This window comes from Pagrus major, chromosome 18 (assembly GCF_040436345.1).
Source record: "Pagrus major chromosome 18, Pma_NU_1.0".
NCBI lineage: Eukaryota > Metazoa > Chordata > Actinopteri > Spariformes > Sparidae > Pagrus > Pagrus major.
This window is the reverse complement of record NC_133232.1, coordinates 17554160-17803791: the sequence shown is the minus strand read 5'-3', so window position 1 is coordinate 17803791 and position 249632 is coordinate 17554160. Positions and strand designations below refer to the sequence as shown.

General features: G+C 39.6%; 10 protein-coding genes across 11 annotated transcripts; 4 read left to right on the top strand and 6 right to left on the bottom strand.

Annotated features, from left to right (window-relative positions):
- The first annotated feature begins 956 nt into the window (after positions 1 to 956).
- LOC141012916 (N-acetyllactosaminide beta-1,3-N-acetylglucosaminyltransferase 2) lies at positions 957 to 2330 on the top strand. The gene has a single exon (XM_073486460.1). The coding sequence runs from the start codon at positions 957 to 959 to the stop codon at positions 2328 to 2330; it is 1374 nt and encodes a 457-aa protein (XP_073342561.1).
- Positions 2331 to 5201: 2871 nt separating this feature from the next.
- Positions 5202 to 8325, bottom strand: eif1ad (eukaryotic translation initiation factor 1A domain containing). Its single transcript, XM_073486770.1, has 5 exons — positions 8190 to 8325; positions 7595 to 7713; positions 7384 to 7492; positions 6413 to 6521; positions 5202 to 6309 (listed from the first exon to the last, which is right to left on the bottom strand). The coding sequence occupies exons 2-5, from the start codon at positions 7679 to 7681 to the stop codon at positions 6075 to 6077; spliced, it is 540 nt and encodes a 179-aa protein (XP_073342871.1). The 5' UTR covers positions 7682 to 7713; positions 8190 to 8325; the 3' UTR covers positions 5202 to 6074.
- Positions 8326 to 8999: 674 nt separating this feature from the next.
- Positions 9000 to 16267, bottom strand: ctsf (cathepsin F). 2 transcript variants are annotated; one of them, XM_073486768.1, is made up of 15 exons: positions 15886 to 16155; positions 15011 to 15121; positions 14319 to 14400; positions 13438 to 13499; positions 13178 to 13250; positions 12366 to 12479; positions 12075 to 12223; positions 11866 to 11962; positions 11643 to 11723; positions 11373 to 11492; positions 10757 to 10821; positions 10522 to 10612; positions 10314 to 10372; positions 9643 to 9748; positions 9466 to 9586 (listed from the first exon to the last, which is right to left on the bottom strand). In XM_073486768.1, the coding sequence occupies exons 1-14, from the start codon at positions 16129 to 16131 to the stop codon at positions 9674 to 9676; spliced, it is 1425 nt and encodes a 474-aa protein (XP_073342869.1). In that variant the 5' UTR covers positions 16132 to 16155; the 3' UTR covers positions 9466 to 9586; positions 9643 to 9673. The 2 variants fall into 2 exon arrangements, with proteins under 2 accessions (XP_073342868.1, XP_073342869.1); XM_073486767.1 differs by having other exon boundaries at positions 9000 to 9748; positions 15886 to 16267.
- Positions 16268 to 18739: 2472 nt separating this feature from the next.
- On the top strand, positions 18740 to 27276 carry aup1 (AUP1 lipid droplet regulating VLDL assembly factor). Its single transcript, XM_073487219.1, has 12 exons — positions 18740 to 19065; positions 20161 to 20298; positions 20815 to 20965; positions 21541 to 21728; positions 22577 to 22649; positions 23131 to 23204; positions 23506 to 23572; positions 24502 to 24604; positions 24715 to 24852; positions 25061 to 25200; positions 25423 to 25511; positions 26898 to 27276. The coding sequence occupies exons 1-12, from the start codon at positions 19025 to 19027 to the stop codon at positions 26941 to 26943; spliced, it is 1248 nt and encodes a 415-aa protein (XP_073343320.1). The 5' UTR covers positions 18740 to 19024; the 3' UTR covers positions 26944 to 27276.
- A 979-nt stretch (positions 27277 to 28255) lies between these two features.
- Positions 28256 to 32462, top strand: fnta (farnesyltransferase, CAAX box, subunit alpha). Its single transcript, XM_073486867.1, has 9 exons — positions 28256 to 28414; positions 28853 to 28938; positions 29171 to 29285; positions 29586 to 29690; positions 29922 to 30048; positions 30287 to 30435; positions 30752 to 30814; positions 31069 to 31261; positions 31418 to 32462. Exons 1-9 carry the CDS (start codon positions 28287 to 28289, stop codon positions 31571 to 31573), a joined length of 1122 nt encoding a protein of 373 aa, XP_073342968.1. The 5' UTR covers positions 28256 to 28286; the 3' UTR covers positions 31574 to 32462.
- Positions 32463 to 42627: 10165 nt separating this feature from the next.
- Positions 42628 to 43419, top strand: LOC141013061 (transmembrane protein 271). Its single transcript, XM_073486597.1, has one exon. The coding sequence runs from the start codon at positions 42628 to 42630 to the stop codon at positions 43417 to 43419; it is 792 nt and encodes a 263-aa protein (XP_073342698.1).
- Positions 43420 to 65863: 22444 nt separating this feature from the next.
- Positions 65864 to 136887, bottom strand: pigg (phosphatidylinositol glycan anchor biosynthesis class G (EMM blood group)). The gene is made up of 13 exons (XM_073486317.1): positions 136439 to 136887; positions 136119 to 136324; positions 128235 to 128444; positions 125941 to 126129; positions 118512 to 118650; positions 113680 to 113892; positions 106086 to 106303; positions 104683 to 104967; positions 95101 to 95504; positions 91781 to 91972; positions 78013 to 78322; positions 73150 to 73313; positions 65864 to 66337 (listed from the first exon to the last, which is right to left on the bottom strand). The coding sequence occupies exons 1-13, from the start codon at positions 136590 to 136592 to the stop codon at positions 66115 to 66117; spliced, it is 2907 nt and encodes a 968-aa protein (XP_073342418.1). The 5' UTR covers positions 136593 to 136887; the 3' UTR covers positions 65864 to 66114.
- Positions 136888 to 140067: 3180 nt separating this feature from the next.
- On the bottom strand, positions 140068 to 150592 carry guf1 (GTP binding elongation factor GUF1). Its single transcript, XM_073487622.1, has 17 exons — positions 150165 to 150592; positions 149728 to 149839; positions 148985 to 149133; positions 148397 to 148477; positions 148218 to 148295; positions 148033 to 148116; positions 147887 to 147951; positions 147598 to 147801; positions 146324 to 146463; positions 145925 to 146048; positions 145231 to 145363; positions 144030 to 144173; positions 143387 to 143520; positions 142432 to 142533; positions 140552 to 140671; positions 140385 to 140421; positions 140068 to 140287 (listed from the first exon to the last, which is right to left on the bottom strand). Exons 1-17 carry the CDS (start codon positions 150342 to 150344, stop codon positions 140153 to 140155), a joined length of 2022 nt encoding a protein of 673 aa, XP_073343723.1. The 5' UTR covers positions 150345 to 150592; the 3' UTR covers positions 140068 to 140152.
- A 6666-nt stretch (positions 150593 to 157258) lies between these two features.
- Positions 157259 to 192847, bottom strand: gabra2b (gamma-aminobutyric acid type A receptor subunit alpha2b). The gene is made up of 9 exons (XM_073486964.1): positions 192777 to 192847; positions 188351 to 188466; positions 177754 to 177821; positions 174838 to 175058; positions 173548 to 173630; positions 172518 to 172661; positions 160611 to 160763; positions 159764 to 159966; positions 157259 to 157678 (listed from the first exon to the last, which is right to left on the bottom strand). The coding sequence occupies exons 1-9, from the start codon at positions 192845 to 192847 to the stop codon at positions 157373 to 157375; spliced, it is 1365 nt and encodes a 454-aa protein (XP_073343065.1). The 3' UTR covers positions 157259 to 157372.
- Positions 192848 to 211816: 18969 nt separating this feature from the next.
- Positions 211817 to 229381, bottom strand: gabra4 (gamma-aminobutyric acid type A receptor subunit alpha4). Its single transcript, XM_073486945.1, has 10 exons — positions 229293 to 229381; positions 229035 to 229153; positions 227222 to 227289; positions 225421 to 225641; positions 224393 to 224475; positions 221529 to 221672; positions 220797 to 220949; positions 215182 to 215438; positions 213542 to 213544; positions 211817 to 212350 (listed from the first exon to the last, which is right to left on the bottom strand). Exons 1-10 carry the CDS (start codon positions 229379 to 229381, stop codon positions 211817 to 211819), a joined length of 1671 nt encoding a protein of 556 aa, XP_073343046.1.
- Between the last annotated feature and the right edge of the window lie 20251 nt (positions 229382 to 249632).

The following is a 249632-nucleotide window of genomic DNA, read 5'->3' as shown; positions in this document are numbered from 1 at the left end:
CTTTAGGCATATGACATGACCTTCAGACAGAGGGAGCCCATTTGTCATGTGATTGTAGATGCACAAGTCGAAATGTAAACATTCATGATTCTGTTCCAACTTATTACTTACTATGTAAATATAATCTCATTCTCTTTCGTCTCATCTCACAACTCCTTCCAACTTTGTTTTACTCTGGGACAGGAGTTTTGAGTGCCAATTTAGGGAGTGGTGTATGATTGAGGACCCCACAGAAAACCCATAAACTTGTTGAAGGATTTATGATTGGTCTCATGATGGCAATTAAACTTTAAATTCCTTGAACACCGAATTCACTTTGCGGATAAGGCAGATGACTTTAACTCTTTCCAGAGGTCCGACAAAGTTAGAGTTCCTGAAACCTCCTTTTTTCCTTATACATGACAAGCGTTTATTCTATGGTGGCCTTTCCATCCCCCTTCCACTTTAAACTGCCAAGTCATCCACTGAGATACAGCTTTAACATTGATGACAGAACATAATCCCTGTGACACTCAGCAGGTGCAACCAGGAGTCATTCTTAACCTGACAGATGCTTGTTAGCAGTAGTGCATCAAATATAGGCTTTTGAAGTGGAAGTACTGAAATGGAATGGTTCAAATATAATACATTACATTTCATGTAACATTCATGGGCTGCACAAAACATTGATGGCCATTGGCCCGTGAACCCCACTGTGAGAACCCCTGCTCTAGCCTCTCTGTCCATGTGCACACACTAACTCTAGGCTTTCATGGTACATTTAATGTGTTAAGATATTTAAAGGACACGTATTATACTCATTTTCTGGTTCATAATTTTATTTTGGGTTACTACTAGAATAGCTAAACACATCAGTCTTCTCATACTGTCCAGTGCTGCAGCTCTGTATCCCCTCTCTGTCTCTTTTTACATAGATTTCAAATATGTCTAAACTAACTTTGTGCATTTGCAGTTGAATGGCGCGTGTCCGATGTCGCTGGCATAATGTGTTGATCTGTGTGTGCTGCCCATGCATCTGCCTGGCCCTGCTGTTCGTCTACGTCGGTGTTGTGCTGTGTATGGAGATGAATACAGGAGTGACACCAGGCAGTGAAAATGTCGTACCCAGAACTATTTACTTCGAGGCCACAGGATCTTATATGAGGAAGAGCCTTGCCCCAGTCCCAACAACCTTCTGGAAGCTCCACACAGATGGGGATTCCCTTTGGAACCAGCTCCAGCTGCCCATGGACCACTATTTCAACCCCATCCTGTACCCCAACAACACTAAGAGGGGATTTAAAAATAATGCTTCTCTTGAGTCGCTACTGATGGAAAGTTTCTCTGATGTTATCAACTCAAATGGCACAACAAGAAACATTACCGAGCTACCAGAGCAGATACAAGAGTTTGTGAGACACATGCACAGGAGGGACTACAGAACCCTCTTCCAGCCAGATGGAGTATGTGGGGCTGGAGCACAGGATCAGAAGAAACCCACTCTGCTTCTTCTGGCCATCAAGACAACAGAGCTGAACTTTAAGAACCGGCAGGCCATTCGACGGGCCTGGGGCCAGGTGGGATGGTTAGCTGGACAGAAGAAGAACAGCAGTGGAGGATACGTCCGCAGGGTGTTCCTAATGGCCAAAGAGGACCCTAACGAGCTTGGTGTGGACATATCTGAATTACTGGAGCTGGAGAGCAAACATTATGGAGACATTCTGCAGTGGGACTTCAAGGACACGTTCTTCAACCTCACCCTGAAAGATGTGCTCTTCTGGAACTGGTTCTCACAGTACTGCCCCTGGACTCGCTTCGTCTTTAAGGGCGATGACGACGTCTTCGTCAACACCCCAAACATTATAACCTACCTCCAGGACCAGCTAAAGAGGCCAGACGCACGCAAGACCATAAAAGACTTCATGGTTGGGGATGTAATAGCTGCAGCTCAGCCCGACCGAAGCATCAAGTCCAAGTACTTCATCCCAGAGAGCTTCTACAAGGGCAAATATCCTGCTTATGCGGGCGGGGGAGGGGTTGTGTACTCCGGCTTGTTGGCAAAACGTCTACACAGGATATCTAAACGGGTTCATCTATTCCCCATCGACGACGTTTATGTAGGCATGTGTATGACTCGGCTTAACGCTCACCCCATCCACCACCCTGCATTCCTCACCTTTGACTTTCCTAAAAAGGAAGAGGAGGAGCTGTGTGCGTACCACAAAATCCTACTGGTTCACAAACGAAGTCCCAGCCAGATAGTTAGATTGACGGCTGACGTGAAAAAGACACAGATGCAGTGTCGGGATGTGCCCCTGAGAGACGGAGTCGAGAAGGGGAAAAAAACATAACTGATCATTTTTTTAACTTTAAATGTGACAGGACAGTGCCATTCATAACATTACATGAAATTAAATGTTTCATGAAATGAACATGTAATGTTTTGAGACTGTTAATCAGTGACCATCATGTCTTTTCTTACATTTTATTGTATCACCAGTTGTATCACTTCTTTTGTATTTTTCATATTAATCTACACATATTCATGGGCATTATCCCAGAAATGATGACATACCTATGACATGCAGACATGAGGCCTGCAGAGAAGTATACTATCAAGTTTCAAACTGCAGACACTTTGACTTGTCAAAGCAGGAAATGCGCAGGTGGAATCGATAATCATAATGATGCATGCTTTCCATTACGGTGAGATAGCTCCAGGGCTCTGATACTGAGCATGCTCAGTCAGTGACATGGCTAACTGGAACACTAAAACTTTGGTGTCATCGTTAACGTTATTGGTCACACCTGTGCTTTTACTGCTTTGACAAGTCAAAATGTCTGCTGGGAAATGATGTGAAATCAAAGCAACTCAACAGTGGCTGTTGTGGAATTTCGGCTCGCCTGACAGTTCAGGAGAGATGAAGAAAACTCAGAGACTCCGATGAATTACATTGAAGACGTTTATACAAACATGATCATGGAGGAACAAAATAACAGCACAACTGTATGCACAGTGCACTGTCAAGTTTTGTAAACATATCTATAGCAGCTTCGAACTGCTAAGTTTGCAACCTTTATACAGGGTACGTACGACATCTTATCCTGTGGGGCCAGAATGTTCTGGACCGTAGATTTTTCTCCCACAGTGGCCACTGTTAGACAAAATGTACAGAGTTGCTTTGATTTGCTTTGAAGTGACAAATGATGAAGTGATGAGATGATGCTAGTTGTTAAACTGCGCTTTAGCATTTTGTTAAAATGCTAAGCTATTGTAACAGTAGCACAAGTGGAGAAGAGCCATAAAGACTGTGTACTGACTCAGTGACGTGTGTTATACAACAATGTTTAGCTAAAATGTGCCAACTATCGCTATATTAGCCTCCGTAAACTACTGCCCATATTGGACCAGGTAGCAAAGACTCTCGCAGTTAAACCCTTCCTACTGAACTGAGCAATGAAAAGTTACATTCAGATAGTGTTTTTTTCCCCCTGAGAAATATGCTGTAACCTGGAACTATCTCTATGTACAGAAAGTGTGAAATCAAAGTAATTTTGTTAATATAATTATTGTGAAGATGAGTTTGAGTGTACAGTGTTTAAGTCAACAATGACCTTGATTAGATGAGCGGCTGGTGTCATCCAATCAGCTTCCAGTGACGTTTTACAGTGAAAAGTCTGATTCCACTCCAGTTAGGCTGTGATAGAAAACACATTCCTCTCATAGATACTGTGTAATGAATGTGTAACATACATCCCTGTACATGCATGTGAAGTATTTCTTTTGTGTCCAAATAAACTTTCAATCCTTCCTGTTCTACTTCTGTGAAACAGACTCCTCTTTAATCACCCATCTTCAAAGTCCAAAAGATTAAAGCCCCCATGGACTGAAATTAATCAGAAAAACAGGCCTTTATCCGACTGTGGTAATCAAGTCTCTGAAGTGCGGAGCCCTGGGACTGTACAAGACTAAAGACTGCTGTGGTCATCTTTTAAAAAATATATTAAAAATAAAATGTCACAGACAAAAACTGTTAATGACTTTCTACAACTGTGACAAACAAGTGTTTCCCATTGACTACAAGAGAAGATAACCTGCAAGTTCTTCAGACACCAATGTTTCAGTCTACTTCCACAAGCCACCTTAACCTTTTATGAATGTTCACCAATTGGATGTGTATTGATTGTTTTTATTGCAATTTTATGGTTTTACAGATGCACTATTTAAATATTACACTACATTACCTACAAGCTCTGAGTGCAATTATAAGGTACTTTGAAAGGAAGGATATTCAATTTTGAATGTAAATAAACATTCAAAATAAACTGATTCAAATGTTGAGAAATTCATCTTTGCTGCCATTAATTATTATCATGCGTTCACAACAAGACTGTTGTTTCTAGTTAGGATGCAAATACTACATCATCTACCCATGATAATATTCATATTTTCATATATCTTTTTATTCAACAATTACTTTCGCATAACAACCAATTTCATTATAATTCATTATTTGTTTTTTAAGACCCCTGACTTCATTGACTGTTGGCAAAGAATGACTAGCTTTCAAAGTATTTGCTCTTTATAAGAATTTGGTAGCATCACGTAACAATCTTTCTGAAAAAGCATTAATGTTGAAATGAAAAATAATTCACATTGCAGAGTTAGTTCACAGCATCATGAGCTCCCTCAACATACAAAACCAAACAAAGTTCCTGTAGAACTGGTTCCACCCGCAGAATAAATATACTGCTCAACAGCTTACGTCAAATAGTGTGAGCTAATGTTTGGGAGTATGTAATACATAAATGTGTTTAATTTCATACCCATGTATGTTTTACTTCTGCACAGCTGTTTCCAGAGAAGGTTCTTTAAAAGGTCCCATATTGTAAAAACTGAGATTTACATGTCTTTTCTGATTATAAAGCATGTCTAGGTGTTAACAATAACAGCAGAGCTGAGGCAGAAACATGGTGAGTGGTGCCTGCTCAGGCCTGTGAGAGCTGACCAATCAGAGCAGACTGGGCTTTTTGGGAGGGAAACAGAGAGAAACAGGAGCTAAAACTGGGTGGTTTTTGAACATTAAAGCATGTTAAATTTTTTTTGGAGATCCCGAAAATAAAAGCAACAACTCAAAAATGAGCAGAATATGGGACCTTTAAATATTAAACAATAGACAAAATAGTGAATTCTTGAAATGAAGGACAAGGACAAGATGATGTCAAGTCAAAGTACTGAAAAACACAGCTAAGGAATTTATATATTTCCAAAGTGTTCATCATTCAACAAATCAAAAATAACCAACTGGGTAAGGAATGTCAGGAAAAGATGAGGCACGAAGCAGTCACACTGATCAACGTGATACAAGGTCGACTGAAACGAGAGCATTTTGACAAGATCTGACAGTGACAAAGTAAATCACAGAGACCATCAGCAGCATCTGTCTGAAAAACAAATCGATAAAATCAGCAATACAATGAGGTGTGGCGTAACGGGTCGGCTAATTACAATAACCTTTGGAGAACAGGTAGAGCTGGAAAGGTTTCTAAATTCTTGCCACACCCCAACCTTTATAATAGTCATTACAAACCAGCAGCTGAAATCAAACATGACAAATGTGGGTTTAGTATTATTATGCAATTTTTGCAAGTTTTTAACAGATTTATTTTGTCCTATGGAGGAGGATGAATGTTTACATTAACATTACCCTGCAAATGTATGTTATGGTCTGCATATACAGTATACCTTAATGTAATGGAAATGTAGGACTGGCTGCACTGAACATCAGTATATAAACATGCTCCAGCGATACATTTTCAGAAAGACACTGAAAATACAGTAGAAATTTATGTTACAGAATTTCAAACATTGTAAATCACTAGATTCTCAGTTGATTTCAACATTACTGATTTTTTTTGGAGACTTATTTTTGCTCTATTAAGTTGAAGTCCTTTCATTCAGCCCAGCCATTTAATGCCTTCAACAGGCTGTCATACAAGAACTGCAGAGGGAGCTGTTTGCATGAGGAGCACCAGTCAGATTTCACGATCTCCACAGCTCTCACTCACGATTGTCCGCGTCTTCAGCTCTGCCACTAGGAGCCATTTTCTGTCCTTTCGTCTTTGTCATCATCTTCTTCCTCACTGTCCTCCTCATCTTCCTCACTCTCGCTGTACTGGTAGTTACAGCGGTTGGTGTTTACAAAGAGGTCACTCTCATCGTCTTCAGAGTCGCTGACGTCCTCTTCCTCGTCTTTCTCCCCCGTCCCCTCTTCCTTCCGTTCGTTTGTTTTGTCCTGCTCCGACGGCTCCTCCATGAATCCCTCCGGCCTGAGGATGTTGAAAATAAAAAAACACACAATACACTTGATTATACTTTACAAAATGACGCTGGTTGTGTGATGTGTGTCTACATTTGTGTGTTCAGACTCACCACTGCTGTTCTTTTTGCAGGTACTGAATGTGATCTTTGTACAGAATGAAGTTGATCTCTGCCTTCACCTTCTCTCCTTCTTCAATGGGATCCACAATCACATAATCACCTACAGGACCAGAAAGGAGACAGATTTGAAATGTGAACCAACAGATAAAGGTCATTATAAATGCTTGTCAGTACTTACTAATACCTCATAACACTAGTGAATGATATTAGCAGCTTCTATTGAAATCATGACAATATATCTATTCTCTTGGAAAAGCACTAAATGCAAAGCTCCTGAAACAGCTGCAGACCAGCTTGACACCGAGTCAAAAATCCCACATGCATAGAGGTTGTGGCAGCACGTATGTAAGTACTATAAACTTTGGGAAATATATTGCTGGAGACGATATCAGTAGGCCAATGGAAAAAAAATGATATTAGACGGATGATGAAGAATATTTTAGAGCTTTTATTAAATGAAAGATTCTATTCTTGAGCGGCATGCATCACTACAGAGAGTATTTCAGCATTTAACATCTTCAAGAAATCAAGTCTGCTATCCACAAACTTTATGACTGATAAAAACTTAATATCACATATTTACATGGCATTTCTCTGTGAAATGCTGCCACTTGTTCTACTTTGTAAACAGAAGAATGCAGAAGACTGCTTGCTAGTAAAGATGGGCATAAACAGTGCAGGATTCAAAAGTTCTGCTTTGCAGATGTTTTAGGAAATACACTTCTCAGTTTTGTTAAACCTCAGAGACTTGCTCTCAGGTGTCCGATTATTTTGGTCAAGTGTGACTACAGTTTCATTGGTTGCATCACTGCGCCTGAAATTCTATAGTATAAAAAAAATAGTCTGGAGGCCTGGTTCTGAGTACTAGCATCAGTGTCTAGATATTTGAGCTGGCTGACTAACACTGAATGGTCCCTGTACTAATCTGTAATACTTCATCAACACATCCCATCAGAAGTTACCTCTCTTGATCCAGAGGTTCTTGCGGAACTTGGTGGGCATGCTCACCAGGAAAGTCTCACCCTGGGCCGTGACAGCTTCATGGAGGTTGTTACCACGGCTACCTGTAACCTACAAGTGCACAGGTACAGGATGGAGACACATTCAGGACAATGTCTTACTGTGCATTCACTGTCAACATGTTTATGACAATGCAGGCCATGAACAGCTCACCTTTACAATCTGCTGGTTCTCTGTGGGCGTCACAAAATCTCCAAGAACCTCCTTGACAACATGTTTGCGTTTTGTGGCCTGTGACATTATTACCGGTGAGCTTCAGGTTCCTTCGCCAGCTGCAAAACAAGAGTGTAGTGATGAAGTGCTGATAAACAGCAGTACAGTAGCTGATGCCCTCTATTGGAAGTTTAGCTGTTGTCAATTGACGACATATTAAGAAGACAATGAACCAAAACAAGAGATTCGCCAAACCACTAGATGCAAACCAAAAGTGCCGAGGTAATATCCAAGCTCATATAAATTAGGTTAACGCTAGTTAGTAGTTAGCTTAAGTGAGCAACATTTATCAAACTTTCACTATCTCGTTGATGTCAATGATGGCTGGACCAAAGACAGCGCGTTCAGTTGCCTCAGCTGCACATAATAATTAACTAGAAACGTAAGCAATTAACTGCTGCCTTACAAAAATAACAACACTACTAAAGTTAGTCATTTCTGTTAGCTGACTAAGCTAACATTAGCTAGCTATCTCAAACTGTGTCCCTACGCTCAGCTCAGTTCAACTAGCTACATTAGCAGGTAACATGCTAACCTTGAAAGAAAGAAAAGATACGTGTGTTTCTGGGCAGCTTGACAGCAGCTATAAACCACTTTTGAAACACACGTTGAGATATTTTATCATTAACGCCGAACCACATGCGTCTGTTTTTCTGACAACACTAAACTTTATACTTCCGGTGTGAGTGTTCCACCCTTTCAGAATAAAGGCTGTCTCTCTTTATCTTTGGACTAAACGACCCTGCGATGGCAGAACTACACTTAACATTTCAGATAAAGAAGTGGGATCTAGCATTTAACTTTGTCACTTAGGAACAATTAGCTATTTATTGTCTGACTAAATTAGTCATAGTTTTATAAAAAAATCTTTTTTGCCCTGCTTCCCCCGGCTCTTGTTCTTCCGTGTTAGTGCCTTTGCATTGTGGGAAATAGAGTTTCTCTCAATTTGAGCAACATTCAAGACCAAAAGCACTCCATGACGCTGCTGTTCTCATATGATACACATTGGTATCACGGGCATAAAACAAGCTTCCCTTTATAGATGTCAGCGTTAAAATGTCAGGTGTTTTTTAAAAAAAAACAATTGTTAAATACTCAGTTAGACTACAAAGTGTCCCGTCATCATAATAGCTGTGCATGTCTGAATGTAGTCACTCCTGTCTTTTCATATAAATATCTGACATTTCATTTATTAAATATGTATTGTGGTCTATGAATAAAGGTTTTATATAGAGAGCAGAATCTTATACATATATGTTAATGTTGCATTTGTTTGTTTTTTAATTAATCCAGTTTAATTCTTCAGTTTCAGTGCATATAAGATAAGAACAACGCAAACAAAGAAAAGGATTCCACACTTTTTTATTCAACCTTCATTCATTCATTCATTTCGGACAGTCTAAGAGCAGTTTTTACAATTTAATTGCAGTTATGTAGTAATGTGCAGACCAATAGAAGGTAAAACCCCCATCTTTCAGAAAAAAAAAAGAGAAACCCTCTCAAATACTACATAGCATTAGCACGAACACTGGTAAAGGAACATCCAAGAGAATTGACAAGACACAAGTCTACAATTAGTGCACGTTCTTCGTCGAACATGAGCTGTTACTGTGAGGAAAGGTGAGTTAAATCCAATACTGCCTAAAACACAGCAATCATCATGACCTGCAGATCTAACGGAATGAAATGAGCACATAAAATCTACTTTAAAATTACTATAAAATTCTCTGTAACACTAGCTTTATCGGAGCTGGTATGTTTTGAGTAAACTGAAAAGAGGCGTGAGGTATGAAGATGGAACACTAGACTGGTTTAACGGAAAAGTAACATCAGTAGGACTTTATTTATGTCTGATAGTGATCATCATGCAGTCTGGCTCAAATGTGTGTGTGTAGTGTAAAGCTGGGGTCAGTGTGTGTGTGTGTGTGTGTGTGTGTGTGTGTGTGTGTGTGTGTGTGTGTGTGTGTGTGTGTGTGTGTGCGTGTGTGAGTGTGTGTGTGAATATATGTTGTTTGTGGTTTAGTTGACTACAGCAGATGAGCACATCTTGTTGATCCCACAGGCATTAGACCCCCTGTAAAGGTAGTAGTAACCCTGTAAGAGAGACAAAGAGAAATGAACACATGTACTCTCACAACTTTACACGAGTAGCAACAAAGTAGGAATGTGACTTTATTTAACTTTCTCTTTACTTGTCATCAAACCCTTCAGTTTAATGCAGTTTAATACAAAATAGTAGTGAGTTTTGTACAGTATGTTGCAAAAGTACAACACAGGACTGGTTCACTGCGCTGAAACATCATTTTGACAGCCGATACAGGTGGAGCTTGGCTCAAATGCTATTGGCGCAGATTAATCTGCCGAATTGATTAATCTACCAACTTTTAATTTTCTGATCACTTATTATTATTTACAGACTGTTTACGTCTTGTTGTGTCGAATTCAGTAGAGCACATTGACACATATTAGGTGAGATGTTTCACTAAAGACTGGTTTGTACTTTTCATCTTGTCATACAAGATATTTCGGTGATACCTTTCATTGTAAGATCAGAATGTGGGCTCTAGTTGCTCTATTTTTAAGAAAAATACAGTCTTATTTTTAAAAACTTTTTCAGTCTCTCTCGAACTGAGAGTATTAGTAGGTCGGGTTGTCTTACCTGTTCTCCATAATCCTCTCCCCAGCTGTTTTTGATGGCCCAGAATGGGATACCTTTACCTGAAAACACAGAAAGATTCATACAGTGCATTTGACTCCATCCTGATTCACAAAAATTATCATCCTTTGGTGACACGTTATTCAGGAGTTTGACGGCAAACAAGAAGAACAAATGTCATAAAACAAGGAGAGGTTAATAACACACTTACGTTCTCCGTATCCCACCATCAGCACAGCGTGGTCGATCATCCAGGGGTTGCAGAAGATCTTCAGAGGGTGAGATACACCCTTCCTGTAGAACTACAGACAGAAACATGATACATTTTGACATGGTGTTGTCTCTTTATTTGTAGTTCTCATGGAGGTGAAGCATGTGATAAGATTCTAGTGATTCAGTCATTGCTGTGGTGGTTTAATATACTGTAGCAGTGATGAAATGCTTACCTGCATGGCGAAAGCATTCAGAGCAACAGAGATTGGTCCATTCTCAGCCAGCCAAGCTGCAATTTCTGAGGAGACAAAAGACAACAAAATGAGTTTGTTTCACAAAATAAATCAAATCTAGTTAGAATTTATGTATCAGTAAAATCAACACCCATCTATCTCCTCTATATATTTGTCTTTGAAATAGGAAATGACAGTTTGGTGGAGTTATTATTTTATATTATTTTGTGAATTACTGGGTTAACCTTTAAGCAACATAAATGCTAGCTAAACTAATGTGCACTCTTCACATGAGTAGCTACATTTAGGAACATAACAATTATTGTTAGGGGGGAGTCCAGCACATGGCGGTCATGCAACAGCAACACAGTTTTCCCTGAAATGCTACAAGGTCTGGGGGAGGGAAACTCTCTCACAGATTTCCTTGAATATCGATCCCTGGCTGCTCACACATGACCCCATGCAGGAACTGACTGATTGTGTGAAAGGGGCTTTAGATACAAAAAATAAAAAACTTCTTAGTGTGTATTTTAGTAAGGAATTCTGTCTACATATTTATCTGATTTTTCTCTTCCCATTCTTTTTCATTCGCTCTCTATTCGCTCAGCCCACTCACCCTTCTCGTCTTTGGACAGCTCCACAGAGCTGTTGATGTAGGCGGCCACCTTCCCGCTGGTGAAGTCGCACCTCTGCTTGTGCCCACTGTAGGAGTAATCAGCCTCTGACTCCAGACCACCTTAATACACAAATGAAGATTAAAAGGGTTATGCAGGGTTATGCCATTTAAATGAACAACTTTAATGTCCTGAGAAAAAATGGGGAGTGGAAGCTTAAATGTTTCAGAATGATTGCACACATCACTCGTCCTCCACCACATCTTTCTTACCCAGCTTCTCAATAGCTTCATAAGCATTTGACGGCAGCCCTCCCCTGCACGCCTGGTCCAGCCCATCACAGTCAACCAGCTCTGTTAGGGACAAATTGATAAACCAATCAAACCATGGCTTCTTATCTGCAAATGTAGACAATGATTTCGCTTTCTGCAGGAGAAAGTTATTGAATTACTGTAACATCTTTTTTTTTTAGTTTGTTTGTGCATCAGGTGTTACCTTGTTCAGACAGGGACAGCAACGACCCATTTTTTAGGAACCACTGGCCTTCAATGTTGCCTGTGACAGAAAAAGCCCAGCAGGATCCACACATACCCTACACAAACACACATACAGCAAGTTAGCATGAAGTAGGAAGCAGGTGTAATTAATTAATTAGTAACATGCTATTTAGGGTAGCTGCTCTGTAATTAACTGATTGATTGTACCTGGTTCTTAACAGAACTGACAGCTCCGTGATCCCGCCAATCCCAGCTAGCGGGAGCGGGGTCTTGGGCAGGAGATGCTGGCTTCATCTGTCGATGAAGAGTCCATTGACTCAGCAGCGGGTTCAGGTATGTAGAGCGAAACTCTTCCTCTGGAGAAAGCAGTCACACTTTTGTGTTACTCAAGAGGATTCTTTGGAGAAGAGCTGATGCAACACAAGAAAAGTGGAAGATGCACTTCCTCAAAGGAAACAGTGTGGAAATACAAGTACACATGCACAGACATACACATACCGGTTAGGTCACTGAACTTGGTGACTCCATATTCAGCTGAGCCTTGATCCAATGACTGGAGCTTCTCAGCAGTCTTCAGGTTCTCGTGGAAGATGCGCAAACGGCGGTCTGCCTCTACAGAAGTCAAATAAACACATAGTTAAAAATGATCTGGCACTTGAAAGTTTCCCTGCCTTGTTTATTCATTTTTTAAAGTCAGCAACACTCCAGCAACCAAACAACCAATCCATATCTAATCTTTTGTTAATTATCGATTATCTGTCACTTGCAGACAGAGACATAAGTCCTTTTCACACAGAGTTCCTGCGATACTACTGCAATGAAGGCCGCCATTGTGCTGGCTTTGCTTTTTAACACTGACCCAAAAAATGCCGGCATAATGTCACCCCAGTTTGTGATTTTAGATAGCATGGTGTCGTTCTAGAAGCAAAAGAGGCACAAAGTGTAGCACGCCGTGTTTAGCAGCGCGTACACCTGCTTATCCTTTTATTTTAGATTCCTGGATTTGTATTCATAACTATGTGGTTATCTGTCATGGTTATGTTGCGTTTAAGGTTTTAACTATTTTGTTCATGTTTATTCAGTGTTGATGCTTATAAACCATAAGCACACGAGTCACTCATTTCAAAGGTATTGAATTGACAGGCGATATTATAATATAGGTTTTCATGTAGCTTGAAGAGCTTCTATTGTTGCCATGATTAGGCTGTGAGTACATCCAAGGTTCAGGGTGTGGAGACAAGAATGTGACACTATATGAATCATGCTATGTTTGGTGTGTTCAGTACATACCGTGTGTCTCAGTCACTCACCTTCCTGGCTGCTGTAGCCCTTATTGTATTTCACCATAAACTCTTTGAACTGGCCCAACAGCTCCATCGACTCCTGCCAAAGGAAGAGCAGACAAACAAGCAGAATCAACACAGACCTTCTCCTCAAGCTCAAGTTCAAATGGATAATAGCAGCTTACACAACACTGCTGGAGTACATAAGAGGCAAATAACAAGATGAAACTTAACACAAACATTGTTATCAGCCCTGTTATTGATCCAAAATATGACATAATTTTTACCTCCAGAGGCTGGCTGGTTGATGCATCCGTCACCTTGTTGGTCTCTTCTAGTTGAGGTTCACCTGATAAGAGAGACATTGAGGACAACATGTTACGTGTCAATCGAAGATTAAAAATCAACATTTATTCATGGACTTTTACCTTATTTATCTCTTTGGAATAAAACCAGACTTTTCCAGCACAAAAGTAAACATGAGCGTTACATAATAAGGTCAAATTTGCATAAAGTCGTTCCTCTGTGACTGTGTCAGTGCACTGACTCATTCGTTTGGGCAACTTGGTATGATCAGTGTCAATCAATACAAATAGATCCTTTAGTCATCTAGGAATCCTATTTTGTAATGATGGTTGAAGACCACTTCACAAGGTGCAGTGTGTCAGATTTTGGGGCATTTATTGACATAAATTTAATATATTTATAATTATTTTTTCATTAGTGTACAATCACCAGAAACTAAGAATCATTCTGTTTTTGTTACTTTAGGATGAGCCATTTATATCTTTAAAGTGAGAAGGTCCACCATGCTGCACCGCCATGTTTCTACAGTAGCCCAGAACAGACAGACCAAACACTGGCTCGAGTGTGTGCACTGGATCTTTAAAGATGACTTTCTGTATATATGTTGTAATAAAAAGTCTGATAGAATCAATCCTAGAAGATCATGCTGCTATTAAAGAGGAAGCAAAGCATCATGGGATAACACTGAAACAACATAAATAGCATTACAATTAATCTAGGCCTCGTGGGATACAATTATATGCAAGATACCGGTGCAGAGGAACCACAGTCATCTCTTGTGAACTGTAGCTCAGGACAGCTGTAACTGAAAAAACATGAATCTTCTTTGTTTAATGATCAATGATTGTGGTTGCCAACTGACCTTTAGGCTGGCACTTCTGTTTGAGCAGAGTTGAAGTGCCCTGCCAGGGGATGTCCCACACTTCAAACACACACACCTCAGTCTGACAGGAATAAAAAGGTACACAGAGACACAGATATTCCATATTATAAACAGTGAATTAATCTGATTATATTGTCATACACAGATTATCTGATTACAGTGTTGAAAATTGACTGAATAAGTGGAATAATGTCTTTCACACAGTGCATTCCAAGCTCACAACATCAAATATAGCAAGTTATTTATAACTGGAGTGAAACAGATTCATTTAGACTCTATCTTAATTATTTTTGACTTAGACAGAGGCTGCTTGTAAAAAAGGGAATAGGTTTCCACGATAACGTCTAAGAAAAGAGGTTTAAAGAGAAGTTCCTGTGTCAGTGCTGTGCATGCATGCATGTGGGCATGAGGCATGAGCGTGCTCGGGGCTACTTTAAGTCAGACTAAGGTCACAAGATCAGATGACTGGGGATGACTGAACAAAACAGAACTACACTGTTGCAATATTAAGTTGTTTCACAGTCGCATCATGGGATATTAAATATGTCTAATTAAATATGCTATTTCAAAACCATGATAATGACCTACACTGAGCTAATCTCTTGTTAATTCACTCTCCCTCCCTCTCTCTCTCTCTCTCTCTCTCACACACACACACACACACATCCTACCTTGAGTTTCTGTGTCTCAGGATAGAAGTCACATGTCCTTAGCATGGTGGATTTCTTACACTGAGTGTTACTTAGTTCCACTGTTATGGTGTAGCGGATACCCTTCACCAGCTGGAAAACAGACAAACACACACAGACAGGGGTCACTTTTAATACACAGACAAGAAGTCTTACCATTAAAAGGGGCTTTATTCAGACATGTCTCTAATTGTGTTGCAGTCTAGTATACCAGCGGGCACTGAATAGCAGACTAAGCTTTTAGTGCGTGTATATCGACTATGTTGTAGTATCTGGATGCTTCTTTTGCTGCATGGACACTGTGGTGGCAGGGCCTCTCTGCACGGACGGGTGCGCTGACAGTGCAATGCAACTCTGATCAGGCCAGCTGGTGGTGATGTCAAGTCAGGCTACACATATCAATGATATGACTTCCGGCCCGCATGTATCCTCTCTACGCAGGTTTTTCAAAAAGTGACAAAATTCAAATCTATTACAAACTTGATAACAGATGTGTGAATGGCGAAAATAAAATGTACTGAACAATAATCATCTATATTGTTTTGCACAGGAACATTTGTACCGCAGTGACCAGTTTATGCCATTATTTTGAAGGTACGTCACCTTCTTTCCGGCCTTTGTTTAGCTAACTCTTGGTGGCATGACGCAGGTTTAAATGGCCCCCAGCCTCTTGTTTACAGAACTGGGCGCATATAACTCTTACTGCAGTGTACTGAATCATTAAAAACACTTTTCTCAATCCACATATCAATCATTGTGACAAACTATGTCAATGCTGTGAATAAATAAACGTGAAAACTGTTACGAGCAACCGTCTTTGTTGTTGTTGTTGTTGATGTTGTTGTTGTTGATGTTACCTGTTTTGTGGCCGAGAGGAGCCGGCTGACTTTGCGGAGGTGCATGGCGTTGGAGCCCCGGTTGTAGCGCTCCTCGGCGAAGGCCAGGGCCTTCTTCAGGCCCGGGTCCGACTCATGTAGCTGCACAGGGGAGCCGGGGGGACCGAACAGAGGCCGGTCGAGGTCCTCGCCAAGCCCGAGTACCGAGCCCAGCACGGCGGCCAAGGCCAGCCACAGGATTAAGGGACAACAGCGAAATCCGGCCATCGTGTTGATCCCAGTGTGTCGTCGAAAAGAGAAAGGGACCAATGTCAAGTCCTTGCTCGGTTAAAAGGAGGGATGTTTGTTTTCCTAGAAGAAAGATCGATATGGAGTTATCAGCAGCGGTTATACAAGCGGTAACACCAGTGTTGTTGCCAAACAAACCCGATGGTGAGGCTGTGGGAGGAGACAGGAGTATTAATGAGAGGGGTGTGTTCAAGACACACACAGCTAACACCCCCAGACTCTTTAACAATGGGGTCACTTTTAAATACGTAATAACTGATTAACAAATCACAACATTGTATATAAGTCGTGATGAAAAGACAGAAAAATGGGTCATCACATATTGTGGTGACTGTAAGGTAATATGAATACTTATAGACATTGTTTTGTTGAAAAGTAATTATAACAGTTTAAACTGTTAGGTTTGTCTTAACAGAACTGTCTTTTATAATATCATATTGGTTGATGCAGTGAAATTAAATGTCTAAATACTGGCAGACCTCTTGGGAGACCAAAGAGAAAACAGTCACTATAGAGTACATATAGGCCTGCAGCAAACAAGGCCCCGTGTACAACAATCAAGTAGCCTATATACTTCTGGATATGTACATATCCAAATAAGGAAAGTCACAAGTTGCAAAACTTTACTCTGGTTGATAACTTCATGAAGACAGTATGAGTCTTTATTAATTTCCCCATTACCATATTATTTTATATTCAGGAATCTCACTGAACAGTTAAAAATAAAATAAAGTAAGATAAGATAAGATAAGATAAGATAAATCTTTATTGATCTCCAGTGAATTTGGTTGTTGCAGCAGCACAATGACAGAAATAAGTACAGATAGGTATATAAATAAAAAATAAAAAATAATTAAAAATAGAAACTATACAAGAGCTTTTGGACAGAATTACAGGTAAAGTGGTGTGATTGATAGCTGCAGAGTTAACAAGTCAAAGCCAAGAGCAAACACCAGATTAATATGTGATATTATCTAGTAATTAAACCCAGTTTTTGTCTGTATTAATATAGACATGTAATTTAAGTATAATATAGAATATACAGCAAGTCAGTGTTAACATTAACATGGTACAGTATAATATAAAATGGTACATAATGATATATGGGATATGAGATATAGTATAAAACAGTATAAAGTACATTACAGCAATATAACGTAATGTACTAGATGTATATACAGATATATAACATATTACTTTGTTTTTAAACTGTATTTAATGAGGGAGAGTTCACTGAGAGCAGTGTTTGCCTATTACAACCACAGTCTGATCCGTTGGACACCGAGCAGCTCCACTGGAGTGGTTTGGGTTGGAGCCTTGTTCAAGGGCACCGAAGTGGTGGTAATATAGGAGGGGCAAGTGCTGCCTTTTACTTTCCCTTGCTAGATTTATCCAGGCACAGGCTCGCTTCTCTAACTATTGGGCCATGGTACAGTGGGTATTGTGTTGAGTAATATATGACAAAATGTATCGTCAGTCCAGCAGAGAGAGGGAGAGGGAGCTTGGTGTGATTATCTCTGGTGTAATGTGGGAAATGGGTCTGTGTGTGTTGTGTGCTGTTATAGACTGAGACTTCTCCACTACTGTTGAACAGTCTGATGGCAGCAGTTACAGATAAGAGCCTGAAACACTCTGTATTGCACCTGGCGTATTGCTGTGGCTGAATGGACTACCTTCCTCACCAGCTTGTAGAGTCTGCTGGCCTCACCAGTATTGATGCCACAACCCCAACACACTAAAGAACAAACTTCAAACTGATAAAAGATCTCCAGGGGCATGTCACACACATCTGAGTCTCCTCAGGAAGATGTCTGCTCTGCCCCTTCACGAGGAGGCCATCTGTGTTGTGAGACCAACCCAGTTCATTGTTGATTTGGGCCCCAAAATATTTGTACGAGTTCACCCTCTCCAACCTCCTATCAGTAGATGATGAGGGATAGGAGATGGACAGGGAATCTTTTCTTCTGGTAGTCGACCAGCTCTTTGGTCCTGCTGATGTTGAGCTTCAGGTGATTGTTGTTGCACCATGTAAGCAAGATCTACATCAACCCTCCTTACTCCTCCTCATTGTCATTGTTAATGCATCCAACAATAGAGGAGTCATTGGAAAACTTTTGGAGGATGTAGGAACTTGAGTTAGGGCGTAAGCGTGAGACATAGGGTGTGAAAATTAAAGGCGCCATCAAAGTCCCAATACAACAAAGACGTTTTGATTAGCCTACCTCTGGATATTATTGTAAATTCTAATGTCCATCCAATGTGGCACACCACTGTAACCAGCCAGTAAGTGGAAAGTGGGTTGTTGTGAATGAACCTGGGGGGAAATTAAATACGGACACTAGAGGGCGACAAATATCTTAACTTCTCGATGATTTCTGTAAGAGGACTTTTATTTTGAAAGTAAAAGACCCGGTGAGTATGCAAACTGAAGATTTCATGAATAAATGGGATACATTACAGGCTACTATTAGTATTTAGACATATTTGTCAAAGTTTATGACAAACTAAAGATAGCACAGATTTTAAGTCAGTTTAGTTGACTTTTATAGCGATTGCACTTTTATTTTGTAATGTTCTGGCCGGAAGTGTTATTGTTGATGCTGCTGCTGAAGCACAGGCGCTAGCGCTGCTAGCACCGCGGCCAGGAACATCTATTGACGACAGCTAAAGCTAAGCTAACATTTTAAACTTGCTGAGGGTTTTACTCAAGGTTTTCCTCTAATCACGTTAGCCCATCGTGGAAACAACGTTAGTTGCCACTTTACCCCTCGAAGCGACAAAATAGCTGTCGTGAACGTTATGACTAATTTATTTTTAGGGATCAGGTTGTATTCTTAGCATTAGCCTCTGAGCAAAGGTCTGACTGGCGGACATGGAGACTCGGGGGATTGAAGACATGTTTGACTTTCGTCGGTAAGTCAGCTAACGGCAGCTAGCTGTTAACCTTCAGCTAACGATAATTAGCCATTTGCAGTGATGTTGCAATCTTATCCTGTGTGCTAAAGAAATGCTGTAAAATATTATGCGGTGACATCGGTCGTTGGCTAGCTAACTACTGTAGATTTCCAAAGGAAGGGATATCAAACCTTTTATAAAACGAGCAGCTAATTAGCTAGCTAACCTAGGAGTGTGGTGGTGACGTTAACGTAAATATTTCATCGCCAACAATTATTTTGCAACCGTGTGCAGTGCTAATTTAGTGCACACGTCGTGCTGTCATCAGCTGAATCGTTAGGTGGTTCATTTAGCAGAGCTAGTTAGCTAGCCTAACCATAAATGGTTGTTGAACTTTACACTGAGAGTGAAGTTTTCCAAAAGACTCAACTTGACACAGTAGGCTGAGATAACATGTACCTCTGTGTATATACAGTGTATAACTTTGCCATAAGCGTCACCTCAGCTTTGAAAAGTGAAAGTTGTGCCTCGATCATGAACTCCAAAAATAAAGTGCCTCATCTCATCTTTCACATGAATAGGCCTGTAGGTACTGATTATGGTGTTGAATATTAGGACAAAGTAGGCCTAGATTAATATTGGGCATCCCAGATGTTCTGTCAATCACGTAGCGACACGTGTAATGACGTGTAGAAAACGAAAGCTGTGGATGTGTTAAACTGCCATACTGAAACTTACTGTTAATACTCTATGAAACAGGCCGGTGATGTTTATTTTTCAGCTCTCATTAATTGTAATACACCAGAGAACTTGAGAGAAATTCACAAAAAAGTCTTGAATTGAGTTAACTGGGAGTGTGAAGTAGAATATGCCCATGTCCAACAGTGTTAATTGCAAAACATACACAGCAGCTGAATGTGAAGTTTTTATTAATGTAAGCTATAAGGATGGTAGTTCACACATGGCTTATTTTTCAGTTTGTTTGCTTCTGATACTGTAAGTCACTGTCAGTGTGATTCGCGTGGCCTGTCAAGATCACATCAGCAATCACATTTCACCTCTTTCAGCCTTTATCTACTGCACTGACAATGTTCTCATTCTTTCTCTGTACAGGTTTCCCAAAGATGCCGTTGTTCTCCTGCTGTTGCTGGTTTACTTTCCAGTTGGGATTTGTTTGACGTTAATAAGGATTTTTATTGGTGTTCACGTGTTCTTGGTCAGCTGTGCACTTCCAGAAAGTTTTATCAGAAGGCAAGTATTTTGAAATATCACTGTTTCTATTTACGCAAATTAGTCTCAAGAGTAACAATGTAGCTGTAGTAGTCACATGTATGTCATTAATAATATTTTAGGTACCAGTTGTAGTAGAAATATAAGGAAAAATGGCTATAATGGATACTGTGTGCCCCATCTTAAAAATAATTGCAGCATGGCTGCCTCTCACAGCTATAATGACTGCTTTAAATTCAGCCACCCCATTAAATACTATAATGGCCAGTGGCTGCTCAATGTGTTTGGTGTGGTATGTGTCTATTACACAGTGACCTCCTGTAAATGAGACCCATCGCTCAGTAATTTACATGTTTAAATAAAGGTAATGACTGTGGTATTGAAGAACCTCATCATTTAATTAGGTGACACGTGTAAATGACCTGGACGTTTCTATAAGAGCATAGAGAAAAAAATAAAACATACTGAGCTCATTAAACTGTTTGTTATGAAAATGGTAATAAATTACTGCCCACTGTTATTTCTTTGTCCTCTCAGATTTATTGTAAGGATTATGTGCTCAGTCCTGGGGATGCATGTGAGACAGAAAAACCCTCGCTCCAGAGACAGAAACACAAAGCTTTACATGTGCAATCATGTGACAGAGTTCGACCACAACATAATCAACCTTCTGACCGCCTGCAATACCGTGAGTGTTTGACTTCCGAAATCCACTTTGCTTTTCCTGATGTGTTAAATATTTTAGACAACTCACATTCATAAGACTGGTACACACTTCCTTTAACAGTTCGCACTTGTCAGCATGCAGCAGCTGTGGATATGGCACGTACCTCTCAAAAGTTTAAAAGTATATTCTTAAAAGAATTCAGTGTGTAATTCAAAGTTGTATATTTTAATGTATTGAAATTCATAGATGATCTCTATGAAATTAATGAAATGTGCTTGTTTTTGTAGTTTTCATTGTGTCGATAACTGGTACACTTGGACACTTTTCATTTCACCTTCATGTAAGCTGTCCTAGTGAAACCTCAAAGATTACAAAGAAAACTGCATGCTGCAGATGACGCATGCCGCTTGCAGAGGAGACGATGTGTGCACTGGTGCATGAAGCATATTAAAGTCTTGCATGTATAGTGTCCAGGCCATCTTTCTATCCCATCTTTGACCTTTTTTTATTCTACCAGTGCACATTGTTGTGTTTTGCTGGTAAATACAGTGAATGCAGTGTTACGTGAGCTTACTGTGTCTGTTTCTACTCATTAGCCCCAGTTAGAGGGCTCCACAGGCTTTGTGTGTTGGGCCAGAGGCTTCATGGAAATCCATTCAGCATCTGGCCAGGAAGCAATCGGAGAGACTCTTCAGAGGTATTGCTCCACTGAAGGCACCCCACCTTTGCTCCTGTTTCCTGAGGAGGACACCACAAACGGCCGTGCTGGCCTGCTCAAGTTCAGGTGAGTGCTATATTTCTGCTGCAGGATCTAACTACACATCGTAAGATTGATGTGACATGTTTGATTTATGTCGCTGAGGATGGCACAGTTAATACTTGTGAGTGGAATTTGTTGATGCAATGCTAGTAAAAAGTGAAATATTTCCTCATAAATTCTGCCTTTGCGCCCTTGATTCTGCTTTTGGATGGTCCTTTTTATATTTACATACAATAATCCTAGTCCTCCAGCACCGTTTGGGATCAGTATAAACAAATGGCGACGGTGTTTTGGCCTCACACTCATGACTTTGGTTGTAAAAAGAAACTGTGATTTTAATCAAGCCAGCTACAAATTATCATTCCTCTTCTACGGCACTTTGAGATAGAGATGAATTACTGTGGCGGTTGTTTCCTCCTACTAATTTCCCTCTGGAGTTGCACAGGCAAATTAGTGTTAGGAAGTGAAAACAGCTGCAAAATTGATTCATTTCTGTCGTTAATTTGAGTAACTCATAAGCAAGTGTACTATATCTGCAGCCAAAGTCCCCTGGAGGTGCACCGGAACCTAAAATAGGACTTCATAATAGGATAGAAGAATATTGCTTTGCTTTTGTTTGCACAGTTCTGAAATTGATTTTATATTAGTTTTTTTTTACACACTAAAAGTGACTCAATCAGGCCAGAACCCTTTTGTGCCATGTACAAAACACACCAACAGTGTCGTGATTCTCCATGTAAACATTTTTTTTTTATTAATCTGTTTTTGTTTTGTTGAAAAAAAAAAGAGTCAGATTTTGCTTATACAACCTGATGTGTTCACAGCGTACAGACTCACCATCTAACATACTAAATATGTTTATTTCCTTTCAGTTCTTGGCCTTTTTCACTGACTGATTCCATTCAGCCTGTGGCCTTACGGGTGACCAGACCATTGATTGCTTTGGTAAAGTAATTTGATCATGCATTTTAAGACAAAAATAGACTGCATTGACTGTTTGAATCTTGAGTGCTGTGTGGAACATGAGTATAACAAGTACAGAGGAAGGAGATTTCTTCATGTGGTTGTTAATGACTGTAACAAGACACTGACAATGCAAAATGTCAACCTACAGAGGAAGGAAGGACATGAATAAGGGAAAATAAAGCATTTTACATACAATTTCTCTGTTAGTGAGCTGCTTACATCTAGTCCAGTCGTCTCAGTACCAAAACTAATTTTGTCTTGTGCTGCTCAGTGCAGCAGTAGGTAAAGTTACAAAGTGTAGTTGCAGGATTGTTCGGGTCACCAGGACACGGTGCCACAGCTATTATTGTCCCTCTCCTCTCTGTGAGTGTCTGTGCAAACATAGTTGAAGTAGGGCATGTCACACTAAGCCGTAATATAACAGTATGATTGACTACATTGTATTCTTGTCTACCCACAGAGCACACCAGAGTCGAGTTGGATGATGGAGCTCTTGTGGACATTTTTTGTTCCATGTACAGTGTATCATGTAAGGTACTAAATAATTTGTATTATTATTTCTATCAGCAATTGTCTTTTGATAATTCTGATCTCCTGCTGACAGAGTAATCATAGTCTGGTGGTAAAGTTTTGCTTTGGCACAAGTAACAACCCCCGGCTCATCTCTGGCCAGTAATGTTGATTAACGAGCATGCCTCTCAAATGGTCTTAAAATTCAATGGCTTCAGTTTTTCAGTTTTAAATAGTCTCCTGTTGATTTTCAACAATACTGTCGCCATAATTGTTGTCAGAATGACTCCTTATTTTGCTTTTTTGTTTTTAATTTTCATTCCAGTTGGCTCCCGCCAGTATCCAGACAAGATGGCGAGTCCATGCAGGAGTTTGCCAACAAAGTCCAGGAGGTAAAACAATGTTTGCCAGCTTAGCGGATTAATAAAGTTAGATTTGTAATAGCAAAAACAAATATGTGAAAAACTGTTACAGTACATACAGCACTGAAAGTTAGGCAGTTTATCCCATTTTTTTCCTCCGGCCCTAGCACTGATATCCAGATTCCTCTTTAGTAAGCAACAAAGATCTAGCTATAGTTCCCTAAATGCACAACCTATAATTTGTCCGTCAGCAGTGTTTTCCAGAGGATTTGTGAGACTGTGGTGGTCAGACCTTTGACCCTCTGTGGGGGTGCAGGGGCATAGACCTCCGGAAGAATATTTTGCACAAATTAAGGATAAAAGGTGCAATATGTAAGAATTGGCTACCTGTCAAATTCATACTCACCACAAATAGGTGGCAGCATATTACTAGAGTAACCACTAACTGCTGCTCATTATAACTGCAGTTAGTCAGTTAACGGTGTTAGCTGTGCAGCTAGCGGTCCAGACTGGGGGCTCGGAGCACCGGGGAAGTGTTGATGTTAATGCTGCTAGCACAGAAGCTTTGGCTCAGGACAGACCAGGGTTAGCTGATTAGCTGGCTAGCATGTTAACTTAAGTAGATAGTTCTGCAACACAGTTCATAGTCGTCATAACATCAAAACTTCACATTCTATTGATAATTTGTTTTTAATTTTTTCACGTTTTCAACTAAAATCTTACATACTGCACCTTTAATGCATCAAACTGGTGCACTTTGAAAACAACATTAAGAGGCTAAACCTAAGTACTTAACTTTTGCTTCAATATGAGACTGGGGCAGGACAAATTAGGATGTAGTGGGCCGCCACAGTCTAGGTAATATATGGGAAACACTGCATTAATATCCGTTATTGCCTGCTCCTTTGTGCTGCTGTTGTATATTAAAGATGTATCTTTTGTGTGTCTTTTAATTTCAGCTACTAGCTGGTGAACTTGGCTTGGTCTCCACCAAAATCACTAAAGCTGACAAAGCAGAGCACATCAAAAGGAAAAGACACACTGTACCACAAACTGCTACAGGTAAGTAAATTAAAAAACACACAATACATCTGGCTCTCTACATGTTGGGATTCACCTGATTGGTTTAGAGTTTTGGGGGGTAATGTCAGCTGTTTTTCTCCTTCTGCCAGGTGTCAGACCTCCCTCCATTGGCCTTGGTTTCATGGTCCAGAGTTTGGGTGCAGATGATCATAGGATTGCTAAAATGGCCCAACAGGTGAAGGACGTGCTGCCTCATGTCCCGCTGAATGTAATCACAAAGGACCTAGGTAGGGCCCACTTTCAGTGCACGTTTACATTTGGACCCCACGTCCCCGCCACCGTATTGAAATGTACTGTGACTCTCTGCTCTACTGATATCTATCATCTACTCTCTACCACACTCTGCTCTGTTCATTCGATTTGTAACGCATCCTCAAAAACTGGAATAGAGTTTCAATCGCTGCGTGCTTACAGTTGTCTTTTGATTGTTTACAGCAAAAACCAATTGTGTTGACACCACCATAACAAATCTGCTGGAAAACAAAGAGGAAGCTCAAATGGAAGCAACCGGGACGTCGACGTTTGGGCCTTCTAAGAGCAGCTCCTATTCCTGTGGTCCTGCTCCCACCATAAAGGTTTGACAGTTCAGCATGCTGCAGTCTTAGCTCTCTGACTTGGGAATTTAACATACAATTTTAATCATGTGAACAAAAGCTTTTATTTCCTAGAATTTCCTAAGTTGCATAGAAACATTAGTGTTGCATCACATTGATTGATTTTATTTTCAAATACAATCGATCTAGCTTATCGTTTATTTTGCTACTAAATTGATAATTCCACTTTCTTTCCCTTCACAGCCTGCTGCCAAATCCTTTGGGAAATCACCAGCTGACAGACATTTGTCTCTCCAAGAGAGAAAAGAAGCGCTGTATAATTTTGCAAGAAGGTGAGATTTTCTTGCCATTAGCAATGTCACATCAGCAGAGCAGAATTTTAAAAAATATTGCAGCAAAAAGGTCAGCCATACATGGTGGGATTCAATCTTCTGTCAGTCTCTCAACTATTGTTTCAATCAAATGTTTCTGGGCTCATTGAAAATGCTCCATGTCTGTTCAGTTCATGGTAATAAGACACCTCAGAGAAAAGCCAAAGCTGCTTCATTATGCACAACATCTTGCAGTTTTGCAATATTTATTTGGTTTGAGATTTACTTTGAATTAATTCCAAGGGTCATGTCTGTCGCTCAATACTGATTCTACAGAGTGTTAAAGCAGCGCCAGACAAAAGTCTTACGTAAAAATACACCTGTCTTCACTAATTTAGACCCTACAGATTTGTTATGAAATCCAGGCCGTCTCTGAGACAGCAGTGAAGGAGCGAGTCATTGAGAGTTCTCAACTGTTTCTTCTCTTTGGCGTAAAACTTACTCAACCAGAAAAAAAGAGTGTAAGTGGAGTGTAACTTAAAAGTGCAGAAATCAATAATTTTATATTCACAACGGGTCAAACTGTAATGTGAAAGGGGTTGATCACATTGATGAACCCTCAGGGAGCAACAGCTAAATCTGCAGTTCTCCTCAGTTCAGAGTGTTTTAGCATCTTTAAGCTCATTTTTTTTTTTGGATTTAGAGCTCTTTACTGTTTGGGTTCACTCACAACTCTCATCAGCATTGTTTCCAGTGTCAGCAGGCAGCTGTTTTCAATCAAAAGGCTCTGAAAAACCCACTGTAATCTTCCTTCTTAGCACATTATGGAGCCAGTGGAGAGCAAAACAGAACTGAAAGGAGAGTGGGCGTAGGACTTACATTTGTCATGTGGCCTGAAACACAATTCTTAATTTACGCTTATGTTGCTTTGTAAACAAGCAACTGTTTGTATGCATGATTTCCTCTTTTTTATGACACCGTCGTTTACAGCTTGTGGTGGTGACCTCAAGTGGCCAGAACAGTTACAGCTTGGAAAAGTAATATACATGGAACAAATATACCTCCAATGGGCTTCAGTGTATTGTTACATTGATTCTTATTGTAATCATGTTAACAACAAAACATGGCAACTGAAAAAATATTTATTGGACAAACTCAAGGACAAAAAAAAAATGTAGATGCATGTACTGCATATTGTGGTTGAAAATGTAGCAAGTTAGTTTCACAGTATGGGAAAGTTTGACCATAAGGCACTGCATTCATTTTAATTGTGATTAAAAAGTCTATGTCATGTTCATCATCTAAAAACCAAGTGCTTGTCTTAATTGAGAGATCTGACAGATAAAACTCACTCTTAGTAAGTAATCACTGACTGTTGTTTTTATCTGATTCTCCTCCCTCTTCTAGACGCTACATTGAAAAGCACGGATTGGATCAAGAAGACAGTCACTGAACAAACGTTGGGTCAAGCCATCATTGAAAACTCGTCAGAGAGAAGCATATTCACCTTGCATAGCTGTCTAATTTGAATGGTGATTTTATATTCTGTCAACAGGTTCTGTTGAAAAACAGATTTTGTTAATTGCAAATATCGGAGACGAGTATTCACAACATGTACAGTATATGTTGATGGAATGGTGATTATGCATGTGTTTAATTCTTCATTCTGGCTGATACATAATTTTGATAACAATTTGTATTACGATCCACTGACTGTGAATCATCTATTTATTTTTATAATGTCCAGAGTCGTCGATGAAAATAAAGTTCAGCTTGACCTTAAGAACTTTGTCACTGACTGTGTTTTTCCACTGAACGTTGAGTCAAATGTCCAAATCTTTATTACTTTTATTATTTTTATTACTTCTTTTTTACTTGGCTTGGGAAAGATTTAAATGAGAGAATATTATAATAGACTACTGTGATATTTCTTTATAGTTTCATATTCATGCCTCTGTTTCCCCCATATCCTGCCATAAGAGGGAGTCATGGAGCAAATCTATGCTTATGCCACAGAGGCTCAGTGGTCCCTCAACAGTTCTTGAGAAAAGTAGTCTGGAGTCTATTTTGTCCTCTTTAGGACAGATTTGGTCATAGGGACAAACAAAACAATACAACCAAAAGACTAGAGTCTGGTGAGTAACAGTGATTCATGCACTGTGAGTATATGAAATGATGTAAATGTGAACAAATATGAAGGAGCAATTTGAAAGTCAGTTTTGTCATTCTGATGAAAGCTCAAAAACAAATGTCATGAGATTTAATTTCAGCACGACTTGTTTGAAGTGTGAATGGACATTTCTGATATGCAGATGAACCTCATCAGTGCCAGTTGGCAGCTGATAAAAAGAAAAAAATTGTGAATGTATTGTAAATTTACCCTTCGTCCGTAATAAATCTTAAATGCCAAAGTTTGTGACATCTCTCACATTTCGCAGGGCGGGTATAGTCAATTTAATTATTTCCGTGCCGTAAACGCATATAGTATAATAGAGCGTGAACGTCGCATCTCGGCAGTTCGTGTATAAGAGAAATTGTGGAAAAGCGGTCAAATAACTTCGTATTCCAGAACAATTGCACAGACAGTCATCAGTCAGGTTGGTTTGTAATTTTATATTCATTGGTTACACTTGTCGGAGCTGTTGCTCGCAACTTGACGACAGCCTTTTTTTTTTTAAATGACTATTGTCAAACTGTATTTTTCCCACAGTATGTAAAGGCAGCTTTCCGCTACACCGGATATGACGTTTCGTCCCTTCCTCAGCGCATAGACGAGATTAAGCTAGAGAGATAGCAATGTCAGGTGTCGAGGAAACTTCAAATGAAGCTATAAACGTCAAAGAAGACAAAGAGTTTGATGTAGAGGCCGAGGACCACGTCGGGGATGATTATTTTGTTGACCCGACTCGATATTTGTTTTACAGGTAGTGTTTGGTTTTCTTTTCCCATTAATGTTTGGGTGGCTAGCTTGCTAGCCGCTTTAATAGTAACTACTTCTTCCGTTAACTTTAGCTAGTTTGTTATAGCACGGTAATGTCTGATAACTTTTAGTTTAATGTCTGTTTCGGTAGTGAGTTTCGTTAATATTTGCCATCATAACGTGACCACTAATGTCCCTATATTCAGCAGTAAATTATTTATTGGAGTAGTGTTATGCTGATTGACTTGACAAGTTGGAACATCCCAGAAGCTAAAGGCGGACCCATACATGCAAATTATTTCACAAAATAATTTACATCTTTTCCCCATTTGCCTAACAAAGTAGTACTGTACTGTAAGGAGCGTTAACTACATTAGCTACCTTCAGGCAGTATTGTAGATCAGCAGCCAGGAAATCCACCCCCGTGTGTTTTGTGTTTCAGAGACAGAAAGGAGTGGGCTGACCTGGAGCCTGTTCCTCAGGATGATGGACCAAATCCTGTAGTGAAGATCGCCTACTCTGAAAAGTGTAAGATTGTTAGAAAGAGATGAGAAGCACACAGAAGACACCACAGAAGTGAAAGTGACAAGCAAACACCTAGAACATCAAGAACCATAGCTTGTACCATGATACATTATTAATATAATAATTACAGTAGAGACATCAGACCACACAGGTATTGAGTTGCAGATTAAGTCAAGACTTTGTTGGTGAAATTGGTATGTTTTTAAAGCTAATTTACGTATCTTTCTTCCAACAGTCTCAGACGTTTATGACTACTTCCGTGCACTGCTGAAAAACGATGAAAGAAGCGAGCGGGCTTTCGCCTTGACAGCAGATGCCATTGAGCTGAATGCTGCCAATTATACAGTTTGGTGAGTGTGCTGCATGTTGTTGTGAATATCTCCTAGTGTCTCATTTTTACAACACAAGGAAAAAGCAAGAACAATGATTTGAATGGTACATTGGAGAATTCTTGCACTTCCTCATTCAAACAGTAGGACATTTTATCTTCTTATCTCAAGCTGAGTTGAGTTTCGATAGAGACGTCCTGTAGTGAACAATTTACAAATGCTATCCTTTTTAATATAAGAAGCAGTACATGTGCACATTGTGCTTAAAAATGACCTCAGTCAAACTTTATTGTAACAGTTCTTGGGTTCGGGTATGTGCAGGCACTACAGGCGAGTACTACTGCAAGCCTTGTCAAAGGACCTGAGGGAGGAGATGAGGTACATTACTGCCATCATCGAGGAGCAACCCAAAAACTATCAAGTCTGGTGAGTGCTGGCAAATTCATTTTAGGTCCCATGTTTATGTAATAGTTGTTAAATAGTTGTTCAATATTTCAATTATTCAAATATTCACGATCAGGGTTATCAGTACATATGAAGTGTTTGTTTGATGTCAAAGTCTATATTTTGTCCAGCTTTTATGAAATGTAAATAATAAAATGAGAGAGGGTTTAAAAAAAATGACGTAATAAAATGAGTTCTCTGAACTCCTCACAGGCATCACAGACGTATGGTGGTAGAGTGGTTGAACGACCCCTCAGAAGAGGTGGAGTTCATTGCAGACATTCTCAGCCAAGATGCAAAGAACTACCACGCCTGGCAGCACAGACAGTGGGTCATCCAGGTAGGTGTTGGGGCTCCTAGCAGAGTTTGGCTTCAGAAATGAGGACTGAGATCCAGTTTTCTTCCCACAGTGAGCCACTCTGCCAGAATGAATCCTTTCCTTTTTCCATTTGGTTGTTTGTTGACATGCTGTTTGAGTCCTTCTGTGGTCAGTATTTGTGTCATGCAGCGCAGGGCCACCACTATAAGCACTACATGATACATAAACTTTGCCAACATTTGCCTTCTTCACTCTCCAGGAATACAAACTGTGGGACAACGAGCTGGAGTTTGTGGAGAATCTCTTGGAGGATGATGTGAGGAATAACTCTGCATGGAACCAGCGGCATTTTGTAATATCTCACACTACAGGCTTCTCTGATCCAGCCATCGTGGAAAGAGAGATTCAGTGAGTACTTCTCCTAAAAATCTGGATGATTTGCATAGAAAGTTAATTTGCACCTTTTTTAAGTTGGAACGAAAAGTGATAGCAATTTATAGTCACTGTTCCTATCATAAATAGCTTCTGTTTAAAGAATCTCAGGCTTTATATACAAAAACTTTTTATATGTTGAAGTGTTGAGTAGACAATACAGTTTGATGATGCCCTTTAAGCAAGCTAATCAAAGTTTCTTTTTTTAATGCTGGCATCGTTCCTCCTTCAGTATTTACAAGAGCAAGTTTTCTGCCGCATACATTCTGACTGTTTTTTCTCTCTGTGTAAGATATTGTCTGAACCAGATCAAAAAGGCTCCGCACAATGAAAGCGCATGGAATTATTTGAAAGGGTAAGATGCAACATGTCAGAGATTCTTTTTCTACAGTGTATCTAAATAACATGAATTCTGCAAGAAGCAAAAGCGATACATCAAAAAGCTTGTATATTCTTTGCTACATGAATCTGCTCGGTCTGACTGAAAGAGAAGGAAAATCACTGGTATTTCAGACTGCCATCCTTATTCAGATATTCACAATATATGACATGCTACAGGGAAAAAACTGAGCTCACTGACAGTGTACCCTCTTTTTTTTTTTTCCCAAGGATGCTGCAGGACAGAGGTCTGTCGACTCCACCTGGCCTGCTGGAGAGGATCCTGGAGCTGAAGGAGACACACTGTTCACCTTATCTGCTAGCATTTCTGTTTGATTGCTATGAGGATGCTTTGGAGAACAGCAACCAAAAAGAAAATGTGGGGGAAGAGGAACGAAAGGAAACTTTAAGAAAGGCTCTAGAAGTAAGGTTTTATTAAAGAAAACTGTTACAACTCTGATTTCTGACATTAAGTATGTGTTTTGAGGGATCAGGATTAATTTGTTTGAGAGATGAACTGAAAATGTTGCCATTATTGTTGTTTTCTGACCCTTTCTGTGTCTCTTCCCCCCCTTTGAAGATTTGTGAACTTCTGGCACAAGAGAAGGACACCATCCGTAAGGAGTACTGGCTGTATTTGGGACGTTCTTTAAAGAGCAAATCTGGAATCAGTAGCCCCCCCGATGAGTCCCCTGAACCGTCAGTCCCAGCATCTGGGCAGCAGGAGATGAGCTAGACTACCAGGAGACTCACACCATTTCCCACTCCAGTCCCACTTCATCTGCACTGACAGCGGAACCAACCCATGGAGTTTGATATTACTGTAAATTGTTCTAATGTATATGGTTGCAGAAGTTTCATAAATAACAACCACTAACACGAGATCACCTGAGGGAAGGGATTGATATCAAACAGCAAAAATAGAAGGAAATCCCCCTCGTACTAAAGTGCGATAACATGCAACGCTTCGGTTCAAAACATATCTAATTACATGTAATTTGTCGTACCCCCTCCACAAACACACACACACACACACACAATAAAAACAACTAAGGAACTACACAATAAGGCTGTACCAGACATCTGGAATTGGAAATCATTATGCTAGTTTATCATCTTTTAGATTTATTCGAGCGGCTGTTGTCTGTCTTTGTTTGAATCTTAATAAATCAATATTTCCGTCTTTTGAACCTATAAATCTGTGTTTGACAGCAGCCTTCATGCCATGAAAATTGATAAATGTCTGAGTGGATTTGCAAGCACACATAATTTGATTTAATGTCTGTGTGCGATGGCAGGTGAGCATCTTATGTTAATATCTGGTTACCGGAAAAAAAAGTGTACTAGCAGGAGCATTCTGACATGTTTATCTTATTAATTTGTGTTACTTTTAAATGTAACTTACAAGTTAGTTTCATGGTAAAGTTAAAAGTAGTTTTGAATGGACACTCACTGGTGACGTAACTCCAAAGAAGACTTTAAATGGAGTATTATGTGCATGTAAACCCACTCTTCATATAAATCCTGACACATTTCTTTATTGTTCCGTGCTGTTAGTCAGAGAATACATGTGATTGTGTTGTAATGGAGGGAAAAAGCCCATGAAATAAACCAGTTTGTAGTAATACTGAGAGTGATATCAGTGATAATACGCCGATGAAATGCAATGGCATGTTGCTGCTGCTGCATTCTGATCAATGACTCCCACCACATCACAGCTTTCCCCTTTTTGTCCAAATCTATATCAGCTGCTCTAAATGAGCCACTTTCTCGCCATTGGGCTGAGTTTGTTCTGTTTGGTCCTCTGAGCCGAGCTGCCAGGAGAAAACCAGTGAGCCCCTGTGCACACAGCACATGTATTGACACTCGCAGCCTCATGTCCTGGACTCCCTCGGAGCTAGGAAATGGATTTACTCCACTAGATGCAGCTGTTTCTACTTCGGCTGACATTACAACACAATCCATCCCTCCAGTTTCTAACCAAGCAGTTGGTCTGCCAGCAGTATGTAATTATAGCTTCTCCAAATACTTGATGTTAGAGGAGGACGGCTCGCTTTTCTCTGCTTTTCCTCCTCAGTGTGGAGGACACTGTGATCGGCAAGTTCACGTCATCTGCAGTTATGACTAAGCATGAGGACCATATGACACTGATATCACAGGGCACGAAGGCAAATGATGTGATTCATTCAGTTTTATATACAAGCCAACTCTGAAAGGAACCCAACCCTGTCCTTTAACTAAATGTAGTTTTGTTAGTAACACTTTATAATTTACAAATTATTCACCTAAGTAATGCTTAACTAACACATGACTCGTGATTTTTGCATGAATTAATGCAGGATGTTTCATGAACTTCTGCTGCTCACCATTAACAAATGATGAAGTTACTATGACTTTATGTGATTAGTTCACACACAATAGATCATCAGTTGAGGAAAGGTAATTAACAGCTACCTCATACATGACAATTTATTATTAACAGGAATTCTGGACACATCCTCTATTATTTCATGCATCGTGAGTCATGCTGCTCAGTTAAGTATTAAGTATATAATTTGTACCCTTATTCAGGGGTGGAAGTAACTAATTAAAGATACTCAAATTACTGTAAAAAAGTCATTTTTGTGTTTTTTACAAGTCTGTAATTTTACTTATGCATCTCAGCGTGTAATCTACTTAGTTAATAACCTAAAAATCATAATTGAGTACTGAGTACAATTTGAATTAATATCTAAACCATTCATCTGAATTTTTGTAGCCAATAAGGTTATCCGATCAGGAGCGTGCCAATGAAAACTCTGACATATGGACAAAAAACACAAAACTCTGCAGCAGGTGCAGGTTTGGAGAGGTGACCGTGACCACTGAGCAGAACAGAGCAGGAGTTGGAAGTAAAATGACTGAAGATTTGGAGAAACAGAAACGCCTTTGATTGAACGCCTGCTGTTGATAATGCATTACACATCAACAGTTAACAAGTAGTAACTAATAGTAACTAATAGTAGTAGCATTTGAGAAGACTATGTTGTACTTTTACTTAAGTGTTATTCTAATATACAAGTAGTTTTACTTGTAAGAAAGTAATATTCCAGTAATGTATCTGACTTGTACTTGAATACAGATTTTCAGCCACTGCCCTTATTATCAAGTGTTACTGTTTTGTTGGTAAGACTTTAAGTCAATCTGCATGGGTGTGAAGCATCAGCCTTTTTTTGATTAAAAACTGAAACACCAAATCAGGCTACACGGCTCACACCTCAGGCTGCCAAGTGAATATGAATATTGGCCGCAGTGTTTCTTTCTCGAACTTATTAATCAAAACAGATCAGGTAGCTGCTGCATCACGTCAAGCATTGTTTGGAGGACACTGTTCCCCAGTGGTTTAACTTAAAACAACAACAAAAAAACAAAAAACAAAAAGGGACCCAGACAGTGTGTAATTAAAATACTAATTAAACTCAAGCACAAGTCCAAACAAACCACCCAGGTTCCCTCGCAGTCTGTGGAAGTTATTAAATACAGGTGAAGGAGACAGACTGCAGCCAAGAATCTGTCCTCTGTTCTGGTGTCCATATGTGACTTCTACAACAGCAGCTATCATGAAGGCTGCTGATGCCACTGGCCACTTTTTAAGATGCATGCACAGTGGATTAACAGGAGGCCAGTGTATCAGTGTAGATTCCTGGACGGGATCCAGCTCGGTTCTGAGACATCTGTTTCTTATAAATGGTGGAGAAGGGAGCTAATCCTGTGTGGGATTCTGCATCCTCTCCTCTCTGAGAGTCAGCCCCATGTTTATTTTCCCATCACTGAAACACCGAAGCAGTGATACCAGAACCATACTGCACATGTTAGATTTCTTGAGGGGGCACATATTTGCATAAATACAGTATTTTCACAGTGTGATTTGATGAAAGGAGACTGCAAATTTGGAAAAAGCAGTGAGAAACTAACTTGTGACGCCATGTGGCATGTCTATCACCTGTCAAACTGTTTCAACACCGACACTTTTGGAAAACACGAGTTTGAACACATCTAAAAATAATGTCCGACGCAATGTTAAAAGGAGTTTTTTTTGGTAGCATCTCCAGAAACTCAGTGTGAACTAGAGCCAGAAACCTCTGTATTTACAATGAATTTATAGGAAAATACACATTCCACATTAGGTCCACACGGCAAGCTAAGATGAATTCAACCACACAAAAAAGCCAGCATTCAAAATGGCCTCTCTCCTCACCCTCCTTATAGACCAACCTCCCATAGAATTAAACTACATGAGAACAATAGAGAATACTTAAAGTGGAAACAGACAACTTTTCAAACCCCTCCTCCAAAGCAAAAAACAACCGCAAGAATCCAGATTTGACCTAGAAACCCTGATCTCAGTGCTGTGAAAAGTTGTCTATTGCCACTTTAATGTTGGAAAAACAGTGGTTACCTTTTGTAGAAGTTTGTAGAAGAAACAGCAAACTTGGTGTGTGTGCTTCAAGGATAATGCTGCTACTATTCTGATTGTTCTTAATATCAACAAAAGCCCTGAAAAGATTAAAAGCAACAATGAAATGATCCTACAACATGTATTGCCTGTGTAGCCAACGCCTCCATTGTTGTCAGTGAGTTGCGTTGCTCCACTAGCAAACAATGTTCCTTCATCACAATGAATCTGGGCATTGTAGTTTATTATTGATTTGATCCCACACACACTGGTGCCTCAAACACAGGTATAAAAAATGTGTGTTCATGCACAGCTGAAAATAGTCCCCAGAAAATGCACTGGTGCACAGTATACTCTTTATTTGAGTCACAATTGCTGAAACCTACATTGCCCAGCTCTTTCAAGACATGATTTATTGTGGGTTTTTTTTTTCTTATTTATAATCTACTTTTATCTAATCTATACCTTTATAAGAGCAAATGGTCAAACATGGTCGGTAAATGGGGCATTATTGAGGGATGGATTAACACTTTGTTGGTTTAGGTCCTTACATGACATTTGTTGACAAAAAGAAAAGTATAAACTAACATGTGCCTTATTCTTCCAGCAGTCACGAGAAATTCTTGTCCCTCACCACACATAAAGAATGTAAAATGTCATACCCCTCTCTCCTTCCCTATGTTTCAGTTATGTATCTATAGTGTGTCAATATTTAATAAAAAGGGAAAATGCAATGGAAAAACAAAACAAAAAAAACCCCATTGACTGTTTTAACCTCATGCATGTGATAATCATTACTACACCTCTTCCTTCCTCACTAATGAACCACTGTAATAGTCTGTTCATCATCATTACCATCATCATCATCCCAGCACAAAGAAAAAAAACTTTTAATAAAAACCTACATGGATATCCATTAAACAAATGCCACTATTAATCTTCTTTAAGGCGTAGCAGAACAATCACAATGATGGTACTGAACGTGGAAGAAATGTACTTATGTATTAATCAAGTTCCTGCATCTGCTGTCTCCAGACCAGCCACTCGATGCCTGAAGGATGATTTATAATTGGCTTCAATTTTTTTCGAGCATAAAAAAAATTGAATTGAATGAGCAGACGCTGCTCGCACACTAACTGTGTTTAGTCTTTATGATTTAAACCTATTTCCTTGATTTAGTTAATGTGGCTCTTTGTGCCCTTTACACTTACTGTGTGAGAAATATAATTTCCAAAGGTTCTTTGATTAAAAGTCACTCCTTAGAAACCAATTGAAAATATTTATAGTTGGGCGATGAAGTCTATTATTACATCAAGTAGTGGGAATTAAAACGACCAGGGAAAGAATTTCAAAGTTAAATTGACTTGCGATTTAGATTATGAGAAGAAATTACATTAATACTCTCTGAATTTCTTTTAGACAATGACTGATAATGGTAGCGGTAACACTGGTGGTAGCATTAATTATTGGATTGATTTGTTCTAAAAAAATGTATTAAAAAAAGCTGCCAAGATTCTGTGTTTTCTCCAGATGTGATGGTGAAACAACCTTTCAAAGAGCATGTACAGTAGAAGGGGCTACACTGAACGCTCCATTGATCCCAGTCTACTGACATCACCTTGATGTGTCAGCTTTTTTAAAGGCAGTTGTACAAGGGAAACCTCCAGGTACATCAGGCCATTACATGAAGGAGCAGCTTACAAAAATATTAGCATCTTACAATCGTTGTATGTATTTTATGTATAATGCCAGAATTATCCTGATATCTCTCTTAAAGCCACTTTGGGGCAGCAGAGCAGACTAGAAACACTACAAAACATTAAATAAAGAGTTGCTTGCATTCTGCAGACAAAGAAAAACATTAGCATTCATTTGTAGCCGTGTTTTGAGCCAACTGGTGAATTTAAAGGAGAAATGATGCTCGTTTTCAGGTTCAAAATTTTATTTTGATTGACTACTAGAATAGTTTTACATGCTTTACTACTCAATGTCTATTTTCTGTGCAGTGCTGCTACACTGTATTCCTCCTCTGTATGAAACGCTCTGTTGTAGCTCCTGTCTCTTTAAGGCCCCTCCTCCTGAATACCCAGTCTACTCTGATTGGTCAGCTCACACATGCCTGAGCCAGCACTGCTCACCATGTCTCTGGTCGGCTCTGTCGTGTTTTCAGCTTACAGTTATCTTCAATTCTACGGTGAATATAGGCATAAATTATGCACGTGTGACATGGTGACATAGTGATGTCAGGAAGTCACTGAATTCACTTTATGTCCAGTTCACTCTCTGTGTAGCTCTTTTTTGGTCTCCACCAGGCCTGACTCCTTAGAAAAACATGTCTGGGTGTTTGCTGCTAAATCCTGCACTATGTTCGCCAGCTAGCATTAGTTGCTAACGTTTTCTGTTTAGAGCTGGGCAGGTAGCATATAGTGGCAGCCTGTTGTGGCTGGAAATGAGAGCACAATTTACAGGCTGGAAAACTAAATCTATTTGCTGAAAGAGGATGAAAGCTGTGTTGAGCTGAGGGGAACAGCAGAGTTGAGTGATGATTTTCTGTGAGTTCATCACAACAAGCAACACCTTTCACCTTAGACATAGTAATTTCATCCATTGCTAAAATAAAAATATTGATTAGTGCAGCTTTAAACAATATTCTTGCACCCTGGCCACCTTGCTTCTCTGTTCATTTTAGGTACACTCCTGCCCAGTTGACAGGTCCTACCCTGGCCAGGCAGGTCTTCTGCCTCTGTATTGATTGTGTAGAGTTCTGAGTCGATTTCTCAAACATTGTTTGAGTCTCTCCTGGTTCGAGCCAACAGCAGTGGAGGCTGCTGCTTTAGATTCATTAATATTTATAGGCTAACACCGGATTTTACAGGCTGACCTGTCACCAGCGTTGTAACTGCTGCCGTAAAACTGCATCTGAAATGCGGAGCAGTCCCTTCACAGCTGACTCTTGGCACAGCTGAAGCAATGAGCCCTAAACACACACACAAATTCACACACACAAGCTGTAACTTGTAGTGATTTCAGTTAAAAAGCTGCTCTTGAAGGATAAAAGGTGATTTTACCACAATGTGAGGAATCGATCTGACGTGTTCTTTGACACCAGGCCAGACTCATGATATTTTCCTTCCACTGCTGGTTAAAAACAATGTACCGAAATGTTAACACACTGATTTGAAGAGTGTCCACCACTTTGAAATTAAGCCTTGTGTGTGTGGGACAATCTTACCTATTAGGACTGGAATTACTTTCCTCTTCAGTAGCAGCCTCTTCCAGGTTTGTGACCATGACAGGGAAATTGTCTGTGTTATGGGGGTGAGAAGGGCTCTCCTTGTGCCCTGATGAAAGACATATGCTGTTAACAACTTCTGTTTCATCAAATTTGTCGGACAATTGAATTCAACAGCTTCTCCTCACATTAAAATGCATGCTCCGTACCTGTGAGTGCTCCCACTGTGAGTTAACTAAAGACGTTCTCTGAGCTGGCCTGGTCCAAGTTTATTTGTATAGCTCTTAATCACAGTTTCAGTCTCAAAAGGCTTCACAACGCCCACATTATGGAAAAACAAATGTGAAAACTGGTTTGAATCTGCTGATCAGCAGAGCGTGGACATTATACAATACTGTAGCAGAAGGGTAAACTAAGAGCTGTGGGTTTTCCTGCTGAAGCCTGCACTGTTTGGGTCAAAGGATGTGAGGTGATGGGTTGTTGTTGATGGTTGACATCCACAGCACTGCCAATGGACCAACCCACACTGCCAGCAAGCAGGACTGCCAATCAATCAACCAATCAACAGAACAGATCATCAACACATCATTCACAGCACCTTCTCTGATCTGCAAACCTATGCAAAGTAGTAACGACCTAATTAGACTCACACACACACACACACACTTACTGGCAGCTGTACTGGTACAGTCAATGAGGTGGCTCATTGTGATGAATGGATGGGCGAGGGCTTTCCCTGGTGTAATTCTCTCACCTGCACCCATCAAACGTTTGGTTCATTAAGTCAAAAACTCTTGCTTGTCCTCTGAAAGTTTTCACATTCAGGGTAAATGAATTGGAAACAGATCAAATCCAACAACCTGCAACAATCTGCTGGCAGGCCACACCACAGGATCATTTTACATATCCTTGAACTTTTCTCAGATGGCTGCCTCTTGAGTCAGGGAACTAATTTTATAATTTCTCTAATGTTTTCAGCAAGCTGGTTCTATGACAGGTGTTTGTTTTTAGCCACAGTTGCAGCGTGGCTCTATGGGTGGCAATGTCAGTCTCTCAGTCAGTCTACCACTTTGATCCAGATGGAAATTTCTCAACAAATGTTGCCTTGAAGTTATGTACAGACATTCATGGTCTCTGGAGGATTATTCATAATTACTTTGGTGAAGCCTTGACTTTGCTCTTGTGCCACCGTGAGGTCGCCATGTCTTTCTGTCTGAAATGTACTGACAACTATCAAACAACTATTTAAATTTATCCAACACTTTCTTTAATGGACTCTGTGGAACTTCTGTGTTGTGTTGGCAGCCGGTCGTTAGTTTATGTTAGCGGACATTAAAACTACTTAGGCTCTCTGTTAGCAGAGTGGAGACAGATGTGTATAAAATCACATCCTTTAAACTGTTGATGAAAATTGAGTCCTTCACAAAGAAATCCACAGTCCAGCTGCATTAAACATATTCAACCAATGGTCCTTTTTTGGCCATTTTTCACGTCACTTTACAATCTGCTTATATATTGATTGAAATCTTTATTTTTATTTTATTTTTCATAAACAAACGAAACAACAAAAGAGTAGTGCATATGAAAACAGGCAATTCTAATGACATGTTCGAAAAGGAGTGGGAAGAAGTGTAAATGTATCTAATCCCACCCCCTCTCCATTAATCTTTAGCCAATAATTCAGCATTGGCGTCCTTATTTAATAATTTCTTATGAATAAAAAATAAATACATAAATAGATAATATAAATACACATATATACAAACATACAAATATATATAATTTATAAACAAAATGTCCTGCAAAATATAATTTAATTTATCAACCATTATCTTATAGCTAATATATTGACTTCTTTTGTCTTCAATAAACATGTACGATTCCTATAATTGATTAGGCCTATATATGTTATAATGATTTAAGTATGTATTCACCAGCATCCATTAATAGGCCTACATGCATTTAGAATGTAAATTTCTACAAATTGTTGCATAGAGCCTCTTTAAGTTTATTTTATTCATAAATACCTGCAAAACTTCTGTTTCCCAATTTCCCAGCAGCCCCCACCAGACTGTTTGGTGCAATTTAGCAAATTTATGCTAACAAGCTAAACTTGCTAACTAGCTAACTAAGGATGTGACTTCATAGCAAATGTCAGCACATACCACTTTTTATTAATATGCACTTTTACTTTTGTACTTTTTAGCATTTCAGTTTGTTGTATTATTACAACAACTGCGTATTTTACTGAGATCTGTTCTGACCTCTTTTCTTTAATAAACTAAAATGGTTGGCATGGTTACCTTACCTTAAAGTCCCGCCACTTCTGGTGGACATATTCTAAAGGTCCGTGAGAGAAACCGGAAGAGGCGTGACTTTGGCGCTCTAAATCACTTTTTGTCAGCACTTTTTACTCATTTACTTTTTTATTATTTCAGTTGTTTGTTGTATTATTTCGTCCTGCGTGTTTTACTAAGATATGTCTGTGACCTCTTTTCTTAAATAAACTAAAATAGTGAGCATAGTAAACGTACATTAAGATTATAGCCTACCTGCTGCTAATCATGAGCATGCTAAAACGCTGATGTTAGCATTTAGCTCACCGCTGTGTATATACAGAGCTGCTAGCATTGCTGAACTCTTTCTTCAACTTGCTCCGAGCCAGAGACAACATATGAAAACCTCCACACCTGTCTCTAAAGTGTTCCTGGAAACACAACTCTGCTATTTCGGGAATACATATCTCCCATGTTCCTGTCCGTTTGTCTTCCAGTAGGAGACATATTGGACTTCATGCTCAACATTTACTTTTAGACTGTGGGTGAATCAACTTCTGTCGACATTACAGCACTGATGACTCACGCTACTTCTACATTTGTTCTGGGATCAAAGAGAATTTGTCCAAAAATCTGCCCTGTAATCCAGCAGCATGTTTTTGTTTCTGTCTGTGGCCCTCTGAATCTCCATCACATCGAGGTCCACACAAGCATTAAAAAACAGACCGCAGTTCTGCCCCCACCTACACAACAAGTCATTCAGTGTGTGCTAAATAAAACGTGAGAACTTTGTGCTGGTGTATTGTTTTTGGAGGGGGAGGTTGGCTGAGAGCAGAGACGTTGAGGAGTCCAGTCAGCTGCCATCTGGCCCGGGCTGGATGTTTCAGCACCACGGACAGCGACCAGCCTCCGTCCATCCCCAGCACCACCGACTGCTCTATTATTCATGCTGCTATCATCTCCACAGAGATCCACACGACAAACAACGACCCTCATTATGCAGGGAAGACGTAGATAGACCTATATCACTGTATGTATGCGGCCTATATATAATTCCCACTGGACTGAGCTCAATAGGGTCCAATTATAAGCAAAACTCAGCTTAGGCACCTTTTTATTTGGAGGAAAACAGTTCAGCACCGGTACAAATTAAATTCATTGACTCACAGTTACTGCTACCAAACTGACTGAAGGGCTTGAAAGGGGTGTAGAGAAATTAATGTCCCTGAAAGCCAGTTATTTCTGTCCCTGCTGGTGTTTGTTTCCTCTATCACCGGCCAGAAGTCGTTTACCCACCTTTCCATTTAACGCCACGCCGCTATAAACTCTCTACGACGCATTTAAAGTCCCCCCCGAGGAGTGTTGCAGTGATTCGGAGGCCTGTGGGTCAGTGGTCATTGGTCCACAGGACTCTCAAACATCTCCGGCTCAAGCAGCCGCCTCCTCCTCTGCCACAAAAACGCCACACGGCATTCAATCCGACGACTTGGCGGACTGCAGAGGAGACTCTCTCTCCTGGAGGAGGAATAAAGGGAAAAAACTTTTGGTCAGGAGGAGAGTGCTGATGGGCGGTTAGGTGATCTGGGGTAAAGTGGTCACTGCTTGTGTATGGATTATCGATAAGTGCAAAAAGGAGCGCGTTGTTGCCATTAGTTATTTATATATTCCTGTAAAGCGGCGGGGATGCGTAAGAGACGCCACAGCGGCGAGGATCGCCCGCTCTGAACCGGAGGAGTCACCGGCAGATGATGTCCCAATGTGAGAGTGCTTCCAGAGGAGACGGAGGAGAGGACGAAGGAGGATGAAGAAGGGGGGAGAGGGCTCGAGAGCGGCAGAGGTGGAATATAATGAAGTTGAGTGGGAAAGGACTGTGCACCGTCTTCTCCAGCACCCTCCTCTTCGTGTGCGCCCTGAGCGAAGTTGTCGTTGGATTAAGATGCGTCTCGTTGGGATCTATGGTGAGAGCGCATTTCCACCTCGGCGCCGCGGCCGGGGCTTTCTACTCCGGGCTACTTGTGGGAATCGGGCAGGTGCTGCTGGGCTCCGCGCTGCTCTTTTGCATGGAGAAGCCCGGCTGCAGGAATTTCTTTCTCCTCGGTGTTGTGGTCTTCTTGTTGGGGGTCCTCACCGCCTTCTCCGGCGCGGTGGTGGACGGGGACACGGCTTCTCTGGTGGAAAGGAAATATTCCCATTACTGCTTCCACTCTTTGGTTGTGAACCCTGCGTGCGAGCAGCTGAGGGAGTACCAGCGGAGTCTGGTCGTCTCCACTGTTCTCAGCACCTTGGAGTGCGTCCTCGGGCTCATCAACCTGCTGGTGATCAAAAGGTACAAAACAGCGCAGTTTTCTAGGAGCCGACAGTGTCAGAGGCAGCGCGCCGGCGCGATCATCTTCAGAGAGGAGCGGGACTGCTCCTCGGCGGATTTCCAGCCGGTGTCTTACATCAATTTGGGTGTTTTTAATGTGTTTGACGAGACAGGTGCAGAAGTGCAGTCAGGGGGACACCCGTCAATCGAGCTGCCGGGATACTCGCCCACGGACCCGGAGCTCAACCGTTGCTTCCCTTTCTCCTACCCGCTCCCCAGTGAACTGCCGCCCGCATACGAAGACATTTTCCCCGCTGAGGCATGCAACACATAGCCGCTCTGGATCAGCCCTCCAGCAGCGCTTTCCTCTGCTGTGACAATCAATGACTTTGTGCTTAAAACAATCCCCTCTCTTCTCCTCCTCTCAACACCCCCGGCAGAGAGCAGTAAGTTACACAGGAGGACAACAGCAGTGGATTTTCATTCACCTGATTCCTTCTCATTCTGATATTTTTCTTACATCCGCCTGGTAGCTTTTAATTGTGCATCATCACCAGTCAGACTGATGTAGATGAGCAGATCAAAGTGATACAGGCCCAGACAGCTCAGACAGATCAAGGCCCATAAACGCAACAGCTTGCTAGTATAACAAAAGCAGTTTTTGTGTTCTGAATGTTTTGCTGTTCCACATTTTTACATGTGAATAAAAAGTGTATTTAACCTCATCTGACGCTCCTGCCAGTTTAGCTTTTGGAAATCCTGTTGATGTGTGGTCAATCTAAACTTCATTTTCAAGGGATCCAATCAATAGAACATGTTTATTTATTTATTTATTTATTTTCATAATAATCAAGAGCCGTTCCTAGTGTACTACATAAGCAGTTATTTTCTACTCTGTAAGTCATCCTCTGGGAAAACAGCCACCTGGAATGCAATCATGTTGACAAGAATAGACACTTTAAAGGCACACGCAGTGATTTATTATTTCATTTTTTTTTTTTAAGTTGAGTGATTCAAAAGAGACTATTTTGAAGTAGCAGAGGCCAAAATCTCCTGACTTTCCCCTCTGGTCAGGCTAAAAAAACATTCAAGCCTACATTTCCCATAATGCAACTGACCAGCACCGTTTCATTAGACCTTCCTCGTCTGGTAAACATCTTTAAAACTCCACATTAATCAAGTTTCCACCAAGCCCATGCTGAGACAACCCTGAACTTTGAACTCCTCCAGAGCTACAAAATATACATACACCTGTTTCCCCAGGCTGAGTGAAGTAAACTTAATGTGTAAAATTGGTGGAGTGCTCCTTTAAGGTTGGATTTTGTCAAAAATTCCCAACAGATCAAAGATAAGCCTGTAAAATTGGTATTTCTTGTATGACTGCTATTGATGATAATGAGTATGTGGGGTATCAGAGGAAACAGAAGGACCGTCTGAGCCTGAATGCACCATTTGCTTTAAAGTAGCAGGAGAGATAATGATATATATTCCCTCATTTCTGGGCTCTTTTAATGCTCTTGCAGATGTAGCGGGCTGTTCGGATATGATACAGGCTGAAGGTGGTTTCCAATTTAAAAGATTGAAACTGTGCAGAGCTGCTTCCTCCTATTGTTGCATTTGATGTGACTTGAAATATCTCCACCACACACAAATAAGCACATCAGCTCTCAGCAGGCCTCCTCCCTGGACCGTCAAAACCTTTTTTAACCTCACTGTTGCTAATTTCACTTAACAGCTAGAACAGTGACAGAAACAAAAAAGAAAAGATTTGGCTGACATCATTATGTGCCCACCTTCAGACAACACTTCTGTGTGGTAAATTAAATTGAAATGGTGCCTTTTCCCTCAAATTAAAGGCCTCAAACAAGCACCCGTAGCCAAATGTTTCCCTAGAGGCACTTTAACGGAAAAACTTGAAGAAGTACTGTACTGGCTCAGTGTAATAATCCTCCTCTCATCCTTTTCAAAGCATGTGATGATGCTTTCCACTCACTCATTTGACTTTGGCTGGGATTTGCGTGCCAGAGCTGAATACGCGATAGGCCAGAAAAGCACTGCTCCTCTCTTTCTTCCAGCCATTAAAAAACCATACCGCTACAACCTGATACTAACTCAGCCAACCAGAGAACAAAAGAGGTCCTCAGGGAGCCAGTGCCCTAAAAGTTTCATGGAAGGGTGTCCAAAGAAAGATGCAAACAATGCTAATGGTAAGGGCTCTGTAAAAGTCACCTGCTGTGGCTTTGTATCAGCACTATCTGCTGACAGAAAGCCAGAACTCGAAACAAGACTTCAGACGATTTCAAACCCCTGCCAGCAGCACCTCTTCAACCTGGAGCACAGACACCCAGGTCAGCAGTATCACACCAGGCTCACAGTTAGCTGGACGGGATATGTTTCAGACTTTTAGTCTTTAAATTACCCTTTCATTGAGAAATAAATAGATAGGTTTAACTTTTTTAGACAAAGTATCTGAGATTGTTTCCTGCCTTCTTTCTTACCTTTTACTGCCTTGAAATGTCATTTTCTGTAAAAACCATCCTTCAGGGAGCTGGTGCAATGAAGCAGCGTTGCTTCTACTGCATATATTTTTATACGCACGCTGCTTGTTACTCACAAAAGTGGTCCGACATTTAATAACTGAAGTCAACATAAGACAGGAAGTCTCTAAGGTAGATAAGCATCATTTGGTTTTACTTGTCTACGAATGGGATCTTTAGGGGACTCAATGTGGTGTGAATAAACCTTAAAATTAGGTGGTGATGAAGCTCTGGTCTGTGATGGTGCTGTGATCCCCTCCCTTAAATCACTGCAACTTCAGTCCTGGCTTTGTTTGCATTGGGAGTTATTGGACTGAAGATATTTTCCATTTTCCAGTTGATTGTCTGGTTAAGCTAAGCATGGAGATTTCATATATTTTCAGGATGCACAAGGTCTATTTACATATGGAATAATTGGAAATATGTCCACAATATTTTCTGAGTCAAACGGTGCATAAACATCATCAGAAAATGTAGATAGATTGCTGATTCTATCTTCAAGATTAGGGTGACTCATGCAGATGTCCAGACTAACATTTTCTGACATTTACTGCCAAAATGTATTTACCGCATTGATAACATGGGGAGGTTATTTGGCAGATTCTACGAAAAAAATGTGTTTTTTTTAAACAAATGACAAACATTTTTGTTTAATTACTGACTGATTTAGTGACGACTGAACAGCGGTAATGCTCCTATTCGGATCACTGTTCACAGCACTTTATCAGCTCGCCATATCAGCCCCAATTATTTCACTTTAAACAGCACGCTGTGGTTGTCACAACAGACTGGGTCGCATAGTTTGGAACCCACCGATGTAAAACAACAATCCAGCTTCCTCTGGCGTTATATTTGTTTGAGACATTTTGAGAACAGTCAGAGGTCGTTTGCAAGAATATACAATATGCATGTACATTGTAGAGAAACTCTTGAATAGTTAACTTTAAGCAAACAAAAATCTATATTGTATTCAATATAGAAAGCATGCTATAAGGTGGCTCCTAACAAAAATTAAGTCGCTGGGAAGTCACAAGTCACTAAGTGAATTTACTTAAGTACTGTGCTTTAGTTAAAAAGAAATTGAGATAGTTGAATTATAACATATAACATATCCTACAAAGAACACCAGTCCATAAATTATGATACATTCTTATAGATTGAACTACTCAATTGTGTATATTAAATACTTACACTTGGCCCCACCTTGACTGGCTATGATAGTATACTTCCACATTAACACATCAGTTATAATAATCCAGTATGTAGCCTTATCCTGTAGCGCTCACAGGGTCATTTTAAAGTAGGCCCTCTTTTATTTTTGTTAGGGTTAGGGTAAAGTAGGGTTAACACTAACCCTACTTTAAATCCATTTTGCTGAAAACATTTTGACCTGTGTATTTTAACTTGTTAAAGAGTAGTCTTTTTTATATTGTGGTCGGCTTGTGTTACTTTCACTTCCACCACTGCTGAGTCTGTTAGCTAAGCTAGGCTAGATAAACACTGGAATAATTTCATGGCTCTACAACTACACATTATTTACAGCTGTGCTGCTCAATTTAAAAATTCACAGATGCAGTTCACGTTTTTTGAAATAGTTTTTTTTTTTTTTTTTACTTAAAGTGTGCAAATAAATCACTACGTGTTACTATTTCTCTCGGTGATTCACTTGGCTTCGTCCAGATAAACTGTTAATCCTACTAGCAAACTGTTTGGAGACAAAACAGCCAGTCAGAAACAACAGACTCTGTTTTATTCCATTGTCTGAAATTTAGACACACTTAAAGGGGCTCTGTGTGAACTTGTGTTTTGTGCTGGAAGCCAGTTGTTAATTCATGTAAGCGGACTCCATTTCTAAGCTAATATTAGCTACTGTTGCTCTCTGTTAGCGGAGCGGGGAGAGGCACTGAGACGAGGCGCTCGAGAATGTGCATGAAGTCACATCCTTTGGACTGTCATGGAAAGTCTGATCCGAGTCCTTCACAAAGAAATCCACAGTCCAGCAGCATTACACAACTTAAAAAGTTTGTATAGACAACCGAGAGAGAGATGGGGAAGGTCTCATTTTTCACGTCATGTCACAATCTGTTCACATATGGCCAATAAAGAAGTGATCAATACATGTAAATTGCTACAAACTGTGACATAGAGCCCCTTTAAACACTCTTTTGTGTGACAGAAGGGAATTACACAAATGCAAATGGTTAAAAGCAGTTGTTTTGTGTGTGTGCTGATGTGGGTATCAACAAACACATTAAATACATTCATGGAGAAAGAAATGTATTTTTGTTTGCTCAAATGAAACAGTTGTTTTATCATAATAATTTCTAAAAATATAATGTACATGCTTGCAATTTATTTCTCTATGCCTAAAATTTCCCACTGTGTGCTCATTAACAGGGAATTCCAGTGTTTTTAAACCTGGGGCTTATATTTACACGTTTTGGTGTGTAAATGATTCATACTCACCAAAAAAAGTTGCAATGGGTCCGACGTAGACCGCCTCAGCTGGCAGCTGCTACATGGCTGCAATGACTGTAACATAATCCTGACTGTCATAAAACTGACTGTCAGAGTTACGTCCACTGAAAGTGCTTGTTTTTCGCACTGACAGGTTGAGGTTGTTATTCTTATTCTGACAACATAATGGAAATTATGTCTATGGAGATACCTTTTGTTAGATAATAAGATCCTTTTTGTAACCAGAAACACAAGTGTCCTTCAAGGAGAAGTCTCGCTCTGAAATCTCGTAAGAAGTGAGTTAAATATAAATTATTGCTGATCGTTCCAACTCTCTGACTTAGTTTCCACCATCGTCTGCCTTTGAAAACTTACCTCTCATGAGATTTCAGAGAGAGACTTCTCCTTGAGTGAGGCTTTGTGTTTCTACTAGTAACAAAAATTATCTTATTATTTAACCAAAAGGTCTGTCACTGCAGGAATCAATTCTGTAACGTTGTCAGACCCTTACAATAACAACCTCAGCCTGTCAGTGACAAAAACAAGCACTTTTAGTGGATGTAACTTTGACGGTCATGTCGTAGCTGCCACTTGAGGCGATTACTGGACCAATTCCAGAACTTTTGGTATGAGTCATTTACACACCAGAACATGTAAATACAGGGCACCAGGACCTCCCTTTAATGAGGCACAAAAATAACTCCATACTTCTCATGTCAAACTGAAAAACTTAAGAGATTATCCAACTAAAAAGGACTCTCACTTCAGTCTGACTCATGTTTCACGATGTTGCTGTGTTTAAATACCAGCTCTATCAGACTTACTGATGAAATGACAGAGTGCATTCACCCTTACAAGTAAGAGAGAGAGAGAGAGAGAGATTAACTTTCTAAAAGTCACCACTGTGGGAGCAGTTTATAACCTGCTGTCTGTCGTGACAAATGCATCTCTGTTCCGTGGCCGTTAACAAATGTCACCTGCCTGTTCACTGGAAAGAAAATCTAAGATTACACAATAAATCTAATCTGTATTTATCCAGGGAGGTTGACTGTTTGAGCCTGGGTGCTATTTTCCAGCAGTTCACACTCAGGTTGACACATTCACACTGAGAGCCCAGTAGTAGTGACACCTTTTCCATGGGATTTGACCTGTTGAGAAATCTGACTTCAAACATAAAATCTACTCGGAAATATTGTGTGTTGTATCCCAAGTGTTAAACACTAATGCAATGTCAAAACTGCCTTAAGATGCTATTCTCAGTGTGCATCTGTAGTTAATTATCTTCATTAATGTAGGAACAGTGCTTTTGATAGCTCTTTCGAGGACATGCTGCAGCTTCAGAGCTATAATGATGAGTAATTGCACATTTTAAAAAAGCAAAGACAAGTCATGTTGTAATGTAGGGCCGTGTATTATCTTATGATCTGTCTTCTCTGTGGGCCGGAGTTTTCTTTTTTTCCTGGTGGCCGATCCTTTGTTGGATAGCGATGCTGCATTAGTGTAATGACAGCCTTCGGCTCTGGTCACACAAAGTAAAAACCGCTGACTTGCATCTAAAAGTTCCTCACTCTGAGGAATGTAAGGGAGGGTCTCTGCACAAGTGATTGCACTGCAGATATTTGGATGAATGATGTACGTGGACAGGAGCGTAGAGCCGGGATGAGCTGACGGAGCCTTGAGTCGAGGACAGGAGATCAAAAGTGTCTTTGGCACTATTTGAGACGTTAACAAGTGTAATAACGTTTTAAATGTTGTAGCCGATCACACAGAGAAAATAATAGTTGTGCTTCTGAGAAACACAGGCACAAAGGACTCGCACACACCTTTTGCATTACATTTTCGCTGAATGTATGTGAAGGACAAAACCGCCCGTTATACTTATGGAAAAAAAAAAAATCAATACTCCCTAAAAGCCTTTCATTAGACACATATCCATTTGTCTGTGTGAGGCTGCCAGAGAAAGTTGTGTCTGGAAAAGCTCCAGTGGCTTTTAAAAACCAACACTGGGCCTTTCATGACAAAAAGTGGTTCACTACCTTTGCGTAAGCTTCCAAGTCATTAGAGTCGCTTGTGCCAATTTCTGAAAAACTTGATCCCTCTTTATTCTCTCTTTGAAGATTCTGATTTTCATTTTTCGTCTGCAGGAGCAACATTGTTAGAGCTTTTGTTAGGACTGAATGCACAATGAGCAAAGCTACAAAAACCCAACAAAGAGGCACCATCGCGGGGGCTTAAAAAATACCTGTGTACGGTGTGTTCGCATTATTGGCAGAATGAGGGAGCATTAATATTCACTGATCACACTGATACTGTATTCTTTGAAACTGTATTATCCCAGTGTGCACTGTTCTGTAGGTGATAGCTCAGCGGAGTTGTATTCACTGAAGCAGGCTGTGTGTCTTTCAATATGTTTTTCCTAGCAAAGCAACTTACGCAGTAAACATTTAAATTGATAATCAGACACAGTGGATAAAACTGTTAAAGGGTCATTATGTAGATTTGTATGAAATAATATTAATGATGTAATAATATCAACTCAGAAATGCTTATTTTTTCCATAACTAAATAACCAAGCTGTGCTCAGAGGAAAATAAGGTCCCAGAACACTGTTTGAAGCTAAAAGGTGGCAGGGTCCGCCACACATAAACAAAGTAAAACAGCATGAAATTTAGCTGTCCTTTAAGGTCAGTTTGTTTATTCAGTTTATTCAGTCATGAAAACAAAGAGAGTTTGTTTATCTACTTTGTTCAGACATAAAGTTCAGTGGATGAAGATCTTTCTCTTCTGATTAAAATGTCTTCCCCAAAGCTACAAAGTGCTCCTTTAAGTTTAAATTGTTTTAAACATGTGATATTAAAATGTCAAACTAATCCCAATTCAAAGTCCACTCACAAGCTTTTGTCATCCACATCACATGGTCTTCATCAGGGGTTGGCATTTGCTCAGTTGTAAAATGCAGATCTGTTGACAAGCGAGCTCAGACGCAACTTAAAATTATTTTCATTTTGGATTAAATTGACTCTTTCTTTCGCTAACTAACCAGTGAATCATTTAATCTATAAAATGTGGAGAACATTGCAAATCACAATTTCCTGAAGCCAAACGTGAAGTTTTCAAATGTTTTTGGACAGATATTTAATTTACAATGATAACACAGAGAAAAGCAACAAACACTCACGCTGGAGAGAATTTTCTGTTGTTGTTTCAGTTCTAATGAGTTGAAGTAAGGCACTCTAGCATCAGTGGAGAGAGAAAAGTAATTTCTGTGGAGAGCATAACCAAAGTCAGCGCTGACTTTTGGTTTCACACTGGACATGAACACCAGCTAGGTTTGTTTGACCTAACCCCAACCTCTGCCATGCTTGCTTGGACTTTCTCACTCTTGTCACTCTATGTCACGTGCTAGCTTACATTCAAATGAATTTTCTTTTTTCATGATGTTATTTCAAAGTGTGTACGTCTCATTCATTTAAAATACATTTCAGCGAGGCTCCATGTAACCATTTATAGAAAGTCACATGTATTAATCACTTTATTATTGACCATATGTGAGTGGATTGTAACATGATGTGAAAGATGAGATCTTCCCCATCTCTCTCAGTCGCCTCTACAAGTCTGTGGATGATTTGTTTAAGTTGTTAAATGCTGCTGGACTGTTGATTTTTGTGTGAAGGACTCAGGTCAGATTTTCCAGTGAGTAACAGAAGCTATTAGTTTAGAAATGGAGTCCACCAAGTTCCATAGAGTCCATTTAATATCTCATTAATAACACTTCCACTTACGTTAGGTTGGAGGCCTAATTAAGGCTAGCTGTTGGGGGACAGACTAAAGAATACGACTGATTAAACTGACCCAACAGTTAGGCTGTGAGATTTCGTTGTTGGGTAGATTTGGTTTATCAAAGATGCTAACAGAGCAACGCAGCAAATTAAATAAGCACAACAGAAACATAAGACAATTCAGATTACATCACAACAGAATCTCCACAATCACCTGCCAGTCGTCTACCCAGAAGTGACTGTTGTAAGCACAACATCACAGTGATCTGGTCTATTTTACATCACGCATAGTATTTGGATGCTTTTTTCCCCCCCAGAACTTAATGAGAAGGACTGATCTAACATCTGCAGGCAAAATTGCAACTTGAAAGTCTAAAGTTTTGCTATTTGCATGTAGATTAAAGCAACTGCACTGGATAGCCAAACTAATACTTCCAAAGTCAATAGGACCTTTAATGCTTCATTCAAAGATGGTTTATTTAAAAGGGTAACATGTACGGTTTTTCATCTTGAGTGCACAAATCGATACTCCAGGAGGTTTATGAGTTTGTCGATCAGTAGCAGTGATTTAGTGATAACAGCCAAGTGCTGAGATTTATGTCGATTTTCCATCATTAGTTTGTATTGAAAAGAAACCTCCCTAACTACAGAAATATCCACTGTTGTAGAAAACGTGAGTAATATTGTTTGTATCACTGTGATTCAAACTGACAGAAAGACTTTGTATGGAAGGAGGAAAGGTTCGATTGATCTGCAGCTGGTTGCCTAAAAGTGGTCGATGAGGGTCACGGATGACTTAAGAGTCCGAGTTGGACTCATCACCAACCTGCAGCAGGATTTGTGGATTACAAACGGCTCATCTCACATGGTGGCCTGCTGGATTAATACTTAAAGGGTAACTCTGCCAATTTTACACATTGAAGTGTGTTTACAGGTCTTGGGGAGTATTACTACATACTGTATGTGGCTCCAGAAGAAGTTGCATGTAATCTGATTAATTGTCTCCAGTGATGTCACTCAGTGGCGGCGTTGCATTATGGGTAAGTAGGCACCAGGTTTTGAAAAGGAAGAAGAATGCGTGGAATAAAAAATGGAAAAGCTCTGGTTCTACTGTATCGATTCTGATAATTTGTTTTTGTTTTGTTCTGTTTTTCAAAACCTGGTGCCTACATTACCCACAATGCAATGCAACCACTGAGTGACATCACTGGAGGTAATTCATCAGATTACATGCAGCGTCCTCTGGTGCCACTAAAGGCTTTATACTACTTTTTTCACATATGCAGTGGTACCGACCTGTAAACACACTTTAATGATTTTTTTCCCAGCTGTTGCTCTTTAATTATTTTTTAAACTGGGTATAAACCAAACTCTCTCTTTGTATTCCAACTAATGAGCAGCATTCGCTCCAAAGGTAGCTATATACTGAAAATCATAATGTTAATGTAATCGCTGAGCGCCACATTTCTCACCTGAAACTTCTCCAAAAGAGACTCTGCTATATTATTCTGAGTATGTAGTCATTATATAAGTCCCTGAAAGTGCTCTTAACGCATCCTTACATTCAAGGTGGAGTAAAATTACCAAGTTTTCAGATTTTCAGGACCGAACCACCTCCAAACTTTTGCTGCGACTTGGACACATAATCAGACCTTGAAGAGTCTAATCACATGTATTTACCAGTGAAAGGATCTCAGTGCAGACGGTGAAAATGTGGCTCACGACGGGTAAACAGGCTGCCTCTCGGCTGCTGTGTAAGTCAAGCCAGTAGTAATTTTATGCAAACAGCGAGTGTTTCCCTCCAGGCTTCTTAACAACTGAGCAGAGTTTTAGTGAGCTGGATTCCTCTCAGTCGCTTGGAACAGAAAGTGTGGCAGGGATGCAGTGATGGGAGAAGGGGAACCCTGGCAGCGTCTGCAGCCACAGAGTGAGTCGTGCGTCAATCAATAGCTCCTGCAGTGGCTGTGTTTTCACAGGGAGCCAGCTCTAAACTTGCAATAACCTCTTTGGCTCGCTGCCATCTGCCACTTAGCAGACAACTCCTGGAGCATCAAAAGAGCAGAGTGGTGCAGCTGAGGTAAGGTCGCTTTCACGGGGGGAGCTCCAACTCAGAGGCACAACTTCAATTTAGTCCTGCAGCTGCTCTGTTCCTGTAATTATTTTCTGCTGGACGGCCAGACTTGGTTGGTCCTTACATCACATGAGAGAGAAATGAGGAGCATATATGAATCAGCATGCTTCAGATGTGGAGTTCAACAGCATGAGGTCTGTGCTGACGAGGCGGAAAGCTGTTACAGATTTATGACAACACAATTTATGCCTTCGCATGCACACAAACAGAAGCTCCCGATGGACACACGGCACACTGTAAAGGTACAAACACGTTCTGTTTGTCTTCTCAAGAGCAGAAAAAACAGACTTTTTATTTCTTTTCAACATCACTTGAACCTGCAGTTATCACTTGGCAGTAACTGAAACAAACTGTATCATCATCTTTTTAGTTGATATGGAAAACCTGTTACCAAACAGTTGCTAATTTAAGCTTTTAGCAGATTAACGTTGTGTTTCTGGCCACTTGATTAATGTGCATCCAATATTCAAGTCTCCTTTTAGCCAACTTTGTTTGCTCCCTGGTGCTGGCAAGTGGTTTTATCAGAGCTTTTTCACTGAAGCAGTCAACAGCAGTGCTGATGAAAGCGGGAGAACTGAACCAAAACAACAAAGTTGTAGCCTTAAAGGCATAATTCACCCAAAAATGAAAATTCATTAATGATTTGTTCACCCCTATGTTGATGGAAAGTCAGGTGAAGTTTTGTGGTCCACAGAACATCACTGGAGACTCACAGCAAAATAGTGTTGCGGTATTCTCCTAAACAACGACTCAAATAATAACATAAAATGGCTCCAGACAGCTTGTAATCCAAGTTTCCAAAGGCCCCAAAATCCCAAACTGATTTGAAAAGACGTTATTTATACCCTTTATGGTATGGAGGACCACAAGTGTCATGGAAATACTAATAAAGCATTTGACTAATTGTACAATAAATATAGGCATTAATAAATTAGTTTACAAATTAATTTGTTAATCTATTAATAAATAGACTAAATTATAAAGTAATTAATTATTTGATATTCTAATGGGAAATAAAATGAGGAGTTATGAATAGAATTTACAAATGAAATATTAATCCATCAATATATAGTTCAAATTAAAAAGGGATGTACAAAAACAACATAAAACAGTCAATAAGTACCTCATTTAAAAATACATTAAACACACAAATTACACAAAATACATATTATAGAGCCAGAACCTTAAGTGAAGCTGCTAAACTAAAATCATTGTCTGTATTCGGTGCATGAGCTTGACAGTGTGTTGAGGGTGTAAATAATGTCTTTTCGAATCAATTTGGGATCTCAGGGCTTTCCAAGACTTTGTGAGCAGTTTGGAGCCATTTTCTGTTTTTCTAGGTTGATTTTTATGTTTCAAAACAAGTCCCCATCTACTTCAGTTGTTTAGGAGAATGCTAAAAGTAAAGCTGTTTTGCTGTGAAGCTCCAGAAATGTTTTGTGGACTACGAAACTTTACTGGCTGACTTTCAGCATCAGCACAAGGCTGAATAGATAACGACTGAATTTTTGGGTGAGCTTTTCCTTTAAAATCAAAACAATGACTTAAGAGAAACTGTAGAGCTGATGGGAACTGGAGACTCCAGTGATGATACTTTTTAGGTTCATCATTAGGAGTGACTCCCCTGACATCACACACAATCATTGCATCCGTTTTAAATAACACAAGGGGAGACTGGATTTGATAGATAACAATGAAGCTCTTTTATGAAACCAAGAGCGTGACCAAGAGCTCCTCTAAAGACAATGGGATGTATCAACATAGAGAAGAATTGATCTTGTCAAAGAACAAAAAAGGCTAATGTTTAAAGTCCCCATCGAATTCACCTGATTTACCATAAGCATGAGGGTGAATAAATAATGCCTGAAGTTTTTTTGGGTGAACTTATCCTTATCCTGAATAGAGACATGGACACTTTTCTCCTCAAGAGTTGCCCAAGGTGAAAAGGTTCTAGCCAGAAGTTTAAGGCCTCCATGGCTGAGGGGGCTGCTCAGTGCTGTGGCCAGAAGGTCATCTGTGCCAGCTGTGATGGAAACTTAGACAAGGTGAGTTGAGGGAAGAGGCCCTCTGGGCTTAGTTAGCCCAATAAACTCGTGAATCTGCTGACTGGTACTGGCAGGCCAAAAGGACAGCAGCCTCTCTGGTCATGGAAGCAAAACTCATGTGTGGGACGAGCTGGGCAAGTCTATTGAGAATTCATGTTGGTTGGTTCAGCTCTGGCACCACCCGAAGCAGGGCTTTGCCCAGACTTGTTGATGGAGAGTGAAGTGTGTCCTGCTTGGTGATACATGGCTGTGACTTTGCAGTGAAAGGAACCGGCTGAGGTGGTCTGGGCCTCTGATCAGTATGCCTCCTGGACATGTCAAAGTGGAAGGAGGCCCTGGGGCCAGACTCAGAACATGCAAAAGGGACTACAGATCCCTTTTAACCAGTGACCGCCTCAGGATCACCCAGAAGAACTGGAGGACATCACTGGGAAGAAGGTTGCCATTTTGACAGAGTTTTAAAGGTGTCATTTATAGAATATTGCTAGATTTTAAAGAGAGGGGGCAACTTATCACCAGAGTAACAACATCTGCTGCTCTGTGCTAACTATGCTTGGCTGTAGCTAGCTATTGCTAAGCTAATTAGCTCATAGCTCAGTTAGCCATGCAAAATAGAAGTATCTAATGTCTTGAACTTTTGTCAGTTTATTTTGTTCATTTAATACGCTAATGACTGGCATATATCTGTTGGCTGAAACTCAGGGGGCTATTAGACTATCGCCTCTCGCTGGTACATAGTGGTATTACGAGACAGGACAGGCTGGAGCCAGCTGGTTAGTAAATCTCTGCAACACAGTGCATAGATGTCTTTGACATAATGTCAACACTTGTTTCTTCACACTCCACTGATAATGTTAGTTCATTTTACAAATTGCTCCTTTAATGTCGGCTCAAAACTTCACAGTATCTTTGGGTAAACTACGCCGTGCTGGAAAATAAGTAAAGATTTCAATTTGGAAGATCCTTTTTAAAGTTCTACATTAAGTTCTGAACATTTTAACAACAAAATGTAACTAGTCAAAATATACGGATTTATGTATGAAATTAAATGAAACTTTTACAACAAACACGTCATGTTGAGTAATTTGTGGATGCAGACATTCAAGGACATTTTCAAAAACAGTTTCCATTAAAAACTAACTGAATTCATCTTTTTGTCCACAACATCTCTGATTCCAGGGCAATAATACATCTTAAGTGCATCATCACAGTGGAGGCTTTAGGAGAGACTCCCACTCAAAAGTGAGCACAGCATGAAATGTGTGGTTCCTTTAATGATGGCATTGAAGTCCAGCTCCTGAAGGCACAAAATTATTATTTAGTGGGTGGATAGCAGATAGAGGGATGATTACTAAATTACCATCCTCCTACTACTGCACTGTACGTGGAGATACGCTAGGTGCACTCTCACAGATGGTTTCTTGTCCAGTTTACCAAGTCAGGAGGAAACTTTGACAAAGAGAAACTCCAGTGTAAAGTGCCTCGTATGTCAGTCAGTCTCCAGAGCAGGCTGGGGCTGCAGACAGATGGCCTCCATGCACGGAGCTGAGAGACAATTTAATGGGCAGCTAATCACTAATATTACAGGAGGACTGAGCGTGAATTCCTATTAAAACGTCGGATTAAAATATGTGAATGTTCAACCAAACTCAAGCTCTAAAAGTTTCTTGGCATGGTTGTCGCAGCTGATAGAAAATCACGCAGAAACTAAGATAGTAGTGTAGTAAATCATTTATTTCATTATTAAGAACATAAATAATGCAAGAGTTTGATTAGAAAATGAACATGGGAAATAATCATCTTCCACTTTTCATCATTTCACATTTATTTTACAGAAGATACAGAAATCAAAAGGAAAAAAGGAAATCACTTAATTTTTTAAAGGATCATAGACAGAGTGGTACAAATGCACACACACACACACACACACATCGAAACAGGATGAACTGTGTAGATACACTGAATTACATAAAAACAAGTGGGATGTAATCTTATTTCATATATCAACAGGAAACAAATGTTAAACAACTGGAAAAGAATCTAATGCAGTCTGATGTAAACCTATAATATCTCACTGACTGTGATGCTAACTACATTCATTCTTTGTCTGTCAGACCTGAAATTAAGAAATTAAATTCAGTCAACACGTCAACAGAAGGATCATAACAAGATGGAAAAAATGCACAAAAAACAGTCCACTTTTCTTGTGATGCAGAACTGTATTGCTAACACGTGCTTCAAAGCTTTCAACCGTGTGGACACTACAATTATTCTGATCCATTTCATGGGCCGGTAGGTATTTGGATACAGAGGAATGATTTCACACAGTAAGTGTCGTCCCATCAGATTTGTGAGAAGCTGCTTTGAGGCTCCTTCTTGCACCGGTGCAGTCAGGTTTTACATAAAGATCCATGAGGTTTTGGCAAAGAGAAAAAAAACAAAAACGAAAAATGCCACTGTAGACTTATTTTCCTCTAATGTTTTAATGGAGATCATTACAGTGACTTTGACCCAGACACCACTCACTGTTAGCCATTGAGACTTCATGGTTCTGAGTCATTTTCACTTAGTCACACTAATTACTTAAAGGGTAACTCCATACATTTTACACATTAAAGTGTGTTTACAGGTCTTACACATACTTTTCCATATGTGGAAAAAAGTAGTATAAAGCCTTTTGTGGCTCCAGAGGAAGCTGCTTGTAATCTGATAGATTTCCTCCAGTGATGTCACTCTGTTGCTAAGGTGCATCGTGGGTAATGTAGTCACCTGGTTTTGAAAAGCAGTCTGCTGGTCTAGCATTGCACTCCTACAACACTGTTGGACTCATTATGGACAATTTGAGAACAAATGATCAAAAACGATACAGCAGAACCAAATATATTTTTTTTATTCCACACATCCTTCTTCCTTTTCAAAACCTGGCACCTACATTACCCACAATGCAACTTAGCTATGAGGCACTCCATCACCGGAGGCACAGCAGCTTCTTCTGGAGGCACAAAAGGCTTTATTCATTTTTTTTCCCACATATGCAGTAGTACTCCCCTAAACACACTTTTATGTGGAAAATTTAAATAAGTTTATTTTTTATTTCTGAATGAATTTACCAGGAACCACAGTGTACCTGGACAAAGAACAAAAAACAAACAGAAAAATGTCCCTTATAAAAACACTAAATTCATCAACTGAAAACCAAAGGAAAAATTAATCACATTGCTGGCTGCTGGCGGCAACTCTGCTGCCAGCACAAAGAAAAATGACCGCTGTAATGATATTATCAAACTCTGTGTCCCAAAGTACAGTCTCCAACTCCACAGAAGAAAAGTGGTGTCGCGGGTTTTCATCTTAGTGCAAGAGAAGTGATGTGATGCAGAGGGACTCTGCTCTGTCAAACATAATTGATCTTCAGCACTATAAAAAACTACTTCACAACAACAACATTCATTTCTATCGCTCAGAACAGAAAATCCATCTCCGACTGAGAGGATGGATTGCCGTTCATTTTAAATTACCCTAATTTGCTTTCAAAAATCACAAGAGGAAACTTGCGTACTATTTACAAAAAACACAAAGGAAAGTTGCAGCAACATACATTTTATCATATGCTTTATGTTGTATCTCCCAATGGACACATTGTGGGTTAACATGACGCCACTGTGTTGGTTAAAGACATCAATTTGCAAACCTGTTATGACAAGCACAGTGATGTGAAGCATACTGACAGATAATCCACATGAGTGATGTAGATTATTATCCGGTTCATAAAGTATTTCCATCAGACTTTGACAGATTTCATACTTAACTAACGAGAGGAGAAGGCACTCGACAAGGGTTTGCTGTCAATTTAGAAAACAGTCGCTTCAGCTTTGAGCTCAGTCACCTCAGAGCTAAATGTGTCCTGCTTCTGATGCAGACCAGCTAACCTCGGTGATCCATATGCAGCGTGTGTCTGTGTCACTGACCCTGTGTATTCAAATGTAAATCCGCTTGTTTGTCTGACTTTTCAATGATGCTCGGGACATTTAAAATTCCATTTTCTGTGTCGGTGTTGAGGTTGTCCCTGTCAAGGTGAGCCGCAGCAACAACCACAACAGCAGTAAAACAAAGTGTGGAGCTCGTCTTGCATCAGAGAAAATCTCTTCAGAAAAACACACAGAACATCAGCACTGCTTCTTGTCTCTAGTTTTTTGTTCTCCTCCTGTTTCTCAGTTTGGCATCTGCTTCTCCGACGCCTGTGGCAGCTTGGGGGATGTCAGTGATCTTAGCCTCGGGCGAGGTGCTGTTTCAGGGCAGACAGCTCATCAAGGTGAGTGACAAGTGTTGGGGAGGGAACTTGCAATTCACTTTTTTTGCCCTGAGGTGAAAAGTTGCACACTGTAGTTTTAGCACTAAATCTTTTAACTTGCTCTTTTTCCGGACAAATCTCAAAGGGTAATGATGTAAGAACTGCCAGGTTATAATCAGGAAGGAGCTTTGAAGTAGTCACAGCTGTTCATTGACATCACAGAAGCACATTACTCAACAAAATAACTGCAGGGATGGAAGTCTTTGCTTTTAGTTTCTAATGCACCACTGTAACCAAACACTGTAGCACAGCATACTGTACTGCAGGAAGGAACATTTTTATGATGCAAATTACACGAGCAAACATACGATTGGACGTTTTATGAGACTCTTCTGATTTTACTCTCAAAACGGAGTCCAGTAACTATAACAGTAAAGTGTGCCCCATAAGTAGTTGGACAGCAACACACTGTTTGCTCTTTTGGCTCCATACTTTTATTGGTTTGGATGACAGCCAACTTTACTTTGGTGGTATTTCCAGTGATAGTGCAAGAGCATATTGAGTACAAGTTAAAGAAGTCTGCAGTGCACTGCCAGCCCCTGGAGATTATATGACTTACACAGTGTATATACAAGAGGATTCAGCTGGATAAGGAGAGCAAGTAAAAAAGGAATTATGTTCCTGCAGCAGAACTTTAAGGTCATCCAGCTACAATGAATTTGGCATTTTATTCCTAACTTTATCTCCTATTGAACAATGTGGGAAATAAAGAAAACAATAAGGAAGTGTACTTAAATTCTTAAAAAAGAATTCTTGAAGCTCAGTATTTGTGTTTTTCACCAGTCACCTCTCTCATCCTGCCTCAGCAGGATTAAAGCAGCACTATGTAGTTTTGAGGAAGACATTTCAATCAGAAGAGAAAGATCTTCTTTCACTGATTTTTTTATGCCTAAACAAACTTAATAAACAAACTCTCTTTGTTTTCATGACTGAATAAACTGAATAAACAGACTGACCTTAAAGGACAACACAGTTTCATACTGTTTTATTTTGTTTATATTTGGCGGACCCTGCCACCTTTCAAGCTTCAAACACTGGTCTGGGACCTTATTTTCATCTGAGAACAGCTTGTTTATTCAGTTATGGAAAAAAAATCATATTTCTGAGTTTGTATTATCACCTCATTAATATTATAAATATCAAAATTCTGAATTTCTTCTCCAAAACTACATAGTGGCCCTAGAATATCTAAAATGCAATTAAATGTATTTCACACAGATCTGTTACCTAACTTACTAACTTTTGTACTTTCTTACTTTTTACGTGTTTACTTTTTGCATTCCTGCTGTATTATTTTTGATCGTGACAGCTGGAGAGAGACAGGAAAGACAGGAGATAGAGACATGAGGAAAGGGCCTCAGGCTGAAACTGAACCCCGGCTGCTGCAGCAAGAACTCAGGCTTGATACATGGTGTGCGCTCCACCAGGTGTGCTACCAGGGTGCCACTGTATGCCAGTGTCATCAAGTCAGTCCTATAGGCGGCCTAACATAGCGAAAGCTAAGCCCTTATTGAGATGCACTGAAATAAACAGGGTTGTATATAAGAAAAGAACAGTGTGTCTGGTGTTGTTGATGCGCTGTAGACCTCTAGTTGACATTACATGCAGTAGAAATTCTTGCCAAGACAGTGAAATTGCTACTGAATTAATAAAGGCTCAGTTAAGGCTGGAGAAAATAACTAAATAACTAAAAATAAAATACACCAGGATTTTTCCCTTTATTTTTTGGCTGACTGTGTTCTGGATGTCTGACTGAGCTGTGAACTGACAAGCTGGTCGAAACTTTGGTTAGATGTCACAGGTCGCTGTAGTTTTCAGTTCAATTGCGTGGGAATCAATAAAATTACATGAATAAATTTAGGTCATTACCATATTAATAATGTTGTCATGCATCTAACCAGACTATGAAAAAGAGGCCCATTGTTTTAACTACAGATACGCAGTTTGCCAAAACCTGAACCTTTTAACCGATTCACCTTGGCTATGTTATACCCAATAGCCATATTATCATACTATTAATATGCCAGAAATAGATTTAGTATGTTACCAAATATAGTATCTCAAATGCAGTATGCCAAAAATACCAGGATGTCCTCCTGCATCCAGTTGCATTTTGCAGTATCAAAGACTGCGTGCTTCGCTGGTTATTCTAACCCACAATCCTCTGCACAGTGGAAGATACGTCACATCAATAGACCCTTTTCACTGCAGACATTTTGACTTGACAGAGCAGAAAAAGCACAGGTGGAATTTATAACATTAGTTATGGCTGCATTGTATCTAGGTGAGATGGTTTCTGGGCTACCGGAGCCATCGTTAATGTTATTGGTCACACCTGTGCTTTTCCTGCTTTGACAAGTCAAAATGTCTGCCTTGAAAAGGGTCTATGGAAGTGCAGAGAGAGCACAGACAAATGACAGCTCATTGACAGATTACGGAAGCTGCAATAGACCATATTTACATGGCGACCATCTTCTTCTGACATCACACTGAGGGTGGGAAGCTCAAATGTTGTACCGCAAATGTTGCTAGTCCTTCAAACATAGGGGATTGATGAATTGTTATCATTTCACTGCTTACTGATTGATCAGCAGCTGAGAAGACAACAGACTATGAAAGTCTGGAGGGGAAACAGATCATTTTCAAGGTAAAAGAATGTAGTTGATGACCCTTGTGTTATACCATACAATAGGTACTTATATCTTGGACACATTTCTTAAGACCAGGAAGTTAAAAACAATGGATGTAATCAAACATTAATGTTAGGAATAGGAATATGTTAGCTAGGAATTGGTTGAATGCTAATGTTAGCTGTTAGGTACGGAAGCCCTAAAGGGCCATGCATTCATACATTTTATTTCCTCCGTTTTCCCGTGATAACGAGTTAATTTCATTTGTTTTCTCGAGATCTCGAGTTATTATCTCGAAATAACAACTGCCGTTTTCCCGAGATAACGGGATAATTTTCTTGAGATCTCAAGATAACGAAACTTTGTTTTCCCGAGATAACGATATAATTAATTCGAGATCTTGAGAAAACAAAACGGATAATACAGATAATATACACATTAGTGTGCGTAATCTAAAAAGACGTTAGCAAGGCTTCAGCTATATCGGTCGTGCAATCTAAGTGAGCCTGATGTCGTTGTTAACTACATAGCTGACCAGCTACGAGGTCCCGGGCGTCTCCATAATCTCAGGCCTATTATATCACAGTCATTATCTCGAGATCTTGAATTAATTATATCGTTATCTCGGGAAAACAAAGTTTCGTTATCTCGAGAAAATTATCCCGTTATCTCGGGAAAACAAAGTTTCATTATCTCGAGATCTCGAGAAAATTATCCCGCTATCTCGGGAAAACAAAGTTTCATCATCTCGAGATCTCGAGAAAATTATCCCGCTATCTCGGGAAAACGGCAGTTGTTATTTCGAGATAATAACTCGAGATCTCGAGAAAACAAATGAAATTAACTCGTTATCACGGGAAAACAGAGGAAATAAAATGTATGAATGCATGGCCCTTTAGGGCTTCCGTAGTTAGTTTTTTTTAAATAGGTTGTTTTATCTTGAAATATGGTCCATTGTTCAGATCAGATCTTCTCAGTTGCTGATAAATCAGGAAGCAGTGAAATGATAACAATTTGTCTGTCAGATTCTCTACGTTTATACAAGTTGCAATCTGGAACACAGCAGCATAACTTTATCCCAACATTGGAGCTTCCCACCCTGAGCGTTATGGCTGAGGAAAAAGGCCGCCATGTGAATATGGTCTATGAGAGCGAAACTCAAGTGTAAGTACTACATATTTTTGGCGACTTATGTGTATAATTAATATAAACTGCGATGGATGTATGAGCAAGGGGGTCACAGTTCAAGATGTATGCTGCATGCAACAGTATGCACTTGTTAAGGGCAGCTGCAGTACGTACTAAAAGTAAGCGATTTGGAATGGAGCATGTGTTTGTTAACTTACCCAGAAAGATATCTAAAGCAGCTTAGTCTGAGTCATTTTCAAAGTGTCCCCGGTAAATGGAGGGTTTAGAGTGAAAAAGAGAAGGAAGAAAATAACAATATTTTACCAGCATATTGAAAATGTTCTGAAGAGAAACAGATGTCTTTAAAACCTCCACATTTAAACCCATGTCTCCATGTTACACCCACACAGGTGTTTTCACTGCTGCCTGATTAGATCTCTGCTCTGGACTGTGTGGGCAGCTGCAGACTCTGCTTGATTGAGGTCTAGCTTTGTTGAACCTGTTAGGCCAGGACAACTTAAACCTTAATAATTAGTGCTTAGACCTTTCTTCACAGCAGACAGATTGACCAGTCAGAGCAGGAGAAACACAAACGTTGCTGACATTACCGATGGTGTGACAGTAAGACAGCATGTGCAATAGAGAGCCGATGTTGTGCCTCTTCAGGTGGACCTCATGGGACCTTATTTCCAAAAAAAAACATTGTACAGTAGTCAATGGGGAGAGACAAATACATTTTAGATCTCCTTTGAGTTTGCCATGAATCACACATATGATGTTTGTCAATTTAAAAGATAATTTCCAAGTGAAGAAAGTCACATTTTGTCAAAAACACTAATGAAATAAGACAAATGAAAATACAAATAGTGAAAATACATAATCTTAAAGACTACGCAGTCAACAGTCGCATTAGTGATGTTGTCACCAAAACCTGTAACTTAAACATTGTAAAGTTGCTCCTGTATATTAGCAGCTCACAGAACTGTCCAACTCTCCTTTCACACCTTTTGTAAGTAGTTTTTCTGTGCCGAGACAGCGGCCATGTTGGTGTTGGTGACGTGTGTTGACTGTGAAGATGTAGTTCACTGACCGGGAACACAAAACTAGATGATATTTTGCTATCTTTACGACAAACAGCAACTTCATTGACTTGAAAATGTATCTTTTTAATTGATAAACATCATATGTGTGATTCATGGCAAAACTCAAAAGGGATCAAAAATGTATTTGCCTCTCCCCATCGACTACTGTACGATGTTTTTACGAAATAAGGTCCCGTGAGGTCGACCAGAAGAGCCGTGACTTCAGCTCTCTGTATCAGGACCCTAAAACTGTAGCAGCTAAATGGAACTCAGCCATCATTAATTTTATCAGTAACACCTGTGTTTTTTTTTTCTCTGGTGACCATGTTACTGCCCAGCTGCAACTTTGAAGTTGTAATCAGCCAAATGAGTGAAAACACCTCTGAGAGTGCAGGTCGTTATCAAAGGAGTTCAGCTCCCAAACATCACATGTTGACATTCAATTCAACATTAGCACATGTTGTTCTCCACACTACACATCAAAGTCATTCAATTAAACATGCAGCCAAAACATCAAACTCACTGTACACCTGTCCCTGAGGTAATATACCTTTATATATATATATAAAAAAAGTTTTTCTTTCAAAAAGCTTTTTTAAGTCATTCCACTTTTATTCATCTGGAAACATTGACTCCTCAGAAAGAGTGAAATATTTAAATAGACTGCTTAAAAATACATTATAAGTTTATTCTCAAACTATTTCTTTGCAAACCAAACGTCCAGAGGAAGAACCATGTCTGAAGCATCTTTTCACATATTGTGAACAGATCAGCATACTACAGAGTGAGGGTAAGCATATTGTAGTGTGTATCAGTCTGAAAGTCTCACACGCACTATAAAGAGACTGTGTCCGACTGTTTGACGTCAGGGAACATGTTCGTCTTTGGCTCCCTAAGACTTACTGGGACTGTGGCTTTGCTCCATTGTGTTGAAGATGAGACAGACTCCTGCAGTCAGCAGCAGGTGCATGGACTCGTACAGTAGTTTGGGTGAAAAGACACTCCATATGAAGAGATGGTACCGCAGAACAGTTACCAGCACAATGTATGCTGCGGCTGGCACAGACCGCAGTAGGGCCAAACAGTAGCAGCCATGGCCGACTGCAACCGGGCTCCTGCAGAGAGGAAAAGGATTCATCAGAGAGGAGGAAAGCACTGCGGAGAGCAAAGCGTTTTTCTGCTGCGAGTAATAGGCAAACTTCCTGTTGAGCCACACAGAAAAAAGTTCACATGTGAACCAAGGTCATCCTGAGCTGCTTTATGTTTTCTCAAAGATGATGTCAAATCAGTAAAGCTGCAGATCGCCTGAGGATTCGAAACAACAGCTACGTTTTCACATTTTGGAGTTTTTACCTTACGCATGTACCCAGGAGAAGAGTCTGATCCCATTATCTCCTCAAAATAATACGGATTGCTGGCAAATTCTGATAAAGAAGTTAATGACTTTAAAACCTGCATGATGGGAGGGGGGTGCAGTGAGGAGATTAAGAGGTGATGATGTAAAACCAAGCACACACATATACACAGAGACTTCATCTCTGACGCAGTGAAAAACACGCATGAATCAGTACAGGGATCGTGCTCATTCAAACAGGCAGAGTCCCAGCTGAGGGGGAGGAAACTTCAAGCCTTTTCCCAAGACAAGAGAAGTAGGAGACATGGGAGGTAGTCCAGTTTGGAGGTGGAAAATCAATCAAAGGCCAGTTAATCACACAAAGACACACACAAACATGTACACACAAACACACAATGTCGATTTCTATGAAGATCCGCATAGGCACAAATGTGTCATATAATGAGCTTCTTTTTGAATGCAACACTTCAATACTGAGACACACAGGGAAAAGAAAAGCTATGGATCTGTTGCTATGCTGCCTTCAGAGTCAAACATATTTGATGGAACATTATTACTACTGTCCAAAAGTGCTAAGAGTTAAAGAAAACTTCCAGTGTTTTAGAAACTCAGTCTTGTTTTTGAGGCTTTGGGCATCGTTTCAGCCACCAATCACATTCTGGAGATGTGTGGTAGTTCGTTAGGATGAGAAACAGGGTCACATTTTTTACAGCAGAGCCACAATATCCCGACTTTTAGTCCATAGTATGGGTAAAGCTCACTTCCCTTTAGGTATAGACCAATTATCGGCCTGGCTGATTATCAGGGTCCTCTCTTTGTCTGTGGTCTCACTTAATGTCCCAACCACAACACTATCTGATTGGTTACATATCATAATTAATAGCCTGTCAACACTGAATAATCTGTATCTGCAAAGTTACTAGTAACTAAAGTTATCAAATAAATGTAGTGGAGTGGAAGTACAAAGTAGCCAGTACAGTACAGTACTTGAGTAAATTGTATGAAACATGTATGTACAGATAAAACATATCGGTCGATCCCCTCTTCCCATTATGCAACTGAATAGGGTTTTTCATTTAAGATATAATATGTAACAATTCTGCATTAAAACGTCAAAAAAAAGGATGTTAAATCCCAGAGAAATAATGATTTTATTCAAGGTATCAGTGCATCTCATTAGGTCGAGATGATATACGAAGGTGTGACAAAGGAAGACAGTGAACGTGACTGAATATTTCAGAAAATACATCACAGTGCTCAGAGATTACTTTTTAACTTTTGGGATTAAAAGGTCGATCTATCTTCATTCCTGCGCTTCATTCAAAAAAGAGAGAAGACTGGAGTTTCTGGTGAGTGCTGAGTCCACTGACAGTTGACCTGAATTTAAACACACAGACACACACGTATCTCAGTGTATGCTGTTGCTTGATAATGTTAGCTTACAACTAATGTACAATAAGGTTATCTGGCTGTTTAGGATGGATAAACACTGAGTAACAAATAAACACACATGATAAGTTTAGTCCCCTTTGCTGACTTTCCTATGGGCATCCAAATGAAATGCACCGTTACCTTGATTAAACTTGTTGATTTCTCTGGTTTGGACATTGTTGGAAACATTTGGGATAATGTAAATACACAACATAACAAAATATTGAATAAAGGTCTAGTCATTTTAATGCTGAATTCCTGCATATTATACCTTTATATCCTCCCTGCCTAGTAAATGTCCAGGTCTTTCAAATACCAAGGCCTCATTTTGATGGTAGTGTTTCTTTCAGAGCCACAAAGGAAGTTGTACAACTGTCGATGAGAAAAGTAAGTGCACTGTCCCTTTATAACAAATGCCCAGCTTAACACAGTTGTCTAATCACTGATTTGGACGGGAAAACAAAGGTGAAAACGCAAAAAATGGCCAAAATGTCACATATAATTGCTTTTTTGAGGAAAAGTTCTCAAACTGTGGACTTCTGATTGCATGTGATGCTCTAATGGAGCCATTCATAAATCTGTGACTAGCAGAGTCACCATGTCCCAAGATGAAGAGAAATGACACTGTTGAGTATAATATCATGATAACCTGGAGGAAAATGGTTTTGAGCATCATGAAATAATACTCAGTTCGTAAAAAAAAAAATTCTGCCGTGCATCAGCAATCAGCATCAAGGTTAAGCTCTTTAACTAACATTGAATTACACAGAGCAGCTGTTTTTTTTTAAACTGCTTAAGTTTGTTTTCTGTGTCCGACATCGTAGAGCTACTAAAACATTCGCAACATGTGCGACCTCTCAGGTGGGTTAACAGGGGTAAACAGTCAGTCTGTGTAAAAATCCTGCCAGTGACTTAATTCTCTCAGTGGAGGAAGATGTGTGATATGTATGGCACTGTCTCTAATTTACAGTTTTATAAATGATGAGGTGATAAAAAAAGCTTAGCTCGACTTAAGATTTATTTCATTCATACAGTGTGTGGTTAGAAAAGTGAAAACCATATAACAAACATAGGAAAGAAGAAGAAAGATGGCCTGTTTCTAACACTAAGAAAATCTGCCATAAATTTGCAAAATAACACAGTGTGTGTTATTTACATGTGCAAAATGAAGATTAACCGAAGCACTGACCGAGGCAGATCTCCCCGCTGGACATCCTGCACCAAACCACTGTAATATGAGTCTGATGGAAGGCTACATTACATTACATTTATTACAGTAGATTATATTTCAGACTGTTCCAACTTTTATTTCACAAAACAGCAAGTTACACAAAAGATCAACTGTCTGTCACCATCTCCCCTTCAGCTTTTTTACAGCTCTCAACAAAGGTAATTACAAAGCGGCAATGCAGCTTCTTAGAAATCAAGTCCACAGTGAAAATAGTCGGACCTGAATATGCTTATTTCAACTTGTATTTATGTCAGAATATCTGACTTTTTAGAGACAGCTTTAATGATGAAAATAAAGCTGTGTGGATGGGTCTCCTCTGACTGGTCGCTTTAGAAGGTTTATTACAGTGACGTTATGTGCACTAAAACAATAAAACGTTCTCCTCAAATTATGAGGCTGCTCTAAGTAGAACTGGAGTGTGTCAGGGGAGACCCGCTGAAAAGATATTGATCAAGGTCCATTTCCAGTACTTGCCTTGTGGTCGGGCTGCTGATGGTGCAGCAGAATGAATCCTGAATGAGCTACCGTACGTGAGGCTATTTTAGACTTTCATTTATCACATTCATTTCATTGCCTGAGTGCATATTCCAGGTGGGGATTCTGGGGGAAAGCACCACGTTTTGAATTATAACAACAAGAAAGGATGGTCGTGTATCCTGCATTGTAATGCAGGATGCAATGTTTACAAGAAGGATTTAATGTGACATTAGCTCGAGGGGGCATCGCTTCCTCTTATGATAATGTTTATCAGAGATCAGGAGGGCTATGCCAGCATGCAGAGATGGCATCTTGACAACTAAAGCAATGTTTTAAACTGAAAATGTCAGATGAAGGAGCACCCATTATTGATCAACTGTTCAGACTGTAAAATAGTGTTACTTATTTATATACATACCTTAGTATACCATTCAAACATCCACCAGTATGTGTTTATTTTCCAGTTCCCCTGTGCCACTGAGATTTCTTTTGGTTGGTTAGTGGACTTTCGCCTTAAATTTACTAATGTATGTAAGCCTCTCTTACAATAATAAACCTTTACGTCAATACTTTAAATCAAATCACAAGGGAAAACATTCTTGTGTGTATGTCATAGTCCACTTATATGAATCTTAAGTCGTTTTCTGGTGATAAATTATCTCGTTATCGCGACAAATCTGCCTTTTGTTTTTCCCTGAGATAAATTAACCTGTCATCACGAGAAAACAAGCTCTGTTATCTCGAGAACAAAATAATTAACTCATGATCTCGAGATAAAGTTATTAAAAAAATAACTGCAAGCACGGCCATTTTAGGCTTCCGTAGAGCTCACATGTGATAGGATAGGACTAGGATAATCAAAAGAAGACTGTATCATTAGTATTAGTATCATTAGCGTCAATACTTTAGCAATCAATCTGCCCGCACCTTAATTGCAGCACTCAAGCAGACAAAACAACATAAAAGCGATTTGGCTATTCAGAGGGTAAGACCACAGTGAAAGAGGTTCCATCATCACCTCTCATAATGGTCTGCTTGTGGGCAGATCAGTCAGTCTAAATACAATTTATTGCCTGCTTGAGTTGTTGTTGCAGTTTTGATTCACAGGTAAATAAATCAATGCTTGAGCTGCATTTTAATTTAGTTTGGTCAGAAGTACCATTTAAGGCACCAATTTGAACTTATACACAATACATTTGCATCTGGTGGCTGTAAAGTTACCTTTTTCTGCTACTGTAAACGGGATTCTGTCATGTTTCTTACCGGTGATCTGCTAGCTTACTTAGCCGTGATATGGCTTCATTCTCAGCATGGTTTCACTTTTCATTTGTAACCCCTTTACGTTTAGGGCAGTCAAAGAATTGTTTTCCTTGCTTGTGGTGCTACAGGAAAAAAATATGTCAAGATGTCTTTAATAAGCCAAGTACATTTTAATATATCTGTTTTAAAGTGGATATTTTGGGTAGATGATGGTGAGAATTTAATGGATGGAGGTTTGGCAACATCTTGTCATGGATCAAATGATCAAATGTTTGGTCACCGTGACATTTTTACCTCATGGTAGCGCTAAATCAAAGGTTGGGAGGTCACCAATATCAGAGAGTTATTCTCTGAGGACCTTTAAAGTCCACAAAATTTCATGGCAGACCAGTCAGGAGCTGTGGACCATAGTGTTGGTTGGACATAAAGATCAACGTCATCATTCCTAGGCTCTGCTGCGAGCAGCACAAAAAATCTGAGATGAGTAGAACTGTCTGGACGACTGAAATGTTAAACACATTACATTCAAATGTGCGATCAAAGATTATGAAGAATATAAATCATGCATGGTACCTACACCACCTGCAGTTTAATTTCTATGGGACCTTTGTGCTGACAAAATTAAAACTTTTTTGATATAAAGAAGTAACTTTTTATCACAACTCTGCAGCTATAGGTATATCCATGCATTTCCACTACTGGCATTTAAACAACATCGGCAGGTTATACAAACTCCTTCCACATACACCATCCTCTGTCTACATTAAAAGAGCATTTGAGTTTTGGCTCCATCAGCAGGGCAGCTGTTGCAGCCACAGGCCTCATCACTCAGCACTGCCCAGGGAACTCATGCTGAGGTGAAGCTGTACTTATTGGCTGTGTTCACACACATACAGCAACACAGCTACTGGCCTCTCTCCAGTTAAGGTCTTACGCAGGTTAAGCTGTTTACATGCATCTTTGATACCCGGCAAGCAAGTCTCCTTGTTTCCATGAGTAAACCAATTAACAGAATATTCCTGTGCACCTATACTGTCCCGCCCACAGACAGGATTCAGAAGGAAAAAGGATAAAAACAACCAACACTGAAAAGTGACTATAGAAGTGATGATGCTTTGCTGGCCCAGGTGGTTAAAATAAAAGTTGAAGGTAGCAACTTGTTTAAACAAAATTTACAATAGATCAGCAGTTCCAAACATTTGAATGATAACCGCTGTAGTCCCATCTGATTAGCTGAAGTAACCCTTCATCAGCACCAACAGTAATTTTCCAAATCTATTCTTAAAAATGGATTAAAAACTTGATGTAATTTAAAACTATTAATAATTTAAGTTAGAATTCTGTTTTTATCAAATTGTCAGTGTTTGAGTTGCCTTGATCAAGTTGAAATCCATACTTCTACAACTTTGAGTAGCGCCCGACTGGTATCACAATTGGCCAATATCATTGGCCAGTATTGGCTGTCACAGATATCGGTGTAAATGTTGTCCGATTTTTGCCAATGTGAAAATTTTTTCTTTAAACATCATCCTTGCAAAATATATGTGTTTATGTGTATATTCTGTGTAAATAATAATATTGACCAATATATTGATATCAGAATGTTTCACTCCCCATTATCAGTATCAGCATCGTCTCCAATAATCCAGTATTGGAATCTAACTTGGAGTTTTACAACTGTTCATTATCAGGCCTAACCTTTGGCTAACACTTATTAAATGTTTATTGATAATCCTTAGCTAACTACTGTAACTGTTTTTTCAATAACTACTTTTAGCTAATTATTTCAAAACAGTTTTTCATCACTTTAGGCTACTTATGAGTATCTGTTAACTCTAATTTAGTTCATAGTAATTACTCTTAGTGACAGTAATAACACAAACATTGTCAACGTGCTCATCTTTGCAGGCTGATGTAAAACACATCACTACCAGTGTGCCAGTGTGGGAAATTCACTCCAGATTTAAAAACTCCACTTCAGCAACGGCTTGAATGTAACCAACACTCACTTATATGTAAAAGTCCGGCACTCCAGCTTTGACTGTTTATACATCACTTATAGCAAACTATGTCAACTTCTCTGGTAGCGTGTATATTTTAACACACTTAGATTGATGGGCAGCTTACAGGTTATTGTAAATAAAGATCAGCATAACACCATTTCTGACACTTACCTGTCTCTCTGTGAGCTGAGGTAGCAGACGAGGTGACACGCCCAGAGCAGGGGCCCCGCGTAAGTGCTCAGGGCCGTTAAGAAGATGGCCGGTGCTTCTACGTAACTTTCCAATCCAACGAACCCGACAGAAATGTCGACGGTGGCAATGTTGTTGGAATTGCCCTGCAGGAGCACAAAGAAAGCTTATTTTAGCACCGCCATGGGCACAGGAATAACTTATCATGTATACAGACAAAATGAGTACACAAAGATCCGTGGGTGAAGCTTTGTAAGCATTTCAAAGCTCTCAAGAACTAGCCCTTTGCTTTATCATCATTACTTGGAGCTTCTGGCGACTTCCCAGCGGCACAGTTGTTTGTGATTTCCAGTCCCTGATCAGAGCAGCACACAGCTTTCTGTCTGAAGCTGGACTCTTGTTAGAGCCACTCAGGCTACTGTTTAATTGTGCATATGTGCATGTGCCTGCACGCACAATTTGGTTTTTAAAAACAGTGTATTTCTGGTGTATCATAAACCTGTACCAATCCAAATACGCCTGGAATAGCACTGAAAATAATATAACTTTTTTAACCATTTTTAAATTCATTTTTTTCCTGCTCAGAAGTTTGACCAGAAATGCTCCTTAACTCTGGTGAATCTCAACATATTACTGAAATATTTTTAGCCTTACCTTACTGTAAATCAGTATTCAAAAAACAAACAACAACAAAAAAAGACAAGAAAAAAAAAAACATGTCCAATTTTGACTGCTCAAGTTCTTTATACAATTTCCAGGTGGCACTTTATTAAGTTCATTTAAAACAGTTTATTAAAATCAGCTGCGTCTTGTTCACGCCTGAGATGCAGCATTCAGACACATCAGTCAACCTGAGCAGCAGCTCAGAGAAACACTGTCACATCTGCTCACGTCTCTTCCTACCAAGATCCAACTGGATTATTTACAGTGTTTCATTCTGCAAGTGTTTTGCTTAACAAATTCAGTTTCCCTGCGCATAACAAGTGATTATTACTTAAAATATTCATTGTGATCGTTAGGCTGCGGCATGCAAGCTCCACCCTGTACATGCACACACATATGGAGAGGAAAAGTCTCTGGGAATTGGCAGAGATCAAGGATGTCTTTCCGGTTAAATGTGAATACAGTGATGATCCATAACCAGCAACACGACGGGTAGTGGTTTATTTTCCTTCTGTGCAGACATCTCTGATCACAGAGGATGAGAACATTAGCAGCTGGCTCCGATTTAAACAAACACACAGCGAATATCAGAGAGCAGGCTATGCATATGGATATTTTCTGCCTGCTGTCTTGCTGAAATCCTGCTGTGATCTTTATGTAAGTAGCGTCATTCTGCACCAACAACAAATATATCATATAATAAAAAACAAAAGTGCAAGAATGCTTTATGGTTTAATTTCAGACAAAAGTAACTGTCAGAACAACTGTCATGAGAGTGAGGGAAGTCCGAATACAGAGGTCTTAAAACTATAGATGTACCGATTTATCATCTCAACATCTGATAGCAGTGGCTGATGTCTGTCTGATGTGTCACATCATATGCTACAGGCTCATGACAGCCCTGCAATCAGTTTGTAAGGCTATGTAAGTACTGAAAGTTCTTCTCTTTGAGTAGGTAGCTGTATAGCAGCTAAACAAAGGCTTTTGAAACAATTACTTTGTTCCTCTTCTAAATCTGTATGATTAAAAGGGCTCTGTGGAACTCCTCTGTTGTGCTGGAAGCCGGTCGCTAGTTTGTGTTAGCGGACTCAATTTCTAAATTAACGTTAGCTAGTGTTGCTCTGTTAGCGTAGTGGAGAGAGGCACTGAGACGAGGCACTTGAGAACGTGAATGAAACCCCGTCACAAACCCTTTGGGCTGTTGGGGAAAATCGAACCCGAGCGCTTTACAAAGAAAATCACAGTCCAGCAGCATTAAACAACTGAAACAAATCGCCCACAGGCTTGTACAAGCAACCGAGAGAGACGGAGAAGGTCTCATTTTTCACATCATGTTACAATCTGTTCACATGTAGCCAATACACAGACCCATTTTAAATTTGTGCTTTTTAAAGATAGCGTTATGAAAAGCTTATCTACAGTAACTTGTATGTTTACTTTACATCACATTCATACCCTTAAGGTGACCCATTGTGTGGCAATATTTGCACAAACTGGCTCATTTCTGAAGAACAAACACTGTAGTGCTCCTTCTCTGACCATCTGGTTTTGGGACAGTGATAAATCCAAAGAAAATCCACTGCAAAGTCTGACTCGTCCATCAGCCCAAATGATCCTGACAGCTAAATGCAGACGGCCAAAATGTCTCCTGTGAGACAGTTAATTCATCATGTGATGTGATTTAACTTGTTTTGTGACACAAGCAAGCATCAGAGGTTACCTGGAATATTTCCCATAATCCTCTTGTGTTTCTGTATGTTTGGTTGCCAGAAAAACAAGGACACTTCAAAACAACTGTCTGCCAAAATGTATAATAAAGCGTCTGAAAACAAAACTGAAAATGCAACTAAGTTTCTGCACTCCACATTAATATCTTACAACTCTGATCAATGTGCAGGCCACAGCTCACTGATCAGCTGTAACTGAACTGATTAGATTTTAATTCAACATAATTTTGATTGCTCTGCGTGACACCACTTTTTGTTTCAGAGCAGCAAATTTAAATCACATATGTCGCTGCTTTACAGATCCATTATGGTTACAGCTTCGTTGAGAACGTCATTACTCAAAAGGTCTGTAATTACATGCCTGGGCGCCTACACTGAAAATTGTCTGGTGGCGGTCTATTCCCGAGCCCATCAAAGTATTAATGACCCAAGGGTGATGACGGTTATTAAATTGTTAGCAATGAAGAAGTTTGCTGTTGACAACAATACATATCTGCTAACCAAACATCTGTCCTGTGTGGAGGTGAAACCAAAAGGAGAGGATCAAATCCAACACATTTGTAGCTCCAAACACATTCACATCAAACAACTAGTCTGCCTCACCTTTATGCCAGTGCTGGGTGAAAGTAATGTAATTTACAAACAAACACTTCCTCTGCCCAGAACTGCACCTATTACAGTATCAAACACTTTATCAGTGGTGATAGCTCTCCTAAATGTTGTTACACTCTGTGTCACAGTGTGAAATTAGATGTCTCTTACAATCAGACAAGAAAACCTTCCTTACTGTTTTGTTGTTCCCTAAAGTTCCTTGTATAGTTAAAAGGAACTTGGGATTTTGGCTCTGATACAAATTTTCTCTGCCCCTGGCTACAGCACCAATAGGTATTGCAGTTTGTGTAATAGTTGTAATTAGTAAACTGGTAATGGTTTGATAATTGTTTTTTTAACTGCAAGGCTTATTTAAAAGATTGACAGCAGGTCATCTGGTCTGGACTACAATCAGAGTTAATTTGGGGAAGTCAGCAGCTCTGACTCTGAAGAGACAAATAGTAACTCAAAACAATCACTACTGTCCACGGCTGCAATAAAGCTTTTTAAACCTTTATCTATTCAGGAAGAGAGAGCAGCTGAGAGCAGCTCTTTTTCATCTAGGCCCTCACACAGTTGCTCACCAGGAGGTTGTCCAGTACAACCACAGTCTCAGCTGTTTGAGGTTAGAAAGGTTTTTCAAGGCCCAGTCACACCAGAGTGGCACATTAAAATTAATCTGTACGTCTTTCTGAAATATGTCTTCTTTTGAAGTGACGTAGTTGGTAAACTGCTGTACTGGCAAGCTCAACTCTAACACACTAGCAAGCTGAGAACCTGCTGGCTCTTATTGGTCACAATAGCTCCCCAAGCGCCTTTTTTATTTTCTCTGCACTCTGACATTTACTGCCCGATGGTATTTTTCTCTCAGGATTGTACATCGTTTTATTACAGAGAGTGGAAAAAAGCTCTCTGAGCTAACCAACTGGTTAACTGTTACTTAGGCAACAGAGCCTGCCAACTGTCAGTTAGCCAGCTTTGTTGCTAAAAGGACAATATGTTCACAATTTATCCAAAAGATGTATTTGTACTGTTCACTCTTATCAGATAACTGAAAACAATTCCTTTATTTATTGAAACCACTGAAGGAGACATATTATGCTCATTTTTAGGTTTATAATTCAATTTAGGGTTACAACTAGGATTGGTTTACATGCTTTAATGTGCAAAAAAACACTTAATACTTTCTCATACTGTCCAGTGCTAAAATGCTTTATCTGAGCTCCTGTCTCTTTAAGGCCCCCCTCCTGAATACCTAGTCTGCTCTGATTAGTCAGCACTTCTAACCGTGTCTCTGGTTGGCTCTGTACGGTTTTCAGCTTCAAGTTAGCTTCACCTCGAGGGTGAATATAGGCATAAATTATGCAAATATGACATAGTGTGATGAAGTCACGGAATTAAAGGCGGGACTACTGACGAGGCGTTTCAGGAGCAGTGTTTTCTGTGGGAGAGAGGAGCTCCTGTTGGTGCAGACTTTGGGCTTTTCAATTTACAACATCTTTTACATGCAGGAGAAAAAAAAAACGTATAAAAAGCATAATAAGTCTCCTTTAAACCAAGAGGGATTAAAACAAAAGTGGGTGCTGCAAAACAGCTAACACGATATGATAGCTTCCTCCATTTCAGACTCTAGTTCTCCAGTTTTCTAACTTCTCTAGTTTGGGATAGGTTCGTGGCATAAATTGGCATGTCAAACACAACAATTTGAGAAATAAAAAGCAAAATATTTTCATGTTAACACAATTCAAAAACGTACAGATTTTACATTATTTTAGACACCTTACACTGTGCGACACACAGTATTACTTAACAGACAAAGTGGCTGTTAATCCTTGTTATTACTGACATTTTTATTGTTGCTTACCTGAAAGTAAAAGAAGGCCTGACCGAACCAGTAATGCATGATGGTGGTTTGGGCGGCGTCATAGTGAAGCCTCTTCCAGATGAACTGAGCCATGAGCGTCTGGATCAACAGGCAGCAGCAGAGGACTGGCAGGTTGTGAGCACGAAACAACAGGGAAACCAACAAAACCAAGCCACTGTAAATCTCCCATAATCCCCTGCTCTTCAACTTGGCATCTGCTGTGATGATCTGGGACCGCAACAAGTCCTTGGTGCCCGTGAAGAGGATGCCCAAAACGAAGACATAAACAAAGCGCGCCTCCACTGTTCCCCTAAAAGAGAAAGATTACAGAGTGTCATTTTTGCATTTGCAGGAAGCCAGTATTGATTTTTCTCTAAAAAAAACTCTGCATTCAGTTTTCAAGTAATTGTGGTAAGTGACTCTGGGAGGTGGATTCTGGCAGTCTTGCTGTACTTTTTCATGCATTTCAGCCATTAAATATGCAGAGGTAAACGTACAATTAATTGATTCAAACTTTATATACTGAATGATCAAAGAAAAATGCTTTTTATCAAAAAAGGGTGACACCAATCCTGTCAAACAGTGAAGTAAAACAACAATCTTAATAAATCAAATGCAACAGAGAATAAAGCCGACAATATCTTTGAACAGAAGACAGTAAGTCAACAACCAACCAGATTCATGTCATCTCTGTGATACTGAAAATGGAAAAAGCTCAAACAAACAATAGTTCACTGAGTGACTCATCATCATAAGAGTCATTCATTAACATTAATTACAGAAAAAGCATTTAACTACAGACATTATCTAATATGAGAGCTAATGATCTTCAGTCTAACATACCTGTGGTTCCAGCATGTTTCACTCAGACTCTTTGTTAAAATAGGTTTTCAGAATTCACTACTTCATTAATTCCATCTCTCTTTCTCTTGTCAGACAGTATTTCTTATATTTCTGTAACACATAACCCTTCATTCTTTCAGTATGCAGTGTGTCAATGTAACATTAATAATTAAAGGTAAGAGACTGGAAGACAGAATGACTTGCCTGAGGAAAACAGACTCTCTCACACCCATCACCCTGTCCGTTGTGCTTTCTGCATCACTAATATTACCATATTGTCAGTTCATTTTAGGGTCACATGATGTTTTTCAGCTGCTACTCATTTCAAAATGATCTTTTTTTTGTAAGCAGTACCTGAGGTTATAAAGGATAAGAAGAGTGGCAGTGAAACAACCCAGTGTACAGACGACTCCTGAAGGTCACGGAGAGATTTTTACAACAGCCGACTTGGAATACTAAAAACCTTCAGAGGAGTAATTTCCTTTTGTCATTAATTACTGAGTATAGCCACAGTCACAAGACTCCTGCCACTGGACATCAAAGACTCCCACTGTTTTCATTTGTATAGACCACAATGTTGCATTTATGACAGTGCTGATCACAACACATAGCCTGCATTGTTTTCTAGCCTAACATAATCAAGTAAAGGAGGTCCCACAGATCTTGGAGATGGGCCAAATTCCACTATTATTGGTATCTTAGGGGATTATTTGCCTCTAGATTAATAGGATCCACATGTTACAGGTGCTATGTGTAGATTTTTTTTTGAACGATTGCGATAAACAAGAATTACCACCTCACAGTTGTACACCTCTACACAGCAGTTGAGTTGCAGTTTACATCCATGTCAGTCCAGACTCATTTTATACATGTTTGGCCAATTAAGCTGATTCTGACTGAACACAAGAAACTACAAATTCTAAAATGTGGATTCTTCACACACATTTTTCAACTTGGCAGCAAAGAATACCTGTTTAAGTACCAGTTTCAAGGTGGCTCCAAAGATTAGTATCACCAATTCAGTATCCAATCTCCACTTCTGTTCCTGAGTGATGGTGTTGAATAATGACCAGAGAAGTTTTTCTGCCAGACATTATGATGTCAAAGTGGAGTTGATCTTTGACCGTTTGGATCTAAAATGTCATCACTTCATCATTTTATCCTATTATAAATGTGTGTGAAATTTTGTTATACCTAGCATATGAATTATTGAGTTACGGCCTAAATGTGTTTTGTGAGGTCACAGCAACCTTTGACCATCACAAATCTAGTCGGTTCATCTTTGAGTCGAAGCCTTCTTCAAATAGCCCGTTCACGAAGATGTGATGGACGGATGTGAGGTGACAGTGACCCTCGACCACCAAGCTCTAATCAGTTCATCCTTCAGTCAAGGTGGACATTTGTGCCAAATATGTAGAAAATTCCCTCAAGACATTCCTGTGATAGTGTTTGTGTTCAGTGCCACAGCTATTGCCAGTGGCATTAAAATGTACAGTGAATGATAAAATAAATTAGGTAACAAGCAAAGACCAACTAAGGATACCATGGAGCACTGTGGAAACAAGTGGAAAAATGTGAATGTTAGGAAGGCAGAAAACGTACTTTTACTTTTACTCATACAGAATACAAATGTAAGCAAAATGGTAGCTGCCAAAAATCAAGCCACGGGATTCAATCCTGCTGTGAATCTACAATTGAAGAGTAAGTAACAATTAGAGACAACAATTTGATTGTTTACATCAGTAGTAAGTGGAGGAAAATAGAACTCATGAGACAAAATGATACAAAATGCTTTATTATGTGTTCAAATCCAATATTGAAAAGGGGGTTGCTCATATTTAGTTTTGCCTGTAACATGTATCAATCACTCTGGCTGATTAGACCTCCTGTCAATTGAAGGTCGGTGGAGCTATGCTGGGAGTAATCACAAAACTCTGCGGACCAATCGGAATGACAGCAAGGTACAGTAAGTTGCCCTGCCCTATCAAGTGCATCAAATCTAATATGAAAGTGAGGGCGATATCAATAAAGCATAGTCTGTACACACACGTGTGAGTGGACTATGGCTGTGTAAGGGCCTTAAGGCTAAATTAAACTGCCAAACTTTTAAAGGGAGCTCAGTTATAAAACACAACTCTGATCTACTTGTATGTTACAAAGCATCCAGACCCCTCAGGTCATCTGGGCCAGGTTTACTCAGTGTTCCCAGGATCAAAACCAAGCAAGGTGAAGCGGCGTTTAGTTTCTATACTCTCCACCTGTGGAACAAGCTTCCTAAATACCTGAGGTCTGCTGAAACTGTCAAATCAGAGCTGAAAACATTACTGTATGCTGTGGCTTTCCAATTATTAGATTCATGACCTTTTTCTTTAACTTGTTAACTTTGTTTTTTGTAAATTTGTTTTTCTATTGTTCTCTTTCTTGCCTTTTAAATGCAATTTTATCATTTCCTAATGTCTTATTTTTAATGCATTGCTATGCCCCTGTGAAGCACCTTGAACTGCCTACAATGGTTTTTGTTTGCTATACTTGTGAATATTTATGAGTTATTGAATCAATATCTATCTAAAGTCAGACAGAACTCTATTCAGAGCCATGGCTCACTCTTATTTTTGTTTTACGTACCGGGCCAACTTTCTGCCTGCTTCAGTTTTGTCATTTATACTGTTTGTCTTTCTAGTTCTCTTTTCTGGTGAATGTGGACTACACAGATATACAGATATTCTTCTAAAGAGATGTTATTCTCTCACATTTTAAAAAAAAATCTGTCCACATGACCTTCGTTTCACAAACTATCTCAGTGCACAGAAAACAAAAATGTTTCCAAACTCTAAAACAAACAAGCTGAACCAGTAGGTGGCAATACAATTTACACCAACGATGCATCAAACATCAGAGAAGAACATTCTGAGCATGAATAGAGAGCATGAACACATTCATGCTCAGAATGTTCACATGTTCATACACCTGGATACGAGGGCACTGCTCGGCCTTGCTTCCAATTTGTCCAGTGGACACTTATCACTGGGCAACACTGCATTTTCCCATAGCGTCATTATAACTGAGACGTCAGTAAAACTGTTGACAGGACACCTTAAACTGCAAACAAAGTCAATTATGACTCTTTCTATTATCAGTTTTTGATCCATGGAGATTTATATTTGTAAAACTTTTCTTGTGCCGAGAAAAGCGATTGTTAAATTTGTGACATCAGTGCATTTTATAGTCTATGAGCCGAGCAGGAACTCCAGTAGGAGAAACTTGATTGTGTACATTCAGTGGGCTGCATGATCAGGAAGTAAACCCTGAAGCTGGAAAAAAAAATGTTGGCGTATGCAGAAGGCGAGCAATTCTCATCAGAAAAGAATAGGCGATATGTTTGCGTTCACCATCTGGTTCTATTATGAATCTTTTATTATGAGGTTATTCTATTTAATTAAAATGACCCTTGACCGCCAAGTTAAACTGTAATAAGACCAAGCAGTGCTGACAAAGAACTTACATGGGTGCTAACCAAGCGCAAGCAAACCAGAAGTCCGCCGTTGTTGTTTTAGGAGCATGCTCTTGTTTTCACAGGAAACAACAATGGGGATGGGTCAATTGAGTTGATGATGTCATCATTTCCCAAATTCTCCATTTTACATGAACACATGAAAACACAAAATTTAAAGTTTTGAAAAATCTGCACTTTAGAAAGCGTTTTTTTAAAAAAAATCTCTATTTTGTTATCCTAAAGTGCCAGTTTACGACGTAATGTAGGTGCTAACTACAAACAAAACTCATTACGTCATAACAATGTTATGTGTTGAAAACTTGTATGTTGAAGTTAACATGTATGTAACGCTGTGATCCTACCCTCTCACTGAAGTTACATAGTGCAGAAACAAGTGATGGGGGGCTGAGTGGCTGAGACAGAGACACTATTCACCCTATTACAAGACACTGAACCATCAACATGATTTTGAAGCTGTTATTTCAAGGTGAAAAAGGTTACATTATGTTGCTTTCACCTCTTTTTCTCGGGACAATTTATGTAACATGTTTAGAAAACAGGAGGTTCCACCCTCAATGGATGTAAACAATGTAAGCTTTGAATTCATGTCAGCAGGATTAAATACAGATTTAAAGATAGGCAAAGTCTGTAATTTATACCCCTACAACAGCGAGTGTGGGTCTAAAGTCTGAAGCTACTACAAGGTCAAAGAAAGTTTCCATAAGGCTCCTTCTAAAAGGCTTACTCCACAAAAATCCTTTTTCAACTATCAATAATTCATATGCTCAAAAAGTCCCAAATTGAAGCTTTAAGGGAAAAGTGCTTTCGATTATGAAGGCAAATTACTTTGAGTCTAATTTCCATTTCAGGCATTCAGCATATGCTCTTATCCACACAAACTTAAATGAAAAGCATTTTTTCCCCATCAAATCTGCTCTTTAATTAACTTAAATTCATTAATATTATTTACCCAAGAAAGAGTAAATAGCCTCAACAACACAAAAAATAGAAAACAAAAGAGTGGTACACGCCACGGCAACGGTAAGTTGTTTTATTCTATTTTATAATGGATGGAGTGGAAATAAAGAGCACTGAGCACTAATGAAGTTGAGGGAGCTACTGGATTTTCAAGGAGTTACACCCTGAGGAAACTGAAGCTTTTAATTGTATTCTCTGCAAAAACGAAGAGAACCACAATAAAACATTTTTATAAATTCACCTATTGACCACCGCACACCAAGATATTCAGAATCATATCTAACATTGATTTAAAGCAGCCTCTGGAAACATTTCCAATCTGCAAGGGCTCAAAAGCCATATTCACATTTAGAAAATCTTCTGTTCACAAGCATGACATCGGAAACCTGCTTCCTCTCGGTCGAAGGCTACCTCAGAGTAAAGGGACATCTCTTTTTGCAGCAGGATGCAGTCAAAGCTGCAGAAGCACTACAGGATAATAGCTGACCCTGAAGGAGTTTAGCAAGTATTGGACATGTATTATTAATCAGTGAGTTTTATGGAAACCTGTTCCAATAGAGGGAAGGAGCAGAGTAATATGCTCTCTACAGCAGGAGTCTTTATTATTCACAACTCCCCTAACAATGTGGCGGGGATTGTATTCATCATTATTTTATGCAACGGAAAAGTGGAAAATCCTGGCCTGGATTTGATTTTATGCGAGGACATTGATGGGTTTGAGCTGCCGGGCTTACTCGCCAACTCGTGTGCAAGGTGGAAAAATTGAGAGAATTACAAACTAATCTTTTCTGTGGCTACATGTTTGTGCTTCACAAAAAAGTATTGTATTATGCGCTTCATGTGGCTGTTATCTTACAACTATGCTTTACACAAAGGAAGCAGGAGGGGAAACCCATGAGATTTACGTGTGGGATATTAAAAGACGCCTTCCCTTCTGAAACCTCTGCATCTAACTCAAAGACTGCACCGCTAATCCACATCAGTCTGAAACAATAAACACTTCCCTCAACACTGAGGCATGCAAAATTCTGAAGGCTGAAAGGAAATCTTGTTTGCTTTGACATTTTCAGGGCAGAAAGCACAAGCCCTCCTTGTCTGAGCAGTAAAGGCTATTTGTTGTTTATGTCATTTCACCTCAAAGGTGTCTGTAGTTATTTTAAGTGCCTCCTGATTATAGTATATCACAGAGCACATCAGATTCTTCTACTTCTCCAGCCCTTACTTAAATTAGACTGGTCTTTTAGCTAAAGGGGTATTATGCAATCTATGATTTCCATCCAACTCTACATAACAGGAAATGCAACAACACTAAACAAGTCCTGCAACCACTCAAGTCCTCTCATCCTATCCACTTGAAGCACAGTGGTTTGTAATAGACATAAACAATAAAGTCATGATCCCCAATAGAGAGATATAAGGAAGCTAATAGCCAATTTAAGAAGCAGAATATAACTGGCAAATGCTGGATTAATGATGCTGTGTGTGTGTGTGTGTGTGTGTGTGTGTGTGTGTGTGCAAAGCATCTTGGAGCGCCAGTCTAGAGGGACATTTTTGTTCTAATCAAGACTACAGCCAGTGTATTTGTTGAGTCATTATTATTTAATGTTAATCCTATCAACCCTCCTCAGATATGTTATTGTTGTTTAGTATGAAAGAGTTTGTAAAAGTCCTCTATTTGTCCTTCGGCGTGCTGTAGTTCAGACCACCGAGCAGAGACCGGGATCACAGCGAGCTAAGTCTTATTCCAGTACAGTAACGAGAAAGAAAGAAAAGGTCAAAGTTGTTGGAATAATTGTGTTCAGCTGTGTCTTCCAGCAGAGCAACATTTATCAGAAATAACAATGCTAAGAGTGCATTTTGTTATTTTTGGCATCATTTGTTGAGATTACTTGTGGACTTGTGAGAACTACACCCCTAAAATCTAAGTCTTCCCAAAGAGTGTCACTATCAGATTAATAAGACGAGGCACTCATTAAACAGTCATTAAAGTAGATACAGTAATACTGTGTCCCAGATGTATTCATTAATCAGTGGATTGAAGTATATCTAGTCAGGGAAGTCTACGCTAGAAAATGACTATTATGCTCATTTTGCGGTTCATCATTTTATTTTGGGTTACTACTAGAATAGTTTTACATGCTTTAATGCTCAGAAACATGTCAGTTTTCTCGTACTGTCCAGTGCTGCAGCTCTGTATTCCCCCTCTGTCTGAAACACTCTGTTTTAGCTCCTGTCTCTTTAAGGCCTCCCTCCTGAATACCCAGTCTCCTCTGATTGGTCAGCTCACACATGCCTAACCCAGCACCACTAACAACAACTGAGCAGGCGTGCTAGATTAATTCTTACCTGCTGAACTAGTTGCTCGGCATAAATTATGCCAATGTGTGACTCTGTGATGTAGTGTGATGTCACAAAGTCACAGAATTAAACGGGGACTACCGACGAGTCGTTTCAGGCATTTCAGGAGCAGTGTTTTTTGTGTAGACTTTGACCTGAAGTCATAACACACTGAAGAAAAGGAAAAAAACTGAAAAAGCATTATAGGTCTCCTTTAAAGACCAACTGCAAACAACTTATTACTGTTTAGTAGGGATGCAACGGTAGAGTTTTCCACAGTTTGGTATGCATCACAGTTTTTGGGCCACAGTAACGGTACGGTTTCGATATCTTAATATAAAACTACTCACACTAGCAAAGGCAATATTGCATGTAAAAATAATTAAAAGCAGATATAGTCAAACCACAAACCTTATTATAAAAATGTAACACTTATCTTAATTGCCTTCCATAAAAAACATATGCAGTATCCAATCAAGTTAAACAGCAAACATTATTGTAGTATTGTACTGTATTGTATTGTATTGTTTGCCTTTGTGTATTGAACCTAACGTCACCTGCCGCACGTCCCCAGCTGGCAGCCACACCTAGAGATACAGGGGATAAACACAGACTCACCCGCGCCGGGACGTAACGGCGGGGCCGTAACAGGGCGTATTGAGTGGTTCGATAAAATATTGAATATTGTTGCATCCCTACTGTTTAGGGACAGGTTCCTACATGAACATATAATTTTCTGCCAAAGTTAGAATAGTTTTGATTATTCAACATTAGAGATTTGTGCATATGTTGCATGTGATCTTCTTACTTCAGCATGGTTCGGGATAAAAATTTAGAAATGATTACTGGGTTTGGGTCATGTTTGGTGACATCAGTTGACATGATGCTTTCAAGCTCTTTCAGTGAAAATATAACATAAAAATAAACATAGTGTAAAAAGAAGTGATATTAGATGACAACTTTCTTACTTTTCAGGCAGAATACATTCATTCAGCTTCCATTAACTGCATCAGGCTCAAGTGCGGATGTAAAAACAACAGAATGTCTGTCAAGTTGGGGTCGGGCTTATTTAGTACTCTCTCGGACTCAGTCAGGTTTAGACAGAAAGATGCGGCCAGATCCACAATCTAATTCTCACTAGTTTGAGGTGGGCCGAGCTGTTGTCACAGGCGTTTTTTCTGAAATTACTCCCGCATTCAACATTCCCATTATGATAGATGCTCAGTAGTTCAGTCAGCAGTAATTTGAGATACCTGACTTTTATGAATAATCGTCATTTTGCATGACTGTAATTTTGGCATCTATAAATGCAACACATCGCATTGTGTGATTGTTAGCAGAAAGCAGCAGACATGCCATGAACACAGCCCATGCACCAATCAAAACTGAGCAATGCTTGGATCAAAAGAACTGAAAACAGCGGTGGAGTTGTTTGCTTGTGTTGATCAAAGCACACTCACACAGTTGTGACAGAGCAGATTAGTTGAGTTTTCTAAGTATTGACTCTATATGTAATACCAATATGTTTTTAAAAACCTTAAACTTTGATTTTTATTTATTTATCCATGAATATATAATGTTATTGAGAAAAAACTAAAGATCTGAAAGTTTTTTCAAGGAGAATCCTCTGCATTTCTTGCCCAGTTAAATCTGATCGTATTTGCTGTGTCTCGTTAAGTTAATTGTAGTAACAGTGGACAGAAAATAGAAGCCTGTCAAGCTGTAGTCCAGAGGAGCTGTCTGGATTCATGTTACCTTGGAAACAAGCGCTGGTGAATAAGAACAGGTAAGACTACATCCAATCCCCGCAACATGTTTGGTATATGCCCATCATCAATCACCTGCATCAGGCTAACACTTACAGTAAATCAGCCAAAACAGGTAATTCACTGCCAGAGGACGGCTTTGAGGCAGACGGCTGAGAATAAAGAGGGCCTGAACACTTTGTCTGAGCCGTGGGCCTTCTGTGGGACAAAGTGGCAGACTTTAAAACAATGGTTACGGACAAAGCATCTAATTACACAACAAGCCACGAGATCAATATCTGCTCTGCTGCCGGCGAGTGTTTCTTTTTTATCTTTATGTTAGACTAAAAAAAAAATCTTTCTGAAACAGTAGCGTGATTTAGAAAGATAAAGCACACACATAAGCACTTTTATGAACTTTGCTTTGAAGTCAGTGGAGGATAATGATTTGTTAAATGTACCACTGATTTATTGTATCAACACAGACTGCCTTTGAAACAGGGTTATAAAATGGTTTACCTCATGGGTAATAAAACTGAATTTTGTGTGTCTGTCAGTGTGTGTGTGTGTGTGTGTGTGTGTTTGTTTGTGTGTGTGTGTGGCAGGGGTTCACAGGTGTTTTGAGACGAGTTTGAATATATTTCCATTTTTAAGCGGGATCGGTATGCATGAATATTTTTAAATTGGGAACCTGCACAACAGCCCCTTTCTACATGTAGCAGTGCGCGCTAAAAATGGGTCATGCTTTGTGCAGGTGCGCAGCACATACAAACACAGATGAAAACATGAACATTATAAACGCTTCTCCTGCCTTCATGTTTGGTAAAACATGTGCCATAAATGCTAAGAAGGAGGATGGAGATGGCAGAAAACTTTGGCTATGATGTATACAGGCACAGACAGGCTTGGCCCTCGGCCGGCTGCTTTGATGTTGAGCTACTTCCTTTTGGAGCACTTGTTCATCTTTTATATTATCTTTATTGTATCTTTATAGATTTTTATAGCTTGGATCCTAAACTGTGATCTCTCAATATCTAACTAAATAAAAATAATGCAAAGTACATGTTTGCCATGTCTTTACTTTGACTTGCTGTCTATTTTTAGGCTAATTTCTGATGAGGAAGGGTTTGTGCGACAGAGAGAAAAACAGAAAGAGAGAGACAAACTGTATCCACAGCGGCATCAATTCAAGTAACTCTTTGAACCGTTTAAAGTGAGCGGCGTTGGCTGTTCCCAGCCCCATTAGCCATTTTGAAAGATGCAACAGCGCAATTAGGCAGTTGGCACAAAAGGGAAGGCGAGGAGGAAAGTGGGCAGTTGTCAGGGGGCTTTACTCTGATAAAACACACACACAGAGTAGCCCAGGAAGACCAGACTTGAAAAAGGGTCATTATACAAAGTCATTCCTGTTTACACTCACATTAGGCGGTGAAGGAAAACACACAACAGTGAAAAAAATGCAACATTTCTGTCTTTTTACATTTCAGAAAGACAAAACTGCTCTGAAGTTGCATCTAAAATAAACATAAATTTGTCTATATGGTGGTTCAGAAATAACAAACCAAAACAAATCAGACCCAGGGGAAATTATCCACATTATTTGATTCCAACAATTCAGAAGTTGGAGGCAACATCTAGTGCAATTACACAAATATAGCTTCTCCTTGCCCAGCAATCAAAATACAGCACCGGAGCTGGACTGCATGTTATGGGGCCCAAGACTGAAGTTTGTCTCTGCTTTATACAGAACTTTGCTAAGTAATCTGGACTAAGCCTAAAATACATCCATAGGGCGGAGCACCGTAATGATCAACTTGTTGAGGTCTGAAGAAAAAGGCTGATGGACTGGGTCAACTGTCAACCTCGTCAATCATACTATTCTTCAAAAAAGGAGCCGGAGGTCCGTGCATGGCTTCAGTCAGGTGTCTTTGTATGGGTAAAGGTGAGAGGGTGAGCTTTTAATTAGGTGAGCAAGTAGGAGAGACTGCCAAGGAGAACAGGAAAGGTTAGGGAAGGCCAGGTACTGGTTTTAGATGAAGGGAGGTCAGGAAAACTAGACAGGAGAAGTGTGTGCAGCCCAGCACACTCATTATTTTCTGACGGGGTTAGTAGCAGATAACTCCTACAGTCTGCAGGATGAAAAATGACCACACTTAGCAGCTGCAAGATTGTCGATTTTCTTTCATTTTGGACAAGTAACTACAGCTATTACATAAAGATTGCGCGTAAGGATTAGATGCATACAAGGTAAAGAAGCATCAATCCTCAAGAACACATATTTAACAGGTTTTCTTTATTCAGGTTGACTTCAAGGACACATAAATTGTCTCAAATGCACAGGACACTGAAGGTTTGTGCAGCACATGAACTGTTTTATCATATGCTGTGCAAAGCGAGTGTGATTATGGACCTAATATGCTAGATTAAGGTTTGAGGCTGTAGGAGAGGAGATTCATACCCTCAGGAACAAACCACAGGGGTTTTAATGCATCTGCAGGCAGAAGAACTCCAAACTCTTCTCAAGATTTATCTTTCAGTGATGGAGGGAGAAACTCTGGAGCAATTTAACAATCCAGATAAAAAAAACTTTTTTTTCTTTTCAAAAAGCTGTAAAAACCTCCTCGTCATTAATCAGTACAGTAACTACAATTTCTTCTTCTTGATAAGAACTGCTTGATTAATATGATTATCCTGTCATGTTAGCAGCTCTCTGAGGCAGTAGTGCGTACAAATGGTGTCTGAACAATCAGAAACACGTATTTCTGACTGGGAAAATTATCCTGAGCGCCGCCTCAAGTCGGAGCTTCAACTCGGAAAGTCTGAGAAAATGTTGGTACACAAGTTGCCCAGTTGACGTCATTTGACAAGGGCACTAAATGAAAAGCCAGGGTATCACCAAAGTGAATACCATTCACACCTTGGGAAACATGAACCAAATCCATCCAGTAGTTGTTGAAAACATGTTCATGCTTGAAACTACTAACATGAACCTTCTGGTGTACCTTTCTAGGTAGCTGCATTCACAAGATCATGTGACATCACAAATCACCAATCACCATCCTATGAGAAACTACTGGCAGCTACAGTCATGGTTTAGATGAAACGACGAACGAGAGAAGCGACCGTTGGCGACAACAATTGCGGCTCCTCAAAAGGTTGGCATAGATGCTGCTATAGCATCAATTATATCAGAACTGGGGAGTTTATTTTATTGAAAGAAGAGAAAAGAGTGTGCTGAAGGCTTTATCTCAATGGAAAATATGTATTTGAAGAGTTTGATTTACCAGCTGGTTTACTGATGGTAGTGCTCTGCTACTGTTGATCTGATTGGTTGTAAGCTCACGATAGACACTGATAGATGGTTTGTCCAACGCTTAAAGTTATCTTCTGGTAGCACTTTATAAAAAGTCAAAGGACTAGCAGAGTTATTAGAACTCATCCTGCAGGGACCATGAATATCTGTACAAAACTTTATAAAAAGCTGTCTAATAATTGTCTAGAGCAGTCTGGAAAAAAGTACAGATGGACCGACTGACTGACATTGCCGTCTCTCAAGCCACACTGCTTGCACACAACCTCACACAGACCTGTAATACTGCCAGAGGAAAGATTTGATATCTAAAGGTGTAAAATGGCTGCTGTTCAGTGCTAACAGGTGCTCCGATTTCTGATTTCAAATTCCTCTTTCCAGCCTGTACTGTATTTTGTACATCTTCAGAGTCTCACAGAAGTTTCTACTAACTTCCAAACCCTCCAACTACTCACACTTTTTACGACTCAACAATGGAGAGTAATGCACGATCCTGTACTACAATCATAGAAGCTGAAAAAACTCATTTTCAAGCCTAATGAAAAGCATATTTACAAAACTATTTTTCCAATAATCTGCATGGTGATATACCGCCTCTTCACTTTCCCTATTCAATCACTACTCTAATTAGCTAGCTTATTCCGTTGTGTTGTGAAAATGTGACTTTATTTTCATCTGTTACAGAGGAGGACAAGAGGAGCTGTGGCTGTGCCAGAGACTTGCATTGGAGAAGAAAAGGACTGTCGACATCACTGCAATTTAAATCAAACAATCATGGACTGCGTGGCTGCCCTTTCAATGTAATTAATTAAATTGAAGACACTGTCTGTTTAGGAGGCTACACTGGGTTAGGGGAGATTATCTGTAATGTGGGAAGATGCAAAGAAAAATCACCTCACAATTTTGAGATGTGAGTCTGAGTGTTCTGTCAGATGACACACGCAGCACTGTAGCCTGCGCGCTCTGCTGCATGACAGCAATCGAATACAAATCACTAAAAGAGGACAGATATTTGACTAAAGTGAATGAAGAGATGATTGTAGGCTTTTACACAAAACTTACTTGGATGTAGTTCGACCCGAGTGTTGCCAGGGAAACAGCACATTGCCGACAGCTGCCCGGTAGCAGTAGACACCCAAAAGTCCGAGGGCGAGGGCAACCTTGGAAACCCATGAGCACCGTCTTTGAACCAGGAGGTAGATAAGAACCAGACAGAAGGCGGCCAGCAGGGAGAGAACTGTCCTGTGTTCAGAACTGGAAAGACACAACAAATAGACACGAACACCTTCAGTTTCCTTGAATGTAGAACTTGAAATTCATTATAAACACAATGACAGCATATATTGTATGTGTTTAAATATTTTCTTTATTCTACCTTAAAAGGTGCGAAATGGAAGAATTTTAGTTGAGAATATTAAAAAATTAAATCAATTATCAAATAAATGTGAATAAATAACAGTTTTAACTTTGTTGTCTATGTATTGTGTTACTAGATTATTGTGTTAGTCTACTGAAATTAGCATGCTAACCATCTAGCCCTGGCCTGTCCTGGTCCAACACTCCTGTGCCAGCGATGTAAACACCAACAACCAACACAAGCTCCCAGTCTCGACTGCTAGCTGCACAGTTAACTGAGCTAACTAGCGTTCTGCAGCTACAGTTAGCGGCCGTTAGCAGCTACTTTGGTGATATGCTGCCCCCATTTGTTTTGAGTATGAATTCAACAGGCAGCCAATTTTTACATATTGCACCTTCAAAGTATCATGAGCAAAAGTTATTTAATTGATCAAAAACAGAAAGCTCAAACCTTGAAGTAGACTATTTACAGAGAAACAGAGAACATTTGATAAGACCAACACTGTCAGTCATATCGTCTAGCAGTAGTTTAAACATTAAGGAGGTTCTTCAATTGTTTCCTGGATTTAAGGCTATACAGTACAGCACAGACAGGAAATAAGACCTCAAAGGACGTATCAAAGTTGGACAGAAGCAGTGTATTTAGCTGTTAGCTGGATCAGACAGCAGTGTAAGTCGGTTGCTCTGAGACAAGACGAGGCATAACGCTGCCTAGATCTCATTATCCAAGCAACAGGCAGTGCAGGTAGGAAGAAAGGGCAACGCCGGACAGGGAAAAGGTCAGAATCCACATCTCTATTCCACAATGTGATGCATGTTAAAGAAGAAACCATAATCCCCCTGCCCCATGCTCTCGACAGAATATTAATGGCTCTGAGGCAGTCACAGGTTGAGAAATCACACTTTTTCTACAATCTTAGCAATCACAGAGGGCTATTTTCCTTTCTTGAATCTTTTAAAAAATGCTAAGTAGAGGGTCCTGTCAGGTTCTCAGCCTGAAAAGTGCACTTAAATATATCTCTGTGTCGAAGTTAAAAACATTGTATGTATATTGTTAACACCATGTACCTTCTCTTAAATGTCTATGATGAATAAATCATTCCCAAAGTGTAATCACCCTTTACATTACACCCATCCAGCCTGGTCTATACCTTTGGGAGATTTTCTATATTTACCACAGTGGCTTTCAGTTGCTCCCAGAGAACAGGAATGAACTTGTTACAATGATCTGTTTCTCTTCGGTGTAGGTGGAGAGACAAATGGAGATCATAATCTTGTTGCTGCATTCGCCTCCTGAGACTATTGTCTTGTGGTATCTGGACGAATTGCTGTGTCTGTCTTATAATGAATAATGAATGTATCCCCATGTGACTGCTGAACACCAGTACTTAAACATTGAAAGCAGTGTTTTCACACTAAAACATCAAGTTTACCACTGATTTCCCCCCTCGCACCATCGACTGGAGCTGGGTTGAAAATGAGTTCTTGTAATGTCCTGTCACCTGCATGTCCCCACATATCCACCTAAAATACACTGTAACACAAGACTAATAGTCCTCAGCTCTGCTAGCAGCCCCATGCTCATTACAGTCTCCAGTACAGAAGTGTTGGACAGAACAAACAGCAACAAGATTTTGCTGTTCTCAGAGCCTCAACAGTAGTGGAGCTAATATTCTGCTAAAGTCTGACTTTGGTAACAAGAGAAAAAGACATGGAGTTCCTACACCCAAAGGGATTTATGCACAGATTTAACAGATTTTGTATCAAATGCACCTTTAGATTAACTTCTAAACTTCAGTGTAATCACTGTTAATATTCAGCTCTTTAATGTTGAGACTGCTGAGAAGGAGAAACCACTTTATCGTTTTGCTATTCATAGAGTGGTGTGTCGTGGGGAACCGCTCAGCATCATAATAGTGCCAAGGTAATTCTCAGTTAACCAGGTATCTGTTGTTGTTAACAGTCTGTCTTTGTTTTGCTGTCTGGTAAACATACCCAAATTTTCAAGCCAATGTAGCTGTCTAGAAAGGTAGGATCGGTAGCTGGCTAATCTCTGTTCCCTGATCACATCTAAATCTAATCTTTATCTTTACCACATGTTCAAACAGATCTTGGAAAACTGGATTTAAGGAGACCTAATATGCTTTGTTGTTTTTTTCCTTTCCTTCAGTGTTATATTTAGGTTCTTGTGCATGTAAAAGATCTTGAAAGTTAAAAAGGTATTGAGGAGGGCCTACAAGAGACCGGAGCTAAAACAGAGTGTTTCAGACAGAGGGGGAATACAGTGCTGCAGCAGGGGACATCATGAGAAAACAAAGCATGTAAACTTATTCTAGTAACCCAAAATAAAATGATGAACCTGAAAATTAGCATAATAAGAGTATTCTCCTCACAAATGAAACGAGTTAAGTTTTAAAATGAAAATCTGTCATTGATTTGAAAGGTTTTAAAAGCATTATATTCAAGCATTTCAGATTTCTACTTGTTAAGGCTTTTCTCAATGTGTAACAACTGTTCTGTGTATGTACATTTCTGTGTATTTTATCTATGCTCATATTGTTTGATTTCAGTGAGACTGGCTGTTTAAAAAAAGGATGTAATGAAATAATCTGGCAGCAGTTTCCGAGCCTGCTAAAAGGCTGGGGGCATGTGATTGGGTGAGAGGAAAGAAGTCGGGAGAGGTGACAACACCGCTGTCATGACAAGTGACATTACAAGTCACTGGCAGAAATGCCAGTGTGAAATAAAAAGCAGCCTTTGAAAAAATAACATTTTGAAATAAAAACTGCCAAAATAAAATACATGAAATAATAAAATAACACTCCATAATACAGAGGTTTTATAATTAGAATTAATTGGTTAATTTTTCTTTAATATTTTTTTGTATTTATTTATGTGATTATCTAATTAATATTGGCCATTTCAGAGTTCCAGAGTTTAAGAACTTTTTACTGTTTGGGTGATCAATTTTGCCTCGTATAGCTCTTTATATAATATTCATCATTTTAAATATTGGTAAATCCAACCTGTTAAGCCAATGTCCCATGTCAGGCAGATGAGCCCACTGCACCCCGGTCTGGTTGAGGGAGCGCAGCAGTCGGCAGCAGACCAGAGTGAAGGGCGGCGTGGCTAGCGCTAACCACTTCTCTGAGCAAATCTCTGCTTTAGGGTGAGCAGAGTTGTAGCTGTCTTTGGAAGGGAGGATATGATCTTCTTCATCTCCAGAGCCTCTCTGCTCTCTGAAGTACTTGCGGCAGACATCCTGGAAGACGGCGAGGCAGAGAGTGTTGAGTAGAAAGTACCAGGTTTGGTGCTCTTCCTCTACGAAGCTGCTGGCAGCCAAGCTGAGAGTGTGTCCGATTGTGCCAGCCAGCAGCAAAACATCCAGCTCTGATAGTGACCACTCACTGCCACTGCTCTTCAATGGAGACTAGGAAAGAAAACAAAAGTGGAAGAAGCTTTCAAGCAAGGAGTAAAAAAATGTCCAAAGTGCACATAAATCAAAGGACAGATATCCATGAGTTTTTGCAGACAGTTTGGTCTTGAACCTAAAAACAGATTAATAACATTTTGATATCTTGTTTGGGTTTGTGTGTGTGTGTGTGTGTGGGGGGGGGGGGGGGGGGGGACCAAGGACCAACTAAAGCCACTTATGACATTATGCCATTTAAAAAAAACAGAGTCAGTGTAGCGTGTTCTGACAAAAGAATACACGAAAGATTTCAACTTTTTTCACAAATTGAAGCAACAGGTCATGTTTGGATGCCAGTGTAGGCATGGAAATGTGGATGTGGATGCAATAGCAGTTTTAACTGTTAAACTCAGTGGGATAATTATTGGATGAAACTAGTGCTTGGCTGATTCATACCAATCTACTTCAATATTGAAAAACCTCATCACATGATACCCATTAAAAGATCCATATACTTGGTAATAGTACGGTTCATTTTGCAACAACTTATACATGCTCTATTATCTCACCCAGATCATTTCAAACTTAAAAAAGAGAAAACTGTGTAAAAGACACACCATCCAGACTTTGCCAAGACATGAGATTCATTTTATTGCATGTAAAGAGGCATTTTTTTAGTGCATCAGACAGTGACCGTGAGCTGTCATTTGTAAAATGTGGTTGGTCACTTATGCTGCCTCCATCACATTTTTAAAATTTGGTGTTTGTCCAGTCGCGTACTTGTATGCAAATTATTTTGTTCACCGTGTGAGAGCACACTGCCATACAAAGCAAGTTCAAATGAAGTTCAGCCAACCTCTTAGTTCAGCAGCAATATTTTAGCCCCACAAACAAATACAGACATGCATCTCAGCCTGTGTTCACCTTGAGGTGAAAGAGAGGCTGAGTCTGTACATAGGCTACCTGCAGGCTACAGTACCAGTTCACTGTGGGACGGGGCTGTTTAATACTTGTTTTTCCCCTTACAAATCCACAGGCTATTATTCTGCCAAGCTTTCACACATATGCATGTTTACTTATACATAATGCTGTGCCATTAAATATTCTGTTCTTTAGTTGTGTTCCCAAAAAAGGAAAAAATATCACTCAACTGTGGCAAATTTAGGTGCTGCAGCTGCTATGTTGCATGTATATTCGTACCTTATGAGTATCTAGGTTGTCTTGTAATTAAAGTCAATCTTAATTTTTGTTTCCAAGTTTTGAGGGAATGTCTCCCAGATGAAAAACCCTGTACGTTACTAAAGTCTCCTCCAATATAGTTCTCTACCCCACACATATTCCAGGGTTGAATCAGGTCTCTGGTTAAGCTGGGTCTGCCCATTTATTCTTCACAGAAATCCGAGCTACCCTTGCATCACTGAGAAGAGGATTAATGTCCTGTATGCCTACAACTTTGTTTTTGAGATAAGAACCTGTCATGGTTTACAGCAAAGGGAGCTGTACGATGTTTTTCCAGCTCCACTGCTTCCTGTTAATGTCTCTTTCTCCTCCAGTGGTTGGCAAATTGTGAAGTCTCAAAATCAACAATTCCTCATGTTTTCCTTCACTGAGTAAGTCTTCTGCATACTCATTGTTTCAAACTAGATGGAATACAAACATAAGAGAAGTAATAACTGGGAGGCATTTATATATAGCATCACCCTCCTGTTTCAAACTTGTACAGGTCCAACTTCCAAGACAGTAATTATTCTATCTGCATTGGCAATCTTACTTCCAAACAGCTGAGCATGGGGTACCACAAGGATCAATACTTGGCCCCCCTCTGTTCGATCTATTCAGGCTGCTGTTAAGCCATCAAACAATTACCCAAAATGCAGCTGGCAGAGTTCTTAGCAAAACAAAGAAACATGGACATATTACAACCAATCTGAAATCTTTGCAGTGGGCACTGGAAAGGCAGAGAATCAATGTCCTAATAATGCTGATCTAAGTCACTTACTGGTCTAGAACCAAGTTTATGTTTCTGCGTGCTTCCTCTGTATGAATCCTCAACAAAACTTACATCTTGAGGCTCCAATCACCAGGGACTCTGGGAAGTCACGGGTCTGACAAACAAATAGTCCAGCACTTAACCACTCGTAAAGCCGCAAATTGTTATTTTTACACTCTTTGTAAATGTAAAGGTCTTGGGAGTACTACAAAATATGTGCATAAACAGAATATGAAGGCTTTTGTGGCTCTTGAGGAAGCTGCATGTAATCTAATAAATTGCCTCCAGTTATGTTACTCAATGGTTAAGTTGCATCGTGGGTAATGTAGGCCCCAGGTTTTGAAAAGGAAGAATAATATTTGGAATAAAAAAGGTGATTTGATCTGTATTGATTTTGATAATTTGTTTCTAAACCTTCCATAATACATCCAACAGTGTTATGGGACTGCAATGCTAGACCAGTGGACTGTTTTTAAAAACATGGTGCCTACATTATCCACAATGCAACTTAGCCACTGAGTGACATCACTTGAGGAAATTTATGAGATTACATGCTATTCTATATTATTTTATATATATTTATATCATATTTTATATTAATTATATATTATATTAATTTTACTTCATATATATATATATGCAGTAAGACTCCCAAAGACCTGTAAACACACTTTAAAGTGGAAAATCGGTGGAGTTACCCTTTAATTAGTGACCTTTATATGTCCAGATAAGTGGATTAGCTGCTTCCCCTTGTTTAAAAGTGAAAAAAATGTTGAACTATTACTTTATTTATCAAAACATGTATTAATCAAAAAGTAAAGACAGCTAGGATATGCTTTTATGTTATTTTAAAGAGCATAATATGAAGAAATACTTTCTCAGGGCCAACCTATACTATAGAACATCCATCAAGATAAACCTGCACTGAAGCCTAATGTGCCGGGGATGGATAAAGGATATTACTCTTCTGCCCTGTCAATGCGCTTCTCTGCATTATGACAAAGCACAGTGAAATGACAGGAGGATGACCTTTTGTCTGAAATAAAGACCTCGGCTGCCATCATTGCATCGATCCCAGTTCATACCAAATTTCTAAAATTTTAAAGAAAAGTACTACTGAAGTGACAAGTCAGATTGCAATAACTCTGGAAATACTTGAATGACTCTTTGGTCTAAGACAGGTATATGATTTATCATATTCTACTGGCAGGCCCTTGAACCCAACTTTCCATCATGCAGTTGTGAAACACCCTTTCTGACTCAGCCCTCCGGACTTTCCAACTCTTTGAAGAGAAATACATGTAGATATTTTCACTCAGGCAAAAAAGAGAATCCTATTCACAAACCGTTTTATTGCAGGCTCCTTATAGGCTCAGATAATACATTGGTTAAGGGATTCTTAATCTTCTTTTAATATTTCTGGTATTTTACACTTAGCATTACACATCTGTATTGTCTCAAATTCTCTTTCAAACACTCTATAACTTGTCACCTCCTTCATAGACACTACATTTTTAAAATAAAGTACACTCACCTTTAGGTTATTAAAATTCATTCAACTGGAATTCTAATCATATTTTTGCTCAGAGTTGTGAGTCAGTAAGTGTGCTTAATCTTCCAGTTATCAACTCTGTCTCGCAGAGAAACTAATCAGGATAGTTCTAATAAAGGTTTTGGATGCCGCCCACAATGCAGTCATTTGTCAAGCCAAACCAGGCGCAGCTTTGCATGTAGATCCAAACTAATTCAAGTGATTATATAATATAACAAACTTTACCTGACTTTAGATAATTATTCTTTGAACTTTGTTGCACAACATTTTCCTACTTTTTTTTCTCCTCAATGGTAATTCAAGATGTTTTTGTGAACTGAAAACTGTCAAAAATTATGAATTTTGGCAGAAGAATCTCAAAAGACTTCCCTGCAAATTCATTACCAATGCTAATATAGTGTACCAATAAAACAGCTTCATTATCTAGTCCTAATATCAAAATGAGGTTGTCAGTCATAACTTAGAGGACTCAGACTCTACTAATTGCATTTCCTCACACAGGTTATTACAGAGATAAAGATTTTGGCCATGAAGATGGGCCATGATTGAAAATGATTAATCACATTTTCTGGACCAAGGTTGTCAAAGTAATCAATAAGATTTGATTGATTAATTCCAACATCAACTGCAAGTCTGGAAATGCTTCTGTAGATTTACTGTATGTGATCCCTCAAAGAATAGTTACATTTTTAAGGTAAAAATATATCTGCAGTAGGATTTTTAGAACTAAATTAACACAGCTTTTACAGCTGAGGAGAGATTACAGCTGCAGTTTATTGTCCATAAATATAGACTGTTATGACCTTTTACAGCCTGTATCATTTAAACTGTGTGGCTGGAGCAACCTGCCAATCAGGATCCAGCACTGAGGTTCTTTTATACATGTTTCTGTATGTCTATGCATTCATATTCATTAAGATACACTTCCATGTGTTTATAGCTTCAAAATCATGTGTCTGGTACAGTGTCTTATAATAGGATGAATGGTGTCTCTGTCTCAGCTATCACTTGTTTCTGCACTATGTAACTTCAGTGAGAGGGTAGGATCACAGTGTTACATACATGTTTACTTCAACATACAAGTTTTCAACACATAACACTATTATGATGTAATGAGTTTTGCTTGTAGTTAGCACCTACATTATGTCTGACAAACTGTTAAAGACCTGGGATTTGTATTTCTGTGTTTGTCAGTGGTGTTTCACTCAGAAACTGTGGGGGGAGCCAAATCCCACAAAATGCCAATTTCTACACAATGTTGCTTTAAGTCATTTATCAAGGTGTTTGCCCAAACTAACAGTTAATAAATTAATTACATTTTGTGGTTATCTTGCCATTCACTAAGACAAAAGGGTGCAATCTAAAACGTAATACTTTCAGTTTACTATACGCATGTTTGATGCATACATTGGTTCAGTTGGTTTTTGCTTGCTTGCACGAGTTGAGCCACAACTTTCTGTCTAACTGTTCTCTAGCCAAGTTCTGGTGACTTCCTGCTGGATGAGGAAGCACACTTCTCTTCAGAGGTCCAATCATTGCCATAATAAATCATGTTCACAATTATTTTGACATTTCTGAGACATGTGAACTCAAAGAAAAAATGTTTCCAATTACTCTTACATAGAAATCTACAACATATTTCCTCCACATGCTCCAGAGTATAGATTTGGAAGTTGATGTCTTCACCCAACCTAATGGCCCGAGTGGATTTCTTCTGACTTTTATTTTGCTGTATCAGTACTTTCTCAGAGTTCCCAGAAGGGAAATGAGATGTAACCTTTACAGATAAATTATAATGAGCAAAGAGGTGCAGCAGTAAAGAGGACTCATCTTTTAGGCCAATTTAAACAAACACTTAAGACTGAAAGCCTCCACTGTCTGAATAACTAGCCCCACTATGTATGATTGATTGCTCACATTTAGAAGAGCAGTCAAAACACTGCTGCCAATTATTTTTATTTGTTGAAGTAAATTTCAACATTGCTGTTATAGAGAAGACAAAATAACACAAACAACTCTTTCTAAGCCCTGTCATCTTCTTTTGTTTGCTTGTTAGTTTTAATTTTTGACTGTTGATCCTCTTCGTCCATCAACTCTGTACATTTAATGATTTTTCTTCTTGCACTGACAGTCTGGTGCACATGATGTGGCATCTTTTCTTTGATTTCGTTTACAGCTGACTATGTTGAAAACTACCATTCATTATAAAATGATCTACCTTTGAAACAGAGTTTATAATTGTGATGACTTTACTGCAAGTCGTTTTTAATGACTGACGCATTTACGTTATATTTGCTTTTCCATTCAGTCAACTGATAATGCTCTTGTAAATGCATCAATTATTTTTTAGCTGTTAGTGAAGCCTGACCCTCCTTCTGTCTGTTGTACTGAAGTCTGTTTTATTTACACAGTTTATAAGATTCTACTATTTTCAAAGTGCTTTTAAAACAGCTGACATTTTGATGATTTTTGACATAGTGGCCATAATTGCAGATTTTTGAGACCCAGAAAGGAATTTTACCATGGACAATCATTAAAAAAAGAAACAGCTGTAAACTCCAACAGGACTAATTGTATGATAAACTAGAATTAACATCTTGCAGTTGTATGCTTCCGTGCATCAGTTCAGTTGCTGTTCCTGAGTTATGGCGTTGAAGAATGGCCAGAACATTTTAACCTTGGACTTTTAGGATATCGAATGTCATATCTTCACATCATTTTATCCTTTTCAACATTTAAATTCTATTGAAATCTGAATTGTTGAGTTATGACTAAAAATGTGTTTTACCCCACAGTGACCTTGACCTTTGGCCACCAAATTCTGGTCAGTACATCCTCGAGTCATAGTGGATATTTGTACCAAATTTGAAGAGATTCCCTCAATGCATTTCTAAAATATCGTGTTCACAAGACTGGGACGGATGGACATACGGACGAATGTACTGGAGGCATCATGTTTTGTCTATAAATGAAACAATGCCTCAAGCACGGCTGTCGCCAGCATGGACGCTTAACTTGAATTTAAAAACTTTAAAAAAATGGCTGTAATCTCAACATGATTATTTGTATTATAAAAAATTAAGTCCATTAAAAATTAGAGGGAGCCAGCAGGAAGTCAGCCAACTTAGCCAAAGAAGAACTACACTCAGTTGGTAGTTTATTAGATGAACCTAATTAAAGCTCATGCAATCTGTAATAAGTCCTCCGTCAGGAAGGCTATAATGTTCAGTTTTTATTGTTTACCTAATAACACCATCAAGATGAACTGCAACTACACCAGTGGGTCCAGAGAGGGCTGAAACCTTTTTGTGTAAGTGCCCAGCGAACATCTTTCACTGGAATGAACTGGGTGCTATCTTGAAACAGTGTATCAGTTCTCTTAATACATCCACAGTCTACTACTGCACTTATATTACAGGCTACTTTATGTTGAACACCACGGCTATTGCACTGACAGGACAATTTTCACTTTCCCCATCATGCCACTCTGGAGTAACCCTCCTCTGGCAGTAATGCAGAGTGGAAGGCACCGTTTTGCTGGAGACGCACAATGATATCTGAAGATTCAAATCTGGCAGACCGGAACATTTCTGATATGAGTGCAATGATTGTGGGGTTATAAAGTCGTGTTAAAAAATAATACAACACATATGCTATTTAAAATGATGGATTATGTTCATCAAAGTGGCAGAGTTTTTCAGAAATGTGACCTGGTTTTAATGGATTTTGAAAACAATGGGAGCATGGGACAAAGATTAATCCTGCAGCAGCTTCTGTAATATAATGTAATGGGCCCTTTGTTGTGCTGTTGGCTTTAACAGTTAAGCCTGCAACTCCCCTTCAGTTAGTTAGAACTGAAGAAGCCTCTTGGATGAGAGGTGAAACGTCTTCAAGAAACTGAAATAAGTCCAGTTGCCTACAATACAGCACTTAGAATTACCGTGGCCTGGATGACCTGAGAACCTTCATCAACATATGTAGAACACCTTAGTAGATCCCCCCTTGCTATCCGGGTCCTGACGGCAAGTTGAAGACCTACAGACTGAAAGACTGAAAATTAAAATGGCTATGAGAAGTCTCCTGGCTGATGCAAAGATGCGTAACTTAATGACAATCGTCTCTGCAACCTTCTCCCTTGGTGCACTTGATTAAGCTCAAGCTTAACCCACCCAGTTTAAGTCCATGTGGAACAGGAGGAAGGTTTGAGTTTAGGCTAGGGTACAGCAGGTCAACTGAGGGCTAATTGTACTAATTCTCTATAATTGCATCATTCATATTTGCCCATTTAGACACAAAGGCCACGATGCTTTAATGTCCACCCTCCACTGTCACTGCAGGAAAAACAAACAAAAAAATCTGCTTCATCTGCTTTGTTTGTTGTTGACATTAAAATGGTCGGTGTTTCTGTTCTTCTTCTCTCTCAGTGGCCTCATAAATGCATAATCTGAAGTTTGTCCTATATTTTAAAAGTTAATGTGGTTGAGTTGTTTTTGTATTGTTTTGATTAAATGGAATATATCTCATTAAGATTAAAAATATGAAAATGAAAATTATGAGTATTATTAACAGATTATGACAGATTTTTTAAAACCCTGTCCATCAAAATTTGTTTATTTGTCCTGCGAGCTCCAACAAAGTAAAAATTGCTCTATTTTTCCTGGAACCATATTTTCTCCTCAAACATACAGCATTTATTCCATGGTGGCTTTTTCATCTCTCTCTCACAATAAACTGCCTAGTCTTAAACCAAAATACTGCACGAGGATTGATGACAGAAAGTGATCCCTGCAACACTCACTAGGTGCCACTAGTTGCTACGCAACCAGAAGTCATTCCTTACCTGACAGATGCTTGTTAGGGGGGCGAAGTTTGACACAGTAGCGCAGTAGTATGTTGAATTTAGGCTATTGAAAGTGGAAGTATTGAAACTGAATGGTTGAAATATCACTTTCATGTCACTTTCCGGGGCTTGACAAAATGTTTCTCAGGATTGCCATTGGCCCACGGGCCACACTTTGAGAACCCCTGCTGTAGAGTAATTAAGGGTGCTCTTTACAAACCTCCATGAAAAAAACAGACGGCAAGGTGTGCATACAGCCAAGCACCATTTGGCTAAAATAAATGTTGCTGAAAGAGGCACTCGCTACTAAATCTACTAAAACTTTTTCTCTGGCCTTTGTTTCAAAGTACAGGGACATTCAAGTGATTTAAAGCTGCATTAGCAAAGACTTTGCTAACTTAGCTAAATCACAGAGTTGGGGGTACAATAGACAAGACCGTCTCATCCCCCCTGAGCCTCGGTAGATTTAGTAGATTTTCTCTCAAATAAATTCTGATTGTCTCTTCGGTAATGCCACAGGAAGTGAAATATTGAAACGTAAGAGCAAAAATCTATCTTTTAAACAGCAGCAAATTAGCTTTCCATCAAGAGATCTCTACATTCACATACATTAAATATTTTTACTCACTTGTCCCTTCAATGCTTTTTGTTATAAAGAGATCACACCTCAGGTGAACTGATCATTGGTGTTTTACATGCAGCTGACTGTATGTAGGTAAAGGTAAAGCACACATGTAAATACACCCATTAAGGGGAAACATCTGTCACAATCTGTACCTGTGTTTGGGTGTTATATTAAGGTGCACAAACTCACCTTCCCGTGAATCTTGGGGCCCAGGGGGAGTCGCCGTGCTGCCATAGAGACCAGAATACAAAACATTGCAGAGGAGAAGGCAACGGCAGCAAACACGAGCCCCCATGAGAGGCTGCAGAAGTAACAGGAGCTCTCGGCAGATGTGCACACCAAGACGTGCACTGAGGCGAGCAGCAGGCACAAGAGGTAGAAAGGCAGGGAGAGCAGGGCTGAGAGAACTGGGAGGTCCACTGCTGCTTCACCACTCAGGGCTTCAGGCATAGCCAGCAGTAAGACCAACAGGAGCTTCAGGGCCAGGACATAGGGAGAGAATGGAGAGAGAAGGGAAGAAAAAGTTTTCAGGACTTTCTGATCAACTGATGCAACCACAGAAACCTAAGGCAGCATGGTCTGACCGGAATATGTGAACAGTGGAGCCTGTACCTCTTCATTTTGGAAGTTACAAGCAATGGACTCACATATCAAGTATGCCAGTACATGTTTAAAGTTATGTTTTGAGTTTGTGGTATTAATATTTAATGGTAATCCATCTTATCAAAGCTTGTCTTCTAATCAGAAGAGAAAGCTCTTCATTGGGTGATTTTTTATGCCTAAACAAACTAAATGAACAAACTGAGGTTAAAGGACAACACAAATTCATACCATTTTACTTTGTTTATATGTGGCGGACCCTGCCACCTTTCCAGCTTTAAACAGTATTCTGGGGACCTTATTTTCCTCTGAGAACAGCTTGTTTATTCAGATGTTGAAAAAATTTATATTTTTTGTTTGTATTATAACCTAATTAATAATCTGAGTTTGAAATTTCTTCTCCAAAACCACATAGTGCCCCTTTAATTACTTTATTTACTTAAAGGTGCAATATGTAAGAATTTTATTTGAAAATGTGAAGTGCGAGTGTGAAGAAATAACAGTTTTGACATGCAGAGATGTCTTCTGAAGTTAGCAAGTTAGCTAGCACTGGCCAAACTTGGTTCCTAAGCTCCTGTGTTAGCGGTGTAAACACCACCACTCCACCAGTGCTCTGAGTTCCCATTGCACACGGCTAGTTGTACAGCTTACTGAGTTAACTAGCTACAGATAACAACAGTTAGCGGTTACTTTAGTCATATGCTGCCACCTTATTTCTTTTGAGCATGAACTCTACAGGTGGCCAAATCTTACATACTGTACCTTTAATCATCTTATCATGCTTTGCTCAGTATGAGCGTAGTTAACGGCCCAAAAGCTGTAGAATAAGGCATTAATAAAAAAGTGCTTTATAATGACAAATAAACATCCAATATGCTACTAACATGAATGCTAATAAGCACCTAGTTAAGACTGAATATGTGTACCGTAATATAAAGGGTTATACACCAATGTATTAGTCTTTAGGATGAATGAAATACCTCTGTACTCACCTGAAACACAAACACCATGCCTGCAATCATGGAGTACAAGTCGTACTTGCCCAGCTGTTTGCTGAGGGCCGAGCTCATGGCAGCCAGGGCCTCCAGATACTGCTTCAGGACCTTTTTGCCCATGTTAGTCAGCACCTCAGAAGTGTTGCCCTCCAGGTAGAGCTTCATCCAGCTCCCATGAGCCTTTTCTGCCACACGGAACTGCTCAAAGCCTGCCTCTGGATCAGCGACAAATGGGAAGGGGGACAACGGTATTAACCTACATTTACTTGACAGTGATGTTTGTTGGCGGGTACTTGTCAAGACTTGGCATTACTGAACAAGAAAATTCTGTAAATTTTCTCGTTGGAATTGTAGCAGCTATCGCATTCATTTAGATTTGGCAAATTGAGGAGGACGTTTGCAGCATCTCATTAAAGCCCTCTATGAGTTTTCTGATGCAGTGTCACATTAATTTTACTGTATATGTATCACCCAATACAATTAGATGTATAAGGACAATTAAACTTATTCATAAAACCAAACAGCCTCTCCTCTCTCCTATAATTGGTGGCATTATTTCTGGATATGTCTCTATGAACAACCTGTCACCATATTGGGACATGTTAACAATTTAACAACCACTGTGGGGTACTAAGCTACAACTGGATATAGTTGGAACCACTGGCAGAAATGCTTATTTAAAAACAAACTAAACCATGAAAAAAGTGAAGAAAAGTGAAGGCAGACCGGAGTCTCACTTCGGAAAAAAGTCTCTTCTACCGCAGCCTATCCTGCTGTATTTCATCATAAAGAAAATACAGGCATTTTCCAAATATTGGTTTCCTTATGTTCACTAATCCTGTTTAACTTCATCAATCATTCTGATGCATGTTGGATGTTTTGAATGGGAAATCTATTAAATTTCAGTGTTTTCCTTCTCTGTCTCCTGTGTCGATAATGTTTCTTAAACTGAAAACATAATATGCCTGTGGTAGAAGCCATTTAATCCTGAACAAAACAAGAAAGTGTAATTTGTCAGGATCCTAACGATGACAAGCTATGACTCATTCACATGTTTACTCAAAGCAGATGAAATGATGCCTGCTTTCATTTTACTTCAGTGCTTTAGGAGCCTCAAGGACAAAGCAACGTGGAGGTTTGATTTGTGGTATACATCAGTGAAACGCGCATGCACACACACACACACACGGATGCACACATACACATACACACACGCACACACTTCTAGAAACAATATTTTGCAGTATAACACCTATCTCAGCAGCATAGGCAAAGGGGTGATAAATAGTTACTGTGGCTTTGCCAGACAGAGGGGTTGGTAGAAATATTAGAACCTTAAGCCACAGGCATGAATCATACAATATCGATGGCCCTGGCCATGTTTCATCTGTCTCAAAGTACAGGGACTGGTTAATGGCCCCTCCAAGATGCCTGAGGTTAGAAGCACAAGAAAAACATAATATGAAGATTGATTCAAGGCAGACATTGATGGATTTATAAATGAGTCTTAAAGGGAATTTCAAAATATTGTTTAAGTGGGCATGCATATCGGACAACATGCAGACATTTGGGACTCTGAAATTATAACATTAATTCAAAAACAAGGTAAAACATCATATTGCACGTAGGTTCTTTACATGGTGGCCATTTTTCTCTGACATCACAGCCAGGGTGGGAAGCTCAAATGTCATATTGCTGTGGTTTCAAGTCGTGCAAACGTAGAATAACTGACAAATTATCATTGAACCTGATTGATCAGCAACTGAAAAGACAATGGATAGTGAAAATCCAGAGGGGCATCTGGCCATATTTCAAAGTAAAGTTACATATTTGATAACCCTTTAGCTGTTAGCATTCAACCATTTCCGAGCTAACGTTACTGGTTGATAGTGTGATACAAAAGGGAAGCCATTAATTAATTCTAAAATATCAACAAACATCTTGGATGCATTTTTATTACGCCTGGAAATTAAAAAAAAAAAACTGGTTGTAATTGAATGGTAATGTTAGCTTGGAAGGGGTTGAATGTTAGCATTAGCTAATGGGTTATCAAATATGTTGTTTTACCTTGAAAACGGCCCATTATCGCACCTGATTTTAACTGTTAACTTTTTAGTTGCTGATCAATTGGCAAGTGGTAAATTGAAGAATTTGGCAAATTCCCAATGTTTAAACAACTTCTAACCTGGAACAAGCAGTATAACATTACCACAGCATGTGGGAATACGCTCTATTATGGTACACCTTTAAGACCAACAAATACACCGATCAGGCATAACATTATGACCACCTGCCTAATATTGTGAAGGTTCCCCTTGTGCAGCCAAAACAGCTCTGACCTGTCAAGACATGGACTTAAGACCTTTGAGGATGTCCTGTGGTGTCTGGCACCAGGGCATTTTATAGTGGATCCTCTGGGTCCTGTATGTTGGGGGGTGGGGCCTCCATGGATCAGACCTGCTCCAGCACATCTTACAGATGCTCCATCAGATTGGGATGTGGGGAATTTGGAGGCCCGGTCAACACCTTGGGCCTTTTATTGTGTTCCTCGAGCTGTTCCTGAGCAGTGTTTGCGGTATGTCAGGGCACATTGTCCTGCTGGGGGGCCACTGCCATCGGGTAGTGTTGTTGTGATGAGGGGGTGTACTTGGTCCACAACAGTGTTTGGGTGGGTGGTGCGTGTCAGGTGGCATTCACATGAATACCAGCACCCAAGGCTTCCCAGCAGAACATCACATTGTAAAGAGATGATCAATGTTATTCACGTCACCTGTCAGTGGTTTTAATGTTGTGGCTGATCGGTGTATATAGTAGAGAGAGACGTAGAGGCAAGGTTGTTTAAACCTTCTATCACCAGTTGTGTAGAACTTTTAACAATATTTCTTTAAAGTTTTTCAGGTTATTCTTACTTTGGGACAAAGAAGAGTGTTTGCTAAAACGTAAAAGACATTGCACAATAATGATAAAATGATAACACATCCAGTTAAGATGACACGCTCAAGCTGAGAGTTCAGTTGAGGTACTTTGGACCCCCTGATGAAACATACTTGAATACTGAAATCAGCATTTCTTTTCAGACAGAAGGCAGCTTTCTTTCAAGCAAATTATTTCCCGCCCAGTAAGATTTGACCCCAACAGGTGTCCAACAGGCATGCTACTTAAAATATCATCCCAGGCGAATTTCCCAGCAGTGACAACTATTAAATTCCACTGCATAACAGCTTCATGATTACCCAAGTGGACAGATTTTTAAAAAATCAACACATCCAAATGTAGGTCTGCTGAAATAATTTCCATTTCATCCCATCGCTATGGAAACCAGGGACCAAAATAGAGTGAAAATTGTGCTGCCAGAGCGGTAAGTTTCTTAATGCGAAAGGAAGTAGTTTGTTTCACATCTAGTTTGGAATGCAACATGCTGCGAACCACACTCATAAGTTTGTGTCAGTTTACTTTTTGACAGTTCAACATGAGACACAGAAGACAACATTCGCTGAGTTATTATCATCGACTTGTCCTGGAAACTGGGCCCAAAGACAATATTCTTTTGCAGTATTTGATACCAAAATAACTTGAATAATTACATTTTAATAAGACAAAGGACTAAATGAGTTGGCGCAAGTGCATTTAGGGCGTGACTCTTAATAAGTCATGGGTGTGTTTTGGGCGTAACATAAATAAAATCACTTTCATCTCTCATCCCCTTTAAAAGCCAGGTGCAGCAGGATCTGGCGCATTGCTATTTAAACAGCGGCACTTGTATTCGCTGAGGTACAGGTATGTGGTCCTTGGCTGCTGGACCCTCTGCTTCCACCGTAACCCAATCATCTGTCCTATCAATGTGTAATAGTGAAGCAAAGGATCAGGCGGGACGGGTCATAAATATTATCATTCTGATTAATAGCGGATGGGATGCCGGCGCGTGAAATTACCTGCAGTGATCCTCCAGCAGCTGAATGGATAAGTGCATCTCTCTATTAAGAGAGAAGCTGCGTGCATTTACGCATGAGGCACAGCAGTTTAACTTCATTGATAATTCAAATCTTCCAGTACGCCAACAGGATCAGTCATGCTCAATTGTTAATTAATGTTCTGTGGTCTTAACGTTTCAGAGGGTCACACAGACAGTTCACATTCATACAGGGGTATTGTATGAAGTGAAGCAGCCATCCTCCTGATAAATCTAGAGCTCCAACAGTGCTTTCTAAAGATATTTATTTCAGAAGTTAAAAGTTAATTCTGTTTCAACTGGAGAGTTTTCTCTGTCCTGTCAACTTTACAACTGCAGCTTTTAGTTTCACTGCTTAAACCACGATATTTGCTGCAGTGATTACTGCTCACATGGAAACGTTTAAAAACGCAAATGACACTGCGCAACAATTTGCACCAGGCATCAGACAGAGCCCAAAGAGTCTTAATGCTTGCTTTGGACTTCTAACATTGAGGATGTCATTTCATCATTTTCTGGTTATCAGGTTTGTTGTAGCTGTTTCTGTGCCTCTTTCTGCGTTCAGAACATTCTCATTAGGGAGGGTGACTGTAGGCCTGTAAGCAACCTTGACACCACCTATTATCTATTTTGTCATCATGTCAGAAGTATTCCATGTTCATGGTCCAACTGCTTCAGTCTAAAAAAAATAATCCAGTTTTAGGGAAAACAGCTTCTTTTTTTTCTGAAGATTATGAAAGTTTAAATTAAATGCCACATGTCTAATAACTTGCCAAACAAGCCAGTTTTCAAAGACTTTTTTCGCTGCCTCCCTCCTTCTGTCTCACTTAAAATGATAAGATAAATTACTTCCGGCCGATCAAACATTAGCAATGGTAATTGCTGCCATTGGTGTATCAAATGTTTGTGAAAGTGAAGGACAGCAACAGAGAGACAGACGCAGGGGGAGACAGATAAGAGGCGTGGGGGAGACGCTGCAAGATGGATAACTCTGACAAACATTGTGACCCCGAGCTATAAGCAGGGAGTAAAATTCAGTGAGGATATGTGCATGAATTTACACAAAGAGTGGGCAGCATTAATGTTCAAGAACAGACCACAGACTGTTTGTGGTGCTCCCATGTGGATTTTTCACAGCTGTAAGGTCAGTCAATCACAGACTTAAAGAAATCAGTATACAGATTTTCCACACTTCCACCCTGACATGGCAGGAACCACCATGTTCAGAACAGGCTTGCCTGATTCTCACTCAGATACTTGGTTTCTGTTGGAGCTAGGATCAGTACTTCTTTTTCATAAACCTACCTCTTGTATCATACAGTACGGTCAGTGCATTATTGCAGCCTTTAGCAACTTACTTCCTTTAAATGCATGGGTGATTCATCTGACAATAAAAAAATACTACAAACTGCTGTTAGATGAAACATTTGGAGGATTATCTAACTGCAGGACGAATATTGTCAATCAGTTAACAGCCATTAGAGACCATTAACTAAAACAAAACCATGTGTTTGAATGGATTTCTTTTAATCTCCAACACGTTGAAATCTAATTTTCAAAACATGTCTTTCTTAATAAAGGATCCAAGTGCCTCTGAGCTTTGGTGAATCTTTTGAACTTGTAAGAGGAGTCTATCCTCGTCTTAATAAGACTGCTGCAGGTTAAACGCTCTGCGAAGCTGCTTTGATGCAGTTGTCAGCATGGTGGGAATAATGAGGAGACGGACGTCTGTTTACAGCAAACCATTTCTGAGTCAACCTAAATCTGTGCCATCTGTGTTTCCTCTGTGAAAACACTACATGCACAAAACTGTGACTGGAATGCAAATAAAACTATGATCTAAATAAGCCAATAGTGCTGCTAGTTTGAGGTAGGATACAATATCTCAATGACTTATGTGGAGTGTACAGATTTTTACTGTAATGAGGACCTGGCAGAACGTATTGTGTTATTTCTTTCAACAAGCATTAAGATTTTTTTTGGGGGACAGCACCATATTGACATATTATCATTTAGCAAAGTGTTAGCATACAGTTGCCTATACAGTATACACATCCAGCAGACACACAGCAACATATCCATTCATTTCATGTTTTTAGCCACCTGATGAAGTCCAATAAACACTCTCTGTTTTGGTCTCTAAAGAATCCTGAGAAGAGTGCCTGGCTCCTCAGCTACTAACTGCTCCACTACGTTAGTTAATCACTAACTCTGTCTGTCTGTTGCTTAGCTGTGGACATGTCATATACAATTGGTTTATCAAAGCTTTGTTATTGGAAAAAAACATTGAAATAAGGGTTGAGCAACCCGTAAAGCCAAAACAATGAGCTGAAAGTTGCTAAAACGCTCTGTAGAGCTGAGGGGAACCACACAGTCAGGTGATAATTCTCTGTGGGTTTGTCACTTAGAGCCAACCAGCATATGCATTTCAGTGATTGTTAATAGAAAAATAATAACAGAGTGCTGTAGGGATGACGTATTTTTGTAGGCTAACCCGGAAGTTAGCATCGCCCTGGTTCCCTCGACTAAAAGTCTGTATGATTAATTGGATTTTGGATTACTGCAGAAAAACAATCTCTGTTGCAAACACAAGTTTATGATAATGAAAATGAAAATAATCTTCACAGATGAGGACCACTTTTGTGATTTTCAAGGCGTAAATTAAATCACTGGAAGTAAAAAGCTACAGTTATGTTAGGCTATAAACAGACTACATTGTGGTCGCATGACTTAAACGTCACCACTGCTAAGCGTCTTACTTCAAAATTACTTTATGCATTTTCTATAAATTGATAAGTCTACAGGTTGTAAAGTTAGAGCTAGAATAGTTTGTAACTTAAGTAGGTCTGTAAAGATGGACTAGCGAGTCGATGAGTCTCGGCATGATGACGTTTAATGTCCCAGACATCCTCTGTAGTCTCAGAGTGTAGTGTTAGCCACTTGTTAGCAACCGCCATTTTTTAACATAGCACTTTATAATTCACTTGTGGGACATTTAATGATGTATTATTTTATGGCATAGAATAAAAAGTGTAAATTTCTTAAGCCTGTGGTAAGCATAGAGGGAAACAAAAATGCCAATTGGTTTCCAGGTTTTAGGACTCATTACTACAGCACTCTCGTAGTGCAGCTGACGTTGAACATGAGTAGAGGTTACAGAGCTCATGTTGCTCTGTTACCATGTATATATCTGAATAATAACTCATTAACTTATTAGGTGTTAGTAATTGGAATTTTGAGGCAAGTTGTGAGGAAACAACTTCTGGACGTGTGAGTGATTACTGCTCTGGGTAATGTGTGGTATTTTTTGGAGTCTCAGTAAGGTGGCCACATTGTCTTCAATAATTTGTGAGAAAGCTGAGATGGTGTAATGGGAACTGACTAACCTTGTGCTTGGTAGCTCTACCAACTTCAGTACAGTCTGACTGACATAAGGATAAGGAAAAAATGACAGCATTTTAATTTTGGACTGAATTAGTCCTTAAATTGCATTGTGTTCTTACTATGGGCAACAGTCACATTGCTGCGGGCAGTAGGTAGGTATCGTCACCAGCACCATAATAGCATATTGATGAGACAAGGTCCTGCCTTTCTGGGATTTTAACAAGTCTACAAGTTGGACGCAGTGTATTTGTGACTCACCTTTCTCGTACTCGGGCATGCTGTCTTTGAGCAGGCAGCTGAGCTGGTGGCCATTTAGATGCAGGAAGCGCAGCTGGTCCCGAAGTGAGGTTTCCTCCAACACACCAGGGATGAGGCGGCCCACACTGTTTTGAGATATGGGCAGGCCGAGTCCCAGGGCCAGGGTCGGGGTCAAGTCGACCTGCTCTACGACTCCGGGCTTCTCCATCCCCACTGACATCACAGGGCAAGAAACAAACAAGCAAAAACACTAAGGATCTATGCACCTGCAATACATGATGGTTAAATAATGACACATGAATTAGATACATTTTTTTCTTCGTTTTTTTTCACTGTGTTGTTTTCTAACCTTTACTTGTCAATCATTGAGTCTAGTCTTTCCTGCTGATACATTTCTAGGAACCTGTAAAACCTGAATTTATATTAACTATCAAGTTCGCCTTCTATTTATTGCAAAAATACTCGGATGTAAAATGCACCACCTTTTGTACTCTGTCAGACAAAGGAAAAGGAAAAGCTTTTAAAAATGAACCGATTGATGAATCACAATTGTGCTGCGTCAATCTGTGATACCAGGAGGCAAAATGGGTTTATTTATGAGAACTAAAGTCATATTTTATTACTTCAAACTCTGAAGCAATCCACAGACAAAAACTATTTACATGATGGATGTAAGGAGATGGCTCAATTTTCTTACTGTCTGCTGTGGAAGATTCCTCTGTTCAAAACAATAAGAGCTCATCTGAAAGAAACGCTCATCAAGATGAATTTGAAAAAGAAGTTCCTTCTCCTAAAGTCATTAACCTGACACAAACACGAGCAGTGAAAAATCCCACGCCATCCTGGTATGTGGAAGCCAGTGATTATGTAGAATATATCTAAGTGGGACATATCACTCCAATCACAGTCGCTGCAGCATTTCTGTCCCCTCAGGACAGTCAAACTGCGGTCACAGGAAAACGACGAGAGTGTGGTTGAACGTCTGCAACCTTTCTCCACAGTTGACTCTCATTTTATTAATTAAGACAAAGTGCATCAGTGACATCTTCTTTGTTGATTAGAATCAGGGTGATATTAAAGTTGAATTCAAACAGAAAACCTGAATCTGAAAGAAGCATCAAAAACAATCCAGATAATTACTCTTGTATAAATGCCTGCTGGTATGACCATCAGGAGGGTTGTTGAATGTGCAAAACAATCCGAACAAAAACAAAAAATGAATGAAAACACAAAATCATTAGCTCTCCTCCTTGTCAAAAGTGAACAGACATTTTTCTGTTGACACTTGGCTTCCTGTGGAGAGCTTTCAAAAATACAAACACAGAGTGGGAGTCATTTCCCAAGTTGTTCATGTCTGAGTACAGTTTTCAGGTTGCGATAATGAACTATTCTGCTGTATAATATATCCGGAAAATGAACAACACAGCTCACATGTGTGGGGAAGAGAGGCAGCTGCAGACTAAAGACTGGAACAAACCCCAGAGCTATGAGCTAATTTGGTAATTGGACACAATGAAATAAGCCTGGGAATTATCCATTTTACATTAAAAGGAGACGGATTTGCAACAAGACAAGGACTTTGCTGTATTAACCCCAAAGCCATTCAGGATAATGCCATGAATCTACCAAGGATATGAGGCATGTTTAAATCTGTTACTTAGCATTGAATGACTGAAAATATTTTAGTCATGGTATTAGTTTCAGCAATTACACTAATGAGTGAAGTTGAAAAAACCCTCTTTGTAAAGTGAAAGATTTTCAAAACCCTGAAGATGTTTTATCAGAATTCAACATTAATCCCATATTAATGTGTAAAATCATACATTATTTGTTCTTTGAAAATAAGCCAAGAAGAATCGGTTTGCCAGACCAATGTTGTCCAGTTACATGTCCAATACTGTAACATCCAACGAGGGTTGGGCCGATGGATGACATCGACTACTCAGAGTTGCCGTAGCGCAAGAGCTGTTGTTGTTTGTGATATGTGGGGAGAGGAAATGAAAAGAAGTATGTTGCTGCTCAGTGCACTAACATTACGTCTCCATGTCCCGTTTATCATTTTCTTATGAAACCAGCTCAGTTAGGTGAACCCAAGACACCTGGTTAAATTTGTGGCAGCGGTGCTTCTTTTCCCGCAGGTCGCTGTTTCTCTCAGTCACGCTGTTTTTATACACAGTTTTCTTAGCTTATCTTCCTTGGCTAGTCGACCAATGTTGTTTTATGCATATGAGGCTGAACAAAGCTAAGTTATGGACATGTGGTGCGGAGACGAGGACACTTTTAAACCTGGCACAGGGATGTATGTCGGTGGTAACAGGAGATAGTTTCCTCTGCAGGGCGAGACAGTTGGAGGTTCATGTCAGAGCAACGGTGGGAAACAGCAGCGGCTTCAGTGGTGAGCTAATACGCAACTGCTACCTTACGACAACACTGAGGGGACATGCTGCCTCAAATTCATAAACAGCGATGTCATCATCCATCACGATGTTTCACTGTAGACATAGTCATATGCCAATTCAGCAGACATTGCCCAACCCTACATCCAACCAAACCTCTGTCAGTCTGTTCGTACCTGTTTGGTTTACGCAGAACAGAGTGACACACGTTCTGACAGGACAGATGTGTCACAACTCAGTAAAAGGTTAAACACACATAATGCTGATTCATAGATGAGAAAACTGCTTTTGATGAGGAAGCCATATGCATTGAAGTATCAAGCTTACTGATATAATCTCTAATATATCCCTGTTACAGCCATTGTTGAATATGGCTGTATAGAGTCATGCATTTGCTCAGCTTGGTGAATACTTTGTATGAAAGCTGGGACAATAACAATGTTTCTCCAACAGATTACAGCACATTTACCTCAACGTCTGCCATGACTGGGTTTAAATTGGTTGCTGGCACACAGTTGAAATGTCTATAAGGGTACTATAACACAGCTCATCAATATCTCTCTCACATCAGTATATTCAATGTATCAAAACATTGTTGCATCAGTTACTGTGGGTTTTGGAGCTTGAACCTTATCACCTTATCCATTCTCTGTTATTTGGCTTGGGTTAGTTTTCTTTGTTTTCTCGAAGAAAGTAAGAAAAGGCAAGGATACACAGACACTGAGGTAAACAATGACTGCATGGCTTCTAACACCTATACTGTCTGATTAAAGTGGCAATGCCTCTTAGGATCCTCCCAGCAATTTCGACTAAATGTTCTGCCAATCTGTGTAAGAGGGTTGTTTTCTCAATGACGCATTCAGATTAACAAATGAAGATCAGGTACTGAGCCAGTAATGAACTCTTATCCACTGCAGCATGTTCTAATGAGAAACAACAGGCAGGTGAGGTTTCTACTAACGACCCGCCACTCTTACCATGATAAAAATAACCAGTTATTCTGATGAGGAAACTGATTGCAGTAAAAGATGCAATTAACTGAACATATTTCCTTTCTAATTATCAAATGACTTGTTTGAGAATTTAATTTTAATTTTTGCATATGAAAGATCATATGGATGAATAAGGATGAAGGTGTTCAGGCAAGTGTTTCTCCACAGACAAGATGGCTGGATATGCACCACAACTTCAACACAACTACACAAAACAACACTTTTTTTTTTAACTTAAAAGGCCCTGAAAATTGATTTTCCCAACCAGCTTCTAATTTGAGGCATTGGGATCTCACATTAAGACGCAATTTTCTGCTAAATTAGGGAACAGTTTAGGTTCTTCTACATGAGATTTCTAAATTTCTTTTTTCCCCGTTGTGCTCTCATCACTGCTGTAAAGGGGGCACTAAGTTAGAAAAAAGTGATGTCATGTATTTCTATATACCAATCATGATTTAGCAGAATTTGAATCAGACTATGATGACAGACTGTAGGTGTTTGTTTGTTGTTATGCTTGTTTTAATTCGCTGTCGGTTAATGTGATCAAATCACGCTGGATAGTCCCTCTTTTCAGCAGTTAGGGTTACAGAGAATACAACACAGAACCCTACAGGAAATTGCAGATTACCATTTAATATCCTAGAATTTATATCATAGAAACTTCCACTGACTTTTCATGTAACAATTCAGCCACAATACAGCACACTGACCATGTGGGGTCTTGACATATACTGGGCTTTACTTGTTATTGTAAAGACAGCCCTAAAGAGGATTACTTTACTTACTTCCCAAAGCCTCTTTTAATTTCTATGTTAATGAAACACAGAAAAGCACCTCATTAATGACTTAATGAATTCATTCAACTGGATGGATTTCATTGAAGAGAACCCAGAATTTGGCATTTACTTCCTACCCCTTCATTGATTGGTAAAATTGTGGAATTTATGTGCATGCAGTCCTCCTGGTAGGCAAGTCATTCAAGCAGTTGGCACCACAGGAGATGAGCAAAACCAGGAGCAACAACTCAACTAAACTGAAAATGATTAATTAACATAAAAGGTCTATAAATATAAAGCCATGCAAGAAAAGATCTCAGAAATAGACTTGGCTGAGAAAGCGCCAATTATCAAGATCACACTTTCACACTCAACCCCGTCACATCACCGCAAAATGAAGTTCTGCTTAGGAGTTTCTATTTGCACTGTTGTGAGATGAGACACGAAAATGAATGTAAAGTTAAGAGCAAGCATGAAAGAAAACGTCTCTCCTACGAATTCTTTCGAAAAAGTTTAGTTTGACTTATTCATAATTTTCCCTGATGAACAAAACACTCTTATTCATGGTTCGCATGGCAGCTGTAGTTGAATAACAAGCTCCTGAATCTCTTCGATTCAATTACACATCTGCTGCCGTCAGTCTCTTTAAGCAACACTAGACTGTTTACCTTTTCTTTTGAAGGCTGGACTTATGAGCACCAGGGGCGTATTGACTTCTGGCTCTGAGGAGCCTCCGTGGCTGCCGGTCTCCGACATGCCGTGGTCTCCACACAGCACCAGCAGGTAGGGCAAGGATCCCTCTGCCTCCTGAGAGAAGCAAAGACCAAGGTTAATGGACTCCCGCTCTGTGTGCTGATCTGGGAGGGCAAACCTCAAAGCTCTGAGATGTGAATAATTCAAACTTGGCACAAACATAAAAAAGTACATCCAGTTTGGAAAACAGAGCAACAGCATAAAAAATGACTGCTTGGGCAATAGATTGGAAGAAAGTATTAAATTATTACTTTTGAAAAGGAAGTCATGACAAACACTTCCTGGCACAGTTTCGCTGCAGCTCCGGATTAAAAAAATAAAGTGAAGGCTGCAAACAAACACAGAATTACTTGTTTGTTGAGGATGACATACTTTGATCGAGCCCTAAGTGATTCCCTTTCAACTAGACTCACGAGAACCTTCCACTGATTAGAAATTCAACAAGAATGCCTCATGAGTCATGGTGGTGGAGGCTGATTTAAAAACACGACTACAGATGTTAACAAAACAGTTCAGTGTTGCATCAAACATAAAGAGAAAAGGATTTCCATTATAATTAATGACTGAAAATTGTTTCCTATCAACCCCACAGATTAACAGACTGAAAGAGTGATGAGGGCTGAGATGAATTCTGCTTCTGTTTTTGGAAGCCAAGTCAGATAATATGTTGGTTTAATTTAGGATGACTGGTGTCCTCACAGCAATATTTTGGAGCCACAGGCAAGGACAGGACAATGGCTTAGATTTAGGTTTAAATTTGGGGACGCAGTTTTTGCTGTCTATTTTGCAAAAGAGTCCCATTAATTTGCTACAGGTACCAGCTGCTGTTGGGGATCTTCCAGGGCTTGCATGGGCATGAAACTCTTCTGGTTGAATCAGTACAGAAGATAGGCAACTGCTGAGTGAGAAGGTTCATTTCTGACTTTGGAAACATAGTGTGACAAAATAATCCTAACACAAGGTCCACTTACTAGTTTAGAGGGACAGATAAAGTTTACTCAGTTGTCTGTCATAAGACCGTTTTGACCGCCATATGTGCTCCAAGAGAAGCTAGTGAGTGGGTATTGAGTTTGGATTATGCGGTCATAGAGCAACTGGGATCTGGGTTAGTGTATCGAGTTTGATATTAAGTCAAACAAACACACCTGTGTACATCAAAATGTGTACAGGCAAATGTTCACTGCCTATTTTGCCTGAAAGCAGGTTCTGGTAATTTACCTAAAATATTATTTGTTTAAGAATATGAAGCATGAAAGCATAATATATTATGCTTTCATGCTACTATAACTAATGGATAACTTGTTAGAATAGTTACCTAAAAGCAGTGGATAAACAGTTGCAATATGCTTTAAGTAAAAAAAAAAAAAAATGATTGAAATATCTAACTAAAAGTAACAGATGAGTGGTTAGACTAGTTAGCACAAAGTATATGGAAAACAGGTGAAACAGTTAGCTAAAAGTAGGCTAATGGATAGGCTAAATGTAACAATTGGCTGAGTGGTTAAATTAGCTAAAAGTAATGACTAAGTATTTAAAATAGTTAGCTTAAAGTAAGCTACTGGTAAAATGGTTGAAATATGCTACTGTAGCGTATTTATCAAGGAATCCTGTTAAGAGAAACAAAGGAGCTGATGGGTCTCAGCCCAGAACAGACCCCATTAACTTTTGGTGCGGATCCAGATAAGGGCAGGATCCAGGAATTTATTTTTTGTGGACTTTTTTGTAAATGTTTCAGGGAATAATGCATGGATCTTGATGTAAGAACTCTGGTGTATTTAAGTGGCTGGTATCTACGAGTGAGTATAATTTCATGTGGACCCAAATTAGACTCTGGATCTAGCAGATTTAAATATGTTCTATTTGATATTGGATTAGGCATGATTGACTTGAAGAGGACAGTTGGGCCTCGGTGGAGGTAGGCGCTCAACTGAGTGCCATTCTAGTTGTTTCTAGATGTTGTTGTTTGTTCACTAATGGGTCCTCCTACATTGTGTCTAGTTTTAGCATTTAAAGTTACCAATAATTCTACATGCACGCTTTCTTTGATTTCAAGATGCCTCTCTTTTAATTTAAACCCACCCACACAGAAGTGAAACGGGCTCTTGTTGGTCAGAACAAGAGGGTCCTTTCAGCATGTGAGCATATCAGCTCAAATTATATAGCTGCATGCAGAAATTTGTGGGTTCAAACGTGTCTGCAATCTACAAAAGGAAGCAGCTCAATCGGCCAAAATTTAAGCCTCGAGGAAAAACAAGCAGGTTTCAGGATTCACAAAGGTGAGCTAACAGAGACATAAAAAAGGCCAGTGTCAGCATAAGTGTATTTTTAGCCATAGCTTTAATAACATATCGATCAAACGTTTTTGATGCAGTTAAAACACGATATATATATTTGATGAATACAGTAAGTGAACACCGCAGGTTGGAGCCTGAGCCGCACTATGCTGTCATGCTCAGCTGACCCATTATATTTACTACTCAGCAAAGAAAGGAGCAAGGACTACCTTTTGTCCTAGATTTTACCTCTTGGATGTTTGTTATAAATGGCATAGGACACAAGGGAGCCAAAAAACACCTCAAGACCAGTACTGAACACCACTGAGCCCCACACTGAGCCGGCCTATTCTCTCTTCGGGATAAATCAGAGCTCACTCCTATTCTCTTGGATGAAAGCACCAGAACTCTTTGGGGAGAATTTTCACACTCTAAGAGAAATCTTTTTTAAACCAATACACATGATACAAAGCGGAATCAGATGATAGCTCATGCTCTCCATGAGCAAGCCAGAAAAAACAAGCTCGATGGTTTTCAGTTTTACTCTTCAGTCATACGAGTCAATCAGTGATTCACCACCAGGGGTACTTCTGCACCAGGGGGTACTTTTGAAGATGCCAGGGGGTACTGTATGTGGACAGCTGTACTCATTAACTCAAATATACTCAACTAAAAAATAGAAATTGTAATTTTTGTTAAGGAGGCAAATAAGGAGCCAGATATTATTATAGGAGTAACTCCTTACAAAGTGCAAAGCATGTTTACAGGTCTTGGGGAGTACTACTGCATATGTGAAAAAAGTAGTATAAAGCCTTTTGTGAATCCAGAGGAAGCTGCATGTAATCTGATAAATTTCCTCCAGTGATGTCACTCAGTGGCTAAGTTGCATTATTGTGGCTAAGCTAGGCAACAGGTTTAGAAAAGGAAGAAGAATGTGTTAATGAGTCCAACAGTGTTGGACAATAGGCTGACAAGCTCAAAGACGGCAGGTGTTGATAATCATCCATACAATTACAAAAAAAAAAAATACTATTATAAAACGATGCAAAGCCATACATCAAAACATCCAACATACATGATATGTAGTATAAGATGCATGTTGGATGTTTTGATGTATGGCTTTGCATTTTTTGTGTTCTATATGAACTTTTCTTATGAATTTTTTCCTTTGTGTTTTGCTGATTTTCATGTTGCTGGATGTTTATTTGTTTGTTACTCAGTTTGGATGATTATCCACACCTGCCATCATTGAGCTTGTCAGCCTATTGGTGTGCAGGATATCTAAATATGGGTGTGGTTTGTCCATTTGGGAAACAGTTAGAGTGTGATCACAACGTTGTCTCGTTAAACTTTTGTGGCATGGTGTAAGTGTGCAGGCATTACCTTCTTTTCATTCTAGCTGAAAGTATGCCCAATGGATATTTGTTTGAATAGTAGCAAATAAACAGATTAATTAGTCAGCTACAAGAAACGTAATGAATGAACATAGCTAAAAGTAATGAATAAACAGGCGAAATGGATAAATTCTTCTTCTCCCCCCCCAAGCAGCAGTAGTAGTACAGTAGTAGTTGCAGCCAATATACCGACAATTCAATTATGTGAATAACTTATTGTAAAAATCACACATTTTATATGATTCAAAGTGTTAATTAGCCCCTTGCATATTCATAAAAACCTATTTGGAAGATGACTGGTGGGGCCAGTGAAGGTTTACTAATAGCTCATCTGATACAGTGGAGCTGTGGTGAGATGACAGACAATTAAGAGGAGCCACGGTGGCTCTGTAGACTTATAACTCAATAACAGCACAGATTTCAAATCTTCTGACAGAATATTATGAGAGAAGGAAAAACGTAAAATGAAAAAGAGGTATCACAGTCTAAACACTTTCATTTCATCTCTCTTATGAAATACGTGTCTCAGATTACATATTGCACTGCAGGTCAGGTTAAAGCACTTCTAACAGCAAAGGCAGCAGCCCAACCTTCTGAAATCTGAAATATCCAGGAGAGAAGATTGAGGCCATGTGATCTCCATTAACACAAAGGTCTGATAGAGGTGTGTATGACCAGGAGGTCCTGCTTTCCAATCATGTTTTAATGGAGAGTGTTGTGGCTGTCCATTCTGCAGCTAGAGCATGTCTTTGCCTTAATATGAGCTTGATGAAATAGGCTCCTCGAATCACATCACAACAGAAACTTTGAGGGCCGTCATCTGGATGATACCCTGGTTTTCTTATTCAGTGTGCAGCAGCAAGAACCATAACTTCTGTTAGTATTGAAGGACGGAGGGTTAAACAACAGCCAGCTTGTGTGTTCAGTCAAACACCATAAAATGTTGAGAGCGCACCCCCCGACATGTTAAAAGCATGTACTGATCAGAGAAAACATTGTTGTTTTTGTAGAAGCTTCTAAGGTATTCTGTGGGACCCCACTGGGCTGTCTATTTTTAGGTCACACTGCTGCTGGGGAAAAGAACAGCCACAGCTTTCACTAATGTGACTGAAGCGAGACTTTCAAACACATTTCATTCAAAGAGCTCACTGGGAGCACGCATGAGGATGCCATTGCCCAAAACACACAGATGTCACCATGAGCCTGGAGAGACAGGATTTAACAAGACAGAATTAACAACTTTGGGGATATGGTGAAATGTTGTTGCCTCAATATTTCCAGAAAGGTTTACAAGCATATCTGCATGTGGCTTCTGTTCTCCCTCTGCCATTTCACAGATGCAAAAGGACAAGAAAAAAGAAGATTGCAGGCTCGTGTTGACATGACTAGACAATCTAAATACGAGCTACACAGATGAATGACAGTGAGACAATGCCCATTAGCAACACACACACGGCGCAAAGACAATATGCATGCACAGCTGTCAGACTGCACAGAGAAAACAAGGCCACAAGACCTGCACGCTGATCAAAGACAAAATTAAAGATAACACAAAGGCTTAACAGTTTATTAAATCTCTGGGGTTGCTACAATAGATAACATAACAACTGCTGGGAAACACTACAAATTATCTGTGTAATTAAATGACCATCCAAAGACTGATTAGGCTAAACAATCCCTGATAGCATCACATTAATATATAAACTATTGATCATTACTTCAAATTAGCATATTTCATTTATTTACTATACAATGGCATCAACTATTGTTATAAGAACCCTAAAAACCCCCAAGAAATGATGAAATTACTATTCACAATTTGAAGTGTATTGAGTTTAATGAATCTTAATAGAGAGAAACAGGTGTTGACAAGCAACAATTAAATTAAGCAGCAGCACAGCCACACAGAGCAAATCAGTCTAATTAACTTGAATGGAAAATTAGAAGCCAAACCAGTATCTGCAAACACGCCATGCTCCCCTCCTGCATTTCCTACTGTGTCCCCCCATAACCGGGCCTGAAAACCTCTTCCTCCTGGTGGTCCAAAGCTCCTGTCCTGGTGGTGTAAACACCAACACTCCACTGGTGCTCTGAGTCCCAGTTTGGAGAGAGACAGCTGATAAGACCGCTAGCTGCACGGCTAACTGAGCTAACTGAGCTAAACAGCCAATGGCATGTGCAGTTAGAAGTAATTACTTCAGCAACAAGTTAAGCTAATTGCCTATCAGGAAACACCATAAACCTCAGTCTCCAACAACTTTCATTTAGCCTCTTGTTAGCAACCACATTTTTTAAGATAAGTATATGCTTTACAATTCAAACATGGGTTATTTACTGAAGTATTTTATGTCGTTGAACAAAATGTTAAATCCCTTAAGCCTGTGGTAACCATAGACCTTATTTCAGACATTCAACAAAAAACCTGTTCAAAAAATCCATCGACTATTCCAGTTTCATTCCACTCTGCTGTTTATGATTAACCTGATTCTTGTCTCATTTGTTCCCTAATATAATATATATATAAAAAAATGCTATTTCCAAGTAACTGTAGCATTCATATTTTGCAGGACCAGCCCGAGCATGGGGTTGGTTCGAAAAACAATAAAAGCAGTCTGAGAATACCAAGCTAGCTTCTTCTTCGCTGAACATCCATAATTGAGTATGATGTCAAAGTTTCCATAAGTCCTGGCTGTCACCTGAATGGCCGGACTTAAAAGCAACATTATGTAGAAATTGGCATGTTGTGCGATTTGGCGCCCCCAGACCACTGTGGAAAATACAAATCTCAGGTCTGTAACAATCTGTCAGATGTAATGTAGGTGCTAACTACACACAAAACTCATTACGTCATAACAATGGTATGTGTTGAAAACTTGTATGTTGAAGTAAACATGTATGTAACACTGTGATCAGACCCTCTCACTGAAGTTACATAGTGCAGAAACAAGTGATGGGGGGCAGAGTGGCTGAGACAGAGACACTATTCACCCTATTACAAGACACTCTACAATCAACATGATTCTGAAGCTGTTATTTGAAGTTAAAAAAGTTACATAATGCTGCTTTAAATTACCAGAGAAACAAGCTGGGCTAACATTAGCACCAGCTTGGCTCATAGTTCCCCCATCAGACATGCCGTGTCTCCCGAAGAGCGCCGGAGAGACTTTCACTAATGTGAAACTGCTTATTCGGAGTTATTACCAGCTTTTATGATCATATTAGTTTTGAGGAGAGACCTATGCAGATAAATAAGCAGCCGAAAAAAGTCTTGAACAATGAACAATGAAGGAATCCTAACCTAAAAATAAAACGGCAATGATCTGTGTTTAACGAGGAACACAACAACTCCCATGATCCCGTACCTATGATCGAGTGACCCCTAGCGTCAGAACATTACGTGTAATAGACCCCAGCTGGCTACTATTTTCATCAAAGCGTGAGACGCCTCCCGCGGGAGATCATACTCACTCAACACTCTGGAGCAAGAACAGGCACAGAGGCACCATTCTCCCTATTAGTCAGTGTACCATCAAAATGATTTGAATGTTATTTAAAAAGGTTAAAATAGTAGCATAATGTTACTTTAAAAACTTCACTTAACTTCCTTGACACAAAACAGATACAAAACAATATACAGATGCAACATGACATTAAGTTGGATTTGGATGAGAAATTACCTTTGAAATGAGGGCGCTGTGAATCTTCTTCAGGATGTCATCCATCTCCAGGAGTTTGGGCTGGATGAGGGAACTGTGGGGTCCACTGATGTGACCAATGTGGTCGAGGCCAAGGTAGTGGAGGATCAAAATGTCCCAGTCATCTCTCTTCAGGGTGCTATCCAAGTGACGGGTCACATTGTTATCAACCTGCGTGGAGACATAACGCATAAACGATACACAATTACTGATCTACAGGATTTCAACTGATAACCAATTTAGGCTGATATTATTCAAAATCGCCCCCCAGAGCAAATACAAATGGAGCTAGAAGGAGATTTACCCAAAGATGTGACAGAGTCTGATCGTCTGATTATAATCACACAAAGATTTTCTAGCAGATATTTACCATCATCCCACATTGCAGGTAAAGGCTCAGAAATCAGCACCACCAATATTCTAGTATAAACAAGAACAGATTGCATACAGTCCCACAGTAGATTTGTAGCTGCGGCATATGGAGCTGAACTGATGAGCCTTTTTTTGTGTCATCTCATCTCATCTCCGTGCCTCCCAAGTGGATCAGCTGCCTTCATCTCTTTAATGCAGATCACTCGTAGATAATGCAGTGACTGAATCATTCCCACACATACATGTAGAGCATATTGCTCAGAAAAGATACAAAACCCACTGCGTGACTAATCATTACTGCATTATGTACAGCCTGTACTGTGTGTATTGGGTATTGGGATGGTTTTTAAATGCTTGAATGTATAGCAGCAGCTGTCTGGAGGAACTTGAGTGTAAATTATATGATGCAGGTAAAATGTTCTGCATACAAAAACAATTAAAGGTGCTTCATGAATAATCAAAGTAAGGATGAGAGGTTTCGTAATACAGGTTTTCCTTCCTCTTCCTTTTTTTTAATTGTTCTTAAAAGGTCCAGTGCGTAGGATTTAGTGGCATCTAGCAATGAGGTTGCTGATTGAATCCAGTGCCCTTGAGTAGAGAGCGGTGCGTCATCTCCGTTTACTCCAATGAACCTTTCTTTTTTAAAACAATGGTGGAGCCTTTCCCGAAAGTTACCTACGAAATCAATCAATCAATAAATCATGTATTAACTAAGACCTGTCGAACATCGTACTTCTGTGTCTCTGTATTCCTGTGTTTAAAATTGCCCGTTTAGAACTTTCTGAAGCCTCCTTAAAAATCATGTGACGATCTGCACTTCTGTTGTTGCAGCTGTGTCCACCTAAGGGCTCTGATTGAAACCAACTTTATACCCCTCCTCTACAGTGTTTGCTACAAATGTCAAAAAGTTGGAACGGCCCCTCACTAAAGCCAGTGTTTGGTATGTCCACCTGGGCTACTGTAGAAACATGGCGGTGCAACATGGCGATGCAACATGGCGGACTCCATGGAAGCCAGGCCCCCAGGATGAGCGGCATGCTTTGAAGCCAGTTTTCATAGTGGCCAAACTGTGTAATCACATCGTCACGTGATGCACTGGGGCCCAAAAGGACATTTTTCCCATAAGCCAACATTGTGAAAGAAGCGTCTGTAAAACGGTGGATTCATTTCTTTGAGTGTCAAAACCCCCTCGCAATGAATAGAATGAATAGAAATGAATGGGACTCCACCTCCATGGCTGTGTCAAGGTATAATTAATAGGTCCGTGGTGGAAGCGTCTAAAGGTCTTGAAAGTTAAAAAGCCCAAAGTTTGCACCAACAGGAGCTCCTCTCTTCCAGAAAACAGTACTCCTGAAACACCTCGTCGTTAGCCCCGCCTTTAATTCCACGACTTCTTGACTTCTCACATTACATCACCATATCGTACATTTGCATTATTTATGCTTAGCGGCTAGTTTGGAACTTAAGAATTGATTTTGCACAGCTACTCTGTTGTTGTTAGCAGTGCAGGCTCAGGCATGTGTGAGCTGACCAATGACAGAAGTCTGGGTATTTGAGACAGAAACAGGAGCTAAAACAGAGCACTTTAGACAAAGGGGAAGCACTGTGCTGCTGTAGGAGAAAACTGATGTGTTTTTTGTGCATTTAAGCATGTAAACCTGTCCTATTAGTAACCAAAAATAAAATATGAACCTGAAAATGAGCATAATACGTCTCTTTTAACTTTAACCTTAGGCTACTGTAGAAAATAAGGTTTCATAATTTCTTCACTGTTCATCTTTAAAATTCCTGTATCATATCAACCACCAGATGCTTTAATCCTTTTTCGATGCTGAGAGGAAAAATACATCACGCAAACAAAATGTTCCAAACAGTCGGTCCCTGTGTGTTTGACTCAGACGTACCTCTGTGTAGTCGGATACAAAGAAGGAGGTCGTGCCATCGTACTCCATGAAGTGTTTGGGAAAGAGGCGCACCCAGGTGTCATCTCCGTAGAAGACGATCCTCTTCCCCGCTGTTTTGGCCTGCCAAATGAGGTTGTCTTCCAGCAGTGCAGGAGAATTCAGGTTCATTACCACATCAATGAAGCCTGGGATACTGCCAGTGGTAAGAGCCTGCAGAGGGATATATGTTGTCACCATTGTCCTTTGAACAATAATTGTCTTTTAATGGTGTTACACAACCTCACAGTTACATCATATTAATCCAGCTAATTAAAATGTGCGCCGTGGTGTTGCATAGTGTTCAGTAAAAACTGTTTTTTTTAATATCAATAATAAAAATGAAATAGATCAAATCTGTTTCCCTTTATCTAATTGATTATTGGTAGCCAAACTAATTCCCACACCCCCAAAACAATTGCACTGCCACAAATGTAAAGTGAAAGCTGAATCAGGTAGACTGATGATATTTATGAAGTACAGTTTCTACTGATTTCATCATGGAATCTGAAATAAAAACAACACTGGCCTCCATTTGACTGACAAGAGAAACACAGGCTGTTTTGGAAGTCAGGAGAGAGGCTGGTGTATCGTCGAGGGGGAAGCACAAAGGCCTTGTCTTTATGCACTGAAGGAGACATGAGATTGCAGATGCTGGCAGGAAACAGTGTTATTTAAGCCCTCTATGAGCTGCCTGGAGCACAGCCCGAGATCCTGTGGGACGCTCAAAGATCCGGGCTAAAATCAGAGGTGACCAGCCTTTTATTGTGTGAGGGCTGCAGTGTTAGAGGAAGCTGTCGAGGGAGCTGGGCCGGCAAATTCAAAGTCATCTTTAAAATTACTTCTTAAAACACTATTTTATCGGTTTTATTGTTGATGCATTTGTCCTCTTATAACCCTGTTTTTCAGTTCACATGTTGTGTGTTCATCTTATCAGTTTTTATCTATTCATGTTTTTTTGCTTGCTAAACACTTTGTCGCAGTTTGTGAGTGAGTAGCTGACCTATAGCAACTCTGTTGCTGTTGTCAAACTTCACAGACACAGGAGACAAATGGCAATAAACTGAAGACATCCCAGCCCCTGAAACAATCTCAGGAAGTGTCACAAGCTTCAAACCTTTTTATTTGCCATCTCATTTTCAGCACACCAAGGACAATCATGTTTTATCAATTTGTTGGAGCAAAGTTCTCCTCTGTCACTTTAAAAGCTTTGTGTCTCCCACTCCTGCAATGACAATCTAATAAACATACTTTATCTCAGAATAACGTTAGAAGCCTTTCAGTTTTGTCAGTTTATTCACAGGTATCGCTCCGCTTCTGGAAACTGAAGCTGGAATTTTGAGCCTCATCATCGTATGAGCTTTTGTTCCTGAGCTCAATTATTTACCACTTCCTCTCTTCCTAGCGATTGTTTTGCTCCTGCCGGTGCAGATGCTCGTTTCAGGATGAGATGGATGGTTCCGCTTCAAAAGCAGTCCTCTCTTTCTGCCTATTCAGTCTTACTATGGTCCCCAGTCTATTAATAGAGATGGTCTGACCAATGAAACCAGTGGTTTGGATGAAAACAGGCCTTTTAGGGAATAATAAACGCATCGGCATATGGAGGTAATTCTACTGTAAAAAAAAAAAAAAAAAAAAACATCAGCTGGAGACATACAAGAGCTTTGTGAAAAAACTTTAAAAAGACTAAATCTAGAAATCTCTCCAGAGACTGAAAAACATTGAGAAGCTGCCCAAATGAATCAGTGACTCATCAACATACTAATTACTGGGCCACAGTATGTGTCCAGGCTTACGATGTGCTACTGCTTAAATGTCAAATACACTATCAGTGGGGTATACAGACACTCTCTGGCACAGCGATGAGAACTTGTAAAGGTGCCAAAAAACAGACGGAAGGGGGCTGTGACATCGAGTTTTCGAGCCTGGAAAAACAAAAATTCAGTTTCCTTTTCATTTACTTTTTGAAAAGGAAAGACTTTGTGCCATTGACTTAAAAATATCCTCAATCCTCTCAGGTCTTATTACTAGATAATACCTACAATCCAGTATGTGTGTGTATACTACCCAACCGGCCTTTCAAACACCCTCAGTGCACTGCTGCTGCTGTTCTGATTTACTGAATTCATTGTCCAAATCCACCAGCTCAGTACTGTCCACTGACTGCTGTGCCAGTCCGAGAGTGAGGCTCAACTGGCCACATGTGAATACAGGACTGGGGAGGATAACCAACTTCTTTTCTCTCCCTGTCATGGTAAGAAAGAGCAAGAAAATTGGAACTATTAAATTTAGTGGCACGACTCCGGGGTAGAGCTTCCAGTTTGCTGCCTGGCAGTTTAATAAAAAAAGATCCATAGACAAAAAAAAAACTAGATACTAAAACCCAACTGTGTATCTGAAGAAGACTTCAAACTGAGCAGTGTTGTATATATGCAGGGGGTTTGTGACTTTATAGGATACAGTGGAGGCAGTGTTAGCTCTAATGTGTGTGTGAATTAATGGCCGTGCCACTGAGAGATTATGATTTAGGTTAGTTGGCTGTGTCATACCAGTTAACTGGGTGCAATGCAGTGATAGCGGGTGGTAAATGGCAGCTGGTTTGTCCTGCCACCTACTGGTGTATCACGAAATCTCATTGCTGGGATGGAGCAATTTAACCTTAATACTTCTCTGTGAATAACATGACCGCCTCTGTTAAAAGGGGCATTTTGTAGTTTTAGAGGGCAAATTCATACTCAGAATTTTAATATTTACAATATCAATGAGGTAATAATACAAACTCAGACATATTCATTTTTGTCCATAACTGAATAAACAAGCTGATCTCAGAGGAAAATAAGGTCCCCCAGAGCACTGAAGCTAGAAAGGTGGCTAAAAATTTAGTTTTCCTTTACGGTCAGTTTGTTTATTCAGTTTAGTCAGTCATGAAAACAAAGAGAGTGTGTTTATTTAGTTTGTTTAGGCATAACAAAAAAATCAGTCAATGAAAATCTTTCTCTCCTGGTTAAAATCTCTTCCCGCAAACTACATAGTGCTCCTTTAACTAAGCTGTATGTTTACTACAGAAAAGTAACGCGTTACCTCAAAGCTACGATCTTCAGCTTGTTTTTGTCATGCACCAGCTGCAGTGTTGATCTGCAACCATTAGTCTGATTAGTCAATCAAAAAAATACATTTCCAACACTTTTGATCAGTTAATCGTTTCAATCATTTTTTAAGCCAAAAAGTAAATCTTTTGCTGGTTCCAGCTTCTTAAATGTAAGGATTTACTACTTTTCTTTGTCATTTATATTTATCCACATTGACCAATATCTTTTCTTTATTTCTTTGCACTACCTCTATTGTTTTTTCGCATTACTTGTGTTATCTACAACAAATAGAAATGATGACTTGTGCACAAATTCTTTGGTGTATACTTTTAATGGTGTCGCACATGCTACTGTACAGTTCTGTCCTGTACTAACATCCTTTATTCTTTAACTTTAATTTATTTGTGCAGTTTTTCTTGTTCTCCTCTCTAACTGTATGTCAAATTTTTTGTAGTTTGCTACAATAGCAATGTAAACTGGAGTCACTTTCCTTGTATGTGTACACATAATTGGCTAAGAAAGATGATTCTGATTCTGATTATAATAGTATTGAAACGCTTTGGGTTTTGAACTGTTATTTGGACAAAAAAAAGCTTTTAGAAGACTGAATCACTTCGGGCTCTGGGAAATTGTGACCAGCATTTCCACATTTTTTTTTTTTTACGTTTTATAGACTTAATGTTAATAGTGTAAATAATCAGCAGATTAATCAATGATGCAAATAATCGTTGGTTGCAGCCCAAGTATAGTCACTAGATTAGGCTACTGTAGCTGTTCAGCCCCCTAAAACATGATTAAGTGTCCCTTCTGCAGGGCTTATAGATGTCTATCTGTATGGTCTCACCAAGCCTGCAAATCAAACTTACACATTTTACACAGCCCAGGAGGTGGTATCTTCAATCCTCCTCTCCTCCATATGCTGTACTGTACTGTACATCTCTGCTGCAACATAAACCCTTCATGCCTGTGCTTCTAAATCAGAAAGATTTTATTTTGAATTTCCTCTCTTATCAATTTCCCTCTACATTCTCTTCTACCATCAACAAATCTTTTGTGGAGGTTCAGGTCCACAGTTGTTTTTCTAAGATGGCTTAAGGCCCTTTCCCTCCGTCATCGCTGCATCCTTCTATAAACCCTTGGATTATGGTTGAACATCTGTCTCCCTGCACCTCAATCACGCTCAGCTTTATCCCGCCGTCATCCCTCATCCACATCGTCACTGACCTGCTCCGTCTCATAACAAACAACTCGTCCTTGAAACAAGAGTTTAAGAAAGCGTTCCTTCATTCAGTTACAGACAGCTAGTTTCTTTGACACACACTTAAACACATAGTGCATGAAAACTCCACAGCCACAAGAGCTACTGTACACATCATCAAAAACTGGAAGTGTACCCCTCTCCCAAAATAAGAACAACTTAATGCTTGTTCCGTTCTTGTAAAAACTTAAATACATTAGCTGATCAACAGAAAATCAATCATAGTAGAAATGTGTAGGATCGGTGATTAAATGATCACATTGATAGACAGCTGATAATAACTATAATGGATTCATAGTTTTAGATTTTGAAGGATCATTGCAAAAAAAAATGTGTGGATATCGTCTGATATATCTATATAGGATTTTTTTGCTCCCTAATATTGGCATTGGCCCAAAAATCCAGTATCGGTCAGCCTCTATTAAATACTGTAATAAATCAACAGAAAAATAATTGCAAGTATTTTGATAATTGAGTCAGTCATTTGTTTGACAATCCTGAATTTTGACTTCATTTTGAGTTTGGAGTCTCATCTGTTCAAACACACAAGTCTTTTGGAGGGCTTTTTAGTCATGACCACATTGCTGCTTTTTGTTTGTCTTATTAGTGAACTGAAGTATCTGTAGGTATCTGTTAGAAGGTTGCTTGCTTTCATTGATTTGGTACCAAATTAGTCGATTTAGTCTGGCTTTTATTTTGTCTTTTAATTTGTGGTTTTATTATTTATCCTTTCTTTTTACTGTTTTACTGTACGTTATTTATTGCGTGCAGTATTTTATATATATATTTATTTTTATCATTCTTTTAATTGCTTGTTTTATCTTTTATTATTTTGACTACCCATCTTTAATTGCCATCTTACTCATCTTATGTTATGAAAGTGGTCATATAAAGTTTGATTGATTGACTGATTGATTTGAATATATCACTTCTGTCTTCTGATAAGGGACTGAAGATGTAAATTAGCCCCAAGCTACAATGGATGCATCAAATGGCGTTTATGTTTAATATTGTACATGGTCCCACTACAAATAAATTAAAAGGAACTTAAATAAATTTGGAACTTCTGTGTTGTGCTGGAAGCTGATCCTCCCTCCATTCGGCTAACAGAGAGCAACAGTAGCTCACGTTAGTTTAGGTTTGTTACTTTTTCTGTTCCAGGGGTTCTTATCCTCGTCATCACTGCTCATTCTGCCCACTGCCTTCGACACTGTCAACTTACACATGCTCTTTGCTGCCCTCGCTGACCTGAACATCACTGAGTCTGCACTGGTTGTCCTACTACCTGCCTGAGCACATTTATCAGCCATCAATGAGGAGGCATTCTGTCCACACTGTGGATCTTTAAGCAGCAGGATACTCCACTGCTGAGTTGTGTCTCCAATCTGTCAGCACATCCCTGTTCCTCCTACCACTGCTGCCTTTTATTCTGCCCTCTGACACCCAGCCTGAATATTCTGCTTCACCTGGCAACTTCAGTCGGATGCCTTTCCACCACCTCAGCACTGCTCGGCACCAACATGGACAAGACTGAGCTGCTCTCTTTACTATTAAAACCATTCCCTTTGCAAAATCTCTCCAGCATCACTGCTGACAACAACACACTGACTCTTTCTGCCCACAATCTTACTGTGTTTCAGCACAACCAGCTGTCATGCCAGGCACATATGACATGACTGTGATTCCCTCCTGGCTCTGCTCCCAAAATACTCTCATCAGTGTGACTCATCACCCAAGTGTGACAATGCACCACGTTTTCACCCTTTCCAAATTCTGCCATCTAACCCCATTTGCAGTTGTAGGCTGAAAGTTAGCACCTATTAAATAATGTTCCTGTTACTTTTCTTTTCCATGAGTATTCTGGGCTGTTGAGGCATTTTTGGCTCCGACATTTGCACCTCTTTTGATAGGCTGGATGAAATATTGGTGATAAAGTAACTGAATTTTTTTTTCACTCATTATAACTTATGTTTTCCCAGAGCCCAGAGATATTCAATCTATAATTATATAAAACAGAGAAAAGCCTCACATTTGAGAAGATGGGACCAGTATTTGCACATCAAACTACTTCAACTATTAATCATATATTATGTTTTTGATTAATTTTGTCATGTGATTAATCATTACAGCCCTACTGTAACAGGCAAATAACTGATGAAAAGGCATTTAATGAATATTTTCAAATATTGCAGTTGATCTGATATTACTGCCATTTAGTGATTAGATTACAAAACATTTAACTCACACGTATGAACTTATTCAAATTACTTTTTAACTTTTACATTTGTATCAGTCGCTTTGCACCGTTTGCGAATAACGATTTGTTAAAAAAAAATTAGATGAGGCAGCGGAGGGTTTAATGTGGCGACCATGAACTGCAACATCCCCTTTTCACTTCTAGCTGGGGACATTTGTTACATGTCATTCTGCATCTCTGTCTCCTCAAGTACTATTGTGTGACCTCATAACAGCACAAGATGCCAATCAAGCATTTTATATTTTACAAAATAAGGTTCAGTTTGAACTTGATTAACTTCAACTTTTATTTAGGGTTGTTCTGATACAGATACTGCCTAAAATGCTGGAACCAGTAATGGAGAGTGCCCAATTCTATGCACTGATCTGATACAACATCATTTATTTATTAGGACTGCACACCTATACGCAACTTTATACATTTTGTTATTGCATGACTAGCTAATAGCCATAAACACCAAGTGCCGCTTGTGTAACTTCAAGCACATCAGTAACATAACATTCATAAATGGTTAGTAGAACACTCCTGTTAAATAATAATAAACATGTATAGTATCAGTACTCTGTATTGGCTGATGCACAAAGATCAGATGTCAGAATCTATATCAGGAAGGTAAAAATGGTATTACTTTAACTTTAATATCCCTGATGAGAAATTAGTCTTGCAGCCAGGCATTGGATAGTACGTGCGTGTATTGTTAAGAATTTGGTAAAGGTTTGACACCTCTCAGTGTTATCTACCCGAGGCTAGCTAGAAGGTGCCTCATGACCACAGAGACGTTTCCAATTTCGTAAACTGTGGTGTAATACATACCCTCACTGGTATAAAGCTGACAAATGTTAGAAACACCACTCAGCGTTACATTATTCAGTTCAACAGCATCACAACCTGTAGCCTCTGAAATGATCATTCAACTGAATCCACACCTTTTAAAAAGAAGTTCCACCAACACCTGAATATTAGGATGTTAGACTGCATCAGCGTTGGTACCAACAACAGCTTATGGCAGGTGTCATGCCTGTTTTACGAGAATACTTTTCCCTTTCAAAAATCAAACTATATATTTGTGAAGTGAAGGGCTTGGGGCTGAGAGCCACAGACAGGGCAGGGAACAGCTGCTTAAATACTGATCATTTGCATCTGAATAGTTGATTCACTACAGCAAACTTATTTGCAGCTTACCCTAACTTGCCAGTCAAAAAGAACAAGACAGCTGACAGACTATTTACACAGGGTGGACTTACCTTGATCCTGGGCATGGTGACAGTCGGAGGTCTTGCCTTGGCCACAAAGCTGTTGGACGAGCCTCTCTCCACCACATGTCTGGTGTAGGGCATATACATGCGGCCATTGGGTCCAAACACAAAGTCCTCCCGGAGGGCATCCACTAACATTATAACCACCCTTTTAAAGAGGGGTTGAGGGAGGCGAGAGGAGTTGACAGAGCCTCCTGCAATTAAAGTAAAATATTTGATGAGTTTAAACAGATTAACAGTCAACAGTGAGTCAGACACTCGGATATAAACGCAGGTAAGTCTGGAGGCTGACGATGCTGTGAGCTCACCTGTCAGCGGCTCTGCTGGAAGATCTGACAGCCTGCTCTTAGATGAAAGAGAAGACTTGACAGGTACAGGAAAAAATCCCCGAAGGAAGAGGGCAATGCCAATCACTTCAGATATTAAAATGAACGAGGCAAAAACAGACGAGCGCACTTTCATTTTGCTGCTGGACGGACCCTTTAAGGGACGAGTAGTTAAATTAGTCTTATAACTTGCTAAGTTTAGCTAGCAACCGACAGGACGAGTCCTACACAGGTTAGCCAGATAGAGGAGAAGATAGAAAGCCATTACATCCCATTTCAGATGGACGCACTCTCAAACAACATATTACAAAGCCACGTGTCTCGGTCTTTAGTAAACTGCCTCTATATTTTATATTTGTGACTATAATTAATATATAAACACTAATACCAGTTAGCGCTGGAGCGATTCATAGCAGCTTCCGCATTGATAGCATGAAACTACGGGTATGACGTAGAACCAAACAAGACCAATACGCTTTTCCCCCACAGGCTCAGCTATTGACAGCATAAAGGTTACGAGTGGTTACTCGCTTTTGTATTGGTGCCATGTGTACAAAGAATAATAAAAACATAGTAAAATATTGCTATTAATATATATATACATAATATACATATATACACACATTTACATATATACATATATATGTATATACATATGTATGTATATATGTGTGTATATATATATATATATATATATATATATATATATATATATATACATATATATGTATATATATATGTGTGTGTATATGTATATGTATATGTACATACATACATATACATATGCATATATATATACATATATTGTGTACAAAGAATAATAAAAACATAGTAAAATATTGCTATTAATATATATACACATATACATATATACATACATACATATATATATTAGAAATGTATATAAGAAATAAAATATATAAAGTAATTTAAAAACTGGCGTGATATAAATACATTTAAATCAACCCATAAATACTGTACCTGTAATTTCAATACAATATTATGGTGTAAAAAACTACTTAACTTCTCCTTCCACTTACACATAAATAATGCAACTGCAGCTGTAGCTCAGTTAAAGGTCATTTTAAATCTTACTGCAGTTTATTTAATCTGAGTGGGGCAAATATTGACTTTGTTTTGGCGTTGGTATCAGCCTTGAAATTTAGTGAAGAGGTGCGTTTTCCTGTGCCGCAGAAGTCGTGTGAGATATATGAGCAGTTTTCCCAGAAGGGCTTTAGAAATATATAGTAAAGAGAGCAGGTCAGGCTCCAATGACCACAGAAGGTCAGTCGTGTATGAGTGATGAGTCCTAAAGCTGTCAACTGCTACTAATCTTAGGGCTCTGTATGCGTCTTTTGTCCTTTTAAATTTGGTACCAAAAAAATCTATAAGAGCCAGTTGTAGGGCCTGAAAATCTGCCTGAAGTGTAAATATTGCCAGATGAATCACTATATAGGGATGATAGAAGTGTTCCTAAAACAGACGCAAGAGGAACCTCCATGTGGATCCATCCGAAGGTTGTCATTAATTCTAATTGTAATGGAGTAAATGAATGTAAGACTGTATGTGAAGGAGGGTAGTTTAATCGGGATTATCACTTAAAGGGTAACATGCATCCTTCTCTGGAACCATAAAAAGGCTTTATGCTAGTTTGTAGTACTCCCCAAGACCTGTTAACACACTTTAATGTGTAAAATTGGGGGTGTTACCTTTTAAATCTTTGGAAAGTGCAGCTTAACTTTGAATACTTTTCTGAAAAACCCAAAACTTGTGAAACCAAGTTGAGTCACATCTGAATGTTCACAAATACACTCAAATGTCAAAACATCAAAAATAGCTGGAAAGAAGCTGGTAGGAAAATATCAAGTGCCTGCTGATTTTTACAGTTTGGGGACTTTTATCAGTCATTGCAAAAAGTGTAATTAGCTGGTTTCATCAGTGTGATCTTAGTTTGACAGCACAGAACAAGCTGATAGAACAATGAACTAAATATATAAACACATTCAGGCTTCATAATGTCACTTTGACACAGCAGGTAAGCACAGGTGTATTTAATAACAATAATTATGTCTGCATTTCAGGATGCATGCTGGCTGAGCAATCCATGCTGTTAGTTACACATGTGCTTTACCTGCTATAACGTCAAAATGCCTGCAGTGAAGAAGGTCAAATACTTAACATTTAACTGATGTGAAAACTTGAATTCACTGCACGCTGCTCAAGTACAACTTGTCAAAATTAGCACTACTCTCATCTCGTTCACTTTAGCTAAATACCAATTAGTCCTTAAATCAGATTTGCTTTAATTTGCAGAGTAAAAAGGGCAGCACATAGGGATGATGAGGTATTTTCATTGGGCCACTATAACCACTGGGTAGAACGTAAGTGGACTGTCTAGAGTTTTTTTTTATATGATTTAAACTTGACATTTATGGAGCCTGAGGCTGATGAGGTCTGATTGGAAATTAGCTCAGGATGGAATTAACGTCCTGTCTGCTCTTGTGTGTTTGAGCTGCTGCTGCCATCTACTGGGGACTCTGCTTAAAGGACTTCTGAGATGTTACGCTCCACAAGCACAGCTGGCACAGATTATAATCAGAATTCTATTTTCCATCACTCCCTTTGGATGCCAAAATCAGCAAAATGGAGGACAATCGCTCAAGATCAAAGTCCAGCAGTGGTTCAGGCTCACAACACTGTCCTGCAGCGAGGAGGGGTAGGGATGCTCTTTACAACACACTCAGACTGTAGAACAGTGTTATTCAATCCTGGTGCCTGCTCCAACACACCTGATTCAAATGATCAGCTCATCATCAAGTTCTGCTGAAGTTTGATAATGACCCATTCACTTGAATAAGGTGTGTAATTGATCAAAGTTAAATTCAAGATCATCTCATGAGGTGACCAGAGATAAAAACAAAAACAAAACAAAGATGAGAACAATATTTTCCATAAACAATGCATGTGTATTTTTGCACAGGAGCTCAATATTTTTTGTCCCCGTTACCACAGAATGAATGTCTTTTCAATCACAGTCTTCCATGATCAAATAGGCATATTTTGTGTATTTTGGAAATGTTTCCTTTGGCATTTATAATGTTTTACTGATTATGACGTCTTCATTATTTCCATTTTATACAAAAACATGGTCTATAAAATGTTCAAAGACTAAAAGACGTGAAACTTGTGTATTCTGTCCGATCAACAAAGAAAAAATGACCTAAAAGATAAACATCATCATATCATATTTATCCATTAATTCATTGACTAACTGATTGACGAACTTCTCAGAATGCTACAAAAGCAGGTAATAATTATGTAGAACTTTCTGAACATAAAATGAGGCTCAACGTTTAAATAAAACCACTTCTTATCTGCAGTTTTATAAAAGCCAGGTTTGTCACCATGTGATGAGTTGGAAATCACCTTCACCAACAGAAATGTTAATAATGTATTAAAATAAGTGAGGCTGAGTGAAATCAGGATTTTAAAGGTTTTAGCAGGCATTGATTTTGAACATGTTAACTTTAAATTCCTCTCTTGGCAAATTATCACTTAAATGTCAAAGAGTAGGGAAGTAATGACAAGCATAATCAGCATAATTACAGCGCTTTGTATCAACAATGACAGCTTTATTCAGGATCGGTTGTATGATAATGACACTATAATACAATAAGAAACTAACAGTATTGCAGTCTATTTGTCTGTCCTCTTCAGAACATCAATGAAGGCGTCTTTTGGAACTTGCACGTTGCCAATAAGCCGCATCTTCTTTTTACCCTCCGCTTGTTTCTTCAGTAGCTTCATCTTCCGTGTTATGTCACCTCCGTACTGCCAACAGAAAATAGAATATATAAATACCTCAGAGTGTTTGTGACGTATTTGTAGATAAACCCCATTTGAGAGTTGTTAAAAAAACTTCACTTACACATTTAGCGAGCACATTTTTTCTGTACGCCTTTATTCTGAAAGAGGCAAATACTGTCACATCACGTTTTTGCATGTTTATACACAAATACAAATCACAGTGCTTTCAATATAAACATTGTTTCGCATCTCGTGCCATTCAAGCAAAGTCTTTAGCTTAGTACTTACGTTTCTCTAGCAAGGATCTTACTTCCAATGGCTGCCTGTACTGCGATCTCAAACATCTGCCTTGGTATGGAGTCTTTGAGTCGCTCACACATGGCTTTCCCTGAGCTGTACGCACGGTCTCTGTAATGAAAACACACCAATCAAAACCAGAAACAACAGTAAATAATATACTGTACTCACTGAATCACCTCAAAATAAATGTACATTTAAATAGCTAAAATGATGACACCTCAGGTACCTCTTTGGGAAGACAATGACAGGATGCGACATCCGTCCAAGTTTAATTAAAACAGCAATTTTAAATTCTTAATCACAGCGCAGTCATCAAAATAATCAGTGCTAAAGTTCAAACCAGAGCAGAATCGCAAAACACATAATTTTTACAAGTTATTAAAAAAATCCACCAAGGTTCCCCACTCAATGAAAATGCTATAAAAATCTCTCAAGTGAAAAGTGTGTGGAAAAAGGTTGATATTAGTGGCCATAACATTGCCACATTTCCATTGAGGCAGTCCTGTGCAGTGAATGAAAGCATTCTTATTCACTTGACAGATATGACACCACACTCATGTTTGTGCAGTACATTTTAAGCTTCATCCAGGAGGCAGTAACCCTAGCTAAGCATTAAAGGTACAATAGAATTGGCCAACTGTATCTCAGTTAGCCATGCAGCTAGCAGTCCGGACTGGGAGTTCAGGGACCCGAGGAGTGTTGGTGTTTATACTGCTACCACGTGAGCTTTGGACCGGGACAGGTTAGCTGTTTAGCATGCTAACTTAACTAGATATCGCTGCAACATAATACATCACAATGTCAAAACCTGGCATTGTCAAACTTCAAAAATATGTGACACTAACATGTATCTTGTTTTAACCAAGCACAAACATAAATGCAAAAAAATATATTTGTAGTTTCATTTTATTTTAGTTTTCATTTTGGATGAAACAAAAAATGTGTCAGTCAGTGAGTTTAAGAGGCAGCCCTGCTAGCCATTTCCTCTTGCTCATAGTCTTTATGCTAAGCTAAGCTAATCGCCTCTAAGCTCGAGCTCCGACCAAGTGCACAGACATTTCTCATCTAACTCTCTGCAAGAAAATGAACATGTATATTTTCAAAATGTCAAACTATTCCTTTACTGGGTAAAGTTCAGGGTAAGGACAGGTTCACTGTACATCTGTGTGCCCTTGTCATAAAAGCTACTTCAGATAAAAGCTTCCACATCAAATGGATGTAAATGGCTTCTCTGCTTGACAGGTCAACCTTGTCTCACTTAGGTCCAGTCACGTTCCATATATTTCAGTGGCTCTGTAACGAGCCTCTTGTACTATATATTCAGCCCTGCGATTGCATTGCTCTTAAAGAATAACAGACTGAAGCTGCACTCGGCTTGGCTACAAGGCTTACACTGTAAATGGTCAGAGAGTAGCCATTGTTGGTGAAGCGTAGCGCCCTTCAATTACCAAAGTCTGTACTGGCTTTGGTAGTGAGTACATTAAATACAGATCTGCTGTGCGTCATCACTTCTCGCCTGTGAAGTTACTCTATCGTCCTTGTCCCAAATGGAGTGAAGTCCTTGTCCGGTGTGTAAAGTCATGGTAATAGATAATGTTAACACTGGCTGCCAAGAGGCCATTTTTTAATGTTCTACTGCACGTTGAATACATTTCATGCTCCATAGGCTCAGGAGAATTACTTTGGTAATGAAGGACCATATAACCTTGAAATTATGTAAACTCAAAAATCATCCCATTCTTTTCTTTGACAGCAGTGATAATAATTAAACCACGTGAGCCTGCTGTGACAAAGAAACTGAAAAGATCCTCTAAAAAAGCATCCGACTTACGTGTTTGAATTCAGCTATGATTTCAAACACACAGTACCTGTGGACAATTGTGGTGAGTTCTTCCACCGGTCGCCCATTCAGCAGAATATCCATCTTTATCAGATCAGCAGCCTGGTAGCCTGCGTTCTCGTAGTCAAAGCTATGGAGGATAAAACCATGGAGTCAAAAATGGTACAGTATTTCATTAATCCTATATTGTTGAGGGCTAAATGACTAGATAATGAAAATGTAGTCATCATCTGCTCACGCAAACATGTCCATGGAAGGTCGGGTGAAGTTTCGTAGTCCACAAAACATTTCTGGAGCTTCACAGCAGCGCGCAATGGCGTTGAAGCATTCTCCTAAACAACTGAAGTAGATGGGGACTACGTACATAAAAGACAACAAAAACAAACAAACAAACAACATAAAATGGCTTCATACAGCTCGTCAGGTGTAAGCCAAGTCTCTGGAAGCCAATACATCCCAAATTGATTTAAAAAGCCGTTATTTACACCACTGAAGTGTGGAGCTAGTGCACCCACTCGAGACAGGGTGCGTGCCAACGCTATTAGTTTAGCAAATATAATGAAGAATTCAGTTTCAACGCCAGATGAACTGTATGGAGTCATTTTCTGTTGTTTTTTTATTTTTAAACAAGTCCCCATCTACTACAGTTATTTAGGAGGATGCTGCACCGCTGTTTTGCTGTGAAACTCCAGAAATGTTTTGTGTACCACAAAAATTTCTTACTTTGTGACAACTAAAATGCATGTTCCAAGTTGATTTTATAATGATGAAGATATAATCCTCCACAATTTCAACATAGTGTTTATAATTCTATCCAGTGCACTGGTATTTACAGGCTGCAAAGAGATATCTTTCCACCACCTACCATAAATGATAGTCAGACATTGCACACTATAAATTAAAAACACTACATGTATGTTAGGTTTTAATAAGTGACTGTGTCGTAAATGCATTTATAGATGTTTCACCTTGCTTAGTTTTACCTTGCATATCCAGAGGACATCGATTTGAGCAGATCATAGAAATCCACAACAATTTCATTTAAAGGGAAGAGATACTTCATCATGACACGCTGGTCATCTATGTACACCATGTTCTTCTGGATGGCTCTGCGATTCTTAAGAGAAAACCACACACAACAATATAATCACATTTTTGCCTCCTCCAGTCTTGCACACATTTACAATCTCTACAATCAAAGAAAGGCTGCTTTGGTAGCTTAATTAATCAACTACGTTTGAAATTGGAATGTAAAGTAGCATCAGATATATAAACATATATTCCAATACAAAGGATTCGTTTTCTTGGCTTCCTATTTTCAAACATTGTTTTCTCTTTGGCTCCAGACCAGTTCGGAAAGAGTAAGAAAAAAAGGATGCACTCTAGTATCTCCTGTCAAACTACATTTTCCAACAGGCTTGAGAATCAGGCCAGCATGCCTGTGAGTATTCAGAGACAACATCCCTCTTTGACTTAAAAGGTTTACCCTTTAAACAAGATGCTAACAAGGCAGGTGCACAAGCACAAAAATGAACCCAATATGAAGCAGAAATAATAAATCCAAGTGAAACTGTGTAAACAACAGTCTTTCATTAATTTTATTTGCATTTTCCATGTTCCTCTTACCAAGCAGAGAGTCATAATCTTGCCGGTGTAAGCATCTGGAGCGAGAATGGTCCCCAGCACCATCGGCTCCAAATACTCTGACACAACTGATTTGTCTGGGAACTGAGCGGGGTTCACGATGGTTATCTCCTCGCTGCCATGTTCCTGTCAGGAGAACCAACGAGATCTGAACCTCCAAATGAAACTGGTAAACATCTTTCCAGAAGCTTTCAGGAATTTAAAGTGATACTCTACTAAAAGCGATGTTTGGAGACTGAAACACTCACTGCCTGCGGGCTTGAAATATAGTTGTAAAAGGTGACCTGTACAGTCATGCAGTACCTTACACTACAGTATGTATATTAGGGACTGTATGAGTACACCATTATCTGTATTTTTATCCGTACTTGGAATGGGCGTGGCTTAAACCAGAAGTGGTTGGTACTTAAACTGCAGGTGCTTCCAGCTTCTAACAAGGTTTGTCAGCCAATAGTATAACGTTGTTGGTATCTCATGGTATCTGTGTTTCGTCAGCATCAACATTCTTGGTAAAAATGGCTGATTGCTACAGTATGTGCCCTGCGTACTGTACTGCCCTAATGTTAGCTAGCTAGCATAACAACGCTAACCTTAGCTTGCAAACGTTAGCAACATTACCATTTGCTAGTTAGCATTAGCAACATCAACGTTTGCTAGCTAGCATTAGCAACGTTAGCTAGTGCAGCAAACTGACAACCACTTAATAACAATAACAGCTTTAATGAAATTGATACGGGCTGATCAGACGTTACTATATTTATTATCTATTAGATAAATAATAACAGAACAGCCTCAGAATTGAGCATCAATCCAATAGTTTTCAAATCAAGTCAAATGTTACTCTTAAACTCTCTAAACAAAAACTACATTATATGTACTGGACAATTATTCCATAACTTGTTTTTAATCATGATAATTTGTCATTAAAATAATAATCTGAAGTCTTTACAAGCACTTAGCTGGTACTTATGGGATGACAAAGTCTTTCTTCTAAAGGCAACTCAACTTGTGTCTCTGGACAGGACAATTTAATGGTCCTCTGAAATAATTCCCATCAAGTATCTGTTGTCATTTCACAGGAAAGCGTGCCAGCAATAATAGAGAGCCACCATTTATTATTAATTTCCAAGTCTGTTCAAACTGAAATCACAGTACGTCCCCATGAGCAGGAAGCGGCTCTTACCTTGATGAGTCTGGTCGAAGAGAGGATGGCCTTGTAGGGCACGGTGGGCGCCGTTACTATGACAGAGGCATTGTATTCCTGCTCCAGCCTCTGATTGAACACCTCCATATGGAGAAGACCCAGGAAGCCAAGTCTGCAGGGGGACAGGAAGGTTCACAGGTTCACTCAAAATTTATTATTGATGTTCACGTTTTTAATTACAAAGAGCTGGTTTGGAAAGAGTTCAACAGTGAGTGAGATTCATTGCTTTTCCAGTGCAGTTTTATACCAATCCAAATGATCTAAATCACAGCCACTAATTAATCAAATGTACACCATCTGGACTGATATGACCCCTGATGATAAATAAACTCTTACATGGCGATTTTTTTTTGGCACTCGAGAGTTTGTCCCAAGGAACATTGTTTATTGCTCAATCAATCACGTCACATGTTGTCCATTTTTGTGTAGAAACCACTAAAAAAGAAGATATATCTTACTACGTCCCCTACGTTGGATGCCTATTAGGAAAAAATGCTTTTCTGTAACAACAAATTACTTGAAAAGCATCCAAAATGGTCTAAACTTTTGTGTAGCTGCACTGCTCAGTGTCCACACTTTTGTTTTCATTCTGTCACATTGTACGTAATGCCCCCTCCTCTGTTGTGCTCTGAAAGCCATTTTTCATTCTAATTCAAAGCAAGTCGTCCCAAACCTCCATCCTGCTCCCAGGGCCAGACTGCTGTCTCTCTGCACTGTGACACTTGAGTCATTCAGGGTCAGTCTCTCGATGGCGCTGCGGAGGCCCGGGTACTCTGACTGGTCCATCGGATACATGCCTGAGGGACAGAAAAACAAAACACAGAGTGCACATCAGGACTCTTTTCATCTCCTGAGAAAGGACTGACTGCACTTACTGTACTAGCCAGTGAAACATACACAGAAGGGGTTTTATGTTTGACTACATGTCAAATGATACTGGAATATCCTGCACTAATGGACAGTTATATAACAAGTAAATTATGTTGTTATGCAGAATGGTATCCTCAATTTCAGATCTTATTACAGTTTTATCTGACAGCACGAGGCGATTGTAGATGAGGACACTCCCTACCAGCAAAGACCATGGCTTTGGCAGGTTTAAACCCTGGAAGAGTTTCCACCGGCTGCTCCTGGAGGTACAGTGTGTCACCAATCTGGGCCTCCTTCACATCCTTCATCCCTGCTATTATGTAGCCCACTTGGCCTGCAAACCTGCACAACAGTCGTACTATGATTATTCTTATGCACTAAAATACAAATGCAACTTCTACACCAGATTCTTAATCTGAGCTACAGTAAAAGTCCAACAGTACTCACAGTTGGACAGTACAGTAGGCTGGCGTATTAGTCAAAGGCGGCTGTAGAGGCAATGTTCTAATTGGATTTATTATTGTATTATTACAAATTTTAGGTTACTTTACATGTCTGTTGCAAAAGAGTGCATTTAAATGAACCTGTCCTGAATTTTAAGGACATCAGAGCACATCAGAAACTCTCCTCTCTTCTTAATCATTAACATATTCAAACACTGTATCTGTACACAAGGGTCATTCCATGTCAACTCACCCAGAATTCAGAACTTTTCGCAGCTCATGTCATGAATTTTCACGAAAAAACGTCATGTAAAAACTTCTATTCAATTCATTTGACCTTACAAGATCATAGTTGTACTCTAAATACTTTTTAAAAGGTTCACTGATTAACTTATTTACAGACCTAAAAACAGAAAAAGAGACAGGCAGTTTCCAAGAGCTAAAATGAGTTCTTCATGCACGTCAAAGCTATGTTTACATTGGTAATGGTAAACATTAGAACAAAATAGATTGTATTTTGAGTTAATGTTTGTAGTGTGTGGAATTCAAGTTTCTCTATCTGTGTAATACCGAAAGAGACTGTTTTTCATCAGGTTCTGGAAATTTGCAAGTTACAGCTTGAGCAAAATCTATGACATGAGCTGGAGGGGCCTGGGTGAGTTGGTATGGACTGACCCACAGCTAAATATGTGTCAAAGCAAAGCAGAAAATCACTTACTCAGTGACCTCTATTATATATCATGCAGTCTGATTTGATCTAAACAACCTTCCACGGATACAGAAACAAGCATCCGACTGTTTCATTTATCTACATAGATGCTAAAAAGATTATCCACTCAGAAGACCACTCAATCAATAAATACATACTATACAGTATATAAGGATGTGTTCCAATTGTTTTCCTAATCGAAAGATTTAGTTTATTATCAAAAAAGACTAACTAAGCAGCACTGCTGAAAAGCTCAAACCAGCACGTTTGGCATTCAACGACTACAATGAGAGAAATGAAAGGAGGAGGAAGACTGTCACGTACAGCTTCTGTGTGGGGTGCTCATCTGGCCGGAGGAGCCCCAGCTCGTTGACCTCGTAGGTTTTGCCGAGATGTGCGGACACGATCCTGTCCCCTTTTCTGACCTGACCTCCAAACAAAGCGATGTTGGCCACCACTCCTCTATAGTGGTCAAAATTGGAGTCAAACACAAGGGCTTTGAATGGGTCGTCGATGCTTGCCGCAGGCCTGAGGACACAAGGATGAAAAAAAGATTAACTTCTATGTTTCAGACATGTTTCGGTGAGAAATGAAACCAGTTTAACTTTCTTACGGTGGAATTCTGTTCACAACTGCTTGGAGAACTTTTTCAACATTTGTTCCAAGTTTGGCAGAAATCTGAAAAAGATGAGATTGCAAATGAAGAGAAATTTCTCACATAAGTGATACTGAAAACTAAAAAAAGAAGCGCCAACTCACCCTGATGCAATCTTCACGTGGAATATCAAACACCTTTTCTATCTGTGACTCCACTCTCTCTGGATCGGCATTTTTCAAATCAATCTACAGAAGACATCAAATTAGAAAATAAATTAGGAAATATTAGAATTAGACAAACAATGTGTGATTAAACTAAAAACATATCATATTCGGTCTCAGTGTACCTTGTTGATGACAGGGATGATTGCCAGCTGAGCCTCAAAAGCCAGGTAGAAGTTGGCCACCGTCTGCGCTTGAACCCCCTTCACATGACAACACAATTATTACGACTGGTTCAGATGTAGTATTTAAATTCGATCACAAATCACTGAGAAAACCAGGAGCTAGAAATTTGGTTTTGTACCTGATTGGCATCGACAATCAACAGGACACCTTGGCATGCAGAAATGGATCGAGAGACTTCATAACTGAAGTCAACATGACCCTACAGAGAGGAAAAGCACCAGAGATTAAAAAAACTGAAAGACATGGCAATGACAAAAGAATTGCAGATTAGTTTCATATCAACTGATGTATTTTTTCCCCACATTTGCAGTAAGAGGTCATTTTGGTCTAACGTTACTGTAATTAATTAATTTTAGATGAGAGAGCTGATTCTCTAAAGCTGAAATCTGCAACATGCAACTGTCCTGCAACAAGATGACCACAAAACAAAAATGTGAGCTTAGATCTATTTTAGAGCCAAAATCCATATTTTACTGATCATTTTTTAAGTTATGGTGAGGAAATTATGGATACATCAAATCTGCCACAGCACTGAGAAGTCCCAGCAGTAACAACCATGGATGAAAACAGTAAGAAAACGAAGTTGTTAGGTGGGTTTACAATCTAAGTGGAGGAAAGCAGTTGCAGGTTCAAATCAAATTATTAAATACATTTGTGATTAAACACTTTTCCACTCAGAAGCACCAGACAGGAGCGGTGCACTTGCCGGTGTGTCGATGAGGTTCAGGAGGTACTGCTGTCCCTCGTGGCTGTAAAACAGAGAGGCTGTCTGGGCCTTCACTGTTATCCCTCTCTCTCGCTCCACCTGAAGCTTGTCCAACACCTGCTTGTTCTTCTCAGTCTTTGCTATGGCACCTGTTTGTCAATGGCATCCATTAGTGACACATCGTGTTTATTGTAATCCATCTATCAACAGATTATAGACAGAGTACTTTGTCTGTATTTCAATAGTGTCCAATTTGTTATTATTATTTCAATTATTATTGTTAATATCAGTATGCTTCAGACCAATGCCTGTTACACTTTATAATCACCATCATTGATACATGGTAATTTTAAAGTTTATTAAACTTGACTTAATAGATATTTCACATATTCATATTGTTGACCATCAATTAAATGCTTCATAAATCATGTATTAAGCCAACTTATTGTAAATTTGGAACTGATGTTTATAATACTTTGTAAATAGTGAACATAATACTGTGTAGTTCATCTATAAACATCACTCGGATGGCCATTATATAGTTGAGACTGATGTTTACTGCACCTTTACAAATAATTTATAAATGGTTTATAAAGCATTTCATTGTTAGTCAACACTAAAATAACCATTGTTTATTAATCTAAGTTTAATCAACTATTTGATTAGCATTTATTACTGATGGTTATTATAAATTATTACCCCTACACTATTGTGGAGAGGTGACGTGCGATGAGGAGACATACCTGTCATCTCCAACAGCCTGTCAGCCAAAGTACTTTTTCCATGGTCAATATGAGCGATGATGCAAAAGTTCCTGATTCTGTCTGCAGGGAACTTAGACAGGTCAATGGATTCCTTAAAAGCAAAAGGAAAGAAACCTGTTAATGTCTATGACAGCCACTCCAACACTTGTTGCAGTAACCTTCTTTAAGACAAACAGATTGGGTAAATCAATTATTATGTCTGTCTTTTTGGGGCAGGTACAGAGCCATAAATGGAGTAAACATCTTAATGAATATGAAGTTTCTCAGCTCTTCTCAACCCTTCGGTTTACTTTCAGCCTCTATACGTATACAATCTCTAACACTACTGTATTACAGAGCTCACAGACACCTAATGTTTCAAACTAATGCTGTCAACACGTTAGCTGAAGCTATGTTTTAAGTCTTGTGTTGGCTACCTTGTCTGTGCTCATCATCCTGAAGCTGCTGGAGAACACAGGCATCCTCTTCATCCAGCGGTGTCTGAACAGTGTGTAGGTCATGTTGTAGTTTTGTATTTTCCTCCTGTACATTTTGAACTGTAAAACACGTCTTAACAGAGGTGTTTCACACCAACGTCTCACTAAAGAAAACGACATGTTTTCCGTTAAGCTACCACCAAGTCAGTAAGTCACCCAACAGCATGAAGGATAAACAACGTTAGCTGGCTAAGCTAGCTAAGCTAGCTGTGAAATCCCTCCGCACTGTCATGAATTAACTCCGGGCTATCGCCACATTGGCGGACCACAGCTGGCCTGTCACGACGACAGGAATACGCGAATGTTGGAGGTAAATAGTCTTGTAATCACCCCGGTGCATGAGCTGCTAGGGTGCTGACATTTTGGGTGACAGTTCACCGGCAAAGGCTTCTGGGAAATGTTGTTGATTTTTCGAAGCGGAGATGATGAAAAGAAACAAGATAATGCTCTACCACAGCCTCGGTTGTCTTTTATAAGTCGGAGCAAACGAGCAAATGTATTTTAGATAAACTATTATACTGTTGCTCCTTAATGCATCGAAAATGTATTGCAATGCTAACAAACGTTGCTAAGCTGACTGCACTGCTGTCAGTCGTTTCCTTCCACAGATTTTTTTTAAATGCATCTATGGCAGCCTGTGTCTCTGATAGTGCAGCCGGCTATTTATATCTATAATTTGTCAATAGCCCGAGTGACTACAGTTGGAATGATTTAATATACAGAAATGAACACATGACACAGCGTTGTGAAGCGTATAAGGAGGATGACTATCTTGACGTAGTGCAATCTTTGGAAACGCTGTCGGAAGTCCCGCCTACTCAATCTGTCAGATGTAGGATAAAAATGGATATCAGTTGCTATGACAACGAGGCTGCCTCTTGCACAAGAATAGATGACTGCTTCTCTTCTTTGTGCAACCAGAGATAATAAGGCTCTATTAGCCCCAGCTTCTGCCTGTCATGTAATCATCTTTTCATTTAAAAAAATAAATAATACATTTGAGACTTGTACACTGAGGATTGTATTTGAGTCACAGGGCTAAGCACCAGTTGTCTTAAAGATAACACAATCCAGTCTCGTAGGTCATTCCACAGCACTACCTTTATACCAGCCTCCTTTTCTGAAGGCATTTCCCCGAGTCCTCAGTGACTTGCATATTTATCGTCTTCTGCAAAATCAAGCAGATTTTTAACTCATTACCTAAGTACTCTATTTGTTCTAAGATGGCAGCCAGATAATACATGTTTTATAATGCAATATGACAATATGAATGTACACTAGGCTAAACTATGTGAAAATATAAAATAATATAAAATGATATCAGATAATGAACCTCATAATAAAACTTAAACATTTGGGGGGATTTTTGTCTATGTGAATGTAGATGTGTCATTTACGGCTGGCATTTTTGTTTGACCGGTGTTACAGGGGTTGAAAAAATGAAAAATCATCCGGAGGTTGCATGATTTTGCTCTCCCTGCTTTTTTGAGAATAAACATAATATACCAAAAAATAGACCCTTTTCATAGCAGACATTGGGACTTGTCAAAACAGGAAAAACACAGCTGTGAACAATAAGGTTAACAATGGCTCTGTTCTGTTAAGTATCCCAGTAAGCCAGGTCAATGATTGAGCATACACAACACCAGAGCCATGTAACCAGCTCACCTAAACGGAATACAGCCGTCATTAATGTTACGAATTCCACCTGTGCTTTTCCTGCTTTGACAAGTCAAAATGTCTGCCATGAAAAGGGTCTGTTAATGTGTCTTTCCTTTTTCTTTTGACTTGATTTCTTTTTCATTTGACATCTTAAGTTTGTGGCCTTCTCACATTTTGTTGAGAAAGTGCATCCATATTTTTTTAATTTCCTGTCGTAAAGCTCCATGTGTTAGTTTCTGATGATTCTTTGTAACTTCAGATGCTTTGCATAGTAAACCGTTTGCCAGAAACACCATGCTATATGAAATTTCCTATAAGTAGCTGAAGTTTATGTATTATGACTTAAAAGAGACTATGATCCACATCCTGTATATTGATTCCATGTACAACATTTCTTTGGCTTGGCTGCATGGCTTAGCTGTTCCCAGGGTTTCATTTTGAATATTAGAGTAGTGCACTGGCCCTTCTCCTGTTACTGCAATCAAATAAATCCCATTTAGATGTCACATCTTTAAGTCACCGTTCATTCAAGAAATGGAGTGAACTGTAGAAATCTGTCGAGAAATTACTGCAGTGATGTTTAAACTCAGATATTTTTCAGACATTCATTTCGGCAGCGTCCTCTTACTCAGTTTCACCTTGCTGGCTTCAGGAGGACAGAAGATTTAGGGACCATCAATAAATTAATTTGTTTAAATGCTATAATACTGATGTTCTTGTAATACCTTCCTGCCAACTTGCCCTTAAATAGTGATTAATTTCTCTCATGTAGCACATGTTTTGATTACTTGTTAGTAATTCCATATCTATATAATTGAAGTGAAATTAATGCCCCCTTCTGAGTGGATAATCTTTTTTTCCAGAAACTGGAAATGTCCCAAATGTCTTTGAAACAAACAGTACTTAATGCTTTTGTCGATCTGCACTTGAATAAAATATAAGAGAATATTATGAGAATATGATATTTTTTAATATTTATATAAAACAGAAGAAGCACTTCAATCTGTGAAGAGGATGTCGGTCCTATGTGTGCAGTGTAGTAATTATGTTTGGTATTGATTCGGAGTCACCAGGTCACACCATATGGAAGATATTGAAAAAACTGCCATTATTTTCTGACAAAGTACTGTGAAAAAAGGAATTACACAGCAGCAATCAAATTACAAATTTACCATAATGTCCTTAAAGCTATTTTCACTAATATGGGGCATTTCACTGATATTAAACACACCATGACTCCTCTTGTTTCCTCGCGTGCTCCAGTCTGACCCTCTGAATACATCTTAAATTATTATGAAGATATCTAGACACGCATGTAAGCAGCTCCGCTATTTGGTCCTCCTAGACACCTCACATCCATCAGTATTGATTTCTGTCAGGCCGCAGCCTCTGAGCGGATGAGCAGGGTCAGCGGTGGATTGAGGAGATGGAGCTCAGAGACGAGCAGACCTCACACTGGGGCCTGTGCTGTGCAACGCTTGAGTGGTGGAAAGATGAGGCCAGAAAATGAAACTTCAGCGAGCTTTGCATTACAGCTCAGTGCCACAGGGCTTTTTTGTGGGCTTTACCACACACGTAATGATAGTCCCTGGCAGCGTAGAAACATTGCTTGACAGCATCCTCTCCTGCTGAAGAAGAGCTGAGCTGGTTCACTCACAGTCGCATGATCTGACTGGGCTGCTGTAAATTCATTGAGTTATTTATGTTTCAAGGGAGATGCCGGGGACTGAGTGACTGGCATGGCTGATATATCTCTATCAGCATAGCATGTATAACCAAAACATTTTTTAAATGATGTGTTTGAATATAAAAACAAACATATCATTATTGGATTTTTAAAACTTTTGGTATCCCATTGTAAACAATATTACTGTAATTTTACAGTAAATTACAAAATTCACAGTAGTATACTGTAAGTATTTTACAGTAATAAGGATGAAACTCACACTAATATTTGTGTTTCTACAGTAACATAGACACAATTTTACTTTGGAGATACAGTATTTTCATGTGAAACAACATTCTGTTACTGTAATAAGCATCTGTAGTTATTTCAAACATACAAACAGTAAAGTAAAATTACAGCAATGTACTGTGTTTTTATGTTAACCCAATCATATTACTTTTTAGTATGTTAGCCTGTTAGCATGTTAGCATCTGTATCTTGTTGGACCACTTGTAAGCCTGTTTGACTGTTGTTAGTACATTAGCATGTTAGCCTTTTAGCCTGTTAGCATGTCTGTCTGTTTGAGCATGAATACCTTGTTGGACCACTTGTAGGCATGTTAGCCTATTGCTAGTATGTTAGCATGATAGCCTGTTAGCCTGTTGTTAACATACTGTATGTACATTGTTGGACCACTTGTAAGCCTGTTAGCCTGTTGTTAGCATGCTGTTAGCCTTTTTGTATGTTAGCATGTGTACCTTGTTGTAAAATTACAATATTTTATTGCTCAGTTACTGTATCGCACTGATACCTCATTACAGTATTTTCTCCCAATGTACCATTTTTAGACCGCTGCTTACATTCGAATTCACTGCAGCTTACTGAAATACACTGTTCCAAATAATTACCCATCATGCATTGCAAAAGCATACTCATAGTAGTTTACTGTCAGAATCTAGTAAAATCGAGAAAAATCTACTATCAGTCTGACTGTAGCTCAAAAACATGTCACAAACTAGATATAAAGAATTGAAATGATATGTGTTTTATTAGAAACTGTGCACTGAATCAAGCATCCACCTCGTGAACAATCATTTTATCTGGAATGTTTAAGATTCTATCAGGATGTTGGAGAAAATCTGAATTAAAAATAAATATATCCGACAACATAATTTATAGAAAAAATAAATAAATAAAATTCTAGTTTTTAAACTTCATGCAAAGTTTGATTCAACAATCAAATTAAGTTCAAATATTGTGAAGCAAAAATCATATCATTGTATGAAAAAATAACAAAGTAGAGTACCATATATGGCTGCTGATATGGGGCTGAATAATGATTTGTCTTGTCGATGATACACAGCATCTGTGGCAGACATTGTGCCAAAAATAGATTTATATAATACAGTATGCTCATAAAGTACAATCACTTGTTGTCCCTGTTATTTTGTTGCTGATGGAATTGGATTACATGATATATGGCTTTTGTTTACGTGTAAACAATAATCAGCCTGCATAAGAACATGAGATAAAAAACTACAAATCTATGACAAATTCTTGATTAAAAATATTAATCTAGTCCCATATCCAAACTGTATCCTCTCATTTTAGGCCTATTACACAATAGATGTGCTGACAGAGGAACGTGACATGATTCACTCAGTCCTCTGTTTGCAGTCCTGCCCCTTTAATATCTGTAATTATTTCAAACTAGCTTGTGGGATCATGAATAGCTAGACATTAGATATGAATAGTCACCTGAAATTGTAATGGCAGACATGCTGATAAGTAGTGCCACAGTGCTCTCGTCTACACCAACAAATCCACTCTGTCCTCCAGACTTACTACCACCATGTAAGCCAATAATATGCTGTAATAAACACGTTTGAATCATAAAGTTAATGTGCACATTTAAACTATACAATAGCAATTAGCATGTGTAACTATTTGGCGTTTAACCTTGTTTCAATGAATAAATAAGATAAAAATGTTCAAAATAATTTTAAAAAAGGATTATGAGTAAAGCTTATTAGTGTGCTTGTGAAGCAGCATGTTATTCTTCATACTTTTATTCTTCTCATTTGTCATCTAATTACATTAGCAACTTAGCAACTTAGCCGGCTTGCCTCATTTAGAGTCTGAATGTTATCAATAACACCTTTAAGTCCGATGCAACTGGTAGAATACAGTTATTAAAGGTTAAATATATGATACTTTGAACATTAATATAGCAGCAAACAACTATTTGCTATGTAAAGATAAAGAGGAGTAATGACGTCCTGAACAGAGTGCATGGAAGTCCCTGTCTGCCCTCCTCATGTTCGTTTTCAACATGGTAGCCTTGTAAGAAACTGTCCCATATTACAGCTGAACAGAACACTAATACATGTTCCTGAAAACATTTTAATTGGGAAATATACTTGATTTGGTCTGAACTGCTAATTTCACAGTCTCTGATCTGAGACACGTGAGCCCTGGTTTCAAAGCAGGACAACTTTCTGGTTGTAGAGCTAAACAGTGCACTGAAATATGTTTCTAAAAAATAGTGAGAAATAGGCTAAGCAGTCACAGAATCTTGTTTCATACTCACACTAACTTTACAGTTTTATCTGAGTATCGTGAGCAGTGTGCGCTCAGTTGCGCTTTCTTTTTATTTTTTTTCCAACTTTGTTATGTAAACGACACACGTATTTGTTTTGGTCAGAGTTGCTGGTGCTCTAGTGCAACATCTAGTGGCAGTGACTGTTGTATTAATTCTTTAAGTACTTTGTAAATAAAAATAGAAAGACAGAAAAATCCTATTCAGTATATCAGATAGATTTTATAGAAAAAACTCTGCCAGTACTAAAAAAAATGACAGAATTTGTATAAACATACCATTTAAAGCTTTGTCTAATTATTAAATAATGGCACTTTTTTGATTAAAAATCAGCTGTTTCCGATGGGCATGCATAAAACCAAGAATGACTAGATGACTGTATGAAGCATTCAATAGCTGAATGTGATAACTGTGGTTTTAACACCTCAAAAACACAGTAAGCACCTTTTGTAATTCTGTTGACTTTAGCCATTTTCTCATTTGTGTCTTTGCTTCTTAATGCAATAGATATTCTCCTGTATCTCAACTGTAGACCTTAGTTGGCAGCACAGTGTTGCATGCACAAGCACACTAATGTCTGTATTTTTATTTTTTTTTGTACAATGTTTTGGCTCAGAGTGTTTCAATAATTCTGGAGGTCAGAGTTTGATTACAGCCCCATACCTGCAGTCACAGATAATAAAACAACTTTTACACTGTAACAATATTATACAAGTGTGTTTTTGCATTGGCTTGGACAGAAAAAAGAGTCAGGCCACTCAGGTGGCAAAGGAAGTAAGAAATATGATATAATCAGTCCCTTTCACTCAAAAGAAAAATATATACTGTAATATCAAGAGAGTGGGTATTACCAGCAAAATTCAACACATTTAGAAGTAATCTTAAATAAAATGTATGTGTTAATGTTTATGTGTTTACTCTTCATTTGAATCATATGTACAGTGGCCACGTACTGTAACTGGAAACATACTTTCAAGGAGATATGCACTCTAATCAAAGTAATCACACAATATGTCACCATGAAACCATGAATATAAATATACATACACATTTACAAAAGCCAGGCTTTTCAAAAGTGCTGCAGACGGTGTAGAAAACAGGCGGAGATAGAGGATCACACTGCAATCCAGGACTTCACTCTGCAAAGGTATGTGTACACAGTTGCTGGAGGTATTTGGTTCGTCTCGTAGTCCCCAGACCAGAACCTATTAAAAGTGGTCTCTAATTAGAGGGGACCATATCCTTTATAACGGGTTCTCTGTTTAAGTAAGTGGCCCAATAGACGAGGTTGAAGCTGCCAAAGAGAACTGGAAACAAAATCCTTGACATCCGGTCAATTTTGCTGACGCTGTTGAACGTCTTCTTGCTATCTGGGGCTTTGCCGTCTTTGGGCTTGTTGGGATCCAAAGTTCCACCTTTGGCAATAGTTGGAAGTGTGCCGGAGTCCTTGGTGAGATTAGGCGCGTAGTTGGCCACTGCTACAGCGTAGGCATTATTCTTCTTCATGACAGATGCCCTCTCTTTTTTCTGTTGAAAGACCACAAGAATTAGATGTAAAAAAAATGTTTTTTTAAAAAAGCTTAAAAACACAGAAGCAACCCTGAAACTCTGCGCCTGTCACCATCTACCCATAAATACATGTAAATGAAGGAGGCAATGGAAAAGCTCTGGTGATGGATCAGCACATATTGCCCTGTCAGAAAGATGGTCGGCAAGGACCAAATATGTTAACAGCTTGACAGAGATGCACTGTAACTTTCTATAGTTTTTGCAGTTTTCCCAGTTTGTATTTTTTCAGCCTTCAAATTCTTAAAAGGATGTTTGCATGGGCAGACTGGAACTCATACAACTACAGTAAGCAGGAGGAGGGAATATAGTAGGTCAACATGCTGGTTCATTTAGGTTGAATAACAATTCTCTTGGGGTGGAGACACACTGGCGAAAACGGCAGTCTTCCCATTCATTTGAATGTGGGTAATGCTTTCATGCTGTAGTGGTGTGGACCGCAGGGGTTGATGAAAACAAATGCAGTGGCCCTGTGGTGAAAAGTTAAACAGAAATAACTTTTGGAGAAACCCGACCCGTTTCATGCTGTGGTGGACAATCACTTGGACGCCCATGGGAAGAAGAACCTTGATAACCAAGGTGCAATCCGAGCTTTACAGCCCTGCCATGAGGCATGTCATTTCCTGTGAGCACAGTTCAGATTCATGTTTGCTCTAAACATGCTCGGTGCTTTGTCTAGTTGTTGCACTTCACATCACTGCTTTAGTAATTGCTATGGATTCATATTTGAGTCATACTAATGACATCAACCCTAAAGCCTATTGGTGACCTCAGGGGGATGGAGAGGGATGGCAGGATAACAAGGGGGACACATTTTGGTCATTTTGCCAACAAGGAGTACGGCGTCCCTGTCATGGTCCTGAATTTTAGTTAAGGGATTTCCTGCTTTATGTTGAAAGCCTCTCCTTGTGTCATGTTGTACTTCCACTTCCTCTCTTTGTCTTTTTCCTTCCCTTTTTCTGTGTACACCTGTGTTTCTTGTGTCTGTTCCCCGACCCTGCATTTGCTCCTCTTGTGTTGTCCGTGTTCCTGCTTTTGTTCCCAGTGGTTTTCTGGTTTGTTCAGATTTTTTAATTAAACTTATTTTTTTTTAAGGATTTTCCTTTGCCTGCCTCTTTTACACCTGCCTTTTTATTGCTTTAGTGGCCACGGTATTAAAATTTGCTTTTTGTTTTGTGACCTGCGTGTTTCTGTGTCGTGAGTTTGGGTCCTTTTTGATCGAACATAACAGTCCCATTGTGTCCCCCCTCAAATTGCCTACCAATGCCGTAGGTCATCGTGAATAGTGATTACACAGGCCTCTCATAAAGTTAAGGGAATTAAAAAGCTAGTTCATAGTTAGTTAAATTAGTTTGATCACATTATGGCAATAATATAACAATTTTGAGCACTGAATGATCAAAGATTTCTTTCACAAAATTTTGATCCAATCTACCTAATGTGCTTGAATATTTTCTACTTCTCTATATCTACAGGTTTTACAGCCTATTCTTGCTCTCTGCCCAGTTACTACATTTTGCTCTAATGTCTGTCATGTCAGCAGTTGAAGGGTTAAGAGAATCGTGCATTGATGGCATTCAGAGGTTTAAATCTAATATCTCTGCAATACTAATTAGTGGTGTTGTTCTTTCAAACTAACAGTCTCTCAGGATTACATATTATACATGGTCCTATGTTCTCATGGCTTTAAATACAGTCTCAGTGATGGGGAGCAGAAATCATCACGTGTCCTCTTGCAATACTAATTAGTCATGTTTGCTTTTTTTCTATCTTGGTAAAATACCATTTTTGTCGACCTACTAACTTTACTTCATATTTTCATTTAATAATTACTGATCAGATCTTTGTCATTTAGGTTTACCTGTTAGCAAATTAGCTCTCAAAAATATCTGTAGCACTTAATGGAGGGTTTAAACAGCCATTATCTTCCCTCTCCCTCTAACAAAAGTTTCCTAAGTGTTGCCTTCTTCAACATACGGTTACAATGCTAATGTCCTCTCTCTGAAAATGGAGCCTGTCAAAAAGACGTGTTTTTCTCCTCATTACCTTGTCAGTCACAACACTCTTTCCGTCCCAGGCCCAGCCGCGCTTTGTGAAGTAATTGACAGTGGCAAACTCAATCAAAGCGGAGAAGACAAAGGCGTAGCAGACAGCGATGAACCAGTCCATGGCGGTGGCGTAGGCGACCTTGGGAAGGGAGTTCCTCGCACTTATACTCAGTGTGGTCATGGTGAGAACGGTAGTTACACCTGGAAATACAGACACACATAAAGGATGTTCATTAGGAGAGGGTTTTTCTTTTTTTAGGAGAGGGTTTCAAACTATAGAATCTACTGTTTTACTCTTTTCAGCGTGTTAGTCATTACTGTCCTTTGTATCTTTACAGTGTAAGGTTACTGTTAGCCTCCTCTACCCTGATAACCACTGACCTTCAGTAATGTTTTAACTGCTCAGCAGGTTTGGTACGTCTGGCCAAAGGACACAGTTTGTTCTTTACGTCTGTACCCGTTATCTTTTTTCTTTTTTAGAGCAAACCAGTCTTAGGTCACTGTTATTAGTTCCACTTGGCTTTACAAACAAGTCCAACAATAGCTTATCCAACTGGATTTAAAAAACACTGAAGCCTCTTTCCTCTTTATCCTGTTTTCTTTTTCTTTCAACCATTTGTCATCAACTTTAAGTCCTTCACTGTTTTCTCTGACAAAGGCAATTTTGACAGAGTGAATACCTCACATCATAATGAGTGTGAGATCCGGCATTCATTAACCTAAATGACATTAACGCCACGAGAAGTGGGTTATTTTATTAAGATACAGGTTAATTGTCTATTTGAAATATATCTTTGTATGGAAGAAAAATAAGTAAAGAAGGGTGACCAAAGGCAGACACTTACCAAACACAGTCCTAGCCGGCACTGATTCTCTATTCAACCAGAAAGACACTTGGGAAAGAATGACCGTCATGATGCAGGGAAGGTACGTCTGAATGACAAAGTAGCCGATCTTCCTCTTCAAATGGAAATGAGCCGTCATCACTGTGTATTCACCTGTGGAGACAAGAATCAGGGTCACCGCAACACCACTGCAGCTACTTCTAATTCGTTTCAACTCAGCATTCAATACAATCTGCTTTCAGAACCAACAGATCAACAAAGATTGCCATATCTACTGCCCTCCACTCAGTCTTCACGCACCTGGAGAATTAGACTTCCTCACAAACAGACCCCAGACAGTTCGAATTACAAACTACATTTGTGGTCAACACCAGAGCCCCCCAGGGCTGTGTGCTCAGCCCCCTCCTGTTCACACTGCACACACATGACTGCACTCCCAGACATCAAGAGAACTCTATAGTGAAATATGCAGATGACACCACCATCATTGACTGCATTGCAAAACCACAAAGAGCATTCATATGGGTAGGAAATCAACAATCTTGTAGAGTGGTGCTCTCTGAGAGCAATCTACTGCTCAACATCAGCAAAACCAAGGAGCTGATTGTTGATTTTAGAAAAAAAAGAGGCAAAGACACACATCCCTGTCTACATCAGTAGAGCTGAGGTGGAGCAGGTGAACAGTTTTGGGTTCCTTGGAATTACCATCACTGGTCATCACACATCACCACCCTGGTTAAAAAAAGAGGTGCAATAGAAAGCGTTGTGACTGGAAACATCACAAACTGGCATGGTTCGTGCACGGCCCAGGAGAGAAAGGCTCTACAGCCGGTGATTAAAACCGCCATCTTCCATCTACAGAGCATCAGCGATACCAGTGAAATGAGATTTCTGCACAGAGCCCAACGTCTACTAAGAGCGCACTCACACTTGGCCCAGTTGCTCCGTACCGTGCTGAAGCTCAGTTGTCCCTCCTCCCCAGTCCCCCTGCTGGTTTGCACTCACATTGCTCCGGCCCCAACCGGGCCTGAGCACGGTTACCTTTTGTACATACGTCATCATGTATCCGCTGCTGTACCACCAGACTACAGAGCAGCTTCTCTCCTCTTGCAGTAATTTCCACTTTGAAAATATAACAGTCCACCCTCCAATATAGGATTATTATGTAAATACTACTAAATATATTGTTTTTAAAAATGTTCTGGATTTCATTTCCACTCACTTTGGTGATCCCCTGTGTTATGTTCCTTGCCACTGCCTGCTGCTGTTAATTTATAAAAAATGTGCTTTTGCTTGGAGAAGAAATACACACCACACACACACATATTTACTGCTCCACTTGTCACAGTAATACTTTAATTAAAAAAGAGTACAAATTGAATGAACTTAATGAGATGTTGTAAATCTCTAATGAACCATACTGTTAAATTAGCCTGAAAACAATGATTTGTTAAAATTAGAGGCAAAATTATTATTATTTAAGAAGACTCCACTCTCACAAAACGTACACGTGATTTATGATTTAGATATTTTAAAAATGATCAATCACAATAAAGATAAAAAGTAGAACAGAGATGCTATGTAGAGTTGTGTGCAAAAGTGTTTGAAGTTGACAACGTTGTGTCACTATCAGAGCTGATTTCTCTCTACCAGTCAAATTTAACGATGCAACTGCATCCCCATGCCTTCCTTTGTGCTTCACACTCATGTAATTTATATCAATAGAGCATTATATTTTTATGTGAAGGCTGTAGCACATGCAGCTTTAAGATGCCAAAGCACTCTAAGACAAAGATTAGACAGTACACATTTGATCAAATAATCCATCCATACATAGAAAAGCAGGCAGCATGATTTCCTAGCCACCGAGCAAAGCCTAATAGCTGACAAGGCCGTGAAACAGTGCCAATGCTGCAGCAGCAGGCAGGCCTTCCAAATGGAAGATATCTCAAAGAGAAGCCAAGATTCGACATGAGAAGAAAAAGATGTGTTACCCATGGCAACACAACAGAGAAACATAGCTCATTTGCTGCGATTCTGCAACGAAGGCCTTGATACACACTGCCGCTTGGCAAGAGGAAAGTCCTTTTCAGCAGTAGGAAGGGGGGAGGGGGTATCAATTCCAAGGACTAATCCCAAAAGATTTTTTATTCCCCCCATTTTTTTTATAGCGCTGTAGTTGTATTGCCTGCGTTTCTAGCAGTTATGTGACGACTAATTCTCCCTCTGTCACCATACACACAAACACACACACACAGACACACACACACTCAGGCACTGGAATTTAGAGGAGGCATTCTCAGTACCCTATGGAGCTCTATATCTTCTGTAATTTAATTTGCATGCCAGCCCCGGTGCCTGTGTTGTGGATGGGGGAGGAGGAGGTACAGGCGAGGAATTCACTGGATGTGGCTGAATTTTCTCTAGAGAAACCTGTGATCGCTTCACTGAGAGGGAAGACAGTAATTATAGCATGAAGATAATAATCACGTCATGTTTCCTACAGATGTAGGAAACAAGGCTCCTGCTGACACCACGGGAATACCTCACTCATACAGGACATGCTGTACGGCGTCAGCTGCCCGACAGAGAGTACAGACTCTCATGCAAGACACAACATGCTTCAAGGGGATTTATCACTAGGAGATACCTGTTCATTTTTAAAAAGGCTTGTTTTTGTGACCAACAAACACCAACGCCAAGTGATCTACATGGAAAGGGTTTACTTTTAAATACAGGCCTTTTCTGAAAGGCACATTGAAACAATGACAGTGGGCTACCATGCAGGTTCCTGGCCTGGACATCGGGAGGAGTTGTCCACTGACACCCCAACAATTAGACAGGACAGGAGGGATCAAACTACAAACCATGTCAACAATTCACAGCTCTAAGGATCCTGCACTACCCATAATACAACACCAAGCATTTTCAATAGAGGGTCTAATACACATGTTTTCAAACTCTACGCCCCATTCGAAAACTTTCTGTTCAACCATCTCCAAAGCCGTGCCAAGATCACCTTGATGACATCATCAGGGTAATTTTTTGAGAATTTAAAAAGCTCTTCCAGATTTACAGAAGACATCATACAGCTGTTTTCACAGGCTGAGTAGTGCTCCTCATGAAGAGTAAACTGATTTTGAGGTTTAAAATGGATGGAGTGCCCCTTTTACAGAGCTTAAAGCTGCATTGATCCAGTTTTGGTCACTAGAGGGCAAAAAAAAAAAAATCTTATAATGTTATTATGGCGGACACATTTAACAGTCACAGAGCATAGTTATCATCCCATGGTCAGTGGAGCTGCAAGGAAGCATGCATGCTGGCCTCAGTGGTAAGGTAGAACTTAATGAGACATACCCTCCCTCCCCACAGCTCTAGAGAATGTTTTAGCATCTTTCAGCCATTGTTTTGGATTTCTTCTGTCCACGCATTTTTGACTTCAACAGGCAGCTGTTTAAAGTGAAAATGCTCTAAAAACCAACTGTAAGATATCTGCCCAGCACTCAATAACAAGCAGACAAAGTTAGCAACTAGCTTATGAACATAATGGAGCAATAGAGGAGCAGACTTTGAGACGATCTCTGCCCATGGCATCTTTTGACCATCCAACCTGACATGCCAGATTGCCCCAGGGAGGAGAAGGGAGGGATCCAGGATGGCAGTCATGCTAATCCAGCTTGGATTTAAGGCTGCTCTTGGCTAATGTCTGGTTGCAGGAAAATGAAACGGACAAATGGTCAAACAACAGGAAATTGGAGACTGTTGTGAGCAGGTGTTTACAGACCTGTCTCCACCATAACATGCTGGATCAAGTTGTCGCACTCGACGGGCGGATCATGGTCCAGGCCGACAGAGGGTAGGACTACAGCGGGATGAGGACAGGTGGACTCTATGTTTACATCACTGATGCTTGGGGCTCATATGTAGTCTAAGTCAATGGACAGTGTTTCCCTGATGTTGAACTTTTATATGAAGATGCTGATTACATTATCATCACCATCTTGCTGCCACTATTCAAATTCACCTCAATGCAAATTTAAAAAACGCATTATGTGTTTATGTATATAAATAAGCGTATATATGTTCGATGTTTGTACAACATGGAGTTACAAACTTTTATTCTCTTATGCAACCCTGTGTTGTATAATGACAATTAAATTACCATGAACCTAGATATAGCAGCTAAGGAGCAAAATATTTCCATCACATGCTAACAGGGCTAACAGAGAAAAAACAAATACTGGACTTACATTTGTTAGGTGTCCAGAAACGTGATTCTAAATGAATGTTGATGTTGTTTCATGCTTGATGGACGTGTAAAATAGGCAGCTGTTTGCTAACAAAGTTGGCGTATGAACAGTTCTGTGTTTGTAGCTTGTTTTTGCTGCCCCTGTGTGGCCAAAAATCTGTTAATATCACATTAACATACATTATAAAAAAGTTACAATGACCTTACTGCAGGAAAATTGTATACTATGCATTGTGTATGAAGTAAAACACTACATCTAATTCTGTTCATTCATGTGTTTATATGTCTCATGTATGCACTCAGACAGCAAACAAGTGAGATTCATGGAAATTGGCACAGTATTTGTAAGTGCTTTTCAGTAAAAACTCGAACATGACTGTGTGACAGATAATGTATGGCTGAATAGTGGGATTTTTGTAACTCTCTGTTGGTATGTTCAGAGGCCGCTTATGCAAGATGTCCGTCTCTGTGAAGCCTGAGAGCACATTCATTCGTGCCAAATGACCTAGTTTGCAAGTACGCTACACCAAACACTGACACGCTAGTAATGAATGATTAATTTAAAGTCAGCCAATCACATAATGTGGAGTGACTAGTTAAACAAGAGAAACAGTCACTGGCAGGCATTCTGCCTTCTACCGAGGCATCATACACCACTTAACCTAGATAGGAGCATTTAGTGCATGAAAGGATATTCTTACTCAATGAAACTGAAGCAGGGACTCCCTTGATAGTGGAATGCAGTCACTGGGGAAATACTCTATACTGGTAATTGATACCTATAGGGAGTAGTGGTCTAGCATTTTGCCCAGAGACACATTCTGTTTTTTTGTGACAGATGCATTTTTTTCTGCGTGCAGTCTGAAACTAAATTATAGCCTGTTTACAGTGCCTGCATTTGATTTAAGAGATCACTTTAGATCAAATGTAAGATTTGTTTAATCTATTTTATTACTCTATTATCAGGATAAAGATCATATTAATAGCACAGGCATGTCACACATCATTTCAATAAATGTGGTCTTTGCCTGTGAAATAAGAAAGCAGGTCTAGAGTTGACACTTTTTATAATGCTTTTACCCAAACTATCCCAAAATCTTCTAGTTCCAAGAATAAAAACTGGAGCAGCCCGAGAGAAGATTATTATTCCCTGTTCATGCTCAGGCACATAAATAAGACGTCTAACTCCACAGTGATGCTTTGCAATACACCCACTCTTGCCTTAACTTTACAGTTAAAGACTGGAGGCTATAACCCCAAGGTCGATATCCTCCACCAGGAACAAACTTTTCAAGCTATTTCACGATCATCAAATGTAACTCATTCTTTATATTCTCCAAAGCCCTGATACTCATAATTCACATTTCCACCACAGGACAGACTCCCTCCACTCTTCTGTCCATTCCTGTGCTTTTGCATGTTTTTGCCTTTTTATTACAAATAATGTATACTTTTGGCATTAGTGCTGATCGTTTTCAAAAAGCAAATTTCAAGTTTCTGCAAGCTGATTTTCATACAGCAGTGACGCAAACTGATAAAATGGCTGTTTTTGAAGACAAGAAACCTCTTCATCAATTTAAAAAGACTGGTGGTAGATGGAAGATGGTTTTCAGTAATGTTATGCATGCTCCATTTAGACAAAATGTACTAAAAAATGCAAAAAAAACAAAACAACAACACTGGTCTCCCAGTAATTACAGCACACCTACACATTTCTCACCAGTATTATGATCACTGCTATCGTCGTCCTGCAAGAACAGTTTTTCAAAGGCTTCTTCCATCATGTTTTCCTCTACTAAGTAGTATCGCTAAAATTAGATCAGCGCTGTCACTCAGTCAAACAAAATCTTCTCATCCACCACAACACCTTTTTTTTTTTTTTTTACTCAAAAATGCTGCAGCAAGGATCTTACCACTAATTTTAGTATTAGTATGATTACCAGGCATCCTTAGTCTGGTTCCCAATTAGTTTTAGGCAGCCAGTCCTCACTTTCTCAGTTTCTCGCTTTCTTTAACATTGCGAGATGTGGGTGTTTTTTTTTTTTTGTTGTTTGTTTTTTACATTTCTGTCAATTTCTCAGGGAATAATGCATGGATCTTGATGACATAAATCAAGAGTATTTAGCTGCCATCTATGAGTGAGTACAGTTGATGTGGATTTCAGATTGGGTGAGATTTAACTATGGCTAAGCAGTTATGGGTGGTTTGAAATTTAGAGTGATACAGGGCTAATGAGTTTGATATTGAATTAGGCTTGATTGAAGGGGACTGTTGGGCCTTGGCGGAGGTATGCGCTCTACTGGGTGCCATTCAAGTTTTAGAAATGGATTCTCAATTCAACTGGTGTGAGGTTGCTCCTTGCTACACCTCAGATCTTTTACCCATTATCACCCAGGCCATGACAAACAGCACTCAGCACTGTCTAACTCTAGTAGTCACCTGGGTTTTTCTTACAATCCCTAAATCCCTAAAATAAAGCAGTGTCTGCTGGTGACCCTCTTGTCACAGCTTGTATATAAGCAGACCATACTAACCATTCAGTATTTCTCAAGAAAAAGAAAGATGTGATCTAATGTAATCTAAAAAAGCAAAACAAAACTGAATGAACGGATTTGTTTTGTATGTAACTGAACAATGTTTTTTGTCCCTTATAGTCATATTTGAAACCACCACATTTATCTGGTGAACCCTCCACTGCTTTCGCCTCTGAAGCCTCGGTATTTCTCATGTTTCTTTTTAAAGCCTGCTTGGTGACTTCTGTATCAAAAACTGCTATATAAGTACTTTATGATTAGTTTATGCTTGTGTTACCATGGCAACATGAATTGTCACCATGGCAACCCGCCTTGTGATATACTGTGTGTGTCTGTTGAAATTGGCTCATTTGTCGGGTGTATTTTGAGGGCCTTCAGGATCAGTTAATCTTATTGCTTACACTCACATTATTATTATTATTATTATTACTGTATTATCCCTAATAATGACACAGTATCTCTTTTGCATTTAAGCAGCATGTTAACTACTTATAACATGACATTGTCCCTCTTTCACCCTCTGCTGTGTCAGTTAAGCAACCAAACCACAGAAATCACATCCCACTGCACTGATCTGGCGTCCTATTTAAAGATATTCACATTCACTCTGTATGCTGACGTGTGCCCGCTGCTGTTACTGCTGCTCCACTCCACCCAGCCTCCACCTGCTTTGGTTCTGCTCTGTTTGTGCGCTCCCTGGAGGGCGTTTATTTCTAAGTTAATAACCATTGGAGGGATTATTTGCAATGGTCCCTGCATGTTATTTATCACTGTGCTAAGTATTTCATTCTGCTCCGATGTATTGCCACAGCAGGTTGCCTTACGGAGAGCAGAGCCATATTGCAGAGTCGGTTTGTATTTCCATTTTTATTTGCTGTGTGACATGATAGTTCCCAACAGAATTAAACTTAAAACATGGGAAATAAATGGTAAACAACACGAGGTGGATGACAAATTTCTTCTTCTAAGCAGCTCCAGCAGCTGTCTTATTTCAGATGCTGTGGCGTGACCTCAAAGGATCTAGTCAAATGTTAATATATATGTGTTTTATTTCAATTACTTCAATGAGGTGGAAGTGTTTCCTTTTCTTTACATGCAGAAAACCAGAGACCAAGAACAAATCGCTCTGCAGTCTGGCCTTATTCTCTCTCTAACGGCTCCCTGTATTTATTGCAAATTCTTTTTCCTAACTTACAATGTATTACATAGCCTTCATCAGTGATTTGCTTGCTGCCATCATATAATCTCCAGTCACTGGGTGTCAGATTCCCTGTCACTCCCAGCATGCAAAGGAAAACAGCTGCCAACCTTCATCCCTCCCTCTCGTCTCTCAACAAGAAGCCTGTTAGCCTCACAGTGTCTCAGTATTTAAATCCAGACTCAAGGCCCGTTTATTCACCACAATTTACATCCAATTTCCAATCTCATCTCTCAAGCTATTTCTCCTCACTGTCTATTGGAGCTACTTCTCCTGTCCCTCCCATCTTCACACATACAGAAACATGTATGGACTTGTGTATGCACACTGAAGTTCTGGCCCCGTTTCTTGTTTGCATGAAATGTGTTGGTTCTATTTTTATCCCTCATTATCTCCTGTTTTTATGCTATAGCCTATATTTATGTATATTTATGTATTTCTATGCTTTGTTTGCTGTATTCACTTTGTGAACAATATGCTTGTTGAAAGCGTTTTATAAATAAATTAAACGTGACAACTGATCGTCTTGGAAATAACATCTTTCTATTTCTGTACATGCACCTGACAGAGTCAGCATGGCTTCATAACAACATGCATATGGATTTGGTTACTGACACATTTCTCAGTGCATCAAAAACTAATCTAAATATCTTGTTTTACACAATTTCTAAGAATTCAGAAAAATACTTATAGGAGACGTATTACTCTCATTTTCAGCTTCATAATTTTGTTTTGGATTACTACTAGAACAGCTTTAGTTGCTTTAATGATTAGAAAACACATCAGTTTTATCATACTGTCCAGTGCTGCAGCTCTGTATTCTACCTCTGTCTGAAACACTCTGTTTTAGCTCCTGTCTCTTTAAGACCCAGTTTCCTCCGATTGGTCAGCTCACACATGCCTGAGCCAGCACCGCTAACAACAACAGAGCAGCTGTATTAAATCAATTCTTACGTTCCAAACTAGTCACTCAGCATAAATTATGCAACTGATTGACACGGTGACATAGTGTGATGTCGCAAAGTCACAGAATTAAAGCGGAGACTACTGACGAGGTGTTTCACTGCAGTGTTTTCAGTGGGAGAGAGGAGCTTCTGTTGGTGTGGACTTTTCTAACTTTTAAGATCTTTTACATGTGAAATAATCTGCGTTTTTAAAACACTGAGGGAAAGGAAAAAAATGAAAAAGCATAATAGATGTCCTGTATAAGAGGAATAATGTAATGCTCACTAAGCCCTCACAGGCAAAGTTGCCTTTGCAGTTTACAATCAAATGAAGGCAGATTTATTTATTTAGCTAGCTGGCTAATAAAGCTAACATTAGCTTGATGATTTGGCTAAAGCGCAGCCTTCAGCTGACTTTTGTTTAAACTAGAACCCTGTTAAAGGTACAGAGGATGATTCTGGAGAAAGGTAGTTGATTGTTGAGTCTAATTGCCAGGTCGTCAAATACTGATGCTTTAAATTCGAATTCAGGCCGAATACCAACCCAATGACACTCAACAGTCAGCTATCTTCCTCCAGAATCACTTCCCTATTTTTAAAAGGTCTTAAATGTACTAAATAATATGTCTAGATATAGAGCTACAAGACTGAGGTTAAACTACATGTCCCAGGGAACACGTATTCACACCAGTTGTTAATCCATGCAGAAGATGTGAAAATAAAGAACCATCATTGTTCCTGTTTCTGCAGCGTATAGCTAGTTAGTGGTAGTATGACAATTATGACAAGGAGAATTTAACTTAACCCTGTTTAGCTGATTACAAACTGGACTAGCAAAACAGAGGTTAGATTTATGCTTCTTCTTTAACCAAACCATAACAGAAGCAGGGGCGGCTGTAGCTCAGTGGGTAGAGCAGGTGACCAGCAACCAGAAGGTCGCTGGCTCCCCTGGGTGGAACCGAGCTACATGCCGAAGTATCCTTGAGCAAGATACTGAACCCCGAAATTGCTCCTGACGTGCAGTTGGCACCTTGTGTGGCAGCCTCTGCCGTCAGAAAGGGCCCTGCGATGAGCTGGCGACTCGTCCAGGGATATACCCTGCCCCTATGAAAACTGGGATTGGCTCCAGTAACCCCCGCAACCCCCTGAAAGGGGGGGATAAAGCGGCAACATCCCCGCGACCCTCACAGATAAAGCAGTTAAGAAAATGAGATGAGATAACAGAAGCAAAGCAACTGCTAAGCTATTAGCTTAGTGAACATAATGTTAGCATTCAGGACCAGCTTCCAAAAAGTGGGAAAACCTGTAACCTCACAAAAAATGCAGTCAGTTATAAAATTCTTCTTAGCCTTGGAAGTAACGCTAGGTCACTCAAGTTCCTAGTGTAAGTAGTGAAATTTAGCTACTCAGCCAAGTATGCTAACAATTGGCATTCACGGAAAAGAAGTTAATCAATTCTGCACACTTTTGGTTGCTCATGTATTTTTGGAAAGAGCAAGAAGAGCTACAACACCCTCCAAACTCTTTCAATGCCATCTCTTTTACTGTCCCGCCTGCACACAGCTACAGCATGTGGTAAAATCCAAAGCTAGTCAGGTCTTTCCGTGCCAACTGTAGCTCAGTTGCACAGCGATGACTGGACAAATTCTGTTCAGAGAAGGGGTTTAACGCATAAAATTAAGAAAAAAGCCCTTAAAAACATTTTTTACAAGCTTTTCGCTTCAAGTCCACGTTATAAAACTCTCATCTAGACTAAATTATCCTGCCCACTAACCAGCTTGTCACTGTTGGATTCACGTGCTGCAGGTCTATTTGAGTGAAATGCCACATTTTCAATGCACATCAAGTTATCACTTTCTGGGGCAAGACCATGTCACTTTTAAAAGATGTTCCTGTGTGTTTGGGCACAAAATAAGACTCTTAAATCACTGAAGAACCCAGCAGCTGTTCTTTCCTGCTGAAGTTCCTCTCTTAGCGTCTCTGATAGCTTCACAGACAGATGTGCTTCTTTATGTGTAATTCTGCACCAGCATCTGCTTTTATTGACACTTCAAATCCATCCAAAGAAAACTGCAGTGAATTTGAATATTTGCCCATATTTGTTTCCCCGAGGGGGGTTTATAACGTGAAGAGGCTTGTCGCAGCATCAGCTCACCTGTCATGCTGCTTCTTGGTCTCCAGGCCATGCTGAATGCAGATTAACAAAATACAGAACAAAGTAGGGAATTCAAGATGCATGACTGCCAAATCCCTGTTTTGTTGAATCTTTGTCATGCAGAGGAAGCCAGAACAAATGTTTCTCTGCATTTTTCAAGCCAAATAAAGTGAGTAACAAAAAGACAAAACTTAGCAAGCGTTTCATAGCGAGCTACGGACGCCTCCTGCTACATGTAGGAGGTGGACAAGTTCAACATCCACCCAAACGGGCAGAAAATTTCCACAGTTTGATTTTCACACTGAGACAGTTTGGAATTGAGATAATAAAGATATCTAGATTTCTCATTACACAAAAACAAACAGGTCAGAGCTGTAGACACCATCACAGGTTTCAGGTTAATGTCTTGTTTTATACAATTTGCTAGTATATGAAAATCCCAAATCCAGGTTTCTTTTCTATGTCTGAGAGATTTTCTAAGCTGGAGGAACATTTAAAGGTGCAATATGTAAGAATTGGCCAACTGCTGTAGTCATAATCCAAACAAATAGAGGGCAGCTTATCACCAGAGTAACAGCTAACTGCTGCTAACTGGAGCTGCTGTTAGCTAATTAGCTTGGTTAGCCGTGCATCTAGTGGTCTGGACTGGGAGCTCAGAGCAATGGAGTGCTGATGTTTACACTGGTAGCACAGGAGCTTTGGACTGGGGACAGGCCAGGGCTAGCTTGTTAGCATGCTAACTTCAGTAGTTATACTCTGCAACACAATACATAGACATCATAAAGTTAAAACTGTCATTTAGTTCTAAGAGCTCCACAAGAGCTTACCTGTACTAGATTTGATGGTTTCCTGTCCGACTGTTTGTCCAAGAAGGTCATACTGGTTTAGGCGGGAGCTTTCTCCTTCCACCACCACAGAGTCGGAGGCATTTCGAGTCCAAGCATAAGTCACTTCTGAGATTGTGTAGGCATCTGAAAAAAGAGAAGAGGATAAACCCATAGGGGATAAATCTGGGGCAACCGCAGCTATTGATGATTTTTTCGAGAAATTATTTCAGTGACCCAAATGAAAAGCCCCCCCACTACATTGTGTTTGGTGCTGGGTTTCTAGAAAAGAAAAATGCTGTAGAGAGGAAAAATCTCTCAGTAGCTGAAGATTCATAAAGCCAACAAGCAACTGATGCACAGTGACATTTGACCTTTTTCAATCAGTCACAGCATTCACTGAATGTGAAATCTGAGAGCTTGTCTGTTGACCTAAGAACGGCTGATGAAACAGAAAAACAGATTTATTTCCCTCAATATAGGATTACTGAAATATTCTGCCAATCATGTTGTGCTACTGTACTCTTCTAACAAATGGGATTAATGTAAACTACTGTAGGTCATTACATAAATGCATTGAAAGTAAATGGGACGTTTGAATAATGTGAGAAGTCAAGGCATTTCGGACTTGACCCACCATGTTCTGATACTTAATAGTCAATTGTTTTTAAACCAATATCTTAAAAGCAGCTTAAAGCAAAAAATCTTCATCCAAATGTAAAAAAGCCATGGCAACAAAGTAGTGATTAAATAGTCAAAGTCACAAAATGAAATATTTGGATGAGTTTAACATTCTTTTGCCCATGTTTTCCAGTGCTCAGTGCTTTATCTGTCACTTATTCTATATCTGTTTAATAGCTGCACATGGTTAAAATTTGTGGGGCAACTGCGAGAAAACTGAGCCATGCAGTCCAGCTTCACTCGGCTCTCAGGCTGCTCATTTGCCAAAGAACCAGTGAGGAGAAGAAGAAGAAAAAAACATAGCATTTTAGTTAAAGGTCCCTCAGGCGCTATCATCATCAGAGTTACTCACAGCTGCCAAATTTTAGTGGACAGGAATGAAAGTCCATGGGGAAATCCTCCAGATGCATTGGGCACTCTGCATGCACAGTTAACCTGCATCCAATTCACAGAAAATTAAGGAGACTTTGCAAATGCATGAAAAATAAACAGCACAGATTAGGCACGGTCTAAAAAAAAAACAAAAAAAAAACAAAAAAAAAACACAAGCCTCATGCACTATTCAAGACACTTCCCATCTGTAATGCCTTGAATCTAAAATAATTCACCTTAACCATAATCAGCAGAGCAAAGTAAACAAGGTGCTGCAGAGACCAGCAGAAATCCAACGACTCGTGTGTTTGTAGGTTAGCTCTTTGATAAGAAACTGCATTGTATGCAAGTATTCAACACTATTCAACCTCTGTGGTAATAGCTTGCAATTGTTTATCATTCAAATTGATTTTCTTGAAATGCATGTTAACAAAAAGATGCTAAAGTTGCGGAAAATAGGATGCATGAAGAAGACATTTGAACAAATGCTGAATCTGTATCGCTACTGAATGTACTTCTGTGAGGCTATCACATGCGTTAGCAAGGTAAGTGTTCTGTTCAAGTCTTTCCCCTTTAAGGAACAGTTTGAGGTATACATCATTCACTTTCTTGCAGATAGTTTGCTGATGAGATTGATACCACTCACAAGTTTGTATGCTAAAGATGAAGCTACAGCCAGCAGTTTGTTAGCTTAGCTTAGCCCTAACTCAGGCTTGACGTCACGTCACGTCACATCACGTCACGTCACGTCATGCCACGCCACGTCCAAAAAGATGTTTTCCCCTAAGCTTACATAGTGAAATAAGTTCAAGTTAGTGGAGGGCTAAACTGTTAGTTTTTTTAAGTTAGCTGCTTGACCGCGGAAGTCTCTAGTGTCTAACATTCACTAATTACGATGTTGTATCTTCGTACAAAAATTACACCAAGTTTTGGTTACAGGGCTTAAGCGCCCTATTAAGCTAACGGACAGTTGGCATTAGCTAGCCAGCAGCTTGTTAGCTTAGCTTAGCTGAAACCAGGCCCCTACATACTGCCCCAGGCATTGAAGTCAATTTTACAAAAGGGGCTATTAAACTAATGGACTGCTAGCACTAGCTCGATATTTAGCTTAAATACAAGAGGGTGGAGTCAAACTTCTCAGCTAACGCTTAGCAAGAGTGCTAATAAGCATATTATCTACAATGTCAAGCTATTCCTTGGAATCCATCTCAACACATTTACATGAACTTTGTGACTTTTTCCTCAGACGTGCTTCTTGGACTTGAATTACCTCATGGTGTACAGCAGAGTCCCATCGTCTTTGATCCGCAGCAGTTTATTAGGCATGGTCATGTTATGAGCCACAGACTTCTTCCCATTGTGGAAGAAGGTGTCCGGAGTCCAGATTTTACTCGCCATCAGGTTGTTGAGGGGCAAAATATTCATTGGTCCATGAAATTTCAACCTCTCATCCTTCCAGCTTTGGCGGAAGAAAACGTCTATGGTGTACTCCTGTGGACAGAGGGGATATATGAGTAAATAGATACCACTATATTATTACTTTATTATATGATTCATCTCTCCACTTTTATGAAAATGAGTCCCATTTCTCCTGCAAAAAATGTTAAATAAAACACAGGGCACTTTCCACTGCCCTGTTGATCGGAGCCTACAAGCAGCAGCTCTTCACGACTGACTTCACCTGCCACTTTAAAACTGGGCACTGTATGGCTCTCTCTATTTATCAAGGCTCCATCAAGGTGCTCTCAGATCTCTGAGCCGGTGTTTTCCTAAGCTGGCTCTGAGGCTGAGACAACCCCTTGACCTACAATCCTCTGTTGTCAAAAAAAAAGAAGAAAAAAACACACACGCAAGGAAGGATTTAGGGCAGGAAGCACTGCACTGTGAACTGTGCGTATGTACCAGAGTGTGTGTGTTTTGTGCTGGCGAGAGGGAGAGAAAAATACATTCCTGCAGAGTTGAAAGGCCGCTGACATTTATATCCTGAGACACTGAATCTGTCCACTGAAGCCAAAACTAATGGCTTTATTTTAAGGTAAAAAACATAATTCTCCTTTATTACAATTTGTGTCTTTTTAATATTTTTAGTAGCTGTAGCTATCACTAAAGTTATTCCTGAGAACAAGGCAGTAAATATGAGCAGTCAATCAAATACACAGAGCCCCACAGTGGCATCTGGAAAAAAAATATATATACAGTATATCAAGACCACGTTTTAGCACTCCAATTGCTATTGTGTGCACACAAGATACAATCAGTTCCAGTGTTTTGTTTGATTGGTGCAAACGAGATAGGTGTATGTACGTTCAGCACATAGGTAGTCCAAGTCTTCGTCCATGTACATACCATAAGACGTACACAATTCATTCTACATCACTGTTTTTTAAAAATGTTTTTCTCTGGGGCTCCATAGTGTTGCTGATATTTTATATTTTTTACCTCTACCAAGCAGGTTGTGTTTTGGGCCGTGTCTGTTTGTTGGTTGGTTGGTTTGTCAGCAGGATTACACAAAAACTACTGGACGGATTTCCACTAAACTTGGATAGAGGCTGCGTCTCGGCCCAGAATAGACCCCATTAACTTTTAGTGTGGATCCGGAAAAAGGGATGGATCCTGGAATTTTTCTCACTTTCTTTAACACTGCAAGAAAGTGCTGCTTTTCCCCGACATTTCATTAATTTCTCAGGGAATGACACATGGATCTTGATAACAAAAAAAAAAGTAATATATTTAGGTGGCTGGTATCTATGAGTGAGTACAATTTGATGTTGATTCAAACACAGATCTGGTTCTGGTGGATTTGAATATGTTTTCTCTGATATTGGATTAGGCTTGATTGAATTAAAGGGGACTGTTGGGCCTTGGCGGAGGTATGCGCTCTACTGAGTGCCATTCTAGACCAAGACCAACATTAACAATAAATGTATCCTTCTGACAAGTATTATCTGTATAGCTGAAGCCAGATATGCTTATTACTCTGTGCCATAAAGCTTTTTTTGCTTTTAGTTTTTAAGACACCTTCGACCTGGTTGTTTGACTACTGGTCTTTTGAAGCTTAATACAAAATGTTTTCTTTTTTTTCTTCTTCTACTGATTATTTTTATTGCATTTTACAGCTTTCGCTGTCAGTAGACTTTCTATAAATCTTAAACATCCTATAAATCCTATAAAGCTGGCACCTCAGCAATCAGCCGAATTGCTCCACAGTGTCTGAATCAATCAATCAGGAGAATATTTCACACTGTGTAAGACTAAAACCTGAAGATTTGGAGCCTTGTGTCCAATTTTGCTACACCATAATGTTAATTTTACTTATGAAAACTATTTTTTATACTTGAGTATATGTTGTGACATATTGTGTTTAATTCTGACATATAAGTGGCTGATTTATTTTGGTTATAAGCTGTAATGCTACTCAGTGATAACCTCTGCCAGTGAAACTGAAGGTGATCATGTTTTCGCCTCTCTCCATCTGTTTGCTTCTTATTTTTTTAAAAAAAGGAAAAGAGGCACAAGGAATACTTTGGCTGAAATTAAGTGGACAGATCAGATGTGGGTGGTGATCTGGAACTGGGATTTCCGCCATTCGATTATTTTTATTTCTAGTCTAAACGATTTATCCTCCTGTCAGAAACCTGTTCCACATACATGGTTTATGTTAAGCTGAGGGCCTTCTAGTTTACATATCTTTCAGAGGCCACTGCATTGAACTCCAACATCATAACTGTTAAATCAATAGATCAATCACTTGGAAAATGGGTCTTCAACAATAGAGGGGATGCTGATGATATGATGTGAAGGTGGGTGCATGCTTCAGAATGATAAACAGGAAAGCCCAGGATAAACAAAGGAGTGACTAGAATAACAAGAGGACTTTCAATAATTTATAAGATGAAAATTGTCAGATGAATAGACATCGTGCTGTAGTGTGGAAAACTCGTCCCACTTCAGTAGTGTGCTGCGCGTGGGGAGAGGAGGACATGATGCAATTATGAAAGGAGGGAACGCCGCGATGAAACTAAAAATAAAACAAAAGCAAAAGAAAAGGCATCTTTTCTTCCTTAAAGTGTGTGGAACAGGGAACACAAGGCCCACAGCTGTAGAGGTGGTTGGTCTGTTTGTACGACAGCACAGATGTGGGTGAATGATTAAACACAATAAATAAATGTCCAATATCTGCTCTCACCATGTCTGTGTCTGAAACTGGTCCAAAGCTGGTGACGTAGATGTTTGTCTTCACCTCAGTTATCCTGTCTGGATAAGAGACAACAGTTAGAGGCAGAACACCCAAAGGGGTAAAACAAAGTGGAGATACTGCAAAACCAAAACAGGAAGTTTAATCTTATAATCCTCAAGATTTTTCATGATATATTTTTGATCAGCATTTTTTTTTTAACGTAAGTAATTTTTAATGCTTTCAATTGTCAATCCTGTGAGGGATTCACATTACCTACCTACTGTATGCATGACTGACTTTAGTGGTACTAGAGCTGTATTAAGTTGCCGTTAATTAAATCTGTTGCTGGGTCACATTAAAAGCATTCAACCGGCAAAACACGGGAAGGCTTTTATTGTTAAACAGAGTCGGGAGACGAGACGCGGTCATTTCCCTGGTCAGTTTGAAATATCACAGGAAGTAACAGAACAAGACAAAGTTGAAGAGCTGCAGGAGAGGCTGCACACCCGACCCAGTAATGCGACAGTTTGTGAAATAGTGAGAAATGTAACTTAAAGGATTCATGTACATACAGGGGTTTAACATATCGGTGAAATCAAGACCTTTCTTTAACCTTAACGAAAGCACTGTGCTGATCACAGGTTGGATGCGAACACTGTGTAAGCCCGACGTCTATCCTGACCACCTCACTGTGACTCCAGTGTCATTCAGTCACAGAAACGTGGTGCAGGCGCAAAAGATAGTAACACTGAGAGTCACACAAACAATTCAACATCTGTATCCTTGTATACGAATCCGAAAGAATATATTTTGTGACAATTTAATGCACTGCCGTGATACTACGTATGTTTGCAGACCTCCAAGTCCTGAGCAAGGTGACCAACTGTACCGTGCCCTGCTGGAAACTATCTACGGTGCATTCATGTGCTGTCGAAATGATCAGAAAAGACGTTTTGAGACTGGGAAAATTTATGTGAATGTCCTCTCGAGTTGGAACAGCAACTTGTAAAGTCTGAGAACATTTAGGTGCACGAGTTGCCGAGTTGACTTTAAATGACGCTGAAACGAGGCGGACGAAGGTGAACATTGGGTTGACGGTAAAAACTTTTACCAAAGTCATGTATTGTATAGTCAATATATCGTTCATAAAAAACAATATATTCTGATTATGCAGAAGCAGTTCAGCACATTTAAAAACGTAATTTCTTCCAAAAGCTATACAGCTTCCAATAATACATGAAGAACTCCAACTCTCCATAGATCCGTCTTATTTCTTTCCACTGTCTAACCAGATGAATTGCGTGCAAACTCGGTTCACCTACACCTGACCTGTACAAACCAGTTCAGAGGGAACTCTTGCAAGATTAAATTTGGCGAGCCGGGGCGACAAGTGAGCCAAGATTTTAAGCGTATAAAATTTGTCCTAAATGTTCACGCTGATGTGACAGATAGAAAGAGTAAAGTCCTCACATGCTTCCTATTCAAGTGATAATGTGCTGCTGCATCAGCGCTGCTGCATCAGGTCCATTTGCTTTCTCTACACTCTGTCTCTTTCAATAATTACTGAAGCTCCGTCGCTCATGTTCGGTCAATTCAAAAAGCTTTCACGTTTTACTCTACACTCTGTACTACACAGCAAACAGCATCTCACATACAATCTAAAGAGATCATTACTCCTCGGTAAAGTGCTCTCATGCATGGCGGGGCGAGGCGCCATTCACGTCCCTCTAACAAGACGTATTATGAAAATGCTTTCTTATTTATAAGGTTATGCAAATCCAGAGGAGGTGGCAGGTTGCCGGGTAATACGTGCAATCCATTTAGCAAAACGCTGAGGTGCATTTATTTATGTTAACCAGGCCTTTGTGTGTGAATCAGGCTGATTTACAATCATCAGGTTTTTTCTGTGGCCTCCATTAGTTTGATTTATTAAAGAGAAACACCACCTCAGTGAAAAACGTGCGTGACACTAAACACAGTCACACTTCAATGCTTCTGCATGTACAAAGATGCAATATGGTCCATTTTATCACTTACGTAGGGTGTACTGTACCTAGTGAACCTCTCAGTGTGTCTGAGATCCTGTACTGTTACAGTCAGTTATATTGTGTGCCATTTTGTTGTGTTGTCTGAATATCATAACATGGACAAATGATCTCACAGTGCAATAATAACAAAAAGTACAAAATCTGTGGTCACTATCAATGAGCTAACTACCATCATACATTTGAATCTTTAATTTATTTTGCCATCTGACAGGCTGTTTAGTCCAAGTACAGTATAGAGTAGTGAATAATGTCTGGCACAGCTTGTCCTTAATGCCATTACATGTGGATCTTGCCATTAAAGGTATAATTTGTGTAATGCAGCCAGAATTTGAAGGTAGCTCCAAAAAATAGGGGGCAGCGTATCATCAGAGTAACCGACAACTGCTGTTCTTTGCAAAGAGTCGGAGATCTGCAGTGGGTGAAAACGGCGTGTAAAGCCGAAATATTTTCACATCTTCACCAAGACTGTGTTGATGAGCTTGATTTTGTTTATTTCCAGAATTCTGTTTCGTCTAAGCTCGTCTTGGTTCGATTAAAGAGATGAACTTGTATTCAGAAGGCGTACGGTTGTATTTTTCTGCTTAGTAAGGACAATAGAAGTAAGAGTAATTTATTTTTTGACATTATATGAGTTTATTTTGTTTATTTATTAGGCGAACAGCTGGCATATATCCAGCTGAAACTATGGGGGGCTATCAGACTATCAACACAGTACATAGAAATTTCTGGCCATATCTCACAAATTGCTCCTTTAAATGATCTTTGCATGCCTATTCAGAAAACTGCATAGGCGGATAAGTTGCCTCTCTACTTATCGTGTGTTGGTATTTGATAGGAGCCTCGTTATTATGCTCTTTGGCCTCTGCTACTTCTATGAAATGACTCTTAACTGTCTTTGGATATTTATTGTTACTGTTGTTGATCATGATTTATGTCTTTATGTTTTTATAGGGGTGACGGAGTGTTCTCTTCCTTTGCACCTTGTTGCTTTCATGAATTTGTTGTTGTTCTTTGTAAGTACGTATACATATTAATATATATATATATATATATATATGTACACAAACATATATATATACATATACATATATGTATATATACATATATATACAGTATACTGTATGTATGCAGGCTTGTTGTCAATTGTTATATGAAATGCGTGACATATAACTCAACATACAGCTATTCAATCAATTTACCATTGTCACCAAGTGGTGACAGTGAGCATGAAAGGATTTTTGTCATATCACAGCAATAAAAAAAACCCACAAGGCTAAACGATAAACGGAGGGCTGTGGAAAACCAGATCCACCACCAAATGACCCCTCCAGACCATAAGCATTGTATGAGCGGAGTGAATTCACAAGCAAAACTAACTATATTTGTACAATGATGCATCCTCGCAGTAGCAAACCTAGAAAAGCACAGCCCTCGGGAAAGATACGTGTTTACTATTTAAAAATATCCAGAGTGCATTTAATGCCTGGGGACGTTAGGACACTTATTTATAGGAACAAGGACAATACCTAAAGTTCATTTATTCAGCAAGAGCAGCCACAAACATGTGCTTTTAATATAATCTGAATCATATGGTGCAGATGGGCCTGCTGAACCATGTTTAATTGGTCAGATGAAACCTGCCTGTGTTGAGGGACAGTGCATCCCGCTGTAAAACTACCCAAATGTCAACTTCACTCTTACCAGTTTGGACGGAGATAAAGAGCATCAGCAAAAAGCCGATGTTAGAAGGTGGGATGGGTGAATGACATCAGTCCGGAAAGATGAAATCTTTATAAGCCAAGCCTGATTTGACTACGTTGATCAAACTGTCATAAGTTTTATAGCAGCACTTAAATTAACAATCTGTTAAATTCCCTGCTGCTGATTACTCCAGCGGTGATTAAAGAAACTTCATTACAGCTTTTCAATTAAATGTCTTAACAGCTGATGTCTTGTACTGTAGGTGAAGTGTTTAATGTTGCTGCGTAGTTAGCATTGCTAGCTTTTTAAGCTGACTAAGCAGACACTGCAGCTCTTCCAGTTACATGGACAGGGAAAGTCACATTGGCGCCAAGATCACCGCTTAGTGAATCAAACAATCCAAGCAGAATCTGACCGAAAGACGTCACAGTATTAGTCACAGTGCAAACAACAATAATATCTATTTAAATAAAGGAAGTATCACAGAGAATACTAGAGTTGTGTAAGAATGATATGAAACCTTATATAACTGGCAGGGTTTCCTGTATTGGTGCTGGGCCACCTGTCCTGGAAGATTAAGGTATCCTGAACAAATGGGAGTAATTCTGATCAAATATTATCTGTAATTATTGAGCGTTAAAACAATTCACAGAGACAGCTGAAGCATCACCAACCATAAGCATCAGTATTTGACGATCAGGGACTGAGATTCATTTAGTATTCATTTGGTGTTTTTGGCCATTTGACGAATCTCAGTCCAATATTTAGTCTCCTTGAAGCAAGTTTAAGCAAAAAACAGCAAGTTATGGGCTGTAAAACCAAAACAATAAACAGAATGATGCTGAAACGCACTAGTGGGGTGGATATTGCAACATTTCTGTGCAATTTCTGTTTGTATCCTAGGCAATCCAATGTCTATGTGCAATTTTATTATTTTTTTAAATATACATTTACATTTTTATACTTTTTTCAGTTATTACTACATACCGCGTGTGTATTACAATCATAGGTGCAATTATCCTGTGCAACTGTCCTTCTTGGTCTTATCTGTGTTTGAGAGGGAAATAGAGTTTATATAGTGTTGTTGCTGTTGTTAATAATTATAATTACAATTATTATTTATTATTATTATTATTATTATTTCTACTTACTACTCTATTTTTCATCCTGATTTGTCTTTTTTATTTTTATCGATCATTCAATCACTTTTTGCCTCTGTTTTTGTCTCTTGAGCTGCTGTAAATAAAGTCTTATCTTTTCTTATCTTATCTAAATCTGTGGGTTTGTTACTACAAGCAACATCTTTCACAGTGTAGTCATAATTAGTTATATTTGACCCAATATTGACATAAAAATATGATTAGTGCAGCTTTAAATTAGATGTATTATTATGTTTGAATACGTTTACCTTTTTTTTTAACAGACACACTGATGGATGTTTACAACTTAGAAGTTAGCCATTAGTAACCAGAGAGATGTCTATCAAAGACATGTGAAAAGTTTATTTGTGTTTTAGATTTTTAACTTACTTTAACAATGGAGAAGTAACATTAAACAATTTATTTTTGGTGGAAGATAATGACATAGAAATCTTGCTTGGTACAACTTTAAAGCTGGAAATAAGTTAGAGCTCCAAGCACGAAGTCGTAGTTGGATGACAAATTCTTTTGGGGAAAAAAAAAATGTGAAAATGTGAATATGAACAGAAGTGAGCTGCCTTCCAGTCACACTAATGATGATGTGGGAGCAACTGTGTTTTCTGCATTCACTCTCTACAGCCTGGCTTGATTTCAGTGAAAGTGAGGGAAACCAAATGCTGTGTTTTTTTTTTAAAAAAAACAGACGATGAGTATGAAGAATAATGAGGGATTAGACCAGTTAGGGCAATTACATCCACAGTAGTAACATTATATGCTCTACTTTAGATAAATATAGTTGTTTTTTTTGCTTCTGAATGCAATATTGCCATGATTATGAAATGGCTGTAGTTATTTTGTATTTTCTATAAATAAATTCAAGAGAAATGTGCCGCCTGAACCCACACGGTAATTCATTCATTGTTGAAACGAGTACAGTTACAGTTGTTTTGTTTTTTTCTCTCCCCTGAAACCTTCTAGTAGCCTCAAGGGGCCACGTGGGTTCATGTTGAAAACCTCTGCCCTAGATTCATCTTTTCCATCTTCATCACTTGATTATCAGTGGAAGCTGTGAAACGTTTCAACTGCCGTCTCTCTTCACTGCATCGAGACGCAGCAGAAGGCTCATCGCGATAGATTTGAATGTCACATCTAAACGATACATGTTCGACCTCGATATAGGATCACTGTGTGCCGTCTAATGCAATCTTTGGTAACAGCTGTTGAAATGATTCTACCTTCATGTAGATTTTAAAGGTGCAATATGTAAGATTTTTTGTTGAAAACAATTAAAAATGTACTAGAATTGTTAGCATGTTAACCAGCTAGCCCCGAAACATCCTGGTCTAAAAGCTCCTGTGCTAAACACCAACACTCCCGCAGTTCTCTGTAACAAAAAAACAGAAAGAACAATATAAACAGTATAAATTAAAAACAAAACCTCTAAAGATATTTACACCACTGCACATTTAGATGCTGAAATTGCCAAGCTAGGAGCAGTTAGCAGTTACTCTGCTGATATGCTGCCCCCCATTTGTTTGAGTATGAATTCGACAGGTGGCCAATACTTACATACTGCAGCTTTAATTTTTAATTTCAGTTGAAACTATTATTTTTTAGTCTAAAGTTCGTGGTTTTGTTGCGGCATGAGATTAGACAAGCGTCACCGCTATTTTGTCCACACCCCATTGCTGTCTCCAACAGCTGTTTTCTATGGAGAGCACTGAAAAATATTTTTTTAATTATCATGTGGAAGATTAATATACAGAGACACTGGACAGGAAAGTGTGTAAGTCTATGAATTAAAATGATTTCATGTATGCAGATAACGTGTACAGACTGAGTATTTCATACAGAAAGATAAATACGTTGGGATTCAGGCTTATTTTGGTGTCAGACTACTTGAACCATGAAAACTGTCAAAGAGCCCGACTCCCTGAATATACAGTATGTATGAGTGAACACACTTGTTCAGCTGTGATGAGGCTTTTTTCCAGCCATTACAAATCTGTTATAGACCAGGGTCCACTGAAGCGTTAGCGTGTTTCTCCCACAGATGTGACATACAGATCTAACATGTCTACAATGTGGAAAATTCCATCTGATGTAATTTTTCTGTTTTTTCGAGTGCGTTCTGCACCTCGACGTCGTCCCTGTGTACATTAATGGGTACAGTGTGCTGCTACAGCTCGGGGTTTGGCTCCCACTGGGACAAAAATTCTGATAGAAACGTATGTGCTGGTGCTACTCGAAGACACTTCAGATGAAAGCGCCTAATTCATGTTTGAATGTTTTATTTAAATGTTTTATTTCAGATCGCTGATCTCCCCTTCAGTAAGTCTGTCTTTAAGATGATCACTTCTACAGGCCGTCTGTTGGTGGAGACTCGTTAGTTGTCAGTCAAAATCAATAGTGTCATTGATTAAATCCTTTAAATATCCAGTGGAATACACACATCTTGTCAAAAGGGCCAAGGCCAAATAAAAAAAAATGTCAAGAAGCATAATCTATGTTTATATTTTCCAGGGATGCATTAAGTTTACATTTCGGTGCAATATTTATATGTATCTGAGCTACACTCTAGCAATTGGCCAAACATTAATGCTTTTCCTACACATTAAATAAGACGCACTATTACTGTAGGTCCAGTTGCACAAGGCTGAGCGCTGCCAAGCTAAAGGAGGTCTGTTCCCCATATGGCAGCTTCTGGGCTGGGCTGATGGCCCCAGGAATTTGAATTTCAAATGGCACCAAATCCTGAGGGAGGAGCTCAGCTTTGGGGTGAGGGGCCAGCTGGAAATGAGATGCCAAACATGGAGGATGACGGGAGAGGTGAGGATGGAGAGGGATGCACTGTAGCCGCCGAGGCCACAGGCGAAGATGTGATTTTCATCAACACACAAAATGTCTTTTTGTGTGTTGGAGTAGGAAGTGAGAAATATCGAAGCCTATCATTCTCATGTAGCTTGAAATTCATCAAATTCTCTCAGACGCTAAGGAAACTCACTTTTTAATGTCTTGATTTTACCGTAATGTAAAGAATGTATTACATATTTGATATTAAACATTGTTTTTAATCTTTTGTTGAATCTTCCCAACAATCACTCAAGGTAAATTCTATATACAGTACATACATACACATAGACTGCAGTTGGGGGTGGGGAGGGGGTTTCAGGGAACACATGCTTCATGTTTTAATGCAAATTTTAATTCAAAGTATGAGAGAAAATGCTTTCAGACTTTCAAAAAATCTCCTAGTTATAGGAGTAACAAAGTTTCTTAAGCTCGTGATGTGCCGTAACAATTTTTCTACCATTTGTAGTGGCGCCTTGGAAGATTTCCATTGAATCACATTCATGCCAATGATGACAGAGAGGCTAAAGCTCTCAGGCTGTGCACCTTGCAGCATCCAATAAGGTCAAAACACTGAAAAATGTAGTGCAGTTTGCACTTACTGTCATTTGATGAGAACAATAATGTAATAAAATGTCCTGACTGCTGTTATAATAACAACACCTAACTACATTAATGAGGATAATGTCATACTATGTTCATTTTCATTCAAGACTTCTACATTTTGTGAACAATGCTCTGATTGATTGACCCTGTCGTAGTAAACCGATATTCATTCTAATTTGTTTGATTGGTATTTTATCAGCGCTTCTATCAGAAGAGCCAATCAGATAAATGCAAGAGACAATCTACCCACACGGCAAAGCTGTTTCCCAAGAATGTGATGCAAAAAATGCGGTGTGGCAATACGGAAAATCCACATTCAATGTTGTTGCATGACAACTATGCACATCAGGTCCAGTGCGAATCATCCGCCTTGCCTTGTTCCATTTGTGTCCCCGTCCTCCCCGTTTGTGGAAATGTTAATAAGAGCACTTGAATGCTGAATGAGGCCCAATAAGTTCCCCCTGTACTCCGAAAGCCTGTTTCCATGGCCAACATATAATGTAATCAGGTGAATATCAGCTACATTACCATCTCCATTGTATCCCAGCGTCCGAATATTTTCCCCCCACACGTAATTTCCACGTTAATAAGAACCCATAAGATCAGTTCTTATAAATTACTTTTCCCGTACTGAAGGGCTCGAGTGCGACCATAAATAAAGCCCCCTTAGCGAAGCACATTGCAGGAGTCTGCTGCAACCGGCCACTAACAGCTAACTAGCTCTCCTGCCGATTTCAATGCAGAGTCAAAGTGTATTGTACACTTTAAGCACCATACAGCCATACGAACATGGGCAGAAACTCGGGGACATACATCAACATCTGGTCTTACTGAGTGGATGATGAGCTACCTCCTTGGGAGGCCACCATTTACTGATCCAGGATTCCAGGTCAAAATAACAAATAAGCTTCTGAGGAGCACTGGAGACTCTGGGTAACCATTTCCTTAACCTTCCTCTGCACTCTCTATACCCTGGATTTCTTACATAACAATGTCTCATGAACAACAAAACAACTATGGGTGACACTTGATTTGAAGGAGGCACACAGAAGCAATCGTGAGACTATATCAGACCTGACATAAAAATACATAACCAGTCATAAGTGAATTGACTGCTTTGCCTCCATCACTCGCTTGTGTAACGTTATCCATTTTCTGCAGCCATCTATGATCCACCCTGGTCTGATGGACGATTCTGGCACAGTGATCAATCAGAATGGGTAACAGCAGGATTATATTCCATTGATTTGGATTTGAGTCTAATGCATCTCTGCCTGAGAACAACGTGCCACTTCCCAAGAGCCAATTACAAACATAAAATCAGTGTCAAATGTGTTTTCAGTAGCCTATCATAATACTAACAGTATTATAAATGATGTATACTTGCACACTTTACATTTCTGAGAAGAAAAGACGTTTTTACATTGCATGTTTTGAAAAAAAAGATTGACCCACAAAAGGTGTTACATAACGATAAAAATTGTATTACAATATCAGTTGGGACATTTAATTACATTATGAGGGTTTATTACATTTTTTGATCAAGTTTTGAGCAAATTTTATCAAATTTCCAGAAAATTATCACATTATTGGGCTCTTAATGCCTGAAAGTGCAAAACTCTCTGGGACCTAAGCTGAATATTGCAGTTTCTGGGTCTGGTCATATCTGCACGTTAAAAAAAATCACTTTCAATGCAACATTCAACTAAATCTGCTCCATTAAAATAATCAAATAAGGAATAAACTGGATGAAATAACCGGTGATTACAATATATACTTTTCGATTTTCTTAAGTTCCAACATATTATTTTAGTCAAACTACCATTAAAACCACACAGCAGAAAGAGACTGACCCTGAAACAAGATAGGTCATAACTGCAGTGTAGTTCTGCATCCGAGGTTTATTTCAGCGGGCATATTCCAGAAAAACTCAAGCGAGAATATAGCCCTCTGTGGGGTTAAATGTGGCCAGTTTGGCTGCTGTTACTTTCCAGGAAGTGGAGTGAGTGTTATATAACCTAAATGTTTTGTCATTTGAGTGTGTTTGTCAGTTTATTCTTGAGGGGATTGCTGCCAAAGGTTGTCTGTACTACAAAAGCTGATGTTAAATGAAGTGTCCTCACTCCAAATGAGCCATCACCCATTTAAAGGAGATGTGTGCGGTTTCATAATAAATGGGAGTACAAAACTTTCAAATGAGTACATTGGATTGTATCATCTGAACAGTTCTGCACATCCTGTGATAGCAGATCATTTCCTTACCCCCAAGACCAGGCCGTAGGCGGTTGTCATATCCGTCCAACAGGCTGTCCAGGATCCGTGTGAACAGGGTGATGTTGGTTTTAAAGGCATCAGATGCGGCATCGGCATTCACTGACCTAGTCGACGAACACACAGTAACAACCAGCTAAGGCACTTCAACTAAGAGGAATCTGATTACATTTTAAATGTATTTAGAGACATCACTGTTTTCCTCAGAGGCCTGAGTTATGAGAAAAAAGAGGTCGTTTTTATCTGGCACACTTGATACATGCCCACACAGACACAGACACACACATACACATTGTTTGTCAGGCACATGGATGACCCAGTTCAAGGCAGAACATTTGTGAGCCATCTGATCTCGGAGCCAAAACACAACTGAATATGCAAATGTAATCAGAGCTGGAGATTCATGGTAAATAAATTCAGATAAGGTCCCACATTAAACCTCGACGTAATCAACACTGTCGAGAGCTCTGGTGGAACAGCCTCAGGTTAGGGTCATATTTTACTTTAAGCAGGGAAATGGAAGGTAGCCTATATCATTGTTCACATCTGGGTGTTTACTGTTGGGATCGTATTCCTCAAAGTTACACCAGAGAAAGAGTTGGGTTAATGTAACCTGTTTACTCGTGTTATGACCTAATAGACTAAGAATACTTAATTTCAAGTATGTTGTCTCGTAGTGTTGTCAAGATACTGGAATTTCTAAGCGCCATAATAAAATGTTAGCTTCTTATCAAAAGATAAATATAATTCATTAATTTTCTTTAATTGTGATATTTGTGTTATGCGCAACAGCATCTAAGTCAATGTATCTAGAGTAGGCTGTACTGTGTCCATACTGCCACAAATGCATATGGAGGCCATTTCAAATATTCATCTATATGTATTGATAAATCAATATTCTTGACAGCACTAATCTCAAGTATACCTCAACAGTACTTAGCCACATTTTAAATCTCACCCATATCACAACAGCCAACGTGTTTTTAGCCTCTGTTAGCATTGCGTCAGACAGCGCATAAATGAGCAAAATCGTCATAAAACCTCTGTTAGCATGTGTACAGTAGGAAACCTTAGGTGGAGGAAATAATAACTTTAACTTTCACATTATCCATAAACCTGGATTAATTCATATCTGTTCAGCAAATCTTTATTTCATTGCTTCTTGTTTACTTTAGCCGGCTAACATTTTAACAGCTAACTAGCTACCTTGCTTGGTACTGAGACAGCTAGCTTGTCAAATTAGCTCTTAAAAGTGGCTTGCACTGCTACAATGTTCTAAAGCCAAAGACATTTCCTAACCATATAAAGTCATGCATAACCATTACAGATACTGATATGGACTTTTAAGTTTAAATGAGGTTGTTTTTGAATGCTACAGACCCCCAGCCTCCAGGTTGTAAAGGTGGAAATATCAGGAAACCAACCATCGCTAGCATGTAGGCTACGTAACATCTAATTTTAACACCATTACAATTGATACTGCTAACTCTCGAAGAGCAACATATTGTGTTTTTGTATTAAATTTGCATGTTAGCAAACTGCTACAGATAGCCTATTGTGTGACTGGACTGGGAATAGCCTACTGTGTGGATACTAAGGTTTACAGTGGACATTTTAGCTTGTCATAATAAATAAAAGAATAGGTGTTATAACATTAACGATAGCTCCCAGTGGGCAGAGTGAAATGTTGGTATGTCGAATTTCTATCAACATTTCTACAATACCTGTCGTATCGTAACGTTATAATACCAGGATACTGAAGACTCCAAACAGAATACAATCTTCTATTATTTATTTTTTTTACAATAATGTTTTCCTGCTGTGACATGTCAGATGTCTGGCCATGAAACAGACCTAAAGCCTAGAGCTAGCACCAGCTGATGGGATGCACTATTTGGCTGTCCGAGACAAGTTTTAAGAATTCGTACGTCAGTGGGGACCTAATGGGGCCTCGAGGGGATTCAGTGGCCTTATTTAAATTGCCTCTCATGCTTCTGACATTGGCTGTTTCTTTCTTTTGTCAACTGTCATCTAGTGTAAGCACTCAAACGACCTAAACTGTCACTCCCAATATCAAAGGAGACACCTTTACACCTGATGTGATAATGTGAGAAGTCCTGTGTGATAAAACAGCATGCCTAGTTTGTGCCAGCTGGGTTAAAAAAGGTGCAAAGTAGGTTAGACACATTTTCAGACATATATTTACAGTCAGCCTGAGTTTTTTTAAAAGATTATTTTCTTTTTATGATCCTTTTCTTTTACTGGTTCCTCGATATGTTTATTGGGTAACACTTCATATCACAGGAAAGCAAATTTCATGGTCAGTGGCCGATAATTACCAAGTAACATATTTAAAATTTCTTTGAAATCTCCCCTAAAATACCTCAAACATTTCCTCAGAATTTATTGAAAATAACCCCAACGTTATTTAACATCAATATTATAATATTTTCCAAAAAGCAGTTAAGAAAAATCTGGTAGTTTCTTTAATACATTTCCAGGAATCTTCCAACTCATTTCTGCTTAACTTCTGCTGATCATGACATTTTAAATTCTAACTCGTTTCTGTCCAACTTCCCTTCAGCAGGCCACTAAGTTGAAGTGAGTTGCTGCCTGACAGATTAAGAGAGAGAAAGACTGATGAACTAGTTGGAAATTAAGCAGCAACAACAGACCCAAGAATAAATATTAGGTAAATATGTTTCTGCTAAACCACAGAGAAGTTAAAACTGGACGTTTCTTTATGATTCAACTTTATGTCTGTTCAGGTTAAATTCTCTATTTCTCTCTCGTCACAACGTTTTATTTATGCTCTGGTTAGGTTAAGGCACAAAAAACACTTGGTTAGGGTGTGAAGACTTAAAATACATAGTTTGTTCATTACGATCAGGGATAGAGATGTCCTGACTTCCTGTGAAAAATTGTCAGTTTTCTTAAAAATATTCAGTGTTGTGACTCCAACTCCAGTCACCGGTTTGGCAGCCTGGCCAGTAATGTCGCCACCACCTTTCCCTCTGCCTCCTGCCGATAGAGCTAGAGCTAGGTGGCTAATAAGCATGTGATGTGAATGTGATATGCCACATTCAGTACACGTCGACCTTGGACGTTACTGTGGTTTGCAGAAACATTACCCGTTAACATAATATCTTGGTGACTGGGCTGTTTTGTGCATTAAAATAAACAGTAACACTTCATTTTACAGGTCTAGGAAATGTAATGGTAAGTAGGTGGTAATGACCAAGTAACATTTTTGGCATTTTATTGAAAAATACCCCCAAATTACCTGGATAATTACCTCACGATTGACTGAAAATCCCCTCATTATTATTAAATGATACGATTATGCTATTTTCCAAAAAGCAGTTAAGAAATATCTGGCAGTTTCTTTAATACACTTCCTGGAAACTCCCGACTAATTTCTGCTTAACTTCTGCCGATGACGCCATTTTAACTTCCAACCAGTGTCTGTCTAACTTCCCCTCAGCAGGCCACTAAACTGAGTCCAGTCGGCAGGGTGTGATGTTAGCAGTTAATGTTTCTGCAAACTACAGATACGTCCAAGGCTAAACATTTGCAGCAAACGTCGCACATCACATTCACATTATATCCTTATTAGCTGACTGTCACATCAGGGAGTTGAGAGATTGCGTTATTCCAACAAGACTGCCAAATGTCTGACCACTGTTTGAGTCACACCAGTGCATATTTGCAAGGACACCTGGCAATATTTTGTTTTTTCTGGCGACCGACGCCAAGAGACATTTCCAGCCGTGATTGTGGTGACCAGAGGAGGTATTTCAAGCCAAACCATGCTTCCCTAACCCTAACCAGGTGTTTTTGTGCCTAAACCTAAAAACAGATCAGCGTTGTGACAAAAGAGAAATAGAAAATTCAACCTGAACAGAGGGAAAGTTGCAGTGGCAGTAAACCTGATTGTGATTTATTCATGGAATAGTTGTATTCTCCTCGAGGCCATTTGGTCATAAAATTGCCCTTCAAGGTTGATTTGGCTGTAGCTATTATCCTAAATTAGAATAAGCAGTTAAAAAAACAATCCATATCCTGTTTTATGTTTGTTTTTCTCTCATTGTGTTTCTCCCATGTTGGAACAACACAACCGTGGCTGCTTTGCCTCATTTGTGCGGCCTCCATTAGAAATTGTAGGTGGGCTAGATTATGAACAAGGGCAGTCCTGGGCTACTTCCCAGCAAAGATAATTACCCACATGCCCTCGGGGTTATTTTCATGGTCAGACTGAGGATGCTGAGGGCGAGTAAACTGCCTCCTCTCCTGCTCTTTGTGGTGTCCACTGATAATGAGTCCGGCCTGATAAAAAAAACTTGATAAATAGAGACACAGTGAGTGATCCTCGGCCTCGACCATCGCCTCGAGGCGTCTCCCATTCAACAAGACTCACCTGGTTTTCCAGAGAGCTGTGAGCGCCAGCAGGCAGATGAGAAGTGGAGGAGCGCTCTCTCTGCTCCACATGGCTGCTTCAACACCTCCACACAGCAGGACAGCCGCTGGAATGAATGGAGGGCTCAATTTAACCGGCTTGACATGCCGTTGGATTCATATGTGACATTTTATCAGTCATTAAACCCATCACCTATGTCTGGGGGATTCCCTTTAACACGCGATGTGGAGGGGGGAAATAGATGGAGAAGAAGAAGAAGAAGAAGAAGCAGCAGCAGCGGCAGAGACAGCAACTGACAGCAATTAGTATTCACTGACACGTCCCACGCCTCCACTCACTGAACATTACTGCTACCAAAAATATTGGATCAAGTCGGTACACCGATTTGAAGCCGCCTCCCCCGAATTTAGTCGATAAAAAAAATTCCTTAAATGCACAAAAAAAAAAGGGCCAATCATGTTTGAGAAAAATGTGGAAGAGGCATCAAGCTCCTCTCCCACGCTTTTCCCAAGACAATAAATAATAATCAAAGAAACGTTTCCTTTGTGTCTGAGAGGTGGAAAACGAAACAGACTCACCTCAAGTGCAGAAAGTACCTGCTGCAGCCGGAATCGTCGAAGATGCAAGAAAGTTCAAGACAAATCGCCGCTCGCGCTCCTGTTCCGATGAGACTGAATGAGTGCAAGTGTGTCATGAGAACAAAGATAATAAATCATAGTCCCGGCCGGCAGAAGGAATGCACCCGAAATGCCTTGGCTTTCATTGTGCCCCAAAATTTATTTTTTTTAAAAAAACAAAAACAAAAAAAAAACAAAAAACAAAAAAATTAACAATGAGATGGAAAAAAAATAAATAAAAGGTTTTCTAAAAATTCAATAAATAAATAAAAACAAGCAGATGTGGATGTGGGTGCTGATCCTGCCTTCAAATTGCCCTGTTCAGCTTCCCCCCCCTCTCAGCTGGTGAAGAGCTCGATGTGAATCGTGATAAGCAAGAAGCACATCTCAGTCTCCCTCATCTCCACACAAAAACTACAAAGGCTGAGGAGGAGACACACTGGGTCCTAGAGACAGCGTGGTATGCACAGAGCCTGCAGCCCAGACCTTAGTATGTGAGGATGTATGTTAATGAATGCTCCCTCCACTCACACTCAATATACAGAGGGATATTGATTATGCAGAACAAGTCAGGCTCCCCTTTGCATTGTTGTGATGGAAGTGGCATGTTTGGAAATGGAGTATCTGAGCTCAACCATTTTGAAGAGACAGATAGCATGCTTCGATATGTGTGTGTGTGTGTGTGTGTGTGTGTGTGTGTGTGTGTGTGTGTGTGTGTGTAAATACACGCCAGAGGCTTGATTTTCTTTTCATTTTCAGCCTCATACACCAACAAACAAATGATTATTTGCTGTGTTTAATCTGTAGCTGCATAATAACTGGAATGGCACACCTTTAATACAGCTATGAGACCACAGGACACTGTCCACTGAAGTACTGATTAATGGCTTTGTTTAGTGGATAAGCAGCACCTTAAGTCAGGGTGACCAACATCTCTTTAAAGGATAAGTTCACCCAAAATTCAGTCAGTATCTACTCACCCTCATGCCGATGGAAGTTTCGAAGTCTATAAAACATTTTGGGAGCTTCACAGCAAAACAGCGTTCTCCTAAACAATTGAAGACTTTTTTTTAAAATTAACGAAAACAACTGAAAAAAATAACATAAAATGGCTCCATACAGCTTGTCTGGTGTAATTCAAGTCTCCGGAAGCTCCAAGATACCAAATTGATTTGAAAAGATGTTTTTTACTCCCTTTTTAAAGCTAAACTCTTTATTAGCTGCTAAGCTAAAAGTGCTAGAGCACACCCAATCTGAAGTGGGCGCACAAGCTTAAACGTATGTCGAGGATTTTTATGTTTAGTATTTGGTGTTTTTCTTAAGTCCCCATCTACTTCAGATGTAAGCAAGATAATTCTGTAACGCTGTAAATGTATTGTGGACTACGAAACGTCACCCGACTTTCCATCGACATGGGGTTGAGTAGATAAAGTCTGAATAGTCATCATTGGGTGAACTTATCCTTTAAATCAGAAAAACCAACACATCTTTATTGTTCAGTCAAACTCTGAGATAAATGCCTGACTTAAAATCAAGGATTTATTATGTGATTAATTTAAATAAAATGCATATCCTTGGAGAACTTGTTTTCTATATCGGCGGTCACTCTGCATACTGCTGTATCCATATCTGAAATGTAAAGAAATGGCCGATATTTATGTCATGTACAGTATCACACAATCAAATATCGGTTGAAAAATAAATTGGATTTAATAAAAGGTGTTTTTCTGTGTTTGTGTGTGTGTGGGAGACAGAGAGAAAGGCTGGCCCTCTTGACACTTTGCTGTTGCTAGGACTGTGTATTGTGGTAGAAATAGTCAACCTTTTAAAAAAAAATTCTATTGTAGTTAGACTGTTTACAACGTGATGGTGTATATCTCTGGATTGCCTCGAATCAGAAATGGACAAATACAATAAATCTAACAGCAGACCATCAGTTTATTTCAAAATGTTTTCCACTCTACTGCTTTGGTTTTGAGTTGTGCCACATCTCCCATCTCCACTTTTGGGAGCTGTTCTTTCAGCACCACATACTGAGGACAGAAAACAGATGTCTTTTATTAGAGAAATGTAACTCCATCCGACATGTAGCTAGTTTTTTGTGTGTAATAATACTTCAAATACTACCCTTCAAATGAAACCAGCATGCAAATCATCAGATTTGGGCCTGAAATAATGTGTATATTTACCAGTATACAGCATCACTGTGAAGAAAGAAAAAATAGGAGATACAACAGTTAGATAGTTACAGACTTTATTATTAATACATTTCAAAAGACATTCCTTTAGTGGCAGATGAGAGTCTGTGGTGTTTGATTGATTACACTAATAAAGAGCTCAATTTCTTGCAGACAAAACTGTGTAATTAGTCATGTTTCAGCCACGTCAAAATATTTATTTTTATCTATGAGTTTGAGAACATGAAGTAGAAAAGGAAGTAGATGTTGAGCTGGACAAAATGGGCAACTGCTGTAGAGGCGTCCTGTTTGACAATATGGTTTGATTTGTTTGGTTTTTTTTGATTACATCTGCTATGGAGATTATGTTTTCATATCTCACTTATTGATTTGTTGTTGGCTGGTTGGTTGGTTGATTGATTGGTTGGTTGGTTGGTTGGTTGGTTGGTTTTAACATTGCGTGACAGGAAATTTTTCAACATTTTTGTTAATGTTGTTTTTTTATATTGTATGTATGTTGATTTAAAAAAAACATTGTAATTAGGAGGCTGATATCTGAAAGTGAGTACAACTTGATGCAGATAAAGGGGACTGTTGGGCCTTGGCGGGAGTATGTGCTCTACTTTACATTGTGCTCAGATGGTGCATATTTCTAAATCATTTGTCAGGAGGGATCAGTGGGGGCTAAACAGCTAATGTTTGCCCCAAAGCCGTCTAACTGGTCAATCATGGATCATTTGAATGGAATAGACATTTCATATTGTATTAAAACCCCCAATCATGATGCATCAACATGACTATATCAGGTAACTGTGGCAGAATGCTCAGACAGGTAGAGGATTAAAGAGCAGTAAGAAGACCTGGTGACTGATAACCCAGCATATACCTGAATTTAAGAAGCAAAGGAAGTACTCACACACACACACACGCACACACACACACACACACACACACACACACACACACGCACACACACACACACACACACACACACACACGCACACACACACAGACGCACACACACGCAGAGATCAAAACAGACTAGTGGACCTCAGGGGTCGGACCATTATCAAGCAGCCGCTGGCTCCCTTTGCTATACTTCAGACTAGAAGGCTGTCCCATTGATCTCTGCTCTAATCCATAGATGTGACAGGTGATCGATGAGGCAGGTCATCTCAATAACAGTGACCCTTGGGCCGTCATCAGGTCGGACAAATCAGGCAGGTATGGAAACAGCCAACTGAGGAAAAGCAAGGGCATTGAGGACAAAACACACATACAAATCTGCTCTCTTATTCTGTTAAACTGTGTTTGCATGTTTGGTTTTTCCTCTAAACTCTGCTTTTACTTGTGCTGCTAGCCGCTGTGTTACATACTCTTACAGCACGTTGTTTATTGCAAGATGTTGCATCATGCTCAGCCTACTGCCAGGCCTGAGTGTGTGTCCCAGTTGGGCACAATGAGTGACAATGCATATTGATCAGGTCCATGTGGAGGAAGGTAAGCAAATGACTCCATGTTGAAAGGTAGCGGTTAATATTTGATTAAAACAAAAATAAATGATCCCTTTCACGTGACTGTCAGCACTGCTTTTATTGTTTTTAGTATCAGCTCCGTGGTTGGTCAGGAAATGAAAATCTTCCTGAGTTAATAAACAGCTCAGCTTCAGCTCAGGCATATCTCAAACTCACAGACATTTATTTTTGATTTACTTTCCAGATCTCATGACACCAAAGAACAATACATTATGCTAAATGATATGTACATTTGTATAAATGATGCAAAAACATCTAGAATTTTTCATTTCATGTAACAGTGAAGCCATAAACATACAACATCTTTTGTTTTAAATATCTGAGGAAAATATAGTGTAGTATGTCACACTATAGTATATGCACTATTCGACCTGATCTTCTGGCAAAAATGCAGCAAATGACTGCTGTCCTTCATTTTTGATGAATGTTTGCTGTCAATACATTGCATTTCCTGTAACTTCTTCACAATAAAAGCCAACCAGTGTTTCAAAATTCAAATATTTTTAATGTTACTGTAAACAGAGAGACTCACACTATATAAATTGAATAAAATGCTGGATTACATGCTGCAGGTTACTTGACTACAGCGCAAGAATGGCGTACCTCGCCACTACTTTGAAAACTACTTTACAGAAAGGTAATTAATAGGAAATGTAAATACAATTGAATGGATATTATGAAGACATGCAGGACATAAACAGTTTTGTTTTATGAAAATTTAAGGAAATATTTTAACCTTTAAGGTCCAAGTGTTTAACATGGTTAAAGGTATGTTGAAACACAATATTGTGACTGAAGTCACATTGATTAAAGTCACAATAGACACAATTGAGTAGTACAACCCAAATATGCAAATTGATTTATCATTAGTATGATTAATGGAGGGCTGAGTAACTGTAATCTGTCCTTCCATTGCTAACAGGGTTATCCTTTAACCCTTTGGGTTTTTTCATTTACAGCCAATATACGGATCACCTGTAAACAGCAAGAAGACCAGGGGAGCAATAAAAATGCAGATTCTGACAGGCTCAGGTTGACTGATGTGTTTTCAGTCAGTGGATGAGCCGCTCAATAATGACCTGGTCCATCAGGAACACAGGGAGCTGAAAAGTTTGTTGCTGCTGAGGTGCATTCACACAGCTGATGCTGTTGCAGAAAAGAATCAAATACAGTAGAATGAAATGCTTTATAGTCATGTGGGGTGATATGACTCACATGCATGCACAAATATCCATGCAAACACACACGCATAGACACAGGTACGCATGCACACACACAGTGACCTCTGCTGGAGAAACACAGTACCTCACTCCACATTTATCAGGAAACGGATGTGAAAAAGTGACTGTATCAGAATACAAGGACCTTTCCATCAGCTGGTTTGATTTTCTGCTATACAACTCAGAGCAGCGTCATCACGCCATCAAGCCGAGCAGCTAAACAGAATATCAAGTATGCTGCCTTTGATATGATCCTGATATAAGAGTAAAGCACCAGGTGGTTGTTGACTCTGCTGACATTTTAGGGGAGAGAATAACTGAGCCAGTCATGCAGCATGTTGTTGTCAGTCGCATGTCAGCATGAGTTGATTCACCAGGCAATGCTGGAAATGCTAAACCATTCTCAGGCCTGTTACCTCGGCAACAAGCCATGCACGGCAGAGGAAAGATGTTGTGAGAGAAAAAAGATGAGGAGCCCATCGAGGGGCTCTGACACTCTTAAAGTGATAGGTCGCCCTCAAAAACCCTTTGTCAAATTGCAGTGGCTCTATGCACGGCACACTCTCACAGTCACATGGTGATATTAAACCAGCTGACACCCAGCTGCTCTCACTACAGAACTAACATTAACCATCAGAACCCCCTCATTTATCATTCGCCAAACTAAAGACTTACAGGGCTGTCCCCTGAGGCGCTGCTACACTCCTTCTAAGGTGACCTCAATTCAACAAGTCATATTAAATATTAATATTGTGAGAGTAATGTAACTGTATCAGCCTCTGAAAGTCAATTAATACGTTTGAAGTGGAGCCAAATGGTGGCAAAGGTGCAGGTGGAGAGAACAGCAGTAATGATGGTAGGTAAATGAGCCTGAACATACACAAAACCTACAGATGTATTAAAGGGGAAATTTGGTATTTTTTTATATTTACATGTTCTGGTGAGTAAATGATTCAAACTTATCAAGGGTTTCGAAGAATATTGGCAGCTACAACACTGCTGCAATGGCCGCAATATAATCCTTTGTGGGAACTCCGACCATCAAAGTTCTGACCACTGAAAGTGCCACTGACAGGCAGAGGTTGTTATTTTAAGTGTCTGACAACATTACAGAAATTATTTCTAAGGAGATAGACCTTTTTATTAAATTATGAGATCTGTTTTATAACCAAAAACACAAGTCTTGTTCGAGTCTTGTCTTGCTCTGAAATCTCGTGAGGTGAGTTGTTACAGTTGTTGCCTCATTTCATCATTGAAATCAGTCCAATAGTCAGCCATGACTTTGGAAATAAATTCTTGCTGGCAGTTCTCCGAGGTAAATTCCAGACTCCTCTCTCCAACTCTGACTCACGTCTTCTTCCTGCAACACCTCGACTTTTGTGAGATTTCCGAGTGGGACTTCTCCTCCAGCGAGACTTGACTTTCCGGTTTAAAAAGGGATCTTATTATTTAACAAAAAAGTCTGTCTCCACAGTAATATTGTCAAACACTAGAGCCAAACAACATCAGCCTGTCAGTGGCAACACTTTAAGTGGACCTAACTTTGACAGTCAAAGTTGCCTCAAAGGATTATGTTGTAGCTGTTGCAGCCAATTTGTGGCTGCCAGCTAATGAAGAGCAGTACTTTCTTTTTGGTAAGATGTAGCTGTTTTTGTCCATTTTTGAAGAACAAGAACAAGAACAAGAACAAGCCTTCATCGGTGCTGCCTTATATGTTAGCATTGACAGAAAAAACTGTCAGAAAGAAAGAAAGAAAGAAAGAAAGAGAAAGAAAGAAAGAAAGAAAAGAAAGAGGAGAGGGAAAACAGAAATTCAAAATTAACTGTATGAGGACTTCTCTTTTGAAATCCAGCCGATAGCCTCTTTCATTGCTCTAGCAGAAATGACACCTTGAATGGACGCTTCACTTCAGCTGGGATCGAAAGGCCTGAACACACGCGGGTGTTTGATTGACAGGTGCGGCACAGAAACACCTCAGCTCCGAGCCCTGAGCACCGCAGATGGAGACAAAAAAAAGTTCACGTAGAGTTCATGTTATCGGCTGCCAGGTGATCTCACTGTTACAAAATGCCAAAGCTACATCTCTGCATCCTATTTTCTGCCTCTTCTTGTGTCTTATGTAACTCAATAGATGAATCACAGGCACATTAAGCTTATAAAAATTAAAAGGTCACTTTCATGACTTTGCCAATGCTATTTATGTCGCAGGAGTTTTCTGCATTCACTGTTGCCAGTTTCCCTCAGGATGCCTGGGAAACTAAACCGAGTGCAATTCTAGTGTTTTTCTGGTCATATTGCGTCTGCCATCTCCAGCTCCAGAGTTTCTACAATAATTCCCTTTTTATCCACGGCTAAAATTAACCACCGAATCCAGTGTACAAACAGCACAGAGCTAAACCGTGGGCTCTCACACCTGGTCTCTACAGCACGCTGTCACAGGCTGAAAAACATCACAGTACAGAAGAGAAAATGGAAAGTGACGTACATTTCGTTTTTGTAGATTTAGGACCTGTAGGTGGGCAAGTTCATACTGAGTCATTGAAATGGAACAAAGCTGATAAAGTAGTATTGTTTGGATTGAATACCCAAACCTATTAACTGTACTCTCCTTTATGAACAGCTGAAAAGATGAGTGCCAGTGTTGTACCCTTGAACAGGGGGAATAGTGGTGGAGGAGAACCACACGCAGCTCTTGCATTCACTCATCTGTATTGCATCATTTCTCAAATAACACAAACAAGACTCATTTACGTTCAACCAGGAGCGCTCTCAACACCCTCAGTATCAGGACCACAGATACCTTTACAAACATGTATTTTTAACTTCTCCTAAAATATTTACATCCTATTTTTAATACAATTATTACATGAGCAATGACTTATGAAATGTGTTTTCACACACTCCACTTCATGTTTTGAAAAGCAGTCCACTGGTCTGCATTGTACTCCAATGTTGTCTCCAGTGATACAGCAGAACCAGAGATGTCACCTTTTTTTGTTCAACACATCCTTCTTCCTTTTCAAAACTTGGTGCCTACATTAACCATAATGCAATTTAGCCACTGAGTGACATCACTGGAGGCAATTTATCAGATTACATGCAGCTTCCTCTGGAGCCACAGAAGGCTTTATACTACTTTTTTCACATATGCGGTAGTGCTCCCCAAGACCTGTAAACACACTAATGTGGAAGATGTGTGGAGTTACCCTTTAATCAAAACGTAAGAACAGGACCGTAGCTGACGTCCTTTTGATTGTTTAATATGATTTCCAGGGTTTGCGTAACCTGAGGGGTTTATAGCTTATTTATAAACTACCACAGTAGGGGTATTTGTAGGCATACATTTATAATACTGTATATGATATAAACAATATATTTATATACATGTACATTTAGTTAGTACGATACTTGAGTAGAAGTTTGAGGTACTTACTTTAGTATTTCCATTTTCTGCTACCTCATACTGCAAATATTGCCAATTTTACTCACTATATGTATTTGATACTTAAGTTACTACTTACTTTGCAGATTACATGTTACATCTGAGCCAAAATCAGGAAAAAGACTCCTGCACACTGCGGTTAAGCTTATTGACAACAACGTTTTGGTAATTAGACCTTCATCAGGTTATCAAGCCACAGAAAAAAAGAAAAAAAGAAATTTATTCTGATAATCAGAAAGATGCTGAAAATTGGATTTGATAATTGGTCGACATTAATATATGAATCTATAAAAACATTGACATTTACTTGTACTTTTGATACTTGAGTACATTTAATATCAGATACTTTAAGAGTTTTTCTCATCTAATATTCGTATGGGTGACTTTCACTTTTACCAATAATAATATTACTATTAGTAATATTTTAACACAGTATCTTATTTTTACCCAAGTTTGACTCTTGGGTACTTTTAACAACACTGGTTAGCAGTGATTTAGAGGTCTGTCACCAAGTTAAGTGTATGCTACCTACCCAGCAACAAACAGTAGATAAAGTAAGCACGTAGCTGGTGAACCTAGTGGAGCAAGTGGAGTGAGTACACTGAAGGACTTAGACTCATGATCTCAGTATTTCCGCAGCACTGGCTGTGACCCTGAGCATGAATTAAAAACCATTCACTGTTTATGCAGCTCTTTCACACCTCTATAAGGTGACGATGACTGATGATGATGATGATGATAGTAGTAGTAGCAGAAGTGGTGCATCTCATATTTCTGCTGCTGTTCAACCCATCAGCACAGAGGTGTGCTGTATGTTTCCAGCAGCTGCTGTTCAGTCCAAACAGCCACTAGATGGCAAGTTTAACACACATTCATGATGTTCTGAGCTCAGCTAAATCAGTCAGCACAGTAAATGCCCCGAATTAATGTATTTTGACCAAGATGATCTTAAATGATTTCAACAGTCGATTAAATGTTGCTTGTCCAGTTATAGAACAGTGATTAAGCTTGGACGTGACACATTATTCTGGTGGACCTGTGACAGCATTACATACATTTGTCTGTTTTGCTCTCTTTGCAGCCTTTATATTGCTTTCTGCTAGATGTATACAACTGTTTTTCCCTCTGTAATGCAATGAAAAGAATGATTAGTGTCTAGTAATTGTAGCCTTGATGTCAGGATATCTTTAAATTAACCCAACCAAACAGTGCAAGATGAAAGAGTTTGTTAAATTAGTCAACTTTTATAGGGAAAAAAACCAACAAAAAACAAACTAGAAATGTTTTTTTAATTACACTCCGAGACATTTGTCGGTAAGTTATATTTCCTATAGCTCCTGTGAAACGTTTCACCTCTCATCCAAGAGGCTTCTTCAGTTCTAACTAACTGGAGGGGAGTTGCAGGCTTTTAAACTCTGTGTGGGAGTGATCTTACAGAGTCGTTAAGGACACGTGTGAGCTCTGAGTTTCAGAGTCGTTAGGGCCACTTACGGGTCGTTAACCCAACCGTCCTTCATGTGGGTTTCTAGGGCTAGGTGAGTCCAGGTGTGAATGGTTGTTCAGCTGTCTGGGGAGGGAACTGTGTACTGCGTTGTAGGTGGGGGATAAGTAATGTCGTAGGTGCTGTAATATGTTTGTGCTCAGAATGCAAGTTAGCCACTGAGTGACATCACTGGAGGCTTCCTCTGTAGCTTTATACTGCTCATACTAATAGTTTTTTCACATACGCAATACCACTCCCCGAGGCCTGTAAACACACTTTAATGTGTGTGGTGGAATATTATATATTGTGCATCTTTAGTTGTCTGCGTCAGACAGTAGGGGAATGATGGAACAGCGTCTACCTGTCACATCCAATATTTACTGCTCCTGTAAGTGGATCTGTAATTAACATTACCACTTGTCAAGAGAAAGATATTAAATAGAGTTCTCATTATGCAGTTTAGTCTGTGACGGCAGGATGCCAGCAGCACTCACCAGCCTCTCATGTGATGAGCTGTGACACAAAACTGGCGAGCTAACTTACCAGCTGTTGTTTTCTCTGGACTCAGGGAAGAGAAGGGGAAGGTTAGGCGTCCAGCTTTGTCTCCTCTACTTGTGTTGTTATCCACTTTTGAATTTTGTAGTAACATTTTAAACACTATTTTGAATTTTGTCGTTTATCTTAACAACTTAATACCTTTGTTTTGGGTGCCTGTTAGTATCAGGAGGCAAAATGCATTTAAATTGTAAGTGCCTTATTAGCTGTGTTCACATTAGGGTGCCATGTCTTTTGTTCAGGCTCAAATTCAGTGCCGCCTTTCACGTTGACTCTAACACCACCTGAAGCAGGCCGGTCAGTTCCTAAAATGTATTTCCTGCTAATTCAGTAAACATCTGCACTTTTTCTTCCCTACGCACGCTTATCAGATTAGCCCTCTATCTAGCCTGCATGCTTTTAGCTAAATGCAGCAAGCAGCTTATCTGCCGCTTGTTCTTGGCCGGCAAATAGTTTAATGTAATCACTATATCATGACACAGAGCTTCCAGCAGTCTCAGTAACATTGCTGGCATATTTACAGACAGCATGGCAGCAGGCTGGAGATTTATATAGCTGGGGTTTTCAAGCCAATTAATCCTGGAGTTTTCCATGATGATTTGATATGACACTATTGAACTAATCAATAGGCCTATATTTAAAGAAAACAATGTGTCAGATGACTATGTGTCATGTGAAAGATGCTGTTTGAAGTAATGAAACCACTCTGCAGTTTCCCTCTAATAGCCTGTATGGAGTGTTTTAGCATCTTTCACTCACTGTTGATGAAGCATTTAGCTGTTTTAGTCTCTGAAAGCTCTGATAAACCAACAGAACGCTACTTTGATAATTAGAATGAATTCTTATTTTGTTTTTACCTCCATCATTCACTGGTATGTTAGCAGAGATTGGTCTAGAAATGACCTAACTGTACGCTAGCTACCCAGCACCAAACAGCAGACATGCTAACTGATTTCTGGGTTTTAGGATTCATTCCTGCTGCACTCTTAATGCTGTGATGCGTGGAAGGGAGTGTCCATAAGTCCATCAGTCTGACAATTTTTGTGATAGCCTACTAATGCAAAATTAAATTACAAGACAGCATGTATCGGTATAAGTGTGCTCTTAACTGATGACCACCTTACACCAACACACATACAGTACGGTCTGTGTCTCCTGCTTGTACCTTGTAGTATTTAGCGCATTTGTTTCCAGTTTCTGTAATGAAGTTAAACATGAAGCATGGATTTGTCTAACATGTTTTATTGTGTTTCTTCAAAACAGTGCATTGGATAAGGACTAATAAATGAAACATTAGTTCAAAAAAATATTTTTATCAGCATATCGACTGTAACACAAACAGTTCAAGTTGAAACAATGGACAGTTAGTACCATATTGTATCATTTCAGATAAAATCAACGTGGCATCAATACTAAGTACGCACTACACAACTGTCATTTTCACAAGTCCAGTTCATTCAGGCAACGTTGCAGAAAATCACCTGCAAACCAGTGCAGTCAAAGTTCTGCACTGTAGTTAAAATATTAGTACAAGTCGAGGGTCTGTTAGTGTTTGATTATGAGTTGAGTTAATTAAAGTGTTTACCTTAAATTCTTACATAATGGAAAAGCATTGTAATGAGTCCTTTGGTGCAGCTTTAGTTTATGTAAGGAAGCCAGTTAAGGTTGAGTACATACTGTATGTCGTGTTCTATGCTGTTGTTTACATTATTGCTGTCTTTGTGTGGCTTATCTAGTACTCTAAATATTGCTTTAATAAATTGGTGCTCCTACTATTGAGTATTATTACTGAGGGATTTTATCAAAATCATCTCTCAAGAAATCTTTGTTCCACATCACCAGCAGTAAAGACTTTTAGGCTCTTCAGTTCATGTGTGTGAATGTTATGTGACACAACAAACGATGGCAATAGTGGCATCCTTCTTTACCGGGAAGATCAGTAACCACTTGTGCTAGAAAGTATAATAGAAATTAAAATGTATGATCCTATTAACTACCAAGGGCCTACATGTTAATTATCTTGGCCTATGGCACTCCAAAACTGGGTTAAGTGAAACTGTTCAGATACACAAGCTGCATGAAAATAACATCTTAAAAAGATTGTGGTGAATTGAAAAAATCCTTCAAAATATTTTTCGGACGTGATAAACAAAAATGTGAAATCGAATTATACTGCACATGTCTCTTAAAGCTGGAATGGAGACACACCTGAAAGGTTATATGACAATGAGTTCAATATCTTCTAGCTCTTCCAAAACACATTAATGCAGTATACATGAAGATATGACCACATTTTGGATTAAAGCTGAGGCTCAGTTTGTCAGGAAACTCCAGATACTTGCATCCCTAAATCAGTGACCCCCCTTTACAAGCTAGATTTAGCCTGAGGGACCCTCGTGTATGAGGACAGATGAGTGATGATGATAATAATAATAATATGGAGGGGAGACCTACATTATTAGTGTGCTAATCTCTTGAGAGTGGCTCATGAAATGAAACTATTCCTCATTTCCACGAGACCCTGAACCCCCCACTCTTTAACACAATGCATCCATCGATCCTTCGCTTTAAAAGCAATGAAATCAGATACTGAAACAGGTGCCAACAAGTATGCCTGTTGGAGCTTGTTGTAATGATTCTGATCATGTGAAGTCACGGCATGTTGCTCCCTCTAGTGGTTCATCTCCCTTCAAGAGGTTGGAAATTAAATGCTCTCGGTACAGTACGATGCCATGAACAGGATATAAGAACCAAAATACACATGTCTGTTCTGTAATCATTCGTCACAAAACAAGACCAGGCATAATCCTTGTGTTTAAGAACAATAATATGATCTCCTCACTGTGTACAACTAAACTGAATTATTTAGACCAGGGCCGCTCAAAGTGTGGCCCGCAGGACAAAGGTGGTCCGCCATATGGCTTGATTTAGCCCGCCAGATGTTTCCAGCACAAAAGAAAATTACAATGTGAATCGATGTTTATGCTTTTCTTTTTTTTTCATAATCTGAGCCTGGCTGGCAGAGTAACGATTTGTGCATGAAGGCAGTCAGTTAAGGGAACTTGGGACCCTCGTACTATGGAAGCCCTAGAGAGGCAAGTGGAAAAAAAAAAATCATAACTTTGAAAGATTATCCTGACAAAACATTTTTGTTCTTAAAGGTGCTATTTGTAAGAAAAGTTGATCTTAGAGTCTCACTCCGAACGCGTCATAAACTTTGGGATGGCAGCCGACCCGTCCATCCCAGAGAGTCGGTTTTTGACAAGTTGGGAATGAGACTCTAAATCAAGTTTTCTTACAAATGGCACCTTTAAGTCATAAACACAGGAGAGAAAACAAATTGAGTCGGACTGGGAAATGGATCGCCAGAATTCCTTTTTTTCACTTGTCCTTCTGGGTTTCTGTATTGTACCATTTCTTAACAATGCAACACAATAGGTGCCTGTTTTTGGCCTGTGGTCTGTCATTAGGTTTAAGTTTTGGCCCTCCAAGAGAAAAAGTCTGGGCACCCCTGACTCAAACAAGAACTGGTCTCTGTTTGTATAGAAAATTTCTCGCTTTTGCCATTGAGTGTGAACTCAATGACCGTCCTTGGCCTGAGTGACCTAAATACTTAAATTAATTGAATTTCTCTGCATAATATTTCAGGTTGACACATTCTTCTGTGGTCATTCTCGACTGAGATGAAGATTTAAAAAGAAAAACTTCCGTGCAAAAACACTGTAAATGCTGCACATGATGTCTTTGCACTTAAGTAGCTCACTTTTTCTGACATTATTCAAATAGTACTCATTGACTGGAGAAGACCATGTATAGCCTTTTAGGCATGTATTATATCACTGTCTTACAGTGCTTGATTTCAGGGTATTTAAAATGCTCCCTTGCCACTGTTATAAATATACACAGCTTTTAAAGTCACTGTTATGAGGAACTGTATGTTTCCTTAAAGCAAGGTGAGTCAGATCACCCTTACATCCAGCACATTTAGTGTCCCTTGGTAATAACATAATGCAGGCTTTGCTTTGTCAGCAGGAAATTTGAAGTTAAACAAGCCTTTAAACCTCCAGTAAAACACATTATAATAACACATTTTGAACACAATTTTGTCAGTGTGATTATTTAGTTCATATGAAGTAAATGGGGTCAGTGGTTAATGACAGTGGGACGCCTCCTGTTCGCTGCTTCATTTTTTGTTTCAGTGTTATCCGTCGGCTTTTCAGTCGACTCGATCATGTGCAACGCTACGCAAAATGGAAAAAGTGTCCTGAGCTGCAGATTTTTTCAGTACCAGAGTCTATTAAAAAAAATCAACACTTTTGGTAGGCAGTCAGTCATACAAGAAAAGCAGCTGCTGAATTACTGAATAGCAACAATCAGGATAACTTCCTGTGCTGTGACATCCTGCCTGTTCAGAACAAACAGAGGAGCACGTCCTCGAATAGAGTTGTGTTCAAAATAAAAAGGGGTCAGTTGAGCCACTAGAGGGAGCGTTATGCCATGATTTACTTCACTAAGTGCTCCAAAAAACCACAATGAATGCCCCATTTTACCAGCTTCTAGCTGTTGAAAAAAAGCTATGCTGATGCTGTTGGACTATTTAAACAGCTGAACAGACAATGATTAATTGAGAGCTTGATCTCAGGGTGTTGTTGAACTTTCCACAAACCTGCACCGTGTCAGCTTTCAAAATGGCAGAGCGACCATGTGGAGCATCTTTAACTATCTGTCTGTCATCTACGACAGCATGTTTTTTTGTTTTTTTTTAAAAAAAGCAACAGTAAACCCACAACCTGGTGTTGGCAGCTCCATCCATCATGCACACATTTAGAGCACCACCTAAACAGTGAGCATCAATCTGCTGTTGACAGGCTCCTCATTAGCACACACATGTTCTGTGTTTTCATGATGAGATATCTTTCGTACACTGTTGTGAGAGACGGAGGGAGAGAGCGAGGGAGAGTGAGGCCAACAGGGAGGCAATAACGGCAAAATCAATTTCACACATGGCTGCGTTTAGGAGGGGTGAGTGGCGTCGGGCATCTTGATCTGTCCATCAGGCCGCCTGTTTCTCGCCGATGTGGCAGCATCATAACTCCTGTTAGACTAACCGATCGACGAGGGCCAACAACCATGGCTACATGGATGATATGGTTATTAGAGCAAGAAACTAGGCACCCCCTACATCATGAATCCCCTCACACACCGTATCCTTATGACATCTCTGTCTGCAGAGGTGAACACTGGAACTGCGCTCATCCAATGACTGTTTAGGAAATTTAGGCCATGAGGAATCAATTCATCAAGGATGATATTTGTGATTCCTTCGTCAAAATAAATGACCTAGTCAACGCACTACAGAAGCTTTATATGTCAAATAATCATTTTGTCATTTTGTGGTGGTTTCTATAGCCAGAAGTCTTCTTTGCACTTATATAAAGCAAGTGATGACCGAAAATGTCACTGTGTCCGGAGAAAGGACTCAATGACAATAAACCCCCCACTTCACCTCCACCAGCCAGTGACAGAGCAGTAACAGTAACAAGAGACCATTGAGAGGACAAAGCGTCTGACGTCATGTTGTGTGATATTTAGGTAATGACGTCCTTCACACATTCAAAGGTTCAGTTATCAGCAGTATCTTTCATTACCTCTGAGGGTCACCAGACTGCAAACATGCTCAAGGTCCTGATCACACAGGAGGTGACTGTTAATATAGTCGAAGGTTTCTGGGCTGTTTAAACGTTTCTAGGAGGACAGTACTGAATGAATTGATTGCAAAAAAGTTTGACTAACCCTTTTGTGTCCACGGAGATCAAAGTTCGACATGTTTACTTGAAGCTTATTCGCTTTCTTGTTGAGAGTTAGATTAGAAGATCGATACCCGCTTCATATCTGTGCTAAATATGAAGCTACAGCTAGTAAGCTAGCCTAGCTTAGCATAAAGACTGGTAACAGGGGGAATCGACTAGCCTGCTAGCTGAATTCCTGGAGTCTTATTAGTGAAGTTAAAGGCACAGTTCCCCCCGAATCAAAAATACACATTTCTACCTATTAGTAGTGCTATTTATTCGTCTAGATCAGGGCTGGCCAGAGTGGAGCCCGGGGGCGTAATTTGGCCCGCCATAAGGTTCCATTTGACCCGTCAGATATTTCTATTGTTATACTTTATAAGTATTGGCTGAGCTGTAACACTAGCTAGCCTCTCCAGCTGGCTCCATTATACCCAAAAGATGGCAGACATCTTTACAGCTGATATCTCCCAAACTCTGCAACTCACTAAAATGATCTAGATGGACGAACATCATGACAGGTAGGATGAAAAATCTATATGTCAGATTTTGGAGTGAACCGCCTCTTTAATTAGTGAGATTCAAAGGTGCTGGTCAGTGGATTGTGTTACCTTTAAACAAGAGCCAGGTTGTTTCTATTCTTTAACCAAGCAAGTACTGACCATAGCGTTATATCTAGTGTGCAGACATGAGAGCTCTCAAGAAGAATGCAAAAAACACATATTCCCCAGAATGCTGAGCTTTTTCTTAAACGCCATCTAAACAGAAAGAGCGGCGCAGCACTGTGTCTGTGCTGCAGACTCTTATTAGGAATTTTGAGTGCGGCTGGAGTAAATCCCATTACCCTAACTCTAGCTGGCACAATTAACAGCGGCTCAATGAGAGACTGACAGCTGCACTTCAGCTAACTCTCGAGCGGCCTTAAAAATTAAACTCTGTGGGCTGGTCTCATTTTAACAAACAGGCACGCTTTCCTTTGTTCAGCCTTTAAAACTTGTCAACAACGCTGCTCACAAGAATTCATCCACTGAACGCATGAGGAACCGGATTTAAATGTTGGTTGAACACCATGTAATGCAGTGAAATAGTGGAATATGTTAGACACAATTTAAAGAGGTGTGTGACGGCACCCGAGTCTCTCCCCTGGAGCAGTTGCTGAATAGTCACATTCCTTTATTGTACACACCAAAATGTCCCTAAACAAACAACCAACTCAATGTTTTATTGCTGCAGTCATCTACGGACGAATGGCTTTACTCTCTCTTCCCTCCATTCTGTATTTTAATCACTTGCACAATCTTTGTCTACTATTTGGCAACCCATTATGGCAGGAAAGAAGCTTAAATCCTACTGTTACATGAATTAATAACTTGTCTTTTACTTCTACTTTCTGCCCGACTGATCCCCAAATTTCATCTTCAGTATTTCCAGATTAGTTAATCCATCTTGTATAAAAAAAAGATGCTTTGCAAGTTGGAACTGTACAAGAGAGGATTTCAGGGCTGATCATTTCCCGGCCAAAGCTCCACTCAGCACGACTTTAATTCAGACACAAACCTATCTCTTTCATTTTAGATGACCATTATTTAGCCAGTGTTCAGTCCCTGTAAACCACGACCAGAGTCCCTTTGTCCTCTCAAATGATTTAAGTTTACGTCATCTGGCCTGCTGGCACCAAAGCAACAAGTCCTATTATTCAAACTGAAGTACACGGCAATCATTAAATATAAATCCATTTATCCTAATAAATTTATATATTTACAGAACATCGGTGCAGTTCGTTTTTCAGGACACAGGCCCAAACATCTTGCCAGGTGCAGGGTACAAAAATAGGAAAATGAAAAAATCCCATGCCTTGACAGCAGGCCAAACGGGATCATGAGGCAGTTGAAGCCAGTGAAGACCTTTACAGTCCGACGTAGCACGATATAAAGACGACAGTAGCCTAGTCCAGTGTGCAGGTGTTCTTTCTTCTGCCGAGTCAGATATTTCTAATTTGGTTGATTTGTTCCCATGCTTGCTGTTCGAGGACCTTAGGAAGAAAAAAATAAATGGATTCTGAGTGTGTTCTCCAGGATGTGGAAGTGCTTGGCGAGCACTTTTTGTTTATCTGTCTGGCAAGAAAAATAGTTTCCTCTCATTGTTTGCAAACTCCCATAATCCTTGTTTGCTTCCCATCTGTTAAAAGAAATGAGTCTTCACTCTTGTTGCCAGAGCAAAGTCTAACCACCTTTAGCCACCATCGTGTCCTTTGATAAGTAAACCACCCAGTAGACCATATTAAAAGCCCCGAAGGACACTGGGAACAGGATCCGTGCATACTTGTCAATTTTGCTGGTTCCACCCATGCCAGCAGTGGTGGGCTGAGAGCACGGCGTCTGCTTTAGCTCCAGTTTGTTCCCCATCATCTGGATGCGCTCCAGCTTGGGCCCCAGCAGCTGCTGCAGAGACGTGGAGCTGGCGTTCTGCTTGCACGGCGTCCCAGCCATCACGTCTGGTGTGGAAGCTGCAGCCTGAGGTGTACTCTTCACCAGCTGGGCAGAGGAAGAGGCCACGCTGAGCAGGCTCTCAGATTTGGGGCTGGAGCGGGAGAGGGTGGAGGAGCTGCCGTTGACTCCGCTGGCTAAAGCTCGCAGCGGTCTCGCTCTGCCCACTCCTGAAATGTTGGTGGTGGACTGGGCTCTCTGGTGACTGCTGGCCTCTTGGTGGGAAATGTAATTCATCCGCTTCCTCAGGTTACCATTGGTATCAGGATTCTGTTGAGAAAGAGAAAGATTTTTCTTAAAAACACTTGAAATGAAGAACCTGACCAATAGCGTGGCCAGCCAGTATTGACAGCAGTAAGACTGCCTTATGTTATTAAGAAAATAAGAAATTGAAACTAAACATTGATGACCCAATCAGCAGCCATTACTAGGTGCAGCAGACCTGTAAAGCCTTGGACTGAAAGGCACTGCATTCCAGATATGACATCGATATGTTTGAGGTCATTTAGAAACAATCACAGTTAAAAAGTCTGTCCACCAAAGAGCACTGGCAAGGTTACTATATAGTTATCAGATTTTTAAAATGTCAAATATCGGTCTCAAAAATCTAAATCCTATTTAACCCTGTCAAAGTCAGCTGTCGACCTGAGTGAGGAAGTTTCATTAAGAAGAGTGTAAGTGTCCCATCATGTTCCGGATGGGGTTTTTAAGAGGCTTTTAAAATTGTTGAAATAAGAAAATAAATAAAATACCTGCCCAAAATATTTAACAAACTCATTAAATCCAGATAAATATACCTGTCTACTAAGTGATAATATTATACATATCAAGCTTAAGTTCTGGACTGAGTGAGTCACAAAATAAGCAAAGCCGTTTTGTTTAAATATGGATCCACATGTGAGAGAAAACAACTTGAGGATTTGGTTCACATCCCTCCTGTCTGCTTCACGTTTGAAGGGGTTTGCAGGCAAGGTAAAACTCTGTTGCTTTTTCCTTCCTGAGAATCGGGCCGGGCAACATAAACCTTGTCATATTGATCTGATTACAGTCCCCCTGACACAGATGGCCTTCATCTGGAAGCAGACGATAGAGTGTGTGCAATACAGATGTCACTTACCAAGGATTTCACTCATTTCACACAAGCTTAAGACAGAAAGTAGGTAGCACTTCATCGGGGCGGTAATGCAGTGTAGCGTCAAAGGAGCTTATCCTTTGAGAGTTGATGTTTTCAAGCAGGGAGAGAGTGATGCTCGTACTAAGGCATTTGCAGGAATAATCCACCCCCCCACCCCTGAAAATGAAAGGATCCAGTGTTATTGTGTCCGATGTGCAGCAGAGGAAGTGTGCGCGTGGACGGTGGGTTTTTTTTGCTTTTCATCCTGGAAGAGGTAAAAGGTTCAGGAGCTGGAACTCAACACACCCTGACCTTGTTGCCAAGCCCTGTGGCAGCGCCAGCAGGACCTGCTCTCGAGGAAAAGAGTATTCATTTTTTCCTCCAGTTGCCAGAGCCTTTCTGAAACCTATACAGATGTACCCGGGCTGCGTTGCCGTGGCAACCTACTAATCCACTGAAGTGCCGTTGTCACTATACAGCATTCAGGCATGATTACGCCACACTGGGATTTGGACTGGAGGGGGCAACTTAAAGTAGTTAGTGTGAAACTGACAAATGCATTGCTGTGTTGTGTCAGCCTCAATGATAAGTTAACAGTAGCCTGATACATTTAACGTTATCTCTTCAGAGGAACATAAAGTCGAAGAAATAAGAACCTCTCCCTTCTTTCCACAGCCCCCCCATCTGAAAATCAGTGTTTACACAGCACCATAGATACATGGCTACAGTTACATGAACCGTGATTTGTAACACATTCATCATATCTGACAAAGAGCTCTAAAATAGCTTCATGGCATATTCATGAACTCTGATCCGATCCATATGTCAGCTGCCATGGTGTCAATGTAATTTGTTTCAAGTTGTGACACAGAAATACGAGATTATGTCGATGTATTCATGCAGAATTTCAAAATAAAGGCTCCACAGCAAACGGCATCATTGAGAAACACCTAGTACTTTCATGTAACATGTGTTATGAAGCTGTTTTTAGATCTTCCTGCTTTCACATTTTTTTCTGTTTTCTCTAAGCCAGATTCAACAAATTAGCAGCTAAATTTATGAGCGAAAGCTAAATTTGTCCAGGCTGATCTGGTAGTGAGTAATTTTATTGTCCACACTTAACAAGCAGTTGTTTCAACATGTCAAGCGGTGGTTGAAAGAGCAATTATCTGCATAATCAGGTGAAAGAAACAGGCAGAATTCATTATCCACCTTTTTCAGGAACATTGACAGCCCTAGAGAAATTGTTTACCACATATTTAACTAGATTGCCACTGAGCACAGCACATACCTCCAACAGTCCCAATTAATTCAATCAAGCTAAATTCAATATCAAATAACATATATTTAAATCCACTAGATCTGGAGTTTTATTTGGATCTACATCAAATCTATCTGGTACAGGTCTGTTCAGGGACAAGACCCATCCTTCCTCCAAGTTTTATGGAAATTCGTTCAGTAGTTTTTGTGAAATCCTGCTCACAAACCAACCAACCAACCAAAAACACAACAAACAACAACCTACTAACCAACGGACACAGGCAAAAACATGACCTCCTTGGCTGAGGTAAAAAATCACTTGTGGGTGTAATATGAAACAAATGTTTCTTTGTTTGTTTGTTTGTTTTGTTTTGTTTTTTGTGGAACCACCTGAGCTACATTTTCAGTTATATAACATGAGATTGTAGTGTAGTAGTTTCAATTTAAAAGTCAGATACAAGCAGGTTCTGGTGGTACATAGAAGCCTAAACTCACATCCTTGGATCAGATTTCCGCTGTTTTCTCTACATTTTCAGACCCTCCCAGTTCTTATTAGCAGGGGCACAGCTGACGATCCTCAGGCAGGCCCACTCCTGGCCATTCAGAAGTCTAGGCTAAAGGCCAGATACAGTAAGCACATAATAAGGGACATGCTGTGTAAGTGCTCCTTCAAGTTAAGTGCTATCAGACTATTTGCCACGGCCACTTTGAGGGAAACAAAAATCACCTGCAGCACTTCCTCTGTGTCCTTGACCTTGACAGGCGTGGTTTGGGGAACCGGGGGACATTTGGCCGGCTTCTTTTTGGCCCGCTCGATCTGTGCGTTGGTGAAGTAGTTTACGGCTGCAAACTCAATGAGGGCAGAGAAGACGAAGGCGAAGCAGACAGCGATGAACCAGTCCATTGCAGTGGCGTATGAGACCTTGGGGAGGGAGTGGCGAGCGCTGATGCTGAGTGTCGTCATGGTGAGGACAGTGGTGATGCCTTCAATGGGATCCAAACAGAACAATATCAAATATGAGAGTCTTCAAATCTGTGTATGATATATTTAATTTGTGATAAAAGCTATTTGCAATTAAGACTAGTTCCCCACAGATCAGCATGTCAGAATTAGATTAAAACACCCTGTGAGAGATTTCCTTCATGCCACTGCCAAATTAATGGTGATGAAGATCATTTGCACAGTGTTCAATAACCCATGTACATTTTGTTGCTCCTCATCAGCATATTTCATTAACTGAAAGCAGGGGGGATAATGACGCAAATATACTTTGCTCTCGGACATGGAAGACATGTACAAAAAGAACCACATTGTTTACACCTGGAGTCATTGATTTTTTTGGTCTTGTCAGGACAGCATACACATCTCTCAGGAGTTAGTGAAGACCACAACAGAGCTAAAACAGGAGTCAATAAAGGGCTCAAAGTGAGGGAAATATCAGGCTCTTTAGCTGCTGAATGCTCCACTATGTTCACCAGCTAGTCTCTAACTTATTCCTTCCTATTGTTTGGCATTGGGCAGGTAGTGTACAATAGTTTATCAGACATTTTTTTGCTGAAAACAACTGCCTGCTCAGCACCAAAGACCTGCGACAGACAAAGCTAACAACTAGTTGTAGAAGAAAGTGGATGTTCAGCAGCTAAACAGCCAGATATTTTTCTCAGGAGTTAGTGAAGACCACAGAGCTAACAGAACTAAAATGTGAGAGATTGGTGGGCTGAAAAAGGCTCACTTTTAGCTGAAAGTAAGGTTAATGGGAGGGGTAAAGGTAAACCAAAGCAGTCACATTTTATCCACTTCTATTTCATTAATAAAATGTTGATTATTGCAACTTTCTCACGTTCTCCGTGACTTAAAAAAAAGCTCCCCCATATTACACTTGGATGGTCAGCTACAGCTAACTAGGTTCACTAGTTAACCTGTAGACATTATGGCAGGATATGTTCCTTTTGCCTTTTTCACTGAGATTCAGTCAAATGCATTTAATGGAGAAAAAACAGCTCCCCCAATTAAGCTTTATCTCAACCAATAGGATTATCTCAGCCTGCAGATAAGCTCTACCTCCTAATAATGTTTGTACAGCTACAAGTCTGATGTGTATCAAAACATATTATGCCACCAAGAGCTTACAGCTGTCTAAAGGTATATCTCCTACTCAACAGCAGCAACTGCAGACTCTCCAACTGGGCAAACAATATGCAGTAAGTAAAGGAGGTTTACACAACACAGCTAAAGGAAACACCGAACTGACTCCTCACTGTATTAAGACGGATATCATAAAAATCAAATAAGTCACCAATCTGGCCAGCACGCAAGGTCACATGTGGCCCCTACAGTAACAGAAGGTTACAGTATAAGCCTGTAGCTCATCACTCGTCCTTGGTATTATTAACCAATAGCAATAATGTGATTTGGAGAAAATCCCCTTTACGTCGGAGACCTGGAACAATCTGTGCTGCAGAGTCCTTGCCCAACATAAATTCATCCCCTGCGCCCGGACGTGACCGCCATATAATTACCTGTCAATCAAAAGCAGCTGGGTGACATTGATAGGTGAACTGCGGCTTCAGGGCACAGACGGAGGATATTAACCTCTAATATGAAGCTGTTCTCAACGTAAGCTAAAACTGAGATGGTTGAGAGATGTACGATTTGACATTTGACTTTTCTCTTGTTTCCAACTATTCAAATGAAAGCATTAGCTGAAAAATCCCACTTACTGATGAACTTATGGTGTTTAGTGCAGTGCTGTACTGTATGTGCACTGTATATGATCTGATTATTTGTTTTGTATCATTTTTTCATAGTCAATGAATTTCACTTTTGATTGAGTGAGTTACCTTTCACTCAATTAAATCAGTTACTGCTTGCTCATTTAGTCATGCAGCTTATATTAGCGGTGTTAGCAGAGTACCGTTAGGCCCCAGGTTGCCAGGAGCTAAACTGGGCAAGAAAACCACCTTGGTGCTGTATTCCCTGTTGTCAAATTTGCAGCCAACAGGCTCGGCTGCTACATTACTGTAGGTTCTGGCCGTGTTTGGCAAGACCTCTGAACACTTTACTGGTTGTGTTCACTGGGAGCTCCCCGTGACCCCGTCAGACAGACTTGGTTACTTTGACATGTAGCTGCGTGGTGGGGGGCGTCAAAAAGCAGCTGGGTGCATTAGCGTAATTTACATTCTGCGCTAATGCTATTGGCTACTACAAAGCTTTAAATGGAGACAGTGAGAAATAAAATCTTGGATCCATCCCTTCATCCAGATCCAAACCAAAAGTTAATGGGCTCTATTTTGGGCCCAGACAAACATTGTTGTGATCAACAGTCATGTTTCATATCAGAGTCATAGACACCAATCTTTTTGTGCTTTTCGCTCCAACCCCTCTATCTAAAGCCAAGAAGCTGTAACTCTAATCCTCCCTACACTCCTGTTTGTTCTCCTGACAAACTGCCTCTTTGACACTCTTAGCGGGACACTGTGGTTGAGTCACTGAAGCAGGAAGTCAAAACAGAGCGTGGCTGCAGGGAGTAAGAGGAGAAATCCAAACACAATCCACCCTCCTCTCTTCCCAACACAGCCACACACTCACATTCACACACAGCGGATAACAGCAGAAATCCGCTGCCTCAGAAGCTCGACTGATACAACAATAGTTGTGCTGCTGTGACGCCTCTGTCATCCTGGACAGTTTGGGGCGGGGAGGCGGGGGCCGAGCAGCTGGACTGTCAGATACATTGGTCACTGCAGGAGAGCAGCATTGATCCCCCAGTGCTGTATTAAACTGGAGACATTTCAACTGAGGGGAAAACAGTGTTTCTCTGCTCAAACAAAACTCAAAACACAAACTGAACAGCCGACAGGAGAAACACACACTGTGTCAGATTCATGCTGAATGAATACAGGTGACGCTGCTGCTGCTGTGTGTGTGTGTGTGTGTGTGTGTGTGTTTGTGTGTGTATGTGTCATCATGATGGAGGTTGGTTGTTTGGTCACCATTTGTGATACAATGTGCTGTCACAGTTTGACTGAATGCTGCTGCCAGTCAACAACAGGCTTAGGGTGCACCACTCTTACACCATATTTTATATATTCGATATATAATACTCACAGTCCACCGGCAGAACACTTTCATTCTGTAACTTCACAAACTTCTGGCATCATGAATAGTCGACATGTCATGTAGCTGGTTCAAGAATCATTAATCACCACTGACACTCACGTTATTTTCTCTCACTCTCGTTAGTCATGGAGGTTCAAATTACCTCTTGAAACTGATGCTTCAAAACATAATCTATCAGAACTACGTACAAAATGGAGGACAAGTGTCAGTGCTATTATCACTGAATGACTTTCCATCAACATAAGTGGAGGAGCGTGTCTGAGAAGGTACCAGACTGAAACGTCTCTTAATAATAAAACAACAACACCTTGCAACAGTAGTCTAGTTTTAGCACTTCTGTCTGTCGTCCTGCCTCTCTGTCGACACACACTAATCAGTCTATTCTGGGACAGGGACCCAAACCTCGTACCAGGGGACTGAGGGAGAGCGCAACTGGGTCAGAGGCCAAAAACTGACAGCAACTGATAACAGAAATATGATGAATAACGCAACAGCCTTTAAAAATGTGAGAAAATACCTCATAATTTAATAACAACACTCTTCATAAGAAATATGACTGTTGTATTTAGATTTTAACTCTCACAGTAGTGTAGAATGACACTCCAACAGATACGAGGCTAACGAAAGTGTAATGTTAAATTATTATGATATCATCATATCATGCATTTTTAATACATAATGCTAATACGCTGCTCACCACTGAGCAGAACAGAGCAGGAGTTGGGAGTAAGTTAGACTGAAGATTAGGAGAAACAGAAACTCCTTTGATTGATCGCCTGCTGTTGATAATGCATTAAACACAAACATTTAAAAAGTAACTAATACTCTGAGCAGCATCGGAGAAGAATACCTTGTACTTTAACTTAAGTTTAATATTAATACCAGTAGTTTTACTTGTAATTGAATAATATTTCTGTCATGTAACTGTACATGTACTTGAGTACAGATTTTCAGTACTCTTTCCACCTCTGGTTATATGTCCATCTTACTAGCCTTTGTTTTAAAAGAGTGATGACTATTAATTTAAAAAAGAATCCAAAAATCCAACTTCTTTATATTTTTCTGGTTACTTCCTGGCTCACTTAGCCAGTAACTGCACAGAAGTCCTGAGCTAAGCTGCACAGCTCACTCTCTGTCCAGCTCTTCATAAAACTAGCTGTGTGCCTACTGAATGGCAAACCTTAGCAAGCCAGCTAAGAAGTCAATTTGATAAAGACAACTTTCAAATTGCAGAGAGTTGAATTTCTCTTCATTTGGCAGAGGGGAGCTTTCTCCACCTGCCTCAAGCTCCGGAGCCAAGCTAACACGCCAGTCTTCTCAATGAACAAACAGAGAGCAAGCTGAACCAACCATCCACCCTCCATTAAACTCCACACATGCAGCGAACAAATCCAACCTCAGATGTCAATGTAACAGGATATTACTGTGATTTGTCACTGTAATATAATACTGAATTACACCTTACACCGCTCCTTAACGAAAACTACTTACTACTGTTTTATTTTCAGGGTAAGGCCTTACTGCAAAACACTGTTAACTACATTTAGAAATCAATTAAAATAGATTACTGAAGAATAAATCATAATTTTGTCACAGGCTTCTGTTCAAAATGTAGAAATGGTGATAGAATTGAAATATCATTTTGTTATTTTTGTGTAATTTGAGACCTTAAACCCTTTAAATTTAAATTTATGGTAGTTATGTTTAGTGTTATGTTTCATTGTGTGGATAAGACATAGTTAATAAAATGTTCTTGATTAGAGATATTCTTTATGTAAAACTAAAAGTCTGTAGATATATAAAATCAAATTTACCCCCAGGAGCATCTTATAACAACTACTTTTAATTCTCTTGCAGGGTCTTTCCCTGTGAAGGTTTTATTACAGTTTCAACCCATTTAGAGAGTTATTTATCTGGAGAAGACTCTGTATCATCCACTATCTGATGAGCCAAAACAATTTTTATAGCTCCAAATTTCTGGTCTTTGCTTCAGGCATCTTTGCTTAGACGATGCATCAAAATGTGTTCTTCCTAATGCTGTCGGCTGTTCATTCTTGTATTTCAAACCAGTTTAAACTAATAGCAGCGGACTCACATTTCATCAGCTTGTTGTGCAGAGACACTCCAGCTCTGATTGCTCTGTTGGGCGTGCAGGCATCAAATAAATAAACAGAGAGAGCAGAAACGCTGTGCAGGATGAGGGATGTGTGAGGTCTACGTACCAAAGACTGTGCGTGCCGGGACTGATTCTTTATTTATCCAGAAGGACACTTGGGAGAGGATTACTGTCATTATGCAGGGGATATACGTCTGAATCATGAAGTAGCCCATTTTACGTTTCAAGTGGAAGTAGACCGTCATCACCACATATTCACCTGGAGGATCAACAGACATGAATTAGTTTGATGAACAAAGAGTTTAAAGTTGCGGCCTGACAGATTTCAGTTAATGCAGCTTTAGACAGATGTCACATTTGATTCTATTTGATCATCTTTTCGCACTCTTCTATATTTTAGTAACCCCGTCCATTCTCACCCAAATGGACACATGCCACCTGTTGCAACTTCCTGCTGCTAAAATCTTCTGCTTCAGTATTTATGTGAACCCAACGGCCCTCTCAAACGCCTCAACTCATCATGTTTCAAGAAGCAGGAGTCAAAGCTCCAAATCCTTCCGATATCTGCCAGCTGTGCTGCATTTGTACAGTTGTTGTCCTGTCATTCATGTGGAAAACACACTGTAGAGGTGGTAAATCTACCAGCTTTGACGTAGCACAATACACACAGACAGCTGAACATGTTTTCTCTCAATAAAAGAGAGCAGATTTTACACTCTTTTGTAAAAATAAGAAAAAAGAAGCCAAGTCTAGCACATCAGCCATCACCCTGCATCCAGTTTTCTTGGAAGCATTCAGCAAAATAGTTCAAAATGGTGAAAGGACGAGTTAGTCTCACCTGTGATGGATTTAATCGTTTCACTGGAGACCGTCTGGCCGATGAGATCATACTGAACGAGGCTGGAGGACTCAGGAGGGACCTCCACTGAATGCTGGGGCCCTTTGGTCCAAGTATAGATCATCTCTGTTTTTGGATAGGCATCTGTGGGCAGAGAAAGCCACCTCGATGTGAATCACTTACAGTAAGTTGTGAATGGTATAGCAAGAAAAATAAGACGTGCTGTGTATGTATGCAATATGTTTGTATGGGGTGTTGTATACTGTAAACTGTCTTTGTGACATGGCACGGTGACATTTAATATAATTAAATTGGATGGTTTTAAAGTCAAAATGACATTTGTTTTTTCTCTGAGAATTGATTTACCCTACCAGCCCTGAGGGGCAGTGTAACCCCTCACTTCTGTTCAAACACAGGAAAACCTCAGAGACACTATTCAGTATTTTGCAAGACAATAAAGAGGAACTTTCATTATACAGTATGTCATTGAAGTGGCACTCACTGACTTATAACTGATATTTGCTCATAAAAATACACAACAACATCCAATCCACTCTTTCAGATCCACTGAAACCAGCACAATGTGGCCGGATTCGAAGTTCAGAGAGGTCCCATCTGTCATATTCCACTCACCAGTGCATCATGCCTCACAGGTCTCAGGTCTCCTACAAAAGTTCAAATAAAATCTCCATTTTGTCTGACTTAGGGATACTTTAAACCATAAGAGCTTTTTTTCCTTTCCCAGTATTGCTTCCTCTGAGTGTTTTGCTGTACGTATCCCGGTGAGGTTGGCCAGTACGTGGACGCACAACAAAATGCCAGTTGTCTCTGCCTGCCACTCCCTATGGGACTCCACATCGGCAGGATACCAACTGTGCTGCCAAAATAAAATGACTCTGGTGTGTCATGGAGTGGAACGCAATGCCTGTGCACACAAGTCCAGATGGAGAAGCAGAAAAAGAGAGTGAGAGAGAAAGAGCGATGGAGGAAAAATGAAGACGGGGCAGACACGCACACACACACACACACACACACTCAGCACACACACATACATATACAAGACCACACACACTAGCTATGGAAAATATCTGCATAGGTCTGTGCTATCCTGAGGCAGAGGAAGGGATTCTGACCTTTCCTTCGCTTCAGGCCACATCAGATCCATGGTTGCTTCCTCCTGACTGGAGGCTAGCAGCAGCAGCGCCGGATGGTGAAAGGAGGAGGACAAGGAGGGGGGGGCTGATGACAATAACTGAGAAATGTGAATTTGTCCTCTGCAATGTCACCACGCTGGGTAATTGACGGCGGATTGGGTGAGTGTAAAGGCAAACTCGTTGTCTTTCCCTTTCCTTTCTCTTGCAGATGTAATCTTCCGATTGCTGCTCCTCTCCGATAAGACGGAGCTGCTCCATATGAGAAACTCCTTTTTTCCAGATAAGTCATTTCTGCTGACCAGAAGGCCCAATATAAACACTGATGCTGAGCTAGGGTTTCATTGTTCACAACAAAGAATGGAATACGTCATTACTGAGTATTAGCATTCAGTCGCTTTGTGTGTCACAAAGTGCTCAGCTCCTCTGCACTGTTTTCAGCAAAGAATCCATTTCAGTGTGAAGCAGAGGGTAGTCACGTGATCGAGTTTTATTTTTTTTTTTCCTTTTTATAACTAAGCTATGGCAAATTTTTTAGTTGTGACATACTTGCCTTCTTAAACTCTCCAAAACCTTTATTTAAAAAGTGCTACATGTTGTATTTGTAAATATAAAGCGTATGTAAAAGCTTTTTTAAATCATTAATGAAATCTGGTAACTAAAAACAAATGGGACCTTCACTGAGATGAACAGGAATCACCTTTAAAGGAATAGTTCGACATTTGTTTTTTCAGGGAATTAGTTGAGATAATGGACACCACTCTCCTGTCTGTCTCTTAAAGGTGAAGCTACTGTCAGCAGCTGGTTAGCTTAGCACGAAACAGTGAGACATTTGTTGACAAGATCTAACATGTTAATTAATGAGTTTCAGAGATGGTGGTTTACCTTTAGACGGAGGCAGGTTAGGTTTCCCACCTGCTATGCTAAGTTAAGCTAACTGTCTACTGGCTGTAGCTTCATATTAACCGTACAGACACGATAACGGTGTCAATCATCTCAGATAACTCTTGGCAAATAAAGCAAATAAATTGAATTATACCTTAAAGACTCTTTTATTTTGGTCTTTTGCTACATTTCACTGAAGCATTCAGTAATAATAAGCTAAAAAAAAAAGTCAAAGGGCTCTGCTGAAACTACCTGCTGTGTTTAGCTTGCAAATTGCGCTGCCTCCTGTTTAGTGATGCAAAGTAATCCAGTGGGTCTCTTGTGAAATGACACCAAGGGGCACAAAATGTAAAATACAGTGTGGAGGCCAGTGGAGGCTGCCAGTCTTTGCAGCAATGGGTTTATTTGTTTACAGCTGCTATAATAATGAGTCAGACACAAAGGGGAAACCTGCAGTAATGATTCATTGATGAAAAAATCACATGAAGTACCAACACGATAAGCTATCATTTTGTACTGTGTAATTGGCATCTTTTGCATGTGTCCTCTTTAGCAATTAGTTGTGAGTACACAGCTGGTTTACATTGTCCTGTCAGAGCAAATCAGCCAACATCTGGATGTCTGTTACCTGCCTCACCTGCTGTGTAAAGAGCTAGTGTACAATCAAAGGAGACAGGCTTTATTTAGATTAACTTATGTTGGATGTCACATTGTGTACTGACCATGTCTCTGTCCATCGCTGTGTCCACCTTTTTATCTATTCACTCACGCAGACACACTCACACACACACACACACACACACACACACACACACACAGAAGACTTACAGCTTCCAAACTTGAGGGGGCACGCATGTCCATCCATGGGGAAGTCCACGAGCTTCATGGGACACTCGGCGCTAATAGTCAGTCTGTCGAAGTAAAGGACAGAGTGGCTCAAAAAAGGACCAAATAGACACCCTCACACTCGCACACACATCCTTGTTTTCATTACTTGTGGGGACATTACATAGACTGGGGAACCATCACCCATACACTAACGTTAACCCCAAGTCTTCACCCTAAAATTTTGGTCCCAACAAAGCTGTCGGACCCCAAACTGTGAGTGGGATTTATGGGACCCCACAAATATAGAAAATCAAGAACACACACATGCACAAACACAAGCATCAAGGATATGTGCAAGAATGACGGATGGAAACGCCAGTTATGGTAAATATTGCGAGTCAACATCATCTTAGCACTGCTTAGAAAGGAAAATTGGTTTCACTTCATACAATTTCTGATGGAGAGAAGCTAGCTCGTGGTATGTTAAATGTTAGCATGCACTGTTGTAAACCCGCAATGGAGAAATAAAAAAAATTGGTTCCAGAGCCCACAGTTGATTCTTCTGATATGAATACATGCCAGTGATGTGATAGAAGGTATGCATTTACTTATACCAAACCCTGTGCACTGAAAAGGCAGAGGAGCAGCAATTTGACTGCTGTATTGAATTAAAGATTTAAAAGTTTGGCAGCCTCTGCACTGCCTCCGCACAGCTCTGCTCTGTTTACTGTGTGAGCCACTGGGTTTGATTTCACAACAAATCTGCCTGATTGCTTTAAATCAAATAAAGTCTGTCTTCTCTCTTCTCCAAGTTTGTTTTTATTTAATTAGCACAAACATCAAAAATGTGAACGCAATCATGTGAAGAGTCCACACCCGCTCACAAATGAGTAAATGTATGAAAAAAAAAACAGGAAATAGCCGCATGAACAAATCCATTTAATCAAAGTTAGGTTTAAGTTTTGGCTTTGACTGCCATGTGTGTGATGTTAACAGATTGTCTATAGTGATGGAGTATACTACATTACCTCATGGTGTACAGAATGGTGCCATTCTTCATGATGCGGAAAAGCTTGTTGGGGGCCGTCATGTTGTGAGCGACCGACTTCTTGCCGTTCCTGAAGAAGGTGTCTGGTGTCCATACTTTGGTCACCATCAGGTTGTTCAGCCTCAAAATCTCTATCGGGCCCTCATACATCAACCTCCGGTCCACCCACGTCTGTCGGAAGAACACGTCCATTGTGTACTCCTAAAACAGGGAAATCAACAGACAGAAAGAGGGGAAGAGAAACATATAAGGTTGCTTGGTTGGTAGGTGGGGTGATATTTACTTTTAATTATCAAGGGTTTGCATGAATGGAACGTCTCCCTCTTGCTCCTTCCTTAGTTTCCGTAGGAAGTAGAGCCTCTTCTGTGCTTTTCTAACCAGGGTGGTGATGTGTGATGACCATGACAGGTTTTCAGTGATGATAAATCCAAGGAACCTGAAACTGTTCACCTGCTCCACCTCAGCTCCACTGATGTAGACAGGGGTGCGTCTTTGCCCTTGGTTTTGCTGACGTTGAGCAGTAGATTGTTCTCTGTGCACCACTCTGCAAGATTGTTGATTTTCTCCTGATATGAACTCTAATTGTTGTTTATATCCAGAGTTCAGAGTTGGGTCGGATGACTTTGAAATGTAGTCAGTTCCTGAATGCATATTACATGGCAATTATTGCAATTAACATAATCCTTTTAATTACAAAAGTGTAACTGAATCTGATTACTGTTGGATTACTTTTGGATTACTTCAGAATCAAACATTAAAATCAATGGATGCAGCCACCAAAAGTTGAGATCCAAAAATATTCTTGTTTCTATTCAAACATCTCAAAACATTTCAATGCATATTAAAGATATTTAGCATATTTAGCATTTACAGTTGGTCAATTCAAAAAACCTTTACAGAAACAATAACATGCCTTTCATGACTTAATAGAATTAATTAAATAATATTAAAAGTTTTAAAGACATAAAGAAAATGTTATCACGTTATCCCTGATAATGTAACTATAATTTGTTTACACTTTGAGTTGATTATGGTCATCTGTCTATGTCATCCCAATTACATGTAAACAGTTACCACCCAGCCCTGCCTGTATCTCATCCGGAGCAAAGTTGTTTAAACTTAAGGTGCATGTAAATATTCACAGTATTAAAGCAACAACTGCATTAATGAACATATGCTTAAAGGAACAGTTCATCCAAAAATTAAAATTAAGTCATCATCTATTCACCCTCATGCTGATGGAAAGTGAAGTTTTGTAGTACACACAACATTTCTGGAGCTTCACAGCAAAACAGTGTTGCAATATTCTCCTGAACAACTGAAGTAGATGGGGACAGTAAAAAAACGAACTATGTTGTAATTACAACATCACGAGGGCACACTGGGGCCCGAAAAGACTTTTTCTCTGTGAGCTTACATTGTGAAAGAGAAGGTCAGTTGAGTCTCTAGTGCGTATGCTTTATTGGTCCCACAACGCGAAAGATCCGGGTATTTTTACACCCAGGAAGTCAAACTTTTTTGGCTTACACTGGGCGAGCAGTATGGTGGCCATTTTAAGGTTGGTTTGGGGTTTTTTTGGTTGTTTTTATTTTATTTATTTTATTTTGTTAAATGCTTTTTAAAAAAAGTCTCTATCTACTTCAGAAGCTCCAGACATTTTTAGTGGATATCAAAACTTCAGCTGTTCCTCCATCGGCATGTAGATAATGAGTAGATAATGACTGATACGTCATTTTTATGTGAAATTATCCTTTAACTCCATTTAAAGCGTGGGTACGTACCATTTCAACATCTGAGACAGGCCCAAAACTTGTCACATAAATGTCAGTCTTGACCTCAGTCACAGGACCTATTGAGTCAATGAAACAGACAACAAGTTCCCGTTTTAAATCCTTCCACGTCACAGTCCAGCCTCACAGAGACTCCAGTCTTATTCACACTTGTGTTTAAACAGTCTTTATGGGCCTACACCCATCAAACCCACGAGACATGCAATAGCTTATCTCCTCCAGAGCCTTTGCATAATGGAATTGAAAAAAAAAAATAGCTTAAAAGATGTTAAAAAAAAACATAATCCTGTTTTTTTTTCTCTTCTCAGTGAATGCATGTGGAGGCAGACTGTAAAGGCGCTGTTCATAAGTGCAGGGATAAGCAAAGCTACAGTATGGCCGGCTATCAGCACATTTCTGTTGACAGGCTGCTGCTTCAAACCAATGAGATGTCTCATCGTGGTTTGTTCGAGGATGTACAGAAAAAACAAATCCGGACTTTTAGCACTTGAAACTGTGCATTTAGCATTTTGTCCTGCAACATACACACCGTTATGTAACTATTGCTTTCGTTTAAACAGGCCAGCTCAGACTGCACAGAGGCAGGCTTACAGGATAAAGTCTCAAACACCATGTCACATCGCATGTGATTTAAAAAAGCTCGACCATGAGGCAACATGTTCCATACAATACAGAGGTGGGGGTAAAGAAAACACATGACACTGCTGCTTTAATGTTGCCATCATGAGTTATGCACTACATCCATTGTGTTTCCTTAAAGGGGCACTATGTAGTTTTGGGAGAAGAAATTCAAACTCAGAATTTTAATATTTACAATATTAATGAGGAAATTATTCACATTTTTTTCCATATCTGAATAAACAAGCTGTTCTCAGAGGAAAAAAAGGTCCCCAGAACACTGTTTGAAGCTAGAAAGGTGGCAGGGTCCGCCAAATATACAAAGTAAAACAGTATGAAATTGTTTTGTCCTTTAAGGTCAGTTTGTTTATTCAGTTTACTCAGTCATGAAAACAAAGAGCGTTTGTTTATTTTTGTTGTTTAGGAATACAAAAATCAGTCACTGACGATCTTTCTCTGCTGATTAAAATTTCTTGCCCAAAACTACATAGTGCTCCTTTAAAGAAGCTTCCCTCCTCTGCTGCTTTTCCCTGAACTTCTTCCCCTTTTTCTCCCATTAAAGGCTGTTTTTGAAGGTTTTTAGGCCCTAATGATTGTAAAGCCTTTAGAGGCACATGTTTTAACCTGAGGCAATACAATTAAACTGACTTGATTAAGACTTACAGGGTGTTTTCGGTGCTAATTAGTTTTACAGTCATGTTTTTGCACCTTGTGGTGCTTATGGCATAACATGTAGCAAAACGAAGTTGTAGCTTCCATTTTTATCCTGACAGTTTGTCTCAGAGGTGATGTATTATCACTATGGATAAAACTGACTTATTTGACGCTCAGCAGTTATTGCACTTTATGGTGTTTTAACTGCTTAAGGCATAAAAACTCAAATGAAAAGTGAAGTTCAATCTTTCCTTTTTTCATTAGGAGGATAGAGAGGTGATATATGATTACTATAGATCTCACTGACTTGACGTACACGGAATATGTGATGCTTAACAGTGAGCGTACAGCTGCCTTAAAGTGCGTAATGGTGTGTTTTAACCTCCCATGGCACAAAAAAGTAAAATAAAAGATAAAGTTGCCTCCTTCCTCCTCCACTTCGAAGATGTAAAATATTTCACGCCTGTTATGTGTAGTTTTCATACAGAACATGGGCAATAGTGCGCAAAAATCGCATTTATTTCATACATACCCCCGAATCCAGGTCGCAGCCTGTTGTCATAGCCGTCCAGAAGTCGGTCTAAAATGCGCGTAAAATTCTCCGGATAGATCCTTTCATCCTTCTTTGTCTGTCCAGAGATTTTCTTTACACTAGAAAGAAAAAAAAAAGAATGATGATACCATAACTTCAGTGCCCAAAAAAAAGAAGAAGAGAGTAAAACCTCTGTTTGTTCTGAGGCGAGGAGCAGGAGGATTTCAGCACCACGGACAGAGACACTGTGGGACTCACCAAGTCGCCAAACAGCAAAAGTAGAAGAGGGTCCGAATAAAAGCGGGGCGCATCGCTGTCACCGTCTCCTTCTTCTTGGCAGAAACCATCTTTGCATGCCATACTTCAAGCCTCTTTACATGTCACCACGCCAGATGTCTGTGTCCCGGGGAGGAAAACGAGGAGGGAGACGCGGCGGCACAGAGGGCAGAGCGGCGCAGAGAGGGAGCAAGTTGAGCCTCTTCTTCTCTTCTCTTGCCCTCTCTGCCTGCTCCTGCAGTCTCTCCACACACACGCACACACACATACACACACATGCGAGCGCACACCTTCACCCTCAGTCCCGGTCACCTCTCATCCAGATCCGAGCGGCTGCTGCTGCTGCTGGTGCTGCTGGTGGTGGTGGTTGAGCTGGCATCCAGAGAGAGAAACAATACTCTCTCTCTCTCTCTCTCTCTCTCTCTCTCTCTCTCTCTCTCTCTCTCTCTCTCTCTTTCTCTCTCTCTCTCCCTCTGTCTCTCTCTCTCTCTCTCTCTCCCTCTCTCTCTTCTCTTTCTGTCTCTCTTTCTCCTTCTCCCCTCTTGCGCACACACCTGCTTTGGTCAGGGCGCACACTAGACGTGCACTGCTTTGAAATGACTTCAACAGAGTCTCTGACTTCCCTCTCTGTCAAATCTCTCTCTCTCTCTCTCTCTCTCTCTCTCTCTCTCTCTCTCTGTGTGTGTGTGTGTGTGTGTGTGTGTGTGTGTGTGTGTGTGTGTGTAGGCCTGCTCCTGTCCTCAGCACCAATCTGAGCATTTGGTGTTTCCTGACAGGATGACCTCACCTATCACTCATAAGGCAACACTTTGCTTCATTCAACTTTTTGCGTTAGGGACCGTTTTTCCCTGCGTGCCCTTTGACCCCGGCGTCCGTCAGCGCTCCCCGACAGTGTCAGACGCAGCCTTAGCCTACATGTTGAACTAGTTTCAGGAATGCATTGGTGAGCGGCTGTATTAGGATTCAAATGGGTCAGTCTTGTCGCAATACGCAATCACACACACACACACGCACACAGGCACACAGGTACTGTAGAGGAACTGGGACAAGCCACATGCTGCTTCACAGATTTCTCTGCACCTGGGACAAGCACAAGACCTTCACCGCGCGCGTGTGTGAAGCGAAAGTGTGTGTGTGTGTGCGTGTGTGTGTGTGTGTGTGTGTGTGTGTGTGCGTGCGCGTGCGCGTGTGGCTCTGAAGGTGAAGTGCGGGTAAATCTCGCAGGATAAACAAGATGTCTGGGTTCCACCACACTGGCTTTCCTGATTAGTTTTGAAGTGCATATAGTACGCACACACACTCACACACACACACACACACACTGGGCTGAAACAGAAGCCACTTAGTGTATCAAGGGGAAGGTGAGGAAACATTATGCTGATATGTTACATGTGAGCTGAAGTCATGGAGTCTTACAACGCAGCTCCCATGCACAGCCGCCCACCCTGGTCCTCCCACAATACACTAGAGCAAGGCGGCTCTGTGGGGGATGAGTAATATGCATGCTCTTTGTGAGGGCCGGCTCGCATCCAAGTATTTTTTCTTTTTCTTTTCTTTTTTAGACATTTGATTACAATTTGCTCTTTTAATGGAAGCACTTTGGGCGTACTGTACAAAGAGGTTGTAATAGAATTCATTCAGGAGCAGTCTAATGCCTCCAAATGTCACAAGTACAGTTTTAGGAAAAGTCACGTCGGCCTTATTATGCCACGTTGACCTTTCCCTCTCAGTCTGTCCTGCGTTTGAATTACAGTACATGATGTATTATTGTGTTAACATTTGTGGCCTGAAGACACACACTGCGCTTAAAGAATTGTCCGAGCTTTCAAATTACATTTCCGTGCTTTAGTGTGTGTGTGTTTGTACAGTTTGTCCTGAGATGGCTCAAAAACAGGTTCTTCTGCTTTGTAAGCTATATGCCCTGCAGCAGAAATAACTGCGATGATAACCTAGTTTTTTATCAGTGTGAGCGCATGAAAGTGTGTGTGTGTGTGTGTGTGTGTGTGTGTGTGTGTGTGTGTGTGTGTGTGTGTGTGTGAAGGAGGGAGGTAGAAGAGGTGAGGCATGGCTCTGTGACGGCTGGTGTGTGTGTTGTAAGGGGTTGAGGGGCATGGCAGTAAAGGGTCATTACATTACCTCCTGTAGGATCCGCGCGGGGCCTGATGACAGCCTTCTGAGACACACACACACACACACACACACACCTGCAGCTGCTGCAGCAGAGCTTGTTAGCTGGAGCTCAGCACACATGAAAGACTGCTGTCGTTACTGTGTGGCAGTTACAGAAAGATCTCATTAAGTTTGCAGACACTGATTTTGAGAGAAGGCTCGATATCATTCTTTTGTTCGGCGATAAACACAAGCGGAAAGTGAGATCAACTAAAGTAATGTATCCGTACTGCGTTTCAAAAAAGTTTATGAAAGTTTATTTAAAAACAAAAATGTGCTCTGTAAACAGTTGTTTTCCTCTCGTTATCAAAAAATGTATCTTAAAGGGGCTCTATGGAACAATTTGTAGCAATTTACATGTATTACTCATTTCTTTATTGGCCATATGTGAGAGGATTGTAATGTGACATGAAAAATGAGACTCTCCGTCTCTCTCAGTTGTCTGTACAAGCCTGTGGATGATTTGTTTAAAGGTGCACTATGTTGTTTTGGGGAAGAAATTTTAATCAGAAGAGAAAGATCTTTGTTGACTGCTTTTTTATGCCTAAACAAAGTTAATGAACAAACTCTCTTAATTTTGATGACTGAATAAACTAAATAAACAAACTAACCCTTAAAGGACAGGACAGTTTCATACTGTTTTACTTTGTTTATATGTGGCGGACCCTGCCACCTTTCTAGCTTCGAACAGTGTTCTGGGGACCTTATTTTCCAACAGCTTGTTTATTTAGTTTTGGAAAAAATAAACATTTCTGTGATTGTATTATTATCGTATTATTATTTCAAATAGTAAAATTCTAAGTTTGAATTTCTTCTCCAAAACTCCATAGTGCCCCTTTAAGTTGTTTACATGCTACTGGACTGTGGATTTCTTTGTGAAGGACTCGGGTCAGATTTTCCACGACAGTCCAAAGAATGTGACTTCATGCACATAGTTTTCTTATAAACAACACTGTTACTTCTGATCAAACCATATAACATATAAGAATTTCAGTTTAAAACATTCAAAAATTAACTAAAGTTATCAACAGAACGTGAAGAAATAACAGTTCTGACATTATGTCAAAGACATCTTTGTATTGTGTTGAAGAGATGGATAAAGTCATGGATGTATAGAGAGAATACAGCTGCAGTTAGAAGTTACTCTGTTGATATGCTGCACCTATTTGTTGGGAGTATACTGTAAATTCAACAGGTGGCCAATTTTTACATATTGCACCTTTAACAAATTCTGGTCACACCCTCTTCCAGTTTAAGCACCACTGAATCCTGGTTTAAGCCCGACCCAAACTGAGTACAGCTATGGATACAGATAATTTAGTTGGCTGCACAAATACAGATTCAGATACAGATAATGGTGAACTTGCTCAGCCCCATCATCACATCTTAAGTATTACTGTTTACCTCACAACAACACAAAGATTTTGCATGAAAAACATGTAAAAACATTTTAAAAAACTAATTTTGAATGTCACTATGAATGTCTTCTAGGAGAGACTGCCTGATAATGTGCACCATTACCTCATGTTGAAATGATCTCTCCCCCCTCTCTACAACAGCTGGCTTTTCACCCCACCTTTGAATGATCCCATTTAGAACAGATATAAACACTTTCGTTTCCGATGTGCTTCAGCCATTGTGTTTAAAACATTTTCCTTCTTTTATAACCTGGCACTACAACCCCAAGAGCATATTTTCTGTACACCAGTCACTGGAAAAGGAGTGGCTATAAAACGGTGAATACATTTTTAAAGTCACAACCCCCTGAAATGAATCTTTTTTATTATCATTATCTTATTACTATTATCAGCAGAAGGCACAAACGTGCATCTTCCTAACGTGCTCAGCTGGTGAAGGACTTTATTGTGCATACTTTTTTGCATTTGTAAGCAACTTTCATAGTTCTCTTTAACACATCCATGGTCTACAAAGTCTGTGTAGCTTGAGCAGCACATACGTGGAGCTGCAGCTTCAGCCGTCTGTCTGTTTCGTGCAGGATGAGGCACAGCATTTTGTGTTGTCATCCCTATTTTGGCAGCACTCACATCCAAACGCACAATCTGTAGAAGCATATCTGTTCCATCAGATGCGCATGAGACAGACGACGGAAAAACAGTTGAAACACCTCCAGTGTGGACAAACTGTTAAGTCCAGTACTCAGTCACCTTTCAGCTCTGTTTTGGTCTCCACCAACTCGTTGGCGAAACATCTGCTTCTTCAGCAGTAAATGCTCCTCTGTGTTCACCAGATGGTCACTTACACTGTATATCTGTTGTTTGATGCTTATCGAAGTTTTTTTTGTCATTTGATCCATTGTCAATTTAAATGCAATGATTTGGGAAGTTTACATTAAGTTAACTTCAATTAAACTAAGTTAAGCTGATATTTTTGAAAGCCAAATAAAATTACTCGTGAACAGCCAGTTTAAAATATACTACTCAACAAATTATATCTGGTAAAGTGACTGGTTTACAGATCAAGTCTCAAGCCTCCTGGACTGCTCACAGACTCATCGGGGCGGCCCCAATAATATTTGACATGTTTGATATTTACGTTTTAATATCTGGATGATTTTAATCGATACTTTACGAGCCAGACCACAACAACCAATGAGAGAGGCGTCCCGGAGCAGCTGACGGTGATGCCAAGCAATGGTAAACATTCTAGACCTTGAGGCTAACATTAGCTAGCATGCTACTGTTGACAGAACCTTAAAATCTCCCCTCCAGATCTTACCTAAGAACAGAAAACCTGTGTTGACCACGTCTCCCCACTCATCCAGACTTTTGTTTTTTTCACACTGCAACACCTTACTACAGCAAGCTGTTACACCACACCAATCTCTATTTTGTTTATGTCTGCTTCCCCATGAGATCACAAAGCGGTTTTTACTGTTCATTCAAAATGTATTAATATTGAGCATGTCGCATATCCAAATTGCAGACAGACAGACAGACAGACTCATTTTATAGTTAGATGTCTTTTTGGAGCAAAGTAAGTCAAACATACAGTCAACCTCTCTGTTCCTACTTGCTCAGTTAGCTTCTGGCTACTGATCAGCATGTGTTGGATCCTTTCAAAAATAAACAATGTAAATCTGCAGCTCTTATTGTTGTGCACAATGCAACATGTGCCACAAAATTGTCTTCCCGTCTGCTATAGAAAGGCTTAAATGAGTGAATCACTGCTAAGATACTCTCACTTCGACAGCATTCTTAAAAATGTGTTATTTATTTCTCCAACACAAGCACCGCCACACTGTTTTCTAGGCTGTGTTATTGAGTAGAGAGAGCCGTAATGGCCAGGTAGAGGGAAAACAGCTCTTTTGCGCTGGGGGTTACGATTGATGAGGCTCATTGTAGCCGCGCAGGAAGCTAATGAGTCAGAACCACGAGTCAAGCTGTCTGGAAATCACACCGCCCCAAAAAAAGCCCAATGTGACATCTTCAACACCAAACAAATGCAGAGGGAGAGACACACAGACTGAAAATGAGACACCAGAGAGGGGAGCTTATGCCACTGCTTTACATCAACAGTCATTCATTTCCCTAAATAGCATTTTAGCTTAAGCATGCACAAATTACAAACTGAAAGTGAATCTCAGCACATATTCACATAAACAATAGGTATATGTGGTTTTTAAAATAGAACACTGGCACCGGAAAAGAACACCTGATGGCAAAAGATGCAGACAAAAGCACAAAAATAGTACAGTGTTCCTCTTTCTTAATTTACCTTAAAGGTTATTAAGGCAGAAAGAAATCAGTCCTCCTCCTTTAATGGCAATCAGTTCTTTCCACCTCAGAGACCAGATTAATGGACTAATGGACTAATGGACCCTTTCAAACCACATGAGACCACCTTTGGTCCCAATAACAGCTACCACAAAAATCAAAGACCTGTAGCATTCCAGTGATAAAGCTGACATTATGGACATCAGTGCTTTGTGCAGCTTCCTTGATTGTTGGTTCAAGTTTAAAGCTGCATTAATTGATTTTTGGCCACTGGAGGCAGCAGACCAAATTTACAAAATGAACACCATGCTGAATTGAAGAAGACATGAAACTAATGATTGAGGCAATAAACTCATTAGAAAACAGTTTACTGAGGTGATTAAAAAAAGGAGAAGTAGGGTCAATTTCTCATAAGCTTACATAGAATCTGACTTCTTTATGAAACCAGTCCAGGCAACCTCCTGCTGGCCATTGGAAAGAATGCAGGTTCAAGGCACTTCTGGATTGGCTTCACTTTTCAGACCAGAAATCTCTTTCCAAATTATATGCTGTCAGTGGTTTCCACCATCTCGTGAGGGAAGTATCTGCCTTTTTATCTGCTTAACGCTCCACTGTGTTCACCAGCTCATTGCTTACTTTGTCTGCTATCTTGTGCTGGATGGGTAGCTTACAGTGGGCTTATCATGGCATCTTAACTGAAAGCAGGAGCTGGTTGGAAGCAAGGCTGATGAAAGCAGTAAGAGCGACCCAAAACTGGAAAGTTGTGGGTTGTATAACCAAAACAATGAGGTGAAAGACACCAAAACACAGCGCAAAGCTGAGGGGAACTACAGAATTAGATCCACTGCAAATAGAAAGTTTAATGTCTTGCCACTGAGCAGCCATCTGGTAAAGGCTTAGAAGACCAGGCTCCTGTATAAATGAGTGGGGACAGAGCCAGATCTTCACTTTAGCTGGTCACCTGGACATACAAACTGCATGTATAGAACTGCCAGTCAAATATGATAACAAAAAAGGTTAAAAGGTTTTGTGACTTTGCCCCAAAATAAGGTTTAAAACACCTTTTCCTAAAGATTATACTTCTACTGCTCTGCTCACATCGGTGCGACAATGTGATAGGCTGATATCTTTCTCAGTATAAAGCACATGATTGGCTTTTGGGGAGACAGGGGCAGGATATGTCTCTCTAATATTTCTGGTATAGGGCAGCTAAAGTTATTTATTTCTTGTCTAATGCCATCTGAATGTTCCTTGAGTGATTCCTGGATGATTTATGTGACAGAGAGTATTATCTTCGTGGAAGTACTGACTCCCCTGAGAATACATGATAGAGGGATGAACCTGATTTGTTTTGGCATCACAGTGTTTATCCAGTGTATGCCACAAATATTCAAGCTACCTTCAGGATAAATTCTCATAACTTTGAAGAGCCACAGACTTTTTCATCTAGCGCCATCATCAGGTCATAATTTCAGTACTTTGATTTACGACCAAGACTGGGATTCCCACCTTCGAAAGCCGATCAAAAGTTTTGTCAGCAAGGACTTTATTTTTTGTTTATGTGGAAATGGCTGTTCAGTCACATGTTACTTGTGGAAGAAGAGCTTCTGATGCGTTCAGCTCTTAATGTAGCAGCATCCATATATGCACATAAAGGAGTATTTTCTATTTTTCCACAATTAGACACAATATCGATACACTGCATATTCAGACTGGGTTTGAATAATACTACTGCTGTGTTGTGAAATTAAATGTCATCTTTTAAATTCACATTCTGAGAAAATGTCACTGGAATGTAATTTCTGGAAAATAACAACAGAAGTGGCCTGTTTACTCTACCTACTGCAGATTAATTCATCCAAACACATTTCTGCCTTTGGATGAAGAAAAATATTTGTCAAACCAAGCCTCCAATTTGCCAGTTAATCCATTTGCACCGTGTTAAACTCACATTCATCAAGGGTGCGTTTATCCACTGTGGCTGCACTCTCATGCCTCACTCAGCAGTCGAAAACCGAGCTTGATTTGCTCTGGCAAACATGAGACCGTCCTTCAGCTGGAAGACGGGGATGTTGTTTTATAGCTGACCATGACCTCTGACCTCCCTGTAGAGGCGGAGGTGGAGCCAAAAGGAGAATCTCCCCTCAGGGTTCAAACAGCATATAAAAAAAAGAAAAAACCTTCACTGACATACAAGTTTATAAAAATAACATCAAATTCCACATCGACACTCAGAGGAAAAAATATTGACACAAATCCTTTCCTTCAGGGCAGAATAGTTACCACCTCACAGCATAGTGCATCACTGTTGGCCAGTTCCTACCTTTATTGTGGAAACAATGGAAAGGTGTGACACTACAGCAGATTAAAGTCTTCACCACAGTGTGACTGACAAATGAACACGCACCCCTTGGAGCAGCACTGAAGACTCCTCAAAGAGCATCATATTTATAGAAAAGCATTCAGACAACAATGGCTCAATATCTTAAGTCTTATGAAGCTCTTTTTCTTCAGCGCTATTGCTGCCAACAAACATGGAAAATGAAGCCGTTCCATCCAGACGCAAAGAAGGCATCATCCTGTGCCATTATCCACTTGTGAATCTGATTCGGAGTCATTTCAGCGCTGCAGTGCCCTAGTGGCCTCTCATGTACTTCGCTAAGCCTGCCTACCCATTACATGCAAGTACTCGACCACACTTGAGTGCCCTGTAATGTACAAATGGTAGATTTCCCCTCTTTCTAGACAATTCTGTCACTTTCGTATGAAGTTCAGGTCTGGGCCATGGAACAGCTGGAAACCAGGCAAAGAGGTGGGCACTGAGCTCATCTTCAGTTTGAAGTGCACTGCAGCGATCACCTCCAAATGGCTTCATGAAAGGTGGAATTTTAACTTTATTTTCTGTATTTCCCCTCTGTCTTCAGTCAGATCAATCAAGCATCCATAATAAGAGCTGCCCACTAGATTACCTTCATGTCCCACAGCCCTGTTTTGTCTGACGTCCCAGCTTCTAAGTATAGGCACTTGCCCTGATTTAAAGGGATAGTCTGGTTGTGGGGGAATTGTGCTATTTTTCTCTGTCTCATCCATGCCTCTTTTATGTTTCCGTGTGAAGGTACAGTGTGCTGAACAGAAGGATCTTGTCTCAGTGTAAATACACCTTCAATGCATGGCGTTTGATGCTTTTTCTTAAAAGCGTAGAACTACTGCAAAGAAAGTATGAAAAACACCATGTTTGATCGAAACACATTTGGCACGTTCAACCAGCTTTACCTTTCTGGAGAATTATAAAAGCCTACTTCCCACTCTGAGTGAAGCTGCTACAGATGCCATTGGAAAAATGTTCTTGTTTACACTGAATGATAATTGGACAGTGCCTCTTGGGGAAAAAAACACTGATTGTCTTTGTTTGAGATGTATACCATTATTATGTCTGTGAGTTTAACAGGAAGCTGGAGTCAGAGGGTTGTTCCCTTAGTTTAGCATAAAGACTTGGAGCAGGGCGAAGCAGCTGGTCTGCACTCTAGAAGCTCAAACACATGCCCACCAACAACCTGCCTGACCCTACCTGTGTGTTCAGATAGAACCCAGGGCATTTGAGAAGGTAAGTTGCTTACAAATTCAATGGAAAAATATAATTAGACTTGATTACAAAGTTCAATTTTGAGTTCAAAATGTTTTAATGTAAGCAAACAATTAGCTTTATTCTGTGGCTTTCTGAGTCTGCTTCATAGGCATTCAAAGGAGAGAGTTTCTGGTCAGGTCAGTCAAAGCTTCACGTCACTGTGAGAGAGTCACTGCACCTGGCTGTTGTCTGGCAGTAGTTGCTGCATGTACCTCCCCAACAACCTCTGCAGTTTTATTTAGCCACTTGTTTCCTTTTTTTAAGCACATAAACACTTTTTAATACAACCGTGTAGCATTTACTGATGCATCTTACTGAAATATGTTAAGCTTCTGTTAACGACAGGCCTTATTTCAGATATTTACCCAAAAAACAATTTTTAAAAAGCTAGCTTTCCCTTACTTCTCACTGCGAGGTGTGTGCTTTGTGATAAAGTTACTGGGTTAGCTGCTGAACAGTCAGTTGCTGCCTCGGCTCAGGGTCTGTGTACTGAGAGCAGAGCGCATCACTGTCGTTGCTAAACACCTAAGATTATCATAATGAATGTAAAACAACAAACATGGCTATTGTTAGTATTCATCGCTGTCAAGCTAGGCATGTAAGTATTGGGAAACTTTGCACTTTGCTGCACTTTCTCTGCCAGTCTTCTGCCACTAGCTCGCTAATAGCTTTAGAAATATGTCCGTCTGGCCCTGTGGAAGACTTCAGTCATGCGCAGTAAGTGCAGAGTGAACACAGGAAGGCAGATGGCTTATTAGGGACTCACGACAGCCACAGTCACCATATTTTCTTTCTTTTTTATTTTGTTAGAGCGTTAGATTTATTGATTGCTCTCAGGATGTTCTTCAACACACACACTTTCTCCACAGCAGTGTGGTATTGATCTTCTCCTCTAACTCTCAGAAAGAAATAAGAAATAAGCCTGTTTCTTAAAATGTAGAGGTATTCCTTTTAATTTAAACTGATAAAGAAGAAAATATGACAGACTAGATCATTGATCACAGGTTATTGATCAGTGTGAGAGATTCTTCAAATCTAAATATAAACCATAACAAGACATCATTTACTCTAAACCTCATGCATGTGGATGGAGGTAGAGTCAAAGTGCTCCCAAAAATGGTTAGATGTGTCTTTTAATGAATAATATGCTTTCACCAAAGGTTTCTAAAAATAACTTTGTACATCATCGATTTATTTAATCTTAGCATCAAAGAAGACACGTGAACATACAGTATATAGCATGCAGAGGAGGGCAGCTGTTGTAGGCGGTTGGCTCTTCTCTTCTTTCTTTTGCTTAAACACAGGCGGAAATGAGGCGTTCACACATTTATAGATCATTTCTGGTGATGGTTTTGAATCCGTCTGTAGGGGACGTGGCCGGTGGGAGACGCGAGAAGAGGCGTAAATGTTGGTGGGAGAATGCTTGCCCTGCAGCAAAGAGTGTGTGAGCACATATGTGAGTGTGTCTGAGCACATGTGCATATGCAAGTGTAGTTTTCATGAATAAATTACTGCAGTGGAAAAAGTCTTTGCATTAAGTTTTTAAAGCAAAATTATAAAAGTAAATAAACAACAATGGCAGCCAGATTAGAGGGAGAACATTGATTATAATCCCGTATTTACCAATAAAGATAATAATCAATTGAGTAAACTAATTATACTACAGAAACCACCTGGTTATAATTTTTTTGACAGGATAATAAAGAAATGAGTATCAAGCAAGGTTCTTATTCTTTTGTTGATGTTTGCTGAAAACCAATAAAATACCTAATTATTGTTTTTAATGACGTCTAATTCTCTGTGGAGCCAAAAAGGAACAAATCCTGTCCTCGGGATGAGGCTCACAGCGTTGCCTGGTGGAAGACATGCTGGAAACGCGGTCCCAGTTTGCTTCTGCTCCGCTTCCTCGGTCTTCTCCACAGCAGCCGGGGCCCCCCACCAGCAGCAGCAGATGTAGCCACAACACTTTACTGAGCCGTTTTTTGCTGAGCCATTACAAATGCGACTGAAGGAGGGTGACACCAGATAACCTTCACTGACACACAACATGCAGCCACACAAGGACAAATTTGGCATGTCACAACTGTGTCATCATTTTTCAATCCTGCAGGTAACATGAAGACCTGGGACTGAGTTTTGATTCCAGACTCTGAGGTGTGTTTCTTTAGCTGTGTGATTACATTATGGGTGAAAAAAACGAGCAAATATAGCTCGAGAATAATAGCAAATAGAAGTGTAATTATGTATAAATGCTATCAATAACGTTGTCAAATCCCCAGTTATGAAATGTGCCATGTCCTTGCGGAACGTCCCTCTAAAAGGACATTTACCTGAGCAGATCTGTTGATTAGAAACACAAAGCAGACTGTTCCAGTGCCCTCCAGGCTTTCAAGCAGCAGTAGCCTGCAGCAGACGTATTATCCAGCCGTTAGAGACTTCGACAGGGGGAAAAGAGAGAGCTCCCAGCACAGAAGATTAGACTAATGAATGCAGTTGCTGTGAAGGGAAGTTTCAACTTTAAGCCAGCACCTGTTTCTGTGATGTTTTCCTTATTAAGGGGAAGAGAACAACTTTACATTGTAATTGTTACCAAACTAAATTTACATGACAGAAGTCAACATGATGCTTCATAATATAAAAACTGAAGGTGAGATTCTCAATGCAGCTATTTTCTTTTTAATGGTGAGTGATTTAAATTCACTTGTGTACCCGACTTTGAAGGTGACAGATATGAATAAATATGCATGTAATGTGTATTTGCATGCACAGGGGTGCTCTTATTACAGTGCCTCTGTTCTAAAAGGGAAAAAAGGTAATTAAATACAACATATGATATATTTGTAATAACAAAAGTTACCAATACAAAAATCACCTAATGCTCAACAGTATGTCTAAGCTCACTCTTTTCGCCTTGGGAGAAACAGGTCATAGGTCACTGTTTATTTAAAGGGGCTCTATGTAGCAGTTTGTAGGAAACAAATGTATTCATTACTTTCTTATTGGCCTTCCCTGTCTCTCTCGGTTGTCTATACAAGCTGTGGATGATTTGTTTAAAGGTGCAATATGTAAAATTGGCCAACTGTCTAATTCATATTACAAACAAAAAAGGGGGGAGCATTTTATCAGAGTTAGCTTGGTGGTCCTGACTGGGAGCTCAGAGCACCAGGGGAGTGTTGGCGTTTACACTGCAAGCGCAGGAGCTTTGGACCGGGCAGGCCGAGGCTTGCTGGTTAGCTGCTGACTTCAGTAGATATCTCTGCAACACAGTACATAGATATCATGATGTCAACATTGCTATATAGGTTGTTTAATGATGCTGGACTGTGGATTTCTTTGTGAAAGACTCACTGTTCAATATTTTCATAACAACAATGGATCAAATGATTATGTGTATTGTGAAAGGAGTCGCTCATGGCGACTAACCAAGGAGAATTATCACCCTCCATCGCACACTTACATACAAAACATATAATCTTGCATTGATCTTGGGAGCTGTTGCAATGGTGGGATACGTTCATGTCTCACAAAGAAAATGGGATTTTGATCCATTGAAGCCCTCAGTTTCCTGGCCTGATTGCTGGGAAAATCTCGCTTCATTTCGCTTCTCTATTGAGGCAGGCGCTGTATAAATAGGCACACTGGAAATAGACCCTCACTCTCAGAGGAGCCTCTCAGGAAAGGGCCTGGACCAATAGCCAGATTTCAAACACTGAGATATAGGCCAGAACATTACAGACATCTGGGCTGTAGTGATGTTTTGTGGAATCCCTTCACATTTTGAGAAGAAGTAAATAGTAGTTTTAAACCTTTTGAATCAGCATATCTGCCAGATTTAACATTACTTGTATTATTCATACAGGGATGTATGACGCACTGAAAATGTTTCCTCCTGCAGCCAAAACATTTATTCATTTAACTATCCATTTAGTCTTCTATGCCTCATTTACTGTGTGCCATGACGTCCATAGCAGTTCTCCTCAACAGTGTGTGCAGGTCGGTTTTGTTCTTCTCCATCCCTGCTGACGCAATTATGTTGTACATGAACAAACATGTTTTCCCTAAAGATGTCCATGATCCTCACAGGGTGTTAATGACGGATGATCTCACAAGATCTTTCCGTATCTAACAGATATCTAATGACTGTGCAACTCCTGGGAATTAATTATGAAATACAAAACTTGTCACTTTGGATTAGATTTTTTTATTATCAACGATCAACTTTTTAGTATCTATCTACTTTATCTGCAATATATGATATAGTCTTTGATTCAGAGTCATTACAGAATGTTAGTCATTCATTAATTAGGAAATAATCCCTTACTTGTTCATTGTTAACTACTCAAGATTTTGTATATCTAAAATTGAACCATATTGCACACACACAACAGATAGTGATCAAAACTTCTCTGTTTAAAATGATTAAAATTGAAAGCAGCACTGGGTGATTATTTTTGGGCCATTTGTGTCCAGCAGAACAAGCTGTTATCATTAATCTATTATCATTTTTCTAAAGTGCAAAATGCCGGACATGTTAGCAAATACAAATCCCAGTTCTGTATCAATTTGTCAGACGTAATGTAGGTGCTAACTACAAATAAAACCCATTACATGTTAGCAGACCTTTGTGGACATCAACCTTGTGGGGGTGGTGTGTAGGACGTGACTCTGAACAAACATTATTTGTAGTTAGCACCTACATTACGTCTGACAAATTGATACAGAACTGGGATTTGTATTTGTCACAATGGTGTTGCACTCAGAAACTGTGGGGATGCCAAATCACACAGAGTGCCAATTTCTACATAATGTTGCTTTAAGTAAAAAATGCGCTTGTCAGTCAAGATGTAAAGATATCTAATATAATCAAGCACTTTAGCTACACCAGACTTTTCATTCATCATGTTCCAGTCGGAGCATATTAATATTTTGACAGCAAAAATGCATTGGCAGATGGATTTGTAATTAACTAAATGTGCTCATGTTTCCAGTATTTCCCAAAACTTGTTTTGTCCAAGAATCCAAAAATGTGATGAAACACTGACAAGGTGTGACTACATCTGCTGTGAGTTATCATGTGCCACTGTTTTCCCATGAGAGCTGATCATCATGTCAGATTCATTTACAATGGTCCAGTAACACTGCCCACACACAAACACAGAAGGTCTTTGGATTTGGCCTCTGATTTTTATAAATGGCCTTTTTATGCTGCATTTGCTAAGTAATAAAATTGTTTTTGACAATGAATAGGATGATTCTTAGCAGTGAATGGAGAAGCTCTGGTGTGATGCTGGCAGAAAGGGAGAGAGAGCGCGCAAAAAACAGGAAAGTCTCAGAGGAATAAAATGGCTGCCGAAAGGAATCTAACCCAAATCTCCTTCACTTTCCGTCCCTTGAGTGGCACAGCACTTCAAGGGAAACTGATTTGCATGCAATTGTCTTCTGATTAAATCCCAATCTATTTTTACACCTCAGTGATGAGACAGCCTTTGTAATAAGTCTTTCTTTACACTGAAGACTCTCAGCGCTGGTCCATACGTTTGAAGGATGACGGCCAGAAGCACTCCACCTGATGCAACCAAAGATGCTTGCAATACCATTCAGCCAACTGGAGCACAGGTTCTTTGATACTGACATTGGAGGTAGCTGTAGCTCAGGTGGTAGACTGGGTCGGTTATTACTTGTAGGGTTTGGGATTTGGTGCCCAGCTCCATATGTCACAGTGTCCTTGTGCAAGACACTGAACCCCAAATTGCTCCCCAAATGTAACTCCCAGGACCTGCTTTTAACTGTCCTGTAGTGACAGAACTTAGCTCTGGACTCATGAGCAATGGAGGCAGTGGGAGGTAAATTAAGTTAAATATCCAGAGGAGTGCTATTTACAACACCGCATTATCAAAGTCAATCACATTATCTCTTTGATCCCACTGGAAGAAAAACAAATATCAAAGTGTCGATGGAAGCGTTACAGACTATTATTATCCTCCCAGAGTAAATGATTCCAGATTTGGGACAATCACTGAGTTTAACTGAAGTAAATTTGTGGGCCAAGGTGAAAGAGCTCATTATCCTTTGTCATTAGTGGTTTAGTCCAAGAGGTGGATCCCGTAATTCTCAGAAGTGTCGATGGCAATTAATTTTCAGGGGTACAATCCATGTTCTGATGTAAAACAGTGGTTGTTAAAGGGCTTCCCATTATGGTGAAGTCAAGATGCTGATAGGACGGAAATGTTCATCAGGTATACTGTGGGCATAGTTACCATAAGTCACAGAATGACATAGCTTTGAAGAGTAGCTCATATTTGATTTCACTGGGTAATTTTTTCCCTGTCCTTTTGCTGCCAAATTGTTACCAGCGTGTCCAAATACAGACAGCATTTTCTCCAGACAAGACCAGGCATCTGTCTGCTAACAAGTTTTTAATTATACAAGGATTAATTCTGCTGGGATCAAAGCTGACGGGCATGGACATATCCCCTAAATATTAAGTTGAACATTCCCACTGACACATTGTTCACAAGTACCTAAATGTGCAAATGGAAATGTAAACAAGAACGTATAGTATTAATTCATTAGGGCTTAAAGGACGAACAAGAAATAGAAGGTGCAATATTTGTATCAGGCCTCTTCAGCAGTATAATCTGTGACTTTTCTCTGAGAAATATGACTCACTGGTGATTCAACCCACAGCCAGTTTATGAAAGCTTTTACCTTTCCTACACACGTCTGGAAAGATGCCCCAGCACACAGAAATGAGGTGTTTTGTTTTTGGTTTGATTTTAAAGTTGTTTATTGATTTATTTAGCCACTAGGGGGCAGAAGGACTGCAAAACAAGCTAAAAGACACGCAGACATATTCTCGCGTTAGCTCTTAAGGCCAATTTGGGCAAGTTATTTGAAGAATTTAATCAATTACTCATCACTGAAAGTGTACACTTCTTTACTACTTTGTAAGACTTTTTTACTCTCTGTGGGATGGCCACCGACCCAGCCTTCAATACAAAAGCGTCAGTAGTTGATGAGTAGTGTTTTGTCATGTGCCAGACGGAGGTTCATGAGGAACACATTGGACTGCGTCTTCCATGAAGTGACAGGGAACGATCATCCGGCTTTTGTATGTGAGAGCTGTCCAACAGTTGGTGGTCAGGGTTAACTAGTCTGCCCTGGCTAGCTTCACTGTTAGCTCGTCCGTCTTCTCTTTAAAGTGCTCCTCACGCTCCAACACGCTAATTGGCAGCATATCGGCGAGCGTCACACTTTCTCCCCTGGCTAACAGCGATGTGATCTTCAAGCTGCAAGCAATCCTTTGACCTGGCTGCAGGATGCTTTTCTTAATGTGGTCCAGCATAGTGCTAGAACTACCACTTAACTTACAAAACTTACATTTTACTTTGTTGCCTTTCTGGAGAGTAGATTTCCATATTATTTAGTATGCGCTGCTAACTTCCAGGCTAGCCTACAAAAGTAAATCATCCAGGCTCTCTACTGAGGCCATAGGTAGTTAAAGAATCTTCAAATTCACTATTAGAAGCTAAACAAATGCTGATATGCGTGCGTTTAATAGGTAGCATACCTCCTTTCTGAAACACAGATGACCAGGTTTTAATATCAAGACGATTAAATTCTTACTATCTGGCCCGCACCTCTAATTATAAGCTTTCAGCTCATTATAGGTGGTGGTGTCACATCCTCTAAAGTCAGAGCAAATCCATGAAAATCAGCTGTAAATGATCCTCCAGTTCACTGCATTACTGTTTTAATGAAAGTCATCATAAGGCTTAAAAAAATATTAATGAAACTGCACATTTGCTGTAAATACCATGTGTTGTTCTTTGCTCAACTAGATTATTCTTTCCTCTTTTCATTCCTGCCTCAGAGCCTTTTGGCTCCACCAAACACCAGTACAACAAGCAATAAATTGGTCTGATTTTAATGCTGCACGGTGGCCTGACTGGAGAGGAAAACTGTTGTTTTGACTTGATTTCGGTTTAATTTTCCCATCCAGGTTTAGTGCAATGAACATATGTATAAAAATGAGTGTCATTCATGTAAATTTAAATTTAGACTGTGTCCTCTTCAAAGATTATTTTTACGAGTACAGGAAAATTAAAATGTTAATACTCTCAGACCTTTCATTGGACCGTCTTTGCATGAAAAACAAGTATGAACTGAGCTGGCTCTGCCGACATTTGGGGGATTTGAATAATGTCTCAATTTCTGTGCTTTATTTCAAGCTGGAGATTCACTCATTTCCCAGTAAATAATTATTCTGTGTAAACCGGCATTAGCCATGCTTCTGAGTGTCCTATATTTAGAACATGTCTTTCCAAATTCCCAATACACAGTGCAATAATTCATTCAATTAAATAGATTGTCTTTTTATAATAGGAAAGGATCATCATAATACCAAATATAATCAATTGAGCATATTCATTAAATTTTGAGGCTTTGCCTATCACAGCCAGCCAATATTTTTAAATATTTACTGACATAATTATTATATGAAATACTTGACAAAAAAACATGCACAAGTCCAAAAGTGAAGACAAAGACTTTTCTTTGGATTTTTTTTAAACATCGATGAAATCACTTTTCCAGCAGTGGAAAAGTGATTGCACAAACATAGAGGCCTTTGACTTGTCTTTGAGCTGTAGTTTTTTGGTGCCAGGCCAAACCTTGTGAGGTGTTGTACTGTAAGTGGATGTTACATGCTATTACAGTTGTTGTGCTGCTGATAGAAATCAATTGAGAGCACTGGAACAGATGCGCTTCTGCTGATTGGGTGGAGAAACTGCAGAAGTCACAGCTTTAGACACAAAGGATAATACCATGTTCACATTCTGTTATCAATCACATGTTGGTGACATGTTGACGTTCACAACAGGACAGTGGTTCATATTCAAGTTTTAAGGGCTGAGTCCTCGTCGTGTGATTGAGTGTTGAGGATGAGTTCAGGAGTCTCATAGCCCGAGGTATGAACCTGCTCTGTAGTGTGGTGGTATGGCAGTGAATACATACTGTGGCTGGGGTTGGTGTTGTCTTTGAGTATCTTTTGGGCTCCGTGCAGACATCTCACTTCACTGATGCTCTGTAGATGGTACCAATGATGTTCTGGGAGATTTGAATCACCCACTGTAGCACCTTCCTGTCTTAAGTTTCCTTAGAAGTAGAGTTTTTCTGTGCTTTTTTAACCAGGGTGGTGATGCGTGATACCATGACAAGTTCTCTGTGATGTTGATTCCAAGGAACATAAAACGGTTCACCTGCTCCACCTCAGCTCCACTGATGCCTCTTTTTTATTTTAATCAACAATCAGCCTGCACTTTAAGTGTCTGCCTGGACTGTGACGACATTGATGATGGTTGCTACAGACGATCTTTTGTCTGTGTGATGTGTTTTAAAATGTGCCTGTTTGTTCTGTGCTGTACCACAAATTGCCTCTCAGAGGACTTTAAAGTTTTTCTAAGTCGAAGTTCTAAGCTTCTTGGTTTTGTTATTTATTCATGACATTTGAGCTTATTACACAATGTAGCCCTTTGTGTCCAAAGATGGCTTGCAATAAGGTTCAATTGGACCAGCCAGATGTTTCTAGCAAAAAAAATCTGTAAGTCCCTAATGTTTGATTATTTTTCATAAGCTTGGTGTGCAGAGTATAACTTTGCACAGAAAGTCAGTCATTTAAGGTAACTTAAGATCCCAGTACCATTTTGCATCTTAACAAAACAATACAGTAGGTGTTTGCTTCTGGCCCATGGTCCACCATTAAAGGATAACTCCACCAATTTTACACATTAAAGTGTGTTTACAGGTCCTGGGGAGTACTACTGCATATGTGGAAAAAAGTATTATAAAACCTTTTGTGGCTCCAGAGGAAGCTGCATGTAGTTTGATAAATTTGCTTGCAGTGATGTCACTCAGTGGCTACGTTGCATTGTGGGTAATGTAGACGATATGTTTTGTCTAGCCTTGCACTTCTATATCACTGTTGGACTCATTATGGACAGTTTGTAAACAAATTATTAAAACTGATACAACAGAACCAGAGATATCACCTTTTTGGTTCCACATATTCTTCTTCCTTTTCAAAACCTGGTGCCTACATTACCCACAATGCAACTTAGCCACACAGTGACATCACTGGAGGCAATTTATCAGATTACATGAAACTTCCTCTGGAGCCACAAAAGGCTTTATACTACTTTTTTAGCATTCGTATACTTTTTCCACACTTAGGTCTTCGAGCATGCTTATGTCAGAAAGTTCTGCAATAAAAGCAATTAAGTGAACTTTGAGTTGATTATGTTACCACAGATAAGTGTTCCCAGGATCAAGAATGAGTCTCCTCGCTCAGTGACTAACTCTAGCATAATTACCTATGATAATTACAATTTTTGCATTTACAGCTCCCCATAATGCTTGACTGTCTTGTCTATGAAGTATTCAGGAGCATCACTTGAAATAAAAGAAACATTCAATTTCTAATTTGGATACATTATTAAGGATGACTTTTTGTATTTGTAAAAGTCATCTAATTTATTAATAAACTTCAGTTCATCATTTGTAAATAACGGCTTTTGGAATAACACAATATAGAGAGTAAAGTTGCAGCAGACGTGCACCAGCCTCACTTTATAAGCTGCTCTCTCTGTTTGGAGCCGGGCAGCAGTCATACGGACCTGAGCTCGGTCTGTATCTCACAGCTGCCTGACAGTGTGGCAGCTCCAACTTTACTCCAGTGTTTGTTTCATGACAGGAGGCCAGAGAGCTTTTTGTGACTCAGCCACCTAAACTCACTGC

Bases quoted from the DNA above. Each gene is read 5' to 3' on its own strand.
- LOC141012916 (XM_073486460.1), top strand. From the start codon at position 957: ATGGCGCGTGTCCGATGTCGCTGGCATAATGTGTTGATCTGTGTGTGC.
- eif1ad (XM_073486770.1), bottom strand. From the start codon at position 7,681: ATGTCACAGGCCACAAAACGCAAACATGTTGTCAAGGAGGTTCTTGGA. The intron at 7,493-7,594 runs GTGAGCTGTTCA...GTGCACTTGTAG, and splicing joins AGAACCAGCAGATTGTAAAG to GTTACAGGTAGCCGTGGTAA. The intron at 6,310-6,412 runs GTGAGTCTGAAC...CAACATCCTCAG, and splicing joins CTGCAAAAAGAACAGCAGTG to GCCGGAGGGATTCATGGAGG.
- ctsf (XM_073486767.1), bottom strand. From the start codon at position 16,131: ATGGCCGGATTTCGCTGTTGTCCCTTAATCCTGTGGCTGGCCTTGGCC. The intron at 13,500-14,318 runs GTCAGTTGGCAA...CTCTCTTATCAG, and splicing joins ACAGAAGTGCCAGCCTAAAG to GTGAACCTCAACTAGAAGAG. The intron at 11,493-11,642 runs GTAAGAAAGATG...TTGTGTATTAAG, and splicing joins TGAAGCTATTGAGAAGCTGG to GTGGTCTGGAGTCAGAGGCT.
- aup1 (XM_073487219.1), top strand. From the start codon at position 19,025: ATGGAGACTCGGGGGATTGAAGACATGTTTGACTTTCGTCG. The intron at 19,066-20,160 runs GTAAGTCAGCTA...TTCTCTGTACAG, and splicing joins GACATGTTTGACTTTCGTCG to GTTTCCCAAAGATGCCGTTG. The intron at 22,650-23,130 runs GTAAAGTAATTT...GTCTACCCACAG, and splicing joins CCAGACCATTGATTGCTTTG to AGCACACCAGAGTCGAGTTG.
- fnta (XM_073486867.1), top strand. From the start codon at position 28,287: ATGTCAGGTGTCGAGGAAACTTCAAATGAAGCTATAAACGTCAAAGAA. The intron at 30,436-30,751 runs GTGAGTACTTCT...TCTCTGTGTAAG, and splicing joins ATCGTGGAAAGAGAGATTCA to ATATTGTCTGAACCAGATCA. The intron at 31,262-31,417 runs GTAAGGTTTTAT...CCCCCTTTGAAG, and splicing joins CTTTAAGAAAGGCTCTAGAA to ATTTGTGAACTTCTGGCACA.
- LOC141013061 (XM_073486597.1), top strand. From the start codon at position 42,628: ATGAAGTTGAGTGGGAAAGGACTGTGCACCGTCTTCTCCAGCACCCTC.
- pigg (XM_073486317.1), bottom strand. From the start codon at position 136,592: ATGAAAGTGCGCTCGTCTGTTTTTGCCTCGTTCATTTTAATATCTGAA. The intron at 136,325-136,438 runs GTGAGCTCACAG...CTTTAATTGCAG, and splicing joins TCCAGCAGAGCCGCTGACAG to GAGGCTCTGTCAACTCCTCT. The intron at 95,505-104,682 runs GTGAGTTTGTGC...TTTCTTTCCTAG, and splicing joins GCCCCAAGATTCACGGGAAG to TCTCCATTGAAGAGCAGTGG.
- guf1 (XM_073487622.1), bottom strand. From the start codon at position 150,344: ATGTCGTTTTCTTTAGTGAGACGTTGGTGTGAAACACCTCTGTTAAGA. The intron at 143,521-144,029 runs GTAAGAGGAACA...TTTTCTCTTAAG, and splicing joins AGATTATGACTCTCTGCTTG to AATCGCAGAGCCATCCAGAA. The intron at 140,422-140,551 runs GTAAGTACTAAG...TGCCTCTTTCAG, and splicing joins AAGATCCTTGCTAGAGAAAC to AATAAAGGCGTACAGAAAAA.
- gabra2b (XM_073486964.1), bottom strand. From the start codon at position 192,847: ATGTGGAGCAGAGAGAGCGCTCCTCCACTTCTCATCTGCCTGCTGGCG. The intron at 177,822-188,350 runs GTAAGGAAATGA...TCTCTTATCCAG, and splicing joins CCTACGGCCTGGTCTTGGGG to ACAGGATAACTGAGGTGAAG. The intron at 172,662-173,547 runs GTGAGTAACTCT...CTCTTTTTTCAG, and splicing joins TCCACTAAAATTTGGCAGCT to ATGCCTACACAATCTCAGAA.
- gabra4 (XM_073486945.1), bottom strand. From the start codon at position 229,381: ATGGTTTCTGCCAAGAAGAAGGAGACGGTGACAGCGATGCGCCCCGCT. The intron at 225,642-227,221 runs GTACGTACCCAC...TCCCTGTTTTAG, and splicing joins CTGTCTCAGATGTTGAAATG to GAGTACACAATGGACGTGTT. The intron at 224,476-225,420 runs GTAATGTAGTAT...TTACTTCGACAG, and splicing joins ACCATTCTGTACACCATGAG to ACTGACTATTAGCGCCGAGT.